Raw genomic sequence first — 288,358 nt, forward strand, 5'->3', positions numbered from 1 at the left:
AACGTTATATTTGATTCGCGGAAAAAATATCAAAGATCTTATCCATTCTTTTTGGCAATTAATCGGCTAAAAGTTCGGCTTTGGCCTTATTAGAAACTTCTTCTTCTCGGGAAATGCAGTTGAAAGCGTAGAGCGGAGGTGAATGGGCTGATAAATTGGAAGAGAAGTTCCGAGGATATTGTGCGCTTTTTTTAAAATATCGCGTGTTATATATATATATACGTGCTTGGTGGTGCCACAGACCACTCCTCGACCTTTGAACCTTTCCTTACCGAACGAACGAACGGGGGTTGAAAATGTCACGGGTGCACACCGCTTTGCAAGTACGTACGTTTACGACTGACCCTGGCTGATCGGACTATACACGCGATGACATAACGCCACGGTTGATTTACTCAGCAAATTCGATTTGTTGCCGACGACGGACTTTCTTTTACGCGACGTCGCGTCGTGACGTTTTCCTAATTGCCGGTTGCGTAATTTAACGCGAAATATCGCGGGAAAATATCTCGCACGGACGATCACGAAGTCGCCTGGCTGCAAAATAACGAGAAATTTATGGAAAGTTTATACGGGTTACAATCGCGTTATCTCGTTGCCAATCAAAGTAGCCTTAATTTAAATTTGACTAACTTGTAATCGCAACAATGTAATGCAAATTGCATGTAAAAGTTATTTATTCCGGGAATTCTATAGCTGCATAAAATGTGCGTGTGTATATCGAGAAATGTTTCAATCGCTTTATTAATGTAAAAGAGAAACACATGTTTATTTAATGTTCCTTTTTTTCTTTTTCCTCGGTAATTTTATGTTTGTTCCCATTTTCACGGGATACTTTTAACAGTATGATAAAAATGCTAAAGCACGTTCAATCATTTAATTAAGGCGTGAATACACACATAAGAAAAGCCCATTATTATCCACTTCGGATGGAGCGAGTCCCACAGACACGCGGAATCATCGTTCTATCATGCCTCATTGTCTCCGGGTCTGGAATGTTTCGCTGTCGTTGGTAGGTCGATCAACATGTGCCTCGTCACGAGTAATATGTTAAGCCTATGGGTCGACGTTCGCAGATGGAAGAAAGTGTTCGACAGAAATGGCTGGAAGTCGCAGCGTGTTTCTCAAGGCTCGTTGAAGTGAGTTCAGGGAACTGACTTACAAGGGAACGCACAACCAAGTGTCCCCCTCCGATTTTAGTAAACTTTGTATATGTTAAAATATATCCAAATCGTAACAATTTGAGTTTATTATGTGCTGATCATTCCGAGGATATTAAGCTTTGTATGCTGAAGATGAAACCGAAACGTCCATGCTCGTGAGAATGCAATACATTTTTGAATTGAACTGAAGGAGAATAATTTTTGCGCACCGATGACCGCGCGTAAACTCTCATTCCCGTTCCATCGAGCTTTTTACAATTTTTTACAATTTCGAGAGTTTGGAAGATTGCACATTAAAATATAGACGCAAATAAGAGACACGTATTTTTTTATAAGTGCCGAGTCACATGTCAAAGGGATGAAACACCGTTTTGAAGAAAAAATCCCTATACTATATGAAACTATAAAAGGTAGAAAAAAATATTGTGAATGAAAGTTGAATGGTTTCAATAGTACTTTATAATAATTTTTAACAATAAAAATGTGAAAATTCTTTTGTCATTATTATGTAGTGCTCTTGAAACCATTCAGCTTTTATTTAAAAATTTTTTCCATCTCTTATATAATAGTTTCAGCGATATTCGCTTCGAAAGAAAATCGATAGTTTCTATAGGAGTGTTTCATTCCCTTGGCGTGAGACTCGGCACTTATAAAAATATACGGAATCCCTTATTTTGTCTATATTAACATATCTAAAGTTTATTAAAATCAGAAAAGGACACTTGGCTGTGCTCAAACACTTGTTAGCTATTTAGAATTCACGTGAATCGTTCTGGTCGAAACCTATTGCGAAGTGCACTACATTTTTATCAAACCGTGTTATCGTTTTTGCGACCTCCAGATACTTTGAGTACGTTCTTCCTGTTGCAACGTGTCCTTGAGTCGCCTAGAAGGCGAAATATTGCTCCCTTGTGATATCATACGTATCGCAAAGTTGCTTCGTGACGTCTCTGGGGTAATCGGGTGATCGCTTGGTATCAACATCAACGCTTCCTCAAGCTAAGAAAAATAGTCATTAAAATAAAACCATTTTGCGAAAAATGATTTTCTATCTCGACATTTTACCGCAACGGCCATTCGATGATCTGGAAGAAATTACTTAAATTTTTTTTTTACTTTTGAACATTGTATCATTGAGTACACCAAAATTTTGTCTATTCTTTTGGAAAAGGCGCCTTTTATTCGGGTCCAGTTTGACACTGGTAGACACGTCATGCAATCAAATATGATTCGGCTGAAAGGCACGTGTGGTAAATAGCTCGACTAGTCTGGTAGATTTTTTTTTTCATACACATCTAGCCCAGATTTCGTCCCGAATGGGACAGAACAGGAATCATAGCCGATGACTCGACCGAACAGGTTTTCACGACCAACGGCTTTCGAATTTTCTCTTGGCAGTGGTCGCCGGTGCTTTATCGTCGTCACTGGCAGGAAGCTTTCACGTTTTCACGCTCGTGAGAGCGTCGATGAGTTATCGAACGAATTAATCCCCCGCCTGTAATTAACGGCGCAATTATGACTTTCGATTGTGCCAGTTTAACCGCCGCAAACGTTAATGAACAGCCTGAATTATCTACAATGTATTGAATGCAATAGGACAGATGTAATCTCTTTTAAATAAAATGTAAAGTAGATTTAATCTCTTAAATCAATATTAAGCAAAATTATCTTTTAACGTGACAGGTCTATAATTACGATCGGTTTATAGAAACTATATTATGATGCGACATGTTACAGATTCTGTTTCTCTCTTAATCTTATTAATTTTATTAAAAACTACAAGTTTTGATTTTTATCTCCACGACAGACGTTTTTTAATTATCTTTTATTAACTAGGTTTTAAAACCAGTGTTTGCCGTTATTTAGATAATATCATCTAGATAATCATCTAGATGAAGATAAATTTTATTTTATCTTTATCTAGATTATTATAATGTATATTATCTTCATGTGTATCTTAGATAAAAAGAAATGTTATCTTTTTTAAATGATCTAAGATAATGTGAACAGTAACAAGAATATGAGAAATATTGTCCTTAATCTTAACTTCCAAGTTATCAAATGAAATTTGGCTCAATCAATGTAATCACGATGTTATAAGAGACAGGTCAAAAATATGCAATATAATGATGTAAATTATCATAATTAGTCACTTAGAATTAACGTAATACTATAAGATTAACATGAGCTCAAAATGTCTATCTTATGTTAATCTTATAGTATTAAATGTTAATTCTGATTTATTAATTATAATAATTTATATTATTGCTCTTTTTTTTTTAATTACCATTTATCATAACAGAAAAATTTTTCAAAATGGTAACAACAGGTGTGCGTTTCGAAATATATTGCCAATACTGAAAATCTATAGTGTACGTAACATGAAATATAGATTTTAAGTTGTGGAAATATATAGCGAAACGTAGCCAAGATTACTCACAATCAGACCAGTAGTTAGTGTAGTGTAATTTAAAAATTATTCCAAAATTATAAATTCGAAAACTTTTACAAGGAATTCTTTTAATTATTGTATAATGTTGTATATCCCTTCTATTTTTTAACTTTGATTTTCATTTGCGTATTGATTCAAATCCAAAGTGGAATATTTTTTAAGGTCAGATTAAATTATTTGTGAACGATTTTTGTTTTTAAGATAAAAATTTTGAAATTAAAATATGAACATATATTATGTTGTTTTCATATTCTAATTGTTCAATAGCGATGTTATCTAAAAATTATTTAGATAAAACCGTATATAATTTTATCTTTTATCTAGATAAATTGAAATTAAATTGTCTTTATCTTATCTAAGATTTTTTTGAAAATCTCATCTTTAAGCGTAACACTGGTTAAAACATTTTTGCTTCCATAAGATTACCTCCACCGGCTGAATACGATCGAATTCGTCTTACGGTATATTAAATGCTGATTTATACTGTTAGTTAACTGACGATAACTGACTCACGGTGCCCCGAGATGTCGTATCGCAACATATCTACTCGACCATTGCAGCTACGCCGCTCACTCGACGACAATCGTACGGTATATTGGCGATGATTTAAGGTCATCGAATCGTTGGACCTTGAATAGGGCTCGGTCGCTATTGCTCGATTTCGGCGGTCGATGACATTGTGTCTGTTTTCAATGGCGTTGATAATCGTGATGGTGCTCGTCATATTGAAAGGCGCCACGTCCGTCACGGATTCGTCACAAAAATCGATCGGACTTACGTCACGGAAATTTAGCTGCATATCGCGCGTCATGTAGATGATAGAACCCGCCATATTCACAGTCAAATAGCAGACGTACACGTTCATGTATAAACTTGCATAATGCGTGCAGATTCTCATAGCCATATATATATAAATAGATCATTTATGAATACATTGGTTTATTGATTAATGCGTAAACTGAGGGGGAAAGGGGTCTCGGAACATCCTCGACCGTAATTTTATTATAATAATAGACTTGTTACCTCAATAACATATTTTTTTATCTTTGATAACGAATTATTTAGCTCGATTTTAAGTTTATTTGCCTTACCTTATCTCATCTCATTTTAAGATATTTTTGCTGAAAGCAGAAATTGACGAGGTGGAATTTATTGGGTTGGACCCACTTGAAAAATCCACCTGCAAAACTCATTAAAGAATTGTTTAATTTAATTTATTTTTTACTTTTATATAAACGTATGTACATTTATTATATTAATTAATAAATTAAATAAATTAAATTGAAATTAATTCATAATAGAATTATCAATGAAACAAATTTTATTAATTATTAGTGCACTATAAAAAATGAAAATGCTAAAATCCCAATAAAGATCCATTAAGTTGATTAAAAATAAAAAATCCGGACTTTTAAAGCCCTGATTTAAAAAAATTTAGTTTTAACACCAAACATTATTATAACTATATCGTGATTGAAATCTATTTAAAAATTTAATTTTAAAGTATTTGCGAAAAAAAATAGGATAACGAAAACTAATGTGAACTTTACGATGCAACCTACATTACGCCCTACATATTTCCGTTGAAGAACTGATTATGACAGCCAGACTCTCACTTGAGTGCTTCCAGATCGCTGCATGACATATTCTCCGATCGAATATAAAATTTCGGTTATTTATAGACTCATATACATGTATTAGTTTTTTACATAACTCTAAAAATGTGGTCAACGTATTTAATATAAAAATAAAAAAAAACGGATGTAAATTATTATGTGCAGAAATACAAGAGATAATTATTCGTGTACAGTTTTCCTTGCATTACGGTTTTTTTTTTTAAGTTTTTACTCTGTAATTAATTAAAAATCTATCATAGATTTATCTAAAAGTAATCACTAGATGCGTTGTTCAGTCATATAATTAAATGTGATTAGTTATTTACTTTTACTTAAATATGATTAGTTCTAGAAAAATCTTTTTTGTCATAATAAATTACAAGAAAAAACAAAATATAATTACGATGTGTTAATATAATAATTTGGGAAGAGCACATCGTAAAAAGTTTAACATTTTACATTTGTGGTTCAGTTCGATTTAGTGGCAAAACTTTACGGACTAAGCCTTATTAATAATATAAATCGCAAAGTCGACGTCTCGCAGAGCTACATGGATATCCGGATTATGAAACGTTAAAATTTCCTCTCTGACCCCGCGCGACGTAACGGTACCAAAGTCGTGCAGAACGACGTCGATAAGCTTAATTAACCCGGTTAACACTCGTGCGGAAGATGCAAGAACAGCGGCGAAGCAAGGCCGTCTTTTTATTTCGTGCCAGTTCTCTTTCACTGGATACGTTGCCAAATCACAATTGCTGTTTGATCAGATTAGCATGGATTCGGACGTAACAACCGTTAATAAGATTGTAAAATCGTGTTGACTTCCATAATTGACACAATTTTTAAATTTAATTTACTTGTTTGCCAGATAAAATTTGGATAAATCAAAATTTCAGGAAGAAACGTACTACAAATTATAATCTCTCTCGTCGACAATTTTTTTTAGAAATATTTGAGTCTCACGCAATTTAGAGAAAAGATAATAAAAGATACACACATTCATAGACATTTCTTATATTATTAAATTGAAAAGGACATCGTGAAAATGAATGTCATTAAATCGGCATCATTGAAGTGCAAATGCTGCTTGTGAAATCAACGAAAATTACTTTCTTCAGACGCATCCTTTCGGTAAACTCAATGACGACAATTTATATCGCCGGATAATTCTATGCTCGTGTCTTGTTTATAAATGCGATTCACGCTGACTAATAAACTAGGACTACTCCGCTTTTTACGGATACGCTTTCTCTGCACATTTGTCCAGCAAACGCTGATGATGATGATTGTAAATCACGGAGATGCGTCCGTAATATTTATTCAATGCAATTTCGCGATTGCGCTTTGCCGCTAATGACGTTCTCGCCGGAAAGTCAAGAGAACACGTACGCTGCATTTTTTTGTGCAATGAGAGAAACTTTTAATAGTAAAAGTAATTTTAATAATAAACATTTAATAATAATAGTAAAATAACGAATTTTTTATATTTATATTATTTTTTGAGAAAGTAATTTACATTTACAAGTAATCTACATTTTTTTAATATCTGAGAAAAGAGGCTGTTGCATGCAAAAAGCATAACAGTTGAAAATTTATGCGGTAAATTTTCAGCGAGAACTTTTACGAGACGAATACAATCTTATATCTTTCCGAAATCTCTCGCCAACTTTCTTTCTACTAGGATTATGTTTTAAAATGTGCAAATATGTACAGAATTATGATAACAGATTTTATAGCGTTTGTACTCGATGCAAATTCTCGTAGGATTAAAACTTTATCACATTATTTTTAGCTATCGTGTTATAGATTTTCCATCCCTTATGTTATATATACGAACTTTGAAATTATCGAACACAGTTTGATGCCTCGATAGTCAGTGAAGATTAATTTCGATTTGTGTATTCTGCTGTAAAAAAATTCCGATATAAAAAATCAAGATGAAATTGATGCAGATACGTGCTAAAGATATTACGAAATTAATCCACCGCACACTACCCCGTTTTTCACTGTTTAATCAGACTATCAGGTTATTGGTAAACAGTTGTATTTTTTAATGGTTTTTTCGTTTCTGAAAAATCTGAAAAAATCTAGAAGGTTCTTTTAACATTTAGAAATACAATTATACAAAATTTATATGATCTGAAACGTTTTTTTTTTTTTTTTACATGTCCGAATTTGAGGTAGAATCGGCAAAATGGGAAAAATCGTCTGGGTCAATACTGACCTAGGCTGATCTGTGTAATATAAAAATATAAAAAAAGAGAGAAATAAGAAAAAAAGTAATACACAGAGTTACTACAAAAAAAGCATAAAAAATAAAGGCTTATACAAAAAAAAATCAATAACGTTGTTTTTCACCGAGAAATTAATACGTCTTTCTGAGGCATTTTTTCTCGTCACTAATAATTGTCGATTGTTAATGACTATATCGTTTGTGCATCATGCAAACTCGAATGCGACCGAACTGTTATTTTGTTTGAAAAGCGCGAGGGCGTCTGCTTTCTTGCCATCTTGGATGCCACATTACCGGTCTCGTCACGGGACGCGCGTTCAATCGCGATCAATTAGACGCCGAGCGGAATAGCATGGGCGCTGAGTCGTTCGCAAACTTGTCGTGTGTGTGTGCACACTCGAGTTTAACCCGTTGCTGTGTTTCTCTCTCTTTCTTTTCTCGCAAGCCACATGGCACGAATATGGACATCGTGTCTAAATGCTCTCTTTCTCTGTCTCTCTTACACACACACTTCGCAATTGTTCATTGAGCCTAATTCCAATCCAAGATATCGCAGCTTAGATAACGCTTCAGAAGCAGTGCCATTTGGCGATCTATAATATTCAAGAGATTGTGACTTGTCTAAAATATGCCACAATATCAAACAAAAATGACAATGTTTTCAAAATCAAGAATATAGAGAAGTCTATACTATTATATAATACCAATACTACCATTTTGTTTTTGAATAATATTTCTTAGACAGAAGCTAAAAATAAAATTTTAAAAACATAAATACAAACGAGAAAGTCTCTTCCATCAAATGGTATAGCAATTTTTATAATACTATTTCGTATTTTATAATAATTAATGTTTTTGCAACCATAATTCAAAAGGAGGTCTGAGAAATCTGTTCCAAAGCTGTCAAAGAGGGCAGTAATGACAGCCTTTAGCCACGGCTCCGTAGAAAATGGGTTAATTAAGTAATAAAATATATTTTATATATATTAAACAACAAAGCTTATAAAATTAAAAGTTTAGAATTGAACTCTTCTATCCTATGTTTTTTTTACATTTTATCAATGTGAATCTACGCGTCCAACGCTATTTTTTTACTTTTAGCTATTAAACGAAGTGTGAACAAATTTATGTATCAACATTGAATATTTCGTAGTTATTGTTTATTCTCATAAAAACATGTATCGGTTTACGTTTCACTGCGATTTTGATTCAAAACATACTAAAAGGAAAATACGAAAGAGAAAATATAAATAAAACAGTTTTAGGAAGCTATAAGCGTATAAAATAATTTAATATTATCAACAATATACTTATTGTTTAAATTGTAAGAAAACGGTGTAAATTTTATTTTCGCTTTTCAAAAAAAATTTCTTTTTAAAAAGTTTTATGTGGAAAAAGGCCATAAATGTATGAACTTTAATTATCAATTAATTATTATTTCTTTGATTATCTCAGCAGATCATTTTGAATACAGTGCAATGTTTAGTTTCCGAGAAATGAGGGGATGCCGTTTTTAGGAGCCTATGCTAGTATAATATTGGCGACTTTTCTCTATCAAAGGTTTAATTTTCTCAATTAGTTTGCTTTTGCATAAGTGTGTTTATTTACATTTTTTTTTTTTTTAGAAAGTAATAGAGATTGATTAATAATAACAAAAACGCTAAAATTGATTATTAAAATATTTATTTAATTTTTTCTCTTTTTTTCATCTTCTCTTTGTCTTTTTTCGTTTTAAATTTCAAAAGTTAACAACTGGAAGTCGATTGTTAATAATTCAGGCGTTACATTGTACATATTTTTTGTCAGTTTTCCATTTGGTAAAAACGGATAGGCAAGTTGGAAAGAGATTCCTTCAATGTCTTCATTTGGACTTAATTCAGCAATGAATCAAAGAACGGGCCCGTTTTCTTCGCCCGTTCACCTTGCCCTGTTCGCCTTCTCGGACGCTCTCGAAGCGGACATAATGATAATGCAGTCGTTCGAGAGTGGTATCCAGTTTTCGCGTCTGGTACTTGGATTATGATTGACCCAAATGTAGCTACGACCTTGCGAACCACATACCCGCCAAGAGAAATGCGGATAAATATAAGCTCGAGCGCAACTCATACATATATACATGTACGCTTAAGTGTTCAAAATTGCTACCGGTGATAAAACTGCTCTAACTTGATCTCAACGCTTGTTTTCGTAATTTGACATAAATAAAAGCGAGAATTGCTTTTTAGAAAATGCAACGAAAATTAATGTGTAACGTTTGAAATATTTATACGCATTTCTTTACTGAAATATTTGTCAGTAAAATCATTTAACAAAGATTTCATTTATTCTATGGAAAATATTGCATAGGTTGTTTTGATACGACAATAATAGAGCGATATTTCTCACAAAGCTGTGTTTAAATATGAAATACGGTATAATACACATGACTCGTGGCTCATAATTTGTCGAAAAACGTTTACGGCATCTTTTTGGATAATACAAAAAGTTACTTGAAAAGTTCAATTCGATAGCAGAACAAATACGACCGTAGAAATTGGATTCTCCTTAAAGTTCCATCCGACACAACAATAAATTTCGAGTTCCCCGCGGACAACAAATAAGCTGTTGCTATTTCTCGCCCGCTGTCTTCGTCTCACCGAACTTTTCGATAGAAACTTTGTTGCTAGATCTACGCGAACCGTAAATGTAGCTCTTCGTCGAACCATACGATCCCAACTTTCAAGTCCCTTTTAAGTCACGCAGTTTCTCTTCCTGCTGGACGCTAAGTGTCTTTATCTTAATTCCGAAAGTCAATATAAAAATCAATTGCAACATCTTTTCACGCTGCTTCATATTTACACAGCTCGTCGGTGCAAAAGAAAATCATCGTTTGTCGTCTATTCTAAAATCGGCTTTCGTCGTGCGCATCGAGCGCATCGGAATTCGAGTGTTATGCATGGACGCGGTAGAGATGCAGGCGCGATCGTCCTCTCCGAATGTCGGCTTATGATCGTTCGGATTTAGTTTACACGGCATTTCGCCAATGCAGCTAATCGTCACTAGCTGGCACATTTAACAACACGTTCGCTTCGTCGTCGAACTGTCACGTCGGCAGCAACAGTGGCGGCGGCAGCGACGGTGGCGGCAGCACGCTCTTTCGAGCGTGAGGCAGTAATAATCGGATCGATACTCCGGCTTATTCGGACGGTAACGCGAAATCGCTTCCACGATGCGACATCGGCGGTGTCTCTGTGGCGAGATGAGCAATCCGGTCACGTAGTCGCACGGATGATGCCCTTCTGTTCCACCGTTCGAAGATGTTTGGCTGTGCTATATGGCCAGCTAAAAGCTATCGACATTTGAATCTGTAGATTTTTTTCTTTTTCTTTTCTATCAACGACAGAAAACTTTGGCCGTGCGTATCCAAATTTTGGCCCTGAAACCAGATACAAAGAATAGAACAATAAAAAGTTTGGCTTACGATGGATGCTGCGAAAATGACCATCTTTTACTGCTGTTTTTGATAAATGATTGTTAAACAATACTGAAAGAATGATTTTATCGAAAATACAGATATGAAGATAATTGTGTTGCAACATTAAAATAATTACCTTTGGTAAAGTTAACAAATCCTTTTTTCAGTGCAACGTAATTATTTTTATATCTGTATTTTCAACCAAATCATTCTTTCCATTTCTTTCAATGAAGTAAGCGGTTACAAAGGAACGAATATTTATTAGTTTTATTAATAGAGGAGGTGAGATATCACGAACACCCATTTACATTTTATTCAATGACTTTGTCAATAATCAATATTTTATATTGAAATTTTACGATTATATTCATTAAAATGCTTAATAGATTCTAAACTCGATGTTATGAAATATTTATTACTAAGGACATGATTTATAAAAATATACATGTGGCAACATTGCCATAATGGGTCGAAGATGAATAGGGGTGATAATATTATTAAAAGAAATAATACACACACACACACACACACACACACACACACACACACACATACACACACATACACAGTATTTTGTTACAAAATTATATATTTTTAATTGTCCATGGTTTGGAATTTTCCTGCGTTTAGAAACATTAAAGATATTATTTTACTCTTGTTTAACATTAAACAAGGATAAAATGAAATCTCTAATATTTCTAAATCCTGTAGAGTGACAATTGATTTATTAAAGCACTATTTCAATATGAAAATCTTCAATAGTGCCCGTATTAGCACGCTTCTGTGTCCACATTAACAAAATGCTATGCTATTGAATAACTTTACATAACTCGAAATGTGTACAGCCGAATAAAAAATGAAATAACAAAAAAACACTGAAATGTACACACACTTTTGTGATAATGCGCTCAAGTATAAAAACAATGACAAAGTATGTGCAAATAAATATTAAAATGTACTTGAAAAAAGTTTATAAATGCTCAAAATTAAACATGCTTTACAATAATTGTTAGCTATTGTGTATTGTCTTATTAGCGTCAATAACGGATACTAAATGATTCCATAAGTAATTAGTAGCTATTCGTCATCTAATAATGGAAATAATACGAATGCTATAGTATTTATACGGTTCATAATACGGGCCATCTTTTCTTCTATATGTAAAAAATTTGACTCGTAATGCTACTTTCTTATCAAACTTACAAATAAGTATTACAAAAGACGATTTTACGTAAGACTCAAGAGTAAACAAAAAATAACGAATAACTTTTAAACCAATAAGAGAATGCTATTCAAATTTTATAAAAATATTCAAACGTAACAATAGAACAATCTATGAAAATTTCATATTTTTGACAATGCTTTGAATGTGACATATACATCCTTGAAGAAAACGACGCTTAAGAGGCCGACGCACTCTTCTTTTCAACGTAGAAAATACACCAACGGCTGTTCCACTTGCATGTCATTGATTTTCAATCGACGAAAGCACCGTCCGATAGGTCGTTCGTAAACTTGCGTTTCTAGTATACACGAGCCGGCCAAACGGGCTGAAAAATATGCAACGTGTAAGATTGGTTTACCTCAAATTCTCGTTCATAATTTGCATATTTCTTTTTAGCTCTAGAAACATTTGCACGTCGTGCTCTCAGCTCACGATAAAGTGAGAAATGGGAAGGGAGAAAGAAATCAAGCCTATACGTAATATTTGTTAAAATATTAGCGGTAAATATAACATATAACATGTACAAGTCGAGTGCCCACTTAGTGGCGAATCACGACGGTACAGTATACCGTCGAAAATCGTATAGCGTACACTGGCCTTTAAAGTGCAACGACGCGACGTCAACGCACGACGTGCAGTTAATTGCGATACTGTGGAAGATTTTTTTTTTTTCAAGATCGTATCACGTTGCGGCGCAGGAAATTTCTCTGTCACGACAGTGCGAGACGCGTGCTGAGCACGCTAACGCACGCTATTTTAATTAATAACCGAGTTAGTGATAAAGTAATAACCCACTCGAGAAGCGCGCCGCGAGGAATGTTGCAGTCGCATCTTGCGATATGTTATTTTTAAATTAAAATGTTGAAAGAACAACTACACATATACGATTAAAAAGCTCCGCCTTTATAAATTGTATTATTATATTCCGAGATAACGATTCTCATAATTTTTAAATCGAAAACGTGTCTCATTCATTAATGTGTAATTTATTTTAAGTAACGAGTTCTGTACCATTTGCAGTATTTTTACTCGGTTCAGACATGCCCTCTTTTCGATATTAGAAATAAAAGGTATATTCTCTCTCTCCGGAGATCTTGAAAGATTCAGAATAGCGGTCCATTAAAATTGCGATAGGTACTAATTATTTTAATTTGCGGTGTAATGTATTTCATAGTTATAATTCTACCCGGTATGTCACTCTCGCTACCGATAGAGTTTCGCGACGGCTGCAAACGTTGCGGAAAGGCACGCCAGATGGCGATCGCTGCCTTTCCGTTCGACTTGGCGTAATACGAGAAGGAAGACAAAGCCGCTCTCGACATTATTTTATCAGTCGCATGACACGTCAGAAAACCGATACGTTCGTCAGCCGAAGCCTATCCTACGTATCATCGCGGCAACTGGTCGATCTCTATACAGTATCTGAAATGTTTATGAACAAAAAAGCAAATTTATATTTATTTTCTTTTATTTCTTTTTATGTAATCCTTTTTTATCCAGATATTTTTTTATATATTTGTGTCAATATTATTAAAAAAAAAAAAAACAAATTATTCCAAATTAATAAATCGATTAAAGATAATAGATGTAAAAAGGCTTTCTTGTATCAAAGCTTAAAAACTGCCGCATAAAAGATTTATATTTTCAATCGACACGTTATATTATACTTGTTAACGAATATATTTTAATATTTATATCGAATGACGGGAACATTATTGCGCATGCAAATTCTTTGGCAAAATCATTAATCGATACGAACTTTTATACGGGGATCGTTATCGGCATGGAGTTCTCTCAATTGACACGCGGAAAGGATTCGTCATTATGGAGAGAACCGTTCTACCGACGCAAGTATCGAACTGCCAATACTTAAGAGGATGCTAAAGTAACAGAAGAACTTCCTCGACGTCGGTCCTACAGATCACTGCAGATTATTTTTCGAGCAAGACCAGGCTATTGCTCTTTGTCCATTGCGTACATCTGTCTTTGTTTTTTGATTATTTCGCCATCTGCGAAAAGTCCTATCAACTACTGTTGACTACCATATTGCTCTGCTTATGACAGTTTAGCTTCGCTGAACGAAATACGCATGTGATAAAAGCACATTAAGATATCTTTTTTGTTAGGTGTTTAATCGTAATTTCACGCAGTCAGTGTTATTCGTGCATGTTTTCTGAAGTGCGCTCTACTATCATTTTGTACGTACGAGCTACACAACTTCTCTGTTAAAGTAAAGTTAACCTCAGGCGATGGCTATACGAGTGAATTTTTAACGATTTATAAACTTTCGTTCGATTTTCTTGTAAAATTGATTTCAGCGCACTTTCTTTTTATGCGTATTTTAATTCTAAAAAAAATTTTTGTGATTCTGTAACGCCAATTTGAAGATATTTAGTGCACTGTAAATGTCGATAATTCATGATACTTTAGCATCCTCTTAACGTGCTGCGCTTATTCGCATTCGCGAAACGGTGCGGGACGGTCAGTCGAGGACGGAGACGACTGCCTGCCTGCCTCGTGGCGGCGACGACGCCATAAATGGCATCCTCGATCGAACCCGAGGATCTATTGTCCTCCACGGGCAATGTCGTTCCGGTCGCAGTCGAGGTGCGTTAGGAGTCGATTGTTTTCAAAGCGACCCGCATCGTTTCCACCTACGAGACGTGCTACGGTCGATCTTAAGCCTCGTTCAAACGGAACGGTACTTTATATGGCGATTTCCCAGAAATCGAAATCTCGGTAATCTAGTCAAAAGTCCTGGGTCCTTTGTTTGAAATCGGGTACTATGGCAGTAGACATTTTTTTTTCTCGGGATTGGGCGTTTACATATAAAATACTCTCTTCGCTGCGTATTCAGTTGGCGCGAGACGCGACCTCTCCAGATAAATAATCGAGATTACGTATGTACAATGTACACTGTGTAAGCTGTGTATTTCACATGTAATCTATGTAAACAATGATCAGTGGATCGTACAAGATTCAAATAATTAATATTAAAGTAAAAATAGAGAAAAGTCACTGACATACCACGTTGTTTTTGGGTAATATTTCTTAAGCAGAAGCTAAAAATAAAACTTTATAAACATGAGCACAAACTGGAAGGTGTCTTCTATTAGATGATATTGCAGTTTTTATAATACTGTTCAGTATTTTGCAGTGACTAATATTTCGCAACGTAACACAAAAAGAGCGTCTGGGAAATTGGGTCTCAAAACTGGCACAGTAGATAGTAATGGCAGAATTCAAACGTGATCCCGAAGGCGTTAACTATAAATTGATAAATTAAGTAAAAAAATATGTATTATACAACAAAGTTTATAAAATTAAAAGGTTAAGAATTAAACTCTCCTACTTTGTACGGTTTTTTTGCATCTTATTAGTGTATACGTAGATTTGTCACGTCTGACACTATTTTTTCTATTTTGAGGTATTAAAAAAAATGTAAAAAAATCACGAAACATTTGTTAATAATGTTATTGAAGATTTCGTAATTGTTGTCTTCTCACGGAGAAGTATACTGGCTTACGCTGCACCGCAATTTTATTTCAAAGTAAAATTGTTGTCCAACACAATATTCGCCATATTTATCTTTTATTTTTGTTTCAAACCACTACGAGGAAAATATGAAAAAGAAAAATATAAACAAAACAGTTTCACACAGTTACTACTAAAATAATTGAATAATTAAAGAGATTTCATTGAGATATCTTTTGTATGATAACATTACTAATTATTAAAATACACTTATTTATAATAATATTTTAAGAGATCTGCGTCCCAGAACAATCTAACTAAATGTTCTATTAGATTACGCATTAATAGAAATTGTTCATTTGCATGTTAGAGATAGCGTTCTGTCTGTGAACTGAGCTTTATAGTTCAATCGCGAAAGCATATCGTCATATATGTCACGTTATCGATAGCTATTCGTACTTCATTGCAGCACATTGTTGAGGAAAACTCGATTCCTATCCAATACGGAGCATCACAAAAATGTCTTCCTTGTGATCACGAATACTAAAGTTCAAGCTAAGACGACTGTCTACTAGATATTTTATATTTGCTGAATTATGTAACTGTGACGTATTAAGCAGTTTAGAGAAATTAAACTTACAAGTGTAAATACGAGAAATCGATTTTTAATTTCAAATTAGAGAATTAATTCTTAATCTTGTATTTATTTGTTCCAATCAATTTTTGAGAGATATATTTCACTCTTAATGTATTTACATCGCCCTGACGGTGATCCGTGATTGAAAATATTACATTTTTGCTGGGATTTTCCTTGTACGTGATTACAGTTCGGTTATTTACGATCTTCGTGAGAATTGGACAGTCGTAAAATTTCATTCTGTTCAGTTTCAAAAGTGCTAATCGCGGGGCACGATAGCATTTAAACGGATTACCTGAGATTTTGCAACAATAAGTCTGACTGTTAAAATGATTATGAGCGGCCAGTTGCACGTGAAACACAAAACCCGAAAAATAACGGGAAATGCGAGATTAATTTAATATGATAAATTATTTAGTATAATAAATTGTTTATTGATATTAATATTAAATTTATTCATTATTTAAAATATTTAGAAGTTCATATATTGAGTGTTCCATTTTAATGAAAACCATAAAATATCTGAAAAATATGGAAGATACGGAAAAATGTTAGTTAAAAGTTATATAATTTAAAGAGGAATAAACAGTGATAAAGTTAATTTTCAAAAAATATCAATTTTTAAGGTTATACGAAGGTTGCCAATTTTTAAATAAAATTATATGATTTTTTTTATATAACACAATTTCTCTATTGTGCATATAAAAGTATTAAGGTAGAATTGTAAAAAAATCAAGTTTACGAGATATTTTATATTTTATTCTGGTGTATTTTAACATATAAAATATAAAATCATAAACTATTCTTCAATTTTTGGCAGCTGTACTTTAATGTACGGAATAATGAAAATGAAACAGTTTGTACAGAGAACACATTGTTGCTTTTCAAAAGCTGTTTCACTGTTTCCATTAAAATAAAACACTCAATATAAGCATAACATTTTATAAATCAATGTCAGCAGAATTATGGAGAAAAATCTGTCTTTAACATATTCATTGAATAAATAATATTGAATTATTAAAAATTGTTAAAAGATTAGTAAAAAAGCATCGCGATGTTATATTACTATACACGTAATTTTTCTTTCTTTTTAAGAAAACAAAAGAACTAACAGCTTTTAGTAATTTTAACAAAGAAGAAAAAAAGAACATCTCGCCGTTTGCTGCTTTTTTTCGTTTCTGGTTCGTTAAAAGGAACGTAACTTTAGAAAAACGTATTTTTACAGCTGCGCTTTTTCCGAGACGTAGTTATGCAATCACGAGCATATCTATCGTTCTCCTTTATTCTCTCAAGTTTACTGTCATCACGGTGAGCTCACGTTAAAAATGATGTCATATAGGCAAGTGGAAGATACCGACTCGACTAAGGATCAGTGATTGCGTAAGGAACGATTATACTTGATATTAAGATTGTAGAAAAAACGAATTTGCAGTTTGCAATTCACGTGTGAAGATTAAATAGTCTGTTCCTTATGATTATAGCGAACGACATGGTTATCACGGATTATGACAGCACGAGGCTCTATTTGCGTCCATTGTTATTGCCATAAATCTCTTTTGGGCCAATTCTGGCGTTAATACAATGCCAAGGACATTTTCGGTTAATTTACAATTGTACAAGTTAGGTGGATCGATAATTCGATGGCCAGCAATGGAACACGTGCGTAAACATAATTTCGTCGGCGTCAATAATGTCACTGTAATCATACAGAAATTTCAGTTTATGAGAAGCAATAAAAAAAGGACTAGATTAGCTTAAGTGACACGATATTTGTCGGAAAGATAAAATGCGCATACAATCCAATAATATACTTACATGATTTTGCATTATTTTATTTGAACTCTCATTGTTTATGTATTGTAAAATAATATATCATCTACTTGTAGTTATTTGAAGTACATAACTTTCGGAAATATTTCGCTTAGGAAATTTTTCAGCGAAAACACATCATTTTGATGTTTTATAATCGAATTTGTTGCAATGAAATTCCTTGGATCGATACATTCAATTAAATTTATAGGAAGATTTAAATACTTAAAAAGAAATATATATCGTTTTTTTTTTTAATTTTTAAGTCATTTTAAAACCTGATGCATGATTGGAAAACTGAAAAGCCACATATGGCATGTCGAATGCAACACACATTACAAGGATTAGATGCTCAAGGGTTAAAAGGGAGCATTGGTACAGAATTAATTAACCGATACACCTCCAGAGCCGGGGTGGTGGTGCTAATCATAGCCTGTCCAGTCCGCGCGTACTTATTCGAACGGTAGTGCTGGCAACGATAATGCCAACGATATTCTGGCTCGTGAATCATTACTCGCTCAGCCAGCTCACTAGCTTCGAAAGTTTCACAGGAAAAAAAAGCCGAGTTAGCCGACGGCGCGTCTAGACTATTGCATCGCAACATGTGACTCACAATCGAGTTGGAAGAATCAGCCTGTCCGTACATTCATTAAACAACAAGTTTAGACATCGTAAGACTATCAGTATAATGGAATCCCACGCATATGCGTCTTTCCGCATATCAAGTTAGCATCAAAACTCCATTTTATTCTCGAAATTCTATTAAGATAAGTCATCAATTTGCATAGATTACGATGTATTCTGATTAATACTAAAGAAATTCTGAATTGTGTATAAATGGGAAAACGTATATCGGGGAACATTATAAGGCAAGAAATTAAAAAAAGACCAAACAAACAGAAAAATGTGTTTGTATTTAATTAAATATAATTATCTTATCCCATAAGGCGTTATCTCATAAGAGCAAACGAAAAAGATAACAATCAAAAAAGAATTCTTTGTGGTGTACCTAATTCTGAATTTTTTGTACACAGTCGTAAAATATAAATATATTTTTAAATAGCTATCATTTGATTGAGATCGATAAAAATCTGTGCGAAAAGTTAATCCTTTATATTTCGTTTCATTATTAAGTTTCCGATGATATATTTCTTTCACGTCGTTGGTTCTAAAAACCAATTTATTTAATTCTCTTGAAGCTATGTTTTTTTTTTTTTTTTTTTTTTCATAAATTACTTCATCGGATTATTTTATATCTAGGTATAATAAAGGCATGACTAAAAGTTCCTGAAATCGTTTAATTTGCATCATTGACCTAGAATCACGGTTAAAAGAGAATATTCTAGCGTAAAATTTTCTACCGTAAATGAATGCGCTTTTATTATAAACAAATGATATTTTTAAAATTTTTTTGTAAGCGATTTTAATAACGATTGGAGAGATATTTATAACAGACCTTGCGATTTGTCGGCAATTAACAAAAAAAAGTATTTTATATCACCGGATAGTAATAAAAACTTCTATGATATGCAGATTTTTAAATAAGTCTATTACGCGAACAATGAATGCATGCTCAACCAATTGCCTTTTTACTCACTTTTTTATATTTTACTTCATACATAAAATCTCTATTTACAATTAGCTAGCATTTTTTTTATATACGTAACTTCCGGACGCGAGACTAATTACAACGTAAAGTGATGCTGACGTCATATGACAAAAATATCTTTTTGTTAAACAAGTTATATTTTATATTTTATAGAATTATGATTTCTTCTACGCAATGCTAATGTGTATAGCTCTATTTTTGTTGCCAAAAACCAGGAAAAAATGGAAAAAATTATAGATTTTTATCCGAATATAATAACTAAAGCTGTTAATTCACCGAAACGTTTACTTCGTGGAAAATTACGTGCACGAAATTAAAAATAGCTAGTATAAGACAAATAATGTTGAATAGAATTAAATTTAGAAACATAATTTAAGAGAATATAATATTTGACAAATTCTATATATGTGTATGTGAGATCTCGCTAATGTAGTATAATATGCCAGTTGATGTTTTATAAATCGTATGTATGTATTGCAAATGATATGTATAGAAGTCGCGATTCCTATACAATATGCGTAAAACATACGACGCCAGCGAAAGTCAAAAGTCATCCTATTTTACCGATTAAACGCAGTAATTTTGTGGAAACTTTTTGTATATTATTTTTACAAATTTAGAAATTTTTTTCCAGAATTGAAGTATACGTTAATACATGTCTACAATTCTTGAAAAGGATTTTGTAAATCTTGAAAAATGATACGTAAAAAAAATCATAACAAAATTATTGCGTTTAATCGATAAAACAGGACGACTTAGGATTTCCTTGGGATTTCGGTCTTATTTTCAATAACGTCACCTTTCATCTTTGACGCAAAAGTCCTTGTGTTACGCGAAGGCATTTCGCGTTATATTCATATCAAAGCACTTTAGTGTCGCACTTTAAACATAACGGTTATGCAATCGGCGACCGGGTTAATTAGGTTAATCTTTATGCGCTCAAAGAGCAAAATCCAGAACTTCTTGCACATGTCGCTATTTTCCTCTTCTCTCCCCTCCCCCATCCAACGTTCTACTGTTGTACTTGTTGCACGATCGGCGAGTAAAACTGGTTGAGGTTGAACATAGTTTTAATTACTGGTCTCGTAACTATCAAGCATTAACTAGGTTGATTTTCCTCGTGGATATAAAGGGATGATGTCAAGGATTGACGCTTGCGCGAGAAATTTAATCGTAATCGATCGATCTGCCTTTTCACTCCAGATCCGATCTGACACCGATAAATTAGTACGAATAATAAAGCTTATAATAAATCTAATGAATATTTAACCCTTTAAAATCTTGAGTCATTTAGGAAATCGTTAACAGACGATTTCCTAAATGACTCAAGATATTAATCAAATATTAATCAAATAACGAGAATATAAATGAAAAATGACGAAATAGTGAAACTCGATGACATGGTTTACTTGATAATTGATAGCTAGCGTGACAGATTGTTGATGATGCAAATGAATCAGAAATCAGTAACATGAATCTTCACGCATGTGTTCAGAGTTTCTTTTTAGGTCTTTATTAGCGATTGGCGTTCAATGTCGTGTCATTGCGCCCGAATGTATATATTTTCTCCTCAAGTAATATCACTTTCTATCCGTGAAAAGATTTAACTCCGTTCATACTCCGAGAAAGTTCCCGCGACTACCGAAGGTTACGACCCGAACTTTCCACTTTAAACCCTCTTCGAAGGTTGCCGCGCGATAATCCATCGATCATCGATGTTTGCGAACGATCATTGATCACTGTTAATTCAAGTTTGGAATAAACTTTAAATCTTGATAAATTAATTCAACGATACAAAATGCCTAATTATACGGCTAGCAACTGCACGTAGAAACCACAACATTTTGATTGATCATGCAGATTTATCAAGTGTAGAGATTAGATGAGAAGGTAGTATTATAGGCCGTATAAGTATTACGAACACCCGTATTATCTCCGTTATTAGGCGACGAATTGCTAGTAATTATTTATGGGATTATCTGCTTAGTAACCTGCCATTGGCGCTAATGTGTCAATACACAATAGCTGACAGTTATTGTATGGCATTTTTACTTTTCAACATTTGGAAATTTTTTCAAGATACATTTTAACATTTAATTACATATACTTTCTTATTGTTTTTAAAATGTTATCACACGAATATATGTACACTCCAGTGTTTTTTTTTTGTTATTCAACTTTTTATTCGAACATACACATTTCGAATTATGCAAAGTTATTCAATAGCATAGTGTTTTGTTAATGTAGACATAGAAGGCAGCTGGTAATATGGACATTATCGAGATTTTCATATTGAAATAATTCTTTGATAAATTGATTGTCACTCTACAGGAGTTGCATTCAGAAACATTAGGGATATCATGTTATCCTTGTTTAATGTTAAACAAGACTAAAATGATATCTTTAATGTTTCTAAATGCAGGAAAATTCTAAACTTTGAAAAATTAAAAAATAAATATATATATATATATATTTGTAACAAATGCTGTGTTTTTTAAACAGAACCAATTTTTAAAGTTATTTTTGTGGTTGCTATGTTACCATCTCTGTTCTTTCTTCAAAACATAGTCGCCACATTTTTATAAATTACGTCTTGAGTAATAAATATTTCAAAACTTTGAATCTAAAATTTATAATGTTAAACAACATTTTGGTGAATACAATTGTTAAATTTCAATATAAAATATTACTTATTAACAAAGTGTTTTATCGAATACAGTGTAAATGGGCGTTCATAATACAACCTTTTCTATTTTTCACTCATTTAATTGCACGAGAAAATCGCACGTTTATGTGTCAATAGAGTTTTAACCAAACGAAAGTGCTCCGGCTTTCTGATACATTTCTATAGAAATTCCATCATGTTAATGTTACCGCTGGCTCGATATTTTAACCACCATAAAATAGGAGTAAAGGATACTGGCTGCGGCGAGGTCCCAAGTGACTCAGAATGAAATGCTTGTGAAATAAAACGCGTCCATTCGAGGGTTAAAAATCCACGAGAGATCCCGTGCACAGCTCGTGTAAAAGCTCGCCTCGCGCTAGGTTACATGCATCAATTCCCAAAGTCAATTAATCTAATGGATCCGTCCGCTCGTTTCTCTGATCCGCCTCCTACCACCGGGTCCTTTCTGCCTACCCCGTTATGCGAAGTTCTCCCGCGCCTTCTCTCTCTCTCTCTCTCTTGCTTTGAAACTGATGTGTTCGTTGTGCAACGAATGCATTTAGGAGTGGTTGTGCGGTGCGTTTAATTTCTATTCCTTCGACTTGACTCCGGCGCTCAGAGTGCAAACGCACGTGGAATTCGCGCATAAATATGCGAAAGCACCTACACAAAAAGTCTTGCCCTCGATTATATAAATAGGACAGTGGTTGCCATCGCGTAATGATCGTTCACAGAAGAACACAGTGTTAAACACGAGTATCAAATTAAATAATAATATAACAATTATTGTTTCATATGTAAGCAAGAAATTATGTTACTACTTATATATGAAATATTGACACTTTGGCTCAGTATAATTGAATCTTCTTTAAAAGATTTGATAATCTTAAATTTCAACAAAATGTATATTCTATAATACATTTATTTTAATACAAATTTAAAAAGCACAATGATTGTTCTAATAATGATCATACTAAACAATTTGAATTCTTCGTTTGAAGATATTATTATTTTGTATTTGATATTTTTCCTCAACTCGCGACAATTATTATTGAATAATGAGAATATATTTTTCTTAGTGAAACTGTACACATTTTTTTTTTAAGTAAACGAATTATGTCTATTTAACGTTACATGATTTCATAAACACGACGGTAGCTGCCATCGCATACATTGAAAAAGAAGTTTGTTGCATCATTTAGAAATCTGGTAGATTCAACTGTATAATACGTCTGTAACAGACGAATCAGAAATATTATAGGAATTACCAGATTATAGTAAAATCTATCAAACGTTCTGATTATAATAACCAAAGTCTTGTTATAATAATCAGAAGTTTTGTTTGGTTTTACCAGAAACGCTCAATCATACAAGTTTTAGTAATATAATTAGATTATTTTTCTCAGTGTAGCGATCATTCACAGAAAAACACTGTCAAACATAAATATCAAATTGAAACTGGATAATATATTCTATTTAATAATTGTTTCAAATATAAGTAAATAATCAATTCTTGTTTATGTATAAAACAATGATACTTTGGCCTATATATAATTTAATCTTCTTTAAAGAATTCGATAACTTTAAATTTCAGCAAAATATTTATTTTTATTTTAATATTATTTAATAGCAGTCGAATTAAATAATTTAAATTTTTAATTTGAAGATAACGTTATTTTCTATCCGATATTTTTCTTCTCAATTTACGACAATTATTGAATAACGAAAACATATTCTCTAGTTATATAACATTTCTTTATATAAACAAATTATGTCTGTTTAACGTAATGTAATTTCAATATTTAATATTTCGAAGATAAGAACGTTGTTAAAATAAAAATGTCTTTTCTTTCTGTCTTGTGAAATTTTACGAAAGGAGACTGATAATGAAAAGAATTGACTTTATTGAATTTTGAATCATCATTCCGTATTATAATAATTCACGTGTTTGCACGCACACAGTCGCGCATAATGTTTAATAATTATAATTGATACGCAATTCCATAGATAGTTTCAGCTCTATCCACTTGTGAGTTTCGCAAATGTCACAGATTATATTGGTACTTTATTGCCGTCATTATGGTATATTGCGCGTCTCTGTAGATAATGCATTTAATTTGTGAACAAACACACGTCATCGATTTCAGAAACTACGGTTTAAAGTCTTCAAAAATTGGGGTTATCTGGGACGTCACGTGGTGTGATGGATCGCCGCTTTAATTAAGTACGGAACGCAGGAGCGAGAAAACATGCTAAATTCGCGGAGATTTCTGCGCGTTCCCCGTTACTCTCTGACACGACTTCATCAGATACAACACTTGCGAAGCGTTGCATAGAAGCGTACGCCTGCGACCACGACGGCCGTTATATTGTAAACGCCGCTTGTAAAAGTACTTGCGGTCGTATTCTCAGAGATTTCTCGTACATTTTCCGACTGGCAGACTTTGTAGGCAAAACAACTGTAATCGGTTAGCGTTTGATCTACGAGAAATGGCGAGTTAGTTCCGAGTTTTCACCGAGTATAGTGCAGTATGAGATTTTGCCTGACCCACTTAATTGTACCAAACTGTACTAAATTTTACCAAATTTAATCTCAGTTAACGTCGCGAAAGATAATTTGATATGCAAGCCACGTGCTGCCACGATATAAATCACAAACGACATTGAATGATGAAGAATCGGTTAGTTTTGAAAAAAGAATTCCTCGAAATGTGATTTAAATTAAAAACGCACAGCCTGTTTCGTGCGTGCTATTTTTGTCGTGCGTATGATTACCATTGCGTTCCACAAATGACCGACGGCAAATTGATGGGTTATCGCCACGCGTAAACGTATCACAGTCCCTTCATCCTCAATACATGCGACAATTATGACGACAGACCGATAAAAAAAACGCACGCACGAAAGAGAGTCAAGCGAGAGACGGACACGCACACATGTATTCGCGCTTCCCGTCCTCTATACACGTGATTGAGACTTGAAAGCGATATAATGTCGACGAGCTCTATTTTTGATTCTGAGAATGAGAAAAAAAAAGTCTTGCGGTAATTGGAAAGCAAAAGACTCGTGAGTGACAAAAAGTTCATTCGTCGATGATAAGGGCTAAACGTTCGATATGATTATTGACATGTGTACCTGAAATCTTTTTTGATACTACTTTGATTTTATTTTTGGCTCTGTTGCGCTTCGCAGCGCCATTCTCGAGAACGAACGCAGCCTTTATTTTCACGCATCAACATTTGGCTGAGAAAACTTGTCCACCTTTCATCTTTCCATATCCATCTCGCGTGGCTCTCGTCCAATAAAAATTCATCGTTTTACATCAAAAATAAGTGATGGGGATTACAGCACGCGTTTGCACAAATGTTTGCCGTTCTTTTCGTTTTTTTATCAAAATAAAGGTTTGGTAATAGCCACAAAATGTTAAGTGAAATAACAACTTAATATTGTATTTAGTACAAACAAAAATAATTCTATTTTTTTTTTAATTTTTAGTAAGTGTAACCAAATTTGATAGTACTTAGTAAAAATTTAGAAAAGCTCTAAATTTAATTGGTATTATTTCATTCAACATTTTGTAGTCATCGTCAAACTTTTTTTCAATGTAGGAAAAAATTACGCGACAGAGTTCTTTCCTTAGCGCGATTATATTCATTGAAATTTTATTAATTTCTACCAATAGAGGAAAGTCACTGGCATACCAATTTGTTTGCGAGTAATATTTCTTAAACAGGAGCTAAAAATAAAACTAAAACATGCAGTTTTTTTTTAAATGTAAATGAAAGTTTTTACTTGTATGAAAAAATGACTTTCACTTACGTAGAGGAAGAATGACATAACGTTTTTATCAACTGTCTTCTATCAGATAACACAGTAATTTTTATAATTGTTTCGTATTTTGTAATAATAATGTCGCGACATAATTAAAAAAGAAGGCGTGAGAAATTGAGCTAAAACTGGTAAATAAGCAGAAATGACAGGATTCAGATATGACTTTGTAAAGAAAGAGTTAATTATAAAATAAATTGATAAGCTAATATCTTTGTGTATTAAACAACAAAGTTTATAAAATTGAAAGGAGGATTGAATCTTTCATTTTATACGTTTTTTTTTTGGTACCTTATTTAATATATGCGTGGATCTGTCGCGTCTGACGTTTTTCTTATCTCAAAGTATTATTAAGAAACTGAAAAAGTTCATGAAATATCTGTCAACGTTGAGATTTCGTAATTATTATCTATTCTTATGAAGAAATGTATCGATTTACGTTGCACATCAATTTTATATTTCAAACACTACGAGGAAAATATGAAGGAGAAAAATATAAACAAAACAACTTTAAGAAGCTACAAACATGTAAAGTGATCTAATATTGTATTATTAATAATATACTCATTATTGTTTAAATTATGTAATTTCCAACAGAAAATTGTGCCCGTTTAAAAAAAAATTACTTTTGACAGATTTTATAGAAAAGAGCCATAAATGTATGAACTTTGGATATTTATTTTTTTAATAATATAAGCAGATTTTTATCAGTGCAGGAAAATCAGAGATACTAGCGTACTACTTGGTTTTTCAATAATATTTCTTAAGCTAAAAGCTAAAAATAAAACGTCGAAAATATAAATACAAGCTAGAGAGTATGTTGCATCAGATGGTTTTTATCACACTGTTTCGTATTTTGTAATAATTAATGTTTTCGCAACATAACCCAAAAAAATGTGAGAAATGGGACTCCAAATCTGACATGTTATGCAATAATGGCAGAATTCAGATACATTTCTGTAGGGAAGGAGTTAATTAAATATAAACAAAATAGCTTTAGAAAGCTACAAACAAAAGATTAATATTATGAATAATATACTTACTATTGCTTAAATTAGGCAATTTGTAAAAACAGAATTATTTAAATTTATTCTTGCTTTTCAGAAATTTGTTTTCAGTAATTTTTTTTTTTTTTTTTTATAGAAAAATAAACCCTAAATGTATGAACTATTTTCTACTTCTTTAATTATTTATCTACGCAGATCACGTTTTTATCAACATTAATCCAGTGCAATGTTTAGTATTCGAGAAAGGGAGGGGTTGAGAAGTTTTGTATCGGCAATTACCCTCTGTCAATTTCATACGTAAACGATTCGCGATCTCATTGAAGCCCGATCGAGGAGGCTGCCGATCGCGCGCGCGCGTGCGTGCGTATGTGTGTGTGTGTGTGCACGTACACCTGCACGCGTGCACTCACGCAGGCACGCATGCATGTGGCGCAACGCACGAGGCGGGCGGGCGGACGGGCGGGCGAGAGCAGCGCGTATCACGCTCACTGGCAAGATCCAGCGACGAAGAGAGCTCGCGTATCCCCGCTCGACGCTCCACGCGCTCAGTTAGCACGAGACTCGCGATCGAGTAGCACGTTGGACGCGCGATTGCCGGTGTGTGTTGGTGCTTTGCACGGACGATCGTCGTCGGGCTTTTTCTTCTCTCGCGCTTCGATCGAAAGACACGGTAAACGTCTCGCGACGAGAGACATCGGCGTGGATGGAAAATCGGGGAAAGCTCTCTTCCTCCTCCTCCTCTTCTTCTTCTTCTTCTTCTTCGCGGTGGGTTTGCGTCGCGTGTATACCTATAACCGATACATCACTGTCGAACTAGCGAAACCGAAAACGCGTGCGATAATTACGGTATATCGACGACGCGCACGTGTGTCGGTCGAGCGAAATGTCAAGGATACGACTCGTCCGTATTCTCTAATAACGATTCATCGCCGCGTATAGTACTTCGTTCCCGACTGCGTGGCGGCACCGCGGGGATGTGTGACGCGAGCGGAAGCATCCGCCGATGCATCTGTTCCGCGTGCGGAAAGTGAAAGGACGATTCCGCAATCGCGCGACGCGCACGGGATCGGTGGAATTTGTTGGTCCGCTGATGGTGCACCGTGAGACGTTTCATCTGCTCATCCTCTGCGCGTCCGACCGACGACGCCTCTCGCGCGCTCCGATAATACGGCTGTTTGTTGCTCGTACGGGTTTAGTATGCCGTAATCCACGGTGTATCTCGCTTTCGATAGCCAACGCGCGGCGAAACGATGTTGATCTCTCTCTCGCCCTGGAAATTTACGCGCGTGACGCGCGTATCCCGGGGTGACGTCGTCGGTCGTCGAGGGATAACACACGCCGGCGTATTATTCCGTTGATATTAATACCAGCGATGTAAACATTGGCCCGACAATTGGCAAGCTCCGGTCTTAGACAGGCCCGAGCAGCTTGTCATGGCGCACGGGAATCGTCGCGCCGCTGGTTCGACGAAAGAGATTCGACGATACTCCGGGCTCACCGACGACGAATAACGTCTTCTTCGTCGAGGAGCGCGACTTCATTGAATAATCATTTACTTCCTTCTTCAGCTGGGAAAAGAAAAAGAAAAAAAAAAGAAGGAATAGGAATTTTATCCTCCAGCAAATTATCTGTCATAGGTGAAACCGGATTTGAGACGTTCGTACGATGAATGTGTTATATAAATATGAATATTAATGACTCGCTCGTATGCTTATCAAATGTAGAAACGTATAAGATACATAAAACTCGTGTAAAATAAATTTTGATAACGTCGAAGGCGCTGCAAGTAACCGGATCCGAATTAAAAAAAAAAATTTAATTTAAATGAGTTGTCTGAAAAAATAAGTCGTAGATAAACGTGTTATGCACAGCAGGAAATGCAATGTAGGGAACGGTAAGACCAGCAACAAATTAATATGATATATTTAAGAAGTCATTCATTAATCGACGTGGCATAGTCATGATAATAAAACATGTCAAATAATAATGTCTATGGTAACGATCAAATAATGAGCATTCGATATAAAATAGATGGAAAATTTATTTTACTTAATAAGTCGAAGGTTGACAAATTATTTATTCAAGTAATAAACGTTTCGGAGCCTAACTGGTCTCTCCTTCACTAACAAATCACTATATCCTAAAGCAAAAGAACAACTTACGCAAAATCTATAATCGAAACTAAACAAAATTAGTTAAAAAGTTAACGTTGATAAATAGTAAGTTAACATCAGCAAATAGTCTTGAGAACCAAAGTCCAATTGACATTAAACAAAAAACAATAAATGACAAACAAATTAACTGCCATAACGTCACTATTTATTGACTTTAATTTTACAACTTGTTTTTTATTTATTTTGACTATAAATTTTATTTAAGTTATTTTTGCTTCAAAATATGTAATTCGATACCGAAGAAGGATCGGCGAGAGGCTCCGAAAAGATTATTTATTACCTGAATAAATAGTTTGTCAACCTTTGATAGATTTATATGTGAAATAAATTGTCTACCCACCTTACTGAATGTTTATTATTGGATCATTGTCATGAAACCGTTATAATAAAAATGTATACTCATTTATCACTGCTGATGAAGACTTGGTGGTAATTTAACGTACAATTCTTTATTTTATATATATTTTTGATATATTGTTTTTCTGACAGTTTTATATTACCGTGAATATCGAAATAGCACAGCGATTAATAAATGACATGAAAATAAATGACGTTACATTAATCTGAGAAAATTTTAATAAAATCTCTGAAATAAATTAAATATATACCTACAACAAATGAAGCGTGGAAAAGATACAAGAATTGTGCGCAAGTGTAACATAATATAGAGGTTTCCGCATTTTCTGCGGGAAGAGATAACTTCTCGTTTCTTGTATTTCTAGAGCGTGCAACCGCTCACTTGGAAGTACTTCTGTAAATCGGTCCATCGGATTTCTCGCGCACGTCTACCGAAGACAATCGACTAGCCTCCTGCGATAGTATCCTAACCATTCACGCGTTCGATGCGGGTGTGCGGTTGCAAAAAAACCGAATTCCTTTCTTCTACCGCGACCGGTTTGTTGCCGATTCACACGTCTAGCTGGCCTTCTGACTCGCAGTTTTATCTATTTGCAGCAGAATGTGGTAAGAGCGCGGCAGCGCCCGACTCCCCCGAGACGCGTGGCACGCACTGCTTTTATTAATTTGCGCCTCCGAGGGGGTGCAACAGGTCCATTCGGGTAACGAGTGCGCGGAACGTTATCGCGATGTTGCTGGGTGGGTGACTAAAGAAATCTATCGATCGATCTATCTCCGACGATTGGGACGCTTCTATGCGGCCCAAGCTTCATTAACTCGCTCAATCGCCTATCAGTACAGCCTATTTCTTTGCAAGCCGCCCATATCTTATTATAGTCGATGTACGCGATAATTATGCTATAAAAATATATTGTTATTCTGCACATTTTTCACTCGTAACTGCGATTTACTACTTATATCTCAAGATTGAAACTTGCTTTCCAAACTTATCGGTTATTACTTGAAAGTTGGAAAACACTATTTTCGCGCGACGCTGTTTATGATGTATACGCATTATCGTGACGTATCTCATACATAATCATCGGTTATCATCGGTTCCCCGACGTTCTACAGTATGTGTCAAACAATGCGACTCTCTTCTGACCACTGTTGTGTTTGCTACACTCGGAGAGCAAAATTCTGTCAGCAACTATAAATTTGCCAACAAATAGCATTGCAAGTGTTTATTGCGAAGTTATAATAAAAACAGTTATAAACTATTTGAATTATGTAAATATATTAACTATTTAATAAAATTGTTGAATAATATGCAAATGTAGAAAATGATAGAAAAGTTGAACCAATTGAGATTCGAAGTCGAGATTCCTCGTTCTCGTTCATAGGGCCCTGCAGCATTGCTCCGTTGTTATCATGCTTATTCCGGTTGTATATTTAATTGGTTGAGCGTAAACTGGAAATATGTAATTATCATAACTTATTTGCAGTAGAGTCTATTATATTATTATAAATTAATAGTTGCACAAATATTGTTGCCGTGGTGATACAAACTATGTTAAAGTTACTGCACGCAGAAGAAAACAGTATCGAATTAAAACTTTTAATATATTCTCTCCAATCATTGTTTCATATAAGCAAGAAATTATACTCTTGCTTATATATAAAATAATGATAATTTTGCACGTATACAAAGAAAAAAAATTAATTTACTGTTTCACATATGAGCAAAAATATCAAATCTTGAAAAAATTTATAATCTTAAACAGACATAATTTGTGCTAACATGAAGAAATTTTGTTTCACCGTGTAAGCAAATTATATCTGTTTAAGATATTAAATTTTTTTAAGGAGAGATTATTTATTTTTGCTTACACATGAAACAATAAATTGTTGATATGATACAAATTTTTTCTGTGTATAATTTAATTCTCTTGAAAAAATTTAATTACCTAAAATATTATATTTTGTTTTAATATTATAAAATAATAGTCCTCTAAACAACACAATATGACTAATTTATTAATAATAATACGTAAAAACCTCATTTTTGGTTCGAAGGTATTTTCTAATTGAAATTGCAGTTGTGAGAGTCGCATTATTTTTTTGCGCGTACTGTAAACGTTCACGCGATGTACATCACTGTACTTTTCCGGTTTCCTCGCGTGTCCATTCGAGAATAGTATTAACTCGTTTATGTTAACAATATTAGGAAGTCGTGGCACTGTGATTCTCCGATGTTCGCACAAAACGCTCCTTGTGATCACTCCCGTCTCGAAGGTCTTTGCGAGCGCATTTTTCCGGTGAAAAATGTGCGTTACAAGTACCGTTTATCGTTCGAGATCTCTTATCTTAAAATAATATTATTAAAACATACTACGCGAAGAAAGTTTGGCGCCAGTGTTTAATGTGCTGCTAAAAAAGAGGAGTATTGAATAAAAAGATATTAGACGCGAAGAAATAGTAATTGCAGTATAATTATATAATTGTGATAAATGAATTGTTTTTGTTTTTTTGTAAAACTTCATTTACTTGAATTGTATCAGTCATTGTCATAATTTGTTTAAAAATATACACAAGATTATTTAAGCAGGAAAAATGAATAAAAACACATAAATAAATGACAATGTCTTCAAGAACACATCAATTACAAATTAAGCTTGTGCCACGAATTTTTCGTAGCAAAGGTGGACGTGTGACACACACGGAGACTTTTGACCAACTTATCAAATTATGATACGCCCTAAAACTTTATCACTTTTATTTATTTACTTTTTTTCCATTTGTATACACGTGGTGATCCAATCTGTAGATATCGACTCTACGATCTCAATGCAACTTGTGTTTCGTATCGATGTTCGAAGCAATCTACACGAGTACACAAGACTCTGTTGTACGGTGGGTGGTGACGATGTGATGTTTCGCGGTCGACTCAACACGCCCATTGCGTCAGCATGCAATTCTATCAGCTGCTAGTGACGGTGAACGCGATCCATTGCAACTTTTGAAAGAATGATAAATAACAGTCAGCTTCTAATAACAGTAATAGCGAGTCTAAGCTCTGTTTCTTTGTTACTTGTACTTTCCTGATTTTTCTTTACGTTTTACATACCTCGCCAGGAATATTTTCCTTACGTTTACTTTGTTATAAGAAAGTTGAAAATCACAGAGTTTATAAATTATAATTAGCGGTTTCGAGAGGTTCGCAAAAACGTGCGTCGCAAGAAATCACGGCCTGAATCGTTATTTTCTCAACCATTTCTTCTCATCATTATCTGCATTCGGTCCACCCATCATCGAGGCTCATCCGCCGGCTCGATGGCTCGCAAATGCGAATTCTTCCGCCCTTCGTGCGAAAAAGGGGAAAAAAAAAAACAATATCGTGGAATTTGCCTTCGCCTCGCCCTGCCAGGCCGTGCTCGGCGTAGGCAGCGAAAGAGAGTGCATCGTACAACGGAGATATGCACTACCGAGCTCAAGGAGACCCGCTCACACGCATGCGCAATACGCACACACGCGTCGACGCCGGCCGTCCTTTGCGACGTCGTCGTCGCCTGGACGCATCCACGAGGACGCGTTGTAATTTCTTCTCACTGGCGAGAAATCGCCTTCCTTCCCCTTGAGCGTCGTCGCGTCAGGCACATATAAGCAAGTGGAATTTTCGATTCGCTGTACGTCGCTCGTTGCAACTTTCTCATTGAATCTGCATACTATTTCATTAATCCGCGATCCCGAGGCTCAAGGTGATATGAAATTTTTAAATAAACTTAAAACGACGTCGATAAACTATCAGTCCCGTTTTGTTTTTAATCCGTTTGTTTTTAAACATTCATATCACGTAGAGGAGAGTTTATCAATATTTTACTTGGCAGTTTACTTGGCATATTGAAGTGACAAATGTATGAAATAAATGAGAAATAAGTAATATGGGCAAAAGTTTAATGGGATCTTGTTTTGTGCGTGCTAGCAACGCTTTAAAAAGTCAGACACACCTAATGTTAATTTTTGATTAATTTGTGTAACTGCTAATAATGTAATCATACAGTTTTATATTTAATTTTTATACTTTCCTAAAAGGTTTGTTGTAGAATATTTTATATTAATTGCATTATTATAAAGATTACATTAATTTTTTTTTAATCTATCACGTTTCCTAAATCATACTGCCTCAAATTTTATCACAATAAATAATGTTAATATAAGACTGATAAATGATATCTAATAGTAAAACTAATTATTGATATGAATAAAAATGTGATAATAAAAAATTGAAAATAAAGCCAGCGCGGGTGTAGATGCGTAATCACAATTATTAATATTATTATAAATATTTATTTATTTTAAATGACAAAAGCGAACGTTTTGACTCACTTTGGAGTCATCTTCACAATCAGCGTATTGATAATGGAATCTTGAAAAATGTCTAGCCGTCATCAGTCTACAAAGTAAGAAACGATTGAGTCATACATATTTATAATAATATTCATAATTGTGATTGCCCATCTATACCCGCGCCAACTCTCAGTAGCCTTATTTTCAATTTTTTATTGTTTAAATTTTGAGAGTCCTGATTTAATTACATGTTGTTTGTTTAAAAATGTAACAATTCCAAAAAAATATATATATTTAAGCCAGTTTTATTTCGACGTCTTTATCTTTTCATTATTATCGTTTATTAAATATTTGATCTATTTAATAAATTATTAATAAAATAAATAGTAGTTCATGATTCCTTATATTTTTAATTATTTTATTAAATAATTAAAGATAAATTTGATCCTTTCAAAGGCGATACGATTTAGATGACTAGTTAGTTGACAAGTATTTTCTTGCAGTATTCTGCAAAAAGGCTTGTAATAATTTTGTTATTGGTGAGATTTAAACGTTGTAGTAATAGGTACCTGAAACATTAAGCTACACTCTCTAATATTTATTACGTAAAAATCAATGCCGAATGAGAGATATAATAAAAAATAATTATGAAATCGTATTTTGGTCTGTTGGTAGAATAAAATTTTTTCAGATTTTTTAGAATTCGCGCAAAAAACCTTTCAAAAACGGTATCCGTGACCTGGCACCAGTGACTGGTTGAGCAAGAAAAGCAGCGAAAAAAAAATATTAAACCACGGAGAGTGAATTTATTGATTAACAGCGTAACAAATCGCGATTACGAAACTATAAATCGCGTGTTGCACTTGCCATTTCCGAATCGAATGTCTCCCAGAGAGAAGCCGGTCCCTCGTCCGTGTTTACATGGAAATTATTGGTTTTGTCATGTCTTTCCATCATGATGGGTGATTCATGCTGCGCGCTTAGGAATGTCGACCTCTTACGACTGCGCCCGAAAGAGAAGCCCGCCGTTCGTTATTCATGACACGGCCGGATATCCGTTGTAATTCTATCCTATCTCCGCTATCGATGGATAGGGTGTCCTGTTATTTTAAACGCGCCAATATTAAATTTCGTATGCATGTAACATTTTACATATACGTAACGTATGTGTATAAGTTTTGTCTGAATTTAAGCATTTCAACAATTTGTCGCAACCGTTTTTTTCCGAGCGCAGGTCGAAGCGATGTAGCTTTATAGCAAAGCTTTAGGAAAGTTTTCGATGTATATATTGCACCTTGACCTTGCAAGCTTTCGCATTAAGAATATCGTTTCGCGCTCGATCGCGATTGATCGCAGGTGATTAGTTTAATTGAATTGTATTTTAAGAGATGCGGGCGCCTCTTCTCTTTTATTTTTTCTTTGATGTAATGGCCATTGAATGGCCCCGAGTGAACCGACGTTATTGAAGAGCAATTTTCTTTCTCTCTTTCTCTTTCGCGGAACAGCTATCCGCAGATCACGCGAGGTTACATAATATTCGATTAGATGCTCTAATGTCTGATAGAAGAACCACCGCGGCGAACTGGATCGATGATTGCCCGAACGTTTTAATGATATTGCGAACAGAGCGAATCCATGAATATTAGTCCCGCGCGATATTCTCTCGCAATTTCTCGGGTGAGCGTCCGCCAGAAAATTCAGTTCGCTTCGGCACGAGTTAGCGTAACAGCGATATTACCACGATAGACCGTTAAATCACTTCGATGACCGTAATATCTACGTTGTACAGCACCGTACGTAGTTCATTCTGCATCTAGCCGGTATTACGAACAGATAGCGCGAGTGCGTAACCTTCGAACATTCACGGGCGTGCCGGAAATAATAATGAGATCACGTCGTGTCTACTGCATTACTTGCGTTTTACGCGTCTGATTAAAATCATTTACAATGCTTTACTTAACATTCCGCGGAAATGTCCCATCGTCAATATATACGCCGCGGAATATGTATTGAGAGGAGTTAAATAAATTTTTATGAGTGACATTAATTCCGGCAAATTTAAAGAGCGTAATTTTCTCGATAATTTTATGCGGAATATGCATTTCCGTCGGCATTCTCTTTTACGATAATCATCTTGACGACTTTAATTTAACGCGCATTTTTCACGCGATTACTTGTAACGACGTGCGATTAAATTTAACGATCAAAATTATGTGACTTGCACTAATTCTATAACGCTTTCCACGTTCGTAAGTAAAATGGTTTTCACCAAATAACCGTTTTGAAATTTTAATTAGGGCGTGTGTTGAAAGTAGGTTTTGGATTCGGTCCGTGTGTTTGAAGAATTTCCCTTCGCATGTTTCACAAGTATAACACGCGTTATCGCGCCCACGGACGGAGTAAAGTGCATAAAGTGTTAATTATTCCGATTGTAGAAGTAGCGCTCGCTCCGACTTTAACGGATCCTCTCACCGCGTTTGTTGCATTACGTCGATCCCGCGGCAACGTAACGTCATCGATTTTTATCTCGTCAAATGACATCATTTCGCATTTCCAATCATCTTTCTTTTGTCAGAGTGTCTGGTGAATGGATTTAATATAGCGTTTCGTAGCGTCTGACGTTTTGACTTAAACTCCGAGAAACTTGTGCGAAAATACATTTACGTGGCACAGTGTTTGTTGTTATTTAAATGAAATTATCTAGGTAATTTTGTAAATAAATAGCTTTATTTTTATCTACATTATTACAAGGTACGTTCTTCATTTTTATTTTAGATTGAAGAATTGTGTTCTCTTTTTCAAATTATCTACGATAATTTAAACAAAAGCGAGAATGAAGTATATTAAATTGTCTTTAGCCACAACCTCCAAATTATTTATTCCAATAGGAGAATTTTTCAAAGTGAGTTGCGTTCCGAAATTCACTGCCGATACTGACAATCTGTAGTAACTTGAAATATAGATTTTTAGTACTAGTAGTACATATCGCAACGCAGATCAGATCGCAAAGATCAATAGTAGTAGTATATAAATATAAAAATCGCGCAAAAAATTTAAATTTGAAAACTTACAAGCAATTATGTCAGTCATTATATATTCTTTCTATTTTAACTTTGACTTTTATTTGCGTATTAATTCAAATCCAAAGGGAAATATTTTTGTCAGATTAAATTATTTGAAGAACTTTTATTTTTAGGAAATAAAAATTTAGAGATAAAAATATAAACATATTGTCTTCATAGCGTAAATTATAATGATTTTACTCAATAACGATATTATTTACAAATTATCTAGATAAACTATATGTAATTTTATCTTTCATCCAGATAAATTAAAATTAAATCGTCTTTGTCTTAATATATTTACATGTGATTTGTCTTATTTTTGTCTACATAATTTTGAGTTATCAAAGCGCAACACTAACGGAAAGCCATAGAAACATTATATTATATTACGCCAATAAAAATATGATTTAACGACGCGTGCGTCATTCGCGACTGGATTTCAGTTTGAGACGAATTAAGAGTTCACGGCTTGAAAAGATGACTGCTTTGTTTGAATTGATTTGGAAATGCAGACAATTTCGATAATGGACTCTCTCGTCGTAACTTTCCGGAAAGGTTCGTCGAGTGCAATGACCCCTGACTAATTTATTTGTACCGTGATGTATCTCATCCATTCTCTACGCGGGAAATTTTAAGGTCTCAGCATTAAGGAACGGGATCGATAAACGAGCCGTATCCAGGTGCCTTTGCACTTAGGTTCCCTACAATGCAAAATACTGTGCAGATCAGAATATCTTTCAATTTCCTTTGACAACGAGATGCTTTTGAATAGCAATTTGCAAACACACAGCTGTTGGAATGCTCATATCTTTTTAATTCAGTATATCAACAAATTTATTTTTTAAATATCTAAAGTAAGAAATATTATTTTTAGATAACCAGTGAGTAGCCTCGGAAGAAGAAATAAACTTTTTCTATCTTAAATTATTTTATAATAATGCAAAATATATACAGAGGGAAAATAAATATCTAAAAAAAATTAACACCAATAAATAAGTATAAATAGACAAACACTGCGTTTCGTTCATATAATTTTTTCGTCAGCGCGATCATCGCGAGAGATCTACTTCCATCAGCATGTAATTTCTAACAATCTGCTCCCCTAAGATGAATGAAATTTTGATTTTGCTTTCAGAAACTTCCTAATTGCCTCTAATTTAAATTGCATGTGACGTTCGCGATAAGCTGTTTAAATATTTGCGGATCACGATAAAAGATTCGCGTTTTCCACCTGCCGGGGACGTCAACCTCGGCAGCAGCACCTGCGAGCAACACAACGCTCATGTAGAATCCGTCGTCGGGTCCGAATTCGTGCAAACGAGCGGCGCGCGTGACGTTTGTTGATGAAGCCAACGCCAATGGAAAAGCGCCGCGCGCAAACCTAATTAATCACCGTCTCGTCCCGCGTCGCGATTGAAGCCGCGTAACGTCTCGTCGTCGTGCCGCCATCGTCGTGCCATTGTAACCGCGTTATCATCAATCGAGATAGCTCTCCCGTCCCTCCCTCCCGTTTGCGTTACGACGTTTTCGAGACGAAGGTCGATTTGCCCAAGGTGTCGCGAATGTCGAATCGCAATCGCCCGAGTGGCATGGGAGCTCGGAAATTTGTCAAATTCCTCATGGACTCATTTCCGCAGATAGCGAAGGTGCGAAGGTCGAGAGAGGCCGTTTCATTGTAATTCGACGAAAGGCCCGGCACGCGAGGGAAATAGTTGGGGGCGATCGCAGCTGTGAATTGTAAACTGATTCTCCGAAAGTGTCGATGTAACCGCGCGCAACCGCTACAGTCCGCAAGGTCGCAATTTGCCAAGCGGCAACTTTGTTCCGCCATACCACGGCTAAATTGCTCGAAAGTTTGGCCTAACGTTTGGGGAAACTCCGGACCGCCGAGCGGCGAACGAGTTGAACGACCGGTTCACGGGAAATTTAAAAGGACGCATTCTCGACGAGGAAGAGTGACGCTGAGAATCTTCTTTCCAAGCCGGGAAGAGGAGATCGAACGTACCTGAATTAATTTCAATTGATAATTGCTCGGTAAACGTGACATGTTAGAAACGAACTGCACCGCTTTCTCCTTTCGAACGCGCGGATTTTGCGCGCTTCGCAGAAGCGGCTCGAGCGCGTGGAGCTCGTAAAATTGCCGGACGGTCCGCAGCTGCGCTCGGACGGCCGCGTCCCCGTCCGTTGGGAAACGAGAGGCTATCGAGATCTCGTAGTAAGTGTTACGTAGTAAGGGGGAGAAGCAGAAAACCGCGAGGAGTATCGTGAAAGGAACGAAAAGATCGAACCGACTTTCTCTCACTGCGGGTAACAAAGATACCTAAAACTTTTGCGATCGGAACGCGCGCACCGTGATTCACGGTACGATCTTGGCTTTCCGCGAAGGCGTTCCGAAATCGCGTTACGCGTAGCGGTAGCCGAAGAACAACAGAACGGTTACCGCGAGAGCAAAACGGAGCCGTCGTCAAAGGGTATATTACGCGGCAAGTGTTGCAGCATTAGGCTCGAGATTGCGAGGAAGAGAGAGAGAGAGAGAGAGAGAGAGAGAGAGAAGAGGGGGAAGAAATATTCCTTTCAAGAGCGAAAAACAAAGAATACAAATATTTCCAGAGCGAACGTTCTCCGATATTGAAATCGCGAAGAAGTGAACGAAGGTCTAGCAGAACTGTCTATAAGTGCGCAATTTCTTTAATAATCGCCAAGTAGTATCCGTTCCTCGGGATATCGTTTTACATATATAGAAAAGAGAAATTTCTTCCCGCGGAAGGAAGGTCGCGTGTTCTTTATCATCGAATCGCATCTGGGAATCGGCATTCTAGTGCACAGTATCGAACGGTGAAGCCCGCTCGCGGCGGAGCATTCCATTTCGCGACAGAAGGCAACGCTCTCCCCCGGTCTTCGTCACCATCGTCCATTCGGCGGCCGCACGGCAAGAAATCCGGCAGGATTGCTCCGCACGTGGATACGATGTACGTGATGGAAACGGGTGGCCACAAGGTGGCACCCGTGCCCGCGTCGACGCGAGTCAGGAAGGTGGTGGACTACAACAAGACGATGAGTCAGCATCATCACCATCGTCACCACGAGGGTGATCGCGGTGGTGGCGATCGCGGCGGCGGTGGCGGTGGGACGCACATCGCCGCGACGGTGAAGAACACGGTGCGTCGACTGTTGCGACGTACCAAGAGCCACCGAGACGCGCCCTCGACGAACGTCTCGACAATGACCTCCGCCGTCGCGAACGGCCATCCCATCGTTCCGCCGTCTACGCGCGTAGCCAGGAACGAGTACGACGTACCTCCTCCGTCGTCGAACGCCAACGTTAAACGCTCGGAACGCTACGCCAGGGCGCGCGTAAGACTCCAGGTAAGAAAACAAGAGATCACTATTGCGAACGACCGAGCCTTTCTATGCCGCGAGCGTTTTTCCCCGGAGTGGCCGTAATCGTCGTAATTGACTGCGTCGGGTTGTAGCAACGTGGGGACGCAGCTATAGCTGCTGAACAATAATAATGATTTATTAAAAAATTTATTTAGGACACTTCAATCGTAACAGTTAGCGTACTGGCGAATATATAGGTATACTTTTTGTCGTAATTTTTTGCGAAGATTGAAATGCGTACGATCCGCTGAAACTACTGGAACCAGTTTGTCATCTGTGGATAATGACGAACAAAAAAAAAAAATCAGTCCTCGCACGAGTGAAGAAGCTGGATAAAAGTGGCGATGATATCGGTCGTTTATTTGCGACAGGTGCGCGGAGAATTGAAATGCACAGGGTTGGTGTCAAGTTTGATTGAGCATTGAGATTGATAATTAAAAAAGAAGAATGATTGATAATGCTTCAGAAAGTGAAGCTTTTTGTTTTTTTTTTTTTGCGAGAGCCGAGGGGGAATTCACAACCCAAAATTTTGTACACCAATGCCGATTTTTGGCATTGCTGTAAAACACTGCCGACATTTTTGTACACTGCCGACAATGCTTATTGTTAGTCAATGCCTACAATGCCGTCAATCCTATATTAAAATTAAGGCAATGCCATGCAATTATGAACACTACCGCGTGCCCATTATCATACGCCAATGCCTGCACAAGAATTCTAAAGCTTTCCCGAAGTATTCAAAAATTTTTGTGCTCAACCCCATGATCGACTCTGAAGTGAGCTCACCACTCCCCAACCACTGACGACAATGCCGTCAATATTATAGGTCACTGCTTACTTTTTTCGGCAGTCCACTGCCGAAATTTTGTACACCAATGCCGGCTAGTGAAGCTTTTTGTTTTTTTTTTTTTTGCGAGAGCATATAGATTTGTACTTAATTATTACAAACAAATTTACGAAATGATATCAATTTTGTCTCATTAATCACTTGATGGTCGTACTTTATAAACTTTTGTAGCTCAACAAATTTTCGTTGATTACTTTTATTTTTTCTTTATTTACATTGCAATAAATTTTACAATTAAGCGAAGAAGAGTGCCATTTTTCGGCCGAGACGGGTCTTGGTGCCTAATATTGTAATATTTATGTGAATTTTTACAATTTCCAATTTGTGCCAAACCGATTAAATACGTAATATCACGAATTACATCAACAAGCAATTTAATAATAGTTTGATGCTAACAAAACACTGTAAAGAATTTATTACGAAAATCATCTCAGCTGGATTTCGAATCTGGATTTTCCTACGTTTCGTGCGGGCATCTTACCAATCCGATTACCGAAGAATGCTATGATATTTATCGCAATAACCAGTATATGTAGGAAAAATGTTTCTCTTTAAGCGACGTATTATAAACAATAATAAGTGAATAATAATTAGGATTAAAAATATGAATGACACAATTAAGCGAGGAAGGACACCATTTTTCTTTCGGATTTTGATGCCTAGCAACATTCGAAATTTCAGCTAATTTTAATATCGTGTATAAACGAGGAAACGTGATGAAAAATCTGAATCCATTTCGTAGAAACGTATTAAACGTATGATATATGATCACACATCAATCTTGAGAGTGAAATCATCAAAGCTCTCTCGGAAACTTGGGGTTCGAAGAATAATAATTTCGTAGGTTTATAATCGTTAACTTGCGGATTTATTTCTTAAAAACTGCCACATAATTTTATCCAACATTTTAAATTCGAGAGTTGAGTGGTGTTACTAATTAATTAATTGCATTAATCTGCGAAAGTGTGAAAAACAATTACGTAACGTAAATATTTTATTTTGTAAAATAATAATGAATTTGAAGCCATGAAATTGTGAATTTATGAATTTATGAAATATTTTTTAAAAAGTTGATTACGTTAAAGCATTATTTAATATAATGAAAAAATAAATTTATTATTAGGTTGGCAAAACAAATCATGTACGTCATTCTTCCTACAGTCTTAACCAAAATTATAAGACACTTAATATTTTTTATATACTTTTAATTGGAAAGATTTAAACAGAAATTGAAATACGAATTATCTTTTATTTTAAGAACCCTTTGAATTTATGTATGATATACGCCAGTAATCAATTTGAAATAATACAGATAAAAAATTTTCAGCTAAATGAAGACAGTGTACGTGCTTATAAATTTTGGCCAAGGCTATATGTAAATGAAAGGCATATAAATTTTTCATATAAAGCAAAAACTTTCATTTACATAATAAAAGTCAAAACGACCGTGACTTTTTTGTCAAGCTGATGTTTTTCTCATGTTTTTTTAATGTGTGATTATTTTATTATCTAGTTTTTTATTTTTCGTTGTTTATCATTTTCTAGCGCTTTTTTCCGGCAATCAATCGATGTTTATTTAAGTCTTAATCAATTTATCTTGTATAATTTATCACATCTTTTTCTCGAATACGTATGCGTTAAGAGGTAATGGTCAGAATTTCTTCGAAGTTGTTCGTTTTGTATAGCATTTCTAGCGAGAGAAGAGTACAGCTGTCTAGCTGTTCATTGTACAGTTTGTTTTATAAAAACATTTACGAAACGGGCTTACTTGATCGCCGAATATTTAATTCGTAATAATATCCTATATACAATGATATTGAGTAAATCGATAACAATTAAAGCTTGAGAATAATTCGGGCAATAATGACAATTAAGAAAGGTTTAATTTTAATTTAAGAAATTTACACGTGAAGATTTACTAAGCAAATCGCACATAACAAGAAAAATAATTTCTTCTATAATCTGCATTGAAATAGTTTATTAAATACGTCGCATTTTTATATTACAACATAAATTTTAATATTCGAAGTAATATCATTCTTGAACACAAAATGTTCTTCCTTTCGCCTGGAGAGCTGCATTCTCTCCGTGGATCGTTGCAGGGCATTGAAGCTGTGGCGAGTACACCGGAAACCTCGCGTTATTATTATCGTATCTCAGTCTCAAGGGACAATGTGCCGAGTACTTTCCAATATTACGAAAGCTGCAAGTCTCTCCGCCTTCGCGACGGACGAACGGAGGAAAACCTGCGAGAAGTAATCGAACCGAGCCGCGCGCCTGTCAACCGCGTAACGGCGCGTTTTCGCTGCTGGTTTCCTTTCACTGTTGCTGCTTGTATATGTAACCAGTATACCAATATCACGCACGCAAGCTGCAACGCACCTTCGCAGCCTGCACAGGTGCACGAGCCCACATTGGCGTGGTTGCGAAGGCGAGGGGACTGCAGTTTGCACCTGACTAGCTTTGTCGAGACAAGCGTCAGTCAAGGTTCGAATTTTCTTAATGCGGTCCATAGTGGTTACTAGGAAATTCGCAGACCTCCATTTTTTATTCTTTCAGTGTGTGTGTTTCACTAGAAATTTTTTCTTCAGCATGCCAAACTTAAATGAATTATCTGTATCTTTTAAAACGAGAATTTCAATCGCTCAACGAAGTTTTTAAACCTTGTCATTTAGGCACATTAGGATAAAGTGTCTTAGTAATAACTTTAATAATTTTATTAATTTTGCTGCGTACAAGAGAAAAAGGGCTTATAGTGATCATTTTCTTTCTTGAAACATTGGACGTACAGAATAACGATACAGGTAGAGATAATTAAAATAATAGTTTGAGAGTTATTCAGTAACTTACCAAGTAATTATTATGCAAAGCAAAAAATAACTGAAGAGCTAACAATGTTTGATTATCTGCCTTAGAAATTCTTATCTCGTTACGGCGATTATACCTACAGTACTACAATTTCTTACTTCCACAATTTCTGGCTGCTATAATTTTATTCTTGCTTTCTCCGTGAACCTTCGAGTACCCCCCTATGTGTCATTCGGAAAGATCAGGTTGAAATTTACATATATTTTGTAAGTGTATCGAGGATTTTGAGATTCTATTACGTGCAATTTCTCATTATCCGCACATGAAAGCGTTGGACATTCTTTATAAATTTGTAAAATATTTTTTATGACATCCATTTACATTTGTTACCGTTTACTAATCAAATACTGCTGTTTACCCATTTGCAATTATAAACACTAGTGGATATGTTATTGATAATATTACATTATTTTAAATTAAATATTTTAAGATTGGATCACGCTTGTAGCTTCCTAAAACTTCTGTTTATATTTTTCTCTTTTATTTTTAGTGCGGTTTGAAACATAAAATCGCTGTGCAGCGTAAAACCGGTACACCTCTCCGTGAGAATAGACAAGGATTACGAAATATTCAACTACAATGCTAACAGATGTTTAATAAATTTTTTCACATTGTCTTTATAATACTTTGAGATAAGAAAAATAATGTCAGAAGCGACAGATCTATGTGCACTAACAAGGTGCTAGATTCAATTCTTTTATACATTTTGTTGTTTAATACGTAAAAATATACTTTATTATTAATATATTAATTTATTTTATTAGTTGACTCCTTTTCTACGGGAAGGAGTGTCTGAATTCTGCCATTACTGCCTACTGTGCCAGTTTTGACCCAATTTCTCAAACTATTTTTGGATTATGTTACGAAAACTATTATTACAAAATACTAAACGTTGTTACAAAAACTGCTGTGTTATCTGATAGAAGATATGTGTTCATGTTTTTGAAGTTTTATTTAGCTTTTGTTTAAGAAATATGTAAAAACAAAAATGCCTGTAGTATTGGTGATTATTCTTTATCATTTATTATAATTCTGACAGTTGCATGCACGGACATTAATGTTATGGGATACCTACTCAGAAATCAAATTTCTCTATATTACATTAGAAAAATATTTTTTTATAATTATTAATATCGCTCAAGTATTCTGTTTTAGTAAGGTAAATTGTTTTTTTTAAGGTCTCCTTGTTAATACGAACACACCTGACGGTATTAATGCTCCCGATTGTACGTGCTGCAATCTGGTGGAAACGAAAGAAACTTGATACACTTTATTTAATGATTTATGAAATACCTATAACGATATTACTGTTTTGGAGTAAAGAATTGATAAAATTTTTGTCAAAATTACGATGACAGAAAGTGTTACAACGAAATTCCTTAATCATCATGTTTAAGTAATCGATATAATTGGCGTTGCATTGCAACTTGTATATTTAAAAAAAATTTAGTGTCTTACAACTAGTAAAAGATGAAATGTAATACGTTCTTATGATACAAAAAATTATTAAATTTTCGCTAGCCAGTGCCGTTTCCTCTTACGACGCATTCTTAGCTTTTGAAATTTAATCGATTCTATTATCAGTTTCTTGTTTCTGCAAGAAAAGGACTGGCCCATCATTTTTTGGCATTTACATTCGGAGTATTTTGTTCTCCGATTTCGCTTCAGAAACGACTTTTTCCCCCCTATCTCTGTCGCGTTGTTTAGACACCCCATACTTATCCATTGTAATCCCGCGCGAGTTAAACCGGTGCGAGTTAACGCGGCGCCGAGACCCTGTGCTCGACTTCCTGTACGTGACGCGTCGAAACCCCGCTATTTTCAGAATGCAGAAAATACGAAGTGCTCGCTATCAGGCAGCCAACTCGTGTTTTCCTTTCATTTCGAGCAGTATCGAGGGAGACGTGACTCGCATGTTGCACATTCAACGCGCCGCTCCCGCGTCCGTTTCTGAAAAGATGGAAATAAAGTTTCATCGCGGCGACGAAACGGGTCGTCCTGTTGTTTTCCGTTAGATCGTGAACGTACGGTAGCATTGCGATGCCGCCTTTATTAGAATCGTCCGCGAAATATTTTTACGCTGACAGGTGAAAGAATCAATATTATCCTAATTGTATCCGAGTTCATACGTACGAGATATCTCTGCTGTATGCGTAAAGGAGCTCGGCGTATTTGCAAACAAGCGCGCTTCGGGCACTTTTGATATTTTTAACTACTCGTTATTTTTGCCTTCGCACGTTACCCGCGATAATTTATCGACGTTCGAGTGTGAAAACAAGCTCCGCCGAAATCGATTGGCTCTCGCCGAGAATTTGTTACGCAGGCATTTGAAGACCTATGAATAAGAAAACGGCTTTTGCAACAAGTTTGAAAGATTCTGGCGAAGCTGCAAGTCATCTCTTTATTATGGGAATCAGGGATACGCTTCTCGGCTTCGGCCATTAAATTTGCATGGCGATTTATTCATAAAGCGATAACAAAGGATGACTGTAGCTTGTACCATACAGTATATTCACTTTTTTAAAGTATAATGCAAAAACATTACACAAATGTGTAAAATGTTAAAAACATGAGTTAAAAACGTGGTTACTAGGATATTTCTTGACATGTATACCGTCATAACGAATTATATACATATATGCACATATATACAAGCGTTTTTTTTTTTTAATTGAATTTAAAAGAAAAAATCAGCCTAGTGGGTCTTATTGAGTTTCTTCGGATTTTATGCATTTTTATTTTTGATAATCCACTAATGTTTAACAAAATTCGCTATTTAATTGATAATTCATTATGATTTTAATTTGATTTAATTTCACGATTTACATTAATTTATTAATTAGTATAATTGACGTACATATTTAAGGGACATTCCATGCCAAATCGATCAATTTTATTTTTCGAGAAAAAATGATTTATGTATTGAGTATTATATATTAAAAGTATTTGTTACATGTAGTAGATTAATTAAATTTACTAAAAAAAAGTACTTTTTTTTTTACTAAAATTGATATTCAAAAAGAGATAAAAATTAAGTAAAATTCGAGGGGGAATTCACAACCCAAAATTTTGTACACCAATGCCGATTTTTGGCATTGCTGTAAAACACTGCCGACATTTTTGTACACTGCCGACAATGCTTATTGTTAGTCAATGCCTACAATGCCGTCAATCCTATATTAAAATTAAGGCAATGCCATGCAATTATGAACACTACCGCGTGCCCATTATCATACGCCAATGCCTGCACAAGAATTCTAAAGCTTTCCCGAAGTATTCAAAAATTTTTGTGCTCAACCCCATGATCGAAAAACCGACTCTGAAGTGAGCTCACCACTCCCCAACCACTGACGACAATGCCGTCAATATTATAGGTCACTGCTTACTTTTTTCGGCAGTCCACTGCCGAAATTTTGTACACCAATGCCGGCTGTGAATTTCCCCTCGGTAAAATTAAATCATATTGAACAATTTTTCAAATTCTCTAAAAAATAAAAAGTATGATTTTATTGGGTGGGTTTTTGCAGAATCTTTTAATTGGGTTTTTTAAGGTGTTGAATACATCACTGATGTCGTTTGATGACAAACTTGCTTACCACCTTTGCAAGCGGCAATGGCTAACGCAAGACCAAGATAAGCTGATCGGATAATAATAGATTACGAAACAATCAATTCGCAATTGTTTTCACATGTTAGGAAAGAGAAAAACGTGCACTTTGTTGTGCCAAAATTCTCGCGCGAACGCGAATACTCGCACGTTGCATCGTGCAAAATCAACGGTTGCCGACAACGAGTCAGAGAGTATACTTCAAACGATTCACTTCCGTGATAGTTGAGACATCGTACGTCAGTACGCCTGGGTCGGATTCGTATGAGCATTGGGAGTTTTATCAAGGCCGCCCATCAAACAATTCAAGCTCCCCCAGCGCATACCGCGCGTGCAAATACGTTGCGAATTATTTAAAATATTCAGTTGTTAAATAAAAATGTAACAATGATCTCGCGGCAATGAAGGTAATTGTTTCAAATTGGTAATATCTAGTGGGAGAACGTTCGTATCTAGCCAGCAATGGCAAAAGATGAAATGTTTCCTCCATATTTGTAGTATCGTTATCTATTGTTTGATTTTAAGTTCGCGCTGAAATTTAATTTCAGGCGAACGGCTCGCTGCTTCCGTTCTACAAAAATGCGGAGTACAAATTTGAACGTCGCGAACTATATTTAGATCGTATTCCCTAAGACCTCTAATAATAATGTCAGTCATCGAAGATGCGGTATGTGTCTGTATGCGTCTGTGTGTATGCATTATCGATCCAATAAATGAAGCAGTCATCGTAAAAATAACCTGCGTGTATCGATCGTGGGTGTATGTATTGACTTTATACATCATGTGACAAACTTTTACACTCTTTCGTCAAGTTAGTCGGCATCCGTGTCAGTCACAAAGCTGGAAAAAGCCCAAAATTCTTTTTTACGGATAACGCAGTGTAATTTAGATATGACATTCATACTTGAAATCTTTATTTGCTCGAGAGATTAGACTTTAGTGAGCACGCGACAATACGAAAATACGCTATGAATATTAATTTCTACTGAATCGTCATTCACCGCCAGTCTTTCACGTGTTCTTAACGAAAAGTTTTGGTGGAAAAACTTTTCAATATTGCAAATAATATTTGTAATATTGTTAATAATTGTAATTCTTTGGTTACAAAAACTACGAAGCGCGAATTTGTGTAATCGCAGATATTTGATGCTAAAGTTCGCTGAAACAGACTTTTGACGACTTTTCATTTTCCAGTGCGATCTCTCTGCGTTTGCATTATTTCATGTCGATCAAAATTATTTTTGCGAAGTTATAAAAATTAATTGACAATAAAGATAAGAAAACGTAATTGTAGGATTAGGTATATAAACAGGTTTATGTCATAAATCCTGGAATTGCGAATATTCAGATTACAGGCCTGTGAAATTGAGAATGTTAAAGTTTGTTAAAAAATTATAAGTAATTTTCATCGTAATTTTGTACGCTGAAGATAAATCTGACCGCAGAAATTATCTATCACCTCAAATTAAAAAAAAAATATTGAAAGCAAATTATTTCCAATATTTCAACCGATGGCCTCATATAGTACTATCCTTTTTCTTTAAAATTAATTTTTGTTTGTTAACGTGCGATTTTTTTTCGCCAAAATATACCGCTTAGAACTTATAAATTTTTGAAAGCATAGCAAAATAACCTTTTAACAGAACAAAAAACTTGAACTCTAGCACAGACAAACTGAATATATGAGTTGAAAGGCTTTTAATAGACTTTAATTTTAAGCTTACAACAAGATACACGTTTATATATATATATATTCTTGCAGTATTATTTTTATCTTAAAATATTAAAGAAAATGTGAAAAAAGTTCGTGAAATATCTGTCAACATTGTAATTGATTTCGTAGTTATCTCTTTCACGGAGAAGTGTGTTAGTTTACGGCAGATCCACGTATAAGATACGTCAAAAAGCGTATAAAGTAGGAGGGTCCAATTTTAGCATTTTAATTTTATAAACTTCATTGTTTAATAGATAAAAATATATTTTATTACTTGGTTTGTCAATTCATTTTAATTAACTACTCGCTCTCTCTCTGTGGTACTGTGTCTGTGAATTCTGTCTATTGTTCCAGTTTTGGAATCCTGTATCTCAAAGATGTTCTTTTTGCATTATGTTACGAAAGCGTTACTAAAAATACGAAACGGTATTACAACACCATACCTACCATGCGATCTAAAAGAAGACGCTTTCTGGTTTATATTCGTGTTTATAAAGTTTTATTTTTAGCTTTTGTTTGAAAATTATTATTCGAAAACAAAGTGGCATGTCAGTATTGATGACTTTCCTCTACATTATCCGCCATGTAGTGGAAAATACCACGCCCGTTAATGTTTACGCACTTGTGCGCGTGATATGCAAGTAAATGATTAATCGATCGAAATTTTATATCATAACATACATTTCTTATTGCATCAGAACGGATTCCAAGTTTCGAGAAATGTGTTGACCGCGTCTGGTTGTACGACAATGATGACTTTGCTAAGATAAGATACACATTACGTAATATGAATTCATCCGCATTTGTGATGATAAACAAAATACTTAATTTGTTAGTTTATGAAATAATAAATCTTGTAAACGAATTCACATGAAGCTTTCCTCTTCATTGTACAAAACTAAGTTTTAATCTCTTTATTTGCGATTATGTGTGTCTACAACATTGATTGTACTAATGCAAATTTTACTGTGCTTAATTTAAAGATTGCCCAATCAACTCCACAGGTGACACGATGAAAATAATAAAAAATTAACGTAATTAAAAGTTATTTTCAAATTATAGTAAATGTCGATAACGATTTCTAAATATTTCACGTGTATATTGGTAATGCGCAAACACATTTACCGTATCAAATGCATAATGAAAGATAAGATTTTTGCTGTAAACTATTTCGTAAACTCGGCGATAAAGTTAATCGTCCATGCGTAAGTATGAATTTGCTGCTTGTTTAACAGAAATTTAATTAGCGTGATTTTGTAATTTTAATACAATGTGCGTACTTACTCTCACGTTTTCATAATCAACTTATTGCTCAAGCACCTATCTGATCAATTTATTTATTTTATCTTAGCGTCACGAAAAATATCCGCAAAAAATAACTCGCGAACGCCAAGAATAGCTTTGTCTCACGAACGACATCAATAATACCACAGAGTAAAAAAAAATATAGCGAGTATATACATATACAAAGATAAAAGAAGCCGAATTATGAAGTTTTTACAAAATTAAGTGGCATTTGATTCAGCCGACTTTTCTGAAGATGGAATGATGATGAATGGATACGCCGCGATGTCAGCGATTCAAAAAAAAAAATTTCCTGTAGCCGTAACGATTTGATGGCAATATTATCTTGGTTGTTATAGGCGTCACGTGGAAAATGCTCCATAAATATCACGAGTGCAAATACCAGAGTTTTTAACTGAAAGGCATCGTTATATGACAGATAGCAGAAGAGTTCGATTGTTCTGCGCAGGAAGATTATTTTAAAAGACTAATTCACATATCAAAGCAATGATAAATATGGAATATATTGGGTTCTTATTAATGGAATATTTACGTCATGTATTTAACGATATGTTGTAATATCTCTTACAACAACATCGGATTGACACCAACTAACAGTCTTTCCAATATAATTTGCTTTTTTAATATTTTGAATATTTCAAGGTAATAACTCTATTTTAATTTTCAAAAATATTAATTAAAGAGAGAAATTAATTACAAAATCAAGACAGTTACCTCGAAATTTTGTAGAATAATAAATGCTGCACAAGAAAACAAAGTTACAGTTGATACTAAAAAATTTAGGTTTTTGTACTTCCTTGAAATTTATTGCTGAATGATTATCGTTTTATTGTCTCGAAACACGTGAGACGAGAGAAATGCATTCTATTTATCGTACATACTCGTATACGTGTGCTAACCGATAACGAGACGCTTGTTTAAAGGAAGCTTTGCAACATTTTAATTTAACACATGATTTATAGCGCACTTATATATCAGTTATGACAACACGTTTTTTCTTATTAAATCCTTTGTAACCTCGTCTCATGCGAAAGATTAGCACTTTCACTGTTAAAGTTAAACGAATACATTACGATGAGATTTATAGTTCTCTTAGATACAGTTTTGCTTATATATAATAAGAATGCTTTTCGTTATTCATGTATTTCTATAGAGATAAAAATTGAATTTTGAAAAAAATTCTCATCTCATGGATCACAGTTCTAAATGAGTTTTTTTTTATCACATTTTCGTATGTTAAGATGAACCGATTCTTATTCGACGAAATGTCCATAATTTTTGCATTACGACTGTGCTATTACAGCGGAACACGTCTAATTGTGTTCTCCGATTTTACATGAAACATAGAGAAAAAAGCAATAGTTGAAACGTGGAATTCTCATTGAGCTACACGGTACATGAGAGCCGGAAAATGCTGAAATTGTTGCAAAAAAAATGAGGAAATCGCGATAAACCGAATAGCTTGAATGAAAGCGCTAGAACGGTACGAAAACGAGTTGGAACGTAGAGAAATTTTCATTTGTTCCCGTGCGAGCGAGGAGTGCTCGGTGAAAAATCATTGGCCAGCCACGACGTGCCGAGGCGAGAGATAATTTGCAGCACGTGCAGCGATCTACGTATGTGCGTTCGGCGTAGCGAACTCTCGTATCGTCGAAAATAGGTTGAAATCGGTGCACGCGTGACCTTCTCGACGTAACGTACGAAACGGTTGAGTTGTATTTACAATCGATAAATCCGTCATTGCATCACATGCGCTAACGCGCGCGCACGGGTCTCTCCCGAAATCTAACCCGAATGGATTTCACACGGGTTTTCGATGCGGGCCGGCTCGCGCGATGGACGAATGAATGGCGAGATTTATCGCGCTGACCCGAGCGAACACATGGGTATCGGTGCGAAATAGATTTTTGTGGAATACCTCAACGATCGTTTGATTACGGTAATCGTGACACTGCCGAGTCCAAGAAATTTCTCGCGTAAAATATTTCCTCTCGTTATTCAAGAATATTAGCTCAATAAAATTTGATATTGATGATAGTATAAATTGTCGAGTTTAATTTCCTCATATTTTTCATAATTTCCTAATATTTTGTAAACTATTAAAAGGATTTTCTTTTGTATGTGTTATCATTTTTATATTGTATGAATACGTCGTGGTCATTGTGTTATGTCTTACGATCAGAGGGTTGGGTAAAAAAATATATTCTAACGAAATTAAATTAAATTAAAGTTAATGACTTATAAAGTTAATTAAGTTACATTAAAAATTACATGAATAAAAAAACAGACTCAGTTAAAAGTTACGTTAAAATTAAATTAAGTTAAATTAAAAGTTAATTTTAAGAAGCGTTATTTATATTAAATTAGAAATTTGTATTTTTTTTTTTTTTTAAGTTAGATTACTCAAAATAATTATAATATGGATTATCAAACAAGTTTAATATTTTATTTATAGATTAAATTTATGCGAAATGACAAAGAAGTATTGTTTTTTGTGTAGAAATGTATTTTTTTCTATATTTTTGCATTTTTAATTTAAGAAAAAAGTTGATAAAGTTTATGTGTTTCAAAAGTTAAAGTTAAAAACTAAATTATTTAGAATTAACTGAATTAAGTTAAAAGTTATTAACTTTTTAACTTTATTATTTAACTTTTTTCAACTAGTTATACCCAACCCCGGTTACGATTGAATTTGCTCATAATTCATTGCCCAACAGAAAAAAAATGCTTGGCGTGAAATCGTTGATATTTTTCGACTAACGAACGCGAGATCAGGCTTCTCGATATCGAGAGCGTTCAATTTCGTAAAGCTGTAAACTATTCTTGGTTCACCGCAACGTTCGCCACGTGTCGTCACGCGGGTTTGTAAAGCCATAAATGCAGATAAAGGCATTTCGATGTTTGCGTAGCAAACGCATTGCGCGATGCATCGTTAAGCAGCTGTTGAAGCGACGTCTGAATGGAAATTTTTTTGTTCGCCGACGCCGATTGTGCGTTGCAGTATGTTTGAATAATTAATCCTGGCATGCGAAAAAAAAAATACATGAATGCACACGAGTGTTTAGCAAGGTATTTACTTTTTACGTTTCCTTAAGCTGCCCTCACAAACGAATGTGGCCGATGAGCATGTTATCGAATAAGTAACTTTCGTCTCGGTATGATGCGCAGTGGTTGTAACATTCAATTAAAATTATCAACGCTTTAGTTAAGCGACCCAGTGGAAATGCTATTTCGTTAATGTTACAAGCTCGTGGAGAAAGTACAATTTAACTTTTAAAACGCAACACCGTATTATTCAATGTTACAGAGAACCTTTTCGGATCTAAATCTTTTTTTTTTTTTTAACAGAATATATATTGTCTACTTATTTTTAAAGATTTGAAGGATCGCTAATTACAAAAATAAAGTCGAAACAAAGGCCCAGACATAATGAACGAAATAGAGATCAGGAAATGAGGAACAAATATGTTTCATGTTTTTTTTTTCCCAATAATATGTTAAATGAGGAAAATATATAAAATATTTTTTATTTAACTGAAACTGTTCTTTATTCCGTTTATGGTATTTAAGCCCTAAAACAGGTTCAAACTGGCGGATCTAAGACGTAAAATGTTTAATAACTATATCAAGGAGCTAAGAGAGCCAAAACCTAAATCTTCATGTGAATTAGCACTAATGTACATATTTCTATAAAGTTTAACAAACGTTTTAATACAATATTCACATCAGATTATTGGTATCACATTATTAATGACATACAAAGGTAGATTTGAAACAACATGTACGTACAGTTCAATCGTCGTTGCTGAATGACGTTTGCATATTTGCATACAGTGCATTAAAGGTATTCAACAGTATCAGGGTGTAATTAAAGTAAAACAAAAAATTTGTTGCGTTAGTACTCTCAAACTAAATGTGTGGTGATAGAAATAAATGCATCGTTCAGATTTAACAATTATAATTAATTGATTAAGTTCTGAAAGATTGACGATAACAGTTAAATGGAACAGTATGATAAAAAAAGGGGATCAGTCCAAATAAAAAAGAAGTATAACAGTCCGACTCCTACGTGGTATTAAAATGGAAACAAAAGAAAGCGTAAATGTGTTGATCAGTGGAATAGAACAGTTCGAGTGACGAAACTTAATATTTGGCAACATGATACTACGAAAAATCTAGAAGGAGGTAGGAGAAGATTAAGCAAGAGAGGGAAAAGAAAAACAACGATTAAGTGGAAAATAATAGGTCGAGGATGAGGAGATATGTTTTCGACAACAATTTGGCGTCACTCTGTTTATTAAGATTATGTCTTTGCTTTCTTATGTGGATCATCTCCAGAATTAATGTTTTGTTATAGCTAGATTTGTTATCTTAAGAAAATATTACTAAATTGTAATAAAATTGTTTATTATGATCGTTTTTCTCTAAGTATGAATCAACATTTCTCTATCAATAGATATTTTTCCAAACATTACGAAAAGCTTAAAAATTACATGCGTTTATAAATTATGTATAATACAAGTATTATTAGCAATTTATCGTGTCAGTTACATTTGAGAAATCGCCGTGCAAAAATAATACTGTGCATCATGTAGAAACTTTTCACGCTTAGTCGGAAAACTTTTCGATTTTACTACGTAAATATTTTTGTTATATTTTACGATTATGTTTATATCACAGTATTTCGCAGTTGAAGTTTGAACCATTTCTTTTAAAGCGAACCTAGTTAAAATAAATATTTATCAAACATGTTTTTTTAAAGACACTGATACATACGTGCGTACCACTAGACCTGAAGGACTTAAAGCAGAGGCAATGAGAAAGCTTGGGAGATTTTGAAACCGGGGCATTCTTTACGCGTCTTTAAAAAAGACTACGCGCAAAATAAGAGCATCGTACTTCTTTTCAATATCACGTGCACATATATATTTTCAGTATCTTCGCCGCAGTATTATATATCATTGCAAACCTCATTTTTCTCTTTACGCGTGTAATTTATGATTAAATGATTGTTTAGAAGCACAACAACGTTCATTCTCGATTTGGCTGATAACCCGGAAACAATTTACATCGCGTTTAATAGCTAAATGTTCGAACCCAACATTAATTACGCCATTTACGTTGCAGCTGTTTGCATCGATGGATATAATTGTTTTGTTGGTGATGCGGTGACAATTAGCATGCCGAACAGTCTTTGAGCCTAAGGCCGCGGCTGCAACGCAATATTCGTATATTTTTTTAAGGAAGAATTTTCATCTTTGTCTCTTTATTTGCCGTTTCGCTATAAGCGAGCAATTATTTTGAGATTAGTAATTATGACATGCCATAGCATTTTAAGTTTATATAAACCTAATCTCCTTGACAGAGATATGTGGAAAAATAAAAAATAATGAGGCTTTAATGTCAAAGAATAACTAATAACAAGGTAAAAAAATTGCAAGTCAGTAGTTGCATAAATTGCTTACATTTGAATTTTTTTAAAATGAGTCACCACCGAAGAGAGATCCACTTATAAGAAAAAATTGATTCCTCAACCTAATAATATTGTTAAATCCGCCATTGTGTAAAAAGGAGAGATTACGGAGATGAAGAAATTCGTTTTCCAATTTCACACAATATTACGCGGAACATGAATATAACGTAACAATCTCCGTAATTCGTGCAATTTTACTTATGCCTTACGGAATATTCTACTTGCATGCACGAACAGTTTTTGAAATGTCAATAAATATATACATACTGCGCAAATGCAAATGCATTCGTTCTGAGAGTAAATGGAAATGTGTTTGTATGTGTGTGTCTGTAGACAAAGATTGTTTACGTTATTTGCATACTGTAATGCTAAATAGCAAAGAACTAAAACAAAAATTAACATATTAATGTAAAAGTGTTTACAATCGGGAACTCTAGAAAACCTGAAATTTTCTAGGAATTTTCTTTCTACTTTGATAATGATGGATTTTCATGGAATTATACTGAGAGAAGTTTATGGAATTTTATGTTTAAATTTGAATTTTATGTCTCTCTCTCTCTCTCTCTCTCTCTCTCTCTCTCTCTGTCTTGACAAAATTATTTCTTTGATCATTGTTTTTTTTTTCTTTTTTGATACAAGGTATTGATAGTCAGTAATAAATATGACATACGCATTTGTATACATTCTCTGATTCTTACAAATCTTTTAAAAAGATCCGTGACAATAGAATACATAAGAATACATCAGTTTAAAATTTTTAAATTTAATCAACTTTCGAAATCTATACTTCCGGTAAGCTACAATGTATTTGTGTATTACAATACTCAGATCATTGTAAGCCGTTTAGTTTCTACTTTTTTTTATTTTTAGTTCTCTCATTTAAATTAATTTTATTATACCTTTCAATATTCATTATTCGTGTAATCGTGAAAAAAGCTTAAATTTTGAATATTAAATTCATATTAATATTCAACATTCAATATGCAATTAAAATTTAATATTCAAAATTTAAGTAGCCTTTCTTTATAATTAAATAAATAAAAAGTAGTAAAAGTTGTAATAAATTGGTTTCAAACCTGCGTTAGAGGATTCTCTAACCTTACTTGGAATTTTAAAATTCCTGGAAAACTCAGGAAACTCTCGGGAAATTGCTTTGCAAAATTTGAATAAGCACTCAATGTATGTGTATCATTGTCACAAGACACATTTTTCATTCTAAATTTCTGTCGTCGTCGTTCCATTTCATTTGTACGTTATTTGAGAAGTTCATAATAATATGGAACAAAAGAAATATATAATTACGAAATAATATTAAAAAAGCACTCACACATAATCGCACTTTTTAACTTTATTATTCTAAAAGTGTTTAGTTCGCGGAAGCGCCTCGATTGAGGTAATAAATACAGATTAGATTGGATGCAATAACAACAAATAAATTACTGAATCGCATTTCGGGAAAACGAGTTTGAAACTTTGAAAGTAAATAGATTTGATAGGAATATAGGTCAGCATTTATGTTTAGCGGTAAAGGGATTAATCGAATGCAATATTTATGAGTTTTAGCGATTATACGTCTTCTCGAACGATGAAAGTTTTGAGTTTCACGCTCTTGTTGCGTGAACCTAGCTCTTCAATTAATCTAGCGCGATTCCAATTCGTGTAATCTACACGTATGCAAGTCGGAGCACATACTGCACAACGCAACCGCCGCCACGTGCATGCAAATGCGTCGTGCGTGACTCCTCTTTCGACTCATTCGAAAGAATGGGTTCGCTCTATGTAGTACGCAACGCGCTCCTTTTAGCGCTCCCGGGGTTTCTCTACCGCCCGTTATTAACAATGCCAACGCTAATCGTGTCTAACGTGTGGGAAAGCTGCATCCTCTGCGCGTGGGTCGCGAAACCGCGCCTTCGCGTGAAATTTTCTCGCTTCAAGAAGTCGGTCTTTAACAAGCGTGGCTATAAGAGTCGACAGATAATCCAAAGAGTCTTTGGGAGACGACTTCTCTCAACGTCGCAAAGACGTTCTCATCTTCGATCGATATCTATGAGCTATTTTTGCTCTTTGCAACAAAGTGACTGATAATAGCGCGCGATAATAGGATACATCTTCATTATATAAATTTATTAAACTTTAGAATTGACAGAAATCAAAACATTTCAATATTTGCCTCGTAATACTTCAGATTCCAATTTCTAAATTGGCTTTACAATAAACTGCTAATTAACACAATACGAACATTTCCGAATTTTATTTATCTTTGTTATTTCTACCTTCGTTTGTCATGTGGAGATAATTTCGTAGATAACATTTGTAAATGTTATCTACGTGGAAAATCACGTGCGTAACGCGAAATAAATGGGTGCCGAATAGTTCATCGCACGCTCATCAATCTTTCGATTCCATATGCTCGTACGTCCACGGGGTCAGTTGTGCTTGATCACGTGACAAAAGAGGTCACGACGTAACGCGGTCGTTGTAACGTTTCGTCTTGGCATATGTAATATTCATAAGTTCCGTAAGCCCCTCCTCAGCCTTCTCGCGTTTCTAAGGGTCTCGCAGATCTAATCACGTCCGTACAGCCGATACAACTTTCTCCATTGTCTCATGACTACGTATCTCAACGAAAAGTCCGTAAGAGCATAATATGCTCTTTCTGCGGAAATACTCGTATTAATCTATGAAATACCTTCATGTTTAGTATGATTCATTGAACTGATATCGACAACTCTTCGTTATATAATCGAAATAATTCAAGTAATGCATTTAGATATATTTCACTTTATTCACAACTCTGACATCTAATATTAATATTAATAATTGTAAACCGACCATTTGGCTCTGTATTAATTACGTGAAGATTATTGTTTTTATTTATTATTGAATATTAAATAACTAGCGTAAAATAACGGCAATTTGATTAATATTTTAATTTATTCTTGAAGCTTTAAGCATTAATTATTAATTAATTTGGCATTTTACTTTGTTCTATTGATGTACCGGGTGAGTCAATAACAATTCTCACCTCAAGCTTGTTATTTTATTTTATCAAGAAATGTTTCATACGATTGCATTTGATGTAATTCATTCAATAAATGTATTTTGATTTGTTGTATCTTAAATTTTTCTTGAGATATCAAGGTGATTTTTGTTTTTTAAAATACAAGTACATGACTCTTACATAATAACTTTGCACAGATTTTCTGCATATAAAAGTATCTATTAAAATAAAGTTATCGAAAAATCATTAATTTACGAGATATTTTATACTTTAATTTGATTTATGTATTTTGATACAAAATATAGAATATTAAGTAAAAGACTCATTTTTTTGCAACTAAATACTTTTATGCAGAATAATGAATTAGTATCAAGAATTTAGTCATCTTAAAAAAAATTACATATTTCATTACTCTCTGCATAAAAGTATTATCAAGAAATTTATAATTTACTAAATATTTTATATTCATGTCAAAATGTGTCAGAATAAAGTATAAAGTATCTCGTAAATTATTGATTTTTTATAATTACTTTTACACAGCATAACTAGAAGTATCATATTGTGTAAAAAGAATCATATATATTTTTTATTTAAAAAATATCGCAATTAAAAGAGATCACTTTAATATCACATTTATCAAACAATTTTAGATATAAAATGTATCTATTCGAGGAGCCCCAATTCGAATGCAATCTGTTTTACATGAAACATTTTAAAAATCAATAAATAACGAGATTTTTTTTAGATGGTAGTTTTTATTGACTTACCCTGTATAATTCTATTTCTAAATTGTATATATAGGATGTTTTACGTCAACTGGATCACTGTATGCCCAAAAATCAACGCAACGAAAATAAATGCTCAAGGTTTTAAATTATTCAAATACCTGTACTTTCAAAGGAAACATAGCCTTTTGAAAAATCCAATGGCAAATCTAATATAGCGCCGAGAAGCGAACATGCGAGTTAAATACTTTCTTGCTTAAATTACTGTATTGATTCTGATTAGCTCGAAAATGATTACTTCTAAATTTTCGAAATCATCGATTTCTGCTGTGAGAAATTTGAAATTCAAAATAGCAGATGCGACTTATTGTGGCCAACGTTCTTAAAAGGATTTAAGTTCTTGGAATTTAAGAGCTTGAAGGCGAAGAGTATGGGCCTATGTAAGAGAAAATCGGACAGTATTTAGTGCATAGGCCCTATCGGATTAAAGGGCTTAGAATTTAAACCATAGTCTATTATTCTCCTCACATTCGACTGTGATTGGTCAATTTCTTATGGCTTAAGGATTACTACATTACCTATTGTAGACCGCCGAGACTAAAGAGTACAGGTTTTAAAGACTTGGTTGGATGTTAAGGGCCCAAAGTTTCGCACAGATTTTTGTACTGGATTTTTCAAAAGGCCACAATTCTTTCGAAAGTGCATTTATATGAGAATAATTTGAGACCTTGAATGTTTATTTTTTTTGCGCTAATTTTTGGGACACACAGGTGATTCAGTTGACGTAAAACGTTCTATAGTTGTGAGAATGAGAGGCAAATTTTTTTATATACATGATTTTTAAATTGCAGTATTATATATTAATGCTTTTTTTCTATTGAAAATTATATGGCGCTTTTATTCCGTTTTTCTTTCTGGAAAAGTCGGTTTTGTTAAAGTGAAAGTTGATACGAGAGCCTCGAAGTTGTTAATGCGCTTTCAAAGCTTCGACGTGACGCTTACTAACGAAATACAATAACGATGATATAAATTTAATTACATCCCTTTTGCGCTTTCTATTTCGCGCTTGGTTCTAGAGAAAAAGTAGATGCATCTACAGTCACTTATGTAATTCAGTTAAACTTAAGTGATATACAGGTAACTTTCGCGAGGAATTCATAAGTTGCTTATCGAGAACATCTGCACGAATACGATTTTTATTGCGTGAAATAAAGAAAGTAATAACAGGAAAGTGTCTTGCTGGAAACTTTTAGTTTATTCCATGCCGTTCTTCGTGTTTCTCTCATCGTTTAGTATTCCCGAAAAAACAAAAGTCTATTGTTTACAAATGAGGTATTACGCTGGAAAGTTTATTGCTGTATCGTGAATATTTCCATCTTCAATACTATAAAATGTGCCATTTTACACTTGAATGTATCAGAATGTATCCTACGAATTAAAATTAAATTTTTAATTGCTAATGTTGTTGGTCATTTAGGCCTTGCAAGTAAAATATATAATGATTAATTGATATAAAATTATAGTGCGAGACTTACGCGGTAATAATTATTTATGTGCACTTTTAATTCATTGTGTCTTTCTGATAGCATATGACACTCATTATTTAAGGCAGTGCTGCCATCTATCGACGGATGATGTTGCTGTAAGCGGCGAGAATTATCAGCATTATGTTTGCATTTTAAAACAGCACAAGTGTCGGCGGAATTTTTTGAAAAAATTTGTCAAGACGTGTGAATAAAATTTTTTCTCAGCGATCGGACTCCGCGTTTGCCGAAATTAAAATTTTTTAATCATTAACATTAAAAGAATATGCTATAACAACTCTTATTACAAGAAAAATATTTTTATTTATATAATAAATTGCTTGGACAATTTTAGACCTGCACAAATAGAATTTTTATGTTCTTATTTAGTTTCCAATTTGTTTTCTATTTTTTATATTATATGCATATTTTTACACAGCTTTTTTTATTGCTATACTCCTTAGAAGCCTTCGGAATCGATATATCGTTAATAGCCTTATTCAATCCCCCTTCTCTTCCTACCTCTCCCCCTTCCGTGATTCACTCAGCGATGCAGAATCGAGAAACCCGGCCTCAGATGGAGATAATCGCGCCGCGTGAAACCCTTTGGACGCACCGGGACGTAAAACTCGTTTGCCGTATGCTGAGCGTGAACGGAAGTCAGAAAGGAGGCAGCACCGGCCGAAGGATCTCACGCGATCCTTTGTATCGCGAACCGTATCGTGCAATAATTGTTCCCACGATTCGAGAACCGGCTGATTCTGAACAATATCATTGTATAACTCCGCAAGTTACTGACAAAAAAAAGAATGTATTTACCGAAAGTTCAATTATTAACAGTTTTCAGCCGCGTAACACGACCTAATGAAACCACAGAAATTTTTATCTCGATTCGATAATTTACGAATTCTTTTACCTCGCTGCCATGTAGATTTTTCCATGATATCTAGTAGAATAATAAATATGATAAAAATGTGAAAACATATCGAATGGAAAATATTAACATTGCCGAAACGCGCTATAAATTCGGTAACCTGTTAAGTTAATAGATCAATTTTAATTTAATTAATTTCACAAAGTTACTCTTAAAGTGAACGACTTGTGTAAATCTAGAATCAAGTTTACGTCTGTACCTGCTCGACGCGGTTGCTTGACTACTTGTGGTATATAGTCGCTGGATCGCCCCTTCTGTAGACTGATCTCGGAGATCGCAGAAATGAGAGAGGTCCGTCGATGTTAACGCTTCATCTGCAATTCACTGAGCGAATCATTATTGAAGGAATCGAGTTTAACTCGAGTAGCGAAAATAAATTTGCGTGCGAGGAACATGCTCGGTGTGTCCGAGGGTAGACCTGTATCTAAACTTCCGTTTGTATCTTATCTCTTTCTTATCTTATTTACATTTTTATCCGTTAATTTTTTTATCTTAGTCACACTCGTATACGTTTTGCTCATAGACGTAACATGACCGTGTCTCTAAAACACTTCCCTGAAGGATACAATTATTCGAGAGGAAATATGCTGGTTTTTCTGTCGCGCTTTTAACCGATGTTGAAAAAATACGGGTTTCGTGCTCCAATTATTCCGACTTTAGTCACGGTGACCCCGATAGAAACAATTGTAGAAGTAAAGTATCCGCGGCTTAAAATTTCCTATTTGCCAACGATGAGTCGTGCGATTAATTCTCTCAGGTGAACGCAGTATCCGAAATAAATCGAAAATTTCGAATCGTAAAATGGATGTAAAACAAATTATAGACTCGTTCAATTTTAAATTGTCTAAACGCATCTCATATTCATTTATCTATCGTTTTTAAATAAACGCGTCCATGTATAGAGACAGTAATGAGAAATGAAACGCGATAAGTAACAAACTGTAGATCAAGCGCGCGCGATTGATCGCATTGTAGAAAATTACCTTCTGATCGAAAATGTTCTCTACGTTTTAAGTCTTCCTTAAGGGACGAAAGGAATGCGCCATGGGAGCTAATCAGCCTGCATACCACGGGTGGTCCATTATGGCAGAAAGGGCAATAAAAAGCGGGGCTAACCGATAATCCTTATAACCGTACGCTTCCGCCGCTCTCTATCTTTTCAACAGTTGAGCGAATCAAGTTTCCAGACTGTCGGCAATCTTATCGTATATTTATCCGCGAAACTGCTCCCCTGAAGAAAAATATGCGCGAGGCTAATCCACCTGGTCGAAATTTAGCTTCCTGACTGATCCTTGAGGAACGCGCGACAAACGTAATAGTGTCTTTCAACGAAAATTGGGCTAATGAATGTTAGATAACTCTCGTGGGTAATTAAATTTTTGTTTGCTACGTTTTTTTAAGCAGATGTTCGACATATTGAATAAATTTATGTTTAAATTTTATAGCGTAAAATGTTTTTTATTTTTTCAATCAAGTTTCATATAAATGATGATTATAAAATACATTTGCGATTGGACATTTATATATAATATGCTTCCTGAAAATACTTTGATTTTTGTTCGCTTTATCGAAATATACGATGTACTCAGTGCGTTTTTTCATTGTTGTAACTTTTTTATAATTTAAAGACTTGAATTGAGATTCGAAAGAAGTCTTAACTATTCATAGATACAATTATGCAGGAGCATTTTATTCTCAACGTGAAAGTACACGAAAGTTCGAAATAGTTATCTGGTGTCTTCGTGTGGCTAACTCGCAAGTTTTTGGCATTCTGGATCTGGATACCCCTTTATTTTTTTATTAAATATACATTTCAGATAGTATAAAAATAAGTGCATAAAGTTGTGGGATTAAAGAAACTTATTTTAGTGTAATGTATACGCATTATTATGTACATATTGTAATATTATTCCGTCTTTTGCATATTAACGCATGTAAACACTGAAATTTCTATGACTCTCTTCGAACTCTTTAATTATATATACAGTAATAATATTTATTCATATTTATTCACACAATCTTTTATTCATCATTTTATATTGTTCAAATAATAAAATTTTGCTCATTAAATGTAAAATTATGATTTGTTGACTTTTCAAAAATTTTCGATACTTTAAATAATTGAACTTTTTGGAAAGGTTTATATCGTATTACTTTTTTTCGTTAGTCCAAAGGTCAATTAAACAGTCTCATCGTTTTTTTAGCGTGACATTTAAATTTGAATAATTGAGATTTTTTTTATTTATAATAGTCAATTTTATACCTTTTTGCAATACCATTTCTTTAAACAATTGTAATTATTCGAAAATAAATTTTGATTCGATTCTCGTTTATCTGTTTTTGTCCTACTCTGAAGTATTGATTTCACATATTTTGAACTAAAAAGTGCTTTCAGTGCAAAAATATACTGTAACAAAGGGTCTCATAGATCCTGGTGTACCGGAAAGAGTAACCAAAAATAGCAATGGTAACCTAAGGTTAAATTTGGTTTAATCATATTATTTCTTCGATGAAAAAAAATTCAAATATGAGGGAAGTAGAAGAGATGAATAACTTACCTTTTCATGAGATTTTATACTTCTATATTTTATTAGTCAATTTAAATAATTATTCTCAAAATATTATCTAATCTTCACATTTTGAGAAGTCAAATCGTTAATTACAGAATCCAAAAACCGAAGAGATAAAAGATACTTCTTCTTTTGTATTTTTCTGAGTGTAACAGCATAGCTGAAAGAGATCCACCGATGCCAATGATTGGTCACATTTCCACGCATTTTAACGGTTTTCTGAAAAACTAATTCTCGCGTTTAATCATTTCATATCTGGAAACTACACATTGGGAATATTGAAATAAAATAACTTATCAAGTTCCATTCCATTTTAATACATTCTTTTATTAATTCAAGGCAATGCTGTCATTTTATGACCCGTTATTTGCATTCTCAATCTAAATTACGAGTTAAAAAAACTCGCGCGTGCGTGTGAATCATTTCAAAAGTTATCAGTTAATTTTTTTTATAAATTACGTTTTGTGCAGATATTTGAACATGATCGCTTGGAATCGAAGGACTATTAAGATTGACTGATAATGCAGCGTAGCGTGATGATAAAGCCCGCGCAAAGTAACGTGAAACGGGCATCGTATCGCAATTATCTTTTTACCTTGTTCTTATTCGTGATGATCGATAAACCGTTCCGTGATCGGCTTCCGTTCCGATCGATTGATTCCGGCAGAGAGCACGAAGGACGCAATCACGTGCGCGGCGCAACTCTCCGCGAATAACGTGAGCGAGACTCGGAAAGTTTCCAACTCTTGGCCAGTCTTTCGCCAGACACCGCACCCGAGGTCGGCGAATGAGCGTTTGTTAATTGTGAATCGGATGGGGACTCTCGCTCGTGGTGAGCGATTTCGATCGCGAAAGCGTGAGCGCGCTCCTCTTTATCTCACTGGTTATGAAATCTTCCGCGAAATGATAAAATTTATCCCGGACAATTTTTTTGCAACGTGTGTTGCGCGGATGTAATGTGAACTGTATGATTGGGAAAATCTGATTCGAGTAAGGTGATCAATCTTTTGAATTGAAAAAAATTATAAATGATAGAAAGAGCTTGAAAGCAAAATAGTGATTTTTGGTTGAATGTAATTCAACATCTTTTTAATTTTCTTTAATTTTTTTTACACGTGTGGATTTACAAATAATGCTTTAAAATTGATACATGATTCTATCGATAAATTTCAAATCATTTTCACATATTTATATTTCATCCTGAATCTCCTAAAAATATAATCTCTTGGCACAGAATAATATTTTGTCTTTGTAATTGGAAAATATAGACATATCATTTTGATTTATTACATGACTGTTATAATTTTTTATATTAGAATACTTGAGAACATATATTAATATAATACTGCCTCGTTGAATTCCTTGTTGAAGCATGAAAAGATACATGATTATCAAAAAAATACTCATGTTATTCTTAATATAATTTCCTAGTTTCTCTCCGATATCATTATTGTGTAATTTAAAATCTTGCGGTTAAATTTACGGTTACGTAGCCTGACAAATCGTCGGGCGTCGTCGATGGAGCGAACGGCACTGTTATCGGCACTTGCACCTCGAGTTCGTCCTACGATAGTAGACGCTCCAAACGGCCGTAACGCGCGCCGGCTGGCTAGGTTGGTTGGCTCATGAGTCACGATCGCCGGTTGCGATTCGCTTTCGCCGGTCGCTGCGTCACCAAGCGTAACAGTCTCGTTGCCGTCGTCGCGCGCGCTGCGTGCGCTCCTCGTGCGAGCTGCTTTTCGTGCCGCGTCTCACCAACCGAACGGGGCGGCGCTCGTGCGCGACGAGACAGTCGTGCCGTGTCGCGCAAAGTCGAGTCGAGTCGAGTCGAGTCGAGCTGAGCCGAGTCGAACCGAGCCGAACCGAGTCGAGCCGAACTGAACCGAACAGAGTCGAGTCGAGCCGAACCGAGTCAAGTTGAGTCGAGTCGAATCGAGTCGAGTCGAACGAGCTGAAACCGAATGAGAGGAGCGCGCGCACCGCATCTCAGTGACGCCTTGCGTGTGCGTCACCGCGTGTCACGAGTGCGTGTATCGTGCCACACCACACCACATCGCCAAGCAGGTCTTTCCTTTTTTTTATTTCGATTTTCGACACTCCGTGCTCCGTGCCGGACCTTAGACTCTCGCGAAGATTGACGATCACGCCCGAACTCTTTATCAGCGAGAGACGATAATGTGATCCGCTGCATCGTGGCGTTCGAAAGCTTAACGGAGGAATATCGGAAAAGTGTGGTCGACAAAGTGTGCTCTGTAAAAATAACGTGCCGTTACGCGCAACGATACACGGTTCTTTACGGAAATCTGGAGTTATTTCTCCACAGTGATGATTACGATAAGCTGTGATAATAGTGATAACGCTTGAGTGATTTCGTTAATTAAGTGATCTCATCCGATCGAGCAAGGTGAATTATCTGTACATGACGAGAGGCCTGGGAAATTTGCAATATGCTAACTACTATTCTCTCATACTAACTGCATATAAAAGCACTAGAGAATCCTATTATAAATTATTAATAATCGTTAATTTTTTTTATTCAGCTGAATCTTTTAATATATTATCGAATTTCATAATATAATATCTATGTAATGAACCAGTGAGAACATCTCAACTGCGAAAAATTGAATTAACGAGCAAGTCCCGCTAATGCACAAAACAAATGTGTGTCCTTAACAAGGTTAGGTTGCGCAGTAAAATTACTTCTCGCGTGTCGACCTCGCAACGCGATGTCGCTACGTCTTCTCTCTCTCTCTCTCTCTCTCTCTCTCTCTCTCTCTCTCTCTTTCATAAGCTAACAAGAAGAATAAACAAATTCCGATATCAGTACATACAATTTTGCGACATTACGTCACGCTACTGTACGCAAATATTCGTGTGATTTAGATATTTGTGTAAATTCTGATCGTGTCCGCGACTTATGAGGCAAAACAGCTGCTATTCATTGCGAATAATCTGAATGATAATTATATATTGTTCGCGAAGAGACTCACAGTTGCATGAAGACTTTATGAAACATTTAATTTCATGATGCGTGATTAATACTACGTATTAATACTACGTACCAAATTTACGTTGTGATTTTTCACAGATTTGTTTATAAAAACAATTTTAATATATTTAATCCAATATTAATATTAAATTATTATTAAACAATATTGAAATTTAGTCGATAAACTGGCAAACTTTGTTTAATAATTAACTTTATTTACTTCACTTTATTCATTCATTTATTTATGTAAATAAAGTTAATTATTAAATTTTATTAAATTATTAAAGTTAATTATTAACACAATTTGCCAGTTTGTTGACTAAATTATAATAATTCATTTTTTTATTACTGGCGATTATAAGTAAGACTACGTTGCTTGAATATTAAATTAAATTTTTATTAGTATATTAATTTAATGTTAGTAAGTTTTTACAGTTTTTTAGGATAAGAGGGGATCGTGGAGATGCAAGCATAAAAAATAATTAAATTAATTAGCAATTTAATTTTGTGATATTACATTCGAGGTTCTTAAAACTGTTTTAAATCTGGCAAATATACGGCGCGCAGTTAAGAGAATCTTGTAAATGTTTATAAATTTATCAGTGAGATAATTGAGCACTAAAAACTGCTTTCGACCAATATCGCTATTTTCGTTATTTAAATGTGTTGATAGACTTCCCGGTCTTATTAGGATTTATTTCCATTTTGATATTAATATATTTTATTTCATATTTATATCATTTAGGCAGATTGAATTATTTCTTATCATTTATTTAATTATTTAGATTCATTTATATTCTTTTTCTTTACCCGGGATAATGAAAATGCGAAAGCGCGTCTTAATTTACACCTACCTTGCACGTTAAGATAGAAAACCGGATTCTCGAACGTGGCCGAAAACGTTCCACGTTATTAGTTACCGTAACGACTTTAAGCCGGCTGGGATAATTTTTTCTCTCTCCCACCTTTTCTCCTGCCAGGTTTCATAGTGCGGCGAATAGCGCACGTATTAAAAGCAAACGAAAGAATAGATAGACGGAAGTAGACGCGCGCGCGGATAAGAATTAACGGTTTATATAACCACCCGTATATAATTCTACGGTTGCGCCTCGCGAGCATAATTAATACGAGACTGTGTTCATTACCCTTTGCGATATTACGCGTGTTTCGGGTCACTTGGGGATAGCTTTTCCTTCGCCTCACCGTGACTCGGCTCTTTGTTCATCTTAACAATTTGCCTTGCACAAAGGATAACGTCTAATCGAGATTAATAGCTTCTTGGAAAATAATGCGAACTTATCGCGCAGAAAGAATACATCAAAATGAATTGGGTAATCTTGAGTAAGACTGAATCATTTGAAAAATTCATAAACGTGACGTTACTGTGAATCTAATAGCGTGACGCATTTGATTCTAATCTGATGATTTTATTAAATGTTTTTAATTGGTATAATTTTTTTTATAATATCTGAAAGAGAAAGTTTAGTAAGGTTATTTATAAATACAATGTATCATGTTTATTTTTTAATTTATTTTTATTATGTTTATTATATGGTACAGTGTGATATTTAAACAAAAATGTTAAAAATTAAAGATTTTTTCAAAAATCACACTAAAAATTCTTTTAAGGAGAAAACATTGCACGAAAAATGTGTCATTACTTTTTTCTGCCGTATGTACTATTATACTGAATATTATCGAGCGCAATGAACGTACCAAAGTATAAATTAGCCTATTGCATTCAAACGGTCGTACGCCGGTCACTTATTAAAAATTCTCATCTAAAAGCCAAGAATCTGTTGTTCCCGTATTAATTAAAAAGTTGTACGCTCTAAGCGACTCAATATTTATACGCATAATTTGCAGCGATCGATTACTCGAGCCAGCGACGACCGCACTCTCGCATGGGAAACATATAAAAACGCCTTTTTGTCATTTATGCTTGATGAAGGGTTACTATCGCTCGTTAATTCAACAATGTACGCGTAATCATAATGCGATTTTGTTTCATCGCGAGAAGTGCGACTAGTTGCGGCTATCCTCTGGCAACTAACATCGCTCAGCTGTTAATTATAATGATCCGTAAACCAACAGTATACTATGATACTATAGATCTTTTCGATACAAAGTCCAGTTTGTTTAATTATTGTTATAAACTTTCTTGAAGAATTCCGTACATTCATATTTCAGATCTCAATCGTGTATAGCACAGTTTCCCAACCTTTTCTGGCTCACCGCCTTCTCTTCAGAGTTTTTTTTTTTTTTTTTAGTGCCCTCTTCTCAGATAAACACACGAAGGATTGATTGACATGATTTGGTATGATTCTTGTGAAAATGTGCAACTGTAATATTTGTACAATCAAATGAATGTTCAGGTGTTTGTTTATAACATGTGTAGGCGATTTTTTTCTAGCACATTCTTATTGTCTTGTTCCTCATCATCACTTATTCTTAAACGCTCCTCTACTGTGCCTCTAGAACAAACAATATCTCCTTCCTAGATCTCAGCGCCCACTAGTGGGCGATGACGCCTGCGTTGGAAAACGATGGTGTATAGTGATCAGATTTTTGTTCTACATTTTTCGATAAAAGTTATACTACTGCGAGCACTTTATCCGAAAAGTTTGAAAAGTCTTGCTGCAAAAAGTAAATTTTCTTGTTTTTTACCTTCATTTCTTGATATGAGACAGGAGAGACAGGATTTTTGACGTTACGTATATCTGTAAGGTGTGCGTGTTGAGAAACTAGCTGAGCAGCCTCAATCAAGAGGCGTTGCTGCAATCGAGCTTGAGAGATTCAATCGCAACGATGAGTTACTCGAACGAAAGAGGGCGAGCGTGGCAAGCGCCACGAGGGTCTTGGAGTTTATCGCGCTCGTGGACGACCCCGACATGTATCAATAGCAGGTTTAATTGCAGGTTTGACGGAGAAAGTTTGATTAAACGGTTATTATTCCGCCTAGATAACGAACAATTTGCGATTCAAATGCTCGTCGTTCCTCCGTTTTCTGTTACGCCCGCGTGCGTGCGCAGCGCGGGGGAGGGAACAAAGGGTAGTCCATTTCTCGGTCGCGAGACTGTTTTTCGAGCGATGATGCACGCGCGTTGATCAAAATAAAGTGAAACTCCGTTTGCCCGAACTCCATTTACACTCCATTTGTACGAACAAATTTGTACTCGCTTTCAAATACACGAACTCATAGCTGAGCTCTTATTATCCAAACTATTCGGGTAGTTCGGATAATAAGAGCTTATCATGCTTGACTTCAGTTTCCGAATATCAATTCCTATTATCAATACTAATAAGTGCTGGTGGTAGGGAGAGCTAGTGAACCTATTGGGTATTATCTCAACTTCGGTTATCGGAACTGTGTCTCATCCCCCGGCATGTTCGGGTAAACTTAGTTTCTACTGTATAAAGTGAACAGGACGAAAGGAACAAAGAGATACGTGCAGCAATGAATGTAATGTGTCAAAAATTATAGAAAATGATTAAAAGTATAAAAGTTTCGGAGCAAAGGTTTTTTTATACAGGACGTGTTCCAAAATTCGCTATTTAAAATCTATAGCACGAAAAATTAAATAAAATAATTATTGTAGATTTTTATTTCAAACAGTAATTTTGAGATGTTTATAGTTTAAAACTGACCAATTATGTTTAGCTATAGTCTCATGTTCGTGAGCCGTGACCATCTAAACCTCTTTGATTGATCAGCTTTAAACCATTATATCTCAACAATTCCTTTTTGGTTTGAAATAATCTATGTAATTTTATTTTGCTTAATTTTTTTTAATTTAATTTAATTTTAATTTGCTATAGTTTTTGAGTTGCGAATTTGGGATACTTTATATATTTATCACAGAACACACAAAGCATTATAGGTAAATATCATGACAATTACTACAAGCAGATGCCATTGTAATATCACAATATTTTTATTAGTATTTTAACACACACGTTATTCTTAAAAAATTTTACAGACATCATGAAAACTGTAAATTTATTTTTTAATCTTACATTTGAAAGTACTTTCCGCCTCACGTTGTATGTGTGTGCTTAATTATTTCGTTTTCTTTTTTTTTTCGTTCAGCGAAGTAAGACGATTTCTTCTCGTGAGAATGCGATCGCATCGTAATTACTCGCTCGTTTACTTGATTCATTCTAGCTTCTTTCTCAGCCGACAAAACCGACGAACTACTCGAGATACCATTTTGTATTCGTTACGCTCGACAATAGGATTCTCATGACGACCGTCATGCACTAAAAAAAACAATAAACAACCTGTGCGTTTTTTCTGTTTATCATTAGCTGTCGTTGCTATAACACTGACTACTCAAAAAGGCATGAAGCAACTGTTGACTGTAATACTTAACGATTGCAACGATCTATGGATTGAAGGACTTGAGTACAATTATTCAATATGGTTTATACAATTCCTGTGGAAGTGAGAAGTCCGCCGCAATAAAAATGTTGAAAGCTTTGTGTTATGACCACATACCACAGTCTTTCCTGGTTCACGCAAGTGACATTTTATCTTTTGGAATGCAGCAAAGTAGAATTTCTTATTAACACGGATAAATATTCTCAGTGCAACTATTACGAGGACTTTGCTTACGTGTTCGGTGCTTACTTATATCATTTTTCCACAATTTACACAAAAATTTGGCGAAATTTGTTACTAAAAATAAAAATCACGCATCTAAATATCGGAAACTAATTCTCACGTTTGTTTTATGCCTCGTAAATGTTCTCACAGATAGCATCTAAACATTTGGCAATACGGTATTACGTTGGCACAAACGTAGTCGTAAAAAATAATTTTCTGAAAATACGCGATTTAAAATCTTTTACGTCTCTAAACGATGCAATCGAATTTTTTCGAGTGAATCATCTCGTGTCAGTGTTTGTATGATACCGTGCCTGCTCCTCGATAATACTTCCCCGTGATTGCAGGTATTTGTTACGTCGAACAAAAGACCTCGCGCCGGCTATCGCGCTAATCGCGAGTCGCGCATCACGGCGCGCACAGCTTAACTGCATTTTTACTTTTATTTCGAATGAATGCGAATTTATTTGTCGATATATTATCTCGCTCGTGCTTAAAATGAATGGTAAACAAACGTATTTTAAATTAAGAAGATTTGACATTGAAAACCGTAAATAAACGTGTAATGTTGTGATTAAAAAGACAAATATTTTCATATAACGTGATAACAATACAAGTTTTGTATGTAGAATTAATACATATACTTTAATAAGCTGTAACTAAAATTTAGTTGCAGCTATACAATAACTATAAAACAGTTTGAATCACCATGACAACAATATTTGTATAATTATTAATTAATTAGTGAAATAGCACCTCAATTATAATTACACAGTTATGTAGACTTCACTGCAAGCAATTACTTCCAGTTTACGTACGAATAATAATTTTTCCGTCACTTAAATCTGCGTTACTATTTCGTTACATCTTTTTACTACAAATGATTAATAATACTAGTATTTTTTTAGTATTCTATATAACTTGTTATTGTTTTCATTACAACTTTGTAATACATAGGTGCTATTTGATGCAAATTTATAGTTGCTGATACGGTTTTTTTCTTCCGAGTATAGATTAGAATATCCCCTTATATAAAATATCCATTTTACACCATCATGGAAGTATGACGCAAATAGAGAGAAGCAGCTGGTTTATCTCGAAATAAAACGTTTATTAAATGTGAGTGCGTTACGTAATCTATTACAATTAAAAGGTTCTTCTCTTGACTCGATGTTCCTAGTTAACAAGATTGTAGCGCTCGCTCGGAAATTGGTGGCGGACCGCTCTTTTATAGCTTTCGTCGACGCTTTTAGAGCTTGTTCCTTCGCCCTGGTAACGGCACTGCCGGAAATAAAGACGTTCCATCCGGCTTTTCTAACACAACCGAGTACAACATGCCACGCGACGATGGATGCGCCTTGTCGAGCGCGACGTCTCGCTCCATAAAGGACATTGTCAAGAGACGATGGCGACGGTTGTCGCGAGCGAACCTGGGTGTTCTGAGAAAGTGCTTACTTCGCGTGTTCAGACGGACAACACAATTTTCTCTCCTTACTTTCAGCGCACAATTTTTTTTAATCCGTGGTAAAATGTTGATTGCCCGGATATCCGTCTTTTTTAACTTGTCTCAAATTTTTAAAAATAATCTTGGTTTTTTTATCATTTCTCCTTTTCTTTTAGATGTATTTTATCTCGTTGATATTTAGGCCCGGTTGTTCCATCTTTTGATAAGTATCGAGTAAATTTAACTGTTAGGCAAATCTTTGCGGATCGCAAGGGTTTACCTAACAGTTAAATTTACTTGATAATTACCAAAAGGTGGAACAACCGGGCTTTAGCAAAGCAAAGTCACGTCGTACAGACAAATTTAATGGGGTTGATCATTTCTGTGAAACGTCGGAAAATTAGCATAGAAAAATCTTTTTTGTTATTTAATATTGACACAAAATTCTTCGTAAGATGTTTGCCAAGTTAAAGTAAATCTTACCACCAGATAATTCTTTAATTATAAACGACATTAACATTTTTATTGTGGCGTTTTTCTTATTCACGCAGGTTATTAGAACGCATTACTAGGTACATTTGCACAGGTGCACAGTTCATCATCGGAGTACCTCCCGACCATTCTTAACTCGCGCTCGGCCACGTCATACTCCTGCTTTCTCGACCGCAAATCCTCATTTGCTGACGAGGCCGGTCATTTCGTTGGTTTTTCTGCAGCCCTCTAACGAAGACCTTCGCCGGTATGCTATGGTGCGACGGCGTGTCGATGCATTGCGTGTCGCACGCGAAAACTTCCAACAATGCAGCATCACGCCGACACGCCAGTCTACGTACCTGCGTACAGCCTATGCGCCCGTAAATTTTTCTTACATCGTAAATCACGATATCGAGCAAATTTATTAATTAACGCGGCAACGAAAAAGAAAACTGATGTACCGAACAAAAAAGAAAATTAAAAAAATGATTTAAATTATAATTCTTCCGCTGTAGGTAACTCCGGTATACATGCCGCACCTAACTAACTTCAATTTATCAAGTATTATTTGCCGCGTTTAACAAATGTGATTACATTAATAAAAACTTCATACTGCCTACAATTAAAGAAAAAAAATTAGAAATACGAAATATTTATTTTTTTACACTTAAAAAAAATTTTTTTTTAAATTTTGCATTTTTGACATATATCCCATAAAGTGAAATATATCTTACATATGTTGGATATGCGACGCGTAGATAATTTACAAATCATATTTATAAATAAGATGTAAAATGACAATAACTTATAAACGTGTTTACGAAGTTTATTAGGAAGTAAGAACGATAAATATATACGTAATGATAATAATGCAATATTAAAGAAATTAATAGGTGCAGACAGCATTAGAAAGCAGATACGTGCACTTGGTTTGCTCTGTGCAGACGCAAGTGCTGCGTCTCAGTCACAGATCGTCTGTACTACAGTACTAATCCCATGCGCTGAAAGTACCGTATATCCCAAACTGATGTAGTAGAACTGATGTAATAGAAGTGCTTGTATTCTTTGTACAAGACATCAAACTGAACAAAGAATACAAGCACTTCTATTTTCCAGTGCACTCCTTTATTTGTACTAATCCTTTGCCATCCTTCTATACTTATGTACAAAATAACCGTTAAGTCTTTTACGCTTCCAACAATAACCATTTTGCGTTGACTACAATACATGATTGCGTTATTTATTACCCTGACAAGTCGATTCAACTCACTAATACCATTATCACTAGTATCAAGGTTTCATTAATACCAACAGTAAAAAAGTGAAATCAGAATATAATACTAATATGATAATATAAAAGCACATAACAGAACGATTGCGTGTAAATTGTCCTAATTCTTTTTTTTCTGACTTCTGTGGCGTAAATTCTTACGCGGCATAAATACCGAAAATATATTATTGAATTCATTGGTTGATGAGCCTTAAACTGATCTTCGTAGAGCACAGTACAATTCTGTTTCTCATGTTGATTTGAATTAAAATCATGTTATTCCGTATTAATTGTGATTCCATCGTGCACTAAGCTCGCGATATACTTGTCACTCTTTCATTTGCATAACAAATTAGTATTAAAATAAACTGTTTCTTATTTGTCATCTCGCTGGCACGCAGCGCACCCACAAAAACAGGCTTTTTCAAGTGTTTAAGAGGGCACTAAGAAAGAACAGTGCAGTTTCTATCTATCGTGGATCAGTGTGTTAGACGCTGTCACCTAATGATTAATGACTCCCGCTTGCTTATAATGCGCTGACATTGACATGTGTTGACGAAAATTGAGCAAACGTCCAAAATACTTCTGTGTTTTATGACACGATTGGACTGAGCTACTTTTGTTTGTTCGTATGCGAGATGGACAGATCGAGTTGTATCTTTGATTATCCGTTTTGATCGAAATAAATTATTCAAATGATTGGACACGTGAGAACTTGATAATAAATTTTACAAACTGTTATTTATAAATGCCATTTAATTTTTCTATGCCATAAAAAACAACGTATAATTTTGTTTTTGTTTTTTTTTGCAAATTAATCTAACATCCATTAAATTGTCTTTTTAGGTTTATTCTAATTGATTCCCGTTTAATCAATAGCAGAATTAGTTTTATACCAATAAAGATTTAGACATCAATAGATTTTGCTGTGTGAATAGCAACAATTTCTTATCTATAAGAATTTTATAAGTTAATATAAAAATTTTAAAGAAATTAAATATGATATATTTATAATTTGAGAGATTGGAATTAATTGACTAACAATAAGTTGACTAAATGAATCTTGAATTCAAATAAAATAAATCACTAGAGATAACTAATAATCATGTTTGTACACGGGCAAGAAATGCTGTTTTGTTATCCGAAATATGTTGTAATTAAAAATTAGTTAATTATAAATGAGTTTTATTTAAAAAAATATCGTTAATATATATTGACATTAAAATATTTTAATTACAATAAAAAATTTTATTTTTTAGTAAATTATATTAAAATAAATAAAAACATATTTAAATATATTATTGAGAAATCTTAATGTATATTATTTCTTAACTCAACACACACAATGCTACAATAATGCCGTAATGAACTTAATCTGACACTTGATACACAAGGCACGTGTTCAAAAAACATTTCTTATATCAGAGTTATTAGTATTTTTATATATTATTAAAATGTTATTACATAATCTACTGTATCTAGCAACTGACAGGATTTGCTTATTTGATAAATCTCTTGGTTTTGTCTGCAAAAATTCAAAACTAAAAGTTGGTCAACTAGCTCCAATCTCTCCTATATCTAGTAGGTAAATACACAAAGCGTGAAGTAGGTACTTCTATATATTCTAAGATTTGCAGAGCTTATCTCAAAGATTCTTTTTAGCATGTTTGTGCTCGAGGCGTGGCAATAGTTACGAATCTATGAACGGATAAAAGGCAGGAAAGAGCACGAAGCGCATACTTGAGCTTATTAAATAAACAAGGAACATACGCGATTTAAGTGACTCGATTAATCCGCATATTCCGCATGCATCTATGCCTCTTACGACATTTACAACGTATACATATATGCAAATTTCGCATTTCTACCCCCCACTTGTTTTAATTTCATTTATAGAGTTACGTAATTAATATTATCGCGGCTATATCAGTAATCATTTCGAATAAGCAAATCGTGAAAAACATTGATTTATAAATAATACAAAATTATTTATAAAGTACTTCCTATGATTTTAATTTACAATTAAATTGATGCATATTGTTTACACATTCAATTAATCTTTATCGTTCTATTGTTTTGTTTCAAATTTTTTTGAAAGGAGGATAAAAATAATTCTTTATTCAGTTAATTTAAATGACTCGTTTCACTACGGTCGATTAAATCGGATTTTTATTTTTATAATGTAGAACTGCGATACACGAAAAAAAACGCAATATCATTTTATGTTATACCTTTCACAGTTTTATCACTCACTATTATCGTATCACATATTTGTAGCCTTGATAACTCGCGACACCAACCGGAAAATAATAATTTGCTCCGCTTTTACGGTTTAGTACAACACGCATTTCTCGATATATTTTATCGTTTCGCAGCTCCGTACGTACAATATATATAAGATTCTCGACGGCAACGATCAGTGCCGGATATTAGGCGGACACGCTATCGCTTATCAGCATCTACCGCTGATAAACGGCGTAACGAAGTCGAGTTGGCCGATTCCGAGCGCTTATCGCTACCTTTCGAGAAATGGACCCAGTTCGTCATAACCGGCCGTTGTCCGCACAACATTTTGGTATCGCCTCTTCTTCATCCTTTCGCCCGTCTGCATTGAAAAAGAAAAGCTATTAGCTTGGCTAAATTTCTAAACTCGATTAAATTTCATCGGTCTAAGTATTTATGTATTTAATTTAAATACATAGAATACTTGAACTTTAATTTAAGTCTTTATGTACAATATTTAATTTAAATACATAAATATTTGAACTCAAAAATTTAATCGCATTGCAAAATTTAGTCAAGTTAACATTTTTTTAAGGGTGTTTTTTCTTTTTTTTTTTGAGATCTGGAAAAAAGAGAAAAATCGACCGTAGAGTTAGTTTTGTGTGTAGTATTTAAACAAAGATCTCTCGCGTGAGTGTATATGTGACGTGTGCGAGCGGCACGCATTGCGCGTGTGACATGCAACTGATAGCGCGTTCAGTCGACGGAAATTCGTATTCTCCGGTTCTTCTAATCATAATTGTTAATGGAAACAGTTTATATGTTTATTATCTATGCCTTCAAAGCATGTATATTATCGTTAACATTAGTTGCGCCTCTCTGCTTGGTGTCATTGACTTGGAAAACGTTAAATGGAAAAGATCTTTGTTCGCATTGTTTCGATTATCATTTTTATCACATCTTCAATTATATGTAAGTCATCTTGTTTTAATTCCACTTAAAGGAAAGAGTAACTTGACAAATATGCTTTTACGTAGGATTTAAATATGCGTACACTAAAAAACAATCACCTTCTAACTTAATTTATGTTCAAAATGGAAACAAGAAGTTATGGACTTTGACATATGTGTTTATTGCGACTGAAGAGAACATTGTAAAGTCGAAACGTTTCGCGTTTTAATTAACACAAATATATATAAATTATGAATTTTAACATCCTTTCGCTCGTTTAACTCGGCCTTGTTAGTATTGTAACTCATACGGTTTGTTCTCTAAATGCAAGCTAAATTATATATTTTATATAATTGTTAACTTTACGAAAGATACACGTGTCTCGTATCGCTGCTTATCAAATAGAACTCGTGGCGATCAAGTGTCGGCAGTACATCTGATAAAACTGTGATAAAAGGAAATTTCTCGATATAGTTGCTCTCTTTCTCTCTTAACCATAGAAAAATACTGAGGTAATGTGGTCTCGTTAACTTAATCCTTGACATATCAAGCATATCATATTTAACATACTTTCTAGATCCTAAATAGATTTTGCAATTTTCTTGAAACATTTTTGCGTAACCATTTTCTCGAATTGTCAATTGAAATAATAGTATCAAACATTTATTTCTTTTTTTGTGATCCCTGCACCTCTTTCTATCATTTCTTAGTTCTTGTTTATCAATAGGACAACACTTATTAAATTATTATTATGACAAAATCTTATATAAAAATTATAATTAGCAATTATGTAAACGTTTACAAAAATAGATGTAGCAATATTGACGTATAAAAGACCTTTTCTATATTGATATATTAGTAATACAAAATCACTGTTTTTCACAAGTGATTTTGAAATAGTATTGGAAATAATATTTTGAAATAGTATTTCCACAAAATTATAATGATGTGCTGAATTATTTTAATGGTATATTTGCAAAATTAAAGTTAGAAATTATTTATTAATTGAAAAAGATTTTAGCTGTATTATTTATAAAACATTTAAAAATATAATTAATTTCTATATACATGTTTACAAAAAAATGCACAATTATTACTTTACTTACACAATTATAAGATAGAAATATTGCAATATGAAATATTATACCTTCAATATGGGAACATTTTAAATAAAGAATTAAACGGTTTTTGAAATAATTGTAAAATATTTATGCTTTAAACTTAGATTTGTCTAATTTTTAACAAATATTATTTAGAAACTTTACTTCGACAAAACTGTTAAGTTCATTCCCTTGGGACATATCATCTTATTGTTAGTGCAATTATTGCAAAATTTTCGTCAATTTATGATGCCATCATTATGCAATATTTGCACAATGTGGCTATCGAAGTTGCTATATTTGTATGTAGACTAAATAACACAGAATCTCGCTTGTCTAATGATTAGTCAAAAATCCAGAAAATTCTTATGATTGTCTTTTAATTACGGGAAGAGAAACTGTCATTATGAAGTTGCTTCTACGAAATGATGGGAATCCAGCATTGTTATTGGACCTTTTCTACAGCAATTAATAAATAAAAAGACAGATTGCATCGGGCTTCTCTATTAAGGTTAAAGTCTTGGGTCATGATGATTGCATTATACTTCGAACAATTATGTTTCACCAGAACTTTCCTAGCTTTCGTGATGAAGACTTCCTTGAAACACCTTGCAATACAACTTTGCGTTTAAAAATATGCAAAGTATACATAATCCCTCTGCATCTTCTGTCAATCTACAGATTTTTTAACTACTTAATATACAGCAATATATACGTTTTGAAATTGCTTAAATTCATTATAGAAAATAGTAGACCTGCTAATATTTGTTGAATAGAAAAATAAAAGGTTGTGAATAATTTTCTGAAAGAAAGATTTTTATTAATGAAGCTTTGAAGAATAACAAACCTGTATTCTTTTAATTTTATTTAAATATAATTTTAATATAATTTTAAGAGGCCTGCTCGCAAACAAATTTAATGTCATTCGTCAAAGAGTTGTGAAGATAAATGAACTCAAATTGCTTAATCGTCTGTAAAACTTCTCGTAGTTCAAGGAAAGGTTTGTGAATGATCTAGGACACCCCGCCGTATAATATCTTTGATCTATAAATCTCCCTAATCTCCGCACTCTATCCTATTCGCTCACGATTTATGACTCTATTGCCTCGGTGAAAAACAGCGCCGGTTGTTCGACAAGTTCTCTTCGACATTTTTCGACGAATTGGTCATACATACCGCCTTGAGCAATCGAAAATTTCAATTTGCTTGCTAATTGATTAATCAGTATTTTATAAAATGGAGCATTAAAGAGATCCATCAGTTTTTTTATTATTAGTTTTTTTTTCAGTAAAATCTATCTTGTTTTTTTTTTAATTTTTTTTTAAACAATCAAAAATATTGTTACCTCGTTTTTTTTAATATTTTAATTTACTACGCGATGCGACATTTGAAAGTGTATTATAAGTTGATAAATATGAAAATAAGTCTTCTTGTAAAATCTTTCAGAATATAAAAAAATTTAAAATAATTATAATTGTATTTATGATCTATAATCACATATACAAAAAAGTAGGATACTTGAAATTTTTAAAACTTTGAAAATTTTTAAATTTTGAGAACTCTACTAAACTTTGCGCTATTTTTGTAATTAGAAACTCTTGAAATTTGAAATAGTGATGCTAATTTTAAAAATTTTACGTGTCATTGCAACAACATGTAAATATACAATAGAAATAATGCACACACACAAGTTTTAAGACTTCACCAAGTTTTGAATTCGAATTTCGAGTACCTTAAAATTAAGTTTTGATCCATCTCTAAAAATATATTATATATTTGCAATCAAAAAATTATAATCATTTTATAATCAATTACATTCCATTTTTTGCAGTATTTAAGAGAACTGCATATCTAAAATCGAAAGAAAACTCATGTCTACTTAACTATACGCTTTATAACATTAAATCATTAAAGCTATATAAGGGTCGAAGAACTATTACACACTTTATAATTTGCAACGTGTTAAATGAATTAAAAATTAGGCAATTAAAATTCTTATTAGAACATCAGATCTACACTGGAAAAAATACGGTAATATGAATTGAAGCGTAGTTTGATTTAATTAAACATCGAATCACAAGTCTAATACATGTAGTCAATTCAACTGAATTTTATCCATTCAACCATATTTGTTATTGTCTTTACTTTTACTCTTTTTATTTCATTAATACTGTTATTGAATTAACAAGGTATTTTCAATTAAACTGATGCTGTTGATTCAGCAGCATTTTTTTCTCTGTATAATATTTAACGATCGTATCTTTGATACAAATATTATTTGAGAGAGAAAGAAAGAGAGAGAGAGAGAGAGATTTTTGAAAATTACATATTATACAATAATAAAGTTACTTAGATAGCTAATGAGAAACCGATGTTGAGCCTTTTTTTAAACGTGACCTTCCTCTTTGATTTCTTTTTTTCTCCTTTAGAATTTATTTTATTGAGAGTAGAAGCCCGATATACCCAACGCCCGATATGTCATGGCAGCCTTCAATCTTCAATATGTTTTTAGGTGCTCCAATGAGTACTCTTTCGCTTCACACTATATTGAGAATTTGCTGGCGGATTCGCTCTATTTAGGTTACAGGAAGAAAGAAGCCCCGGCCTGACTAAATTTCTTTGCCAAATTTGACGGTCTTTTCCCTCTCACACTTTCGTACTACCCCTCTTTTGTTCTCATTCTATTTCTCTCTATTCTCTTTATTGTTAGGTGAATGTTCTTTATTGTTCTTTCAAATGTTTATATGATTAGATGCAATCCTATAACTTGACAATACAGTCGTATTTGTGACATCGATTGATTATCCGAAATATCAATTAATTTTGAAAAATAATTTTATTAGCGTAACTATTTATCGGCCGTTTTATCATTGAATTTTTCAAATTGACGTGAGTTTTTGATCGCACGTTCGAAATAGCATGTTCAATTTCCCACTGGCAAAACAGTTTCCCTACCCTTCCATCTATCGAGTCAGTTTACCCCTTTCTAGACTCTCGTTTCAATTTTGGAGCAAATTTCCGCCTGGATGCTTCACCTAAGAGAAGAGACGCCGCTTGTAGAGTACAAAAGGTGGTTCGTTTATATTCGTCTATTTTGTTAATCGATTTATTGGAGGAAAATTGCTGTAAAAAATGAAATTGACATTTAAATGGTTGCCTAAATATTTTTATCCGTATACAGTGCATTTCTAAAATTTTAATAATAATTTTGTTCACGTGGCATAACAACTAAATAAGATTCCGAAAGCCAGATTGAAACGGAACTGGAAAGTCATAAGTACACAAATCCTTATCATCACCTTAAAACCACGTGATATATTACATGAGTTCTTTATTTGATGTCGCAGCGTATTCTCGATCATTTCGTTTGTTGTGATAAAAATAATATTTATGACATCCATGAGGTAAAAGTCATTTTTTTATTAGTTTGGGAAATTTTATTAATAAATTATTATCGAATTTATTTGTTTTGTTGTTTGACTTAAAAAAAAAGATACAAAATATATTTTCTTAGTACATAATGCGTATATAACAAAATTTGTATATTATTTTTATGTAAATTCACCGAGTATCGTATGTTTCAATATTCGAAGTTCTTTTTGTAACAAATAATTAGATAATTTAATATCTATATATTTTCATCTAAAATGTACGAAAATTTTCCAATGTGTTAACGTATTCGATAAGACAGTTTTGTTCTGTTAAAGTGCTATTATGTAATAGATATCTGAGTCACACGCAGATATAGGCGTACGCATGTTTACTATTCTCTGAGCTTTATTCAGCCATCGTCTACTCTCATTAAACTGCGGTAATCCACCAGATTACAAGCTCCTCCCTGCATATCTATCTGCTTTATTGTCTACAACGTTACGATTGCAAAAAGAGCCAACACAGTACCGCCATTCAATAAAGCTTTATTCCTCTATCTACAAAAAAGCCTATACCTTTTTTGCCGCTTGTTTGCTTATTGGTATATGTGATTGTGAATCGAATGAAGATGTAGAGGAGGAAAGAAAGAATCGATCAGCTGGATGGTGATTCGTTCTCAGGTTCTGGGTTTTATGTGATGTGTTTAACGATGATCGTCGCAGTGCTTGACGTCTTTCTTAAAAAAAAAAAACACGAGTCTTCTTCTTGACAGAAACTATATCTGCCGTGCAACGTCATCGATCGGTTTAGCCGTTGAATCGATGTTGAAGGTTTATCAGCGACCGATTCATTGTCTACGAAGGATCGTGTTACGAAGACAAGGAAGAGAGTCTGAGAAACAGCAACGGCGACCAATTTCTGTCTTCGTGCCTACGTGAAATCTCTCAATGATGGATCGAGAAAGTCCGTTCGTGCGAACACAGGCTAGCAGAAGCCTGATTCGGCCACATGCAGGTGCACGGAAATTTCTGATATCGCCCACGGAAAGGACAGTGCGCCAGTTGGTAAATCGACAAACTGCTGATGAAGCGGAAACGACGAGTCCGATGGGCATGTCGAAACGATTACCAATGCCACACACGCCCGTGGAGGGCGCTTTAAAACAATGGGAACTGGTGGAGGATGATAAGGGTTTACAAGTAGTTGAGAAACGGGCTGGCGCTTTAAATCCGATTAGACCCAAAGAGATAGTTCCTGCGAGTCCGCTTTACAGTCGTACTCCCGTTTCCGTAAAAAGACTCCTCAGCGACACGAACGTGGACGCAAACCTGGACGAGAAGTTGAGAGTCTTCAATGAGTCGAAGATTGTCCAACCGATCGGACTTCCATTTGTCCAACACAGGACGGAATTGACACCATCCGCTCTTCCGTCGGTAGAGCCTAAGGCGCCGCTCAGTCTCGATTTGATTCTGAAGCAGCAACGAACAACATCGCCGGGCACGACGACGATCGAGAGCACTGACATGTTGCAACGATTGGAGCAGCAAGTTAAGGCCATCGAGATGGGCACAATTGCTGCAAGAACGCGTCAGCTGGAGAACAGTTCGGATTTCGCAGCGGAAGTCCAGCTCAGATACCGAGAACACGAGGACTTGCTGCAAAACGTGATCGACGATTTCGTCGAAGGGTAAAATACATACTCTGTGTTTACGTCATACATAAATCATTCACATGATCATTGACACCATCGCCGATACCTCTTTCGAATCAGACGCATTTGGATATCTTGCATTTTCTTTTTTTAGTCTTCTTAATTTAAAAACAATCTCGATGATACTTTGAGATAGATTCCTTATGGGATGCTGGTGTGACGGAATGAGAGAACCTTATAGAAAGAGAGTAGCAAACTGGTCACGTTATTGATCTTCTTTGATTAGTCCCAGGGATCGAAATTTCATAGAGCGACTTTTCTAATCTTTTCTCTAATCTATTCCTGTATCCGTATCTGACTGTATCCTCTATGAAGCTTTGGTCTTTGGGACTAATTAGAGAACTGGTCACGTGACCAGTTTGCCATTATCTTCTTATAAGGCTCTCTGGATGGAATTACCAATATTACAGATACGAATATTCTTTGAATTGATAATATGCGTAAGAATAAATATCGGGAAATTTAACTTAAGTTCAAGAAAAAAAAATTTATAAATCATATGTCGTAATTAAACAATTTGTTTTCATTATTAAGGCTCAGTCTCCCAGTATTGAATCTTGTGTTTACTTTAAACGTGTAAAAGGGTTTTCAACTTTGTAAAATCAATTCGAAGAAAATTTGAATGTGTAATATCTGTAATTCCGCCATGTCAACAGTACCTTTATTTATACAATCGATTTAGGGTAATCGTTTTCATTGCGGTGAAGTAATAGGAATATTAATTTTCTGAAAATAAATCTCAAGAATAACTTTATCTCCATAAAAGGATTCAAAAGATTACTCGTATTACGAAATTTAATATCATCCCCCTACATGATCAATCTTTACGCATCAATCTTCGCGAGTCAATCGCCATCAAAAAAATTCGAACTACGGCATTTTAATCGATCAATATTTAAGAACGCATACACACACACATATTTCGGACGCACGCATACGATCCGTTAGCATATTTACAGATAGACGATAGCCTTAGTGATAATTGAGGAAATCGTCGTCCAACCTCCGCCTGATCCTCGCCATACCGATTACCTACACGCCTGATCCACACAATTGACTGTCCGTTTACACCCACGCGTGTCCCTTTCCTCGATACAATTGGTATTTAGTTTACGCAATGTTGCAACCGTGCAACGATTCATTCCGTGATTTCCCGTCGGTCGGTTCATCGCCATTACGTACCACCATTACACTTCGGTCATTACACGCCCAACCGGGAGAGATTAGGGGAGTCGCAACGACAGATGTTTCAATGAATAGATGTACCGGGTGGCACCGAACAGCTTGCAAATATCACGCACAAATCGATAATTGATATTCGATCACGTTTTGATAAAAATATCAAGATAATATTTTCTGAATTACGAACGATTGAAAATAAACTTGGCTTCATGCGAATTCTCTGTCTCTTTCCCGAAGTATAAACAGATAACAGCATATTCTTCAGTTTATTTCGAGTGGACTTTATCATAACATATATTTTAAATATTTTAATTAAAGTTTTTGATTTAAGAGGTTTAATATTGAAAACAAGAAAGGTGTTTAATCTTATTTTTCTTGATCATTTTTTTATCCTGATAATTTACATTTCTAAATACAGCGTTCTCGTTGCCACATGCTTGAAATAATCTCTTCATACTCAAGAAGAACAGAAAAGTCAAAATGTGTTGATTTAAACATCATATTGATCAAAAAATGATGTAAATTTGATCAATGTGACAACAAAATGATATTTTGACTTTTCTGTTTTCCTTGGATATCATCCAAATTACGCACACAATAAACGCACATTAAACCACATAACATTCTCATACTATAACGAACATCCGTACACGTGTCTGTTAACGATTATCATGTTCGTGATACGCGATATCATAAAACATTGAATGGAAGAATTAGTATGACAAACGAATCGTAATGATACGTCGACGAAAAAAGGACCTCGCTGTTGCACCGTGGGGACGCAACGCGGAATTCCACCGGAAACGCCGGCATCGCGCCGAAGAAGCCCACCGTTAAGTTGTCCAGGACCGCTTCGGATACGCGGCGCGGACAAGACGCGGAGATAAGAGCGCAATCCAGAATGCCGCAAACTCGCGCGATCGTCCGGCCGATAGTTACCAAGAAGGATCATCAGCGTCATCAGCAACCGCAACAGCAGAACCACGCCGTCCCGCTCAGACCACTGCCAGACATGCAGAAGGGTATTCAGAGCGAGAAGGAGGTAGATATATAACATGTATATATATACGTAGGCATCGATTGCAGCGTTATCATTCACGTCAAAAACATTATCGGAAAACGTTATCGAGTGTCTTATCGATAAGCAATTTCTATCTGATCTAAGGAGGGGAGGGGGGAATCAATTTTTGATGTCTATCGTAGAATAGTTAGACCATATGGGTATTACGCAGTTGTAACTTTGTATCGAGGAGTTATCTAAAGATAACTGACGATATCATTACGAATTGAGTGAAATATTTAAATGTTAAGAAAGTTAAATAATATTGTAAACGCAAATTTAAAGAAGAAACGCTAAAAGCGACGCGGACTTTACGATCGCCCGTATATCGACGATGTGACACCCTCGCTAACGAACCGAGTGCAAACGAGCGGCAACGCAAATGCACTTCCATACTTACGTCACACGTATGACTCGTTTACGGCTCATCCGTTCGACCTGAAATAATCCAGATGATTTCTTCGCTTCGTCGAAGCGCCATTTGAACATTATGACGTGCAACCTGTCGAAACTAATTAATCGCGCATACCGAACGCATTTAAAATGTGTCGGAAATTTCAACAAGAGATTTTTCCGTTTCTATTTTTTTTTTTTTTTTTTTAATCACCAAAAACTACCAACGGACAAAAATATATGTAGCCTTTAAATAGAACGGATATATTTTTGTCCGTGAAACGTCACTTTAAAAAAATGAGCTCGTGCAATTTTCGAATGATTTTTCACTCTACGAGATTTAAAAGATAAATATTGAGATGTAAATTATAAAAACTTTCTTATATTCGTATTCTAAAATGTTAAAAGCATATACCAGATTTTTAGAACCTTAAGAATTCCATTCATTATCAGGCACCAATAATTCACTAGACTAGAAAAGTAACGAAAAAAACATTAAACCACGGGAGGGTTAATTTAGATAAATTCAGATGCATTGAATTATTTGAATTGCTTTAGAGTGGAGAGAACGCGGCTCGATCAGCTGGAGGAGGCCCTTTGCTGGGCTCTTTTAACATAACACTTAAATGAAGCTTCACAATTTATCTGCTAGTTCACGTGTACGCGGTTCTATTTTCCGGTGGAGATTTCGCGTCAACTTGGATCTATTCTTATCTCTACCTTTTGCGTGGAGTGGATGCCCGCTACTCTTCTCTCATCGTTACTTTCTCGGTCGATTGATCAGCTGATGGAACGCACTTTCTTGCTTGTTGCCTCTTTCAGAAACTTTGACTTTATCCACTTCATACTGACTCTCGAACATCCTCTCCTGAGTAACTGGCGAGAAAAGAAATCAATGCTCTTACAAGCACGAAAATAAAATAAGTTTGTGGTTAGAACGATTTGTCCTTTTATAATAGCGAATAATATTAAGGCTGATACTGTCCTAACTTGATTTATTTTTATCATATGTGCAGTATCATGCTTAAGTAAATATATAGTGTCGTTACGACTTAAAATGACGCAAATAACATTTTATGAGTTTTTTTTGTTTTTCAATCTTTTTTTTTTTATTTTATATAAATATGTAACATTAAGCAAATTTAGAAATACTTTTTAATTTATTTTCCATATTAAAATTGAGTAAGTCAATCATGCAGGCTATCGTTTAATGACATTCAATAGACTTATCAGTCTCTTACATGGCGGTGGACATGGCTATGTTCCGATAATCTTGTCGATGTTCATAGTATAGTAACTGATTCGAGCAGCTGACGAGGCGAAAACTCGTTGCTAGGTAGGAGGACGATAAAGGTGAAGATGTGGCATCCCACTCTGTACATCCCACAGATGCGTGCGTCATCATCAGGATGTACATATCGATATCTTGGAATTAGAGCAATCGATTTCTTTTCGTAGATAGAAAGCTGAATCTTTTCTGCTTTCTATATCTTTTCTTACTAAGGTTAGATTCCAAAACATCCTTTCCGAGGAAAACTTTACTCGAAATATATAGTACACGTAACGTATACTGTATTATATCGAGTAAAGTTTTTCTCGGAGAGGATGTTTTGGAATGTAGCTTAAAACGATATTATGCTAATTTTATCTTCTTTTATTCCGAAGTATCAGTAACACAAATAAAAAATGAATAAATCTTTTACGCATTTTCGATAATCGTAGCCAGAAAAGCCGTTCTTTCTACAGTGCGCTTGAAAATTTTTGAGCTCTTTGCTTTAGGACGCGTTAACGCTTGCGCTTCGTGACATTCAGTCCGATCAGCTGACTAGTCTGAAACTCTCTCGGCTGCGAGCAGTACCCTCTGCTAAAAGGATAGAACACGGAACAAACGTGTATCGGTGGTTCCCCACTTTCTGCGACGCATGCGTGCTTTCGTCAAGAAGGGAGGTGACAGAGAGTGTGGGCGAACGACGTCGAGGCCAGACATTCAAGGGTGGTTCACTCGCACGTTTCTATCGGGGGGTGGCGGCGCTGTGTATTGATTCTGCTTTCGCATCCCTCGGTTGTGTGGTCTCTTCTCCGAGGGTGGCTCGTTTCGAGGGTGGAAAAGGGAGAAGGCAGTCGCGTACGGTCATCTTCGAAGGCGACAACGATCTCGGAGCAACCGCCTCGCGTTTCTTGATCGTCGCTTTTTTTACTCTCATTCTCTTTCTCTCTCTTTTTGTGGAACATAATGAAACAGTGTTCAACAATTAAGACAGACAAACAAAGATTTACTAACAGTGACATTGCTTTTGTTCTTGACACAAGTCTGAAGACCCTCGGAAATGGATATCGTGGAGGATTCATGAGACACCTAGTGTGATATTGAAGCTCCTGTCGGATCTGACAGTTTCGATAAGGTCTCCCAGGAAAGCCTTTTGATAACGTACATTACTAATTTGTGTTTTGATTAATTGCCAACGAACCATCGTCGATGATGGATCGGTGTTAGATGTGCACTGTGGTGGCGAGAGATGGTGTCGCTGACGTTCTACCTCGTAATTCGAAGGTTGACAAGATAGCGATTAGTGTAGTCAGTGACGTCTGAAAGAATAACGTATATGTGACGCGCCTTCGCTGAAACATCCTTGAATTCGATTGCAGCTAGATTTGAAATTGATTGATAAATATCAGAAGCGATGTACATATAACGTGTACACGCCTACATTCAAGTTATATTGAAACAAAGTTTCTCAAAAACTAACGCTCCACTTCTTTACGGAATTACATACTTTGCAGGGAGAGTGAAGTTCCTAAAAAACAATAAATCTAAGAGATGCAAGCAATTCCAGATAAGAACAAATGATTTGCAATTTCAATCATCAATACCATTGCAAACAGTGCCTAATGAAATATATCGGACAGTGATGTTCGTAGTTATCTCTAGTTGCTTTTTCATAACTGAAGATCGCGGTCTTCACTTGATGTGACAAACCTGGGGTGAACAAATTGTCTCCAACGATTTCTATCGACAGCTATCTTTCCCGTGGTATAGAACTTAGACGTTCTATTTTCTACTACTTGATGTGTCCGTCTGCTTGGGCTCCGGCCTCGTGCCCTTCTACCTTCGACATTGCCGATGACAACCAGTTTTTTGAGACTATCATCTCCACGCCTGGTTACGTGGCCGAAATAAGACAATATTTGTAGTCATGTATCTTAAATGATTCGCGCCGTAAAACGAAGAAGGATTTATCAATCAAGAAATGTAATTCAAACGACATCGGAACTCAAAGTGCCTCTTTAAAAATCGCGATACCGAAGCTAGTGGATTACACTCATTTGTTTCTCCAGTCGGAGATTGAAGTGTGATAAATAGCTGCAATATAACAATCGGTTTATCATTGAAATACAATAGTAGCTTTTATTTGACACCGTGTATATCCCGATAAAATGAGCCAGCGTGGCGATACGCTTCGCGAATTGACTCATCGCTCGACCTTCCAAAACGATCGACCACGAGAACTGCGACTCTCGATCGTGGAAAATCACGGTCGATCATCACTGTCGGGAAGGAATCAAGAGTTGCATTAATCCAGTCACTGATAAAATAAAGGCTCGTGAAAAAGAGTTGCACAACACTCGTAAACCGTGTCGACACATGAAACGAAGCGATAGTGAAGAGAAGATCAAAGAATCATAAAATGGCAGAGATTGCGTATTAAGATGTATACCCTGCCGTATTGAACTTTTTCTCGGCGTGTTCTCGCGATATCGACATAAAGATTCACCAATCTGCTGACCGTTTAAATCGCGCGCATGCGAGCACGAGGAAGCGGTCTACCGTCGGATCCGTTGTCGATCCGTTCCCTATCGTACGTAACGCTACTGAGACTCGCGAGAAGTCAAACTGGCGGCCTCTAAGGTTGCGGTCACCACCAACTCGCGTAAGATGGTTACGCGCAGCCTCCTACGGGTAATACCGAAATTCTACGAAATTAATTCGCCAATTTCTGCATCGATAGAACGGTTTTACTGAATCGATACTGAAGTATCTGAAAATTTAACTGCATAAATTCGAAAGTAATTGTCTTGAACTATCAAAGTAATTATGTGGGACTTCTTGAACATTGTGTTCATTACGTAAATATTATTTTGATCCACAACACAATTGTTTTCAAATCTATATACAGTTAAATTTTTAAATACTGTAGCGAAAGCATTCTTTTCGGGTAGTTATTTTAAGCAGAAAAAAAAACGTTTCTGTTTTGAGAACTTTTCTTTTTGAAATATTAAATTAAAATTATATATAGCATAAACAAATATAATTTGCCTACTGAAGAAATTTTTTCGTTTTATCGAGAAAGATATATTTTTATTATTAAAGTCGAGAAGTGACCAATAACAGTCATAGTGGATTTTAGTACTAAAATAATTATTTTTTGTTAAAGTATTTAATATTGTGTTTTATAATCATTATTGTAATACTCTTACAATTCAAATAATGATATTATTTGAGCACTAAGATCTAATCATAATTTTGATCTTTTTCTTCGATTTTTAATTGTATTCGTACTTCACGCGCGGTCTTATATGTATATCGAATGTCTATAAAGTCTATTTCCTATTTTATATTTTGGTAACAGTTCAAAATTATTAAGAAAAACCACATATTCAATCATTTCGAAGAGCTATATTAATTCTTCTTAAAAGAAGAGAGGATCTCTTTTTTCGTAATTTTGAACCGTTTCCGAAATTTTCATTTAATTTCAATTCAAATATTCAACAATAATCTTCATGTTGAGAGAAAGAAATATTAGAAGGAAATAGCAATATCTTCAAATCAAAAATTATAATTATTAAAATAATGTACTTTTTAAATGACCATTGTAATATTAAAATAAAATGATAATATATCAATTCAAGATTATTAAATACTTGAAAGACGATTAAATTATATGTAAGCAGTATTATTGTTTTATATATATATAAAAGCAAAAATATAGTTTCTTGCTTATGTGTGAAAGAATGATTGTTAAGTAGGATATTAGTTTTAATGTGATACTAAACACTAATGTTTGATGCTATTTATTTCTGAGCATTTTATTATTTTATTTGCTTTTTATTACATGCGCGTTAATATATTTTTATCGTGATTATGTAGTACACTCAAAAGAAAAGAAGCGATTTTGCTGAATTATTTAAAAATTCGATTAGATATAGATCTGAAAATAATTTTGTTTTACCGAATCATCAAAATAATTATGTAGCACGCTCGAGCATGATGGACAAATCTTTTGACATTCTAACGATTAGTTTGAGCTTCAAAAATAAAATTATTTTTAGAGCTACTGTATATTTAAATTTTTAGATACTTTAGTAAAATCGTTCTTTCGCGCGGTTTTTATTTCATATCTTCAATGCCTCTTATAATTCAAAGGCGCAGTATCTGACTGGACACGAGCATAGCGCATTTAAATACTCTGACTTCTTCATAAATACGCTTGTCACGTTGATTCTTCCGTTTTTTTTCCTTCTCTCTTTTATTAAAGATACGGAGAAGAAGAAGAAAAAAAAAATCGCACGCACAACGTCGACGTGACGCAGCGGTTGTCCTCGCGATTAATGCGAGAGAGTCCAGCGTGTTCCATTCCTGCACCAGGAACAATCTGTATCTGGTGCACTTTAACGAGCTTTAATTAATTCCATTGACAATGGCCGCTGCCGCCGCCGTGCCTGGAAGTGTCAAGTGCGGCCGCACGGGCGTGTGCGTATGTGTAAATAAATGCAACATTGCGCGAGGAAGGAGAGATCTGCGATTCTTTGCGATGTGGCATTCCCGAGGAATGCGCGCCGAGCGCTCTTAACGAGCGTTTGCCCCGTATTTCTCGTGCCCCATTCCGTGACTTGAAACGCCGCGCTCAGAGATGCGACCTAAGTTTCTGAAATAGTTGGCTATTTACGACGCAACTTTGCGCGGCGTTCTCCCATTTCTCGAAATAAATTAGCACGCACGGTACATGTAGCGTTCGAAATAATTTCCAAGTTATTGAATTTATATTACGGATTATATTACGTAAGCTGCGCCAAACTTTTAATTTAATTAAATGTTTCTTGCTCGCCTATCTCGAAAGCATGCAGTTATATTTTTAGTTTTATGTCTATTGTATGTACTTATATATGTCTATTTATTAGCTTCTTTTTATTAAATATTAATCTTTTGTGTGTTAACGAGACGCTTAGCGTCTTACCTTTTTCCGTTCAGTTTTTAATTATTTTGATGAATTTTATGACGTGAAATACCTTTTTTTTTCGTAGAATTCCTAGAACTGAATAAGTGTTAAAAAAAAAGTATAAATTTTTATTTGCGTAATTACTAAAACTAAACACATAATAAATTTCATGTTTTTTTTTAAATCCATTTTCTACTAAACTAATTAATTATTGATATTAAAATGACAATTTAGGCATTCATTGAGGATATTTTAAAATATTTTTCAAAATTTTGTCAAATTGTTTCGTTACATTTTTTTTATTAGTATTATTCTTATAAACTGATAATATTTGAAAAATTGATATTTTAATCCAAAATAGTTACAAAAGACTAACATTTATTGCATGTATTCTTATAACTATCAGTCATAATCTGATTATATTTTTTATTATAAAAATTAAAGAAATTTTTTAATTATTGGATCGGCTATTTTAAATTTTTTAATTGTGACTGATTCGTAATTGGCATCCGAAAAATCTCCGGATAAAGTTTCAAAAAAATCTGTCTGATACATAAATTTGTGATATAAAGAGTTAAATAATATAATTTTATATATACATATTTTTTTCCTTTAATAATTTTAATATTTAAAATATTGCTTATAATATATCTCTGGTATTTTAATTTCTAATCATATAATTGGTAATTATACAGAGATATAAAGTTAATGAAAAATAAATTTTTTTATCTATAATTATTCTTACAAATAAAAATATTTGCATTTAACCAGAAAGAACTCGATGCATCTTACGATTTTTATTCAGAAACGAAAGTATTTTGCATATAGCGATTTGATAATCACATTATCTATAATTCATTTGATCCTTGTTTGCTTATCGGTCGTGACTTTTGTATGTTACAGACGGGGGATGGCGTAGGTGTGTCGAGTAGCGGAGGTCGGCTCTCCTCGAGGAGTCGAACCTCTGAAGAACCTCATATCGGCAAGTACAAATTACTAAAGACCATTGGCAAAGGTAACTTTGCCAAGGTAAAGCTTGCAAAGCATGTGCCCACGGGGAAGGAAGTAGCCATCAAGATTATCGATAAGACTCAATTGAATCCCGGTAGTCTTCAGAAGGTAATGTTATGTTATTACATTTTCTTATACTTTTTTTACAAAAGCTCAAAAAGTAAAATTATAAATGTAAAAGTGAAAACTGTTAGAATTAGAATTTGTTGTATAAATTGCATCATTCTAATGAGATATTCTTGATTTCAGTATCATTTTCGTATCTTTTTTAAAAAAATTTATTTTTGAAGAAGTTAAAATAAAACCTATAAATTTGAAACCTAATACATTTTTTATAATTTTTTATTCTTAGAAAAGATATTTTTTATAATTATTTGAAAATATATATTTGAAAATTTGTATGGACGTATGTTAAAAAAATACCAGCCTATTATTGCTATGATTCAAGATGCATAAATTATGTGAAATAAAAAATTAAAATTTCAATTTTGAGTCAGTTGGATTGACACTAGTTATCATGGTAACGTTTATAACAATGTTGAAAAATATTACTTTGAAAAAAAACGAACAAACGGTTAAAATTTTGTAAATATTTTATGTCAATAAAAACTTTTGCAAGTTTCTTTCAATCTGCTATCCTCCTCCTCTCCCCCCTCCTTCTCAAGATTTAATTTATTAAAAATGGTAAAGAAATAATGGATTTTTTGAAACCCAAGAGCGAGAATATTCTTTTAGTATAACATATATATTTGCATACAATTTTTATTTTAAAATTTTTTAAAATTAATTTTATTTGAAATTGATCGAACATACAAATTACTATTTTAATTATATTGACTCATTTTGCGTACTAATATTTTCAGAAGAAGAAACTCATTGTTTGAGTCATGTCGCATTATCATAATTTAATGAAAAATAAACTTAAAATTATGCATCTCGTAAATATAAGTATGTGACTCATACTGATGTGTCTGGTCAATTACAGTTGTTCCGAGAAGTCAGGATAATGAAGATGCTTGACCATCCAAATATAGTGAAATTGTTTCAAGTGATCGAGACTGAAAAGACACTGTACCTGGTAATGGAGTATGCCAGTGGCGGCGAGGTCTTTGACTACCTGGTCCTTCACGGGCGGATGAAGGAGAAGGAAGCGAGGGCGAAGTTTAGGCAGATCGTTTCTGCTGTGCAATACTGCCATCAAAAGAAGATTATTCACAGAGACTTGAAAGCCGAAAATCTGTTGCTCGATAGTGAAATGAATATCAAGATCGCCGATTTCGGATTTAGCAATGAATTCACACCCGGTAACAAGTTAGACACATTTTGTGGTTCACCGCCGTATGCCGCGCCGGAACTTTTTCAAGGTATTCCCTCGATATGATTCATACGAGTATGCGTATGAACTTTGAAATTTATTGATGTAATTTTCCACTTACAGGAAAAAAATATGATGGTCCGGAAGTGGACGTATGGTCGTTAGGTGTAATCCTGTACACATTGGTATCTGGCTCACTGCCTTTTGATGGTTCGACATTGAGAGAATTAAGGGAGAGGGTATTAAGGGGGAAATATAGAATTCCGTTTTATATGTCCACCGACTGTGAAAATCTTCTTAAGAAATTTTTGGTGCTCAATCCAACGAAGAGAGCCTCGCTAGAGGTACGTATCAGATTCGAATTACTTTACAGGATTAGGTAATAACTAGTTAAAAAGTTAAGTTAAATACAGTTAAAAAGTTAATAATTTTTAACTTAACTTATTGTTGGTTAATTTCAAATGAGTTAATTTTTATTTTCAGGTAGTTATTTTTAAAAAAAACGTAAATTAATTTTGAAAGAAAACGTAAAAAAACTTTTTTACTAACAATAAGTTAAAAATTTACTTATATAAAAGAAAAAAAAATATATTGCCAATTAAAAAACACTATTTCTTTGTTATTTTATATAAACTTAATTTATAAAGAAAATAATTTTGTGATTTGTATTGTAAATGTTGTATTATTTAGGATAGGATAACTTAATTTTTAAGAATTATGTTCAAATTTAATGTATAATGTTTTTCAAAATTAACTTTTAATTTAATCTTAACGCAAGTTTTATTTAAGTTAGTTTTATTCATATAACTTTCAACGTTATTAAGTTAATTTTATAAGCCATTACCTTTGATTTAATTTAATTGAAAAAAATATTAATTAATAATGCCCTGATATTTTATTCTCGAATTTCTTTTATCATCTTACTAATTAAGGTATATTAATCCTCTTATGCATTTACGAGCGGTATTTTTTAATTGTACCTAAGTTATATTCAAAAGATATAATTTAAGAATTTTTACTTTAGAATATAATGAAGGATAAATGGATGAATTTGGGATATGAAGATGACGAATTAAAGCCGTACTTAGAACCTGAACCTGATTATAGAGATCACAAGAGGATAGGTGAGTCTGCCAGTATGTACATAACACTTACTACTTACCGTTTTTATGTTTAATGTCACACCTGTTGTGAACATTCTACATTATGTGAGATCACTGACAAAGAGCTTTTTTTTTCTTCAACGCATGTATGTATATACATACATCCTCAAATTGTCTATTTATGGTTATATATAATTTTTTTAATATGCTGATTTTTTTATACAGTTTCTCTCAAGAGAATGTTCACATGGTGTTTCTTGTAGTTGAAAAATTGTGCAATATAATCACTATTAATATATTATCAAAATATATCAGACAGACTTACTCAATATTATTCAGTAATACGTACTAGATTATATTTTTTATTAAAAAAGTGAATACTAATATTCTTAAGACACATGATTTCAGATAATGTTTTACTAAGATATATCAAATAGAAAATGTGTACTTAAATGCACATTTTCTATATATTTCTATTGTTTTTCAAATCCTTATTTAGTCTGATATATTTATATCTATGTATATGTGTTTGTGATTTGCTTTTTGTAAAACGATTTATTGCATGGGAGTATATTTTTATTAAAAAATAAAACTTTAACCAATTCTAATATTAAAATCAAACTAAAACTACTTCTTTTTTTAACGAGTGTTAAAACATGGATGTACATCATAAAGACGATAAGTTCAATCTTTAAGAATTTAATGTATTTCTAAATGTTGAATACTATTTATAGTAGTATATAACAAAAGCTTTTTGTTTTAATTTTTTTGCGTCTTGTTAATTGATTATGAATGTTGTCGGAAAATTGTTCCAACTCTAATGGATGTGACTATGCCGCCACGCTTTTCCATTTCAGAGGCCTTAGCCAGTATGGGATACACTCGAAGCGAAATAGAGGATTCTTTAGGACAAGCGAAATATGACGATGTATTTGCCACTTACTTGCTCTTAGGAAGAAAAACGACAGATGTAAGTATACACAATATCTCAAGATTAATATACAGTATATGGTATTATTAAAATTACTTTTTTTTACATTTTTCCCGAATTTGTATAGCCTGAAAGTGATGGGTCACGGTCAGGTAGCTCATTATCGCTGCGTAACATTCCACCTCAAGTCAGTTCAGGAGGTGGAGGAGGAAACAGTGCAGGAACAGGTGGCGCAGTACAGAGTCCATCTCACAGAGGTGTTCACAGAAGTATTTCTGCTAGCAATCCAAAACCCAGTAGACGGGCCTCGTCTGGTGGTGAAACTCTTCGTAAGTATTACATCGTTTGTTTTAATCGTTACTTTTAATGCAGTACAGCAGTTTAAATCTAGGCTATCAAATAACAAGCATGGATAAGGATATACTTATCAAACTTGGGTAAGACGTCTGTATTTCTTGTGATCAAAAATTGTGAATTTTATGCAATAAACATTTTGCATCATTTATCTTAGTAGAACATAATAGCAGTTAGTTAATAAGTTGTTTTATCGTTAAACTAAATAATAAATACTGTTAAACTAATAATAAGACTAAATTATACTAAAAATTATATACTAAATGTTTAAATATAGTAACAAAAATAAATAGAATTGTTTGTTAGTACATCTATTAGTACAAATATTGTTTTTAAATTGGAGAATTTTACTACATAATTTTTTTTCTTATTAGGAGGCGCACCTAGTCCAGGTAACGCAACGAATCACAATCACGCGACTGCAGTAACAGGCACAACTGTGACTGGAAGTGGAGGTAGTAATTTTAAACGACAAAATACCGTGGACGCAGCCACGATCAAGGAAAATAGTGCTCGTGTTTCTGCAAGCCGACCCTCTGCTAAAAATAGTCAATCGCCCGGACAATTAGATACTAGTGAGTTGTTGCACTTTATTTTTGAACAATACTTTATGATAAAAGTCTTTTAGGAATAAAATATTCAATTATTTTATTGTGCTAAATTTCCTTCGTGATGCTTGACCAAAGTTTTTAAATGAGGTTGCTTTGGAAAAGGTTGCAATGGTTTAATAGCTAATTATCGAATTTATAATTGATTTGTTATTTATCTGTTATTTATCTGTTATTTGTGTTATTTGTATTAATTCATATTATAATCATACATAAATCATAAATTTTATCATATCTATTGATACAATCACATATCATTATCGATGATTCTTTCACATGCCTTTTAAGGAGGTATGATCAAAAAGTCAAAATGCTTTAAAAATTGTATAGAATATTATTTAAAGTGAAACTAATATTATATTAAAATTTTTAACTTATTGACTGTATAGTTTCTAAGAAAATAAAAGTTAGAATTTTATATATGACAGATGCATCGAACAACTGATATATTATGTTACTTTTGAAAGTACTTTAAGATACATAAAAATTATATGAATAGATAGAACAAATCTTTTTGTATGTTTTTGCAAAAATTTAATTCCAATTATCATGTAATTTTATCGTACACAAGCAAAATTGATGAAAATATGCTTATGCACTGAATAAAGATAACTTTTAAATTAAAATTATATAACGACAAATTTGACAACGCTATTGAAGAAATGATTTTTAAAAAATGTTGCAAAGATATTAACTAAAAACTAAGTTACAAAATTCCAGGTATAGATAAGCATTAAAATATGCAGTAATATGCAAACATTGAAACGTCACGGGTTAACTGTAATTATACAATGCTATAATTATCACACTAAACATTTTTGAAGTTAAGAATATTTATAAACAGTATGTAAAATCTTATTAATGATTGTCAAAAAACATTTTATTAATGTAATTTTACTCAATTAAAAATTTCAATAATTGTTATGTTCTCAATAATAGAAGTCACTTTTTGCTTTCTGTATCGATCATACCTCTTTAATATCAAATTGTTATGTTTGTTTCTTATATGTTTGTAAAATTGAGCGCACAATTATATTGTCATAATTTTAACGTAAATATCATGCACATATTCCTAAAATTTGAACCTTTCACAGTCTGTAAAAAACATATTGACTTGTACAAGAAGGAAACATTTGTATTATTTTATGTTTGTTTCTTAATATGGAGCAGGTTATATATTTTATGTAGCAGTTCATAATCTTTAATATGTTTCTGTTTGTTATAATTTAAAGTATGTTGCTTTTTGTTTTGTGTTGAACCATATCTAATGAGGCTTGCAGTGACAATGTTCATTCTAGGCGTGGGTACAAGTCCCGGTGGTAAAGCAAGAGTAGGCAAGAGTAACACAATGAACGCAGGAGTAGGTGGTGGTCGGCCTCTTACCTCACCTGCTCCTGGTTCTGTTGGTCGACGTAGCACCATCTCCTATGATCAAGCGAAAACATCATCATCATCTACTGAAAGAACCAACGAAGTACCCAGGTATAGTGATATCCAATTATTTTTACCTGCGATCTGTTTACACGAAAACAAAATACAAATATTCTTCATTTAAAAATAAACTAATGCTACGAGATTTTTATTAAATTTTTCTGATATTTTATATATATATATATATATATATATATATATATACACCAAAAAAATGAAGATGTATTGTGTACACACACAACACACGCGCGCGCACACACACGCACGCACACACACACACACACGCACACATACACACACACACACTATATATATATATATATATATATATATATATATATCTTCATTTTTTAGTATATATTTAATTTACATGGGATATTGGAATGTATTCAATTTTCGTTTTTTACATTACATTACAGAACTTGCTATTAATTAGCAGTTTGAATTGCCAAACTAAATTATGGTCCAGTATCTCATTAGTTATATAAAAATACATATAAAATAAGAATATTAGTGCATCTCGTGTGACGTTTTTTATTGACTTAACACTTTTACTAATTGTAGACGACTGATTATTTATGTGTGTAAAAAATACACTAAACACGTTATTCAAGAAATGATTTGATAATCGAGTGAATAATAACAAAGTCTGTCATTAAAAGCCGCAGGAAGTTCATTTGTTTGTTGCATTGCTCTAGCATGTTGGCTGCTGCCTGCCAATCGTTCATTGCGATATCACTTTCTTTATGGCTTGACAGATATATCGAACGAATAGTCCGATGTAACGTTTATACATGTACAGACGCTTGCTGAAATGATATCAGATTACAGTTTGCATCCACGTGTATAAGGATGCAGACCTAATAGAAGGAATAAAAAATAGGGAATAAGGAACTGTTCAATATGTTGAATAAAGAACATTTCATATGTTTTTTTTTATTTAACATATTAAACTGTTTCTTATTTTCTGTTCCCTGTTCCTTATTTATTCTATTGTCTGTATTCTAACTCTTATCTCAAATATATCTAATCGAAAAGGTGTTTAGACACACATTAACATCATCCATATGTTTTTCATTCTTACGTTGTAGCATCATATTCTGTTCTTTTATCGTACGACCATTTCATGAGGTTACATTAGCTGCAGCAATTAGTATTTTCATTCTCCTTTTTCCATCCTTTATGTGATTCCCTTTTTATTCCTTATCAGTGAATTTTTGTTCAAAAAATGCATTTCTGTAAAGATACATATGATTTATGTACATGTATGTATATACATGTACCTATGTGCACAGATTTTTTTAGAATATTTTATGAATAAATAACATACTTGGATATATATGAAAATTTGTTAAATATGCTTGTTTTTTCTTTTTTTATATAATATAAAAATAAAACAATATTACATGTAAGAATTAAGTCGTTGTTGGAAAAAAGTAAACAAATTTTAATATAAGAATTAAATTCTGTTATATTATGCATAAATATGTAATGAAGTATTCCAATATCTAAAATTTCACAAATTTTGAATCTCGCTCCGTTTTACTTCTGTACAGCCTCAAAAAATTTTTTGCTCCTATATTATATTAAAAGAAATAGGATTATATCGTGGAACATAAGGCTCGGCAATTTGCTGATTAGTTTTGTGCACAGCCTGGGCGAAGGCACTAGACCAACGCGGGGTCACACCAAGTCTGCGAGCATCAGCGCAAGTCACCGTTCCTCAAGTGGTGTACCCCCCAGCGACCATTCACTACTGGACCCTCAACCACGCAACGCCCACAACTCCTTACTCGCCACTGCTGACCCCCTTAGGCAGAGGTACAGGCCCCCGATGCCTAATACAAAAACCGAAAGACCTGCATATATTCCTGCATACATATATATATATATATTTCAAATACATTCGTTCTTTTATTTGGTTACTTCTTTCTTGGGCCACTAACTCTCTTAGGTATCTTGTCACTATAATCTTTCACAAATTCTGCCGGAGCGTTTGATGGGAAAACTCATTTCTCAAAAGCTCAAAAACAACAGTGCCAATCTCATTAAGTGCTCCATTTAAAAAAATTATCGATATAGAATTTTCTAGGATAGTTTCTGGTCATTCTTTCGTGGTTTCTAATCTTTCTCTCTCTCTCATCTTTTTTATGCTTTTTTCTCTTTTTACTCTTTTTTTCATTTGCATGAATAAACTTTGCTAGATTTCTACATCAGCTTCATTGCTTCTTTCTTCATTTGTATAAATTCATTTAGGTTTGATCATGGTAAAATCATCTCATTACGATTCATGATATACAATTTCGACATGCTTACATTTCGCTTATTTAGAATTTTTTGTATTTTATGATTGACCACCAAGCTTAATATATAAGACAGTTATGATAATATATTACAGTGGGTATGTGTGCGTAGTGTGTGTGCGCGCGCGCGCGCGTGTATACAGAGTGTCTGATAATTATTGATTCAACGCTGGTGGGTAGATTAAGCGGATTAAAATAAATAGAAAAGTTTTTTTTAATACATTTGCGATTTTCGTAATAATTAAAGAGAAATTAATTTATGAAAATCTTTAAAACAGTGCTGCGTGATTTGACGACAAAAGACCGTCTAGGCTGCGTTCAGAAATATTATTTAGCTATACATCCAGATATCCTTTTATCCTTGTTTAACATTCAAATATAAAATTATATTGTTAATCTAATTTCTGAACGCAATCTTAGTGTTTAAGTGAGCGGCGAGTCAACCGAAAGAGTGCTTTGTAACAGCAATATGCCGTTTGAGCATAATTATTGTTAGAATGCACCTCTTATTATCTCACCCACGGCATAGAACCATAAATTCTAGACGATTTTTTGTCGCCAAATCACGCGGTCTCACATAGAATTTTATAAATTAATTTCTTATTAATTATTGCAAAAAAATTACAAAATGGTATACAGGACTTTTCTATTCTATTTAATCCGCTCTATCTAACGTTGTATCAATAATTATTAGACACCTTGTAGAATAGAACAGAATAGAATTTGTTTTCTTCAACATATTAGACATTTTGTATATATTTCAGTATTTTTCTTCTCAACTTTGAAAGAACTTACTGTATCATATATAAAATGTAATTGATTTAATATTATTTATTCCATAAATTATTTATATAATTTGATATCTAAGTTAATAATATCAGTTTACAATTATAAAATTCTTTCTAGTGTTATTATTATGAAAGTTTAACAAGATCTTGTGTCGCGCGCTAAATCGTTATGTGTAAGTTGTGTGTGTGCGGAATCTTGCATAAACTTACAGAAGTCTTAGTTATTAGTTTATTTAAAATATATATCTCGCAAAGAACATACTTATATTTTTTAAATAATTTTTTTCCGTTGCATGCGCAGTTACAATAGACTGCGGCTATTTGAACAGTAATATACATATTTTTTTTACTAATATTTGGATAGTACGCAATAAGTTAAATATTTATAAAATATTCAAATAATTACAAAATATTTGTAATTATTTGAATATTTTATAAATATTTAACAAAATATTTTCTAAATATTTTTGTATTCTTAGATGGAACAAATCATAAAGATTTATAATAAATATTATATAGTATTTATAAAACATAAAATATTTATATATTTAAAATAATAAATAAATATTTATGAATATATATCATAAATATCGTGTGCTGCCTGAGTGAATTAATTTTTCTCATAAGTATTACTTTATTAACTCTAATCAGTAAACCTATTTTGTAAGATACTGCTTGTGCGTTAAAAACTTTTACAACTTTTTCAAAAATATACATAGCAATTAAACAACTAATTTTATCTATCATACATCTTCTTTGCATCTTGATACAAGCTTTATTTGAATCGAATGAGTAACAATGTCGTAGTGTACTAACCCGAGCATATATTTTTCACGATAGTAGTGGGCATATAAATAAAAATGTTGATAAATGAACATATTGTATTTGTTACGTAATTGCAATTTATATTAAAATAAAAATTATTATTTGTTATTAGTTTGGGTGTATGCAACAGACAGACAACCACTACTCCAGCATTTCCACGGAATGTTCCGAGTCGTAGTACGTTCCATTCTGGCCAAAATAGAGCACAGCGAAATCACACTCAGGTGAGCACTTAAGGTGACATAATTGTAAGGCAATAATCGAATAAGAAAAGAATTTAACTGTATAAGTTTATCTTTTTTATTAGCAATTATTATTTATTTATTTTATTAATAATTAAATGTACTTTCAGGGTCACACACAAACACAGGACACAAATGCAATTAGCCCTCTAGCAAGGCCGTCCTTCTTCTCGAAATTATCCTCAAAATTCTCCAAACGGTAAGTTCTATGATTGATAATCTACATTTAATATTCTCAGTATTTGACAGCATGCTCATAATTTGTATGATTGTAATATTATCTCTATATATTTACAAATATTTTTTACTATTAGTTTATGTATTTTGTAATCTAGACGATTATGTCATAAAAAACAATAGGATCATATGAAATAAATTATTTCCTAATTGACACTAACGTATAAAATTTTTTTGAAAATTTATTAATAATTAATTTCTACAGAGATAATGAAAATACAATATTAATTTAAAGGAGAAATGTGTATTAAAGTACGAAAATCTTTAACAGTTACTCAAAATCGATATTTTTAATACATAATTATTGCATGTATTGGGTGAGTGTAAAAGTTCGTGCCTGATTTATTATTAAAATTCAAACAGCAATTTGGCATGTAAAATTTTTTATTAATTAATTTAATCACTGTCGTTTTCTACAATCTTTTCCCAACATTCTGATAACATAGGAATATTTCAATCATAAAACGATCTTAATTTTGCGTTGAAGAAGAAAATATAGTTTTTGAATAGCTTCTAAAGATGCGAATTTTTTCCTATTTAAATCATTTTACAATGATCGAAATAAATAATGATCCCGTGGTGCGATATGAGGAAAATACGGTATGTGTATCCCATTTCAGTTTTTTTAGTTTGCGCAAGATCTATGGTTTCGCTTTGTCGTGGTGAAAACCGCCTCCTTTACGATTGGCCAGAATTGAACAATTTTTCTGCATTGCTATCTTTAAATTGTTGACAGTATTTGTCAGAATCGATTAATCAACAAGGAGCAACTCAAAATAAATTATTTTTTTGCAATCCTATCAAACAGAAAGCATCACCTTGTCAGGATGCGAATTGGTTTTTCTGCCTGCTCATCTGTTAGTTTTTAAATGCGTTTGCATGGAACATTATTGTACAGGATCTATTTTTTTATTACTAGTTACATATTGATCAAAAATCTCTTTATTTCATCGATCAAGCAAAGAAACAGCTACAACTCGATTCAATTTGTTCGCTTCAGTAAATGCGCATTAGTAAATTTGCATTAGTAAACGCGACATCTATGTGTCGATTATATCAAGCTTTAAAGTGTATCTAATTTTTTTTTAAATACCGAAATACATTCGATATATCAATGTTAAGTCTAAGTTCTTAGCAATCTCTTCTGTTAAAATTTGTAAATTATTTTTCACTAAATTGCGCACAATGTCATCATCTATGCCAGAAGGTCAGTCAGAACGTGGCTGATCATCAAGGTCAAAATCATCATGTTTAAATTTTGCAAAACATTTTTTAACAGTTTGAATTGCACGATCCTGATAAATATCTTGAATATTTTTTACGGCAGTTTCAACTGTTATTGTCCACCCTCCAAAATTCATAAAGTATAACATACCGCATTTTATATGCCGCCCAGCAAACACCAAGTTACATATAATACAAATGTAATTCGATATGAAAGTAACACGTTAAAACTGTTTGTTGACAAGAAATAAACATTTGCGCACTTATATCCGCGCTGACTCTTACTGGTCTTTTTGGCGAGATTTAATTATTTGAAATTTCGAGAGTCCTTCATCAACTCCAATATAATACAAATGTTAGTTGTAATTTCCTAGTCAAAAATGTAACTATTATATAATTTTTGTATTACATGTAACTTAGTGTTTGCTGGGTGTAAATGCAACTTTTGCTCATTTGCAAAATTTGTTTTATAATATAAATATAATTCAATACAAAAATCTTATGCTCAAATGACCATCGAATATGTCACTTTTCCATAGATGTGCAATATGTACACATAAATCAATGGCGCTATTATACAACTGTCTTAATGAAATTTATTAAAACCAGGCACGGACTTTTGCACTTACCTAATATTCTTTTAAATCCTCTCTACAACCGCGTGTAAAGAAAGTCCATAAAAATCAAATATTTTTAAAAAGCATAAAATATTGTTATATATTTATTTATATATTTCTTCCATTTTCCCTATTTTACTTTATTATATACATTTACATTTGTTAATTTATTTTATACATATGCCAAGTAGCAAATATATATTTAATAATTTTATGTCGCGTTATTCAATTATCCCGATTACAAGTACAGACTGAGAACGCTAGCATAAACATCACAGCTTTGCAGTGGATCCTCAGTGCATGCTTAGCATTTTAAACATTTAAGTGTTGATATTTTAATATACTCGAATATATTTCATATTGTGACATAGTTTGATAAATTGTACTTATTGTTTGCATGCAAATGATTCTTGTTTTTTTTTTTAAGGATGCACAATGACTATGTAATTCTGGAAATTCTATACCTCAATATATTTACATGTTATAAGGACATATGATATTAATCATTACAAACCCGATGAGCCAGCAGCGACCATTATCAGTGAAAGCCGCAGAATATATAGCTTATGCATTTTGTTTCGTAGCTTTATTTATACTTACTTATATACTATTTTCATCCTCAAGCGTAATCGCGTACTTCTCACCTCTATCTGTATTGTTTGTCTGTCCCATAAATATTTTGCTTGACGGATTGTACCCTTTAGTTGAATTCTAAGTAGAAATTTTTTTTTTTATTTTCGTTTTATATGCATAACAAAAAGTACACAATGTCTTCTTATATAGAAATTTTTCATTCATATATTATATTATACATAGATTAAATCATATTAATATATTGTCATAAGATTCGCGCTTAAAACAAATTGATGGAAATAATACACACTGCTCGGCTGAATTCAGGCCACCTCGCATACTCATTGTGCATCCCCTTTTCTCACTCAATTGTAGCGAGGCATATTTTTGATTTAGGTTGTGTGTGTGTATGTATATACACACACATACACACACGCGCGCGCGCGCGTGTGTGTATGTGTGTATGTATATATATGTATATGTATATATATATATATATATATATATATATATATATATATATCCATTCTATACATATATGGGACCTAATTATCATATATCGCACATTCAAATGCAAAATGACAGTGCGTACTACACACGACATAAATACTTGGAACTGAGGATGGAAGACTGCAGAATAACGAGAGTATATAATTCGTAGTAAACAATTGTTATGATATTCTTTTACTTTCATGATATGGTCACTGTACTCATCATAGTACTTTCAATATAGTACAGAATAATTGTATAGAAATGTACAAATTGACGACATCCATAGCCATTGGTGCATCAGAATGAATATCTGACGTTTTTAATATCAATTCTCACCGGTATATATACGTATATATATTATATGCTGCAGGCCATGAACCGTAAGCTTCGCTTCATCTCTCGAGTTCCGACAAGCGAAAGGCCATACAGACACGGGTTTTAACACACCTGATGTGCCGACGGTGTCATGACATGGAATGCCCGAAGCATACTCTAATTAAATCGAGCTGGGCAAAGAGGCAAAAGTTTATTTATTATTAATCAACCGCTCAATGGACACCGTGTAATATATACAATCTTAAAAAAAGAAAGAAAAAGAAAAATTCTTGACTCCGTTATTCTGTGGTTCTCAAGATCGAGTATAAATTACTTTTTTAAGAACTTTTACATGTCGAATGCTGCGAATCTTTGAACACATATGATATTTATATGTGTATATAATGTATATTATTGCATCCAAATTTATATACATATATATGTATATATGTGTGCGTGCGTGCGTGCGTGCGTGCGTGCGTGCGTGCGTGTGTGTGTGTGTGTACGTACGATTATATAATTATATTTTAAAGAAAAAAATGTCTTCCTGAAATCACAAACCAGGAAATCGCCTTACGCACTTAGGTATAGCCCTATCTGTGCCTTTCCTAATTCAGCCTGCTTGTAACTGTACTCATACTTTACGTCTAAGGAAAAACCCCGATATCTTTATATTTTTGTACCATTTTTCACACTGTAAAAGCTGTTTCAATTTACTTGTTTTGCTTTCATTATAAAATAATTGCATAAAAAATATATAAAATCTATTTTGTAAAGAACGATGATGCTTAATAGATGCCTTCCGACGTAAAGTATCTAACCGTTAAGATGATAGGTGCGAATTTAATAAGTATGTTCAAAACACTTATATTCAAATACCAAAAGCATATTTTTATGTAATGGCGGATGTGTGACAGGCATAGATTACTCTCTTTGATTAAATTAAGCAACTAATAATCTTGCAGATGTGATGAAATGAATTTTATTTACAAATCTATGATGCATACAAATAGCACAGAAGTTTTTTACAATTCTTTAATATTCTGTTTAAAAAAAAATTTTCAACATCTTATTTATATTTTATCGATCGAAAAAACACGTTTACTCATGTTTTTTGTTTTTATATTATTACCCTTGTTATTGTCATTATTATTATCCTTTTTTTCTCTCCATACTGCCTTTGGCAAATAAAAGCGATAGATGCTTGCTAATGTGAAAGCAGGGATAGGGAGTAACTCGTTACTTGTAACGAAGTTACAGTTAGAATTACTTTTTTTGGTAACTGTAACTTAACTTCGTTACTTTTTTCCATCTGTAACTATAACTTTACTTAGTTACATTATTTGTGTAACTAGTAATTAAATTTATAGTTACTTTTATAGTTACTTTACATATTTCAAACTCATTTGTCAATTTATATTGCATTTGCAAACATCACTCGAGTGGCGTCATGTATCATTTTATTTTTATTTAACAATCGGTAAACAACAAAGATAAAAATTTATTTTTTCCTATTTTGGAAATAAAATTGTATAATATGTAAACATAAACTAATTTTTTTTCTTCTTTAATAATTTTTTTGATATTGATGTTACTTAGAATGCCTTTGGATCAAAGTTCTATACTTATTGTTAGTCTAATCCTTGAAAAATTTTGAATTTTGAACACAGTTCATATATCTTTTATGTGTACTTAAATAATTAATATAGATATGTCACATGCATCTCACACGATTGAAGATACTTTACGTGGGTGCTTTTTAGTAAATGATACAAATAAACACACGAGTAATTTTATCTTTGTTCCTCACTGAATTTCAAGCAATAGCGTCTCTAAATTTGACATGTTCCAATATAAATAAAATAATTGAGTAATATTAGAAATGTAAAAGTTTAGTATTTAAATTATAAAAGCTTTAAAATATTACAAGAAGATACAAAAAAGTAACTGAAAAGTAACTTTTTCTTACTTTTTGAATAATTGTAGCTATAACGAGTTATTTTTTAAAGTCAGTAACTTGTAATGGTAACTAGTTATTTTTTTGAAAGAAAAAAACTGTAACTGTGTTACTAGTTATTTTTACGAAGTAACTTTCCCAACCCTGTGTGAAAGTATATATATATTCGATTGTAATGATCGAGTGGTAGAAAATTTCGAGTGTGAAGAAAATGTTATAGTTATACTAACACTAACGAACGAACAGACAAGATTTAACAGATAAAAGAGTACATATGATTGTTCGTACTTTGACAGATTTTTTTAAGTGAAGGAGGAGGTCTCGCCTTGTTTCCCCCGAGCTGAAATGAGAGCGAGCCGCATGCAGATATATCGCGCCATGGCAATCGCATCTTCCACGAATGTATTATTTTATTTCGTTTTGATTTTCTCTTCTTTTTCGTAAATTACAACGAGGACTAGAATAATGTTGTAAATTTTGTAACGTTATAGATAATTTTTTCTTTTTTTTTTTCTTAGGAAAATATGTTGGATAGCAATATTTGATATTATAACGTGGAATCTATCATATGATATCTATTGTTTGATAAACATTTTTGTTATTGTAAAAATGATTAAAATATATCTTCTACATTGCGTATTTTCATATTTCATATAATATAATATTGTGCCGCTTGTTGAAGTCGATACCATATGATTGGCTGATGTGTAATATATATGTCACAATAAAAGCGTAAAATTCAGTAATTGTATATATTTACTAGTAAATGTATATAATTACTTAAGATTATAGAAAGTCAAGAATAAAAATAAATAAATTTGTTATTACTAGTGAACATATACACTTATTAATAAACATATATTCTCATTTAATTTTTAATAAAACATACTAATTGATATAAATTCTTTGGAACATATATCCTGATTAACAGACGATTATAAATTGAACTGCATGTGCAATTTGATATTTTTAATTGAAATAATCACAGAGTATTTTGTTATAATACTTTTAACAAAAATATTACAATTGTTAGTTATGCGACGTCCAAAATAAATATTTATTAAATCTAAACAAAGAATTGTTCAAAAATTGGGAATAAATAAATATGTTATTTAATAAAAAACTTTCTATTTATTATAATATAGAAAACGATAGAATAATATTTTTAATTGCATATTCTTGGTATGTATATACATATATACTTTTGCTAAATTAAAGTACAATAGTAAGTGCATATATTTACTAGCAAAAGTAACAATTATCTTCTGTCTTCATAATGTTAATAATAAAGTTAATATATGTTTATACTTGTTAGTAAGTATGTACAATTGTTGATTCCATGCTTTTATTGTATAACATATATAATATTTTTTTTTTATTTTTTTTCCTTTTTATCCAGCATAGATTTCCTTTTTCGAAGATAGCGTGGAATACATGTCTGGTTTTCTCGCAACATTATTAAGATGACTATACATTGGCTTCTTGTACTGATTCTTTCACTAAAACAAAAAAAAATTCAAGGAAATATGTCCTTTAAAATGAATAAATACATATGTATTGTCTGTGCGTGCGCGCGCGCGTATGTGAAAGAGAGAAACGTGTGTATGTTGGTGTGCGTGTGCATGCGTGCGTAAGTGCGCGCGCGCGTTTACACGTTTTTAACATAACTACAACATTTTCTTCTATAAATATTTTGTGTGCAACATAAATATCTTTTGTTATTTGTAGAAAATTTTGAAATTTAAATAACGTATTTCTTTGCAAGAATGAAAGAATCTATATAAACAAAGGAGCTAATTAACTCGTTCTTTGGAATATTAAGAAAAAAAAATGAGTTTTACGTTTTAATGTACCATACTTTTACATTATTTTCTGAATTGATTCCTATATTTGTATTTTTAATCCAATATCAGTATGATAGTTGCATTTAAATATTTAAATATTATTTAACTGATTTAATTTACTAAATAATAAATACGTTTTGATTGAACCGCAAATATAGAGATATGTAAAAAAAATATATCAGGCATTCCACTTTATCTTTTTTCTTTGATCAAAGTACGTGTCTTTTTAATGCGATTAATTAAAGTATAACTTATTTTTATCAGAAATTTCCTATTGTCGAGAATCTGTAAACAAATAGCAACAGATTTCACAGAAATATTCATATGTTTAATACTAGACAATTTTTTATTTCTGCAAACTGATAATTATAAACATTATTCCGACGTTGATCTCAAAACTGACTATATTATGATTAGAGTGCTATTTGATTGCAATGAATGGCAATTTGATTTTACCCACCTTGTTTTAATTTATTCTATTAATGAATATTTATTTGTATTGTATAAATTATTGAGAATGCGATATATAATTGAACATTATTTGAACAAGGCAAATTAATTGGTAATTCATTTATTTGTATTGATTAATGTATCCTAATCTATACACTGTATCATTATTTAATTATTAGAAATATACAATATTTAAGCACGTATATCTTTGATAATCACTGTATAATAAATAAAGATAAATGTTAATGTTAATTCTTTTTAAAGAAATTAATGCAGTGCTGTGCTTAGTACAATTAAATATAATATTAAAAATTTAATTAAATCAACTGTCCTTTATAATAGCTTATACCCAAGACTACATTTTTACAACTCTCATATTTATAATGGAAATATATATGTATATTTTTTAATGTAAGAAATCATAATTATCGATCACACATATCTTTTAAATAAAAAATATAGAAAAATATTAATAATCTGCAATCTGATTTTATTTTAATACTAAGTACAGATGTTGGCTTTGCATGTATTATATAATTGAGAATTATGAACATATGTTACAATGTCGAAGATACGTGCTTACTCCTATATAATATTGTGTATTTCGAATATATTATTACGCGATAGATGCACTAATCTCTTCCACAGTCATTGCCAATAGCATTTATTAATAATATCTGGTCAACACAAAATAGTATCTACATTTATAACGAAAAAATAATTATTGTTATATGTTTATTAACGAATCATGGCGTATCCCTTGGAATAGCCTCAAGCTTAAAAATATGTTATTTGTAGCAATTCAGAGAAATTTTATTGTCTCTGATTTTTTAAGACATTGATGATTTTTTTTATATTCTTTTGTATAAAGGATATTTTAAAAATCGTATATTTACTTCTATTGTATAATATAAAATATTTTCAATTAACTTTTTATTTACATCTTGTGAGATTGCACAATTAATGTATCCCAATATATTTAGTATTTTGATATAATATATTTCCAACGAATGTTTAAACTCATCATTACTAGGATTTGTTTTTGTATTTGTCACATATTTATCGATATTTGGATGCATAAGTGATATTAGAAAGTTATCAAAGTCATAAAATGTAATATATCTAAGGTCACCCAATAATGCAATGTATATGAAAATGAGAAAAGTGAAAAAAGAGAAAAAGAAAATATTGAACAATAAAAAAAGTGAGTGAGAGAAGGAGAGAAAGAGAAAGATCATGTCATGTTAAATATATCGAAACATGAGATAAAAAATTTGTTTGCAAATTGTATAAATATAACGTGTCTTTAAATGATTATGCTCTTTGCTGCACTCCAACTACGTGCCCGTCCAAGCATCCAGAGAGGATTCTTAGGATATTCAATTAATTTTAGTCAATCCATTATTTAAAGAGCATAATTTAGAAATTCTAATTTAGATTTAACGTTATGGAGGGCAGTAAATAGCTTATAATATATAAACAACATAGAAATATTATTTAATAATTTTAAGAAGCAATAATAGTAATAATTTCGCATTAATAAATATGTCAAAAATTTCTTGTATATGTTGTATTAATTTATTTCTAAATCCTTGTATACTTAAAAGAAACATTTCTGCCTGTACGGAAATATATGTTTTATGCGTTCACAATGCATGTAATTCGGTAGGAATGTGTTACATTATATGTGAGTTGGGCTCTTTTTGTGTATTTATGCAACACAGTCATAATTTATTTCTTGAATCATGGAATTAGGAATTAGAAATTATTTTTAAAAAAATCACAATTGCAATTTGCATAACGTAGTAATTTCAGCGAGAAGTAATATTTATTTTCCTTTAAATAATAAATGCTTACATCCACGATGAAATTTCACGTCAACGTTACATATATTATATATTTTGATTTTTTATGTAAAAATTTATGTGTAATTCATGAAAATATCAATATGCCACACCTATCAGAAATTTTTCTAAGCTCATCACATCGTAATTGTTTGTGTCGTAATCAGTGTGCATTGGTGACAGGATGGTGATGGTTGTTATACATATTGACAATTTGATTAATTTATCATGTTTAGTGTTTGTTAGCAACTGCCTTTGTTTTGTTATTTCAGCCCCATGGACCCATCCGTACCCCCCAAGCACCCAGTAGTGAGGTACGTTGCTACATGCCATAATACCACTATCCGTATTCTAATTTCACTCATTTTATTCCTTAATTTTTCGTACATCCAACTTTCTATTTGTTGATTATTAACGATACGTGTGGCGCGTACTTAACATTCGTTTACATAGAATGCAATATTTGGTGCACGTCTGTTCGTGTCTACGATCTTTGTGTGACGTAACATGCATATTCTATGAAGTGGCTTGATATTATCCATCAAAAATATTTGATATTTTAGATACACAGAAGAAAAGGACATTCTTGTTTTGAAAATATCTTTATTTTCAAAATGTTAAATATTAAAATGAGATTATGAAGCGTTAAGCAGATATAATTTGCGTACATTAAGAAATTTTATATAATTTTGTGAAAAAAATATATTTTTATTATTTAATAATTTTTATTAATTGAGAGAAAAAAAATATTAAATAGAAAATAATAATAGGCTAATTTACAAAATTCGTTTGTGTTACCTGACCCATGCCCTGACTTAAAGTAGGCCTTCAATGATTGATATTCATAATCGAATCGTATTTTAAGACCGTTTTGAGTAATGTCTTAAGATGCTAATACAACTCGGTTGATGACAGTATTAGAGACGATCTTAAATATAAAAACCAATTATGAATATCAACCAATGAAACATTTACATGTAAAGTCTGTATTGTAAATCCATACTTTTGGGTGAATGTAAATCGCATTGTTTGTTTTCTATAATTTTCTTTTTTTTCACTAGGAGTGATTTTTAGATTACTTGTGCTTACTTATATTTATATGCGTTACATCATAATATCTTAAGTCAGATCACGCGAAAAAGACACCTGTCTCAACTCAGGTCGTTTAACAACTGTTTATACAATCTAATCTTTGTTTATGGGTAATATAGCGTTTAGGTCGCAACTTACACGCATATAAATTAGCCTAGTAGCTACGTTTACACTTTACATTTACGCTGCAATCTGTATCTCAAATTTGATCTAAAATTGTCTAAATCTCTTGTTGTAAACACTTCGTAGACGACCTGACATGACTTTAAGTTAGATTTGGCTTTTTAGGAATCTGATTTAAAATAGATTGTCTGGAATTTCGGTTTAAACTCTCGTTATCTCGCCTTTAATAGTCAAATTGTTAACACAATTTCAGATTCACAATAAAATAAACAGCTAGAATCCGGAAGATGGCTCTGAGACCTCGAAAATACTTTAAGTTAATTACAATGAAACTAATTGGTGATCACAAATCTTGAGTCACGGTATAGGTCAGGCTATTATAAGTCTTCGGATGTAAATGTAGCCAATATCTTTAAATAAAAAACTACAATTTTTTAATACTATTATTATTAAAACAATTGTATTATATGTACACTTTATTATGATTATTATAATATTAAAATAAAAATATAATATTTTGTTGTACTTAAAATTACTAATTCTTTAAAGAGAATTGTACAAGCAAGAAATTATATTTTATTGTAAAAAATATAACTCTTGCTTTTATATGAAACAACGATAATCTTGCTCATATATAATTTAATCGTCTTTAAAGAATTTGATAATTTTAAATTTTAATAAAATATTATAGTTTTTAGTTTCAATATTATAATATATTAGTTTAAACTCTGACTGCATACGTTTTTGCCTTTCTAATGTATAAATGGATCTGTCTCACGCCCGGTACTTTTTTTCTATTCTTAAGTATCCAAAAATCTGAAAAATGAAACAATGTCAACATTGTAGTTAAAAATTTCAGTAATTATTTTCATAAATATTATCTATTAAATACTTTATTTTTAATAAATTTTGTAACAAATGATTTTGTCCATCAACCGGTACTTCATTATTAATAATAATTAAATAGGAAAGCGACAATTTGTTAAAATCTTTTAAGAAGACGTTCTCTTTACCTAAAACATTTTCATAAACATAAATAGTTAGCAAAATCGTTATTTAATGAAAAAAAGTTGCATGTGATCTGACATGACCATGACTAGATTGCCGACATGCCCGGTATTCAACGCTAGATTGGTTTTTCGTAATAACTCTGAGATCTCAAATCCTTTCTATTCCTATTTATTTATTTATTTAAGTGAGGGTAACTTAACAGACAGGTTTGTCCATTTTATAATTACGAGCAATTAATACTTTATATTGAATACCCTAGATTTATGTACACAGTCGGAGAATTAATTTGGTACTATTTTTTCTATATAATTATGTAAAAATAAGAATTATATTCTATTTACACGATTATTACGATTTATTTTAACAGTCAACTAAAAATTCAGATTTGTAGAATTCTAATTATTCATAATTACTAATGATATTATTCATCTGATATACACATGTGAAACAGGTGAAATTGATTCTTATCATTTTTGTTTTAAACTTTAAATTATGTTATTATTTACATGCTTTATCAATCGCATATAAATTACAAGATTTTTTATTATCATTTTGTTGTAATAATATCCTAAGATTTGATATTGTCACAATAGTAACCTAATATATATTCAGGGTTATAATAATTCACTTATAACTTTTTTTTATGTAACTCAGTTTTAAGTGTTCTTTTCTATATAAATGTAAATATAATGTTGTTTTAACGAGTTGTGATTTAATTTGACGTAAATGATTTGCATGTCACGCATGTATGTTATAATTCTTCATAGAATTTGATTCTGGATGAATTTCCATTTTACATTATCTTTTATGTCATTTATCATCGATAGCTTGTAAGAATTTTAACACAACATTATCATATCCTTTTTAAGCGGGTTAAGAAAATTTACTTTTATGCTACAATTGCAAGCTTAAAGCTTTACATACATCACGTCACATTCTGCACAAGATCTACATTTTACATAACTCGATACATTTTATAATTTTTAATTTAATTCTTAATATGTACATGTTTCTAATAATAAAATATATGAAAAGAGTGCTGATAAGAAATATATACAAATGTAGACAAATACGTAAATTATCGCTCAGAATGTAATTTTCAATTAAAAAATAATGATAGAGGAGAAGAGGGTATTATGGCTGCTGTCGACAATATGGTTACCCCTATTATCTCCGTTATTAGATGACGTATTCTAACAATTGCTTATGGAGTTATTCATTTAGTAGCCCGCCGTTTTTTAGTGATATTAATATGACAATACATAATAAGTGACAATTGTTATAAGGCATTTTTACTTTTGAGCACTTCTAAACTTTTTCAAGGTTTACCTTTAACCTTTAATTACTCATACTTTCTCATTATTTTTAAACTTGAGTGTATTATCACACAAATGTACATACACTTGAGTGTTTTTTTTATTATTTACCTTTTTATTCAGCTATACACATTTTTAGTTATACAAAGTTAAAACAATAACATGGAATTTTATTAATATGGTCTTTTAAGCAAAATTTTTATATTGAAATATTTCTTCAATAAATCGATCGTCATTCTAGAGAGCGGTGTTTAGAAACATTAAAAACATTATTTTATGCTTGTTGTTTAATGTTAAACAGGAATAAAATGACATTTCTAACTAAATTCTTAATGGTATTTTTAAAATTACTGAACGCAAGAAAATTCTATATCAGAAAAATTCTAAACAATGGAAAATTAAATATATATAATTTTGTAACAAGATACTGTGTTTCTCCTAAACTAAACTAACTTTTTTAAATTATTCTTATAGATAGCCATATTACAACCACTTTTTTTCTGCCACCGATTATGCAGAGCATTAGATTTTTATAAATCACATCCTAAATAATAAATATCTCATTATTTTGAGCCTAGAATCTGTCAAACAACATTTTGACGAATGTAATCGTTCAAGTTTCAATAGAAAATATTAATTATTAACAAAATGATTCAATAAAATGAAAATGGGTGCCATATTACCCTCTTCTCCTCTAATATTTGGAATTTTGCATAATTCAGCAAGAATTATTTTCACCGCAGTTGGATTTACCGCCGTATTAAATCCATTTATAATTGTAAAACCTGTACCTGGAATCGCTTTAGATAATTGAACGGGTTTAAGATATATTTTTGTTACAGCGGAGCTACCACTAACGATGAACAAGTCAAGCCGCGCAGTCTACGCTTTACGTGGAGTATGAAAACTACCAGTAGTCGAGATCCTAATGAAATAATGTCCGAGATTCGAAAGGTATTATAAGAGAAAAGCACGTTTATGTTAACTAATATTGCACAATCGAATGTGATACTTGGGACAAGTTTGTTCAATAAGGAAACTAAAATGTCAGATCATTCAAAAATTGTACTTGTTTGACTTTTTTGTGATGAACTGAACAAATATGAAAATAAATTTTTAAGAGATACAATATAAAAAAGTAAAAAATATATCTATAAAATATTAACTGATATTTATATAAAGGGAAAAAAGGAAATCATACCATGAAAATTGATATTTAGAAAAATTATAAACATAAATAATAAGTTAAATTTGGACTAACGAAAATGTCATACATAAAGATAAAAAAAATCTATGCCGAATCTTAATGCTACATAATAATTTTTACAATTTCTAGTTTATGAGAACTGCGCGCCGTATATTTTTTTGGAACACTTATTGCATAAAGCCAGAATACGTAATTGGCATATTGTACACATCTATGTAAATGAAGTATACATCATGTTTTTCATTTTGCAACATCTGTTCTCGGTAATCCGATCATCACGATTTTTAGCCAGAAATCCGTTAGCCAGAAGGCTTATCATCATCAGATGAACCTTTATAAAATAAATTGACAAAAATTAATCAAATAGTTGTGCACTTGATATTTTTAATTGAAAAAATTTTTATTTTTATTACTAATAGTTACAGTTTTGTTAATTTTTATTCCATCCATTTTACAGAAATTTACCTAATAGCGGCAAACTTCTTGAATATTTCTAACTGAAATTTATTATGAGAGCCAAGATACCATTTCAAAGCGATGACTTCAAAAAAGAAATGGAAAATACTTCAATTATGTATTCATGTATTTGTTAAGAAAAAAATTATATTTTTCTACTTTTTATATGTTGTGTAATTATCTCTCAAAACTTCACTTTCGAACATTTATTTAATTCGTCACAACAAAATTGTCATAGATTTTTGAGCATTCCTATCCTTTATATAATTCCTTTATAGTCCGAAAGCTAGCTAGAAATTTTCATTTTATCAAATTTATTTAAAAAATTTTATCATTATCTTGAAGTAGAAAGTAAACGTTAAAATGACAGTCGAGCAAGGACGAGGATAATACTATATAAGGATAAAAACTATTTTTTACTTATTATTAACGTCATTAAGAATGATATAATCACAGTTTAAGTCAGAGAGACCCTATATGAAATTTTGAACACTTGCAGTGTGAAGACAGAATGAGATATGAAGTTCGAACCAGGGGGTAAAAAAAAAGTTTGAAATTTCCTCTTTCGAATGATATGTTTGATCAACTTTATTGGTTGACTAGAATTCGAACGGCACGGCAGCAAAGTTTTGTTGGGGTCTGTGGGACTACTATTGTGTGTGAGTGAAATTTTTTGTGAGTAATGTTATATCAAAATGAGTAATATCAAAAAAATCGGACAAAATACGTTCGAACAGGTCCGTAAGCATATATTACTCGCATATACTCTGTCTAAAGTTACAATAGAATATTATGTAGTGCTGTGGAAAAGAGGGCTTCTGCACAGATCATGAAACACATCATTTTTCAATTTTAGACCTTAAGTTAATCAAAAATATCTCATATTTGCCTTCTTATATATTATAATTTATACTTTTTAATATGAATGACAATCGCTCCTCCCCCCCTTTTTTTATGACTCTGCAGCTTTAAAACGCTGTACTTTAAAGTTCTTAAAAGTTTTTTGTTGCAAAGATATGATTTTTTTTTAAGTGAATTTTTAGACACCTAAAAATACTTGCTTTGATACATAATTATACTTTTTAATAGGAATAACATGCCATAATTTTTTTTTTAGTAACTCTTTAGCTTTAAAATACCGTATTTTAAAATTCTTAAAAGTTTTTTTGTTGCAAAGATATGATTTTTTAAAGAAAAAATAAATTTTTAAACAATTTTTTATTTCTGCTTAATGGTTTTTTCTTTATAATTTTACAATAAATCATTTTTCAGGAATGCCGATTATACAGTCATATTTCTGAGATTCTGAACTTATATTTATACAAAAAGATTGATGAAAAATATTGATTGGAACCAAAGTTATAGCTTCTCAAAGTTGAAAAAGTCTCCCAGACTAGGAAAATGTATTTATGTACTCATATTTTACAGTTTAAGGATTAAAAAAATCAATTTTTATTCTATTTCTACTTGACAAGATATAATGAATATCTCATTTTAAAAGCTTTAGAAAATAAATAATTATACATACATACATACATATATATATATATATATATATATATATATATATATATATATACATGAATGTGTAAAATTTTGCATATTTTCTGAATGGTATGTGATTATATGCAATAGTATAAAATTTATTTTCATCCAGGACTATTATTTAAATTTCAGTTTTTAAATACTGTTTAATCTACTTCATAATAGTATTTCAATTAATATATAGGTGATGATGGAAGTTCTTGATAAAAAAAGGGGGAGTTAGATAATAAGTCTGATGACAATCAAAATGATTATGATGAGAAAAATAACGAGAGTGTAGTAACTATTTATACGAAAATTTAATTAATAGTTATCGCATTGTTTTTTATTAATTTAATTAATAAATATTTTAATAGAAATGTTAACGCCTTATTTTGTTATTGAAGGAGTGCCATCACATCGCGTCCCGACGGACTGCTGCCAAACTATGATTATATCATTTTTAATGAAATTAAAATAATAAGTAAAAAGAAATTTTAACCTTTGTACTACAACGTGAGTTCATTGCTTTTTATATATATATATATATATATATATATTTGAGCGCTATTGTCTTTCCCTATCTCGCTGCCAGATCATCATTTTATCAATTGTATATTCTACTTCAATAACGATGCAATTCATAAAGTAAGTTTGAAATGGTTGAAAATCAGCAACTTCCCAGATTATTAAGCCGTTTGGAAAGGCAAATAATGTAACGTTTTTTATATGAGAGACAAAACGTTTATCAAATTGTTTTTCCAGGTGTTGGACGCTAATAAATGCCAGTACGAGCAACGCGAACGGTTTTTGTTGCTCTGCGCGCACGGCGAGGCGGCGACGGACAGCCAAGTGCAGTGGGAGATCGAGGTCTGCAAGCTGCCACGACTTTCCTTGAATGGAGTGCGGTTCAAGCGTATCTCCGGCACGTCGATTGGTTTTAAAAATATCGCCAGCAAAATCGCGAACGAGCTCAAGCTGTGACTGTCGGCCACGGGCGCCCTAGCCGCCAATCGCGCCAACCCATAACGACCTCGTGAGCGTAGCCACCAAGTGGCGGTGGTCACCGAGGAGTTTTACTCTTGTTTCTTCTTCTGGGACTCCGACTCCGAATCCGATACCCAAGAAATATTCGTTTAAACGCGATTCCTCCGTCCCAGTCGACGAACGTCATCGTAAGATGAGAAGGAAGAGAGGGAAGGAGGAGAGAGAAAGAAAGAGAGAATAGGACAGTCTTCTCATGTCTTCTCATCGTCTCCTCTGCGTTGGAGGACCGCTATTAACGATTCGTCGAAAAAAAGTCCGAAACTGTGATCCGTGACGGCTAATACGTATTCAAATACTCCCGAGTGCCAAAATGAAGAACTAGATCGGGTCCTCATAGCGCTTCGCGAGCGAGAAAAAAACGAAAAGTAACAGAGGCGGACCAGCTGACCTGATCAATCGTACAAAGAAGCTGGTATTAGACACAATAATCTACGTTTATTAGTTTTGAATTTTCGTTATCAATAACAGGGAAATGTGCATCCAAGCGAAAATCATCAGTCGTGTTTGAAGGTCGATCTGCCTTCTCAATTTTCGAACAATCTATTACATCTGTCCATGAAATAGCGCTTTATTTTTAAACAGTATTACATTTTGTGTTATTCATGACGTTGGAGATATGTGTATTAAAATTTATGTCATATATTGAAAATCTATTGCATATTATCGTAAAATATGCTGAAGGATCAAAATAGAAACGGTTCAATCAGATCATTAAATGTGCCTACATTTCTTACGTTGATTTTTTGACGGCAGCGCGTTTCTTGTACAATAAAATAACGCAAATATACAGGAAATAAAAAAATGGGGCAATGCATCTTCAACGTCAAAAGATTTCTCTGTAACTTCCTGTTTTTCTCTTGTATGTAAAATTTTAGAAGCAAAGGTTTTGCCTGTAAATTATTTGACAAATTTACAGAACCGAGGCATATGTGTTGTGTTTTGTATCGATGAAAAACTATCATCATTTATAATACATTAGCACCATAAACGAATAATGAGTTAAATTATTTTAACGTTGCACAATATGCAACTGTTTATTTTTTTTCGAACATTTTTATGATACTTTACCTTTTTTATCTGTAGAATAAGTTTAAAAATGCGCAGTACTATAGATATTAGTCAATTATGATTAAAACATGTAATAATTATTTTTATTTTTATCATAGAGAGACGACAAGGGTTTACACAACCACGTGCACACGCACACACGCGCGCGCGCATACATATACACATACTACATACACATTCACATAATATTATAAAGGTAGAAGCAGAGGATTCTTAACATAATTTAGAAATACTATCGAGTTATGACTAGTGTTTCATGTGAATAATACATATACTTCATCATTCTTCATCAAAATTGCAATTATAAATATAAACTACATCAGTAATAACAAGATCTGTTATTTCTACGAAAAATATAATATTAAATTTAAGTATTATAATTGGCTATATTGTACTATTTAATCCTTTCATTCAGAAGTATTTGCAGTTGAATGAAATAAAATTAGGAATTACCATAAACAACACATCATAGAAATGAATTAGAGACTTGATGTATATAGTATATATTACGAAGGTACTAAAAATTAACGAGAAAAAGAGAATGAGAGTGAGAATGAAAGAGAGAATGAGAGAATCACACACACCGAAATCACAAAAAACACTTCGGAACTCGAGTATCGCAAACTTTTTATATTTGCCTAAGATTAATGAAGTATATTATTAAAATAGGCAATGACTAATTTATTTACATACTATAAACTCAATGATTTTCCACATTTCTAACACTTGCTACACTGAGAAATACAGAGTATTCAGTGCGCTATCACGACGTGCAATCGCGATACGTCGTGTTGCGAAATCATGAAACGACTGATAGCAACTAAGTATCGGCCAATTGTCCGTTACCGAACATCTTGAAAAAAATTCTAAGTAAATGATTAACGCAGCACCGGCATCGGGACTTATCTTCTTTGTGCATAACCATACCAATTTCGTGTCATCGGATTACTTCATGAACCAATAAGCGAGATAATGTAATATAACGATATAATAATAATGTTATCGATTTACAAGAAGCAACTTAGATGCAAACATTCATACATCCCGCTAAGTGAGAGAGAGAGAGAGAGAGAGAGAGAGAGAGAGAGAGAGAGAGAAGGAGAAAGATCCAATCACTTTCAGGGAATTAAACTGGAGACTAATGATCGTTTTCTTTTTCCCATTTGTTCCTCGTTAATCAGAATTTAATATCCCGATTACAATGTTGAATATCATTATTATCACTGTATAAAATAAAAAGAAAAGGATTGTAATCCAGAGTGGCCGTTGTAAATGACTCTATAGACACACACAAATAGGGATATTATTATCATTATTGTTATTATTATTATTATTATTATTATTATTATTATTAATGTTAACATAAGATCCTTCAGATAGCATTAATAATACACATGCCCAACATATAGACGAATTAATTATCTATCGTAGTCTATACATAAAATCATCCTTCGCCCGCTTGCTTTACGAAATAAATGTATAAATTAATGATCAATGCTTAAGGGAGAAAATATAAATCTAAAGATATTGATAATTTTAACGCGTGAGAGGATTTATCGAGAAACAATTAGAATTCGCGGAGCTACACGGGCGATACTTAGAATCCAATTTGGCATAATACCGGGGGAGCTTGTGATTTTTTTTTTTGTATGTAAGTGCCGCGAAAGAATATATCACTCCCGCGGTAATCGCCCGCGTGGCTGCGCGTAACGACTACGCGCACATAACACATACTTGAAATACATACACACGTCGGTCTCTGTAGATAGGTACATACGTATACAGCTTTGCTAAGTGTTTTCTGGTGATCGGTATCTAGCCAAAATGTAGTAAAACGTTTATAATAAAATGGTAACATGCATTGTTTCCCAATTCAGATTCCTGTCAAATACGCGAACTCGCTACGAATGACACGTCAATATTTTCTTCTTTTTCTTTCTCATCAGCAATTCATATACAGCATAGAAGCTTATATGAGTAGCAACATTGCATATTGTAGTGCAATGTTGCAGAGATTGCAAATATTTTTCTTTTAAATGATACTACAACAATATTGCAGCAGTGTTTAAAAAAAGTTGTAAAAAAATAATGTCCTATACTTTATCTAAGAGCAGTACGCACTATCATTAACAGATAAACAGAAGTTTCTACTTTTCGTAATTAACTACACAAAATAGAATAAAAAAACGCAACGTTATGATATTTTTTATCCATATTCTAATCTAATGAAATTATTCCTTCAAAGAACGAGTTTTCAAAATTAATTTCAAAATTAAACTATTTTGAAAATAAAATTTAGTTCTCTTGTATAAAAGCTGATTTAGAGACATATGATATTCCCAGAAGTTATACATTCCTAAATATATGTTAATACAATGGCATCTGAAATATTATCAGAAACACTAAAACATATTAAATTGCTAAAATAATTCATTGTAATATTTATAAAGGTGATAGGGTTGAATAAATTAACATATTTTGTTAATTAAATTAAGTTAAAATTAGTGGCTTATAAAATAAATTTAGTTATATTAAAAGTTACATAAATAAAGAAACTAAATCAATTAAGTTACGTTAATATTAAATAAAATGAAAAGTTAATTTTGGAAAGCGTTATTCATATTAAATTAAAAAGTCGTAATTATTTAAGTTAGATTACTCAATTATAATATGGATCATCAAACAAAATTTCAATATTTTATTTTTAAATTAAATTTAAATAAAATAAAATATTCTTTTATGTAGGAATGTATTTTTTCTTTGAGATAATTTCATACAGAGATAATTTCATACAGAGATAAAAGTTTTAACTTACGAAAAAAGTTAATAAAAATTGTGTTTCAGAAATATCTAATTAAATTTAAAAATTAAATTAAAAATTAACTGTTTAACTATAGTTACTATCCAATTCTGAAAGGCAAACATTCTTGCATTACTGCAATGTTGTAACATTTTGTTTTTGCAGTGTTGCAAACTGGCGATGAAAGATTCCTATAATGTTGCAAATTTTCTATGCTGTATATACAGAAATTTGCCCAAAAGCTGTGCCGATATGTTTGTGAGATATCGCACAAGATTTATACAATCGCAATGAGAAAGAGGTTAGACGCATATTCCTTTCTAACGGTGTCAATTATGTGTATATGTACATATAATTACGATGTATAAACATGAAAGTAATTTTACTCGAGAATCAAACCTGCTGATTGTCACGTTTGATTATATGCTTCTTATAGTTAAATGAATTTATTACGATACGGATGTTTGGTTGTGAAGGTTTTAATTTTGTAAGTTTTACTTCCACATTTGAGTTATATATTTGCAAAAATATGAAAGACTAGATAACAATTCAAGAAAAGAAGTAAATATTGTATTAGATTCTGTAAATATCGCTGATATAATGTCAATGTTATAATATAAAATTACATTCCTTTGAACTTGAAGACTTGCCTGCAAGTGTTAAAAAAACTGAAAGATATTTTAAGAAACATTTATTCAGGACATTCACGCATAAATGGACGAATATATGTTTTTTAAATTCATTTTTCTTTATATATGATACGTCTTATTAAAAGTTTAGTCAAGTAAACTTTCACCACTTGTGCTTCGATAAAATAAATAGTTCTTTTTTTAATCGGGGTATCGTTATACTGTTAATTGTTGCGTTCTCAGCAAACAAAAATGAATTAAAATGACAAAAATGAATTTATTTCGATATTTTCGAATTTGCTTCAGATTTTTCGAATTTATTTGAATCCAAAAATAATATAATATATCCAAATTTAATATGATCAATATATAACTATTTCGTATTTCATTTGAATCCAAAAGTAATATAATAGAGACGAGAATGCATTCGAATTCAAAATAATGAATAGTGTATTTCATATTTCAATCCATTTAAGTCTATTTGAATCCAAAAATACTCCGAGACTCTAAAGCGCAAACTCGAATAAATTAAAATAAATTGCAATTTATAATTCATTCTACAGTAAAAATTTTTGTTAATTTTTGTACAAATTGGAACATTTTTCAGAAATTGATATTCAAAAAGTCTATTTTTTTCAGAATTTTTTATACATATAGATTTTAAAATATTTTGAGATTTCTCATCCCATAATTTCTAAAACTTAACTTTTAGATTTTATAATATTTTATCAATGTTATAAAACAAAAAATATTATTCTGAATTTTTCCGGAAAATGTTCCCCAATTCATATAGAAAATCTGAGAAAAATTTTCTTTTATAGGGTTTTAATTTATTTTCGTTTACTGGGTAGATTATATATATAAAAAAAGCTATGCAATGTAATATTGTAACGAGATACCTATATTATCATTAACTAAAAAATTCCATATTCAAGTTTAAGGCTAAGAGCACAGAAAAATTTAAACAGTAAGACAGAGCATTTAAAAAAATCAACATGTTTTGCTACTACTTATATATCACTGTTTAAATTTTTGACTGTAATTGGCTGATACATTAACTGTTTATGTTTTTTTATGTGCTTTTAGCATAATAGTGACATTACATGATGGAATCATTCCATTATTAGAACTTAAAAGGGTACTCAGGTACTGTCCTATAACAAATGGAACTTTAAAAAGCGAAATCTTGGAAAAGAAATAGAGTGGAACCCAACCAATCAGAATAATGTAAGTTTAATGCATTTTAATCTTTCGATGGCTGGGTTCCCCATAAAGTAACTTATAGCGTTTTTCACTAGGAAAACTAGTGCGCACTGAGTGTGCACTCGCTGCAGGTAATTGGGCGTTTCCGTTGACACCATCATCGCGCGAACAGAAACGTCCAGTTGCCAGCGGCGAGTGCACATTCAGTGCGCACTAGTTTTCCCAGTGAAAAACGTTATTACAGAAAATGAAATGATATTAAGTTTGTTCGCGTTGCTTGAAATCCCCAAGAATTTTTGCACTTAAATATGAGATAAAAATACATTTGAGCATAGAAGAAAAACAATGAAAATACTGGGTGCAAAATCTAAGCAACGTGAACAGACTTATTCTAATAGTCTTTTAATTTCGAAAATTTCTTCATTAAAATTTCGTCTTTCATAATGCAAAAAAACATCTAAATTTTATTTTATATGGATTCTTCTACAATAGTAGTTATTTATAACAGAAAATAATAGAAAATGTTTTTAATCATTCCTTGAGCAACAATCATCAGAAAATCGAAACATGCTTAGCTTACATGAATCTGATTGGTTGATTTCTACTCCACTTAACCCTTTTGTCCCAAACGGTACACATATGTATGTACCAGCATCAATATTTATATTCCGAGACGAAAGGATTAAGCGACGTCTACAATGGGGTCGTAGAGTCGCAGGAGCAGTTGTAAATTTCTGTATTTTCGGTCGTAATCGTAGGTTGTTTTCCTTTTAAAAGACAAATCGACACAAGTTAATACACTCGAATACAGTCTGACACTCCTTTTGAATAGAGTCAAAAAGTGTCGATTGAGTTTGTAAATGGAAAGCGAAGTGTGTCGCTTTGTATTAAAAGTGTCGACTGTGTTATCTAAAAAAACAGCCATAGTCGCTCGGAGTTCTTCTTAGGCAATATTGGCACCCGCTTCTGAATCTTGCACCAGAAGCGTTACGGCCATCCCCCAAGTAAAAATATTAAAAGCAAAGTCAAGAACTTTCGAGTTGTGTTTAAATATAAATCGGTATTAGAAAATAAAGTCAGTATCAGAGAATCAGTTAGAAGATCAAAGCACGAAGGATAACAACAGCTGTTCGGGCTGGCCGATTGTGATGCAATCGACGGTTAAAAGAATATTTCGGTAACGGACAAACACGTTCGAACACGCTAGACTCGCAATGACGACTGTTACTCGGAGTTGATTCAATTCCAATTCCAGAGACTATCGTCACTGCGACTGACCAATCACAAGAGAGCATGATATATTGCGTATTAACAGAAACTTCATGGTGGATTTACGACCGCTCCTGCGACTCTACGACCCCACTGTAGACGCCGCTGTACTTTTCAGACTCTGCTTTCTGGAGTTCGAAGTTTTGACTGTTATGAGATAGTAGTCTGATTTTCCAATTATTGGCCGTCATGTCATTGCAGCAACGTGCTTGTGGTCTTGTAATTTTTCGTCGATTTCGAGGTACTATTCAGTACCTGCTAATGCAGACATCATACGGAGAACATCACTGGACTCCGCCTAAAGGTTAGTATGTGTCTACATCGATAACTAAACTAAATGACTTGACAACAGTGGGTGTATTCCATGATGGAAGGATAACATGGTGTGTGCAGTTCGCGCGTGTCTCTCTCTAAAAATTAGCCCTCTTCGTCTATCGGTGGGCTATAGTTAATAAGACAGGCAACTGTGAAAAACAAAATTATTTAGCGTCAGCCTGTTGGTATGCTGAGTCATCTATCCTTGTTTCATGCACTTATTCAAGTATCTGCTTCTCTTTCTATCGGGAACAGTTATGCACGTGAAGTGTTACACTAATTTTTGACCGAAGATTCGGTTCATTCGGTTAGTTTCCTCCATTTCCTTTTCATCGTAAGAACACGTGTGAAAGAAATAGGAAACAGCGTAAGAGTGTGCAAGAAATTGACAAGCTTTTAATATGTTGTAATACAGATAAAAATGTGGGACACGTATTTTTATATGTATAACAACGGGCCCATATAATTGTCAAGAGGATAAAACACACTCTTGAAATAAATTGATTTTTTAATTTCTGAATTAAAAAATCTTAATATTTAAGTAATATCATCGAAATGGTAAAAAATATAAAAAAAAGTTTTAAATAAAAGTTTTATATATTTCTATGTATTTTATAACACTTTGTTTAGATTTTTTTTAATGTTATTTTTCTCGAAATTTTCCTTCTCTTCTAAATTTCTGAAAAATTTAAAATTTACTTTATATCAAAACTTATAGCATATTTAACAACAAATTCAAACATGTATGGTGAAGTTATAGTTCGAAGACACATTTTTCAGAAATAAACTAAAAATATCTATATTGCTATACACGCGCCCCATCCATATCTGCTTTATGGCGTCTATTGTTAATAAATATTTATTTTTTTAATAACTACAAAATTTTTCGTATTATTATATTTTTATATGTTTTTTAGGTTTAATTTTATTGTTTTTTATTTTTTATTTATTTATTTATTTACTTATTTAATTTTTACCTATTTACTTTTTATTGCTAAAAATCTATACAATAATGAGGACGCTCAGAATTTAACTGAACAAAAATAACTGTATTTGCTTGTCTTATTATTAAGTTTTTCCAATTTAATATTTAATTTTGATATAACAACAAACTTGTTCAATTGTAAAATATTAAAAAATATCACTTACATGCAAATCACACCTTCCTTCTGACGTATGTAAATCGAGCCATGAAAATATACATACAAGGATAGAAAGAGAAACTAACATGTGTGAAACAAAGAAGGTAGATCCAGCATACCAACAGGTTGACACTAAATAATTTTACTTTTCACAGTTGCCTGTCTTATTAACTATAGCCCTTGCAGAGCAAAAGTGGGCGTGGTTTAGCCGAACTGCACACACCATGCTATCCCTTCCACCATGGTGTATTCTGAAAGTTCTATTGAAAATAGTCTTTTTAATCATAAAGTTGGTAGCACTGTAATTAACTACGCTGTGTTCCGTAATGTAAGTTGAATTTGAAATTATCGTTGACTTGCAAAGATTAACAGAGAGGTTAGTTTAATTTCTTGTATTTTAATTATTTATAAAAAAATTGTAATCATGTATTATTAATTAAAATATTATTTATTGATAATAATTTTGATTTTAAAATAGGAACTGAAGAGCACAAGAATTTTCAAAGACTGAAAATTAATTGCAAAGTTTGTTTGTAGGATAAATTTTTTGATATTGCCAATATTGATATTATTTTGTTATAATTTTATATTTATTTGATTTTGTATGAAATAAGTATTATAATAAGTATAAAATTATATTATAATAATATTTAATAAAAGTCTGGCATTTATAAGCATGCCAGCTAAGCCACTGTAGCCTTTCCAACTAATTTAAACAGAATAAATTTTATCATGCACTATTAGTGCACACAAACGGATATAATCTAATTTACTTATAATTAATAATTTAAAATTAATCAGAACTTGCGATTTTTAGCTTCACGAAATTTTTGGAAACCCAATTTTTGCTTAATTCTTATTTTAAAATAAAAATTATTGTTAGTAAATATTACGTCCAGGGTTGAGGAAGGATAGGTAAGATGTGGGGAGAGAAGGGAGGGACGTAACAACTTGAGAACGTGCACACGAGGCACAAACAGACCGCGTCGACAACCCGGGATATATGGGTCAGTGGGGCCATAGCGGGGGCCCAACGATAAATATCCGGGCGTTCCGCGTCCCTTGGTCCTGTTTTGAGGCAGCAAATTTAATTGCTTTTCCTCGGGATCGGACCTAGCGCTTGGCTTATTAGAGCGAGGGATAGTGAATTAAGTTGAGAAATCAATCAAGTTTCCTTATAGTCAAATCATCGGTTTATTAAAAGGAAATCATGAAAAATAAAAATAAAAAGAAATAATTCTGTATGAAAGTAATTCGTTACAAGTTTAGAGTTGTCAGGAAACACAAAATTAGTAATTAATTAGTAAAAACGAAAAATTCGCAAAACTCGTGATACAACGTTGAAGATTAACAATTACGGTTATATATTTATACATACATACATACATACATATATATATATATATATATATATATATATATATATATATATATATATATACAGGGTGTTTGTTAATGGTTGTCCAGCCTTTTACCGTACGTAGATACCGTACCGACTGAGCTTGCTAATTTGCTAAACGTTTCCTAGATGACAGCTGCTTTGGTTGAGCGCGCGAACGCGATCTCGCAGGACCGAGTGACACGTACAGGCCCCTGGTGAAAATTTTTCTCATATTTTTTTCGTATAATTTTTCCGAACATCTGTATAATTTTTTATGAAACGTTATAAAATGTAAAAAAGTTAAAAGTATTTTTTTAAAACTGTGAGATGAGAAATCTCAGAATACTTCAGAATGTACGTGTATGAAAAGTTCTAACAATAAGAGATGTAGACTTTCTAAGTATTATTTCTACGTATTTCTGAAAAATGTTCCTATTCGTATAAAAATTATGAGAAAAACTGTAACCAGGAATGTTAAATTCTATAAACGAGAAATTTTATAAAAAATTATTAGAATAGTTTTTACCAGGGAAAGCTGTGCATACTTTGTTATATTACATTTGTTACTAAGATTACTATTTCTATTTATTAATCAAATTAATAAATAAAGTAATAAATAGAAACGTAGAATACTGAATACATTTAATAATATATCCACACAATTTTTATCACAAATTTTTAATACTTGTAATCTTTTGAATTTAAATATTATCTTTGAAGTACTTTTAATTTAAAGAACTTCAGAAATAATATTGTAATGTGATATCAAGTAATGAAAGCTAAATGGTAACGTGGACTTCCACACCACCTTTGAGGTTCCACGATTGGCGCGTTAGGTTTTTTGAAGTGGACCTTCGCCTAGAGCCATATTATACCACATTAAAGACCTATTTTTTTGGTACATAAAGCTTAAATAGATATTTTGAAGTCATATTGCGTAAGAACACACGTAGATGAAAAGTTACATCTACGTATGATCGTGCGTAATATGACAACAAATTATCATATTTTTAGAGCAAGTGCTCGAAGTGTCTCCCTTCCTCCTGCTCACAACGTAAAGCCCGACTCAAGGCGAGCCGATTTCAAAGCTTTATGTACCGTACTCAAACGAACTCCTAGATTCCGCGCTATGGTTCGTATACTGATGGTTGGATCATCAGTAACCATTTGTCGTATTTGCGCGGTATGTATGCGCTGTGGTCGCCCTGTACGGAGTATAAAAATAATGATAAAACAATAGAATATTTAAAATTGTATTATCAAAAAATTTTATAAATATGTACCTGCAGGCTTAATAGGTTTAAATTGACCGTATGTTCGCTGCCTCGACTCCAGCCTTGCAAACATATTTTGATATGGCTGTCGTCGCTACGGATATCTGCGTATAGAGCAACGTAGCTTCTCACGAATCTCTGTCGCACACTGCATAAATCATGATCATGTCACACATTTCATCAAACGTAAAATTGTGAGCTATATTGCATGCACGTTCTCTCACATTTTTAATAATTTTTTTCAATTTATACCATTTTTATGTGTGGTATACAGAAAAAGTAATACAAGTAATGATAAAAAGCACAATAATGAATACTTTATCATACAATTTTATAAATAAATATGTATTGGAACATAATTTTAAAGAAATTGATCGTTTTTTCGCAACTACAACTGTAGCCTTGTAAAGAAAGATATGGCTTGCTTGCTTCTATTCTGAGAATTTTAGAGTAAACTTTCAAAGTCTCCCGCGGAAAAGAAATATCTGTCGATTTTCAATTGTTGCTGTTTCTTCGTTGTTTCTTGCAACTGTTTTTGTCGTCTCGTCTCGATCCCGTGTGAGAGAACGTGCGTGCAACCATGGCTCACAATTTCACGTATGACGAAATGTGTGATATGATAATGGTATATGCAGTGTGCAACAGGGATGCGCGAGAAGCTGCGTTGCTCTACATGCGTAGATATCCGGAGCGGCGATAGCCTTATCGAAGAATGTTTGCGAGGCTGGAGTCGAGGCTGCGAAGATATGGTCAATTTAGACCTATTAAGCCTGCAGGTACATATTAATAAAATTTTTTAATAATGCAATTTTAAATATTCTATTCTTTTATCGTTATTTTTATACTCCGTACAGGGCGACCGCAGCGCATAGATACCGCGCAAATACGACAAATGGTTACGGATGAGCCAACCATCAGTATACGAACCATAGCGCGGAATCTAGGAGTTCGTTTGAGTACGGTACATAAAGCTTTGAAATCGGCTCGCTTCCATCTTGAGCAAGCAATCTTGAGTCGGGCTTTACGTTGTGAGCAGGAGGAAGGGAGACACTTCGAGCACTTGCTCTAAAAATATGATAATTTGTTGTCATATTACGCACGATCATACGTAGATGTAACTTTTCATCTACGTGTGTTCTTACGCAATATGACTTCAAAATATCTATTTAAGCTTTATGTACCAAAAAAATAGGTCTTTAATGTGGTATAATATGGCTCTAGGCGAAGGTCCACTTCAAAAAACCTAATGCGCCAATCGTGGAACCTCAAATGTGGTGTGGAAGTCCACGTTACCATTTAGCTTTCATTACTTGATATCACATTACAATATTATTTCTGAAGTTCTTTAAATTAAAAGTACTTCAAAGATAATATTTAAATTCAAAAGATTACAAGTATTAAAAATTTGTGATAAAAATTGTGTGGATATATTATTAAATGTATTCAGTATTCTACGTTTCTATTTACTACTTTATTTATTAATTTGATTAATAAATAGAAATAGTAATCTTAGTAACAAATGTAATATAACAAAGTATGCACAGCTTTCCCCGGTAAAAACTATTCTAATAATTTTTTATAAAATTTCTCGTTTATAGAATTTAACATTCCTGGTTACAGTTTTTCTCATAATTTTTATACGAATAGGAACATTTTTCAGAAATACGTAGAAATAATACTTAGAAAGTCTACATCTCTTATTGTTAGAACTATTCATACACGTACATTCTGAAGTATTCTGAGATTTCTCATCTCACAATTTAAAAAAAATACTTTTAACTTTTTTACATTTTATAACGTTTCATAAAAAATTATACAGATGTTCGGAAAAATTATACGAAAAAAATATGAGAAAAATTTTCACCAGGGGCCTGTACGTGTCACTCGGTCCTGCGAGATCGCGTTCGCGCGCTCAACCGAAGCAGCTGTCATCTAGGAAACGTTTAGCAAATTAGCAAGCTCAGTCGGTACGGCATCTACGTACGGTAAAAGGCTGGACAACCATTAACGAACATCCTGTATATATAGGGGAAAGTAGGTAAATTGCACGCACCTAAGGGAAATTTATCGCAGTGAAGTGATTTTTAAAGTTGAAATCGATACGAGTACAGAAATAGAAACTTTAAACATTTTTTTATCATTATGTATTGTCATATTGAACAATTTTTTATTTGGTAATGCTATATTCAGCAAAAAGAAGCAAGTGGTTAAACGAAAAAATTTCTCGGGCCTTGGGTAATTGTACGTGCGGTTGGATAAATGGACGCGGAGGAAAAATGAGGTTATAGCCCATTCTTTTAACTACACTACACTGCACTACACTGTACTAGTGGCACTATAGTTGATCACACGTGGTCTCACGCCTTTCAAGATGGATGCGTAAAATTGTCGACGGCGGACTTGATTTGATAAAAAAACAATTACTGGATGACTATTTAATTAAATTTAATAAACAATAGCTCAAAGAACGCAGGAAAAAACGTACTTTTGTTAGGTATAACAAAATTAAACGAATAAAGTAAAAATACAGACTTATTGCCTTATTTTCTGAACGCCAAAATCGCAAGAAAAATCATGATTTTACTTTTTCTTATTTTTTAAATTAACTACGTTTTTAAATGATATAACGTATGGTTATATATTTAAAAAATGCCTTCAGCCTACAAATATCGTCGTGATATAAGTTTTATTCATCGGGAAGGTGCCAAACCACGAAGCGTACAATTACCCAGTGCGTACAATAACCCTACTTTCCCCTATACACACACAGTCAAAAACGGATAGAATGTACCATTGGAATCATTTAATTTTCAATATTTTACTATGCGTTTCTTTTTCTGCTATTACGAATCTATCCAGTTCTAATGGAATTTTAATTAGGGATGGCTTACGGAAAATTCAAAAATAGTAACATTAATAATCATATAAGATTGAATATAGTCATATATGATTATATATAAAATCAGATATGATTGACCTAACCTAACTATGAACTCATATATGATTATACATATAGTTATACATTAGATCATATATAATATTACTGACTATAAATAATTGAATTTGAAATCACATATATTTATATATAAAATCATATATGATTATGTATGGCTTCATATTTAAGAGCTACTATTATATGATCATATAAGATTGAATATGGAGTCATATATTTACATATATAGACAAATATTACTTCATATCAGATTATGCTTCACAATATATATACATGATAAGATATAATCATATATAAATTATATATAATAATATATATTATATATATTTATATATAACTATACATAAAAAATTTTTACTCGGAGATATATTACATTCTAATATTTCTGCAATATCACTGCAATATTGTAATATGATATATTATATTGCAATATTGTTGCAATGTCATATCAATATTATAATGTGATACATTGCATTCTAATATTTCTACATTATTACTGCAATATTGCAATGTGAAATATCATATTGCAATATTGCTGCAATGTCATAGTAATATTATAATGTGATACATTGCATTGTAATATTTCTGCAATATTACTGCAATATTGCAATGTGAAATATCATGTTACAATATTGTTGCAATGTCATAACAATATTACAGTGTAGTATATCGTGTTTTAATATTTTTGCAATATTACTGCAATATTACAATATCGCTGTAATATTACTGCAATCTCTTAATATTATTGAAATATTGTTGCAATATTATTGCAATATTATCTGCTGTGCGGGTATATAATATACAGGCTTGGGTAGTAACTAATTAAAAAGTTAAAAGTTAAGCAAAAAGTTAAAAAATTAATAACTTTTAATTTAATTTAATTAATATTAAATGTATTAATTTTTAACTTTAATTACATATTTTTAAACATTAACTTATTAATCTTTTTCTACGTTAATTTTTTTATCTGTCTTATATATGACAGTATAATACATCAGTACCATCCTCAACACTTGTAAAATAAATATTTTTAGTGCAGGTAGTTTGCTATTTGATGACTTACTACGAAAGTGAACCGATCGTTATTTTTAAATAACGCTCTTATTTAAATTCAATAGTCACTTTAGTAATGATAAATTTTAATAGGATTATATTTTATTAATATATTATATGTAAGGTTATATTTTACATTATATATGAAATTGTATTTTTAATAATTTAATTACAAAATGTAAAACTTGTAAAAGAATATATATTTATATATAAAAAACAATATTTCTTTTTTACTTCATATAAACTTAAATTATGAATAAAAGAAAAAATTTATTTAATAATTTATACTATAACTGTTTGTTATTTAGAATAATGCAATTAAAAAAATTACATAATTCTAATTTTATGTAAATAATGATTTTGAAAATTAACTTTTATTTTAACTTACGTTAAATTAATCTTAATGTAACTTTAACTAAGTTAATTTTTTATTTGTATAACTTTTAACGTAACTAAATTAATTTTATGTGCCATCAACTTTAATTTAATTTAGTTAAAAAAATTTATTAATTTACCCAATCCTGATAATATATAACGCGAAGGTCGTGTTTTTCGTATAAAATTAGTTTAAAAACATGTGTCAACAACTTTCAAAAAATTCATACAAAACACGGCCAAACGCGTTAGCTGCATTAGCATGCAACAAACTATTATTACAAAATAAGCAACAGAGCTTTGAATGCATTTGGATTCCATGGTCGAATGCTTTTCAGCCATCGTTATGATTATTATTTATGCTGTAACTGATGTATAATACATGTACTATCGGTTTCTATGAACTTAGAAATATATGTTAGTATGTTGTGAAATTAATTCACTCTCTTGTAACGTAACAGATTTCAATGTGTTTTTACAATAAAATAATACGTTCTGTGCAAGAACACATAAATTGCAAGATGTTTATAAAACCAAATACTTGTAAATAAATTTGTTTTTATCTTCCTGCTTTTCTTAAGTTTAAAATATCACTTTTTAGGTAAGAGCAAATTTTGCTTTAGCAAATGTAAGTCCTTACCACTTTTGTCGTGGCTATAACTAGTTTTCTGATTGTCTGTGTAAGATTTTATAGATAACCAAGTTTATAATTATAAGACAATGAGTCGAGTACCTTTCTTTTGTTGAATATGCTTTTTATTAAGCTTTTGACTCACATAGGCTAAAGCGTAAAGCGTTACAAAAATAGGAAGTTTAAATAAAGCTGTTATTGCCATAATTAAGAAAGCTAAACAAATTCAGGAATTTTTAATGTGCATAAAGGTTTGTTTAATATTAGAATTACTAAAAGAACTTATTTATATTTTGTATATAGTGTTTGAAATATATACTTATGAAAATATATAACTATAATCTTTACGGCTTGATCTCCTCATTAGAGATTCTTAATGAAAACCATCATAAAACTAGTCTCTCTATCTAGAAACAACTTACAAGAAACAACAACTTTTGCAGTTATATTTATTATTATGTGCTTCTATGGAGAATTAATGAAGCAATAAATTATAAAAGATTTATAATTTTTCTTTCTTTCCTTGTTAAAACATAATTTCCTAGAAATAGGGGAGACCGAGGCAAATCGTTAGACGGGGTAATTCAATAATTAGAAATATCTTTTTATGCCCTAGTAGCAATTTTCTGCAAGACTGCTGTAAAAATCTTACAGTAGATTCTTGAAAGATTCTGTCAACAAGACGTTATGATCTGCTTCCTCATTCTGTTCAATTCTCCTGAAAGATTCTGCAGTCAAATTCTTGCAAGAAATTTGTATATATATCTGCTGCAAGATTTGTAAAATTCTTTCACCAGAATATTTTAGTACAGCCTTGAAATGGATTAAAAAAAGATAAAATTTGAATTAAACATTTCATTTATGTACAAGATTAAATAACAATACAAATTGTTATTTACATGTAAAAATATAAAATTTTATATGGAACAGCGTTCCACACAAACATCATATTTAAAAAGAATGAGTGCGAGTTTTTGTTTCAAGCAGCTCATATATACAGGGTGTTCCAGACCGTACTATGAAACTCGTTACATGAGGTAGAAGAAATCGAGACAAACCAAAAAGTCTAATACCATTTTGCGATACTTGCAATAATTTTCGAGTAATAAAATATTATAGTCAGCCAAATAAGAGCGCGCGCAGAGACAAGCGGTCGCTCGCCTGAGCCGTAGGACCGCCCACTGCGGCTCAACAGTAGGCTAGACGGAAGAGCGCGCGGCGAGGGGAAGGATAGCTTCGCACCGCCGCCGCGCCGCGGCGCCGTTTCCTCATGTCCCCTAGAGTTGGTATAAAGAGAGTTGCGACAATGGCTGCGTTCCGAAATTCACTGCCAGTACTGAAAATCTATAGTATACGTAACATGAACTATAGATTTTCAGTACTTGCAGTGTATATCGGAACGCAGCCAATGTATGTGCCTAATGCTGATTGGCTCTGCCATTAAGGGGGAAATTTCCGGTTAGCTATCAGTTAGGTTAGGTAGATTAAATAGAGCTGTACACACCATGGTGGAAGTAGACATGGTGTGCGCGAAACTCGCAAACCACGCCCCTTTTTCGCATCGAGAGACTGTAAGTCCCCAAGTCTGCCAACTACGAAAAACTAAATGTTTGATGATATCAGGTTACTACAACTGTTTTGATTGCATCTTTGTCACACTCTGCTATATGTTCGTTGTGTCCTTTTCTCTCATACCTGATACATATCATTATGTCTCTGAAGGGTACCAAATAATGTATCTCTCTGATGAATTAATTCATATTAGTAAAATTGTTGAAAAATGCTTTATAAATTTTCATGGTGACTACTTTTCCCAAGAAAATTATGTAATACACAAAATAATTACACTTGTTAAAGAAAATATCGAATACTATCAATGCATTCTCGATGAAATATTATAATTAATGTTTGGTACGAACTCGTACTTATATACGAGTAGAAAAATAAATAAAAAATATGTTCAAAAAGATAGTAGATTAATGTTAACGTTACGGCTGAAGAAGGTCAAGTAAGACCGAAACGTTTCGTAATCACAATCTTTTTAGATTTTAATAAATTTATTAAATTAATAATCGTCTTGCTTGTTTACGGCCTATAATTAATCTGTGATTTATAACACGAGCGCGAAACCATTGGTTTAAATATATCAGAGTTTTTTTTATATAAATAAAAGTCGTTTATTATTATCCTTTATTATATTAGTTTTTTTCCTTTAATATTATCTTACATTTATATACTTTATTATTATCTTACATATCGTAGTTGTCGTTAAATAAAATTGACCAGAAATAATCAATTACAATTGGTACTGAACTGGTCACAAACAGGAGATTTTAAAACCAGCTCTTAGAAATTGTAATAATATTACGATATTCTTTGATTACTATGGAAAAGTTTATTTATAAAAGCCCGCGATGCTAGAAATGGCTAGAAATCGGTCCGAGTTCTCAGATCGAAAAGTTTGTAATCAATCAATGTTTAGCTTTTATGGAAAAGTGACAAGCTAATTGATCACACAGTTCTCAGCTCGAAAAGTTGCACCGAGTTTTAGCATTGTGGAGATGAATCTTAAGATTTTCTTTTCAAAATTATCGACATCTTCCATACGTTTTTTATATCGAATTTAATGTACATTTTATTATAATTATACGATAAGTGCAATCATACGACATTCACGCACGTATATGATAAAAAGAGATCGAAAGAATACTAAATGACGTGCGTGCAACGAAAACAAACACATTCAGTTGTAACAACTTTACGGAGTTAAACAAGGTTGGTACACATGGGGACTTACGGTCAAAAAATAAGTGAGAGGGCAAAGAATTAGAGAGAGACACTTGCAAACTGCGCACACATGTCTACTTCCACCATGGTACACACCGAGTGCCTTGGACTGTCGTTTTATCTTTGTTGTTCACTGAATGTTAAACAAGGATAAAATGATACTCGGAAGAACTTGGTGTGTATTCCCGAACGCAGCCTAATCATCTTTGGTTGAAGAGTGTGTTTACGTGTGTCAGTTGATACAAACTCTTTTGCAACCTTTTTGCAAACTCTAGAAAGAATATTAATTCTGAAAAGAATATTAATTACACAAGTGTAATTTTTGTCAATATTTTTTTAAAGCCAAAAAGTTAACTTTTTCTTAATAAATAATAAAAATAATGATATACAAATATAATCTCAAATTGTTTTAAAAATTTATCTATTTTTTTATTTCTTATTGTTAACATTTTATTTATTATTCCAATATTATTGTCATGTTATATGTAGACTAATGAATAATATTAAAGAAAATATGTTAAATAGTCTTTCTGTACACATTGTTTAGCGAGATGGTACATTGTGCAGAAGGATGTCAAAACACTTTAATGTAATAATTATTTTTTTATTAACATATAATTTTTCTTTTAAACATTTTTTTTATATAACAATTTACGAGAAATTTAAGATGATTGAGTTAAGTATTTGATCCTGGTATATTTATAAAACTAACTTTTTCTTAGCATAATCTTTCTGCTACATAAAATAAAAATCTCCTTAAAATAAAATTTAAATTATATAATTCTAATTGTAAGTCGTAGAACTCAAAATGTAAAAAACTTATATATATTTAAAAAAAGTAATGATTATTTAAAGTTAAAATTTTGTTTCATTGTTATTGAGAGCTTTCCAGCAACAAAACATAGTCATACACTGTGTGACACAGTATTACACAATATCAACTCGTAAAACACTGCTTCTATCAAAGCTAGATGTATTCGACCTCTCATGAATAAATAATATCGATCATTTGACATGGTTTTCAAAATTGTGCAGAAATTAAGGTTAAGAATGTTCGCTGTATACGAAAAAACGGCTCTGTATGATTGTATCAAAATTAGAAAGCATTGAATTGTATATACAATGTGTTACACAGTATTGCTTGCTCATATTTTGAAATTGGCGCAATGTAGCTATATATTTTCCCCCTTAATGGCGATTTCTGGGTAATTGTCGCAACTCTCTTTATACCAACTCTAATGTCCCCGAACCGCGCCAAGACACGCGTAAAAGTAAAATAATAAACGATAAAAAAAAAGTCTAATAATGTTACTTCGCAAATGTAGCATCACACCTCTCCCTCTAAAGTACAAGAGCACAGTAAATATTATCCCTTTCAACAACAGTTCTAATTAATACTATTCGAATCTCACCATTATGTGTAATTTAAAAAATAAATATAAACTGTTACTTTTTTTATACTTTTAAACACGGCACGATATTCGGAGAAAGATTGGTGCTGATTATTTATTGCAGTTTTAATAGAATATTTCGCTCTACAATTATTAATTTAAGCACAATTACAGCAGCAACATATTTTTTAATGTTAGACTTCATATTTTTTTTATAATGTATTAAATTACATTTAATGACAATATTTACATTTACAGTAACAATGTTCTATATTATTACGTAAATATTTTTAATGAAAACTGTCGTTAAAACTGTGATAAATTATAATTAGCATAATGCTATTTATCCGAGTATCTTACAGTGTTTAATATAAAAAGTGTAAAAAAATGGAAATAGTTAAAATTTTGTTTTTGAAATTACACATAATGGTGAGATTCGAATAGTATCAATTAGAACTGTTGTTGAAAGGGATAATATCGAGGATAATATTTACTGTGCTCTTGTACTTTAGAGGAAGAGGAGTGATGCTACATTCGCGAAGTAACATTATTTAACTTTTCTTTTATTATTTTACTTTTACGCGTGTCTCGGCGCGGTGTGGGGACATGAGGGAACGGCGCCGCGGCTGTGCAAAACTGTCCTTTCTATCGCCGCGCGCTCTCACTGTCTAGCCTACTGTTGGGCCGCGGTGGGCGGTCCTCGGCTCAGGCGAGCGACCGCTTGTCTCTGCGCGCGCTCTTATTCGGCTGATTATAATATTTTATTACTCGAAAATTATTGCAAGTATCGCGAAATGATATTAGACTTTTTGGTTTGTTTCGATTTCTTCTACCTTATGTCACGAGTTTCATAGTACGGTCTGGGCCACCTTGTATACAGGGTGTCAAGTAACTACCGCCCGTGGTTTCGTGGATTGATAGATCAAGTAAAACTGAGCAAAAAAGTCCTGTACCATTTTTTAATATTTGCCATAGTTAACGAGAAAAAATTAATAAAGTCTGCGAATAAGCGCGTATCATCGCGCGTAAGGACCGCCGCCGGTCGCCGAGACGTAGGCAGCCGCGGCTAGGCGCGGCGCTGTGCGGTGAGGAGGGAAAAGCAGTAGCTGTTTCTTCCTCCTCACCGCACAGCGCCGCGCGTACAGCCGCAGCTGCCTACGTCTCGGCGACCGGCGGGCGGTCCTTGCGCGCGATGATACGCGCTTATTCGCAGACTTTATTAATTTTTTTTTTGTTTACTATGGCAAATATTAAAAAATGGTAAAGGAGGACTTTTCTGCTCAGTTTTACTTGATCTATCAATCCACGAAACCACGGGCGGTAGTTACCTGACACCCTGTATAAGAGCTCACTGAAGTATGAACTAGACAGTCGCCCGCGGCGGCGCCTAGATATAACGCCTGTGGCCGCACTCGACTCACGAGAAGATCTTCCGCGGCGTTGCCACTTAGCGGTTGCACTAGCACTCACTTGTTAAATCCATTTTATTCCGGAATTGTTATAAACCTTGCAGCAGATCTTTCTGCCGTTGATTAAGCAGAATCTGTACAATATCTGCACAAAATTTGTGCATCATTTCCATTGTAAGAAACTTGCAGAAATCTGCAGATCATAATTGTGCAATATCTGCACAAGATCTGCACGCCATTTCTGTTGTAAGAAATTACAGAAATCTGCTAATCATATTTGTGCAATATTTGCACAAGATCTGCACACTACTTCTATTAAAAGAATCTTATGTCATTCTGCTGAAGAACTTTGCTAGACTGTTTACAGACTGCAGTTGCGGGAAGAATCTGCTTCAAGATAGCTCAATATTTGTATCAAGTTTCTGCAAACAGTTCATATACAAGTACAGTGCACGAATATTGAAGCAGTCTGCTAGCAATTTGCCAGCATGGCTCTTTTGGAAATAATCTTCTGCACATCTGACTCAATTATTCTGCAATTAACTGCACGCAGATTCTGTCCTGCAGAAAATTGCAGAAAATGCTACTAGGATACGAAAGTAAACCGACCGTTATTTTTAAATAACGCTCTTATTTCAATTTAATAATCACTTTAATAATGATAAATTTTAATAGGATTATATTTTATCGATATATCGTATGTAAGGTTATATTTTACATTATACATAAAATCGTATTTTTAATAATTTAATTACAAAATCTAAAAAAATTGTAAAAGAATATATATCTATATATAAAAAACAATATTTCTTCTTTACTTCATATAAACTTAAGAGGATGCTAAAGTACCATGAATTATCGACATTTACAGTGCACTAAATATCTTCAAATTGGCGTTACAGAATCACAAAAATTTTTTTTAGAATTAAAATACGCGTAAAAAGAAAGTGCGCTGAAGTTAATTTTACAAGAAAATCGAACAAAAGTTTATAAATCATTAAAAATTCACTCGTATAGCCATCGCCTCAAGTTAACTTTACTTTAACAGAGAAGTTGTGTAGCTCGTACGTACAAAATAATAGTAGAGCGCACTTCAGAAAATATGCACGAATAACACTGACCGCGTGAAATTACGATTAAACACCTAACAAAAAAGATATCTTAATGTGCTTTTACCACATGTGTATTTTGTTCAGCGAAGCTAAACTGTCATAAACAAAGCAATATGGTAGTCAACAGTAGTTGATAGGACTTTTCGCAGATGGCGAAATAATCAAAAAACAAAGACAGATCTATGCAATGGACAAAGAGCAATAGCCTGGTCTTGCTCGAAAAATAATCTGCAGTGATCTGTAGGACCGACGTCGAGGAAGTTCTTCTGTTACTTTAGCATCCTCTTAAATTATAAATAAAAGAAAAAATTTATTTTATAATTTATACCATAATTGTTTGTTATTTAGAATAATGTAATTTTGAAAATTACAATATTCTAATTTTATGTAAATAATGACTTTGAAAATTAACTTTTATTTTAACTTACGTTAATTTAATCTTAATGTAACTTTAACTGAGTTAATTTTTTCATATAACTTTTAACGTAACTAAATTATTCATACAACTTTTTACGTAACTAAATTAATTTTATATGCCGTCAACTTTAACTTAATTTAGTTGAGGTCACGTGAAGAACACCTTCAATTTTTTGAATGGGACTGCCTACTTTTTATTGCATATTATTGTAGCTTATTTTGTGACCTTTTCAAAACACTACAAGAAAGTTTATTTTTGTTAAGTACTTTCCGAGTTGTGAGGCTTGAAAGTTACGGTGTACTGTGTAACTAATTTCAAGCGTCATAACTCGGAAAGTCCTTAACAAAAACAAACTTATTTTTAGTGGTTTGGAAAACTTTCGACTACAAGAAAATGCAATAAAAAATATAGAATGTTAGAGAAGTACCGATACCCTTTAATTAGGGAACTACCGATTTACTCTAATATTGTATCTTTTATTGCATATTCTTGTAGCTTATTTCGAGACTTTTTCAAAACACTACAAGTTTATTTTTGTTAAGTACTTTCCGAGTTGTGACCCTTGAAAGTTACAGTACACCGTAGCTTTCAAACCTCACAACTCAGAAAGTACTCAACAAAAATGAACTTTCTTGTAGTGTTTTGGAAAGGTCTCAAGATAAGCTACAAGAATATGTGATAAAAAGTTGGCAGTCCCATTAAAAAAACTGAAGGTGTTCTTTACGTGACCTTAAAGTAATTATTCAAGGTCAAATTAATGATACCATCTTATGACCCCTTTAAAGCCATGCAACTTTTGTCTGAAACATTTTTACTGAAAATGTTTCATTAAAGAATTATTAAGATGCGTTTTTTTAAATGGGACACCCTGTATATGGTTAAATATATTTTTTTGTGTTAAATATTTTTTAACACAAAAAATTATCTTTATAATTTTATAATTTATAAAATTCTTGTGTTATATATGTATAATAATGATAATGATGATAATAATAAAAATACTTAACTTTGTTGACATATATGTATACAGCGGACCTTTTCGGAATGTACAGTGAGGTGCAACGATTCGCAGGGTCATGTAGGTAGCTTGAGTTACCGACGCTGAGTCGGTAACGATAACGCACGCGCGCGCTCGGAACATGAATAATTTTATAGATCAAATGTTTTTATTATTTATGTTTATTACTTTATTAGTCTACATATTTGTGTATGTTAGAATTAATAATTTAATCTAGTAAGTATAAAAGAGTGTTGGTTCTATATGAAATAAGCTAACGATACATGTTCAATATGATTTCTATATCGTTGCTACGTATTACATATGTGTCACTTGTCTTATGTCTGTTATCAAGATCGTGCGTGTTCTGTATACGTTCTTTTATATTCTCTATAGTGTAATTCGTTAATTAAATAAATCAAGAATTACAACAGGTTATGGGCCCAGAAGCTCCCATATAGATTAATTGAGAGACAAATATAAGAAACGGATAAAAAACCAGACACAAAAACGGATAGACAGAAGTTCAAGCAGGATCTAAGTTTCTATCAGGTTTAATTTTGCCGTATTTAATCAGTTAAATAGTTTCACGTCTGCCGAGCATTAAAATGAGTGAATCGGCAATTCATCTTGCTTTTGAAAAGCTAGAAGGACGCGAAAGTTACAATAACTGGAAATTCGGCATGAAGATGGCCCTGATTCATGAAAATTTGTGGGCTGCGATAGAGGGTTATCCTGAAGAAGACACAACTTCAGAAGTCGAGAAGAAACGAAGAGATCAGAAAGCTTTAGCGAAAATATGCTTAATGATAAAATCTTCTGCGTATGCGTATGTGAGATCTGCTGAAAATGCAAAAGAAGCTTGGTCAAATTTACAAAAAGCATATGAAGACAAAGGACTGTCAAGAAGATTGACGTTGCTACGCACATTGTCAGGAATGAAGTTGCAGAATTTCAAAAATATGGAACTTTATGTAAGTGAGATAATGTCTATTTCACAGAAGTTAGCTGATATGGATGCTGCGTTAGACGACGAATTTGTTGCTGTCATTATGTTAAGTGGACTTACAGAAGATTATAATCCTATGGTAATGGCCTTAGAAAGTGCTAACATCAGATTAACCAGTGATTTTGTTAAAGCTAAGCTATTGCAGGATATTAAATATTCTAATAGCTCAAGCGAAAAGGCGCTTTATTCAAAAAATAATAAAGTGTACAACAAAAGAAAGGTGGTTTGTTATAAATGTTTAAAAGAAGGTCATTTAAAATATAATTCCTAATAAAAGGGTCCTAATAAAAGGGAAAATAAAGATAATGTGAAGGATAAGCAAGAAAAAACGACAAGCAAGAAGGATAAAGCTGATAAAGCTTTACTTGTGTCAATGAAGAATTCAGATTCGGAAGATTGGTACATCGATTCAGGAGCGACCACACATCTTTCAAACAAGAAGGACTGGTTTGAAAATTTTAATTCAAATACTTCTCATAATATTGTTGTTGCTAGTGGACATAAGTTAAAGGCTTATGGTACAGGAGATGTACTGGTTTCTACAAGAAATGGTCCGAAGAGAATTTCTGAAGTAGTCTATGTACCAGATTTAAAAACCAATCTGCTTTCTGTAAGTAAAATGATTAAAAATAATTACATTGTTATTTTTAATTCCGAAGGTTGTCAAGTTTATGATACTGAAGACTGTTCAATCGAAGGTGAAGTAGTTGTAACAGCTTCAATTCATAATGGTTTATATAAATTGGATACAGAAGAATTGGATACAGAAGTCGGAAATCTGGCGAAGCATCTGGATGGTGAAGATATCTGGCATAGAAGACTTGGACATCTCAATCGTATAAGTATGAATTTATTGAAACAAGGTTTGGCAACAGGAGTTAGTTTCGCTGATGAAAAAGGTGAGCAATGTATTGCATGCTTACAAGGTAAACAAACAAGGAAGCCATTCAAAAGAATTCAATCAAGTAGAGCTAGAAATTTACTTGAGATTATTCATTCTGATTTGTGTGGCCCTATGCCTGATTATTCTTGGAGTGGAAAAAGGTACATTCTTACTTTCATAGATGATTTCTCAAGAAAAGTTCATGCTTATTTTCTTGCTTCGAAAAATGAAGTATATTCAATATTCAAGGAATATCAAGTCATGGTGGAGAATGAAACAGGTCATACAATAAAGGTTCTTCGCACTGATAATGGACGAGAATATCTTAGTCAGGAATTTAAGGCTTATCTGAAATCAAAGGGCATCAGACATCAATTTACAATTCCTTATACTCCGGAACAGAATGGAGTGGCGGAAAGATTTAATAGGACAATCGTAGAAAAAGCACGTTGTATGATGCATGTTGCTAATTGTGATCACAAGATGTGGGCAGAAGCAGTTAATACTGCTGTCTATTTAAAAAATCGTTCTCCACATAAAATAATTAAAGGAGCAACTCCTCAAGAGATATGGACAGGTAAAAAAATAGATCTCAGTCATTTAAAAGTCTTTGGTTGTCTAGCATATGTACATGTTCCAAAGAATCTAAGAAATAAATGGGATGCAAAAGGAAAGCCCTATATATTTGTTGGCTATTGTGAAGATTCCAAAGGCTACCGATTATTTGATATAGAAGATAAAGGAAAGATTATCAGAGCAAGAGATGTTGTTTTCTTGGAAAATAAATTTTCAATAGAAGAAAGAAGTGAAGCAGATAATAATTTAAATTCTTATATTTATTTGAGTAATGAAGATAAAGAAGTTTTTTCTTCTGAAGAAGACATATAACAAAATGATATTAGATCAGAAAGAAGATCTGAAGAAGATGAAGAAGAATTTCAAAGTTTAACAGATCAAGAACAACAAGATGCTGAAGAAGACAATAGAGAAACAGAGAATAGACATCAAGATCATAAAGATCAAGATCAAGAGGATCAAGATAATGATAAAAATCAAGATCAAGAGGATCAAGATAATGTAGGAGAAGACATTAGAGAAACAGAGAGAAGATATCCTAAAAGAAATAGAAGTAGCAAGAAGTTTTCCGATTATTTCCTATTTCAAGCAACCTGTGAGCCAAGTGATCCTAAGAATCTTACTGAAGTTTTGAAGCGAGATGACCATGATAAATGGAAAGAAGCAATGAGAGCAGAACTTCATTCAATGGCGAAAAATAAGGTTTGGACTTTGGTAGATCCTCCAGAGAATCAAAAAATAGTTAAAAATAAGTGGGTATTTCGTACTAAAAGAAATACAATGGGTGAAATAGTCAAATATAAAGCTCGTTTAGTAGCTAAAGGTTTTACCCAAGAATACGGTGTAGATTACTATGAAACTTTCTCGCCAGTAGTAAGACATTCAAGTATAAGATTATTAATTGCACTTTCAGCTGAATTAAATTTAAATATAGATCATTTGGATGTCGATACTGCCTTTCTAAATGGTGAATTATCAGAAAAAATCTATATGTATCAGCCAGAAGGTTTCATAGATTCAAATAATAAAGAAAAAGTATGTTTATTGAAAAGAGCGATCTATGGTCTCAAACAATCTTCCAAAGTTTGGAACAAAAAGGTTGAAAATGTTTTGGAAAAATTAGGTTTCAAAAAATCAAATTATGAAGCCTGTATATACTTTAAAGTTTTAGACAAATCTATTATAATTATTGCATTATATGTGGATGATTTTTTGATTTTCTCTAATGATGAGAAAGATTGTTTAAAACTTAAAGATCAATTAATGAAGTGTTTTAAAATTAAAGATTTAGGAAAAGCTAAACGATGTTTAGGTTTAAATATACATAAAGATAATTTCATGAATACAATTAGTATCAATCAAAAAGATTTTATTCAGGAATTACTTGTTAGATTTAATTTAACTGAAGCGAAAGATGTTGTTACTCCTATGGAAGTTGGTTCTAAGTTAAATTATAACGAAAAAGAAAATATTGATGTACCCTACCAACAATTAATTGGAGCTTTAATGTTTTTAGCAGTTAATACTAGACCTGATATTGCTTTTGTAACTAGCTATTTAAGTCAAGTCAATTTAAATCATGATGCCCAGCATTGGAAAGCTGCAAAAAGAATTCTAAGATATTTAAAAGGGACAATCGATTATTCTTTAACTTATCAAAAAACTAATTCTTTGAATGTGGTTGGTTTCTGTGATGCAGACTGGGCAAATGATTTAAATGATCGAAAGTCTTATACTGGTTTTGTATTTATTCTAGGAAATGGTGCAATATCTTGGGAGGCTCGAAAACAGCGTTTAGTGGCATTATCGAGTACAGAAGCAGAATATATTGCTCTTTCCGAGTCTGCCAAGGAAGCTATACATTTAAAAGGCTTGTTAAATGAATTAATTAGTTATGATGAGAAAATTATCTTATGTAATGATAATCAGAGTGCACAAAAGTTGTAATCCTGTGTTTCATAACAAGACAAAACACATTGAAATCAGATATCATTTTGTCAGACAAACTGTTGACAGAAATTTAATTACACTTAAATATGTCTCAACTGACAAGATGATAGCTGATATATTTACTAAGTCTTTAAATGGTCCAAAGCATAAATTTTGTACAAAAGGACTAGGTTTAAAAAGGATTTAAACTTTAATAACTGAAATTGTTTATACTCTCTAGATTAAGAGGGGGTGTTAGAATTAATAATTTAATCTAGTAAGTATAAAAGAGTGTTGGTTCTGTATGAAATAAGCTAACAATACATGTTCAATATGATTTCTATAGTATATCGTTGCTATGTATTACATATGTGTCACTTGTCTTATGTTTGTCATCAAGATCGTGCGTGTTCTGTATACGTTCTTTTATATTCTCTATAGTGTAATTCGTTAATTAAATAAATCAAGAATTACAACAGTGTATAACTATATATAATTATGTATGAAATATTTTTACTGGAAGTGAGAAAGATAAAGAAATAAATTAATATGTCTCAGATACTTTGTTTTCAATTTTAAATATAAATTTATTTAGTTTAATGTAATTATGTTTTTGTTTCTATTGCGTATAAACAAAAACATAATTACATTAAACTAAATAAATTTATATTTAAAATTGAAAACAAAGTATCTGAGACATATTAATTTATTTCTTTATCTTTCTCACTTCCAGTAAAAATATTTCATACATAATTATATATAGTTATACACAAATATGTAGACTAATAAAGTAATAAACATAAATAATAAAAACATTTGATCTATAAAATTATGTTCCGAGCGCGCGCGTGCGTTATCGTTACCGACTCAGCGTCGGTAACTCAAGCTACCTACATGACCCTGCGAATCGTTGCACCTCACTGTACAACCGATGTCCTCTGGACATTTAGTAGACGTCTTTAGAACATCTTTGAAATGTCTTATTTAATATAAAGAACAACGCTCGCGATTTTCGAATATTTATTATGTATGTCGGGAACATGTTTGATATACATAATATGTTACATATTATGAATCATCCCAAATATGTCCTGCGGACATCCTACAGACGTACGACATGCTGGGACATTACAAGGACTTTTGTGGACATGTATCGGACGTCCAGGGACGTTCATATGTTGTGTGGGGGGGGGGGCAACGATACCGAATTGTCGCTAAAGAATTACAGAATAGGTTTACAGGTTGAAATCTTTTGCAGCTAGCGTGCAGCTAGTAGAGGGGATGGCTGACAACATTTACTCCATTCTGATTAGAGCATTAAAGATACAGATATTCCTATGGTCCACTATTTTTAGACTTTCCTCTCTCCCGCCTTTTCACTCCCTGCTCGCTGCCTTGTGACGATGGCAAAGAGTGAGGAAGGGGGGAGGAGAAGGATTAAAAATAGCGGACCATAGGAATTCTCATATTTTTAGTGCCTTATTCGGATTAGAGCAACCAGCCATACCCTTCATTGATTGCACACTGACTGCAAAATATTTCAACGTAGAATCTCTGGCACAAAAGCGGTGTAATGCAGTCGTTACGATCCATCTGTTTTTTTGTTCCTGAACTCCCTAAATTAGTGTAAAATAAAAAGGGCAATTAAAATAAAATAGGTATATGTTTGAAAGTTAGCGAAAGCAGAAAGGAACATTCCAATGCAGTCTAGTGCAGAAATAAAAAACAAGCCTGATGTTACAATGCTGCGACGGACCAATCAAAGAAGAAAGTATATAATATTTTCTTCTCTGGGTATCGATCATGTAATTTTTTTGTAGGGCAGAAAGATGAAAAGTGAAATCTTTTGCCATTAAAGTTAATGGCGAAATTTTTCATTTTTTACTTTTCCGCCCTAGGGAAAAAAGGCTGTATGATCGATTGGTCCATCGTAGCATCATAACGACTGCATTGGGTACGGTCAAGATGATACAAATGCTTTAAAGTATTTTTTGATTGGTTAATTTAATATTTTTTATTCTGATTGGTTAATCAAACGCTTCAAATCATTTGTAGCAAAATTTTGACCGTACCTATTGTAAACCCCGCAAAACCAAGGTTCAGAAACTTCATAGACTTTATAAATATGAAGTAGTAATTACTTTAGTTTCTGCAATGAAACTAATGTCCGGAGGAAGTGTCCCAGTTGCGCACAGACTCGATTGGACACAACCAATCATAGCAACCGATGCCTAGAATATTTCCGTTGGTTGGGTTAGATTAGATTACGTGATTGGTATTGTCCGATCTGATCTGTGTGCAACTGGGACTCATCCAAAAACAAGCCTCAGAATGAGAATGATAAAGTAGAGTAAGAAGGAACGAAAGTATTGAGTGTACAACTTAGTTTGATCCGTTTTCAAAAGATGGCTCTAGGTGCTACAAATAGTTGACGGCGACAGCTGAATTTACTATAATGAAGTGTCAACATCTGTTAACCAAATATTGTTTACAAGCCTTTGAATTTTGCACAAGTTTAATTATTACTGCGTTGAAAATGTCGAGTTTCGTTCCAAATAAGCACCATTTGCAGGAAGTTTTGATTTTCTGTTTTAATTGGAAGAAAAGTGCAGCTGAAGACCTCTAATAAGTTGGCAGGATCAAATTAGCACAATCGAATGCGACTTATCAGAAAATTTAGTACTCATTTTGTACTATTTTGTACAAAAAAAAAAAATTTTGTACCCCGTGCCATTTACGAAAAAATCGTGGCGCTGCCAACTTCATATTCAGCTAGCAGGACCAAAAAAAAAAAAAAAATTAATATAAATAAAAAATACAACGTATACAGTTAGTACGGAATTTGTACTAATTTGTACCACTCAAAAAACTTGAAAATATTTTCATTAACCCTTTAAAACAACTCCTATTTCGTAATAAGGCATTTCTCTTTCAATTTTTTCAGAATTTAATTAATTAAATTGAACCAAATTTACTTTTTTATTTACTACCGATTATGTACTATTTTGTACCACCAAAGAAAATTTTGTACCCCGTGTTATTAAAAAAAAATCGTGGTCCTGCCAACATGAAATAAACATAACTCAATCAAAATTTTTTGGTGGTACAAATTAGTACAAATTTTGTACTAATAGAATCTCAATCAAAATTATTAAAAAATAATAAATAATGCCAATTTTTATTAGTACTGAATTTATAGTAATTTTGTTGAAAATTATTCGTTTTTATACGATATTTAATAATTGATATTGTTTTAGAATTTAATTTAATAATAAATATGATAAATAATTTATAGATAAAATAAATATGTATTTGCATAATTAATATAAATTACTTAAATTAATATGTATTATAATGTATTATATTGATTATATTAATTACATTGATATAAATAATTTTTATACATACATTATAATTCAAATATTACATCATTAAAATTATGAACTTATCTGTAATATTTTATATTAGACTGTATTAGACTATACTATACTATACAAAATCTTGCTGGATTAAATCGAATTTTATTTTATAATATCGCGCCGCTTTGCTGTTTTCAACACACTTTTTTAGTTTGGCGCCAAGGTGCGACCGCGCCTCCTGACAGTTGAAGCGCGTTCGCGTTGTACGTTTGCGTTGCAGGATTGAGAATAAACAAATGAAGCGCGATCCTGCTGTTTGGCATTTGTCTGAAGTGTGTTTCTGGTAGTAGTCAAACGACTAAGGACAGTAGGATCAGTGCAGCTTGTATAGCACCAACGCGACAATTGTCCTTTAGAGTGTCTAACAACTCGTGAGCAATAATTTTTATCATGCCTCCTGTACGTGGTAGACCGGGAAAAGTAGATCCCGAAAAAATGAAATCAGCTATCTTAAAATATAAAGATATAGTAAAAAACAATAGTAATATCGTTTCAAAAACACATGATGTGTGGAATGTTATAGCTAAAGACTTAGAGAATAAAGTGACAACGAATAATTTATATGTTTTACGATGTGCAATCGCTACAATATAAAAGATATTATTTTTGATAAATTGTGCAATAATAAAGACGCAAATGAAAGTGCATTAAGTGGTTTCAACTGTACTGAAAGTTCTGTAAATATTTCGTCAGATGATAGCAACATGAAGCAACACTTTTATGTCATTTCTTTATTAAGAACAGAATTTACAAATCTTCTGACGGAAAAAGTATATAAACGTAACGTTATTAATGCAGGAAAAACATATTATCGTTTGCGAACAGTTTTACAACCTGGCAAGTGGCAAGAAATGATAACTGATAAATTTTGGGAAGCCACGCATATGAAATGTGGTTTTCAATTCAAAAATCATTATATTTCTGGCGATGCTAAATCTGGCGTTATTAATGGTAAGTTGAGTGTTACTAGAATTTATGTTTTCATTAAATTTATTCTATTAAATTTATAGATTCTGGTAATTTTTTACTTTTATTTATATTTGTTCTAGATTGTAATTTTAACGATATAAATAACAATATAAATGTATAAATATAAATACAAATAAATGTAAAGATATAAAGATATAAAAGTAAAAACATAAATGTATAAATAAAATAAATATAACAATATAATAATAAATATAATAAGTTTTTTTATTTAAAAATATTTTTTTAGGTTATTGTAAATGCGGCAGTACATTAAAATGTATCATAGAGGATACTGATCCATCTGATGATTGTGTGAAGTTAAACTGCACATATATACAAGGAAGAGGAAATTGTAAGAAACGATATTTAAGAAATCCGACAAGAAGAATTATTGGCAAGGAATTACAAAGTAAATCAGTCCATGTGTATCGTGCAGAAAAAGCAAAAGTGTTAATGGCTGAGGGAGATGCAGAACCTCCTCACTTATATAGCTCTCCTGTTTTACATAAAGCGAAATCAGAAGCAGCAATGGCAGATTATGTAGATCCAGATGCTCTTAAAGCACTCATTATTTTAAAATCAACATCATTGAGGAATATAATCCATAACATTGGATTAGATCCTGTTTTTGTGCATTATTGGAGCAATCACCAATTAAATGTATACAAAAAATATGCCATTGAAAATAATGCATGTATATCGATAGATGCAACCGGTAGTATTATTAAACACTTATATAAAGCGGATGGATCAGTATCGAGACATATTTTTCTATATCATTGTGTCATTAATTGCAAAAGTGGACAATTTTCTATTTGTCAAATGGTAAGTGAAAGTCACAATGCAAACTCCATTCATTTTTGGTTGGCAGAGTGGATACGATCTGGTGCACCTGTGCCTAAAGAAGTGGTATGCGATTCATCAAGAGCACTATTAATTGCAATTATTCGCGCGTTTACAGGCTACCTTAATATAGAAGATTACGCAGATGCATGTAAAAATTCTAACCTTCCTAAATGTTATGTTAGAATAGATGTGGCACATTTTGTAAAAAAATACTCAAATTTTTTGAAAACTTTAAATAAACTTTAAATAAAAGAGTGAAAATATTTTATCTGGGTGCAATAGGTCAACTGATATTAAGCAGAAATGTTCTAAGTGCAAAAGAAGTAATACAATCTATCTTTATAATAGCACTATCAAAAACTGATGGTAAAATACTGGTTAAATACTGGTGATCTTACTCAATGTGACAAAGCACGTATTAGGTAAATTAACAACTTTAATGACTAATATTAATGAATTAGAAGTAGACAATTTTGAGACAAATAATAATAGTGCTATATTCGAAATGGAAGGTGCCACTGAAACAGATAGCTTTAATCCTTTCGAAAATTCATGGACCATATGGGGCAAACAAATTTTAAACGATGTTAAATCATTAATTACTAAGGATGAAGGTAATAGAATAAATCCACTTTATTTTCCACAATTAGTGGATCGTCTTCTAGTTGATATAAAATTATTACCACTTTGGACAAATATTAATACTGATAAATTCGGTTATGGTCGCATACCTGCTTCTAGTGCACTGGTCGAAAGTGAATTTAACAAATTAAAATCCTTAGTATTAAAAAATTGTCCACTATTGCGCATTGATTCATTCATTCAAAAGCACGTTAATTATTTACATGGTATCATGAAGATTGTTAATGTACCTGATCAAAATTCATCTGTTAACGCGAAAAATGTATCATTAACTCATACGTCTTTAACAGAGCCTACAACTACTAATTTATTAAATAATTCATGTCCTGCATGTAAGAATAACGATGAACCAACAAATGCACATATTTGTTATTTATGCGAAAAATCTGTTCATGCATTGCCTCAATGTTCTTCAGTATTTAATGATTCTGAAGAAGGTTATGGCCAACGTCGTATATGCATGACATGTAAAAATGTTGGAAATATAAAAAACATCCTGGAAAGTCGAGAAACAGAAAATTGGTGTGGTCTAGAAACAACAAAGTTAAATAAAAATAAATCTTTATATCTCGGAAAATATCAACACAAATTAAGAGATTCTTTAATATGTAAAAAATCTGTAAGAATACCTATTTTAAAAAATGGAAATAGTCTTGATTTAAAATCTTTACATATAAATGATGGCAATTACACTATAACTAATACTTGTGCTTTCGACAGCATATTCCAAATATTACTTGCTGCAGGACATGATTTAAATAATTTACAAATACATATGAAGAAAATAGAAGACACAAATTTGTTTTTTAAATAAATTATAAACTGTATAAATAATGTTATTAGTCTTTTTTTTTGTACAAATTACGCGCGGAAATACTGTTAAAAATATTTCCTATTTCTAATGTTGGCGATTGTAATTACGTGAATTGCGAAACAAATGTTGGTTACCTAGCAAGTATTCTCTTCAAAGATATTCCAAGTTTTGAAGAAATATCTTGTTGCAATTCCGGTTGTCCACCACGACACAAGAAATTGACTGTAATACAAATAGATAGATTGAAAATCGCAGAAGCAGCAATTTCTAATAATTTTAATGAGATAATAAGGCAGAGTGTTTACCTGGAAGAACATCCTTGTTGTTCAAAAAATTGTCTTGGAGTTGAAACAACAACACTATCTAAAACAGGCAAGTAATTTTAATTATTAATGAACATAAAGTAATTAGTTATGAAAGTATAATAAAATAATGTATTGTTTTGAAACAACAAAAAATATTAATTTTAATCATCATTAAAATTATTAAAAGAAAGACTATAAGAATCAAAGCACGGATGTTAAGATATATCACTAGTAATATCGCTAAATTAAGGATTCTAAATTGCTCCAAAAATGTTATTTTTAACTTTGTTCTTTTCTTTTATAATAAAAAAGTTTTTATATTTTAATACTTATGTTTTAATAGAAATGTACTATACTTACTTTCTTTTGAATTAACAATTATTTATTTTCCAGGAGATATTGTTGTTTTTGAAATCTTCTCCACCACAGAAAATGATTCAGAAATTAAATCGAACAACATCAATAAATCATTCAAAAATCCATTGAATGAAGTAATATATAAGTTACTCGGAATTGTAACTTATAAAAGACCCGTTTCAACAAGAGGCATACAAACAATCGGACATTATACAGCTATATGCTTAAGAGTTGGACAAACATGGGTCGAATATAATGACCTAGAAAAAAAAGAAAGGATTATTAAAGATAAATCTTTAATAACACCTGCCTTATTAATTTATAATTCTTATAATTCTTAAAATTAAGATTTATATTATTTATAATAGTTTAGTATTTAGTATTAGAATAGTTTAAAATATAAAATTTGTTTAGTTTAATTTCTACAATAAAATATAATACATATAATTATTTGAATCTATATTTAATTATCCAAAATACATGCTGACATCCGCCCAAACGGTGATCAAGAAGACACTATCGTTTCAAAGACTAAACAGGAAGAATATCTTCATAAATGTTTTGTAGTACAGAAACAGTAGTAAATAAAAAGATAAGATATTTCATGTTGGCAGGACCACGATTTTTTTTTAATAACACAAAAAAAATTTTCTTTGGTGGTACAAAATAGTACATAATCGGTAGTAAATAAAAAAGTAAATTTGGTTCAATTTAATTAATTAAATTCTGAAAAAATTGAAAGAGAAATGCCTTATTACGAAATAGGGGTTGTTTTAAAGGGTTAATGAAAATATTTTCAAGTTTTTTGAGTGGTACAAATTAGTACAAATTTTGTACTAATGGAATCTATCGATATTTATCATTTTTTAATCATTTTTATTGAGTTATGTTTATTTCATGTTGGCAGGACCACGATTTTTTTTTAATAACACGGGGTACAAAATTTTCTTTGGTGGTACAAAATAGTACATAATCAGTAGTAAATAAAAAAGTAAATTTGGTTCAATTTAATTAATTAAATTCTGAAAAAATTGAAAGAGAAATGCCTTATTACGAAATAGAGGTTGTTTTAAAGGGTTAATGAAAATATTTTCAAGTTTTTTGAGTGGTACAAATTAGTACAAATTTTGTACTAATGGAATCTATCGATATTTATCATTTTTTAATCATTTTTATTGAGTTATGTTTATTTCATGTTGGCAGGACCACGATTTTTTTTTAATAACACGGGGTACAAAATTTTCTTTGGTGGTACAAAATAGTACATAATCGGTAGTAAATAAAAAAGTAAATTTGGTTCAATTTAATTAATTAAATTTTGAAAAAATTGAAAGAGAAATGCCTTATTACGAAATAGGGGTTGTTTTAAAGGGTTAATGAAAATATTTTCAAGTTTTTTGAGTGGTACAAATTAGTACAAATTTTGTACTAATGGAATCTATCGATATTTATCATTTTTTAATCATTTTTATTGAGTTATGTTTATTTCATGTTGGCAGGACCACGATTTTTTTTTAATAACACGGGGTACAAAATTTTCTTTGGTGGTACAAAATAGTACATAATCAGTAGTAAATAAAAAAGTAAATTTGGTTCAATTTAATTAATTAAATTCTGAAAAAATTGAAAGAGAAATGCCTTATTACGAAATAGAGGTTGTTTTAAAGGGTTAATGAAAATATTTTCAAGTTTTTTGAGTGGTACAAATTAGTACAAATTTTGTACTAATGGAATCTATCGATATTTATCATTTTTTAATCATTTTTATTGAGTTATGTTTATTTCATGTTGGCAGGACCACGATTTTTTTTTAATAACACGGGGTACAAAATTTTCTTTGGTGGTACAAAATAGTACATAATCGGTAGTAAATAAAAAAGTAAATTTGGTTCAATTTAATTAATTAAATTTTGAAAAAATTGAAAGAGAAATGCCTTATTACGAAATAGGGGTTGTTTTAAAGGGTTAATGAAAATATTTTCAAGTTTTTTGAGTGGTACAAATTAGTACAAATTTTGTACTAATGGAATCTATCGATATTTATCATTTTTTAATCATTTTTATTGAGTTATGTTTATTTCATGTTGGCAGGACCACGATTTTTTTTTAATAACACGGGGTACAAAATTTTCTTTGGTGGTACAAAATAGTACATAATCGGTAGTAAATAAAAAAGTAAATTTGGTTCAATTTAATTAATTAAATTCTGAAAAAATTGAAAGAGAAATGCCTTATTACGAAATAGGGGTTGTTTTAAAGGATTAATGAAAATATTTTCAAGTTTTTTGAGTGGTACAAATTAGTACAAATTCCGTACTAACTGTATACGCTGTATTTTTTATTTATATTAATTTTTTTTTTTTTGGTCCTGCTAGCTGAATATGAAGTTGGCAGCGCCACGATTTTTTCGTAAATGGCACGGGGTACAAAATTTTTTTTTTTGGTACAAAATAGTACAAAATGAGTACTAAATTTTCTGATAAGTCGCATTCGATTCTGCTAATTTGGTCCTGCCAACTTATTAGAGGTCAGCTGAAGCGCATCGAATGCTTGTAGAAGTGTATGGTGAATCTGCACCATCGGATAAATCTTGCAGAGAATGATTTTGACGATTTAAAAGTTGTGATTTTATTGTTGAAGACAAAGTGCATTTGGGTCAACCGAAAAAGTTCGAAGATAAAAAATTAGAAACATTACTCGATCAAGATTCGTGTCAAACGCAAGAAGAGCTCGCAAAAACATTGGAAGTTACTCGGCAAACTATTTCGAAACGACTCAAATTGCTGCGAGATACATCCAAAAGCAAGTAAATTGAGTCCCATACAAATTGTAACCGAGAGATATCGGACGACGATTTTGCATGTCCAAAATGTTGCTCAAACAGTACAAAAAGAAGGAGGTGCGCACGATTGGATACCACCACAGCGGCCAATGCCTAGAGTTTTTTTGTTGGTTTGGATAAGTCAAGATGATTGGTTGGTGTCCAATCGTGCTGTGTCCAAACCGGTGTCACCCAGAAAGAAGTCTTTTCTGCATTGAATCATTACCGGGGACGAAAAATGGATTTACTATGACAACCCGAAACGCAAAAAATCGTATATAAAACCCGACCAACCGGGAACATCAACGCCAAAGCCGAATATCCATAGGTAATGCTCTGTATTTGGTGGGATCAAAAAGGTGTGATCCATTATGAACTGTTAAAACCTAGTGAAACCATCACGGGAGACTTCTATAGGCAACAATTGATTCATTTAAAGCGAGCTATAACCGAAAAACATCCAGAATATGCGATCAGACACGAGTCCATAATCTTTTATTATGACAACGCTCGGCCTTATGTTGCTGTTCCGGTTAAAAACTATTTGAAATATAGCGGATGGGAAGTTCTGGCTCACCCGCTTTATAGCCGAGACCTTGCTCCTTCCGACTATCTGTTTCGATCGATGCAGAACGCTTTGACTGGAATACGCTTCACTTCAGAACAGAGTATCAAAAATTAACTCGATTCATTCTTGGCTTCAAAAGATGAACGCTTCTTCCACGACGGAATCCATAAATTTCCAGAAAGATGGGAAAAAGTAGTGGCTAGCGATGGACAATACTTTGAATAAGATATTAATTTATTTTATTGTTCAAATAAATGCGTTTTTTAAACAAAAAAACGGACCGAATTAAGTTGTACACCCAATATTAAACCTAAAATTTTTTTTTCACTGTTAGAGGACGGTTTAAACGGTTGAATATGAATTTTATATTTTGCGCATACTTCGCAAATTATTTTGTTCGCTCTTGACAAGAAATTAATACCTTTGACCATGTCCTTATTTTGCATTGCTTTCAAATCAGTAACGTTAAGATGCCCGTACCTTTGGTGTCATTTTCGCAAATAAATTTGATCTTTTTTGCCTATAAACGCTGTATATTCTTTTTTTTTCATTGACTACATATAACTGATCGCATTTAGTTGCAAGTATTATTGAAACATCCTTTCGATTGATAGTTGCTCTATTCTTTTTAAACGTAACTATATAACCGTTATTCGTAACGCTTGATACTGATAAAAGATTGTTATGCAATTGTGGGACATACAACGCGTTTTTCAATTTTACAGAATTTGTCACATTTTAATTTAATTTTATGTTTAAATTTATATCACCAACGCCGTTTGATTTTACGAAATGTTCCGCGGCAGTGTATATTTTTAATTTATTGTCGTCTTTTATTGTTTTAAAATTTGTCGTTGCACATGTGTTTTGTCGCGCCGCTATCAAGATACTAAGTTTTTGATTTATCAATTATTTCCGCATTACATGCAATCGTAGTCATTGCGTCGCTATCACTTGTTTCGCTATTCCTTGGTTTCGCTTCACAATTTCATGTGCCCGATTTTACCACAATTAAAACATTTTCCAACAAATTTACTCGCGTTTACTTCAGTAAAATTATCTGTCGATTTTGCGTGTGCATATTTTGAACGCCCTTTTGCTAATAACGCGTTGTTATTATCTTTGTTTGTTTTTGATATGCGATCGTTCTGTCTTGCTTCCTCCTCAATAAGCTTTACTTTTAATTTTCTAGCGTCGGTATTGTATCGCGCCACTCGATAGCTGTACTAAAGTTTTTAAATTCGGACGGTAATGAACCTAACAACATTATCGACAACAACTCATGGTATCTCGATGCCCGCTTTTTCAAGTTGCTCTGCTTTGCGTGTGTAGCATGGTAGAAGTATTATATGGTGTGTGCAAAACTGGGAAACTACGCCCCTTTTTCGCATCGAAAGACCGTAAGTCCCCAGGTCTGCCAACTACGAAAAATTAAATGTTTGATGATATCAGGTTACTACAACTGTTTTGATTGCATCTTTGTCACTCCCTAAGATTTGCGCTGTGTCCTTTTCTCTGGAAAAACTGGAATACGCGATTTCGAGAGGAGCGCATGATTCGAGATCTTTTATATGAAATTTAGTGAAGATAGTGCGTAATAATATAATTAATAATATAATAATATAATTTTAACAAATAAGTTATAGTTACACATAAAATTCTAATTATACATATACAATCAATATGATCAAGACTCTCGAAACAAAAATATAATGTATAGGGCTAATGCAGCGCGGTTGATTTTACGCGGAAATAAATAGTCATTTATCGACTGAGAATCATTTAATCAATCGACATTAATCTTTGAACGTTTCAACTTTCTTTGGAGTCATCATCAGCAAAAAATTTTAAGTACGAGGTGTGTTAAAAAAATACCGGAAATTTTCGTTTTTTGAAAAAAATATTTATTTATTCGTCTACATTAATGTTGTCGCCTTCAAAATAGTCACCATTAGATATTATGCACTTATGCCAGCGCTTCTTCCAATCCCCGAAACACTTCTCAAACTCGATCTTTGGGATAGCCTTTAGCTCTTTCAGCGATGCGCTTTTAATGTCATCTATGCTTGTAAAACGATGGCCCTTTAAGGTTCTCTTTATTTTTGGAAATAGGAAAAAGCCACACGGAGCCATATCTGGCGAATATGGAGGCTGGGGCATCATTACAGTATTGTTTTTGGCCAAAAATTCACGAACAAGCAATGAAGTGTGAGCAGGTGCATTATCGTGGTGCAAAAGCCATGAATTGTTTTTCCATTGATATGCCAATTGATATGCCAACATCATCAGCGACTTCTCTGATTGTGATTCGGCGATTGTTCATAACCATTTCTTTCACTTTTTCGACGTTTTCATCGGTTCTTGATGTGCTGGGGCGTCCTTGGCGTTCGTCATCTTCAACGTCTTCACGGCCATCTTGGAAACGATTATATCACTTGTAAACTCTTATTTTACTCATAGCAGACTCACCATAGGCCTTTGTTAACATTTCACACACTTTGTTACACTTTATGTTATTTTTTACGCAAAATTTGATATAAATTCTTTGATCCATCTTTTTTCAGAAACGAAAATCGCCGAGCTCATAAAAACACGTGTAACCTTAACGGCTGCCACAGACAAAGTAAACAATGAATACAGCTCAACATTTCAGCATACTTCAGGGGCATGTATACCAACATAAACAAAAAAAAAATTTGACTGTCGGACTCTCCAAACCCGCGAAATTTAAAAATTCCCGTTACTTTTTGAACACACCTCGTACATAAATCAGAAATTCGTAAACATTTCTATTCTCTTAACGAATCAATGCACCAGCCATCGCCGATTCCATGTGGTTGTCAATCCCGGATTGCCGATTCCGAAGTGAAAATTATTTAAACGTAATATGGGGGAAGTTTTGATCACCCTATAATTGATGTTATGTAATAGTAACTTTAAAGAGTTGTAGATTTGAGTGACTTACCATTAAAAATTGACAATGACTCGCGAAACCATGGATAAGGCATTTGACAGTAATTATCGCACGGAATTAGGGAAGGCCGCAGTCAGTACAAGATGTTTTTAATCGAGCGGTTCCCAATCGACTGGTCGTTAAGCGTACATAAAGCAGGTCGGAGATACATTTATTCAATAAGATATAGACAAGCAACTCAAAACAATAAGTATAAGTCGTGGAGAATATAAACATAAGTACGTGATTTTGCAGTGAAGAAATGTGTCCGTTGATAAAATTGGTCAAAAAGGATTGAGTAGATAAATTAATACATAGGGTAAAGTCGGTATTTAAGCCGCGGGGGGATGTACGCCGCAGCAGTCAGAAAAAATAGAAAAAATAAAGATAGTTTGCTCAGAACTATTTTGTTATGTGCCTTTATGTTATATTAGTATTGTATTGTAATTACAGTTCTTTATTGTTAATATTAACAAAAATATCGTAAATTGAATTAATTTTTTTACGTAGAAGTAGCGCAATCGTGTATTACCATCTACGTAAAATAATTACTGTAGAAAATATAAAAGGCATAATGAATATTTCATGATATGTAAATGTAGAGCAATAGTAAAGGATGAAATACAAGCAAGATTCAAGTGCATAACTCTTGTATTCTTTATTTAGTTTGATATCTTGTATATTCCACTTGTTTAGGATATACGGCCTAAACAAGTCTAAATCAGCGAACGGGATTTATGCCGTAATACAGACACTGCGTAATTGGAAAGTAGCACTTACCCTATGTTGAGCACTATGTTGAGAACACAATGCGTACTCTGTTGAAGTCTGTGCATATTAATTTCTTTAATATTGCATTATTATTACTTTGTATACATATTTATTGTTCTTATTCCCTAATAAACTTTGTAAACACATTTTGTAAGTCATTATGTTATTTTATATCATATCTGAAAATATTATTTGTAAATTTCCATGCGCCGTGTATCTTACACATGAGTAGTCATAAATTCCGCCACTTTTTTTTGTATGACAAAAATGCAAGGGTTTTTTTAAGTTTCTTTTTCAAGTATAAGAAAATAAATATTTCATATTTAAAATTTTTTTTATAATAGTAAACAGTATGAAGTTTTTATTGGCCTAATTTATTTTCCTTAAACATAGTAAATAATACTTGATAAATTAAATTTTTGATAACTGCGGCGTATATACCGACTTTACCCTAATTATTTAAAAAATACAAAGGAGTTGGATTATAAAAATACATAGATAAATTAAATACATAAATAGTTGAGTGTAAACGGATACGTAAAAGGTTCTTACTCTAAGATCGCAATCTCTTTAACAGAGAAAAATACGCATGATGTAAATATTCGATATCCGATTGTGAGTTCAAGCCATTTTTTTGCATCTGAATGTGTAACATTTTGGACACTAGTCGCTTTCCAAGGAAACGTTCAGAATCAAGGATTTTGGTGTTCTCCCATTCGAACTCATGATTAAACTCTATACGGTGTTCAGTAATTACGGAGGGATTCCTATTGTTCCAATTAATGTTGTTGCAATGTTCTGTTATTCTTGTTTTCAGTTTCCTGTTTGTCTGGCCAACGTATGAAGCATCGCATTCTTTACAAGCAATTTTGTTTACAAACAAAACATTTTTCATAGAACTCATTGGGAGAGTATCCTTCTGTCCTTTAATAAACCTGTTTAATTTGTTGAGGGCTAAAAAAGGCGGGTTTTACATTTAAATTCTTCGTGATAGATAGAAATTTATCAGAAATATTGGGAATGTATGGTAATAGGAACGAGGGTTTTTTCTCTTACAGTGGAATCATTCATGCTCTCTGGTTTTTTGTGTGTGTGTTTATAAATCAGTGATTTCAACCGGCTATTAATAGTCTCAAAGATAAACTTTACAGGGTAGTCATTATGTAACAGTATATTAATGATAAGCTCAATGTTCTTTTTATGGAATTCAATAATAAGAATGCTCTGTTAACCATTCCTATAATTGTCTCTCTTTTTTGTGACAGTGGGTGTGCTAAGAGAAAATTAAGGTATCTACCTGAAAAAGTAGGTTTGTGATACCAGTCAAATTCTAAACATGTGTTCGCCTTGTTAATAGTAACATCTAAGAAGTTGATAGTCTCTCCCCTTATTTCCATTGTAAATTGAAAACGGGAGTGAAATGAGTTGAAGGTCGATAAGATAAAATCAATTAAATTCTTCGGGACAGCTGTCACAACATATCTGAAGTAAAACGGTAAACGTATTCCGATTTTCTTCAAGGCCTTGGTTTTTAGATCTTGCATCACTAAATCGGCTATTATAGAGGAGAGAGGGGATCTCATTGGTGTGCCGAATTTTTGTTTATAAAAGTTATTGTCAAAGGTAAAAAATATTGAGTTGAGCACCAGTTCTACTGCTTGTAAGAATTTGTGTTTAGAAATATTATATTTATTTTCAAGATGTTGCCATCTATTTGAGAGACTGTTTAGTGCCAACTCAACAGGGATGTTCGTGAATAGTGATACAACGTCTAGAGAAATTAAAACGTGATCAGCATCCAATTTTTCACTCTTTAGCTTTTCGATTAGCTAGAAACTGTTCTCAACCTTGCCGAAGGCATCTGGAGTATTGTCGGATATAATTTTGTGTAAATATGTTGCTAGAGCACACATAGGACTGTCAATTGAAGAGATTATTAATCTCAAGGGACATCCCGGTTTGTTAATTTTGGGAAGGCCGTATGCTCTCGGGAGGTTGCCGTCACTGCAAAAAATTTTTTTATATGTTGACGGCGTGATAATAAAGCTTCGATCTTTCCATCCCGTTAGCAATCCGCGAACATTCTTAGTCATAGTATTAGTTGGATCCTTTTTAACAATTTCGTAGGTGTTTTAGTCTCCAGCATTTTTTCTTTATATGCCTGGTTGTCCAAGGCGACAGTGATGTTACCCTTGTCAGCTCTCGTGAACACAATCTGGGGATTCTTCCGGATGAAATTAACTGTAGATTTTATTAAAAAGTTTAATCTATTATTGATGTCATTCTTTTTTTGTGAAAAGGACAAGAGATTGTTAAAAATTGGTATCGCAGAATTTCTCGTGTCTAAATGTAATGCCGGGTTAATTTTTTCTAGATTGCTTTCAAAATTCTTGTATTAATTCTCAAAACTCTGATGTATTAATTTGTTTTTGTCTGTTTGAGGTAACGAAAAGTTTCCCCCGAGTTGCAATAATATTTTTACTTCCTTTGGAATGTGAATCGACGATAAATTTATAAACCATTTATCTCGAGATTCATGTAAAGATGATTTGATTGGTTCGTTGGTAAACTCCTTAGGATTAACTTTGATTTCAAATTTGTGCTCACGAGAGATGCCACTGTTTGAAAATGCTGGTTTGTTGTTGTTATTCGAATAGTAATAATGTATCGGTTTAACGTTTTCAACTAATCGTTTTTTGTTTTTTAAAAAAAGCCAATACAATTTCTTATCCATTTTGTTATTTTCGTGTTCTAAATGTTGTTGGAACGTGTTATCCTGTTTGTTAAAAAATGCCTGACAAATGTAACCAGGTATATGACGCGAAATCTGTCTTCGAAGACGGTATCATTAACATACTGTTACATAATGACTACCCTGTAAAGTTTATCTTTAAGACTATTAATAGCCGGTTGAAATCACTGATTTATTAAACACACACACACAAAACCAGAGAGCATGAATGATTCCACTGTAAGAAAAAAAACCTCGTGGTTCCTATTGCCATACATTTCCAACATTTTTGTTAAATTTCTATCCATCATGAAGAATCTAAATCTAAATGTAAAACCGGCCTTTTTTAGTCTCAACAAATTAAACAGGTTTATTAAAGGACAAAAGTATATTCTCCCAATGAGTTCTATGAAAAATGTTGTATACAAAATTGCTTGTAAAGAATGCAATGCTTCATACGTTGGTTAGACAAACAGGAAGCTGAAAACAAGAATAACGGAACATCGCAACAACATTAATTGGAACAATAGGAACTCTTCCGTAATTACTGAACACCGTATAGAGTTTAATCATAAGTTCGAATGGGAGAACACCAAAATTCTTGGTTCTGAACGTTTGCTTGGAAAGCGACTAGTGTCCGAAATGTTACACATTCAGATACAAAAGAATGGCTTGAACTGACAATCGGATACCGAATATTTACATCATGCGTATCTTTCTCTGTTAAAAAGATTGCTATCTTAGAGTAAGAACATTTTACGTGTCCGTTTACACTCAACTATTTATGTATTTAATTTATCTATGTATTTTTATAATCCAACTCCTTTGTATTTTTTAAATAATTATGTATTAATTTATCTACTCAATCCTTTTTGACCAACTCTATCAACGGACACATTTCTTCACGGCGGAATCACGTACTTATGTTTATATTCTCCACGACTTATACTTATTGTTTTGAGTTGCTCGTCTATATCTTATTGAATAAATGTATCTCCGACCTGTTTTATGTACGCTTAACGACTAGTCGATTGGGAATCGCTCGATTGAAAACATCTTGTACTGACTGCGGCCTTTCCTAATTCGTGCAATAATTACTATTGTCAAATGCCTTATCCATGGCTTCGCAAATCGTCGTCGATTTTTAATGGTAAGTCACTCAAATCTACAACTCTTTAAAGTTACTATTACATAACATCAATTATAGGGTGATCAAAACTTCCCCCATATCACGTTTAAATAATTTTCACTTCGTAATCGGCAATCCGGGATTGACAACCACATGGAATCGGCGATGGCTGGTGCATTAATTCTTTAAGAGAATAGATATGTTTTCGAATTTCTGATTTATGTACTTAAAATTTTTTGCTAATGATGACTCCGAAGAGAGTTAAAACGTTCAAAGATTAATGTCAATTAATTAACTGATTCTCAATCTATAAATGACTATTTATTTCTGCGCAAAATCAACCGCGCTACACTCTCATTAGCCCTATACATTATATTTTTATACATGTACATATGTAATATTACTTACCATAATTTTTATAATTTACAATAATGATTTACGTTAACATTTAGTTGACATAATACAAAATTGTAATAAATATATAAAATTAAATATATAATAATTATACATACCTTTTGATGATTTTGAACCCATATTTACTGCACTTGTTGTTGCACTGCTTTTATATTTTTGAGGTTACGAACCGTACGAACATTCACGTATACGATAAAGAGAGACCGATGATGTGCGTGCAACGAAGACAAACACATTCAGTTGTAACAACCCACATAGCACGTAATATTTCTGTGATATCACAGAATCATTGCAATATCACAGAAATATTACATATTACTGTGAAATATCACAGAAATATTACTGTGATATTACACAGTGATAATGACATTGAAATATTCTACTGATATCACAGAAATATCACAGAAATATTATTGTGATATTACACAGTGATAATAACATTAAAATATTCCAATGATATCATTGCAATATATTGTTGCAATATTTAATTTCAAAGAACAAGGTAATGTCAAACCACGTTTTTATTATGTCTTATTAATGCAACGTCACTATCTCTTTGATTAATTTCGATATTTTTAGTATCCTTAATATTCTTGGTAATTTCGGTATCCTATAGAAGAAATCAACTTACAAATAAAATAATTATGTCTTTGCCCTTTCGTGGAATAAAAGTAAATGTTAAGAAAAAAAATTAATTAACTTTATTATTAGTTTAGATATTTACTTAGTTCATTCCTTAAACTGTATATATGTATAAACTATAATGTACGCTCTTCTATGTAATCTATCAATTTAATTGTTGCTTTACAACTCGATCAATAATGATTTTATTTAAAAATTACAGAAAAACCTTTGTATTTATCTTATTGTCATTTATAATTTTTACAGGAGCACAAAATTGATTTTAATTTTTAAAAATTTTTATCATGAGGAATTTAAAAAAAAATGTTTACAAAAAGTTTTGTTAATACACATTTATTATTCACTTGGCAATAAATATTTCAAAGTATATTAAGAAGTTTTTAAAAAAATATACATTTTTACGTCATTTAATATTTACTGCTCGGTACATTATTTTGTGAAATAGTTTATTCATTAATATTGATTAGACTATTATATACCACAGTAAAAGGTTTTTCAAGTTAATTAAAATATTAAATTTCCAACAAATTTTTCTTTAGATTTCACTTTTTTTTCAACTCTATTAAAAAATATGATTATATATATTCTATCATTAATTAGGTATTTTAAAATGTTAATTAATTATATGTATGTATATAATGTTGCGGCTCGGTCACCGACCGTCACAACATACGACGAAACAAGCGAGCGCGTACACAGCCGCTATGCGGTCCCGCCGTGTGTATAAGACTCCACGAAAACAAGTGAGTGCTGGCACCACCGCTAGGTGGCCGCGCCGCTGGAGACCTTCTCGTGAGTCAAGTGCAGCCTCAGGTGTTATATCTAGACGCCACTGCGGCCGACCGGGCCGACTCACCACGACTCACTAGCTCACACTTCAGTGAGATTTTAAAGAAAATTGTTGCTTGTTGTAATTTGGAAACGAATACTTGTTCTAATTTTTTTCCAATGTAACGTCCCTTGAAAAAAAAGTTGATAAACTTGTTTCATTAAACTGATTACTGATCAGTAACTGATTATATTTTGTCAGTTACTGATCAGTAATCAGTTTATTGAAACAAGTTTATCAATTTCTTTTTAAGGGGTACGTGTGGAACGCTGTTCCATATAAAATTTTATATTTTTACATGTAAATAATATTTTGTATTGTTATTTAATCTTGAACATAAATTAAAATTATAATTCAAATTGAATCTTTTTTAACAAAAATGAAAAAGGATACAAGAGATTTTTTTGGTAAATTAAACATTTATTACGTTTACATTATTGTATTCTGTTTTAATAAATATAATTATTTTTTTTATGTTTAATATATATTACATGTAACGATATGAAAATAATATTAAGAATAACAGTAAAAATAAAATAAATTGAAATAATTTATTTATTTAATTTTTTGCAATATTATTTAAATATCACATAAACATCACAGAAATATTGTGAAATATCATAGTAATATTACTATGAAATATCACAGTAATATTACTGTGATGCGTTTTCGCGGACATTTTGATATTACTGTGATATCATAGTAATATTTCGTGATATTTCTGCAATATTTCATTTGTAATATTGCAATGTAAAAGTGATATTGCTATGATATCATTGCAATATTACGTGCTATGTGGGAACTTTACGGAGTTAAACAAGGTTGGTACACGTGAGGACTTACGGTCAAAAAATAAATGAGAGAACAAAGAATTAGAGAGAGACGCTTGCAAACTACACACACCATGTACTACTCCCACCACGGTGTGTAGTCGGCGATGTATTGTGTCATAGTGACGCCCGTTTTCTTCTCCATCCTCAGCAACTGCTTGTATAAGGCCGCTTTCCTCACCGGTCCTCGAGATTGAAATATCGCCTTGAGTCCATCCCATGCTTCTTTTAACGATACAGCTTTCTTAACCCTTAAACACACCGATCCTGTAAAATACGGAAATACATTTTTGGATCTGGGAGACTTTTTCAACTTTGAGAAGCTATAATTTTAATTACAATCAATATTTTTCTACGATTTTTTTTTTAAAACAAAAGTTCAAAATCTCAGGAGTATGATTGCATAATCGGCATTGCCAACAAATAATTTATTGTGAAGTTATAAAAGCAAAACCATTAAGCAAAAATGAGAAATTGGTCAAAAATCCACTTTTCCTTCAAAAAATCATATCTTCGCAACAACAAATGTTTAAGGACTTTCAAATACGGCGTTTTAAAGCTAAAGAGTCACACTTTCAAAATAAAATTTGGCAAAATCATTTCTTTTAAAAAGTATAATTATGTAACATGGAGAATATGAGGTATTTTTGGGCATCTAAAAATCCACTTTTTTAAAAAAAATCATATCTTTGCAACAAAAAACTTTAAAGAACTTTACAATACGGCGTTTTAAAGCTAAAAATTCATACTTTCAAAAAAAATTATATTATTGTCATTTCTATTAAAAAATGTACTTATGTAACAAGGCGAATATGAGAAATTTTTGATTAAATTGTCTAAAATTGAAAATTGATGTGTTTCATGATATATTTCAGAAAAACTCTTTTTTCTACAATGTTTTATAGTATTCCAACTTTAGACAGAGTATATGCGAGTGACATCTGCAAATCGAGCTGTTCGAACGTATTTTGTCCAGTTTTTTTTTGTAAAATACTCACAAAAAAAGTTTCACTTACACACTATGGATCGCATTGACCCTAACAAAACTTTGCTGCTGTGCCGTTCGAATTCTAATTGACCACAAAAGTTGATCAACTATATTAATTGAAAGACGAAATTTCAAACTTTTTTTACGTCTTGGTCCGAACCTCCTATCTCATTCCATCTTCACATAGCAAGCGTTCAAAACTTCATATGGGGTCTCTCAGATCCACTTACGTGTTTAAGGGTTAACATGGTTGAGCTGACCATGTATGATGCTCAGATTTATTAGCGCCAATGTCTTAGCCTCTTTCTTTAACCATTCTTGTGCGTTTTCTGCAGGCTTCACTTCTGTGCCATCAACATATTGCCATAAGTCATTGAACACCAGTATGCTCTTCATTGGAACCTTCTACAGTTCGTAATTAACTTCAGTTAATTTTTCTATATTTGCAAGACTGGTTGCGGTAGCCATTTTTAATGGTGTTCTTTCCTTGTGCACTGAATTTATTTAACACGCGCAATGTATTACGAGCGCTGGGTCCACAACTTATCAGGAATTCGTAATAAAGTAAGCACTTTAGCTAGATTAAACGTATATTTGAAATAATAATTAGGCGTATACAAGAATGATGGCTTAAATAAGAACAAAAAGAATAGACGCCGGCGCTATGCGTGTTACTAGTGAAGAAAAACATGGAATACAAAAATCATAGTGACGACCATCAGCGCACTCTCAAGTCACTCAGTAGCGCTCGTGACATTGACTAAGTTTATTGATTTTATAGAGCATCTTTTCGATCAAACTCACTTTCTTACAATATTAACCATTAAATTTTTAATTATTAATGTATTATATGTGTTCCTTATAATAGTATAATTGTGATAATAAATATTTAATAATTTATAATAAAAATATTTTTTCTTTTTAACTACTATGTAACTATAATAAATCGACTAAAATATAAAAGAAGTATCCCAGTTACGCACAGACCCAATTAGACGCCATCAATCATAGTGACCGATGCCTAGAGTATTTCCGTTGGTTGGGTTAGATTAGATGACGTGATTGGTGGTGTCCAATTGGGTCTGTGCGCAATTGGGACCCAATATAAATAAACCAAAAATAATTTTTTTTAAATACAAAGTCTGTCCTTAAAGAGAAATAAAGCTCGACGGTTGGTGTCTTAGGTCACGTCGACCCAAACGAATCTGACATGGAGACAGCTTTGCGCGAGACTTGGGAAGAGGCCGGCTTCTTGCCAAACGATCTCAAAATCTTCGAGGATGCGAGGCACGAAATGACATATGAAGTGAATGGGAAACCCAAGATTGTCATCTATTGGTTGGCGCAGCTGCTCAATCCAGACAAGCCCGTGAGAATGTCGAACGAGCATCAAGCGTTCGACTGGTTGCCGTTACATGATGCATGCGATCGCGCAAAATACGATGAGATGCGAAAAGCGCTCAACGAATTTAATAAATATGTATCGCAAAATCTTGCATAGCTTTTGTTTCAAAGTATATTATTTTGTTTAATTAGTTTCAATAATGTAAATTCGTAAATACATTCAATGACAAAAATAAATGTTTTTATTTAAAATTAATTTAAAAAGTGGTGTCGCTACATTTTAGAGTTCTAAACATAAAGTAACAGGAAAAAAGACTCACCTTGATAGCGCGCGAGCAGAAAAAGTTGTCTCAATTTGTGATTTCAAATTGAAGCAACTGGAACGATTCTATTCGTTAAAGTGTTGTTTAACAGATTCTAAACTTAAAGTAATGAAACATTTATTACTTCCCTGAGCACAGGAACATCCACGGGAGGAGGACATCCTGTTACGTTGAGCAGGATACCGTAAAAAACTGTTATAGTCCTCAGAGCGTTCTATGAACTATTAAAGGAGTGCCTCATTCTATCCTGTACATCTACAGGACGTTCTAATTCTACGAATTTCTTCAAAATATTTGCATAAATATTATTGCATTACAAAATTTTAATGAGCAAAATAATATTTTTGAAATACTTTAAAAAGCATTTTTCGCAAAAAAATCTCGGGAATTTTCTCTCGAAAATTTCCAAGTGGCTACCCATCCAAGTCGTGACCGTGGTAGTCGATGCTTAACTTCTGCAACTGCTGCGAACTGGATCTCTCGTGATGATCTATGAACACTTTATGCTAATACGTGTACACTTCATACGTGTACACTCACACACTCTTGCCTACGTATTAGTGTGTTTAGAAATACTGACTACACTAGCTGCCACCAAAATACAATGGAGGCAATAGAGATTAAATTTTCAAAATTTTACCAACACAGTCACACATATAATAAATTCTACAATAAACGCTTTACAGAAAAAGGGAGATGGCAAGCGTTCCGTAACACGGGCAATAAAATATATTTTAGTATATCATTCCACTTTTAAATCTTTTCACCAAAGGCATTGATTGTGGACAATCTTCCAATTGTATAAACTATGTATGCACTCAAGAACTTTCTCAAATTAACCATTTCTTCTAGAATTTTAAAGGCATATGTTCTGCGTGTCAGTAAAAACGTTTTATCCCAATCTTTCTAGACATACTTTATACAGTTGAAATTTTTTAACTGTGGGTTCGTGTACAAAAAAAAATTAATTTTTATGATAATAACTTAAATCAGTGACAAAGATTTAGATCTATCCGGCATATGCATTAAAATCATTTTGATCATTATGCAGATTGCTCGTTTACTTTGGAGAGAAAAAGGTCTCAATGCAAGCGATTAATCACAAATTTTTTTAAGACAAGTTCTCAAAGCATCGAAATGTTCCCGAAGTAGGCGTTGATCCAAGCAAATGTCTACATTAAATGCTCTGGTCATATATAATCAGTTCTAGGTAGTTTACCGGTAAAAGGTTAACACGCAATGAAATACGCTTACCCTCTCCTACTTCTAGAGATTATCTTTGCATGGCGAGTGTTCTTCGAACTGCCGACACCACTCAAATATTTATTGTTGCTTATAATAAACAATTCTCCCTGAGCCGCAAGTATCGAGCAATCATCTCTAACAGCACGTTTACAATTGGCAGAAAACCGGGTTAAATCGATGATTTCAATTACAAACGTTGCTAAATTTTGCGAACATCGTAAAATGGTAAAGGACATTTTTGCTTATTTTTTACGTCATCTCCTCCGAGAGAGGTGGAACTCTCTTTACCGAACACTCTGGATGTAACAAGCGACGACCGCGTGGCAAACGCAACTTGTAAACATTAACATTCCCGCGTTTAACAAGGACGGTGCTTAAGGTTGGCTACCCAATCTCTCCGCGAATGTCCGTTTGGTCATTGACTTACCAGATACTGGCTGACGTGGAACTATTTTATTGTTAATTATTTGTTTACTGTTATATAGGTATTACAATGTATTCATTCTATTTGCTTATTTGATTAATGTACTAAATCCGTCCTTGATTTTTATGTCAAAAATTATTGGAAATCGTACGAATTTGTCTTCTCAGGCAATAAAATATATTTACTATATCATGCGCTTTAAATCTTTTCATCAAAGGAATTGATTGAGTACTATTTTCAAATTATACAATTTGTTGTTCTCACAAACGTTCTCAAATTATTATAAACATTTTTTCTAGAATTTTAGGGACATAAGGTACTTGAGCCCGAATAAAGCCCAGTACTAAATAAGGCCCACTTTTAAATTTATTATTTAAAAATGTGTTTTATGTTTAAAATATATGTTTAAAAGATATGTCATAGGAAGTAGATAAAAAGAAACTAAAGAATTAATACCAGTAGCAACACATTTATTCAGTGCAACAAAAGCAGTAACAAAGTGGGGAAATTAGCCGTTTTTATAAAAATTGGTTGTAAACTTAATAAGAATACATTATTTTATGATTTGTTACAAAATATTATAAAATTATTTAACTTTATAACTGTAGAAAAAAACATATATATATATATATATATATATATCGATTTTTTGGAATAAGTATACTTTTTTATAAATAATGCATTATTAAATAAGGCCCACTTATACATTTATTGTTATAGCCATTGCCATTTGTTTATTATGTGGCTTGCAACAGAGAATAATGATTTTTAATGACGCTAATTTTTCATAAGCTAAAATTGCACTAAAATAGTCAGAATTTCCTAAAATTAAAATATTAATTAAACAAAATTAAAAATAATTGTGATGTTTTACAGTAAAATAGATCTTAAAGGATTTCGTAATTGTGATTAATAATCATTTTAACAGTGAGTTAGAAAATATGTTTAATCCTTTGTTATTTTTAATTTATTTTTAATTGGGGCCTTATTAAAACACAAGAATTTAATAAGGCCCAATATTAGAGTTTAAAAAATTTCTTTTTTGTTTATTTAAAAATGTTTTATATAGATGATAATTTTATTTTGGCAAGTGGTTAAAATAAACATTTTATTCTTATTTAGTTTATTTTAATATTTTTGTAAATAAAATTTATAAAAAATAAAATAAGTTAGGTGGGCCTTATTTGGCTAGAGTACCTTTCATTCTATGTGTCAATAAATAGGCTTCATGTTGTACGATATTTTATCTAAAGAAAGTACGTTTTTCCCGGCATTCCAGGTAAAAAGAAAGCGCGTGGCGTTTTCCTGTCACTGCCTGTATCGGTTATAGGTTATGAAAGATCAGTGTACTATCTTTGCTCATGCATTTTGACCCTACGCTCAGCGCATGCGCCATGAAACGTTCACAGTTATGTCTTGACAGAAATGCGCATGCGCACTTTACGGAAATGTCGATTTTGCCTGCCACGGACGGCAATATCCCCCACCCTAAAAATTGTCCATTTACGGTCAAGTTACCAACTGTCCCGGAATGTCGCGAAAAACGAGCTTTTTTTGCATAAAATTATTTAACCTTATTCTTCTTACAAAAAAAGGTTTCAAGGTGTCCCCTTCCAATTTTGACGAGCCTTTAATATGTTGTTGTACAGATAAAAATAAGAGATACGTATTTATTTATACGTGCTTGTTTTTACTTTTGGAAGTGAAAACTCTTTTGAAGAAAATCGAGTTTTTTCTTTTGAAGCGTATATCGTCAAAATTATAAGAGATAGAGAAAAATGTTTTAAATAAAAGTTGAATGGCTTGAAGAGTACTTTATAACAGCGAAAAAATTTTTTTTTAATTATTTTTTATACTTTCACTCATCACTTACCAATTATTTCAAAATTTTTATTTTTTAATAAGCAAAATAAAACTTATTACAAATTCAATGGTATATGATGAAGTTACGATGCGACATTCCCATTTTCCAAAAATAAATAAAAACCTCTCTATACGCATGGTACGCGCACTTGTCCGCGCGTTCGTGAGTTACGGAAGTGACTCCCTCCGAGTTCGACGTGCTTTTAATAGACGGGATGCGATAGCGCACGATGCGATAGCCCACCAACCAATCATCTTGACTTATCTAACCCAACCAACGGAAAAACTCTAGGCATCGACCGCTGTGAGTGGTGGTGTGCTATCGGTCCCGTGCGCTATCCGGATCCGTCCGCCTTTAATATGTTGTACAGATAAAAATAAGGGACACGTATTTTTCTTATACGTGCCTTAATACACTTTTAAGAGTAAAACATCTTTTGAAAAAAATCGGTTCTTTTCTTTCAAAGCGTGTATCGTCGAAACTATAAGAGATAGAGAAAAATGTTCTCAATGAAAGTTAAATGGCTACAATAGTATTTTAACTAACGACTAGAGCTTATTGGTCGTTACGTTGATCATAACTGTAAGTATGTAGAAAAATAGCAACTTCTTAGTTTGGAAAATTTCCCCATGGACAGAATCAAATTCCATGGGTGTACATTGTATATTTTCTTCTGTGTTAAATAAACTGAGTTACGTTGTCAACCTTCGAAATCAGCCTAGTTTTCTCGGCGACCTACCCGCGTCCTCGTTCACCAAAATAACACCGCCCGTGCGCAAAGTTAGGTCGTTACATATTTAACATATATTAATTACATATTATTTTTTACACAAAAAATTAATGACATACAACACCATAATTGTTGTTATTCTTTAATATGGTGTTATTTTGTTTTGAAGTAACCAAGAGAAATATTTGCAATTAAAAACAAGTTATGAATAAATAATAATTTTTTTATTTATAATTCGTTTTCCGTACATACTGTGACATATTATCAAAAAAATTTAACTAATTTTAGCGGTTTAAAAAAAGTCATTATTATTTTATTATTATTATTATTATTATTATTATAAAACTCTTATTTCAACATTTATTGTATTGTATTGATTTGTCTTTAATGCTCTTTCGCGTAGTCAACGCTATATAAGACAAATCCGTTTTATTGTGAAGTAATATTGAACGCATGGATAGGCGTATCATGCGTTATAGAGTGGTTTCTAATTATTTTTGGAAAATGGAAAAGTCGCATTATAACTTTGTCATATACCATTGAATTCATAATAAAGTAAACTTTATTTTGCTTATAAAAATAAATAAAAATTTTGAAAAAAAATTGGTAGGTAGTAGGGAAAAGTATTAAAAAAAATTAAAAAAAAATTTTTTATCACTATTAAAAGTAAGCGGATTCCGATAGCACACGAGACCAATAGCACACGGGACCGATAGCGCACCACCATTCACAGCGGCCGATACTTAGAGTTTTTCCGTTGGTTGGGTTAGATAAGTCAAGATGATTGGTTGATGAGCTATCGCACCGTGCGCTATCGGATCCCGTTCATTCAAAGTACTCTTGCAACTATTTAACTTTTATTCTGAACATTTTTCTTTATGTCTTATAATTTTGATGATATTTGGTTCGAAAGAAAAAAAACCGATTTTCTTCAAAGGAGTGTTTTACCCCTTAAAAGTGCGATTGAGCACGTATAAAAAAATACTCGTTTTTTATTTTTATCTGTACAACAACATATTAAAGGCTTGTTAAAATCGGAGGGGGACACCTCGAAACCTTTCCTTGTTAGTCATACTTTATATGGTTAGAATTTTAATACTGACAATGAGTGTTTGTATGTAAAAAAATTACTTTTTACAATGATAATTTAACCCTTAAACATCCTGTAAAATACGGAAACACATTTTTGGGTCTGAGAGACTTTTCCAACCTCGAGAAGCTATAACTTTGATTACAATCAATATTTTTCAACAATATTTTTTTTTAATGAAAGTTTAGAATTTCAGGAGTGTGACTGCACAATCGGCATTGCCGAAAAATAATTTATTGTAAAGTTATAAAGGAAAAACCATTAAGCAAAAATGAGAAATTGGTCAAAAATTTAGGCTTCTTTTAAAAAAATTATATCTTTGCAACAAAAAACTTTTAAAAACTTTCAAATACGACGTTTTAAAGCTAAAGAGTCACATTTTCAAAATAAAATTTGACAAAGTCATTCCTTTTCAAAAGTATAATTATGTAACATGGAGAATATGAGGTATTTATGGGCATCTAAAAATCCACTTAAAAAAAAAAATTATATCTGTGCAACAAAAAACTTTTAAGGACTTTACAATACGGCGTTTTAAAGCTAAAAATTCACACTTTCAAAAAAAAAATTATATTGTTGTTATTTCTATTAAAAAATGTACTTATGTAACAAGGCGAATATGAGGTATTTTTGATTAAATCCTGTCTAAAATTGAAAATTGATGTGTTTCATGATATACTCGTATTTCGGAAAAACTCCTTTTTCTAAAGCATTTTAGAGTATTCTAACTTTAGACAGAATATATGTGAATAACATCCGCAAACCGACCTGTTTGAACGTATTTTGTCCAGCTTTGTTATGTAAAATACAAAAAAAGTTTCACTTACACACAATATGGGTTGCATTGACCCTAACAAAACTTTGTTGCCGTGCCGTTCGAATTCTAGTTAACCAAAAAAGTTGATCAAGCATATCAATCGAAAGAGGAGATTTTAAACTTTTTTTACGTTTTGGTCCGAACCTCTTATCTCAATCCGTCTTTACACAGCAAGCTTTCGAAACTTTATATGGGGTCTGTCAGACCCATTTACGTGTTTAACCCTTAAACACACTAATCCCGTAAAGTACGTAAACACATATTCGGGTCTGGGAGACTTTTTCAACTTTAAGAAGTTACAACTTTGATTTTAATCATCATTTTTCAACAATTTTTTTTTTTATATGAAAGTTTAAAATCTCAGAAATTTAACTGCATAATCAATATTGTCGAAAAATGACTTATTGTTTAGTTATAAAAGAAAAACCATTAAGCAAAAATTAAAAATTGTTCAAAAAGCCACTTTTCCTTTAAAAAATCATATCTCCGCAATAAAAAACTTTTAAGGAATTTCAAATACGGCATTTTAAAGCTAAAAAGTTTTACTTAAAAAAAAAAAATTATGGTATTGTCATTTCTTTTAAAAAGTAAAATTATATAACAAGGAGAATATGAGATATTTTTGTGTCTAAAAATCTATTTTTTTTTAAATTATATGTTTGCAACAAAAAACTTTTAAAAACTTTACAATACGTCGTTTTAAAGCTAAAGAGTCATACTTTCAAAAAAAATTATGTCACTGCCATTTCTATTAAAAAATATACGTAACAGGGCAAATCTGAGGTATTTTTCATAAACTCAAGGTGTCTAAAATTGAAAATTGACGTGTTTCATAATATATTTCGGACGCAAAAATCCTCTCTTTCACGGCACTATAGTTATTTAACTATAGACAGAGTAACATACGCAAACGGACCTGTTTGAACATGTTTTGTCCAACATTTTTAACATAAGATTACTCACAAAAAAGTTTTATTTACATACTATATGGGTCGCATTGACCCTAACAAAACTTTGCTGCCGTGCCGTTTGAATTCTAATTGACCAAAAAAGTTGATCAATCATATCATTTGAAAGAGGAGATTTCAAATTCTTTTTACGTCCTGGTCCGAACCTCTTATCTCATTTCGTCTTCATACAGCAAGCGTTCAAAACTTTATATGGAGTCTCTCAGATCCACTTATGTGTTTAAGGGTTAAGGGTTAACTTTAAGATTTAGTGAAGTGATATGTCAAACATTATTAAAAAATAACAAAAATAAAAATGCGTTTTTTGCATTTTGAAAAATTATGGCCACTTTACTCTATCATGTCTCAAAATACTACTATTTTTGACGACTGTAATTTGATCAATGTGAAACTTTATCTCAACTCTGAATTTTATCTGTACGATGACTTGAATCTATATTGTCGTAAATCTAAATACACCATTGTTTGACATATACCAACGTTTTCGTATATCTTATTATGGACGTGATTGTTACGATACGCTGCTTAACAAGGTCACATTCTTGCAAAGAGGACTTTTTACAGTCATTGACTGCTCGCGACAAAACGAGTCCATCAAAAGTGCTACTGTGGACGTGCGCATTGAATTTGATTGAAAAGAAAATGTGCCAGCGAACATGCCTATTGCCTCATCTTACACGATCGTATAATTGTATACTGTCTATTGTCTAACGTTGTGCGCAAAATCATGTAAAATGCAACGTTAGCAAATATCTTCAATAAAATACCGAGATATTTTGTGATATGGTACAGTTTCAAAAATTTACTTGTCATGGTTGTGCCAACATTTGTGGATCTGTAAGGATTCATCGTTGGAAAAAAATTTATTGTAAAGAAAGTAGCGGTATTGAAACAAGGAAACGTTTTCACGCATTACATTTTTACAAATTCTGTGCCATGGAGTGCATTGACAAAATGCGAAAGATCTTGTGTTTCCTTGTTGGTTGCTTATCACCATGGATTACGATGGGAAGATGGAATAGTTCAGTATCCGAAGGCAAAGCACCTGATTTCAATAGCTGTGCATGATGAAAACGATGATGAGGCTATCGTATACGTTAAGGGGTAAAAAACAAAAATGGCTGAAGAATATATTTGATGTCAATGTGAGAAATAATGTTATCATCGAGACCGTAGATGCTGATTACGAAGACATTGAATCTTTAAATAATTTGAATATTGCAAACACTATACGATGTGCAAAACATGTTAAGAATTGCGCTATGCAGAATGTATTTAAATTATACAATTATTGGTTACAATGTCAAAAAGATACTTTAATATAAAAAATATAATAAACGTATTTATAGTTTATTTTTATCTTTTTCTGTAATACATAAGTAATTTGTAGACGTTAGACGTTTGATAATAGTATTGTTGACGTCGTGTCAACCATACTATTATGAAACGTCTAACGTACTACACTCGAACGTCTGTAGTAGAATGTAGTAGTATGATAGCTGTACGATGTACGATAGATGTATGGTAGACGTACGACAGACGTATGGTAGACGTACGATAGACGTAGATGTATAATAGATGTTTGATATCAGTTCAATAGACGCATGATGCACGTTCAATAGTGCGATCATATAAAAAGTGTTTATCATATAAAAAGTGTTTAATATGCAACGGTCACTTGGTGTGAGACACTGCCATATCTCTTGATAAAACGTATCTCTTGTGTTATCGAAAATTTAAGCTGTATGGTAAGATAAAAAATTGCTTAAAGAAGTTCTCATTTTACTATGAGAATAATGAGGTATCAACGTCTCAAAGACAAATCATGTACATTTTGATTGTAAAAATAAATAGGCTCTGATCACTGGCGTCAATTAGTCAGTCAGTCAGTCAACCATGCAGTGTAACGAATGTCACGAGTACTTCACTCCCTCGCGGTGTAACGCATGTATGCGTTCTGATTGAGCAAGGGAGCGCTACCGTTTGAGGAGAAATGTACAAATAGTACGACTTTTTATCAGAGAGCTTCCGCGAGTGGTTTTAATGACCAAAGCCTAATTTACGAAGAGAGTCGCTATTATGATGGCAACCGGCTGACTCGGAGGTAGAGGATTATAATAGAACCCGATTCACTCCCGATTCTCTCCGGATCGTTTTTAATTCAACCAATGGTCATCGGGTGGTACAGATTGTACCACTCCCCTCTTGAGGTAAATTTCTTTCTCTTTTTCATAATTTCTTTTTCCATAACTTCTTTTTTCATAATTTCTGTATTGTCTTAACTTTTTTTTTTTTTTTTTTTTTTTTTGGTACGATGAGGGAAATGCTCATGGCACGACAGGCTGGCTAGACCTGACAGTGTTGGACTCGAGTCAGGACGGTGCTAACTCGGCCACGTAATTTCAGCGGCCGGGCTCGCCCTGACCCGCCTACCAACTAAAAACCTCACCGAGCCACCTCGCCCCAGATCGAAGGAAGGCCCTGGCCAGCAATACGCTATTTCATCAGTAGCCTTCCCCCGGGGGTCGGAGCGTGAGCCCCCCGACGCGCCAGTTCGTCAGGTTGGGAGAGGACGTGCCAGGGCTGCGGCCGAGATACGTCAGCCGCCGCCTTGTCCACCCCGGGGTGGCGCCGTGAAAAACACCGCACGCCCCCCAGCGCTCCTTTAGGGCAGGAGGCGAGCGCCGAACTTACCCGTTCCGCGCCAACCCCCTACCCAAGGTCCAGTGGCCCCGAGGGGACCGACCGGGCCTACCTCCTATCCTCGCGCGGCCGGCACGCCGGACGAGCGGAGACCCCTACTCGTCGGGCGGCCCAACAGCCAGGGTCCTCGCCTCCTGAGCATCCCCGAGCGCAGGGGCAGCCGGAAACGAGGCCCAGGATCGCGTGATGACCCCCCCCCTGGGGAGTCACCTCGCGGCCCTATCTCCGAGGATAGGCGACCCCGGGGGAGAGGGCGTCAACGACCTCTCCTCCCGGGGTCTCAACACCTTTCTGAGAGGCGTGCTCGATTCTCGTCCCACTCGCTTCTCCCGCTGCGGGAGAGGGAGGGGCTCGAGCACCACCTTCGCCTGGGGGAGGTGCGCGGCGCTCGGACTGTCGAGCGCATCGCACCTCTTTTTGGTCGGCGGACTCGTCCGGAGCCCCGATGCTCCGGACGACTCCGACGAAATCTCTATTACCCCCGTGATGAAGACCTCACCGACAGAGGCCTCCGCCACGGGAGGGGTCTCCTCCATTTCGACGTCGGCCACCGGCCCCTCCGCCACGCCACCATCCACGGCCTGAGCGCCGGGCGGGGTGGGAGGCAGTAGAGGGGTCAGCCGCCGATCTTCTTCGGAGTCTCCGCCCTCCTCCCGCTGCGGAGGAGGGGGAGCCCTCTTCCCCGGTCGTGGAGCCGGGGGAACCCTGGCGCATTTTTCACCGCCCGGGCGGTGATTCGGCGCTTTACCTTTGGAGGCACACTCCGGGCAGAACGGCCTACTCGCGCATTCTGCCTGGGTGTGCCCCTCCCCCCCACAATTGAAGCAGCACCGGGCCCTGTCTACACCGCCAGGACACCGGTGCTGCGTGTGCCCCTGGGCTAGGCAGCGGAAGCATCGCTGTGGCGGCGCCTTTAGCACCTCCACGCGAGCCGCTACCCAGCCCAGGGTCACACTCCCCGCTCGAGCAAGCCTCGCAGCGGCGGCGACCGGGCACTGCACTATGACAGAGCCCAGCCCCCGCCGACTGCGCACCACTCGACCCACCTTAAGGTCCGCCACGAAGCATTCCCCGGAGTCCGCGACCGCTGTGGCCACCTCCTCCGGGGTCACCGAGTCGTCGAACCCGGAAATGCGGATCCCCACTCTCCGTAGAGGGCACGAAATCCGCACGTCCGGGCCCCCCGCGACGCGCCTCATCTCTGAGGCCAGCCTTTCCGCGGCTGGCCTGCTGTCTTCGCCGGGGATCTCCAGGAGGAGACCCCCGGTCTGGGCTCGACGGACCCGTAGCCCTTTCCCTCCTTGCGGCAGCACGTCCCCGAGGACAATCGCCTCGCGGGCCCGCCGCATCACTCCGGCGTAGGAGGCGTCGTCCCCCGTCACCGTCACCAGAATCGCCGTCGACTTGGGGACGCGCCTCCCGATCTTCCTCGCCGCGAGCGTTTGGCTTCGCGGCGGACCTCCTCCCTGTTTTCCTCCCTCCTTTTTCTTCTTGCTCGGCCCGGTCGCCGGGGGGCGGCAGATGCCACTACCCTCGACGGCCGGCCCGAGGCCGTGCCGAATCCCGGGGGGAACACCCCCCAGCCACTCTCCACAGGCCGAGTGGGGGGGGCTTTACGGCCCCCTTTGTCCACCCTCCTCCTCTTCCGGGTGCCGACGACCTCGACCCAGCTCCGATCGCTCGCAGGCGTATCGGGGCCGGGCGCTGCCGCCGGCACTGTGGGGGCGCGGGAGGCTCCTCCGGCGGAGCTCCCGTACTCCCCTTTCCCCCCTTCCCCTTCTTCTTCTTCTTGCCGCTCCTGGCGTCGGTGGGGACGCGGCCGGAGCAGCCCCCGTCTCCACCCGCGCCAGGCGCCTCTCCAGGCCCTCCACCGTCGCCGTCAGCCGCTCCAACGTCCCCAGCACTCGCTCCTCGAAAGGAGAAGAGCCGGGGGCAGAAGCGACCGCCGGAGGCGGCGGAGGGGAAGGAGACCTTCTCCTCGACGTCTGCGGGGCGGCCGCAGACGAGGAGGGGCCACTCTGGAGCATGAGGGCCCTCTTAGCGACCCCCAGCTGGCCCCTCAGCTCGGCGACCTCGGCCCGGAGGGAGCGAACCTCCTCCTCCCGGGCCGCGGTCGTCGCTTCCTCCTGCCCATCCTCTCGCCCGAGACGGCCCATGGCGCGGTACGCCAGCGTCATGAGCGCCTCCCGGGCGAGATGGGTGTTTAGTTTTATACGCCCCGACAGGTTGCCCGACAGTGGGCAGCCCGTCGAGGCCTTGTTGCGCGCCCCCTCGACTTCGCGGAGCCAACCATCGGCCAGACCGGCCAGGTCCGTGGTTGTGCTCCGCGAGATCACCCCCAGTTGCCGGTCGACGTACCGGCGCTGATCCGGCGTGAACAGGGTCGGGGGGATCCTGATGCGCTGCCGAGGCCGCGCATCGTTCTCCCCCGTTCCCTCTCCCTCCGACTCAGAGCTCCGGATGACGTTAGCTCTGAGTCGGCGGGCCCTAAATCGCTCCAAGGGAACCCCATGGAGCCGGTCCTCTGCGTCCGCCCCGTCGGACAATGGGGAGGGGGACCTGAAGGGTCCACTCCCGTCCAAACGGGGTCGGCCGCGGGCGCGCCTACTTCTAACGTGAGTCGGAAGGTCGGTCCCGTCTCCCGGGACATCCGGAACACGGACACGGCCCTCCGACTCCTCCAAATCGATGACCGGCTCCAGAGGGTTCCCGGCCATCGGCTCCTCATCCTCCTCTCGCCGATCCACGTCCATGGGCTCTGCATCGAGCCGAGAAAGCCCCTGCCGCCTCCTTCGAGGCGGGTCAGCGAGGTCTTCCTCGTCCGAAGCCCCCCCACGGACGCGGATCGGCGTTCTACCTACACCCTGTGGTGGCACAGGACGCGCCACCATGTCAAAAAATCGGGTTGCTGATAACCCGGTCGCGCTATCATCCTGCCGGTCGGAGCCTACCTTGCAGCAGTCACCGGCCAGCAGGATCGTGTCCCCCTCGACGGCAAGGGCGGAGGCCTCGTCCACCGGGGACGGCTCGACTCCATCCCTCACATCAAGGGAGGCACATCCCCCGTCGCTCGAGGAGGAGGAAGCCTCATCCACGGACTCCACACCGACGAGGCTCCACGAGGATAAGCTCGTGAAGCTGCAATAGGGCGTCAAAGCCCTACCGAGGCGTCGGTACCACAAGAAGCGCTGACAGGCTTCAGACCTCGAGTCCCTCCAGTGAACTGGACAAGACCTTTGGCCTATCCGCCTAGCGCGGGGACGAACACGCACATTGACTACCACACTAGCCCGATAGCCGGCGGAGCGTGTGGTCACTCCGCGCGGCCGCCCGTTGTGAGATAACGACAAGGGGGCACCCGGGACACTAGTCCCCCCTTGCCGGCCCTGGGGTATCAGACCCCCCCTGCGCGGTAACATATCCCTGTCGTTAGCCGTAATTTTTTCCATGATGGGGTATTGTTTTACGAGGGGAACCCCACCCTCGCCCCGAGGGATACTACAGGCCGGTGTCCGGGGACCACCGGCCCAAGGCGACTCTGTTGGACGGCACACACATCACACGCGCCGACCAGGGAAGAACAGAAAAACAAAACCCGAGTGCACGCGGTTAAGCGCATACCCGGGATGACCCACGATCGACGCGTATCAGACAATGGACTGCGGCGGGCAGACGGGACCCCCGATCCCGGCAGGCATCCACAGCGATCCCCCGACCAGAGGCCTCGGCGAGAGCTAACACCCCCCACGGCGATGCCCCCGCGCTAACGAGGTACATCCCCGAGAGGAAGCGCCAGTCTCACCGGTGTACGGGCTGATCCTAGGCCCGAGGGCCCGGTGCCGATGCGCCCGGGCTAGCCGGAGACATCGACAACCAGCGGGTCAACACGCGGGATTTAACCGTCGACCGGAAGATCGCTCCAGGATTCCGCAAGGAGAAGGCGACCCGACCCCCCGCCGCGACGAACACCGTACATTAAACACAGAACACACCACCATGGCGTCTGAGGCGCGAAGACACGACACTCAGACGCCGCCTCCTTGATTTTTTATAGAGGTTGACTCCTCGCGACCCGGGCGGTGAAGCCAAGGTCCCCGGTCCATCCCGCACGTAATTTCAGCGCGTGATGGATTACGGTGTGTCAGCTCGGGCGCCAGGGTGGCTGAAGTCCCTGAATCTACGGTCTATGCAAGACCGCAGACCCCTAGCGAGCTCGGGAAACCGCAGGAACGCCAATTCCTGTATCTAGAGTCGTCGCACGGCCTCGGGAGGCCCCGAAACGACTCCAGACCCCTACGGGGTATTGTCTTAACTTATTCTTAATATTTTTTTATTCCGTTATTTATAGGGAGGAGGAGGATGAATATAGGGACGAATATGTGCTACCACCACCACCATTATGCCATGCCACGCCATAAATTTTTTTATTATTTTATAAATTTTTCCATTTTTTAATAAATTTTTTTCAATTTTTTATTTTAATTTTTTTAATATTTTTATAACATTTTTAAAAATAAATATATAAAATATTAATAGAAAAAATTACTAAAATATTATTATTATTATTTCCCTGTCTTTGTCACACCATTTCTTATCCTTTAGATTATTAAGAAACGCGTGCGATTGAGAGCGTAAGGAATAAGATAAGCCACGTATGGGAAAGCACAAGCGAGGATATACTGCGCGTATGGGGGAAGAAGAATGGTGCATCGCCATGCCACATCGCAGCGTCCACTGTATCAAAGATATAAAATAAATGAACAATTAAAATTAAAATTAAAATTAAAATTATATCTTAAATATTATTATTTTTTTATATCCCTTATCATTATTAACCGTTCCTCTTTAATAATAAGAAAGTGTATGAGTGAGTTGTGGGAGGGAGAGCGCACGAATGAGCAAGGATAGATCGTAAAAACGCGTGCGATTGAGAGCGTTGGCATATGAACAAAAGAGCAAACATATGGGGAGGGAATGAGAACGCAATATATGGGAGGGAGCAAGAGAGCAAACACGTGCGCTTCCTCAAATGTCACCTATGCCATGATTAGCGCCGCAAGGTGGCATCGTTCTCCTCCAAGACATGGTCAGCACGGCAAAAATACACGCCGTGAAATGTTCCTCCCACTCCTTGCGTGATATCATCTTGGTCAGTACGGCAAAGACGCGCGCCGTGAAATTTCCCCCTGCCCTGCACTCCTCTCAGATCCATGAGTTCAAATTCACCTTACTATCTTACTTACGTTCTAGAATTAATTCCTAATACTTTGAACTTTAATATAAATTACAATTTTTAAGAGATTTTAATTTTGAGTATGCGGCACAATAGTATTTTACATGTAGAATTGTTCGCGTATTGCCTCGGTCCGGAGGAACTTTCCAGACTTAAAACGCTTCAATGAAATTGTAGGAGGGTATCAATAAAAGACACGAACTGATGTTAAATGTTAATAACTTTTTATTCACTTCGGCACAGAACTCAGTGATTTCTGTGTCTACAGGGCAATACAGGGACGCTCAATACGATATAAAGTATTGTAGTTCTCGGAATGAAAGAAAATGGATTGCGGTCGCAAGTTGCGTTTGTTACTCACAAGGGGAGGACCAGGTGAGAGACCCTGGGATTTTTATCCCAATTTTTTTAGTTATTCTGGAAACGAAAAAAAAGTTTACGTCTCCCGGCGTTTCATCGAATAGGCCTTAGTTTTGAAATAATAAATTTGTGAAAATTGGCCATACCGCGGCGCGCCATATAAGCCTTCCCAGTAACTGTTCTCGCAACCAGTGCAGTCGGCTGCGTGCGTTAGGTGCTTGCTTCACAATCGTAAGATCCGGGTACGCTCGGATGTGTGCAATATTTTTTTTATTTTATTTAATAAATGTATTTATTTATCTTGATGATATTAATATACACTACTCAAAAGAAAATAGGGAACACTTTCCAGACACCAAAAATTAGGCTATTTTCAAATGACTGTAACTCGGTGAAAAATCGTCGTAGATAAAAAATAAAAAAAGCATTTTGAAGCTTGAAGATCCAACTTTAACGCTCTATCAGCAGATTTTCAAAATTCTTTTAACTTCCTTGTCTTATGCAGTAAAAAAGCACACCCTGTTTTGTTCCTTAAAATTTCGTATTTTTGACACTTTGCAGCTCGACCAACAAATTTTTTTCGAACAATTCAAGTAAAGCTTCATAAACTACAACATTTTGCCTACAAAATGCTTTTTTTAAAATTTCTCTACGATTTTTTTTGACCGAGTTACGCTACTTTGAAGCTAAACCTGCATTTTTTACAAATGATATCCGTACTCCGTGAAAAATCATCGTAGACAAAAAATCAAAAAACCATTTTAAAGCTCGAAGTTCCAGCTTTAACATGCTGTTAATGGTTTTCAAAAATTTTCTCAATTTCTTAGTACTATGCCCCAAAAAAGATACACTGTTTTTTCCTTAAAATAACGTATTTTTAACAGCCTGTAGCTCAATAAAAAAATTTTTCTCGACAAATCCAATGCAAGTGCCATAAAGTATGACATTTTCTCTACAAAATGCTTTTTTTAAAGTTTTCTCTACGATTTTTTTTGACCGAATTACAAGACTTTGAAGATATACATTTTTTACAGTACATTTTTCCGAAAAATGACGTCTACCGCCGACATTAGCATTACCCAATGTGCACCACGTGGAGGTTGTCGGTCGGATTTTTGCACATCGTGTGTGTGTGTGTGTGAGTGTGTGTGTGTGTGTGTGTGTGTGTGTGTGTGTGTGTGTGTGTGTGTGTATGTATGTATGTATCACAGCAGATATAAGGACCCCGCAGTTCGTCACTTCTGCAGTATTTAATGACTCCAAACCCTCTCTGCTGTGTGTGTATGCGCTCGCGCGCATGAGAGTTCAATAGTGTGTATTTCCTCCTCTCTGATCAATTACTGCTTGCAAGCGTTCTCGCATATTTATACATCTTGCAATACGATCTTGCGGAATGTTGTGCCAAATTTCCGTTAAAATTTCTCCCAATTCTTCTAAATTTCGCGGCTGTTCCTCGCGACGCCTTAATCGTCGTTCCATTTCATCCTAAATGTGCTCGATTGGATTTAAGTCCGGGCTATTGGCGGGATGATTTAACAGTCTAATTGCGTGTCGTTGAAAAAAACGTCGCGTTATATTCGCCGTATGAGGTCGAGCGTTGTCCTGCATAAAAATAAAGTTCCGACAGGTTCGATTTAATAGCAAAACGTGTGGTCGTAGAATATCGTTGATATAACGAACACCCGTCATTGCCGGAGGTGGCAGGATCACTAGATCACTTCGTCTTGTAAGTGATATACACCCCCACACCATCACGGAACCGCCGTTGTAGGATCGTATTGGCATAACGCAACGTCGATCATAGCGTTCATTTCGTCGACGCCAAGTACGTATACGAGCATCATTGCCATAAAGGCAAAAACGTGATTCGTCGGAGAAATATACATTTCTCCAATCCTGTGAACTGTAAACATATAGTCGTCTTAGTCTAAAAAAAATCTCTTTTTAGACAAAGATGACCATATGTAAACATTGCATGCTCAATACAATAAAATTTTGTTTAGTACGCCGGCGATTCTCGCAGTGTGATAAGCGACACGGAATTTTCAAAATGCCGCGTAGACATTTATCGGCCGTAGAAGTTGCTCGCATAATTGCGCTTTTGCAACAAGGTTTTAGTATGCGTTATGTGGCGCAAGATATTGGTGCATCTGTGTCCGTAGTGAGTAGAGCTTGGTTACGATATCAAGACACGGGAAATTACACGAGACGTGAAGGTAGTGGTCGTTCTCGATTAACGACAAATAGACAAGATCGAGCCATTGTTCGTTATGCATTAGAAAGACGAATAATTACCGCAAGAAACATTCGTAATGACATTCATTTGCGCCATGTGTGCGAACAAACAATTCGCAACCGTTTGAGAGAAGCCGGTCTTCGTTCTCGTGTTCGTGCACAAGTACCAAGACTCACACTCGTACATCACCAAGTACGTTATCAATTTGCGCGCGATCACATAAATTGGACCGCTAGGGATTGGAGAAATGTATATTTCTCCGACGAATCACGTTTTTGCCTTTATGGCAATGATGCTCGTATACGTACTTGGCGTCGACGAAATGAACGCTATGATCGACGTTGCGTTATGCTAATACGATCCTACAACGGCGGTTCCGTGATGGTGTGGGGGTGTATATCACTTACAAGACGAAGTGATCTAGTGATCCTGCCACCTCCGGCAATGACGGGTGTTCGTTATATCAACGATATTCTACGACCACACGTTTTGCTATTAAATCGAACCTGTCGGAACTTTATTTTTATGCAGGACAACGCTCGACCTCATACGGCGAATATAACGCGACGTTTTTTTCAACGACACGCAATTAGACTGTTAAATCATCCCGCCAATAGCCCGGACTTAAATCCAATCGAGCACATTTGGGATGAAATGGAACGACGATTAAGGCGTCGCGAGGAACAGCCGCGAAATTTAGAAGAATTGGGAGAAATTTTAACGGAAATTTGGCACAACATTCCGCAAGATCGTATTGCAAGATGTATAAATATGCGAGAACGCTTGCAAGCAGTAATTGATCAGAGAGGAGGAAATACACACTATTGAACTCTCATGCGCGCGAGCGCATACACACACAGCAGAGAGGGTTTGGAGTCATTAAATACTGCAGAAGTGACGAACTGCGGGGTCCTTATCTCTGCTGTGATACATACACACACACACACACACACACACACACACACACACACACACACACACAAACCCACACACACACACACACGCGATGTGCAAAAATCCGACCGACAACCTCCACGTGGTGCACATTGGGTAATGCTAATGTCGGCGGTAGACGTCATTTTTCGGAAAAATGTACTGTAAAAAATGTATATCTTCAAAGTCTTGTAACTCGGTCAAAAAAATCGTAGAGAAAACTTTAAAAAAAGCATTTTGTAGAGAAAATGTCATACTTTATGGCACTTGCATTGGATTTGTCGAGAAAAATTTTTTTATTGAGCTACAGGCTGTTAAAGATACGTTATTTTAAGGAAAAAACAGTGTATCTTTTTTGGGGCATAGTACTAAGAAATTGAGAAAATTTTTGAAAACCATTAACAGCATGTTAAAGCTGGAACTTCGAGCTTTAAAATGGTTTTTTGATTTTTTGTCTACGATGATTTTTCACGGAGTACGGATATCATTTGTAAAAAATGCAGGTTTAGCTTCAAAGTAGCGTAACTCGGTCAAAAAAAATCGTAGAGAAATTTTAAAAAAAGCATTTTGTAGGCAAAATGTTGTAGTTTATGAAGCTTTACTTGAATTGTTCGAAAAAAATTTGTTGGTCGAACTGCAAAGTGTCAAAAATACGAAATTTTAAGGAACAAAACAGGGTGTGCTTTTTTACTGCATAAGACAAGGAAGTTAAAAGAATTTTGAAAATCTGCTGATAGAGCGTTAAAGTTGGATCTTCAAGCTTCAAAATGCTTTTTTTATTTTTTATCTACGATGATTTTTCACCGAGTTACAGTCATTTGAAAATAGCCTAATTTTTGGTGTCTGGAAAGTGTTCCCTATTTTCTTTTGAGTAGTGTAGTATGCAAATTTCTAAAATAGAAAATTTAATTTAATATCATTTTCTAAACTTCAATTTAAATTTAATTTGAAGGGAATTTGAATTCAAGTAATATTTGAAATAATAAATAGGTAATAATAATAATAATATATAAGTTATTTGAAATGGATAACATATAAAGGCAACGTATCTAAATTTTCAAATTGTTTAAATTTAACACTGGTAAAAGAAGCTGATATAAAATGGTAAATAAACGAGAAGTTTTTAATCCCTTTGCAGGTATGTAGTCATTTACATTCACATTCACAATCAAATGTTTGTTTATTATTCTTCTTTTACGATTAATTATTTTAAAAACTAGAATTTTAAAATACTGTTAATATTATTTCCAATTAAATTTTAAATTAAACAATTTGAAAATTTAGATACGTTGCCTTTATATGTTATCCATTTCAAATAACTTATATATTCCGTCGTTCCCAGCTCCTCAATCCACAGAGCACGACAACGAGGCCGGAGAAGTAAACAGAGCCAAACGAATAAGGAGAAAATAGTGCGACACAATTCAAATTCGTTCAAATAATAAACATGCCGCCCGCCTCGTCCGGTTGACGAAATACGAGCTGGCTTAACTCAGATGAACAAGAATTGATTGTAGCACTTTAACGTAACGGTTAATAAAGATAAACTTAATACGCAAAACTGATTAAGCGCTAGTCTAATAAAAGGAAAGTTAAACAACAAAAACATAAAAATTAAAGAGAGCTGTTGAGACGTCCTTGCGAACAACGCGCGTCGGTAAGGGCAACGCCACATCAGGCGGCTTGTTTAAGTTTTCCAGAGGAACCAGGTCCGTGGTAATTGGAAGAAGGCAGATTTTAATGACGGCCGTTGCCGCCGTGCGGATCATCGCCACGTGCACGCATCCGTCCGCCCCCGAAAAGACTCGCGTAATCCGACCCAATGGCCACTTAGCAGGCGGCAGCAGCTCGTCTCTCACCAACATCATCATACCCGGCGTGAGACTGATCCACCCTCGGCTCTATTTTGAGCGCTGCTGCAATTGATGCAGGTATTCCTTGTGCCACCGCTTTCAAAACAAATCTTTGATCGCAAAGATTAATCGCCAGCGCGATGGAGATCGGACACTAGGACCTCCGGTATATTCCCGAGCGCCTTGTCCATCAGGAAGTGCTCAGGCGTTAGCGCCACCACATCCAACGCGTTTGTGCTCAACGAATTTAGCGGCCTTGAATTAAGACAGGCCTCAATCTGGCACAGCAGCGTCAACGGCTTTTCGTAGGTCAAGGCATGGTCATCGAGGATGGACGCGGCGCAAGTGATGCTTGACCGAACGGTCTCCCGCTTTCCGAAAGCCTCCAAGATGAGGAGCCTGTGATGGAATGAACTTCTATTTGGTCCTATCGTTGGCCAACACTTCGCCGGCCTCCCTGTAGAATTCAGAGGCGGCCCGAAATCTGGCCCTCAATTCAGCATCAGCTCCTCAAAAGTTAGTAGCATTGTTGATGAGCAGCAGGCGACAACGATCTTGGCGAGCAGTGAATCGGCGGAATGCCGCTATAAAAGCCGACGATAGGTTTGATACGACCTCCAGGTGAACCGGTCGGGTTGCTAAACAAATAAAGAGACAAATATAGCTGTGTCCTTGTCCTTTGTGAGCTCGAATACGCAGGGAATCGGCGTAGTCAACCCCCGCTGATGCAAAGGGTCTAGAGGGACGCACACTTTCGGGTGGCAGTTGATCTATTCTCTGTGACGCCGTTTCCGCGCGGGCACAGCGCACGCACTCTCGGGCAATTCTTCGTACTTGAGTAGCCATCCCTACGACCCAGAATTGGCGAAGAAGATAGCTCCGCATGAGTCGAGGGCCTCCATGCAAGGTAGCTGTATGCGCGTTGCGAAGGACCAGCTCGGTAAGAGGACCCTCCTTTGGGAGAATCAGAAGGTGTTTCTCTGGAAAGGGCAGCTAAGCTGACTGAAGCCTACTGCCCAGTCGCAAGGATCCATCCTTGTCCAGGAACGGACTCAATGCTTGCAGAGACGAGCCGCTCGGCAGCGGGCCGCCCGCTGTAAGCGCGTTCAGGTCCCCCGGAAACTCCCTTTGTTGCATCAGCTTTACCATCACAGACAGACCAGCCTCCAAATTAGCGCCCCTCAAGAACCCACCTTGTTCCTTTATACCTCGGGCGTTTCAATAAAACCTGGAACAATACGTCACTACGCGCACAAGCCACGTCAGTGTCGAGAATCTCTCCTCAAGGAGATCCTCCTTATTCTCTGGGGCGGCCAGAAGCACCGCCCTTCTCTCCTCTTCTTCGTGACGAGGAGAGATCAAGGTCACCCACTACAGGCCACGCGGGCGGTCCCCAAAACCACTCGGGACCTATCCACCACAGGTCCAGTCCAAGAAGCTCCGAGACCGGAATCCCCCTGATTGCCATGTCAGCTGGATTAGAAGCGTTGGGACATGTCTCCATTGTTCGCCCGGTATAAGACTCTGCATCTCCGCCATTCGATGCGCTACAAACGGTCGCCAGCGCGACGCATGAAAGCGCAGCCAGCACAGGACGACCCTGGCATCCGTCCAGGCCATAACCGGCGCGTCCTCTATATCCAGATTGCGCGCCACTCGGTGCAGCAACCAAGCCGCTAGAACGGCTCCGCATAGTTTCAAGCAAGGCACACTTTGCGTCTTGATGAGAGCCACCTTGGCTCTGGCCGTCAGCAATGTCACCTCTACCCGGCCGTCTTGCTTGATGATCCGGGTATAGACGGCCGCTGCGTAGGTTCTGTTTGATGCATCGGAGAAACCGTACAGCTCTACCTCGTCCTCCAAGTCACGTTACAGCCAACGCGGGATTCTCAGAGTCGACAATCTAAGCAGGGACGTAGTGAAGACGCTCCAAGCCTTAGCCAGCTCAGGGGGAAATGGATCATCCCTGGCAAGCCACAGATCTTGCATAATAATCCTGCCATATATCAGAACCGGCGCGACCCAACCTAGGTCAAACAACGAAGCCGCGTCGGACAGGACCGTCCGCTTCGTGGTTGTTTCGTGCTGTTGGAACACTGCCACTCTGACTGACAGCGCAGGGTGCCACACTATCCCGAGGGCGCTCATTGCATTAAAGACCGACAGCAACGCTTCCCCTGGTAACGCGCGCGGAAAAAGTTCCTACGCGTTCCAGGCCTATCTGTTGAGTGCAAAATCTCCAGCCTGCAGCAGTGCCACCAGCTGGTGCTGAACCTCCCGGGTCGCAGTCAGATCGCTTCCACCTGCCAAGATGTCGACATAAGAATGTTGTAACAGGGCCGCCGCTCCCAGCGGAAAGCGTACAACCTCGTTCCGGGTCAAATGCTGCAGCGTGCGTATGGCCAGGAAGAGTGCTGAGGTCGTGCCGTAAGTCACCGTCCTGAGCTGGAACTCTTAAACACTCTCCGTCGGGCTGGCACGTCAGAGGATTCTCTGCAAGTCCACGTCCGCCAGGTTTATTCGGATCTACCTGACCTGCTTGATGATGTTGGCCATGAATCCGATCTTGACCCTGTCCATCAAGTCAGGATGACCCATAAGTCGGTCTGTAACTAAGGACCTGGTAACAAACAGTCATTCAGCGAATAACCAGATGTCGTTTTAAAAGATGCGTTTTAACTTTTTAAAGCGTTTTTAAACCACACGTATCTTTCCTGGGGGATCTCCAACCTTGAAGACTGCGTAGTGAGGCAAATAGTAAGACAACGATGGGCCGGGAGTGCCAACCGGTACGGGATTCATGTAATCCAACGCAAGATATTTTACCATGAAGTCGGTAAACCGTTTCTGCAGCTCGGGCTTCCTCGCCAAACGCCATTCCAAGTCAAGCAACATGGACAGTGCGGCCGAGCGTGACTCAGCCAACCGACCAAATCGATCCGGACTACAGGGCAATCGCACGACGTATCGATCCGACGCATCCCAAAAGTGCGTCCGTCGGAAGTGCTCTTCCGCTTGGTCCTCGTCCGAAGTCGGAACGCGCTGAGCGTCAACCTTCTTGAGCTTCCACAAACGCTTAAAAGCCGCTGTGAGCTCATCAACGGGTTGTGCCAGTAGCACAGTTATTGTATGCGTGGTGACCGAAGCCCTCCCCTCCGAGTCAACCGCGCCCGTCAGGATCCAGCCAAAGGCGGAGAGATGTGTCGACAGAGATCCTGGTCCACCGTGACAAATGTCAGGTTGCATCATCCGTCTATAAATGTCGGCGCTGAGTACGACGTCTACCGCAGTCGGCGTCGCAAAGTCCGGATTGGCCAACGAAAGGTTCGTCAAGTGCGGTCATAAACGCGCAGTAACACGTTCAGCAGAAGTAGATCCGTCAATCGCCGGAGCACGAACGCTTCCGTCTCGAGATTGAACGTCCGTTCGGGACCTTATACTAAGATTCACAGCGGTAGCGGCTTCCCCTGTTCACGTACTCTGCAGACTAGACACCGCAACCCGGACACGGCAGCGTGGAGCGCGCAGCAGTTGGGCTGCGCTCTCTGTTATAAAGGAAGCCTCTGACCCAGTATCAAGCAGGACTCGCACCGTCAGCTGCCTGCGAACGGTACCTCAAGCAGAACCTGAGCCGTGGTCAGCAGGACGGTTCTTCCGCTAGTAGCGACGACCGAGCTCACCCTTGTACTCAAGAAATTAGAGTCCGTTCCTCTTGTCTGCTCCTTGGAGGCGCCTCCGGTTTGCCTAAAAATTAAGCCCGTGCAAAGTAGTGTGATGATTCGCGCCACATACCAAATAACGACCGCTGGCCGGACAAGAGTCCGCTTGATGTCTAGATTTAACGCAATTCAAATACACGCCAAATTTTTTCACTTGTTCTGCGCGTTGAGCAACTAGCAACGCCTTGTATTTTGGGCAGAATGTGCGGTTAATGCGTGCGTACCCTGGCAAAGAGTACACGTCTTCGCCTTTAATTTTGAAGTCACGGCTGTGTTGCATGTAACGCGCGTGGCCTTAGCTGAGGATCTTGCACTCACTCCTGGTCCTCCCCGCGGGAGGGGAGCGTCCACCATAGCAGCCTCCAAAGCGCGCACTTGGTTTTCCAGATAAACCTGTAAGTGCTGGAACGTCGGGGAATCATGCAAATCAAAGAGCGACGTCTCCCAGTGCATCCGCGTTGTGGCGTCCAATTTGCTAACGAGCAGGTGGACGAACCAGTCGTCCCATGCCTCTACTGGTCGCCCCAATAAGGCAAATGTTCGCCGGGCTTGGTTAAGCTCTTGGTTAACTCCTAACAGTCACTTAATCTTACCAACCGAAGATTTGACTGTGACTGGATAAGAGATCAAGTGGCGCATGTGAGCGCAGAGTAGAACGCGCATATTGTCATAGCGCATCACTAAATCGTGCCACGCCCCGTCATAGGCACCATTCGTCAAAGGAACGCCGGCAACGACTTCCGCTGCTTCACCGGTCAGGCACCCCATCAAATATTGAAGCTTCTACACCTTAGGAACCCCCGTAATGTCATGAACGAGCGAACAAAATAAGTGTCGAAATCCCTCCCACTTGAGTTGATCGCCGGAGAATTTCGGTAACTCCAGCTTCGAAAGCTGCATTTGTTTAAGCACCGACGGTCGTGGAGCTTGGCCCTGGGCGTTCCTCTACTTTTGCAGTTCCCGCTCTATTTAGATGAACGAATAGATCATTAAGTTTACTATGCATACCAAAATACGCCTCTTCTGTCGTGGTAAAGTGATCGTCCTTTATGTAGTCCGTTTTGTCAGCCTCGAAATCGGCCGCGATTTCGAAGTGCCGTCCTAATAGCGCTTCCAGTAGTCATCAAGACGCGCCAGCCGGCTCGAGATTAAGTATATCGTAATTTTGGCTTGCCCTAATTTTTGCATATAATTTTTGCACACCCACATGCAGGAGATGTATTTCGCTAGGACGCGTTATTGTAAAGGAAAATAACTTTGCGCCTGTTACTCGCTACTGCTGGTCTTTTTTGTAACAGCTCATCATTCAATTTATTCAATTGACGTTTATAGATATCGGCAGTAACAGTTTTGTTTGGTTTCAGCAGCTCGTAGTACAGCACTCCTTGCTGATTCCACCAAATGTAAAGTATTACTTTATGACCGTGGATGTTCCGTTTTGGCTGCGATGTTGATGATTGTCCTGGGTCTACCCATGATTTCTTGTGTTTAAGATTGTTATAGTAGATCCACTTTTCATTGCCAGTCACAATACGCCACAGAAAACTCTTCTTTTTTTGCTTGGCAAGCAAGAAAACCGTGATATTAAAACGATTGTGAATGGCACTTTCAGGTAATTCATGTGGACCCATCTTTCTTCTTTTTGGATTTTTCTCATGGCGTGTAAACGTTTGGAAACAGCTGTTTTAGTAACTCTTTGCTCATTTCCAGTTCTTGTAATGAATGAGCTAAGTTTTTATGCAATAATGCTAGCAATTCGTCTTCGAATTTTTTCGGCTGTCCTGAGCGTGGTTTGTCATTGACATCAAAATCATTACTTTTGAACCGTCTATACCACTCTTTACATGTTGTATGCGATAAAGCTTCATCACCATAACCTTCTTCAAATAATCAAACTTCTGCTACACATTTTTCAAATCAAAGTAGTGCAAAAGCACATGTCAAAAAAACATTCGCGTTCCATTTTTTACAAAGCAAAAAAAATTGTTTACGCAAATAATTGTGTATACTGACTGAATGTTATCAAAAAATGTCAAAACTAAAAAAAAAAAAATACCAGATGCGTTAGTAATTACTACTAAAACTTTTTATTTCGCCATCTAACATTTGCGGGCGGAAACTAAGTTAAGGTTTTAAACTCATTAGGCAACTTACTTTGGGTGTTTACGATAACCCAGGTTGAGTTGGGTGTTTACGATAACCCAGGTTTTTGGCTCCACTAGAGCCAAAAAAGGTTAGGCATAACTCTTTTTAGTACCTTTATGATTCATGATACAACTCAACGCTGTATCGTATTGTCTGAGTTAAGTTAGACCTCGTGCTCAGGCGATATACTGCATAAAAATTTCATAATAGCTATTTATATAAGTTTCTAATCACGTATAAATATTGCATCTTTTGAAGGAAATAATAAGCCTCCTTTATTTTTTATGGAAATCAAATCATGGTCCTAAGAATTTAGCTGAAGTTCTGTCAAAACGTCGACACATTGTTCACGATGTTTTTTGTTAAAAATGTACTGCAAAGCCTGATATGTATGATATAATACTACGAGAGCATCTTGTAATTAGCTGCAAGTCATTTTTATTACAATACAAAACAATATCATATATTTGTAAGTTTTTATTATTACAGTTTGATTCATGAGTTATTAATGTCTATTTTCTATTATTGGCGGTTTTATTTTATCATCGTAATTGAATTTAATGAAAAAATAGAATATAATATATTTACATTTGATAATGGAATACAGTTTCCAGATGAATCTTTTTTTAATTCCATATGAAGTAAAATTTTTCTTTTTGCACTTTAAAATTGCTTTGAACTAATAAGGTTATTATTGCATCTAAATTGATATCTTATAATACTAAACATAAGTTCTTATTGGAAAAGCCGACTTTGAACGAGCAATGCGCTCCCGCCTTTTAGAGATGGCAGCTGTGGTGGCGCGAGTGCCGAGCGCCTCTCGTGTGTGCGACCGACCGGCATTCGTTTGGAGAGACTCAAGCGGGTTATGTATAGAGCGTGTGATACTTAATAAAGAGTGATTTAAGTAAAGAAGCTGTGTCTCAGTGAATCGCATCCCGTCCCCAGCCACGCACTATTACAACAGGTTATCGGCCCAGTACACGTGCTCATTGCGCAAGGAGCGAGACACGTGGAAAGTGAACGGAAGGGTTCGCGAGACGCCGGTGAAGGGCATCGGAAAAGGAGATAAAAGTAATTAGAAGATTAGAGGGTAAGTAAACGACATCTCTCGATGCTGACGAGCGAAACGAGAGAAAACAGCTCATAAGAACGTTCAATATATATTGTTAGAAAAGGATAGAAGAAAGTTTTACTTTTGAGAGATAGAGATAGAGTACAATATAGAAGTAGAGATTCCCGGCTAATAAGAACGTTCGAGAAATGCTGTTAGAAGTTAGAAGGAGACAAATTCCTTTTGCTTTTTTTGATAGAAGTAGAGAAAGACGAAATTGAAAGAGATGTATATTAGAGAGAGAGAGATGTCGCTTGGGAACGAAGCGGCGACGTGCGCGTGCAAGTCCGAGCGTGTATGGCGAGAGCCTTTTGTTTTGGCGCGCGAATCTTGTTGCTGGGCGCGCACAACCATATAACCGATTTCGACTAATACAGCACCGGTGTTAGATGATTAGATAACGATATATGTGCAATCATGATATGCGTACGAATAAAAATCTGTAGGAGTCAATTTTTTTTAAAATCGGTGTGGATCGGGTCGGTGATCGAGCGAAACTTGCGGTGCGGTGTAGCTTGATTACTGTTCAGGGAGGCCGCGTAAATTTGTATGGGCCCCGTGCGCGTGCGTGATCAACCCGAGCTCCCATAGATCTTTTCAGCAGTGCTGGAGATCGCAACGGACAGCGGTGTGCGCGCGCGGATAGCCCTGCAGAGGCGCGTGGTTTTCTCGCTTTGAAGTTATTGTGAATTGCAGTGCGTTCTATATAATTTCACAAGCATACATATTTTTTTTAACTTAGAGATTTGATGATAATACCGTAAATTGATAAATGTAAACGCGAACGTTGATTAGTCGTACCGAAAGAAAAATACTAATGTTCAATTAACATTTGAATCCCGATTAGAGGGAGGAGGAAGATTAGAAGGAAGAGGAAAAGGAGAATTTCCTGTTAGAGGAAGAGAGTCAAGAGGATCAAAACATGTTGGTGGACTACGACAGCGATGCCAGCGATAGCAGCGTGGTCATCGTAATAGAGAAAGAGAGCGACAGCGTAGATGTGACGGAAAGAGATAGAGAGGAAAAAGAGACAAAGAAGGAGACGGGAAAAGGAGGAACGATCCCGAAAAGGAAACTGCCCAGAGTCGTCGAGAACATAGAAGTGACCAGAGAATGGGCGGAAAATCGTCCGATGCTGCCGATCGGAAGCAGGATTATATACGAGAAGCAGGAAAAACTGGTCACAAGGATGGAGAGGTCGACGCAAGTGCTCGACAAAGTGATGTCGAAGGCCAACGAAATGATGGACAAAATGGTGGAAGTCTCTAGATTAAATCTAGAGAAAGAAAAAGCCAGACTTAGATTTTTAGAGGTAAATAATAAAAATAAGCAAGATTCAGTTAAGAATGATATAACAACGGTTAAAGAATTAGAGATAGAATCTAAAAAGAGAAAATTAGATGAAATCAAAGTCTGTTCCGCCGGAAAAGATAGAAGTTTAGAGACAATTAAAAATGCAATAAAGTTAGAGTTAAATAATCAGAGGTTGCACATTAAAAGAGAATACAAGCTGACGCAAAAATACAACTTTGATCTTTGGATGGATTATTTAAAATCTGAGTTAACAAATAACGACTTATTAGATGTAATAGATTTGAGTATTAAAAGTCCTGAAAATCTTTCCGAGTTAGAAATTGTAAAAAGAAAAGGTTTAGTTAGAGATATCATAATTAATCATTTGGATGAAAGTTATCATAAGAGAATTCTACATGAAAAAGAGCCAATAGAGATTTTAAAGAAATTAAGAGGATATAAGAAAAGCAAAATAAATGTTACTCACACATCGGTAAGAGCTAAGCTTTACCAAATTAAAATGAGAAAAGATGAAAAAGTAAGTGATTTTTGCGAACGCTTCGATTCAATAATTAGAGAGTATGAATCGTGTGAGGATGCGGTGCTTCTCACAGAACAAGAAATTAGATCCGCATTTTATCAGGCCGTGTCGATTAATGTACCGGAACTGAGAAATGTAGATTTAATTAGAAGACAATCAAACCTGAAAGAAATGAACACGGATGAAATAAAATCTTTTATGATGCAGCTAGAGGCAGAGAAAAAGAGCGAAACTAGAGAGAAGTTAGAGAGAGTAGAGAAGCCCGAAACCAGAGTGCAGAGGGCTACCATAGAAGAAACCAAATGCTTTAGATGTAACCGGATGGGCCACATGGCAAAAGACTGTCCGTTGGCGGAACTAGGGGCCTGGTTCTGTTACTATTGCCAGGAGATACGAGGCCACAAAGGGGATAGCTGCCCCAATTCCGGAAAAGAGGCGAACAGATTTAGAGGAAAAAGGTACGCAAATAAAACCATTGATAAAAATATAAAGAAAAAGAGTAAATTTGAACATAGAGGCACTGAAAGAGTTAACGACAAAGGGAAAATAACTAAAATACAAAACGTCAAGAAAACTGCAACGAAGACAGCAAAAGAAGATAAATCAAAAGAAGGTAAAATATGTAAGGTTAAACTAATACAAGATAGAGATAGTACAAAAGAGTTAGTTAATTTTATTGCTGACTCGGGTGCAACAGATCATATTGTAAATAAGAGCATAATCTTGTCAAATTTTGAAAAATGTAAAGATAGAGTTATCAAATGCGCGAATAAAAATGAGCTTGCAGACATTTCGATAGATGGTAAAGGAGATCTTCTATTAATATCAAATGCCAAAGAAAATAGAGTCATTAAATTAACTAATGTAATGACAACGAAAGAAGTATCTGAAAAACTTATTGTCTTTAAGAAAATTGGCGGATGCAGGGTTCAGTATTTATTTAGACGATAAATTGCTTAGAGTTTACAATAAATTCACAAATAAAACAGTTTTTGAAGGAAAATATGAGAAGCCAAATTGGACTATGCAATTTGAAGTCAAAAACATAGAGAATGAAAATAATGTTGAGTGTGTTATATATAAATGTAGAGCAGAAATTGTTCCACATTGTGAGCTTCCTGAACAATCGCGAGCAAATATTCAGAATAATGAGTTATCAATTTCGGAGGGAGAATTAGATGAGAGAAATAATATTGACTCTGCGATTGGGAGGAAGAATGAAGGAGAGCTCACAAATGTGAACAACAGCAATACTGAATCTGAGCAAGCCATTAAGTTAGAGGACATACAAACAATAGAAAATATAGAAGAAATGTTTGAAAGCTCAGTAACCGAAGAAGTAAAGAAATTAGAGAAAATAAATGAGGCAATGTTATGGCATGTTAGACTAGGTCACGCATCGCTAAACTATTTAAAACAATTACAAAAGGTAGAAAAGAGATTAGAGAATGTTAAGTTTGATAATTCCATATTAGAGTGTGAAGTCTGTATAATGGCAAAGATGACAAAACTGCCGTATAAAGAGAATAGAAGTAGAGCTCAGAGACCATTACAGGTAATACATACGGACATCATGGGACCAATCAAACCTATATCCTATCCAGGACAAAAGAGATTCATAATAACGTTTATAGACGACTACTCTAGACTGGCGAAAGCCTACTCTTTGAAGACGAAAGATGAATCGGGAGAGGCTCTAGAGAAATATCTAATATCCGCCAGAAATCTACTAGGAAAAGAAGAAAAACTGTGTTACGTGAAGTCAGATCAAGGCAAGGAATTCACGGGAGGTACATTTAGAGAAGTGCTGAAAAGAGAAAAGACAGAAGCCATACTTGCACCACCGTACACTCCGGAACACAATGGAGTTGCAGAAAGATTCAATAGAACATTACAAGAGAAAGTGAGAACATATATGTTTGACTCGGGATTACCAAAGAGTATGTGGGAGTCGGCGGTTGACGCTGCGGTGCATGCGTACAACAGATCTCCACACAAAACCATAGAATATGAGATCCCGTTGAAGAAGTTTTCACCAGAAACGAGTTGTCATTTTGAGCAAATAAAAAGATTCGGATGTATTGGATATGCAAGGGTACCAAAGTCTTCGTCGAAGTTCGACAGGAGAGCTGTTAGAGGCGTGTTGGTGGGATACACCGACACTGGATATATACTCTGGCATCCAAGCACAAGAAAGTTCATAGAGTCCCGACACATTCGGTTTAATGAAAAGGCAACATATAGAAGTACATATAAAAACAGTCAAATAGAAAAAGAAAAAGACTCAGACTGGATGAAAGAATTTGTAGAAGATGAGGAAAAGGGAAAAGAAAACTTGGAGATTCCTGAGAAAAGAAAAAGAGGAAGACCAAGAAAACAAACAGCCCAGTTAGAAGAACAGAAACAGAAGGTCGAACAAAAGAAGAGCGAAGCTCCAATAACTAGAAGCAAAAGCAAGAGAAAATTAGAGGATGAGAGAGATACTAACGTGCGGAGACTAATAGAAGATACTAGTTTCACTAAGCATATTACTGTTAAAAATATTGGACAGAATATAGAAATTGAAGAACTGAGTCGATGTCTTCTGGCATCATTACATAGAGAACCCTCGACATATGAAGAGGCGATGACGAGCAGCGAAAGAGAAAATTGGAAAAATGCTGTAATAGAAGAACTTAAATCTATGCAGATCAATCAAGTATGGAGGCTTGTTGATAGACCAAAAGAGACGATGGACGGTAAACGAGCTAATATTATAGATTCAAGATGGGTATTTAAGAGAAAACTAGAAGCAGATGGATCAACCAGATATAAAGCGAGGCTGGTGATAAGAGGATGTAAAGACAAGAATGTGTATGACTTGAAAGAGACATATGCACCGGTTTCAAGATTGTCTTTAGTCAGATCCATATTAGCAATAATAAACAAGCATAATCTATATACCCGCCAACTAGATGTGAAAACTGCATTCCTGAATGGAACTATAGAAGAAGAAATATATATGGAAATTCCAGACGGATTAGAAGTGAATAAAAACACCGAGAAGACGAAGGTGTGTAAATTGAATAGAGCCTTGTACGGATTGAAGATAAGTCCGAAAAGATGGAATAAGAGGTTTTCAGAGGAAGCCAAGAAACTTGGATTAGAGAATGATCTACACGATCCATGCCTGTTCACATGGAGGAAAGAAGGCATAATGGTGATCATATTACTTTATGTAGATGACATGCTAGTTGCAAGCAACGACCAGAAGAAATTAGAGGAAATTACAGAAAAGTTGAGTGAAACCTTTGAGATGAAGAATCTTGGAGAACCCAAGACTTTTCTGGGAATAACAATAGAGCGAAACAAAGAAGAAAGATATATGAGCATTCATCAGACGCAATATACTGAGAGAGTACTTGAAAAGTTTCATATGAATGAATGCAAACCTCAGAGTACTCCTATGGTCACTAGAAGGCTGAGCAACAAAAAGAGTAAATTAGAAGAAAAGAATTCTAAAAAAGAAGTTACAAGAGTACCCTATAGAGAAGCGATAGGAAGTTTAATGTATCTGGCTAATGCTACACGACCTGACATAGCTTTTGCAGTAAATTATTTGGCGAGAAAACAGTTAGAGCCTACAGAAGAAGACTGGCAAGATGTGAAAAGAGTCTTCAGATATCTTAGAGGAACTGCAAATCGAGGGTTAACATTTAGAGGTAAAACAGACGAGTTAGAGTCATTAACAGACGCCAGTTTCAGAGATTGCGTTGACTCTACATCCACTGGAGGATATATAATCAGACTATATGGAGATGTAATAGCATGGAAAAGTTATAAACAGAATTATGTTACACTTTCTACTTGTCAAGCAGAATACCTAGCAATGAGTGAGGCCTGTCAAGAAGTAATTTCGTTAGACAAGTCACTCAGATATGTTGTTGGAAGAACATTCTTGCCTGCTACAATCTGGTGCGACAATAGAGCAGCAGGAAACTGCACTAAGAAGGATGGAAGTCATAAACTTAAAACGTTTGATGACAACTTAGAGGAAATAAAGAGAAATTTAATAGAGAGAGAAGAAACTGGAAACAGAAAACATATGGCTAACACTCATGGAGATTTTGTCAAACAGTGTGTAGATCAAGGAAAGGTGAAAGTCGAATGGGTCGAGACCAAAGAGAATTTGGCAGACATTATGACAAAACCTTTGCCCTTAGAAGCATTAGCGTATCTAAGAGATAAGATAATGAGTATAGAGTCTAAACAAAATTAGAGATTAATTTTTATTCAATAACTAATTTCTGTTATGTTTCAGATAAAGAGTAAATATAAAGAGATGCCACGGATCGCTCGTACAAAGGGAGGGAGTATTGGAAAAGCCGACTTTGAACGAGCAATGCGCTCCCGCCTTTTAGAGATGGCAGCTGTGGTGGCGCGAGTGCCGAGCGCTTCTCGTGTGTGCGACCGACCGGCATTCGTTTGGAGAGACTCAAGCGGGTTACGTATAGAGCGTGTGATACTTAATAAAGAGTGATTTAAGTAAAGAAGCTGTGTCTCAGTGAATCGCATCCCGTCCCCAGCCACGCACTATTACAACAGTTCTAAATGATCTTGACTTAATTTGTAAGTGCAAATATATTATAACAAAGAATTTGGTTTTTCACAAAGCATATATAATCCCATTAAACATTTAATTGAAATACAAGAACCTAAAAATCTAGCGTTTTTAGAATTAATGTGCATATTTCCATATAGACTTTCTTTTAAATTGGAAATATATTCAAAACATTTATTTAATGTTGCATACATGATGTTTCTATTCTTAAAATTAATTTGTTCCTTATAATCGTACTTCATATTTCGACTATTCTATGCAGTCCAACGGCTGAGCATGAGATCTAACATAACTCGAGCAATACGATACAGCGTTGAGTTGTCATGAATCATAAAGGTACTAAAGAGAGTTACGCCTAACACCTGATTAAAAAGACTGACAGAAAGTATCAGAAACTTGATTCAAAACAATAGAATTCTATCGTTTTAAATCAAGTTTCTGACACTTTCTATCGTTTTCTATCGGTTTTTTTTTATCAGGGACATTTTTCAGTCTTAGTGGAAACCAACTCAACTTGGGCTATCGTAAATACCCTTTGTTGAATATCCATATAGAGAATATTACTTGAAAGAAATTGTAACATATCATCACTCTTCTGAGATCAAAGTGCTTTCGATTTTTTATTAGTTTTGGTCCCAAAATCTTAGCGAAATAGGCGTAGAACAAGCATATCGCTAATGTAGGGAATGGGCCGCTCATCATCGGTCAATCATTGACTTTCGGATTGCTTTTATTGTCCATTAGGTCTCGATAACCATTGTAAACTATTTGTACTAATTGCGCCATCTAAAATCAAAGTACTTTGTCATTGTTTTGTTACTTCAATCTTGTTAATTATCCTTTTCCACTAATCAAGGATCAATTGGATATGTTAAAAGGTAAATGTTATTACAGTACGTTAAATTTAAAAGACGGGTTTAACCAAGTCGCCATCGCGCTTGATTCTACTAAATATACCTTATTTGTAACTCCTATGGGTCAATTCGAATACTTACGAATATCATTTGGCTTAAAAATTGGTCCGCAAAAATTCCAAAGATTTCTTAACGTATAACTTTAAATTTTTTATTCCAGGGAACAGTGTTTATAGGTACAGATTTTCTACACATACGCACACAAGTATATTGGAAACGTAAACGCTTGTCTATTTGATTTTAATTCGCTATTTTTGCAAGAATTTCTGATGAAAATATGAAGACTTCGGTAAATATTTCTGATCGATAAATTTCAGATTGAAATGGACATCTGTTATTTATATCTTATACTTTTCATCATAAATCAGGATTTTTAAAATATCAAAGCATAAGCGTTATGGAAAGTTCCTACATCTTTATTGAGCTGTTCTTAGAGCCTTTTTCGTATTTTTTGCAACTCAAACCGAATACGTTTAAAATGGTCATTACAGTATGTATCGTCCGAAGAATAATATTTTTAATGAAATAATGCGCATGCTACATATTCGATATTTTTAAAATGCTGATTTATGATGGAAGCTAAATAATTAGCGTGCTAAATAATTAGCAATATTAATAATACTTATTAGAAGTTTTTAAATCAGAGTTAGGTCATAAGTGTCCATTTCTATTCATACAGATTAACTTTGATCTTACAAGGAAACATGATCTTACAAGGAAACACAAGGAAGTGTCCGCCTAAGATTAAAACGAGCTTTTAATATGTTGTAGTACAGATAAAAATAAGAAACACGTATTTTTTTATACGTGCCCATACGCACTTTAAGGGGGTGAAATACCCCTTTGAAGAAAATTGTTTTTTTCCTTTCAAAGCTTATACCGTCGAAACTATAAGAGATAGAAAAAAATATTTTAAATGAAAGTTGAATGGCTCAAAGAGTAATTTATAACAGCAAGAAAAAAATTAAAAAAATTTTTTTTTAAATACTTTTCCCCACCACTTACTTATTTTTTTCAAAATTTTTATTTTTTTTATAAGCAAAATATAGCTTATTTTATTACAAATTCAACGGTATATAATAAAGTTACGATACAACGTTCCTATTTTCTAAAAATAATTAAAAACCTCTATACGCACGGTACGCGCACCCGTCCGCGCGTTTGTGCGCTACGAAAGTGACTCCCTCCGATTTCGACGTGCCTTTAACATGTTGTACAGATTAAAATAAGGAGCACGTATTTTTTTACACGTGCCCTAAAACACTTTTAGGGGTGAAACACCCCTTTGAAGAAAATCGGGTTTTTTTCTTTTGAAGCGTGTATCGTCGAAATTATAAGAGATAGAGAAAAATGTTCTCAATGAAAGTTGAATGCGTGTTTTTCTCGCATAAGATGACAAAAACATTTTGAGGACAGTCTGTATCTAACATGAAAACGCAGACATCAAGAAAAACATTTACTACAAAATAAAACGACACTACACTAAAGAATAACAACAATTACGATGTTGTAAGACATTAATTTTTTGTTTAGAAAATAATATGTAATTAATATAAGTTAAACATTTATTTACTGGTCAACATGATTCGATTAGAATATTTGTTCTCTTCAACATTTTACAGATAAGGAGACTTGGATTACAAAAAATTATTACTCACACATTCCATACCTTCACTATCTAACGCCAGCTCATCAACTAACAACAAGAAAACTAACATGAAACTAATTAAAAAATTAGTTAGATATTTCATCTTTTAAATTGCATTTAGACAATTCAATTAATGTGTTTATTAAATTCAATTAGTGTAGAAATATGCATAACCACGCTACTTGCGCGTGCTCATTTCCTTACATACGTAACTCTTGAATCTACACATGTCAATACTGCCGAGACGTAAACATTCTATTTCAAGATTGGAAATTATACTTTAGAGTTTAATCTTTCACGTATCGACACTATTGATCTGTCTCGGCATTATAGATTTTATTTATATACGTTAGTAGCAATTTTCTGCAAGACTGCTGTAAATCTTGCAGCAGATTCTTGAAAGATTCTGCCAACAGGACGTTATGATCTGCTTCCTCATTCTGTTCAATTCTTTTGAAATATTCTGCAGTCAGATTTTTGCAAGAAACTTGCAAGAAACTTGCACATATCTCTGTTGGCAGATTCTTGCAAGAAACTTGAATGTATCTGCTGTAAATCTAGCAACAGTTTTTCAAGATATTTGCTACATACCCTAGTAGCAATTTTCTGCAAGACTGCTGTAAATCTTGCAGTAAATTCTTAAAGATTCTGCCAGTTAAATTCTTGCAAGAAATTTGTATATATATTTGCTGCATGATTTGTAAAATTCTTTCATCAGAATATTTTAGTATAGTCTTAAAATGGATTAAAAACAAATTAAATTTGAATTAAACATCTCATTTATGTACAAGATTAGATAACAATACAAATTATTATTTACATGTAAAAATATAAAATTTTATGTGAAACAGCGTTCCACATACACGTCATGTTTAAAAAAAAATAAGAGCGAGTATTCGTCTCGAGATTACAACACAGAGCTCATAAAAATCTCATTGGAGTATGAGCTGAGAAGTCGGCCGCGGTGGCGCCTAGATATAACGCCTGTGGCCGCACTTGACTCACGAGAAGATCTTCCGCGGCGTGGCCACCTAGCGGTGGCAGCAGATCTTTCTGCTGCTGATTAAGCAGAATCTGTACAATACCTGCACAAGATCTGCGCGTCATTTCTGTTGTAAGAAACTTGCAGAAATCTGCAGATCATATTCGTGCAATATCTGTACAAGATCTGCGTGCTATTTCTGTTGTAAGAAACTTACAGAAATCTGCAGATCATATTTGTGCAATATTTGCACAAGATCTGCGCGCTACTTCTGTTAAAAGAATTTTATGTCATTCTGCTGAAGAACTTTGCTAGACTGCTTACAGACTGTAGTTGCGGGAAGAATCTGCTTCAAGATAGCTCAATATCTGTACCAAGTTTCTGCAAGCAGTTCATATACAAGTACAGTGCACGAATATTGAAGCAGTCTGCTAGCAATTTGCCAGCATGGCTCTTTTGGGAATAATCTTCTGCACATCTGACTCAATTCTACTGCAATTAAATGCACGCAGATTCTGTCCTGCAGAAAATGCCAGAAAATGCTATTAGGGTACTGAAATGTCTAGTCGTGAAAATATTTTCCTCGATAATGCAATTTTGAGGAAATTGCACATTTACATAACAATGTGTTCATTATATTCGAATTGCATTATTCATCTGAGCTTCGCCTTTGCAAGTCAGAACCTGAGAGTTGGAACTAATTATGATTAATGCGCGCGCGCGCGTGTGTGGTGTGTGTGTGTGTGTGTGTGTGTGTGTGTGTTAATTGCTATTACGTTGTCTTTTATTTAATGCGACAAAAATGTATTAGTCAATTCAGTATATATTGAATTTAATTTGTCAAGCAAATGTAGAAAAATTATTAAAGTCAATTTTCTTATCGCGTGCACTTTGGGTTATTTCTTATCTTGAAATAGAATGTTTACGTCTCGGCAGTATTGACATGTATAAATTCAAGAGTTACGTTAATGTTTTTCTTGATGTCTGCGTTTTTATGTTAGACACCTACAAGATCCGTTAGCGCATGTTGCAATAACCCACCAAACAATCATCTTGACTTATCTAACCCAACCAACGGAAGAACTCTAGTCATCGACCGCTGTAAGTGGTGGTGTGCTATCGGTCCCTTGTGCTATCGAAATCCGCCCGTTAGACACAGACTGTCCTCGAAATGTTTTTGTCATCTTATGCGAGAAAAACAAGCATTCAACTTTCATTGAGAACATTTTTTTCTATCTCTTATAATTTCGACGATACACGCTTCAAAAAAAAAAAAACCCGATTTTCTTCAAAGGGGTGTTTCACCCCTAAAAGTGTTTTAGGGCACGTGTAAAAAAATACGTGTCCCTTATTTTAATCTGTACAACATGTTAAAGGCACGTCGAAATCGGAGGGAGTCACTTCCATAGCGCACGAACACGTGGACGGGTGCGCGTACCGTGCGTATAGAGAGTTTTTTAATTATTTTTAGAAAATGGGAACGTTGTATTGTAACTTTATCATATACCGTTGAATTTGTAATAAAATAAGCTTTATTGTGCTTATAAAAAAAAATAAAAATTTTGAAAAAAATAAGTAAGTGGTGGGGGAAAGTAATAAAAAAAATAAAAAAAAAAATTTTTTTCCGCTATTATAAATTACTCTTCAAGCCCTTCAACTTTTATTTAAAACATTTTTTTCTATCTCTTATAATTTCGACGGTATACGCTTCGAAAGGAAAAAAAACAATTTTCTTCAAAGGGGTGTTTCACCCCCTTAAAGTGTGTATGGGCACGTATAAAAAAATACGTGTTTTTTATTTTTATCTGTACTACAACATATTAAAAGCTTGTTTTAATCTGAGGCGGACACTTCCCTGTGTATCCTTGTTAGTTTAATTTTCTCTCTCTTTTTCTAGTTCCAAGAATAATTCTAAAAATAGTTAGAAACAGATAAAAAATTTGTTAAACCAAAATTCAAAGTTAATCTATATTGATGGAAATGGACAAAAAGCGTGTATTTTTCGAAATTCTGTATGCGAGAGAAATAAAGTCTATCTTATTGTATATAAACAGTAACGATCGTAAAAAATCTCTTTTTAGGTTAGGTTAGGTTTTTTTAAAACTCGTCTATGCATACAATGTACTATTTTTTCTTTTTTGTATTTATTATACATATATATTATAGACTTTTCAGTCAGAAATTAAACATAAGAATATGCATTTTTGCCAAAGACCTGCAAATGAGTTGAATACATATCTTATTGTTCCATTCAGATATGTATTCAACTCATTTGCTGGGCTTTGACAAAAATGCATATTCTTATGGTTAATTTCTGACTGAAAAGTCTATAATATATATGTATAATAAATACAAAAAAGAAAAAACAGTACATTGTATGCATAAACGAGTTTTAAAAAGAGATTTTTTACGATCGTTACTGTTTGGAGTCGGTCATAGTTTTAAGAGTCTTTACTAAATTGCTCTCAGTTTATATTATCTTACAATTAACATTAGTTGTGTATGATAGTCGCGTGCTCAAATTGTGTTCGCGGCTACTTGACAGGTCGCTTTTGCCTGGTTACATCGTGATCGTTCCTTCCCGGCGTGTTCGCTCCGTTTTGACGAAAATTCTTGAGCGCGCGGGAATCGGGAAGAGCAGTCGCTCGAGGAATCCGATACGATTAACAGCGTATAACAAGTTATTAAATTGAGTGAAATTATAGTCAGCTTCCGTTCACTAAAATCCGTATATCTTTATTTCTCTTTTTGTAATTCAATTTTCTGTCATCTCATTTATTATATTTCAATTTTCTTTAATAAATTAAATTTCACTCAGCAAATTCTCAGTTTACTAAATTTATTCATTGACATTAAGAACTTTATTTCGTGGCCGCCCCGCGAACAGTTACCAAATAACTATAGGTAAAGCGTGGTGTCAGAGCATCAATTATTGCTTCTTTTAAGCATAAATTTATAACTTGTTTTGTATGAAAACCTTCAAGAAAACAACAAATATTAAACAAGCTTGCTATTGTAAAAATTTTAACAATTGTCACGCAAAAATGCAACATTATTCTTTTATCAAAATGCACGACAGATTTGAAGTTGATAACATTAATTATGTATGATTTTTATATATAATTATATAATATATAGTTATATACAAAAAACGCGTTCGTAGATAAGGCCGTGGAAGGGAAGCATTTATTGCTTTAAGTTTAATAACTTTTTAACAAATGATCGGAAATTAATTTTTCAAGAAACGATTTAAACTAGAAACATACAGCTATAAGTTTAAATAAATATTTTTTAAGATTTTTTTCTGTCGAATTACTTGGTTTTATATTTTAAAATTTATCATTTTTTAACCATTTTTCACGATTTTTTCAAAAGATTTTTCTTTATAGTTTGCATAAAACGTTTTTGTAAGTTGCGAAAAAATATTTTTAGTATTGTGAAAGTATTTCTGTGTAATATGCCGTAAAGCTGATTTCGCTATCATTTATTCTTTAGCTAGAAAAAATTCATAAAGAAATCAAATTTGAAAAAAAAAACTGTTTTTGCGATTATTTAAAAAATGAAAGGTGATGGAAGAAAACGGACAAGGTAGTCATTTTCAGCGCATCGAAATTCTATAAAAACATCTTTCAAATTACAAAGTACAAGACCTCCCTAAATTTTGTAGATCTGTGTAATTTATAATGAAAATATTTTTTTTTACTTTCCTCTTTAACTACTATGAAATTAAATCGACTAAAACATAAATGCATAAAAAAGATTTTTTTTTAACTAAAAAGTTAGTCTTTAAATAGAAATAAAGCTTGACGGTCGGTGTCTTAGGTCATGTCGCATTGACCCAACAAATTTGACATGGAGATGCCTTTGGGCGAGATTCGGGAAGAGGCCATTCATTGCCAAAGAATCTCAAAATCTTCAAGGATGCAAGGCACGAAATGACATACGACGTGAATGAGAAACCCAAGATTGTCATCTATTGGTTGGCGCAGGTGCTCAATCCAGACAAGCCCGTGAGAATCTCGAACGAGCATCAAGCATTTGACTGTTAATTGTGTGAGGCGTGCGATCGCGAAAAATATGATGAAATGCGAATAGCAATCAATTTGATAAATATGTATCGCAAAACTTTGCAAAGTTTTTGTTTCGAGAAAGGTATATTTTGTTTAATTAATTCCAATAATGTAAATTTCTAAAAACATTCAATAACAAAAACAAATGTTATTTTTATTTGGAATTAATTTGAAAAGTGGTGTTGCTACATTTGTTGCTACATTCTAAATGTTATGCCCCTTCTTTGGCTGAGCTTAAGAAGCTGGTCAAAGAAACATCGTTCGATTTGACAGAAGAAGCGTGGTCAGCTTTTGTTCTGTTTTGGGACGCGGAGCTGTCAAGAGATATTTGAATATTTCTGCTAACGATTTTCTTGTAAGCTATTAGATTAAAGTTAATGTTCTTTTTATAAAAGAATGTCTTTCCTTTTGTGTTGCAAAAACGAATGCCTGCGCGGGTGAACTGTGTGCTCGTGTCGTCAAATACAACAATATGTATCGCAAAACTTAGTAAAGTTTTTGTTTTGAGAGAGGTATATTTTGTTTAATTAATTCCAATAATGTAAATTCCTGAAAATATTCAATGACAAATGTTATTTTTATTTGGAATTAATTTGAAAAATGTTTGCTGCATTCCTGGAGTTCTAAACATAATATAACAGGAAAAGACTCACCTTGATAGCGCGCAAGCAGAAAAAGTTGCCTCGATTTTTGTGATTCGCAATGAAGAGGAGGTTCGCTGAATGAAGCTTCTTATCGATAGCTGCTATTTCTAAAGCAATGTCATAGTGATAGTTAAAAAAGGATGGAAGAGAAAAGAAGAAACAACATCATTTCTTTCAATTTGACAATTGCGAGTGACGCCCATCGTTAATTTAAGTCCTTAATGTTTCGAAAGTTCCACCAGCTGCCATCGGTAGTTTCTCTAGTATTCGATCTCTATAATTTGCAATCATATAACAATAGGCAAGTTTTTTTAATTGAATTTCGCTGGTTGCCCGCGTACCAGTGAAGAGTGATTATGTGTAGCGGGAAAAACGTGATTAGGATTGCTGACGCAATCCTCTAATTGAGTTACATCTCGAATTAGCTATCACATTAAAACTTTGATTATATCTCAAATTTTACCTTCACATTAAGACTTTGCTTGCATCTCGAATTTTACTTTCACATTTTATCGTTCATATACCCAGTATTCCGCTCCGTATCAACTGCATGTACTCCAAGAATTTATTACAAAATCCATTGGCATTCTGGTCGTTTAGTCCTCAAACACTCACAAAGGAGGCTAGTGTCACTAACAGAAGAAGAAGAAGAAGAAGTTTCTTAATTTATCGATAGATCAATCGCATTATGCGTAGATGCAACTTTGCTTTGTGAATTAAGCCGCATTTGCATATAATTTGATTGATAAGTCGATGAATTTAAAAACTCTTCTAACATAACAGATCTGTCACAGATCTTTCAATATTATGTTTCAATATTTTTTTACTCGACTTTGCAATGACTCAAGTTCGTGCTCTACTTCGATTTTCAAAAATCAGAAATCACTCGTTTTAAAACTGTATTACAAGAGAAGTTTAATATAATTTGATCAAATGTATATACGGGATATAAAATATTGATTATAAGCAAAATTATTCTAAAAATGAATATAAGTGTCATATTACCGTCTTCTCCTGTATTTATTTCATAAATTTATTATAGTAAAAATAATATTTATGTATATAAACTTATTATAATCGAATTAACTTTATTATTAATTTTATAAATTTATTTATTAATAAAAAGTAATATTTATATATGGAAATTATTGAATAAAATTAATTTTTGAATTTTTAATGTTTTTATATTATCAAAAAGTAAGTGTACAGAAATAATACTTTTATATTAAAAAAAAATATACAGAATGTTTAGTTTATATTATAAAATAAAAAAATAATTTAATAATTTTTTCTTTATGAAAAGTATAAAGCCCGAATTTTATTGTGATTTACAAATATATTAACAATATCATTTAAATCTAATTTTATCGTTTCTTTTATATAAACATGTAAAACATTTAAAGAATTTAAACAAAAATGCGTCATAGTACTTCGTAAATAAGTTAGAAATTTCCTTAAAGAAGAAAATTAACGTTTGGCTGAATACGTAATTATAGGAATTGTTATTTATTTTAATGTTCTGACTTTTTTTTTGTTTACTGAGGAAGAGGAAAATCTTCGCAAGCCCACATCTAGGACTGACGACGCAGCACGTCCAACAAGCGTTAACCGCTTTTGCTGGACCAGGTTTTTGCTGGACAATCCGAACTGCCTTTGTCTGACCAGGAGGGGAAGACGCCTTGGGGCTCGTACGCCAGGGTGTGAAGGATTCAATACGGATACATTGTCACGATTGTAACAGACATCGCCTACCTTCTCGCTATGCGTATAGTCACCGAATGATCGAATACCCCTGGACTAGGACTATCCATAGGCCATACCCAGGGAATAGAAAATTACTTTTTAAAAGTAACTCGTTACTCGTTACCGAATCAAAAAAGTAACTAATTACCGTTATTTACTTTCAAAGTAACTTGTTACCGTTACCGTTACATAGAAAATGACAATTCTTTTCCCTTACTTTCTTTAATTTTAAAATTAAATCAGATTATATATAAAAATTTTTATTCTAAACCTACACTTCTTAAAATAAATAAAACTACAAAAATTATATAGGATTTTCTGGATAAAATTTATATAAGGTACCCTAGCCGAATAAGGCCCACCTAACTTATTTTATTTTTTATAAATTTTATTTACAAAGATATTGAAATGAACTAAATGAGAATAAAATGTTTATTTCAACCACTTGCCAAAATAAAATTATCATTTATATAAAACATTTTTAAATTAACAAAAAAGAAATTTTTTTAAACTCTGACATTGGGCTTTATTAAATTCTTGTGCTTTTAATAAGGCCCGAATTAAAAATAAATTGAAAATAACAAAGAATTAAACGTATTTTCCAACTCATTATTAAAATGATTATTAATCACAATTACAAAATCCTTTAAGACCTATTTTACTGTAAAACATCACAATTATTTTTAATTTTGTCTATAATTAATATTTTAACTTTAAGAAATTCTGGCTATTTTAGTGCAGTTTTATCTTATGAAAAGTTAGCGTAATTGAAAACCATTATTCTTTGTCACATTGCAAGTCACATACATAATAAACAAATGGCAATAGCTATAACAATAAATGTATAAGTGGGCCTTATTTAATAATATATTATTTATAAAAAAGTATACTGAAAATTTATTAAACATAAACTCAATAAATTTTTTAACAATATTTTTAATAGGAAGTTAATTTTATAAAGATTAATTATGTCACAAAAGTTTGACTTCTGTCTAAAGGTTTTATTTTGTAATGTAATATAAAAGTAAAATCATTGAAGTTTTATTTTAGTATTACATTTTTATCGGTATTAATTTATTATCTATATTTAACAAAAGTTAGTACTCCATTATGTTATCTTGTAGATGATTTCTTGGAATGTGATAGTACAGAATTATCTATACTAAGTAATCTTTCAACTGATACACTGCTGGGTAACGCCGTATTCAATTTAATGAATACTTTCTTTAAATTGGGAAAATTCTTTAATAATTTGACGTCAAATCTTTTTGATTTTAAAAATCGTTGCAGTTCTTTTTATCTAGATTCAGAAGCTGATTTTGATCAATAAAAGTTAAAAAAAATCATTTTTAATCGTGTTAAATTAAAAAATAACGATAAAAATAACTGTTAAATTCATTACTAGAAAAATGTAACTAAATTACCGTAACAGTTACAAAAAATAAGTAACGCTGTTACCAGTTTTTTTACTAAAAAAAAGTAAATGTAACTGTAATGGCGTTACAAGTAACTTGTTACTTTTCATCTCTGGCCATACGTTCAGTAAGTACTGGCGTTCACGTTAATTAAAATTCAATGAAATAACACCTGAATTAGTTTTTGATATAAATCTAATAATGTTTCTAGTTATTTGAATATAGAATTATGTACAGTCGTGAGCTAAAAGGTTGCAACACATTTTCTTCGATGGTTAGATGGTTCGATGCTTAATTGGTTGACAGGTAAGAACCAATGATGTTCGCCGTTCGATGAGCAAGTCTACATTCCAAAAACAATCAAAGAAAATGTGTTGCAACCTTTTAGCTCACGACTATACATACAGAAGGGACTATGTACAAAATAAAATCAGTGAAATATTATAAGAAATGTGCGAAGGAATAGTGCATAGCTAAAATCGTCTTCTAATATGCGCAAATCAGCGCTTGTAAAATAATGAAAACGTGTTAGCCACATCATTAGCAACTCCTTGGTATTGATCTTGAGACTAAAATCATGACCAAACGTTATTAACACGTCGCGATGGGCCTGCCAAACTGCACAATGTAGAAAGATGTGCTCCGCCGTATCAATGTCCGTGCTGCAATGGGCGCAAATTGGTGATGCTGCTTTTGTGTTGTTAAAGAGAAAGGCGTTGAAGTATCCGTGCTCCGTAATAATCTAAGTTATCCTAAACGATAGCCCGAGATTGTTTCCACTATTCAACCAGTCTGATAGAACAGGTACCAGGCACTCTTTGACCCGACCGCCAGGATGAAGATTTGATTCTCATTTATCATGGGCTCTCGCTTTGAGTCAAAGGCCCCCATGTGCTCTAACCGTTACACGAAATTTAGGTATCATTTTCTCTTTGCCGAGGACCGGTTCTAATTGGCACTTCCGCAAAATAGCGCTGATAATTGACTTCATTTCGAACATAGCAAAGAGTACCGTCCTAAAAAAAAGATAAGAAAAAGAAACGATACATTTCTCATGTATCTTATGTATCTATTGTATATTTAATTGTTTTTCTCACCAATACAGTCGCGAGATCCAATGCTAAAAGGCATGTAGGCACATCGATGCCTTTTTTCAGAGTTTTCACGGCTAAAACGCTCTGGTTTAAATACATGAGGATCAGGAAAATGATGGGATAATCGGTGCGTACAATATGGCATTATAACTACATTGGAACCAGCTGGTATTATATGCTCTTCTGTATAACACAAAAATATTAAATAATTAAATGGTAACAGTTATGAAATTAAAAAAAAAACACAAATAAAATAAAATTATTAGAAATTTTTTTTCTTAAAATTTTACCTAATTTTACATCCATTCCGAGTGTCCTCGCAAACAATGGCACAGTAGGATATAATCTTAAAGACTCCTTGATGCACATTTCTAAATTTTCCATCTTGTCCAGATCTTCCTTAATTGGTGATCTTTTATCTGCACCAAAGATCTCGTTTAATTCCGAGGTACATGTTTTTTGCCATTTAGAATTATTTGCTAAATGGAAAAGAGTTATTGCGATGATAGTGGCGACTGATTCTTGGCCGGCCAGCATAAAGGTACAACATTGTTCAATAATATCGTGCGTATTAATTTCCGAATTTTCGTTATTAATTATGTACTTAATCATGTACTCAAGTAAAGACGTTTCTTCAGTCGTACTGTCGTGGTTAATGGAACCGTTATTTTGTAGAAATTCCCTCATTTTTCTATTGCAAAACTCAATTAGATATTTCTGATTACGTTCTTTCGATTTCCCAGCTGCTGTCAATCGATAAATGCAATCGATTAGTAACCACGGTTGCGTTAATCTATATGTCAGCATAACTTGGTTCCTGTTTCCAAAACAAATATTAGTAATTGTTTACTGTAACAAGTTTTCTAAGCAAAAAGCACATCATTTTTCGACAGAACACTTACTTTCTAAAGTTATCCTCACCGTCATGATATTGTTGGCTTGCCGGGATGCCCAAAATTGTCTCTGAAATAAGTATTATTATGTTACATGATTCTACGAACAAACACCACGGCGCGACATAGTATTAATATAGTACATTCCATACTTTCGTGATTCGCATCCGTTTTTATTATTGCCATGCATTCATCATTATACGTACCTCTCAATATATCGTAGACTGAATTATTAACAAACGTGGTGACGTTTATATCTTTCCCGTTCTTCTCAAGCAACTTGTTCACTAGACGATCGGCGTACTTGTTAAACGTTCCAATAAATTTTGCTGAATCATTAGGCTTAAAGACCGGTTGTAAGATTTTCCGATGTATGATCCATTTATCGACATCTTGCGTAATGAGACCTTTGCCCAGAAAATTTTCGAGCAGGTTGTAAAAATGACTTTTGTCTGTGTTTCGTATTTCCGAGTATCATTTTAATATCCTCCGGCTCGGTGAGCACAACGTATGGCACAAACGTTAGCCAAATGCGGAAAATGCGACCATAATTCTGCCCCGCGTTTATTATTGTTTGAAGAACTAAGAAATCAATTTCTTTTATGTATGTTACATTATGTTACAAACAATTCATCATTTTCAATAAGATAACTTGGAAATTATTTTATTTACAGACCAATATAATGCATATAGTCCCTTGCGAAAATAGTATGTTATATAAAATGTTTGCTTAAGCGTTGAGTAGATGTTTAAATGTAGTTTTGAAGTATTTATGAGGTGAAAATTTAAACGTAGAATTGTTTACAAAATTGTTACGTCCGGCGCAGGTAAAGTTGTTCTTTTTTCAACGAAATTCAACAGGAGGCTGAGCGGAAGTCTTACAGTTGAGTTCCCTGGCGCGAGAGTTTGATAGCGAAAGGGGAGAGCGAAATTACTGCAGCCCAATTCAAAGAAACTTCCCAATTGCTAATATCAAAGCGTCAACTAACGCGGCAGCTCGTAGACAAATATTGCTTTTTTTTCATACTTCTTTCTCTCTCTCTCTCTCTCTCTCTCATCCCTATTCCATCAATACGTTTATGAATAGAGAGAGAGACCGGGGTAAATTGTTAGACGGGTAATTCGATAATTGGAAATATCTTTTTATGGGTACACATTAAAAATTTACTTTAAACACTGTATACACGTCCTAAGGTAACAGTGTTGCTAACAAAGTTTTGTTGGTAACGGCGTCATATTGAAGTCGTAGTAGTGAAAAATGTGTTTTGCGACAGTCGAAGTAATTTCTGATAGTCAGCATTTTTTCGAAATTTAAATAAGATAATAAGGTTTTTTTGAAAACTTTGAATGTATCATGTCCAATTGAAACAAAATTGTTACGACTAGAAGAAGGATGTATGCCTGTGCTTTATAGATTATAGAAGGCTTTCGACAGAGTTCAACATCATAGACTTATGGAGGTTCTCAGAAAAACGGATATAGAGGACAATGTATTAAAAGTTTATATTGGAATCAAAAAGCATAAATCAGAATTAACGGAAAGGAAACCAACGCAATTGAAATCTGCAGAGGTATCTAACAGGGATGTGTTCTCTTACCCTTTCCGTTTAACCTGTACTTTGAGGTTATTTTTCAAGAGGTGCTTGAGGACATTGAGAAGGACATTAAAGTTAATGGAGAATGGATGAATAACATTTGATACGTAGACGACATAATGTTAGTTGCAGACAACATGGACGATCTGGAACAGCTTCTTAATACGGTAGGACAGCACAGTAAAGACATGGGATTCAACATCAACACCAAGAAAACAAAATTCATGGTTATTACCAGAGAACCGGATATGTTCAGAAAACGCTAGCCTAATACTAGAAGGCAGACCGATAGAGCGGGTGAACAGATTTAAGTACCTGGGAACATGGCTGTGCGAAAATTGGACGTCGGAGAGGGAAGAAAATGCCGAATAGAAACGGCTTACAAGATACTTATAAAATTTAATATAAAATTTAAAAAAGTCTTCACCAATACAGATTTTATTCAAAATCTAAGAATGAGATTCATTAGTTGCTACATATGATGCTTTTATACGGAATAGGAAGATGAATTTCCGAAATGAATAGACTGGAGGCCTTTGAAATGTGGATCTATCGCAGAGTTCTTAAGATACTGTGGACGGCAAAGATCACCAATGGAGATGTCTTAAGGCAAATGAGTAAGGACCGGGAAATACTGACTACAATAAAGAAGAGAAAAACGGCATACCTGGGACATATCATGCGTAATACAAAATATGTGTTGCTACAAAGAATTATACAGGGAAAGATCGAGGGGCAGAGAGGATTGGGACGTAAAAAACTGTCTTGTCTTCGTAATATCAGATAGCGGACAAGACTGCGCACGGTGAAGGAATTGATCCATGCTGCGAAGGACGGAGAGAGAATGCAAAGTGTGATCTCAAACATCTATTAGTGGATAAGTATACGAAGAAGACGCTGTGCATTTTTACTTAAACTAACATAATTTTCTTGAAATTTTTATTTCACATTAATTTTGTGACTTTGGCGTAGGCTGGCGCAAATTCAAGGAGCCAATTTCAAGCAGCTGCTGTGCCGCCATTTTAAAATTTTTTAACAACAAAAAATTATTTTAATTTGTTTAAATAGTGAATATTATTGTATACTTTGTCTACATTCAATAAATTTTGTCATTTTTCTTAATCGAGATAAACGACTGTTTACATGAGGTTCTCTTCTTAAACACAGGTCATGCTAGCTCCGCAGCATCAAAAGTTTCAATCTCCCTTGTCACGTCGATCAGTAAAGATCTACGTTTTTAAATTACAAGTTACCGTTGAATATGTTATACAACAATTCTAACGACGAATTGTAAGTCTAATTATTTGCACCATTTGACACGGTTTAAAAAAAAACACTTATAAATTTTTTTTTTTTTTTCTCTTTAAAGTCTTGATGGTCGAGACTCGAACAAATTGCATGAGTCGTATGACGAAAGGCGAGTGGTCGTTAATTTGGACACGATTTGTTTTGCATATGGGAAATGACGAAGCAATTAAAGAAATTGTGGACTATGGACTTTAACTGCTGGATTATTTATACTCGAACTTCATGATGTCTCGAAAGTTTTTTGCGTTTGAACACTTTGCGTCATTAATGTGTAAGAGTGTTATACACACATTGAAGAAGACTTCGTAGAGTCGAAACGTTTGTGGTAAATTTATTAATAAATTTATGTTTTATACTAACATCTAAAAAATTTTTTTGCTCGTCTCATTGGCCTTACTTATTAATTTGAAAGGAGAAATGTTGCATTTTATTATGACGTAAGAAAATTAAAAATATTCTTTATAACTTCTTAGTTATAAACCTTTATGTTAAAAATGATGGCAATTTTGGCAACCTTAGTCTATATTAGTATTGATTATTAAATAACGTAATTTTAAAATCTTACAACTTGATACTTTAGTATTACAAAAATTACAAATCGTCATTTTCTAAGTAATAGTAACGGTACCTTTTTCAAGGCAACGTTTCCAAAGTGTATACACACACACACACACGCACACGCACACGCACACGCACACGCACACGCACACGCACACGCACACGCACACGCACGCACGCGTGGTTGTTAAAATTACTGTATAAAAGTAATTCGTTACCATTATTGTTACTCCAAAATTGACAAATCGTTGCTATTTTCATTATTTTCTTATTTTTACATTAATAAAATTGTATATTACAGATATAATAAAACATTCCCCGAACATTTGTAACATTCCAAAAATTATTTTAGAATGTCTAGCAAACAGTCGTATACTATACATCTTATAAACAATTCCATGTTTAAATTTTCTGCTCATAAACACTTCAATAAATATTTAATAAACATATACTATTTTTGCCATGAGCATGATAATTAATTAACAATATATGCAATTCCAATTATTATATAACTTACAATTTCCTTCGAGAAACATGTTTGCATTGCCAAGAATGGGCACTGTCTTTGGTCCATTGAGAGTAAAAATAAACCTGATGATTCTGAAGTAATTCTTCTGATATAATACGCATATAACAACGAAGATGGCTAGGAAGACAAAATAGGCCCACATTTCTCCTGATGTGTGTGATGCGGTTCAACTAAATTAAAAATAAATAAGAAATATAATTTCTGTGTTAGTACCACATACATAGTAAATTATAGCGAAAAATTTCTGCCTAATAATAAATGTAATCAACTATTGCATTTATTTCTGCAATGTATTTGAAATGATATGGACATTGCAATAAAATTTCAAATTACAATAATATAACGAGGTAACGCTCTTAAGATTTCAAATCAAATTTACAATTACCAAGGACTGTAGGAACCAAACTGAGTAAATGTATTAATATAAATACTATTCACATGAAAATATTATACTTTAATATATTAAATATTTCGATCTCGAATTTGGTCATCCTCAATAAGCAAAATGTACAAAATTAATTAATAATATAGATATAAATCGATCACACGCTATTTATCACAGATTGTAGAGATGAAATGTTATATCTATTAACGTCATTATTTAAATAAGTTTATAATCATTGTACGCCGGTGTCGTTGTAATAAGAAATGGTTTGTGGCCAAAGTATCAGAGTCTCTATTAATCATTGGCGTATCTTATCCATATAGTTTCATTTGATAAAAACGAAAGTAGTCAACACTTTTTAAAAAGAGAAAAATTCAAAATTATTAATAAGTTAGGAGATCAAAATATGTAAAAGGGTAACTGGAAATCAAGTTACGGAGTGTCAATAAATACCGCGTAATAAAAATAAATCACAGAGTGAATTCTAATTTCAAGCCAACGATAAAACATATGACATTTTTACCACACTCAGTTTTACCAAAATTGACACAGTTTTACCAAACAAATTTTACTGAAACTATTATAATGTCGCTAAGAAATGATTATCCCAATAATTTTATTTTCAATACTATTGTCATGTCCTTCGGTCTTGTTTTTGCGTTTCGCTGGAGTCGATCGATATGAAGTGATTGATGGGAAAAGAAGATCGTCTCTAGGATGAAGATGTAAATATTGACATCTGAGTCCGATTCGGGCGCTTGAATGGTATTAACGTTTGTGCGAGCAATTCCGTTTCCTGTGCGAAATACCGTATACCATATTCTGTTTAACTGTGTTCTTAGTTTTGCATTAAAACTCTTTCTTAAAAATCCGTGTTATTATTACGCGAATGTCAAGTGAGACGGACATAACACTATTAATAAATAACACACTTCAGTATCCTTTTTACATGTCAAGAAATAATTCACTAAGAAAAACCACAATAATTTAAAAAATATGAAATTTTTACGATTCTTTATATTAATTTTGTCTCCGAATGTTTACATTTCTGGCTAGGGCCGGCGGAACAGATTTATTCCGGATGTTGAGTGTAGATGGGGGGGGGGGATAGGATGTGTGAAAGTAGTAAGAAAGTAAAAAGTTTCTTTTCTTTAAATTGTAGGATAAAGAGTTTATAGATAAGAGCAACTTTTAGATTCAATTGTAGATTTGATAACTTTTAGTTACAAGATAACTTCAATTTACGAACAATATATAAATAAACAATTGAATGCAATAAGAGCTAAAATTTATCTTTTAATAAAGCAAACACAGCAGTTTGCTTCGAATTTTTGGAAATAAAATCATCCATAAGTTTTTCGATATCAAGATTGTCGGCCGATTCGGAATAAATGTGCAAAGCTGTTTTTCAAGTTAACTTGGAGCATTCTCATCAAAATAATCAAATCAAATCGTTTGAAAATTTTGGTTGTTTGATTCATCACCCGGAAAAATTCCGGGTGGTGATTATTGTATACCTCCAATTCGCTGCAGTCTTACAGGTCAAACAACGTTCGGCGAGGTTACGACTTGAATGAGGGTGACCGCATGAAAATTCCAAAAAAATTCTTGAGAAAGATTCCCGAATTTGTTTTATTTTAAATAACTTCTATTTTATTTAACATTAAAAAAACTGTATTTGACAATTAATTAGAAATTCTAAAAAAGTAGAAATTTTTAAATTTTTTTATCCGTAAAAAACACATTTCTATAATGGTTTCTATAATGATTTCTTAAACGTTATTTTATCGGAAAAGAAACGTTTCAGTTAACGTTTTTCTGAGTAGACATTTTAACGCATGAGAAACGTTTCTAGAAATCGGTAATAAAACGTTTCGGAAAAACGTTTATAAAACGTTTTTGAAACGTATATGTGGTACTTGAAATTTATTTTAATATTGTAAAAAAACTGTTTTTTTAACATTAAATAAAATAAAAATGTTTTTAACGTAAAACAATTGAGAATCTTTCTCAAAAATTTTTTTCAGAAATTTTTAAGCGGTCACCTATTCAAGTCGTAATCGTAAAAAGATATAACTTTATACATGTTTATATTAATAATACGCTTTAATTATGTTTTATCTTTCCAATAACATATATTGCCTCGATTTGCACGTGTTAATACAAAGTGTTCACAAATCATCACCAGGCATCAGTTTGCAGCAGTTTTACAGATCAAACAACGTTGGGCGAGGTTACGACTTGGATGGGTGGCCGCTTGAAAATTAAAAAAAATTCTTGAGAAAGATTCCCGATTTTTTTTACTTTAAATAACATTTCTATTTTATTTAACATTGAGAAAACTGTTTTTAAAAATTAATTAGAAATTTTAAAAAAGTAGAAATTTTAAAATTTCTTTATCCGTAAAAAAAAACGTTTCTATAATGTATTCTTAAACGTTATTTTATCAGAAAAGAAACGTTGCAGTTACCGTTTAACTGAGTGGACATTTTCACACATGAGAAACGTTTTTAAAAATCAGTAATTATGCTCTGCTTCGTCCGAGTAGACAATGTAGTTATGTTCCATGCTACTCCCAGCTAACAAGCTTTTTTAAAGCACGCGCCAAAACTAAAAATCCCCACGTTGTAACAGCGCCTTCGCGGCGCCACGTCTCTGAGTGCGCGCGTTGCATCTTCATTGTGTTGCTTGTTCTCCCAGCGACAGCATCGTGTCCTCCAGATCTTTTCTTTCCGAATCATGGGTAAACATTCAAAACACTCGAAGTATCGAAAGCGTCCTCGGGGACATTCTCGGGAGTATTCTCGGGAGTATTCTTCCGACGACGATTATGATTCGGCTAAAGAAAATCAAGAACATAGATCTTCGAGGTTAAAACGCTCACGCGTGCGTTCACCAGAACGTCCCGATGCATATCTTCCGGGATCAGCGAACGAATATTCTCAATCATCAGACCACCGGACAACAACCCTGGAAGGGAAACTAGACAGATTATTAGATATTCTAACAGGTCGCATAGGACAACAAGAAGATCTGCAGGCCAACAGTCCCCTTCCGGTCACCATTACGCAGGAGGCACAGGATAGCAGGAATCTACTAGCGGAAACTAGCATCGGTATGGAAACTCTAGCGTATCGTATGTCAGGCCTTTTTATGGCGAGGCTGTCCGTAGAGGCACGCCCGTAACTATCGACATACTTGGCTCACGCGGACAAAGAACCACTATCTCGAGTTTGGTCATGTCCAACGATCGTTGAACGATCCAAAAGATCTCGGACCGCGAACCATAACCTTGAGTTTGGTCTTGTCCAACGACCTCGGTCGCAGATCTATTCACGAAAGTAAACGGCAAAAGCTTTATTGGGCTATGAACCATAACCGCAATCGAGTTTGGTCTTGTCCGCTGGAGCGTGCGTCAAAAAAAAAAGAAAAATCTTTATCTTGCATACGTTTGTTTTAGAAAAATCACAAAGTAATGAGCCTGAGTCAGCGCAGGATACTTCAGTGACTTTTACCGCAGAGCCTTTGGACGCAAAGTATAATATCGCCGAATTCAAAATGGACTTATTAAACGCCAACAATGAAGATGTAGTTTCAAGCCCACCGATTCATGATTTAATCGCAAAAACGTGGACTCCAGTATTCACTAATGGCCTATCAAAAGAAACGAGCCTTGCGTTGCGTAAAAAATATCCGGTACCAGAAAATTTATTTTTAGCTAAAGCTCCCATACTTAACGCAGAGGTACGTCAAACCATCCCTTCGACTTCGGTTAAAAGGGACGAATATCAATTAATAACACAAGGATTAATTGAAGCAGCAATATCTGCGCAAGCGTACCTCATAACCGAGCTTCTAAAACCCGAAGAGCAATGAGATGCCAAACATATCTTTGAAACGGCAAGTGATGCAGGTCATTTATTATCACATATTCAACAACATATATCTAAGGCTAGACGTGCTCTAATCACTCCAATGCTGAGTTCCTCAGCAAAAATCGCTTTGGATACCTCCCCGATTGACAGACATCTGTTTGGCGAACAATACATGAAAGAAGCGGCTGCTGCAGATAAATTACTAAAAAATTTAACAGTGCCAACTTCAAAGGCAATAAACACAACAAAGACACAATTCCGACCAAAGACTCCCTTTCAGGGAAACAGGAAAGCCTTCGCCTACAAATCAACGTCTCGTCCAGCGGCGAAGGCTGCACCCCGATCGACGAGACGCCGATAGAGATCTCGAACGAGGAGCTCCCGACCTCGTCGCCATTAGAGGTGAGCATAGCCGGCAAGCTTAAAAGATTCGCAGAGAATTGGTCTTGAATCACCAACGACGCTGTTATTCTAAATGCAATATCAGGATACGCAATTCCTTTTTCCCAAACTCCACCTGCTCGACCATTTCTACAAGAACCACAGCTGAGCAACATAGATCTTCTTTTCTGCAAAGCAGAGATAAATCGGCTGGTTTCAAAAGGCGCTATACATTGTGTTGAATTTAGACCGGATTAGTTTCTGTCTTCATATTTCTTAATAGACAAAAAATCCGGTGGTAAAAGATTTATATTAAAGTTAAAGCCTCTTAATAAATTTGTTAACACACCTCATTTTAAAATGGAGGATTTAACAACAGCAATGCGCCTAATATCTCCAAATTGCTTTATGGCTTCAATCGATTTAGAAGATTCATATTTATTAGTCCCAATTCATTTTGCCTATAGAAAATATTTACGTTTTTCCTTTCAGGGAAGAATTTTCGAGTTTTCAGCTCTGCCATTTGGTCTTTCATCGGCCCCGTACATTTTTACAAAAATACTAAGACCGGTAATCGCATCATTACGCCAAAAAGGTTTTTTTATCGGTAATGTACTTAGACGATTTTTTAATTTTTGGAAATACTTTTCAGGAATGCAACTTAAATGTTGAGGAGACACTTTTGTTACTCGACAGCTTAGGATTCGTTATCAATCAACAAAAAAGCGAACTCACTCCTAGTAAAAAAAGAGATTACTTAGGCTTTACCTTAAACTCTTCCAATATGGAGATATCTTTACCAGAAAAAGAAAGATTAGCGATAATCGACAAACTTAAGAAATATTTAAATAAGAGAGCCTGTAAGATTCGCGAATTTGCGAGCTTGATAAGAACTTTAAATTCTATATGCAAAACGGTGCCTTATGGCTCAATATATATCCGGGACTTTGAAAGACAAGTGTTTCTTGCTTGTTTAAAATTCGACGGAGATTATGATGCACGAATGGTACTTCCGTCATCATTACAAACAGATTTTAGATGGTGGTTAGACAAGTTACGTATACCACTGATCTCGAAATCCTTATCAAAACGAAAATTCTCCCAAGTAATTTTCACGGACGCTTCACCCACAGGTTGGGGAGCATCCATGGGTAAAAAACGAACACATGGTTGGTGGTCGGATCAATGTAAAGACGAACATAAAAATTTTTTAGAGTTAAAGGCTGTAGAGTACGCCCTCAAATCATTTGTGAATGAGTCATACTCACAGGATATACTCCTTCGTATAGACAATACAACCGCCATCGCATATATTAACAATCCTCACGTTTTCCAAAACTATCGGCTCTCGCAAAATCAATTTGGCAATGGTGTGAAGCTCGAGAGCTACATATTTTTGCTTCTTATATCCCCTCTGCCGAGAACGTGGTTGCAGACACTGAATCTCGGATAGTTTCAATGGAAACCGAGTGGGAAATTTCTACCAGACACTTCTCCAAGATTCGAAAGTGTTTTGGACCGTTCGATATAGACCTTTTTGCGTCACATATTAACGCAAAGTGCAGAATATTTGCTTCTTGGTTTCCCGACCCGTCCGCAATGGCAGTCGACGCGTTTACATTAGATTAGAACAAATTTTATTTTTACGCCTTCCCACCATTCGCATTAATTACTAGAGTTCTAAAAAAAATAATAGATAATAGAGCAGAAGGAGTTTTAGTAGTTCCTGATTGGCCAGCTTAGCCGTGGTTCCCACTCTTTCATAAACTACGTATCTCAGATTTGATCTCATTTAAGCCAGATCCTAATCTTTTATCCTCTCCCTTCAGGACTCAACACCCGATGTGGCACAGGATTTCCCTGGTTGCAGGGAAATTGTCAGCCAAGCGTTTCGTCGAAAAGGCTTTCCAGAAGATTCAATAGATATAGCCATAGCATCACTTTCTGATTCAACTCTGATTTAATATAGAAAACCTATCAAACTATGGTGGACCTTCTGCAAGGAACACAACATCGACTGGTTTCAGCCAAGTATATCGCTAGTTCTTAGTTTCCTGTCATCACAATTTCGTAAAATCGCCTCTTATAAAACTCTCAATTCTTATCGCTCAGCACTATCCTTAATAACAAACAACAATTGGTTCTGATGAGAAAATCAGACGGTTTTTCAAAGGGGTGTCAGTTTTAAAGCCTTCAAAACCAAAATACGCTTTGACGTGATCCGTCACCCGCCATTAGATATTTAGCTTCATTATAGCCTCATGAAAACTTAAGCTTAGAATTGCTCACTCGAAAATTAGCGACGTTGTTAATTTTAGCTTTGGTACAAAGAGTACAAACGTTAGCATTAATACGGCGACGTAATATTCATTTTTTAGAAAGTACTATTATTATTAAGATTCCAGATCGTATAAAAACTTCAGGGATAAATCGGAATCAACCTGTTATAATATTCCAGCATTTTGAAGACCAATCTGCCTTATCCATCGTTTCACTTCTACGTTTATATATAAACAAAACTGAGCGCTCGTTACCGGAGCCCCCAACAGCTTTGTTTCTCACGTTTAAAAAACCCATAAGAGAAGCTTCCACACAAACTTTAAGCCGGTGGATCAAAGCGACTCTCTTTGAAGGAGGGATAGACACATCAATTTTTTCTACACACACAACTCGCCATGCTGGAGCTTCAGCGGCGGCCCGTGGAGGGATTAGTATTGATAACATTCGAAAGACGGCAGGCTGGTCCGAGAAATCATCTACGTTCGCAAAATTTTATAATAGACCTGTGGTCCCGTCATCTGACGTTACACGAGCAATCATCCTTAACCGCTAAAAAAGAAAAAAAATTATTAGCACGATTTACATTTTAACGAGTTTCTTTTAATTTTCTATATATTGAAGCGTTATGGAAACATTATTTGAGTTATTCTTTGTTTGCGGACATAAAGTCACTTTTGTTCCTAGACGAAAGATTGTACATACAGCCTAAAAAAAAAAATAAAAATAAAATAAAATAAAAAACCACTCGGTCACAAATCGTCGACTTTAAACAGCTACATTGTCTACTCGGACGAAGCAGAGCATAATTAGATGATCAAACGAACTTACCAAGTGAAGTTCGATCATAATTATGCGAAGGCTTCGTCCGAGTAGACTTTCCCCCCTTACCCAAAGGATATTACATATTCCTTGCCCACTTTCGATTTGTGACACGCTTTAAAGTATGAAGATACAATGCGCGCACTCAGAGACGTGGCGCCGCGAAGGCGCTGCTACAACGTGGGGATTTTTAGTTTTGGCGCGTGCTTTAAAAAAGCTTGTTAGCTGGGAGTAGCATGGAACATGACTACATTGTCTACTCGGACGAAGCCTTCGCATAATTATGATCGAACTTCACTTGGTAAGTTCGTTTGATCATCTAATAAAATGTTTCGGAAAAACAATTATAAAACGTTTTTGAAACGTATATGTGCTACTTGGAGCAGTTATGTTGGCCAAACAAAAAGACGACTATAAACTAGAGTCCAGAAACGGCAATATGATATCAAAAAGAGTAGGGAATTTTCAATCACAAAATTGAAAAGAATCATAATTTTGATTGGGAATGCATAAAAATCTTGGACAGTGAATCGTCATATTACAAAAGATCTATATCAGAATTGATCCATATAAAGAAACAGAAAATGAGTCTTAAAACTGCGAATTCATGCAGCGATAAATCGCTGACGACTTGGAAGAAATGGGGGAAAAGTAACGCCAGCGTCAAGTATCTGTCGCTTTTCTCCCAATACATATTCATGTGGCGACAAATCGCTAGCGACTAAAAATACAATAAATATAAAAAAAAGTATTAAAAAAGTATAAAATAAAATAAGTATTATTTTTAATAGAAATTGAAGAGTGAAGAAAAATGAAAGTGACAATACGTTCAATAAGGTGTATTCTGCTGAATGCGCAAATATTTTGGGAACAGCAAGACCAATTAAAAAGCGACGAATAGTGATTACAACTGCTATAATGTTAGAATTGCAAAAAACACAAGAAAAACGGCATTACAAAAAGAAGCAGTATTGGGTAGCTCCATACTTAAAAGACCGTCAGGACCATAGTTTTTTTTAGGTATCCGTTTCTAAACTGGTATTTAAAGATTCCATACTGCTCACGATTGTGTCGACTTGTCGCTGAAGTTCAACCAAGTTGAACTTCTGACGATTTCTCGACGGATTCCAACGGATTCGGCACAAGTATGTGTAGAAGAGGAAGATCGAGGTAGAAGGGGAAAGTCGCCAGCGATTTATCGCTGCATGAATTCGCACCTTAATAAACAGTGACACAGAGCGACTTTCTGACAGTTACATTTTTACTCTCAACTTCTTATCTATCTCTTTACATTGTCTAGCATAACATATACGTTTTCCTTTCCCTCTCAATGATATATATTTCTTTCCCACCACTATATCCTTAGCTGCTTGTGTTGAAGCACACATTACTGATTTATCTTTCGAATAACGCACACGCTTTCTTTGTATCAATGTCTGTCAGTCAAAAATAAAAATTTTGCAACTTATACGTTTTGTATCTTTTTATTGCACGATTATTCGTCACTTTTTGTCATATCTTTTATCTTTGGCTTGAATTTGGAGTTCACTATGTGATTTATCTTTATTACACGGTGTTTGTTGACACTCCGTAACTTTCCAGTTACACTTTTACATGTTTTGACCTTCTGACTTATTAATAATTTTGAATTTAATTTCTCTTTTTGAAGAGTGTTGACTACTTTTGTTTTAATCAAATGAAACTATAGGGTAAGATGGCCATAGTTTTTCAAAATGCAAAAAACGCATTTTTATTATTTTTTAATAATGTTTGACATATCCCAGCAAAACACAGAAAATAATAGTTATATAACTTGTGTGTGTCACGTTACATAACGAATTTTTACATTCTAGCAATATTGTAGTTATGTAAAATTGAATTGTTGATATTACAACACAATAACTTATAACAGTCATATAACTGCCGTTTATCAGGTATATAACAAACATTTTATTTTAATAATATAACTGTTATAAAACTGAATTATTAATACGACTCCTCCCTGCCGAAAATGTGCGATTAAAACCGATTAAAACGGAATCCTTTTTAATTGATTTTAATCGATTCAATCCACGAGCGGATTAAAAAGTAATCGGTTTTAATTATATACGAATCGTAATTGATTTTAATATTGTTTTCGTGAATTATTTAAGTGTAATGCATAATATAAAAATTTTTTAAAATTTTAATTTATTTGCATTAAGACTCCTAAATACTCTCAGCGACCACGTTTCAAAATCCTAACATTAGTAGCGAGAAATGATATGCTGAAACGCTGAAAATTCTTGCGTGCTATTTTTTAAATAAAAAGTTATTTTGATAAAATAACATTGTACATCATTTTTACTAATTTGTAAAATTGTTCGGAAACTATTTTTTTCTTGACGGTTGTCAAGAATTATTAATTGCCAAAAAAAAAAACATAACTTTCGGACAATTTTACAAATTTTTTAACGTGATTTATAGTGTTGTCATCAAAATATCTATTTAAAAATGGTACATAAGAATTGTTAGCGTCTCAACGTGTTACATTGCATTAAAATTTGATTTAATTATTAGGAGTACAAATTGAAAACCGTTATCCAGTAGATGGCGCCAGCGGTAAATGCTGGCTCCAAACGTTAGATCAAAAATTTTAAATGTAAGGTTGAGCATCTGGCAACAATTCCTTATCATTGCAGTTGTGAATTTTTATCGGCGTTATATATTTTTTTGTGATCGAAAATGTCGAAATTTGTGCCCAATAAGCGTCATTTGCGGGAAGTTTTGCTTTTTGCCTTCAATTCGAAAAAATCTGCGGCTGAGGCGCGTCAAATGATTGTAAAAACTTATGGTGAGGCTTCCATTAGTGAAAGAACGTGTCGAGAATGGTTCCAACGCTTCAAAAGTGGTGATTTCGGCGTAGAAGACAAGGAGCGTCCCGGACAGGTGAAAAAGTTTGAAGACGCACAATTGGAAACATTACTGAATAAACATTCATCTCAAACGCAACAGGAGCTTGCAGATTCATTGGGCGTGACTCAACAAGCTATTTCACATCGTTTGAAAACCATGGGAATGATCCAAAAGCATGGACACTGGGTGCCATACGAATTAAAGCCGAGAGACGTCGAACGGCGTTTTTCCGCGTGCGAACAGCTGCTCCAACGGCAAAAACGGAAGGGTTTTCTGCATCGTATTGTAACCGGCGATGAAAAGTGGATCCATTATGATAATCCAAAGCGAAAAAAATCGTGGGGCTACCGCGGTCATGCATCAACATCGACGGCCAAGCCAAACATCCATGGCTCGAAGCTCATGCTGTGTATTTGGTGGGACCAGCTCGGCGTGATTTATTATGAGCTGTTGCAACCGGGTGAAATCATCACAGGAGCTCGCTACCGAACACAACTAATGCGTGTGAGCCGAGCATTGCAGGAAAAACGGCCACAATACGAGCAAAGACACGAAAAAGTGATGTTGCTGCACGACAACACTCGGCCACATGTTGCTCAGGTCGTTAAAACCTATCTGGAAACATTGAAATGGGACGTCTTACCTCATCCGCCGTATTCTCCTGACATCGCCCCTTCAGATTACCACTTGTTCCGATCAATGGCGCATGGCCTGGCTGAGCAGCACTTCCATTATTACGAAGAGGCCAAAAACTGGGTCGATTCGTGGATCGCCGCAAAAGACGAGCAGTTTTTTCGACGCGGGATTCGTATGCTGCCCGAAAGGTGGGAGAAAGTAGTGGCCAGCGATGGACAATACTTTCAAGAATAAGTATGTAACCATTTTTCAACAATCAATCCTCAAATTTTGACAAAAAACGGCGGTTTTCAATTTGTACTCCTAATATAATTTATGAAATTCTGTAATTTTGAATTAAAATGGATTTAACAAGTGAGTTCTGGCGCCACCACTAGGTGGTCACGCCGTGGGAGATTTTCTCGTGAGTCGAGTGCGGCCACATGCGTTATATCTAGGCGCCACGGCGGCCGACTCCCCAGCTCATACTTGAGTGAGACTTTTAGGAGTTGCTTATTGTAACCTCGAGACGAATACTCACTCTCACTTTTTTTAAACATGATGTGTGTGTGTGTGGAACGCTATTCCACATAAAACGTTATATTTTTATGAGTAAATAACAATTTGTATTGTTATTTAATTTTGTACATAAATGAAATATTTAATTCAAATTTAATCTTTTTTAATCCTTTTTAACAAAAGGTTACAAGAAATATTTTTTGTAAATTAAACATTTATCACATTTATATTAATGTATTTTGTTTTAATAAGTCTATCTGGGTTTCGATTGGGTTCTTATTTTTAATCGGTTTTAATACCATATTTTCGGTGCAGAAATCCCGATCAATTCGGATTATTTTTTTTTATCGGTTTTAATCGTACATTTTTGACAGGGCTGTATAACAAATATAATACAACTGTTACGTAACTGTTATTTTTCTTATGAGTGGGAAATTACAACTAACATGGACATTACATGTAACGCGCATGTTATATTGCGTGTTACTTTCGATTTTATTTTATTGACATTGCCGTTATGTAACTGTGTTTGCTGGGATCACTTCACTGAATTTTAAAGTTAATAATATTGAATTTAAAGAGAAAACACTTATGAGAAATCAAATATTAACAAAATATTATAACATATGCATTGGTCATCTTATCAAAATTTTAAGGAAAAGATGGTTACAGTATTATGGGACAGTTGGCTATACACGTTTTATGTTAAAAATGAATGTAACATTTTCTAAAGTGGTAAACAAAACTTATAATTTTATATATTTAGTATAAACACGCACGCACGCACGCACGCACGCACGCACGCACGCACGCACGCACGCGTGTGTTTATACTAAATGTTGGAATATGTGTGATCTATGTGTACTAGTGCACTAGATTCAGTTGTTAGGGATATTCCCTAGAGCGATAGTTTACAGAGTAGGTTTATCTTTCTATTATTATATACTCTACGTCCTTCTTCCGCTTCTTCCGGTTGCTATCGCGCACGCTGATGTATCTGTCTGTCTTTGCGAGCCTTGTTACGTCGGTTATTTTGTTAATTGCAAGTAGTGCCGTGTTTAATAAACATATTATTTCACATGAATATTAACCGAACTGAGGGATTTCGTTCCCGATCCTGACAATATCTAACACTAAATATATAAAATTATAAGTTTTATTTATCATTTTATAAAATATTACATTTATATATAATTATATATATATATATATATATGACTTACAAGGAAACACAGGGAAGTGTCCGCCTCAGATTAAAACGAGTTTTTAATATGTTGTACAGATAAAAATAAGGGACACGTATTTTTTTATACGTGCCCATACGCACTTTAAGGGGGTGAAACACCCTTTTGAAGAAAATCGGTTTTTTTCTTTTGAAGCGTATGCCGTCGAAACTATAAGAGATAGAAAAAAATGTTTTAAATGAAAGTTGAATGGCTCGAAGAGTAATTTATAACAGCGGAAAAAAAATTTTTTTTTAAATTCTTTTTAATACTTTCCCCCACCATTTACCTATTTTTTTTCAAAATTTTTATTTTTTTTATAAGCAAAATAAAGCTTATTTTATTACGAATTCAACGGTATATGATAAAGTTACGATACAACATTTCCATTTTCCAAAAATAATTAAAAACCTCTACCATATACGCACGGTACGCGCACCCGTCCGTGCGTTCGTGCGCTACGGAAGTGACTCCCTCCGATTTCGACGTGCCTTTAATATGTTGTACAGATTAAAATAAAGGACACGTATTTTTTACACGTGTCCTAATATACTTTTAAGGGTGAAACACCCCTTTGAAGAAAATCGGGTTTTTTCTTTCGAAGCGTGTATCGTTGAAACTATAAGAGATAAAGAAAAATGTTCTCAATGAAAGTTGAATGCATGTTTTTCTCGCATAAGATGAAAAAAACATTTCGAGGACAGTCTGTGTCTAACATGAAAACGCAGACATTGAGAAAAACATTTACTACAAAATAAAACGACACTACACTAAAGAATAACAACAATTACGGTGTTGTAAAACATTAATGTCTTGTTTAGAAAATAATATGTAATTAATATAAGTTAAACATTTATTTACTGGTCTACATGATTCGACTAGAATATTTGTTCTCTTCAACATTTTATAAATAAGGAGACTTGGATTACAAAAAATTATTATTTACACATTCCATACCTTCACCATCTAACGCCAGCTCATCAACTAACAACAAGAGAACTAACATAAAACTAATTAAAAAATTAGTTAGAAATTTCATCTTTTATACTGCATCTTTTATACAATTCAATTAATGTGTTTATTAAATTCGATTAGTGTAGAAATATGCATAACCACGCTACTGGTGCGTGCACTTAGGGTCATTTCCTATCTTGAAATAGAATGTTTACGTCTCGGCAGTATTGACATGTATAGATTCAAGAGTTACGTATGTAAGGAAAGCATATGTAAGTAGACATAAATAATGAGAGTTTCTTCTTCTACCGTCTTCGACGGTATTAACTTTTTTTTAATATCTCTAGAAGGTAATTAACCCTTAAACACATATTGAAAATTCTCCTAGATTTTTGATCGCCTACTGTGTGAAGACGGAATGAGAAAAAAGATTTGGGCTGGTGAAGAAAAAGTTTGAAGTCTCTTCTATCGACTGCTATGATTAACCAACTTCATTGCTTAACTAAAATAAAATAGCACGAAGGTAAAGTTTTTTCGGGAAGGTCTCCTAGACTTAAGTGTCTAGGGTTAATAAACATGCAGTATGTAAAAAATGTTACTTTTGTCCCCGACCTCCCCTATATTAAAGTACAATGTTTTTATGTGAATAGTATTGATATTAGCACATCTATCAGCTTGGTTTCTACGGCCCTTAGTATTTGTAAATTTAAATAAATATGAATAAAATTTCATCTTTTGCTATTTCTTTTGCTATTTTTATTAGACTTGTAACGATCTTGCTTTATCGTGCACGGACGTAGCTCACCAGATGCCAGGGCACGATTGGAATCCGAGAGAATTAGATACGTGATTTAAAAAATTATCAAAGTGTAAATTTATTGCAACGGATTATGATGCGCTATGCACTACAAAAATCATGTATACAGCTTACTCGGTGTATTTACATAGAACATTATGCAATATAGGTTTAAAAAAAACTGCTGTTTTCAAATCGCTGGAAAAAATCAGAAAAATTCCGGTTTTTTCTGAAAAATTATTTTATTACGTAAAATTGCTATTTTTGCTATTTAAATGACATGTTATCTAATTTTACATTGTAATAAGACATTAAAATAGGATTTGTATAAGGGAATTTATATTGAGCTAATTTTTATGTTTATATTTGGAATATTACATCACCTAAGGTTTAATAATTATTAATTATTAAACGAACTGTTGTAAGAACAAAATGTAACCCTAACAATTAGTTTAAAGACTAATTTAAGTTAATGTTTATCTTAATTATTATGTGAAGAATTTTGAATATTAGCAATTATCAAGAAACGTACGGTCTATTTTATTTAACAAATACATTTACTTTTTTATTTATTTTTGTGGTTTGTTTCCCTCATACTTATATTATCATAAATAAAAAAAAAACTTTAAGGACAGAAACTTGAAAACAGAAACATTAGTTTAATTTTATACGGACCATTTTTTAGTTATTTCTCATTAACACAGACTTTTAACTCTAGTTCATCATATCTTAATTTGTTGAACACCTGAAATGTAATCTCGTTCCATAGTTTACTTTTTCCTGTATATTTTCATAAATTTAATTATTTCAAATAATTCTCTTGACCTATTATTATCTTATGAATATAGTATTTATTTTATATATTTTTTTAATTTCTATATACACACAATACAATCTTTAAAATATTAATTAAAATAAAAGTGACAAGACGAAAAATCTCACGGAGCTGTCTCACGGATTAACCTAGCTATTATAGAATAAACAGTATGACGTTTTCATTGATAGAGAAGAAGAGGATAATATGGCACCTATTTTCCTTTTATTGAATAATTTCGTTTATCATTAATATTTTCTATTGAAATTTGAAAATTATATTCGTCAAAGTGTTCCCGCACAGCACGTAATATTGCAACAATATTGCGACAATATTACAATATCGCAGTAATATTACAGCAATATTGTTGTTATATTGCAATGTTACGTGCTGTATAGGTTGTTTGACAGAGTCTAGACTCAAAGTAATAAAATATTTATTATTTAGAACGTGATTTATGAAAATCTAATGCACTATATAATTGGTGTAAGAAAAAAAGTGGTTGTAACATAGCTATCTATAAAAATAATTTTACAAAAATTAGTTTAGTTTAAGAAACATAGTACCTTGTTACAAACCTATATATTTTTAATTTTCCATTGTTTAGAATTTTTCTACGTTCAAAAACTTTAGAAATATCATTAGAAATTTTATTAAAAATATTTTATCCCTGTTTAATATTAAACAACAAGTATAAAATGATATCTGTAATGTTTCTAAATACCGCCCTCTAGAACAACAATCAATTTATCGAAGATATATTTTGATATAAAAATTTCGCTTAAAAAACCATATCAATAAAGTTCCATGTTTAATATTTTAACTTTATGTAACTTGAATTGTGTATAGCCGAGTAAAAAGTTATAGAACAAAAAACATACGAACGTATGTACATAAGCGGTTGTTAATGCCTTTCCTAAGGAGATTAGGTGCGTTCCAGACATACGCATCGCATTTAGGTGTTCATCACACATGATTGTTAAGTCTGACTTTTAGATTGGTCAGATTTAACAATCATGCGTAATGAACACCTAGATGCATGCGATGCATGCGTCTGGAACGCGCCTAACCTCTTTAGAAAAAGCATTAAGGAGGGAAATACATTTAGAAGCTTCAAAGAAAATGTAAAATTTTTTATTTTATAAAATAAAAATACAACATCTCAAGAAAACGTATCCAAAATTCCAAGTATTTTCAAAGATGAACGTGACTCATCTTTGCTCGGTGCCGTAGCACGCCGCAACTTTTAACGTGTTTTTCTCGAGACGTTATTTTCAATATTGGCGTACAAGATTGTTCAAAAACTATTTAACCGATTCTCTTCAAATTTTACACACATCTTATCTCTACATTTACTTTCTATTTCATAAAAATTGTGTATGAAAATTATAAACAAAAAGTACTTTTTTTACTGCAAAATTCAATGAAAATTTTGTAAAAAATTCAAATTTTATTTTCAAACATACGCCATTTTTCAATTTTTTTCAATTTTTATTTTTTCTCTATTTCCCGCGATCAAATAGAGCGTATACATGTTATTAACTTAAAAAAATTTTTCTGTCCATTTGAGATCAATACAACAAGAGGTGTATGTCGATTGACAACTCACATAGCTACCTCTCTTTGCAGCGCTACAATTTTTATATTTTTTAACAAAAAATTACTTATGTACTAAAAAGTTAGAGTAACAAATATATCAAATTTTGAAATAATCGATTAAATAGTTTTAATTTAAAAAATTCTTAAAAATTGCCTCTTTTCTAGCCTTCTAAATATATTTTCCCTCTTAATGACCGCTTGTGTACATTCATGTTATGATACATTCAAGTTTAAGAATAATGAGGAAGTATGTGTAATTAAAGGTTAAAAGTGTACCTTAAAAAAAGTTTAGAAGTGCTCAAAAGTAAAAATGCTTTGTAACAATTGTCAGTTATTATGTATTGGCATATTAGCTAAAAAACGGCAAGCTATGAAACAAATAACTTTATAAGCAATTGTTAGAATATGTCATCTAATAACGGAGACAATAGGGATCGCCATCTTGTAGATAGCAGCCATAATATTCTCTTCTCCTGTATAATTTATTTTCCTTAAACATAGTCAATAATATTTAAATTAAGTTTTCAATAGCAGCAGCGTACATACCGACTTTATCCTAACTGCTGTAAGTAGTCTTAGATATATTGCTTCTTTTGGAACAGGTAACTTTTACTCGCAACCAATCCATCAACCAGAAAGGTATTGAATTTGTTATTTAACTTTCTAATACCAATAAAATCCAAACGCAAAGCGGCAAATACGAGTCAGGTGCGGATGACGGTGCGCAGTAAGTAAAATTAAGTTATAAATTCACATAAAACTTTATTGGATATTTCGGTTCATCTTTCAAGCCATCTTCAGCATAAATATAACAATGTCATACAAAAAAAAGCGGCTGATATATATATGTATATATATCCCAGTAAACATTGGATATTCTATGTATATACATGTAATGTTTGTAATGTGAAAAAAATATCCTGTATTTGTCATGTAAATACATAAAAGTAGTAAGTCTATGCCGGTTCTAATTCGGGAGCAATGAGGGGGGGTGAGGGGCGAGGGGGGAATGTAGGCGCGGGGGTACCTGCGGTACGTACCGCGGAGTGGGTGGTGACCCGCAGGGTCTGACGTGGGAGGTGGGGGTCAGCCCGCTGAACTGACCCGCGCGTGGGAGTCAGCCCGCGGTCCTACCCGGGAATGATACAGGGAGTGGGTGGTGACCCCCGAGACCAAACTTGGGAGGTGGGGGTCAGCCCGCTGAACTGACCCGCGCGTGGGAGTCAGCCCGCGGTCCGGGGAATGATACAGGGAGTGGGTGGTGATCCTCAAGATGCAGAGGGTGGTGTCACCCACTGATCTAGAGGTGGGATTGAAAGGTGGGGGTAAGTCGCGCGGCAGAGCGGTATGTACCGCCGAGGATGATGTTGGGGAGAGAGAGGAATCCCATGGCTTTGAACCGGCATGTATTTTTAAAATACCGCGGCGGTTTTCCGCGGCGTATTTTGCGGCGGTTCTCCGCGGCGGTTTTCCGCGGCGTATTTCGCGGCGATTTCGCGGCGCTCCTCCGCGGCGATTTCACGGCGGTTCTCCGCGGCGATTTCCGCGGGGCCCACCGCCGCCCGCGGGCAATTTCCGCGGGGCCCACCGCCGCCCGCGGGCAATTTTCGCGGGGCCCGCCGCCGCCGCCGCCGCCGCCGCCGCCCGCGCCCGCCGCCCGTCGCCCGCCGCCCGCCGCCCGCCGCCCGCCGCCCGCCGCCCGCGCCCGCTGCCGCTAGCGCGCGTAATCGGCGGTCAGGAAAATAAAAATTTCTTTAAAAAGGAACTTACCGCCGCCCGCGCCCGCCACCGCCGCCGCCACCGCCGCCGCCACACTGTTATTGTCTGTCCTCCTCATTTTCATCGTTTTCATAATAATAATAAACCATTTCATATAACAATGAATGCGGAGATGCAATCACCATAACGTTAATTGGGGGACTGAAAGGAATGATTGTCTCCTCCCCCTCCTCCTCCTCTTTCTCTCTCTCGTAGAGGATTGTTAATATAACCGTAATGATCTGTATCAAAGTACACGGTGCTTGGTAGATGAGGAAATTGTATAAGTTTTGAGCAGCAACGACGTCATACTCTTGCTCATCATCATCATCATCATCATCAATGTCTTCCTCGCCTTCATCAATGTGATTGTCCTCATCCTCGTCACTGTTAGGAGGAGGTAGTCCATATAGAGAAACTTGCGCGATCTGTATCACTATATATAATATATCAGAAGGTAAGAGAGAAAAGTATGTATATAGTTCCTCTTCAATCGTCGTCTCATCTCCAAAATTTGGCTCCATTATAACCGTTCAATTATTTTTTTCGCGACACGATCGTACGCTTTATAATTGCGCGACGGTATAATTTCGACTGACGAAGGGCTCGCTCAGCGACAGCATCCTCCGTCGCATCGCATATTTTGACGGCGGCTAATCACAAAGGTATACGATTACATCGAAGACAAACGATATATGATTACATTGTAGGTGAAGCAAACGCCGCTACTCTATGCTTGCAATTATATTATATTATATTATATTAATTGTTTTATTTTTCTACCTAATTTTCGTTATTCTTTCTGGATCCAATAGGAAGACAGTATTCCAATTCGTATAATTTTTCAAGTCTCGTAATTTTCTAGCCTACCGTTCGAGAGATACAGAATATTCTTTATGCAAGTTATATTTGCCGATGCAGCTCTCAGGCCTTGACAATGCTCGATTCTTCCCCTGTGGAATGTTATCGTTCGCGTGACGCAATCACTGTCAAGGCTATTCTATAAGAGACTAAACGCAACTTGTAAAACTAATATACGTTATAACATGGGAAAGGTTTATAACGAGATAAACTCTTTTTTATACATTTCACATTTTTTATTGAGTATGTAATACAATGTGTACAATCATTCTATTAAGTAGTTAATGCGTCGTATATAATAGTATCAATAGCGTAGGCTATTAATTCACACTCAATTTGCGAACTCTTATCGTAAGATTTGCGCAATAATTCTGTCGCGTCTGGTTTGTTCATGGCAAAGTTTTGACGCAAAAACGTTACAAAATATTTAAATTTCTCAGTCGCAGTTGCAATGCTCTGATGCAGCGTATAATATACATGCTCCACACAGTGCTCTAGTTCAAACATGAAGAGCATGGTTGTAGGCTTGAGGTAAATACATGCATCGAGTAAAGATAACTTAACAATACTTTCATCACGCAATTTCACGAGTTGTACGGTAAGGTCATGAATCGGTAACGATGGTGCTTCGGTTGACTGGACGAATCGCTCGAAATCCGCACGTTTATCTAACAGAGCTCTCCACGTTCTGTATGGTAGGACAATCCGGTTGCCGCGTGTATCGCCGAGCGATATCTCCACGGAGCAGGAAACAGATCCCACGTTGATCGCTACATCAATCCATTTGTAGGAAGTTGATGTTAGCGCAAACCTTCTGCCCAGTATACGTGGCGTATATCGTATATTCGAAGACGCTCTGAAAAAAGAAACGGATACGAGTGAAATAAATGAATAAAATGTAAAGTCTTTATATCGTATAACAAAAGAATACTTACTTTTCACGCGCCTCGGTTGGAACGTAATAGTTTGCCATTGTATGTATTTCAAGAGCGATGTCAAAAACTGTTCAAACGAGCGACTGATGCAATACTGATCGCCAAATAGTGATGTTTGCAGTTATTAATGTTGTATTGGAAACGTATAGATGGAGAGGGGATAACTTCCCCCACTCTCTTCAACAATTTCATCGGTAGCCTTGAACATGTCTCGACACGTTTATTCTTCAGCATTTTTGTATAGGAGAGGGGATAGTTTCCCCCACTCCAACAATTTCATCGGTAGCCTTGTACATGTCTCGACACGTTTATTCTTCTGCATTTTTGTATAGGAGAGGGGATAGTTTCCCCCACTCCAACAATTTCATCGGTAGCCTTGTACATGTCTCGACACGTTTATTCTTCTGAATCCTTTGTATAGGAGAGGGGATAGTTTCCCGCCACTCCAACAATTTCATCGGTAGCCTTGAACATGTCTCGACACGTTTATTCTTCTGAATCTTTTGTATAGGAGAGGGGATAGTTTCCCCACTCTTTCCAATAATTACATCATCATCGTCGGTATCACGTTTTCGCGACAACGTTGTACAAGAACAAAACGTTATACATAACGTGCATAGTGTACGTGAAACGCTAAATGAAACATGAAAAAACGTTGGAGAAACGTTGATGTAATAGAGAAAAACGTCGATGTAATGGAGGGGAAAGGAATAAAAAAAAAAAAAACGTATATTACATATGTTTATTCATGTAATTGTGTCCACCAATTGAAAAGTTTGAATACATTTTGTAAAGCACAATGTCTATTCGTACGGTGTTGTCCACATTGAAAAGTATTAGCATCATCTAGATTATTTAAATTATCCACGTCTTCGTAATCCACATCCAGGCTCTCGATGTATGCGTATTCTCGTCGACTGTCCAGAAGTAATTCTCCCAGCCATTCTCGTTTCTCGTGCCCTTTGACGTACACAATCTCCTTGTCGTCAGGATTTTCAGCACCCAGTACTGCAGTCGTAATCACTTGTCTCGCTTTCCGATACGGAACCACTCCGTCGGTGCCCCATCTTAGTCCATGATGACAGGCAGTGAGCCAGGAAGCACAGGATCTTTCGGATTTCATCAACCAATCCCATGGCTGGGGACTGTCAAAGATATAATGCGCGAGAACGTTTCCCCCTCTTAACGCCGCAAATTCTTTTACGATGAAACCTCTTAATCGTCCAAGGGGGAAACCTTGCAGATCCACGAACGTCGGCACGGACATGTCGCGGTCGAAACGAAGACTGTGGTTCATGTCGATGTATCGTATAATATATATATATATATGCGCAGAATTAGGTGATTTTGCGCACAATGTTTGTCAACGGGTTATATTGAATCACGCGATCGTGTATTATGAGTGCATACGCGCCGGTGTTCTCCGGCACGTTATCTTTAGTTTCGAATTCTATTCGCACGTCAACGGTTGCGCTCTTAATCGATTCAACTTGCCGACTGCAATCAATTATTACGAACGGACCTCTGTTTAGAAAGTTGGTGACGGTGAGATTCGGCTCGAGATACTCGTATCCGAGGTAGGTTTTGCAGAAACGCGCGTACATCTCGTATAGAATAGCCCATTTGTTTTTGGCAAAATCAAGATCCATTTCGATGTAGGGATAAGATTCAGAATTCAGATAAAGTTTCACGTTGGTCAAATTGCAATGGTCGAATCGGCTCGTGTCCTCAGACATGTTATTTTTTCGGCCGGTTTGCATAGCGAAAATGACGTATCGCGGCTTCTCGAGCTGAGTAGCGGTCTTGATTGCCCACGAATGCTTGGTAGTGCGTTGCAATAATGGATACTCGTAAAGATCCCACGAGCGAAAAGCCATGCTGAGATATCGTCCGCTCTCCAAAGTGCGCAGCATCGAAAGTTTATTTATATCACTCAAGAGCACATGCGGCATTCGCCACTGAATTTTAAACAACTCGAGAAAGGGCTCCAACGCCGAATTACCCTTCAGACAATTGTTATCGTTGCGCGCTCGTATCAAGATCAACTCGTGACGAGCATTGATCACTATGCGTTTATAATCTTCGCAGAATCCCAACAGCACGTAGAGCGGGACACAGAAATTGAAATACCCGTCAGCGGTTGTCATCTGCGTTTCCCAGCCGGCATTTCGCAGAATCACGCTTTTGTCGGATGACAGCGTTACATAGTTTTTCAGCGTGCTGGTTATGCCCACGTTTCTATTACGATCAATTTCGACGCCGTTCAACTCGTATCTTATCTCGTCGAACATAAAAGCCACGCAATTGTTTCCCAATACCACATCACCGCTGGCCCCTTCAGGTCTATTCTGTTTCGTAATTCTCCCCTCGACGTATAGGAAACTCTCGTACGGTAATGTATACAAATCTTGTTGTTGTATGGGTATTCTTATCTCATCGCTGTGCCCGTACGTTGTGTTTGCATACGGCGAATAAGCGTGGGTTTCAATCTTGACGATGCGATCGTCAAAGATCGGCTCGTCTCTGACGTTTAGAATATCAGTCATTTTAAGATTTTCGTACCGCGAATCCCAGTGATTGTAAAAATTTAACATTTGATGCGCTGAGCTTTTTCTTCTCAGCTAATCTATTATTGACCGATAAAGTCGATTGCCCGGTAAATGATGCTCTCTGCGCTCGCTCGGCTCCGTTTATTACCAACATCACACACGCCTTCGAACGTGCAGCCTAACTGTGATTTCCTCCCCGCGGAAGTCCAGTAATCGTCCGTTTTGATCGACAACGCGTACGGTGATGTCACTAACGCTCCGTATGAGCACTGGCAAGTAAATGACTTGAGAAGGTCTTTCACTGACTTTATATCCCGGCGCGACGCTCGGTGAAAATTCGTGGATCGTGTGCACTCGCGCATCATTGCTGTAAGCTCCCGCGGTCAAGTTGCATTCTATGCGTATAATGTTCACATTCATGATGTTTATCGACACGTCCGATTCGTGCCATCTTCGCGGTCGCAGTATACGCATCGATGAGAATCCCAGCAGCGATCCAATGTTATTTGGTTTGCTAAAGTTTATTCTGTAGGCACATTTAATCTCGCACCGCATCGTGTTATGGTTTGCGCGAATCACTATCGGGAACGCTGCTTCCTCGTCCACATCGTCGTTGTTGCCGCGGACAGTGGCATCGGCAATCGTGCCATCCGCATTGGGTGCATCGCGTCGTGGACGTCTCTGCGAAATTGCACGTTTCAAATATTCGTTTATGGCCGGTATTTCATACGATCCTTCGGGTATCGTTAGTTCCGTGTCGTCCTTGCCGAAATAGAACTTATTGTTGGAGGCGTTCACGTTGGGTATCGTGTGATAAGTCTCGAAGAGCGTCAGACCGAGCTCATAGTCTCCATCGGTCAAATCTATTGGCGGTGAATAATTTGCAGCGAGAACGCTGCTCGTTCCGCTGAGCGTTAGTGTCAACGACATGACGGAGAAAGCGCTCGACTTACACTGAGAGTCTGCGGCACCACGTTGATCTTTTTAAAATTTTACTCTTTGAAGAAAACGCAAGCACATTTGCCCACAGAAGTTCTGAGCGTATGTCTGATAGGGCGTTCGGTTGTACTCAATCGTAACATTGTTTACGAAATAACGCACGAGATCTCGAGGTGGTCGCAGATTGCCAAAACTATCGAAATATTTGACGCGGTTGCTCCTCTTTGCAAACGCTACCCAATGAGTACCAGGCCCCGTGGTATTGTCTAGATTAACGATGGCGCTCTCGTTTAAACGCACGCCATTCGACGGTAAAGCATCGAGCATGAAAACACCTCTAAAATACGGTATGCGCATACGTCTCGCCAATTGTTTCAACTGCACGTCAGTAGTCACGCCTGTGGGCATTCTTATCGTCTTTTCGGCGTTTTTTTTTTCTTCTTCGCTGATAAACCTCGTCCACCGTTATATGGGCCCAGGTACAATCCTCGTCCGTCTTTATATGGAGCTAAATGTAGACCGCGACCCTGTTCCATCGCGCGATTGTGGCGTTGCAGCTCCTCGAGCTGGCGTCGCACGGCTTTGTTGGCGTTTATCGCTTTCGCTACCCCGGCTGCTCCTCCGACTAATGATCCAATCGCGCCCAAGATTGGCAGGATCGGTAACATAACCACCTCGCTTCGCCGACGGAAGTATTCGTTTTTTCTTTGTCGTTGTTTTCCTCTTTTTCGCCTTCATACCCATGCCGATCTTGGTCTTGGCCTTCATCGCTGTCCAAACGGCTGCAGCGGCGGCTTTTTCGCCGATAGTCGAATCTCCTGCGATGACGCGTCCCAGCGCTTTATCGGCGAGCACCTTATCCGCCGCGTGTCTATCGACGAGTTCGTTGCTAAGAGAGTATGCAATATCGTGTTCACGGCACGCTGCGTCCAATGGATTTACGCCTCTGTCGCCTCTAGCTAATCGTTTCTTCAACCGAGTTCCCGGACCGCAAAACTGATAGCCGGGAATATGTAATTCGAAAGGAAGCGCGTTTATCGCTCGATTCAGCAGACCTCCGATGCAGCCTTTGCTCGACGCTGACATTCCTCGCAGTCCTTAATTCTCGGCGCGGGACCGTCAATGTGCGTCCGCTGCCACGGCTGATTGTGATGCTCGTTGCAGCGACGATACGTTCCAACCTCAGGATCCGTCTGTATAAGTTTCGGAAGTCTTGGCCAAAGATGATCGATGTAGTTGCCGCACACGCGTAAAAGTACAATCTTCGGTATATACTCCAACTGCTCAGTGCTTAGATCAAGAACATGGCAGGGAGATGACAACGCGAGAAACATTTTTTCGCTAATGAGCGCTTCAAGGTTTCGCGCGTCTATATATAGGTGCTCGAGGTATCACGCGAGTTTAGTTGTAAACATGAAATTCGTGCGGCAGTCGCGTACGATACGCGTCACAAACTGCGACGAGAAATTGCGAATAATGGGGGAGAGCGCGCAGTTGCGGAAACACGGCGAAATGCTGCCGAGTACCATCCGCGCCATAATTGCAGGCCCATCTTCGTGCGGCAAGACTAACGTTCTTATAAGTCTGCTCGAGAGTCCGCACGGTGTACGTTTCGAGAATGTTTACGTATATTCAAAGTCGCTACAGCAGCCAAAATATCGATATCTCGAAAATCTGTTGACATCGATCGACGAAATTGGATACTTTACGTTCTCAAATAATAGCGATGTCGTTCCGCCAATCGAGGCTCGTCCGAATTCGATCTTCGTCTTCGACGACGTTGCGTGCGATAAGCAAGATGCGATCAGAGAATACTTTTCAATGGGTCGCCACTCTTCAGTCGACTGCTTTTACCTTTGTCAAACGTACGCGAGGATACCGAAACATCTGATTCGCGATAATGCCAATCTCCTAATCCTGTTTAAACAGGATGGTACCAACTTGAGACACGTTTACAATGACCACGTGAACACCGACATGTCGTACGACGAATTTTGCTCATTGTGCCGTGATTGTTGGCAGCGCGAATACGGATTTCTAGTGATAGACAAGGATAGCTCGCTCACTAATGGACGATACAGAAGAGGATTTAACGAGTTTGCGGCACCGCGAAACGATTAGTTGTTCTCGATACCTTGAACAGAGACGTTCATCATGGCTAATATACGTAATCGCGAGAAACTCGCGAAAGAAATTGAAAAGACGAGCCAGGCTATCCGCAAGAAGCATCGCGCACTAAAAACCGGTAAAATCGAGGAGGATATCGCGATGGAGAGACGTTTCAAGCCTATCGTCGAACCTCTGAAACAGATTGTCGAGGAATCCCAGCCGATTAAGAGAGAGGTTAAGGATATCAAGGAGGAAAAGTCGAAACATACTAAGAAAAAACACAGGGATAGCGACGAAGACGACGACGATGATGGAGCATCTCACAAATATTCAAAATTACCATCGGGAGAAAGGAAACATTCTAACGTCGCGTTGGATTCACCTGTGCTTCATTCTACAATGATAGAATCGCCAGGACCGTCGACGAAAACACCTACGATTGGAGCGGCAAAATCAACGAATAAGGTTCTCGAGGACGTCTTCGAAACCACAGACGATTCATTCGGAACAACTATTCACCATCAAATGCAAACGTTGGAAGGTCAAAAAACGTTGTCGCAACATTTGGGTCCGCTTGGTCAAAAGTACATCGGCGAGTTCCTCAGCGGTGGTGGATCCGAGAAAAGTATAGACACCATATATGGCGTTCGTCTCGACAGGGACGAAATGATGCTTGGTAATAAAAAGTTTGACGTGGACATCAATGATAACATTATTATCGATGGCGTGCGATACTTTGGCACACCCGGTCTTTACGAGTTGATTTTTAAGAGATTGCCCGATGATGTTCTCTATAAGGAGGACGATTTGCAAAAGTACAAGAGCATATTGTTGGCTACAAACGTACATAGAAAAAATTTCACCGCGCAGAGTCGACTGCGGGGCAACAGAGGATACAAGTATAAATACGTGATTGCGCCATTGATGTCAATTGAATCTACACCAAAGAGAAAGAATAAATCTGGAAAGGGAATACCTCGCGCTATGATACTAAACGATAATAAGATCGATTACGTGCACTGGGACGATCCCAACGAGCTAGTGGATCGATTGCGATTACTCGAAGCTTCATATAGAGCGGGTAACGAAGCCCATGGCAACGAGATGCTGTCCATTATCGAGGAACTTCGTGAGACCGGCATTATTATAAATTAAATCGTGTACCCGCGAAAGGAGTCAGACGAGAGACTGAGTCTGTTTGAGAAGGACGTGTGAGCATTGTGGTAAAAAAAAAAATGAGTGGCAAGGAGGAACGTCGCAACGACGGATACGAACGTCTGACGAATGATTTCAAACGGTTCTTAAATAAAAATCGGACGGTTCAAGAACGATTGATGGATAAATATCACGCGGCTCAGGATCGTTATGAAAAGACCCAAGACCATGTAAAGGATGGATATCGAACAGTCGTAGATCGGGTGAAGAATGAGTATGAAAAATTATCTAATCGACAGAGACCGGAAGACAAGGAATGGTTACTGAAGGATGATAGAAAATAAACGAAGCTGATATACATTACATCGGGAGTTTACACACCGAAAAAACATGAGTTCATCGAAGAGAATTAGCTCCGAGAGACGACGCCTCGTCGAGGAATTACATGCATCTGCTCGAAGACATTTTCCACGAAGACGTGTTGTAATCAAAGGATTCGACGACTTGTGGCAAGCGGATATCGTCGAGATGCGTCCGTATTCGAATATTAACAGAGGTTATCATTATATACTTACCATGATCGATGCGCTGAGCAAATTCGCATGGGCAGTAGGGATGAAGAGTAAGAGCGGAAAAGAGACGGCTGACATCATCGCCGAGATAATTCGGAAGAGCGGAAGATGTCCACGCAACATGCAAACGGATATGGGCAAAGAGTTTTACAACGCCGATGTGCAGAAACTCTTGAGAAAACACCATATTAATCATTATTCCACGTACTCGGTGTTAAAAGCATCGATAGTCGAGCGCTTCAATAGAACTTTGAAGGAGAAGATGTGGAAGATGTTTACGTTGCAAGGATCTTACAAGTGGGTCGACGAGCTACCGCGTCTGGTTTCCGAATACAACGACACGCTGCATAGAACGATAGGCATGCGACCTGTGGATGTAACGCCGGCGTTGGCTAAAAAGCTGTTGGACACCGTGTATAGTCACGTTAAGATCGCTGCTCCTGCAAAATTCAAGGTCGGAGCTAAGGTACGCGTGAGCAAGCACAAGACAATTTTTGAAAAAAACTTTACACCAAATTGGACCACCGAGGTGTTTACGATCGTTAAAGTGCAAAGAACGAACCCCGTCACATACCTCCTCGAAGATTATCGTGGAAAAAGCATCGCAGGCGCTTTCTACGAATATGAGTTACATCAAGCGAAGTATCCGGACGTTTTCCTTGTCGAGAAAATTTTGAGAAAGAAAGGAGATAAAGTCTACGTGAAATGGCTGGGATTCGATGGATCGCATAATTCGTGGATAAACAAAAGAGACATTGTTTGATTTTATACACACATATATTTGTAAGAAAAAACATTGTAAAAAATATATTCAAAGCAACGTTAAATATACACAAACGTATACAAAAGAGCGGAAAGAATATACTCGTACTAAGTCACGCAAAATTAATTTACATTAAATGTTATTACAACAATAAGTCACGCAAAATTTTCGCCTTTCATTTTTTTTTTTACAATAATAAATCACACAAAAGTATCACCTTTTATTGTTACAATAATATTAAGTCATGAAATATTATCAACTTACATTGTTATATATATTGTTTAATGAGTCACGCAGAATCAACTTAAATTAGTAATAAGCATCGCATTAATTGTCTTATAGTAATACGCAATGTTATAAATAAAGTATTAAAAAAGTATAAAAAAATGTGTTACGATGTTATACGCCAATGTCCCCAAGGCAATGTTTCAGTAGAATCAGGCAAGATGTAACGCTTGTCATCGAACGGGCTGAGAGCAATCTTTTTCTCTTTGATTGTGTGTACATCGTGGAGCTTCGAACGTATACACGCTTGCTGACGAGTCATTTCTATCCCGTCATGCAAGCAACGCGTATAATCTTCAAACGTTATAGTTCGTTCTACAACGCTATTCTTTACACCTTTCGCCTTTTTTGTATCGTTTTTTCCTTCTACTTTCACCGCATACATTTTTGCTCTTAGCCCTACAAATTCGGTCATAATCTTGCCGCAATTCTCGTCTTTCATTAGCCCTGGAACCTTCTTATTCGCAAGAGGCATATTATATTCATTGTCGGCGGGATAATCGCTCGTGTCGTATCTCGCGATATCACGTTTCATATCCATGTACACATTGTCACACTCAATGACATAGATGAGGCTGTCTGTGTCTGTATAGAGTATCTTACATTTATCTTTATACAATGGCAGCATATAATCATAGTGAAATTCGTAAAGACAGATTTTCGAAATGTCGAGAATACACATACCGACATATATTGGTTTGTTAAATTTTACCGATAGTTTACGCATTTCTATGGCAACCAGATTTTCTGCGAAAACGCTGCGACTATGAAAATTCGGAGCAGCAATCATGGCCTCTGCCCCGTAACGGCCTTCCCATTGCGTTACTAATTTTATATTAACGTGATTACGTACATTTTCCATGGTTTTACCGAAAACTGCATTATTCATTAATTTGTATAAATTTTTCTCGAAATCATTTTTCGCGTTCGTTCGAAACTCTGTATTTAATTCTATATAATCGCGGAGCCAGGTGGATTGAGCGAATTGAAGTACGCGATGTATCTTTACGATTCGAAGCCCGTGACGCGTGCACTGTTGAAGATTGCGGTAGTGGATGATGTAACGCTTTTTATCATGCACTGTCGCTAGTAATTTCTTCTGCCTTGACCCTGGAGGCTTATCGCTCGAAGGACAAAACGGTAAGTCACTGTGTCGATCGTGCAGCTGATTCTCATATGCAAGGTCGACTTCCAGTATATATCCGGTGTCCGAGTCAAATGCGATCGCGTTTACATCGAAATTGTCAACGTTTTCGACCCATTTAAATTCACCGTATGGCAACGGTTGACACATTGCCCACCCATACAGATTATTCACATCATTGTACATCAAATAAGTCGACGGTTTTGACGGATCGTACGATTTCATGTACTTATTATTAGCCTTCGCATATCTGCCCGAACACTGGCTTAAACCGCCACGAATTCCACGTTCCACGTAAAGTAGCATTTCTATGTCCGTGAGCAACTCGAATCTTATACCCGTTTTCTTCAACATTGCATCCCACGTGTAGCCTGGCAATGTATAGTAATGCGCGGGATCCAAACCGTAACTCTGCATGCTTTTGTCGCGAAAGTTTTCGAAAATGTCGGCTAATAATAAGACATCTGTTTTCAAATATAAATCGCTGTATTCGCCCAGCGTTTCAATTGCGAACCGTTGCCATACGTTCTCGGCATGAGCGTAATCATGCTCTGATACCGTCTGTCCGCTCAGTGAACTGTAGAAAGATTCGCGCGGTGGTAAACGCGTTTCTAAAAGCTTTTCGGCATCATCAACGTACTCGTACGGAAAAACGCCTTTGCGCGTGAGGAGTTCGAAATCCTCGTTTGACAATGTGGAAAATTCGGAACGAGTAATGTTTAATTGTTCAATACCTAGAAACGATGCCAATTTTTCGAGACTCGCACTTAGGAATTTATATGAGTCGATGAATCGAAATCGTATACAATTTCGTACCTCGCCCGATTTTGTTCCTACACCGGTAGCTGCGACGTGTTTAGTGAACGAAATATATTTTTCTTTATTAATCGGTAGTAGGTCGATCTTGCCTTCGAACGCGGTAGAAATTTCTTTTATTATAAAATGCGCGTCGTAACCGCTCAAATTGTGAAAAACGACTGGAATAACATACGTATTCTTATAATTTAAATTACATTTATTATGGGCGGGACCGCGATACTTGCCCGTCAAATGACAGTGATCACGCACCCGCCGATTGTCAAGCCACTCGTTACGGGTAAGGCCCGTATCTGATATAAACGGTTTTTCACATATATGACACTTTGTCGCGTTTAAATATGCCTCTTTCTGCTGTACAGTTAATTGTTCCATTGGAACATTGGCGGATATTCGGGCTTTCATATCGTGTGCAAGATTTTCTAACTCTTTCGCGAACCACGCGACGCAGTCCTTATCGCGGCGAAAACGATACATCGATAACGCATCGTCGTACGAGCATTTGACGTAGTAAGCTATGCTGTATACCTCGTGGTGTTGATACGCGAAACTCGACGTGTTCTCTGTTTCGTTCTTCTCCATCTTCTTCAATACGCACTCCAAATCAGCGTAAATTACAAATGGGACGCGCTCCTTGTTGTTATATGAGTCGAATTCTAGCCATTTCTGGTCCTCTGTCGGTAGTATGATGGCGCAGTCATTTATTTTCTTGCACTCCATTTCGTGCAACTGCAACTTTTCCTCTGAGTGGAAGTAATGCAGGCATCTGTAATAAACAAATTATTTTTTTACTAAACAATAATTAAAAGTGTGAAAAATTTTTTTTTTTTATATTATTACACTTACCGATCGCAAATAAATTTCTTGTGTTCGTATTTGTTTAGCTGTGAGCTGACCAGTCGCGACAGGTTTTTAATCCACGCAAAGTGGCCGTGGGTGACGTCGTGTTCATCTTCCACATAGAAGAGATTGACATGTTTCCCCTTCTTATCTTCGGTCAGTCGTAACGGCACAACATATTCTATCTTTTCTTTTTTGTCCAATTCGGTTGTGTACACATTCACAGACACGTCGTTTAAACGTTCAAATTTTCCAATGTCTTTTACTTTTATTGGAAATTGAATGTCTTCAAACTTTAACACAGTCGAATAATGTGGGTACGACGACTCCCGGTGGGCATTTCTTTCAGCGGGGTACAGGGCAGCCACCACCGACCACGCGAAGCAAGCATTGTCTTGTGATTGCACATTAATTATTGCACGCTTGTTACTTGCTTCCTTCGACAATTTGAAGTAACATCCCGCGTGCATGGGATTAAGCTTGTTTATATTCACCATTAAATTTTGGATTCGGTGTAACGCCCAGCCGCTATCACGTTCTTGAAACTCGTCGAGCATCGCTAATATCACTTCGATTACACGCTGTTCGTACCATTCGCGCAAATTTGACGCTCTGTATAGTTCATAGTTCTTCGTCGCGAGACTTTTATTATCGCGGTCGTCACGAATGTTTACAAATTCACCGTTGAATACGGTATTCACCTTCACATTTCCATGTTTCGCGATAGCGTCTTGCACTTGCTCGATCACCAAATCACTAGCGTCTTCCAGGAAATGTCGCGGTTCAATATAATCGGCGTTTATGACAGCACCCGTAAGAATACGTGATTCAAACGCGGTCTCAATCTCGCGCCAGATGAGCGATCTTTTACCACTGGTGCTAGCGTGCGCACCACCTCCAACGTGCACGAAACGTCTTTCTAATTGCGCTTTTGCACCCGCGAGTCGCGCGATTCTCGCCACTATAGATTGTCTGGAGCCAACGGTGAGTCGAGGACGTTTGGCACTGCTACAACATTCTTCGAGATGTGCGAGGCACTTTTCGCATCGTTCCACCCATGCACGACACTCCTCCTGAGTAGCGATCTGCGAGCATTGCTCGAGCAGTTCGCGTTCAATGTTCTCCATTTTCAATTATTAGCACGTACTATACGATGTCTCGGAGCACTCGCAAATTTTTTATTTACACGAATTACAGTATGTGTAGAACGCGTACTTGATGTAAACTTCCAAAAAGCGCATTATTATTTCCGGCCACTGATCAACTGGATCCAGCGAAATTTCTTTGACCGCCGATGATAGATTCGATACGCTTCAAAGACATCTACTGATGTCCGAGCGCTAATTACATATCTATTATACGTTCTTTTGTCTGACGAAAAATTGCATCATCTAGCGGGGGCATGAAAGATGTATCCCCACCACTCGAAGATCCCATAGAATATTCTAGATCATTCGTATACATTTGCATCCGTGTGTGACACTCTACATTACAAATCTCGATCGAGCAGAGGGAGACTTGCGCGCATACTTGCAGCGGCGTGTGCGAACCTGTTCATACGTGTTCAAGGCTAATGATACATCGTACGATTCGTCTTCGATGTAATTTGATACGTTTGTGATGAGCCGCCGTCAAAACACACGACAAGGCCATGCCTGCATCGGCAAATATAACTTGCATAAAAAATATTCTGTATCTCTCGAACGGAAGGCTAGAAAATTACGAGACTTGAAAAAGTTATACGTAGTGGAATACTGTCTTCCAATTGGATCCAGAAAGAATAACGAAAATTAGGTAGAAAACATTTATAATATAATAATATAATAGTAAACACATGTGTATATTACAATAGAACAGCGAGCATTCAGTCAAGGCGTACGCTTCGTCTTCGATGTAATTCGATACTTTTGTGATGAGCCGCCGTCAAAATACACGGCAAGACCATGCTTGAGAGCTGCATCAGCAAATATAATTCTAATAAAGAATATTCTATATCTCTCGAACGTTTTTTTTTATTTTCTCTGTCCGCTGATTTCGCGCGCTAGCGGCGGGCGGCGGGCGCGGGCGGCGGCGGCGGCGGTGGCGGGCGCGCGGCGGCGGCGGCGGTGGCGGGCGCAGGCGGCGGTAAGTTCCTTTTTAAAGAAATTTTTATTTTCCTGACCGCCGATTACGCGCGCTAGCGGCAGCGGGCGCGGGCGGCGAGCGGCGGGCGGCGGGCGGCGGGCGCGGCGGCGGCGGAGGCGGTGGCGGGCGCGGGCGGCGGTAAGTTCCTTTTTAAAGAAATTTTTATTTTCCTGACCGCCGATTACGCGCGCTGGCGGCAGCGGGCGCGGGCGGCGGGCGGCGGGCGGCGGGCGGCGGGCGACGGGCGGCGGGCGCGGGCGGCGGCGGCGGCGGCGGCGACGGCGGCGGCGGCGGCGGCGACGGCGGCGGCGGCGGCGGCGGCGGGCCCCGCGAAAATTGCCCGCGGGCGGCGGTGGGCCCCGCGGAAATCGCCGCGGAGAACCGCCGTGAAATCGCCGCGGAGGAGCGCCGCGAAATCGCCGCGAAATACGCCGCGGAAAACCGCCGCGGAGAACCGCCGCAAAATACGCCGCGGAAAACCGCCGCGGTATTTTAAAAATACATGCCGGTTCAAAGCCATGGGATTCCTCTCTCTCCCCAACATCATCCTCGGCGGTACATACCGCTCTGCCGCGCGACTTACCCCCACCTTTCAATCCCACCTCTAGATCAGTGGGTGACACCACCCTCTGCATCTTGAGGATCACCACCCACTCCCTGTATCATTCCCCGGACCGCGGGCTGACTCCCACGCGCGGGTCAGTTCAGCGGGCTGACCCCCACCTCCCAAGTTTGGTCTCGGGGGTCACCACCCACTCCCTGTATCATTCCCGGGTAGGACCGCGGGCTGACTCCCACGCGCGGGTCAGTTCAGCGGGCTGACCCCCACCTCCCACGTCAGACCCTGCGGGTCACCACCCACTCCGCGGTACGTACCGCAGGTACCCCCCGCGCCTACATTCCCCCCTCGCCCCTCACCCCCCCTCATTGCTCCCGAATTAGAACCGGCATAGACTTACTACTCATAAAATATTCAGAAATGTATATACATGAATATTCATAGAATATTGTATGGATATACGTGGTATGCATATTCATTCAAGATGAAAGCTGGAATATACATAATATATACGTCATGTACATCGAATGCGCATACATGCGACATACATGGATGTATATACATTTATGAATATTCATAGAATATCGTAAGGGTGGCATACGTGATATGCAGTGTGATGTGACATCCTGTTCGGCTATCCGTCACAGGGATCGTAAGATCCGGCCGAGGAGCGCACGCTGTGGCTTTACGTCCTCTCAGCTCGGAGACGGACGTGTCGGCGCGTGCGCTAACGATTTCGCGTCTTTGTTTTGTGTGCGTGTATTTGTCTTTCAAATTTTAGCGACGTTTTGCGGATTGGCGGCTAACAAAAATCAATCTTGTATCAACAAGGTCTCACCTGGCAAGAAGACTACAAGAAGGAAGATGTACTGGCATTCCGCAACTAACGGATCGTGCGCAAAATCGCAGTAGCGCGCACGACAGGTAATCTCTATTCATTTAATTCATTTCCTACCGTCGCGCCTGTATGTAACAGTAAGGTCGTTGAATATTGCAGGACGCAAAGAGGGAGAGTCAGACAAAGAGGACGTCGACACTCCTCACAGACCATCGCGTGGGAGACCCCGAACGAGGTGCTGCGAGAAGATGTTCCTAATTTGGTCTCGAGCGCAGAGGCAGTGAACAACGAGGAGTCCGAAAGGATAGCCATCCGACGTCGGGAAAACCACGGGAAGTGTCGCAAACTGCCCGAAGACACCGACCTACCTCGAATTACACGCCGCAACGCAACAGCCTGATTAGGTTGATTTTACATGAAGCGCGGAAACGCGAAAACGCGGAAATAACTAAATTCCGCGTTTCTGCGTTCCGTCGTTTCTTTCTGCGTGTTTGAGCGGAAAAGCGGAATTCAACGGAATCACACTGGTGTGTGCCGATGTGCACGTGTAAAATAATTCGAGTTTGTAATGGACGGCCCTGTAAGTATAATTTAAATAATTATTAATACTCAATAAACATAATAGTACTATTATTTTGATAGAAAAATCTTTGTAATTTCTCACTTCTTTTGGCATAGATATAATTAACACGTAAAATCTAAACTAAAATCTTAGATTTTGTATACGGATTAAATACGTAAATTTTTGTAAAAAAAATTGTGCTGATATTAATTATACAAATACACGTCAATTTACATAAACAAAGTTTAATTATACATTTGATATACGTTTTTGACCTCCAAGTTGATCATCTTTAGTAAGCATAATAAATATTATAATAAAGTTGAACAGCACAAATGTTTAAAATTATATCCATTAACGATTGGTACTCAATATCTGAATTAATAAAATAATTGTACTTTTGTTCACAGGCAACGAAATGTGGCTACTGCGGTTTCAATCGCATTTCCACAAATTGTTGCTATTACCTTGCAGAAGTCTTCTTTTCTCAGTAAAAATAGGTCGTATCCATATACTACGGTCTTTTCTGGTTTTTTGTAATTTTTTGTAACGCAAGTACAAATAAAACATTGGAATAACTTTTTTCTTAATTATCTCTACATATCTTAATTATCGGTTCATTCCTTGTTTGCATGAGATAAAAACTTCATAATAATTATCAACATGATGTTTGGATCCATATTATCATCATCTAAGTCCTTTACATCTTGGCAGATGCGTGGTGACTGTGCTTGTGCTTCCATGGTTCTAATGACTCTCTTGATGGTGATGCGCCACCCGTCTCTACTAGTGGTGGCTCTCACCGCCTTTTCCATGGTGGTATCAAGCAGTTGCGTAACTGTATCAGTCCAGCGTGTTGGTGAGCGGCCCCTTCGCCTCTTTCCTTCTGGCTTTCCCTGAACTATCAGACGTTCGATGTTGTTACTGCGATTTACATGCCCAAAAAACTTGAGGATTCGGCTGTACACTACACTCGACAGTCTTTGTGGTGGATTTATCTCTGCCAAAATGGACGCATTTGTTTTTCTCGCTGTCCAAGGAATTCGCAGCATCCTTCGCCAGCACCACATCTCGAAGGCCTCCACGCGCCCTCTATCAGCCGCTCGTAGCGTCCATGTTTCGGAAGCATACAGAAATACCGAGAATACTAGGGTCTTGACTAGATTGACTTTGGTGTGTCTTGTGATGCTAGGATTTTTCCATACTTTAGTCAGTTGGGCCATTGCTGTTCTACCCATTTGGATGCGCCTACGGATCTCCGCTTCGCAGTCACCCTGATTGTTTATTAATGCTCCCAAATACACAAATTTATCGACCACCTCAAAATTGCCGATACGCACCGTTTCTGGAGAGTTGTTGTGTTCGCGGTCAATTATCATGATCTTTGTTTTCAAATTGTTAATGCGAAGCCCATATATCTGGCTGATGTTTTCCAGTTTTTTCATGAATGTTATCAGTTCTCCTTCGCTTTTGGCAATCAGCAGCGTATCATCTGCATATCTAAGGTTCGAAAACTTATCGCTGCCTATGGTCACACCGCCGTTCCAATCCTCCAGCACCTGCCTCATCACATGTTCGCTGTAGATATTGTACAGTAGTGGCGATAATATGCAGCCCTGTCTCACTCCCTTCCTAATTGCACTCTCTCCCGCGGTGGTGTTCTCAATTCTTACGACAGCTGTGCTGTCTTCGTATAGATTTTTAATTAAGTGTATGAGATGTGTCGGGACGCCCATTTCTTTGAGGATGGGCCACAGTAGACACCATCTGACATTATCAAAAGCCTTCTCGTAATCTACAAAACAGACAAGCATAGGGATATAGTACTCTCTTGCCTTTTCTATCAGCTGTCGTAGATTCAGTATCTGTTCTCGTGTACCTCGGCCACTGACAAAACCAGCTTGTTCCGGGGCTATCTGTCGGTTAGTGTATGGCTGTAATCGACTGTGTATGATCTGCAAAAGAATTTTGCTTGCATGTGATATCAGTGCTATTAATCGGTAATTCTCACATTTGTTGGCTGGACCCTTTTTGTGTATAGGGATCACTATAGAGGTGGTCCAGTCTTTGGGCCAGGTCGCGGTAGTCCATACTTTTTGAAGGATGCAGTGTATAGCTCTCGTTCCCACTGGTCCCATTGCTTTGAATATCTCCGCTGTTATCTGATCTACTCCGGTGGCCTTATTGTTAGCAAGCTTTCGTATAGCTCTTTCCGTCTCTTCCAGCAGAATATGTGGTTCCTGTTCATATTCCTCTAGGCGATCAGTCACTGCGTCCTCTTCCTCTCTATACAGCCTCTCACAGTACCTTCTCCATACCTCCATTATGTCTCCGATATCCGTGATTGATGTACCGTTTTCATCATAGATAGTCCACGGTTTGAATTTTCGTGTGATTAGTTTGATTTTGTGGAATACATCCCCAGGTTGAAGACGGTCTGCGTGGAGTTGGATGTCTGCGCAAATCCCATTCAATAGGTTGTTTTTGTCCTTCCTACAGTTTTTTTGAATGTCAGATGATATGTTTTTATATTTATCCACTGCTTCGGTGCTATTTAGGCCGGCGGCTAGCAATTTCCTTCTTTCTTCTATCAGCCTGTAGGTGCTGTCAGATATCCATTCGCGTTTCCTTGGGCTCTCTTTTGATTTTTGCGTGCCAGTTATTGTTGTTTTGATTGCTGTTTTGAGCCGTTCCCACAGGTCATCTGGGTTGTCCGACTCTTCTATGTCGTCTCGCTCTATTTCCTTTTTTAGCTCATTTTGGAAGGCTTATTTGTCGGCAATTGGTGTTAACTTGCTTTTGGTTGTTGTTTTTCTACAGCTCCTCATCCTTGTCCTAAACTTGAAAGTCAGCAGCCTATGATCCGTACCGCAGTCCGCTCCAGGTAGTGTCTTCGCTGAGAGAACGGCCGATTTCCAGCGATTTTTAATCAAAATGTAATCAATTTGGTTCTTGGTGCGATTATCCGGCGACGTCCACGTGTATTGTTTCCTTATGTGCTGTTTGAACATTGTATTTGCAATCGCGAGGTTGCTATCAATACAGAACTGGATGAGCCTGAAACCTCTGTCGTTCCGTGTTCCTATGCCGTATCTCCCCAGCACAACGCGGATGTGATTATCGCCGTCAGTGCGTCCCACCTTAGCGTTCCAGTCTCCCATGATTATGATGACTTCTCTATTGGGTATTTTCTCAATAATCCTCTGTAGAGAGCTGTAGAAGTTATCCATGTCTTCCTCATCTGCCTCAGGTGGCTGCATAGACTTGGATAATATTTAGTGTACACGGTTTCGCCTTGAGGCGTATTGATATTATACGGTCACTGACGGTTTCATAGCTGAGGACCGCCCCAGCCAGTGTGCCGTGCACCATAAAGGCCACCCCGTTACGACTTGCGTCATCGGGTCCAGAGAAGTATATTGCAAAGTTGTTGCTCTTAAAGTGACCTCTTCCGCGCCAATGTGTCTCAGAGATTCCTGCTATCTTCACCCTGTTTCAAGAAATGTTTGAAATTTTCAAGCAGTCACCTATCTAAGTAGCGACTCCGGTGAACGTTGCTTGACCTCCGTGATCGCTGCGAACTAATCCCTCATGATGACCTGTGAATACGAGTACTTTATACTGATATGTGTATATAATTGTTAGATCAGGTCAATATACGTTATCGAAAAAATGAAATATGTATAATTAAAGCATAGTATTTATATAAACAAATATAAAATTATAGTTTTTTTACTAATTTTGCAAATGTAAAATATCTGAAATAATTTTTCTGTTATTTGTTTAAATAAGAATGCAATTAGAAAATATATATCAATATAATACAATAATTAAATTAAATATAAAAAAATTTTTATTAAAAAACCAATTAAAAAATATTGTTTGCTCATTGGGATGTAGATCAAGGTTTCTTCATATATGGACTTATTTTGTCTATTGATATGAATATTTATGTTTCTCAACAATACATAATGCACACAGGACTACAGAACCGCAAGCCTTTTTCTAAACGTCGTAAAGTCAATATTTGAAGGATGTCTGCAGACGTTTATGCAAAGTCGACTTGCAGTCAACTCCAAAGGCCGGCTTAGAAAAGTCGAGTTACAGTTGACATATAGATGGTTGTGCTGGTAGGGTAGTTAAATATAATTTATTGCATTGGACATTGAATATGATACCAAAAGCAAATGGCTAATCCACAATTACAGATTCAAACGAATAGACTCACGTTCATTGCATTGAATATTGTATATGATATCAAAAACAAATAACCAATCCACAATTACGGATTCAAATAAATAGGTCGCACGTTTTACTTTTATGTATATTGAATAAGATACAGAAAGCAAATAGCCAATCGGTAATTATTAATTCAAATGGATTACGGATAGAAAACGAATTCAAAAAATCCAAAAATTGGATTTAATTTCGTTCCATTTAATAATCCTAAATATTTTTTAATTATTTCTCGTTTGCTGGGGTATTAATAAAATTGGTTCTTGCTTATACAGATCCTTGTTGAATCTAAACGTAGAAGCCAATCGTAATAATTAAGGAATCTACTCTTTTTTCACTGAACCATGATGATCGAAAAAAGAGCAGTGCAAGAAAACAAATTATATATACGCAAATTTTTAATAATAATTTAATTTAAGATTGGATTGCCATTTTTCTTATTTTAAATCACATTAAAGCCCATGACCAGATCAGCGAAAATAGCTAAAAAATAACAATTGGAAATAGGAACGTAAAAAACATTATTGACACAAAAAGCAAAAATTAATTTTGCAACTAATTTGTTTATAACAGCTATAACAATTAAGAAAGTGTCATATATGTTTCTTTAGTAATTTTTCCCGTAAAATGGATTGATGTAATCAGATTTCTTTTACAGTCCATTTTAATAATTTGTTTATAACAATTAGTTGCAAAATTAATTTTTGTAACATACTTTTTATATCAATAACGTCTTTTCATACTCCAGTACTATTTTCTATTCTTATTTTTTGATTATTTTTACTAGTCTAGCTATGGGCAAGAACATTTAATTATTTATATACTTTATTTTAAAAATATCTAGAGCTAAATAATCAAAGGGCTAATAAGAGTGTTTGCGCGGTACTCAACACATCAGTTTCTTCTTGTTCAAATCAGCTTTAGTTCATATATAATATAACTTTTTATTAACAATCTCACAAGTGTATGTTTAGCTCAGTGTTAGGGTACTAGGTTATCATTCCAAAGATCTTAGGTTCGAATCCCGCCGATGCGTTTCAAAAATTTATAAAATAATGCGTAATTATAATTAATAAAATAGAATCTTATATGCAAAACAGTGAATAAAGGTTAAGCTATAAGAATAATAAGATATGTAAAAAAAAACTTTTTTCAATATTTAATAATTGAATGTACATTAAATGTACACTGAATATATATATATATAGAATGCATACTGAATATATATAAAATGTATTTTTTGAATATACATAGAATGTATACAGGGTGTCCGTCCATAAATGTCCGAGCAAATATCTCGTAACTGGTTGAAGTTAGAAGAAAGTTTAATAAGGAAAATTTACATGGTTTTTAGTCGGCTACAAAATGCACGTAAAGAAATTTTTTTTACTCGTCACCTTTTTGAGTTATGAAGGTCAATGTAGGTTTTTTAAATGGGTACCTATAATTTTTTTTGCATATTTACATAGTAGAGGTAATTTTCAATCAAAATTATATTAGGAAAAAAATTGCTACGACCATCGTTTACGAGATAATCGGCATGCAAAGTATTAAAGTAATAATTTGGATCGAGTATTGTTGAACAAATTTGGAATATCAAATAGGTTGAGAAAGTAAACATTGTTTTTTCATGAAATATTTATTAACAAATTAATTAAGAAATGGTTCGAAATTGTTACCATCATGATCGATACAGCATTTAACGCGTTTTATAATGTTTCTTATTGTTAACTGCAGCATTTCTGTTGTAATACTTTCAACAGCTCTAGTGATTTTATGTCGTAAATCTTCTTCATTTTCAGGAATAGTTGCATAAACAATATTCTTAATATACCCCCAACTTCTCTTGTAATACCACATCTCGAGCATATCACACTTTTCCGTAATTGTAAACATTGTTCTCACGCGCTCGTATGAAGTCTGTTATATTGAACAGGATCGCTGACCTTCAACTTTTCAAAATACACGACTGTTTGATTTGTAAATAAAGTATTTGTATAGCACGTAATATGAATTACAGGGTAGTATGAGTCTGTTAGTCAATCGTCTACATACGAGCGCGTGAGAACAATGTTTACAATTACGGAAAAGTGTGATATGCTCGAGATCTGATATTTAAGTATGCGTAATGAAAATGAAGCACGATTATTTTATCAACAAAATTATCCAGAACGAAGAATATCAAATAATCGTACATTTCGACGAATTGAAGATCAATTGCGTCAAACAGGATCGCTAACAAGACAACGACGTACAATCAAAACAGATGAAGAAAAAGAGACAAGTGTGCTATTAAGTTTTATTGAAAACAGACGTACATCCATAAGAACAGTAGCACGTAATTTAGAATTATCGAAAAGTTACGTACACGCTGTACTAAAAAAATTCAAATTCAAACCGTTTCGTGATAATTTAGTACAAGCTTTACATGAAGGAGATGCAGATCGCCGATTAATGTTCTGCCACTGGCTTCGTGTTAATTATCGCACTGACTTTGGTTTTCTTAATAAAATATTATGGTCTGATGAATCTTGTTTTTCCAATTGTGGTATGGAAAATCGACATAACGTGCATACTTGGTCCGATGTGAATCCACATGCGAAAAGAGATAAAGGTTTCCAACGCAGATTTTCGGTGAACGTATGGTGCGGAATCATCGGAACAAAAACTTTCTTTTTCCATGGTCATCTTAATGGTGACAAATACTTGGAATTCTTGCAAACAACTTTCTCAGATTATTTACGCGATCTTCCATTATCAGTTTTTCGAAATATTATTTTTCAACAAGATGGTGCTCCAGCACACAATACACGTGCTGTAATTAACTTTTTAAATAATAGATTTCCTAATTGTTGGATGGGTACTAATGGTCCTGTACGATGGCCACCGAGATCTCCGGACTTGACACCTTGCGATTTTTTCCTTTGGGGGTACTCGTATATTAAGGATATTGTTTATGTAACTATTCCTGAAAATGAAAAAGATTTACGACATAAAATCACTAGAGCTGTTGAAAGTATTACAACAGAAATGCTGCAGTTAACAATAAGAAACATTATAAAACGCGTTGAATGCTGTATCGATCATGATGGTAACAATTTCGAACCATTTCTTAATTAATTTGTTAATAAATATTTCATGAAAAAACAATGTTTACTTTCTCAACCTATTTGATATTCCAAATTTGTTCAACAATACTCGATCCAAATTATTACTTTAATACTTTGCATGCCGATTATCTCGTAAACGATGCGTCGTAGCAATTTTTTTTCTAATATAATTTTGATTGAAAATTACCTCTACTATGTAAATACGCAAAAAAAATTATAGGTACCCATTTAAAAAACTTACATTGACCTTCATAACTCAAAAAGGTGACGAGTAAAAAAAATTTCTTTACGTGCATTTTGTAGCCGACTAAAAACCATGTAAATTTTCCTTATTAAACTTTCTTCTAACTTCAACCAGTTACGAGATATTTGCTCGGACATTTATGGACGGACATCCTGTATATATAATAAATAATATATGCTTATATTTTAAAAAACACGTGTCTTTCAATTATTTTGAATGTTAATAATAATATACAAGGGTAATAATAATAATAATAATAATAATATACGTGGGTAATAATAATATATTCAAGAATTAATTATTAATTTTCCAATTTATTAAATATTAAAATTAACCAAATGTTATTTGCCTCTAAAACGTTTTATGTTATGTATTTATTTATAATAAGAAATTTTAAAAATAATCTTTAAACAAAAAATATTTTAACTATTTGAAGATATAGAGTTATAATAACATGAGCACAAGAATCAATTACTATAATTAATAAGTTTTGTAAAAATTCACTTGCAATTATCAAAGATTATTAGCATAAAAACCTATAAAATTTATATTCAATTAAATTTTACTATTTTCGTATTTCCAGAATATTACAATGTCTCCAGAATATTGCTAGGTGCGGACATAAGACATTCTGCTAACATCGTCAGAAAATCTCTGACATAATCACCAAAATTTTTTTCAAATATAATGTTCTAGCGACATTTTGATGACAGTCTGTGCATATATTTCCAGAATATTTCAGAATGACTCCAGAATATTACCTAGTGCGTACATGAGACATTCTGCTAACGTCTAATGATTTTATTTTTAATGTTTCTCGTGTTACATAGTATATAAATTTGTTATAAATATTAAATACGTACAAATTGACAATTTATTTAAAAGTCAACTTTCAAGTAGTACTCGTTTAATTGTTCATGTATGCAGTATCATTTCCACTGTTTCTTACAATAAGTAATAATTGTTTGCCAAACACGATGTTAGATAAATTACATACGCGTTCTTTCGTTTATAAATTTGATTTAAAACACATTTTGCACACAATTATTTTATATGCTTCTTTAATATTTATTTTCATTAAATATTTATTTAATACGATCAAAAGCTTATTTAAAATATAATTTAATTATTGTATTTTATTGACTCTGTCTGATACTTTTCTTTTTGAAATGATATAAATAACAAAAATGTTATTTTAGATGTTACTCCACATTGAAAATCAATAAAAGTTTATATTTATATGTTATTAATACAATATATTTATGAATAAAATATATGAAAAATGTGTTTTATTTTGTTGATTATAATAAATGTTTTACAAACCTTTAAAAAATTTTTTCTAAATTATAAAATAAACAATACAAATAAATCTTAATATGACCCAAAAATGTCAACAAATTAAAATGACAAAAATGGCAATGATAAGAACTTACAGTTTTATTTGAACACTGATACTGCTAAGGATAGCAGCCCAACAAAATAACTTCTCTTTGCTTATTAACAATCGATGTCTTTATTTTTACGCGATACAGCTAGTGTTTCGTGTGTCTGCTAAACTACGACTAATTTTTCGGCATCAAACTTGATAAACCCGATGTGAGTCACATATACTTGTTTCAAAGATTAGTGTTGGAACCAATTGTCAATCAGAAGTCTATACATGACCACATATGAAGTAATGTAATCATACAAATAAAAGCTTATTTACGTAAGTACGTACGTAGAGATAATCGAAAAGATCATCAAAACGATTCGGTGCTCTCTATGTCTCGAAAATACTCAGCGAGATTAAAAAAATGAGTAAATACAGTAGAGCCTCCCACAGCCTAAGTTCCATTCTCCGAACACTTAATATCCGAATGTTTTACTATTAACTATTTGAATGTAATACCCTATTGTGAAATTAATTTTGATTTTTTTACATAAAGAATTCAAGTTTTTTTGAATATATAAAGTCCTTTTTGTTAAAAATTTAAGTTTCTGATTGAATAAATGAAATTTAATATAAAAATGTATTTATTCTATTATTTAAAAATTCCTTTATCCGAACAATTTTGTCTCCCTATTATTTCGGATATGAGAAGCTCCACTATATACATATAAGTGCCCTATTTTATAAAATTTTGGCAAACACAAATATCCACGAGGTGAGCTGACCGATATTACTGCACAAAAGGGACAATAGATATAAAAATCGTTGCTAAAAGACTTTTAAAAAATGAAACGCATTATCGATTAATTAGTTACGCGATCTATCGCAACTAAATCAGTTTTACCGACCAATAAAACAGACTGCAACAATGTTGATAATATACATATGTACTAACATCTTTATACGTAAGATTATACACTATTTTTAAAAAATTTGCGATTTTTGGAATTTTCCGTGAATCGTCTTTCAATAATAAATCATCTTCATCACTGCTGAATGATAAAGAATCGCACGCGGAATGGAATAGACAAGATCAAAGCAGCACTTCCGTAATAAATTAATTTTATTATATTTACACTGAAAATGATCCAAAATTGAGTATCGAAACGTCTGTACTAATAACTGCTTACAGCAATTTCGTTTAACATTATTATTATATTTTTATTAAAATGCTCATTTAAAATGTGTACAAACATGATTATTATGAAGTTGGATTAGATAAAGCATAAGGATGAATTAACGATAAAAGGAAAAAAGGAGTAAGAAAGAGTTTTGAATCAGTCATATCATTTGGTTGATAATATAGATATTTGATAGAATTTGAACTTTGTACTAAAACGAGACTCAAATATCGATTGTGAGATACGGAAGAAGTGCATATCAGCAGCGATTATAGATATAAGAAACTGCAAAGATTAAGGCCAATATTATTCATAGTGATTTTTATATTTATGTCCGTAAGTTCATATTAAGTAATACAAGAGATAAACACCTCCAAATCGTCTTTTAATAGAATTATATTTATTATCATTAAGAGAAGTGCATGTATTATACTACTATTATTAGATATTATTATAAGATATAAATAGAATTATCAGTTCCTGATATACTAAATACAAAGATCTCTTCCGTATAAATTTCACATGTTCAACCCGGATTAGTTCAAATAGCTAATCAGTAGTTTTTGATATGCCATTTGATTCCGATCTGTTGAAAAACTGTGATATTCTTCGGTCTTATGCAAACAAAAGCTGTAATCTTTGAACTTTGCATATTTAGGAAAACGAAAAAAAATAAAAGCATTATATTATGATTAATCAGAATTATTTATTTACGTGTTTCAAAATCTTGTCACGGTTTATTCCTGTGAAGAACATATTGTAAATTAAAGGAATAAAACTTAAATAATAATAGCATTGTAGTAATAATTGTAATGATTGCTGAACGAATGCGATAAAAGTTTGCCGTAATGTAGAATCTAATGTAACAATAAATGATTTAATAGAAAATATTACAGTGGAATAAAAGTTTTAAAACAGAGATTGTATTTTATTTTCTCAATTAATTCTAAGCAATAAATTCTTTAATAAATTAATTCTTAAAATTTTTTCGATATTGTATATTACATAAATGCAGATTATATATTTCGATAATAATCATAATGAAAACATTGATAACACTGACCAATTAAGATAACACCACTCTCAAAATTTCAAGGTTTCAATTGATAAGATTATATTCATTGCAAGATTAATTAAACTTGGCACCGTTATTTATATATAATTTCCATAAAAAGTTATTTGTCGTGGTAATAATTTTATTTTTGTAATCTTATTCATAAGAAGCTTGTTTCAAGACGTTACTCTTATCTCTAAAAATTTTTAATGGCGGAAATAATCTGCGTATTTGTTTTTTCAAAAGACCGCTCCCGATCGATAGATGTAAAATGCAATTACTATTGTCAATTGCCCACGAACTCTATTAAATTATCGAGGACAATTAATCAGTCTAAAGAAACTGTAGAATTGCAAGTACACAGCGAGCGTGAACCATTTCGGAACATATAATATTTATTTTTATTCAAACAACAAATTAAATTATAATTCTATTAATTAAATTGATAGTACCACAGAATTTAATATTATAATATTCAGCAATCTATATTCAGCAGTCAAATATATCGTGAAATATTCTTTGATTTTTTAAATTTCAGATGATGAATAATTTCATTCATAAACGATTAGCATGTGTAAAACATCAAATTATATTCAAATTATTTTTCCTTTTATTTTTTTTAATTAACGTATTTTTAGGAGATGAAAATAATGTATTAAACAAAGTGTTAATATTTAAAAATTTCAAGACCTAGACTTTGCATCGCGATATCTTCGCTTGTAGGGCACTAACAAAAGAAATAAAAACACTTTTATTATGTAATTTTCCTCAAGTTACCGTTTGAGACTAGTTAGAACGTGATCGGTTCAGCCGTCACTGAGATTTACTGATATCATCAGATCTCGTACATAAAAATTATCGATTCGCGTAAAGAGAGGTGGTTCGCTAACTTCGCTTGGACTTGGACCGCGCCTCTTGATAAGATGTTTTATAAAGATCTATAAGAACGTATCTCTGCATTTACTCTCTTGTAAAAAAAAACGTATGCTTCTGCTAATAAAATCTAAGTCAACATATCCTTTTAATATTTGTAGAAAGCTTGGCAATTCCTTTCAACAATCTATTAAATTATCATTACGTATTCAGAGGATCATAAGTTAGGACGAGGAGACGGAAAATGCGGTCGGAATTGCATGAGATGTGACTATAAGACGAGTAGGAACGAGGCCTAGAATACATCAAGGTAAGGTGTCTGATATGAGATCCTTGAAGAGAATATTAATTTTGATTATGTTCGCACCTTACGATCCTCAACACTTCAAGGTAATAAAAGATTAAAAAATTAATAGATTTGCATAAGTAGCAGAATGTGAATGACGAGCACGTAACACGAAATATATCGATGGAAAGATATTAAATTCAATTTTCAACATACAATTTCGCAATGCAAAATTATAATTGCGATGTTGATGTAATAATTCATGTTCTCATTGCAAAAAGATTGAGAAGAAATATAATTCATAATTTCTAGATGTCATGTAAAATGTAAATTTAATTACTTTTGTGTGTGTGTGTGTGTGTGTATGTATGTGTGTGTGTGTGTGTGTGTGTGTGTGTGTGTGTGTGTGTTATCATCTTTAAATATTAATTTAACTTAAATGCCATATGAAAATTCATGCTTATTGTAAATTTATGCTATACGCACACACCGGCAATTAAACATCCAATATACAATCAATACTTGCATAATAGAAATATAAAAATATAAATAAATATTATTATAGCAATAACATTTATTTCTACACATTTTTATATTTTTTGATACATTTATCCGATTTTTTATTATATTTATCAGTTCCATTAGTTCTTTCGAAATATATACTAATTTGACACGTTAATCATTAACTCAAACACTTATCTATGAAATGAGGATATATTATATTAATTAAATTTAAAAATTTAATTTGTTTTATTTTAAATTACTTTAATTTAATAATAATTTAAAGATTTTGCAGAAAATATTTGATAAAACAAACATATAAAATCATTAGATTATCAACAAGCAATGATCAACTCGCGATCTGCAATTCGATTTTGATATACATACTTTTAAAAAATGAGAATAAGAATCAAATCTCTCTAATGATATGTGGCTACTTATTAAGTCTATTAAGAAAAAGTGCACAAGTGCAAAAAAAAACAAAGACTTACTTTTAGATTAAAACACATGAAAAGTATTATGTATGTACAGATAAGTGTGTCAAAATAATAAAATATATATTTAAATACATAGATTACAATTATGTATTATTCGCTCGAAGAAATTGGATAAATTTGAGAATTAATATTAATACAATCATAGAATTATATAAGATGAGTCTCTCACATTATGCACTATTCAGTAAATTATCATAAAAAGCGCAAGAAGAAAACAGCATTAAGATGTAGTTCACGAGATTCTTATTACCTATGAATCGCACGTTGTTCGCATAATGCTTTTTGTCTATTGATATTATTTTTTTTCTGTGTGCGAAAATAGACGTTGGCCAACGATAACGACGACGACGATGTTATGTCACTAATCGTGGATACATTCACTGACGACGAAAGAAGTTGAGAACGGTATCACAACGTCTAGTACCGTATTAATCAGATAGATGCTTAATTAATTTCATTGCTGACATGATCAAAATAAAAGCAATTTAATAAATTAGCACGCCGCGTAGAAAGCACAATATATGTAAAAGAAACATGCCTTTTTCAAAAAGATCTTTGTTAATATTTATTCGAATAAATACACAGTGTTATCTAAAGAGGTTATAAACGAAGAAATATTGAAATTATTATTTGTCATGATCGGAAGGCAAGGATATTTTTTCAATAAAAATATTTCAAATAATATTTCTCTATTCTCTATATTTATAATACTAAGCATTTTAGCATTGTTTGGTACATAACCGACGTAATAACTTACGCTGAAAAGACAGGAAATCAATGCTGTAAAACTAACTCTTACGTGCCATTTCATCATTTTAAAGATAAAGTCTCTTCACAAAAAAATCAACACCCTTAAAAGTTTCCCCTCTTGATCTGCATACTTCGTCAAAAATGAAAAAAATGTAGGTAAAAGTGAAAATGGCATATATCTTCTTCAAAAAGTAAAATAACAAGCCTTTTCTGGACATATTTTGAAGGTCAATATAAAGGGCTATTTATAAAAAAAAATTGTTACTTAATTTTAAAATAGAAAATCCAATATTATAGACCAAAATATAAAATTTTCTTACATTTGAATAAATTTATACTCTAAGAGTTTTTGGGATTATCAATTGTGCATCTGTAATTAAACTTTCAAACTTCAATATGAAACATAAAAATATTAAATTTTGTTGAATTTGAGTAATATTTTGGACATCTATATTTGATTCGCCATTTTAAATATTAAAATTTTGATTATAGATTTATAATTACCCTAAAAACCTTTAATAAGTTAATCCAGTATATAAGGAAGAGTGAGGTAAGTCGAACCTATTTTCAGTTATTGCTTTCTATAGGGCGCAAATAAAGTTCGAGCGTAAAACTGAAGGTACCATTGGAAAGATAATTTAATTCTCTTTATTTTTGCTTCGGACCATTTTGATGTATCTCTCACTCGTATTGAACGGATATAATGGAAAATATAGAAACATCAAATATAGAAACATTGCGCTCAAAATGGAACCATTGCATTAGTTCAAAATCAGATCATCCCACGTTCCAAATTGGATACTCTATTTTTGTTGACTTTTAGATAGAATTTTAAAAGATTTTAATGTATTTTTTTGTATTGAGTAAAAATGAGCAATTTGACAGTCAAAAATAAAAATTTTATTAAAAATAATTATGTACAAAAAAAAATTGATAACAGTTTATACGAAAAGTCCTGACCATTTCCTTCTGATTGCTTCGCGCAATTGTTTCAAGGTCTCGCAGTAATGGTCAGCGGTCATCGTGTGCCGAACGCGCAAAGACAGAAATTTTACGAGAAGGGAATTTTCAACCTCATCTCACGAAGCAACAAGTGCCTAAACCGCCATGAAAACTGTATCGAAAAATAATCCTAGGGATGATACTTTAAAGTGGCTATTTGGTTTTTTTAAATAAAACGTTTCCTGTTCACTGCAGACTTTGTAACCTTACTTTTGGATCGCCCTTCGTATAATTAAAGTTGAAATCAATAAAATTTAATTATTTCGAAACTGCTGATTCATAATATTTTATTAATTTAACAATTCTAGGATTAACTCTCGTCGGCCGATTACCAATGCTACAATCAGATTATACTTCTGAATATGATGTAGAGGTCCGATTTGGACACGAGTCTTATCGAATTTTAGAATAAGTTTTACAATAAATCGCAAAAACGCAAATCACAAAACGCTTGATATTTTTGAATTCAACACTCCTTAAATATTTTAAATCAATTACCTTTCAAAATTTTTACACTTTTTAACAATGATTCACAAGAATTTTTTATTTTTATATTATGGCTGAAAATAAACGTCTATTCTATTGAATGTTCTATTTGGAACACAGTTCGATATACCCTGCTCTTTCCTACATATGTATATTATACATGAAGATTTTTAATGAAATTTTCTCTCTCACTTTTAATAATTATCTTTAACATTAAAAATTTTTAAATCGAGAACATGTTCGACCAATAATGTGCCAACACAATATAGATAAAGTGTCTTTTAATAATTATAGCTAGATCTTAGCGCTGATTTTATATATCTTCGTGTAATTTTATATACCTTTTCAAATTTACTAAACTGCGCGCCGAATAAATTTTTGGTCATAACACAACTCTAAGTTAATAAGAACTTGATTACAGCCGTTAGCTAATTGTAAGACACCCGTATTAGAGATCGGAAGGTCCCAGATTTGAACCCTAAGGTTGAGGTGCTATTTTTCTCAATAATGCTTTACAGTTTTTTTAGGGGGAAAAGTGTTCTCTCATTTGGATGCGAGTTATTAAATTAATTTTAAATTTAATAACGTGATATTATCAATTCTTATTCACCTTAGAGCAGTGTTATGACTGAAAATTTATTCGGCGCGCAGTTTAGTGAATTTAAAAAGATATATAAAATTACACGAATAAATATCTGCACTAAGATCTAGCTATGACCGTTAAAAGGTACTTCGTTTATGTTAGATTAAAAATTTCGTCTGCACATAACGTTCCTTTAAGACCATTATTATAATTATAAAAATAGATATATGTTATGTAAATAAATTATCATGGTAATTCAAAATTTGAACTTAACAAACAAAAGGTTTGGAATGCGTTTGGAATGCAATGGAATTTTATATGTATATCATTTAAGTTTTTATACGTCCTACCTGTTTCCTTCTACCACCACATGTCGATGAGTTTTATTACCCATACGGAAATGAACTATTGGAAAGCCAATAATCACTATTGGCTTACAATAGTGATTATTCATTCTCTAATAATGATTATATACCATCCAATAATTGGATTATTCACAGTAAGCATTCCCTAATAGTTTTTAAATGAGTGATTATTGATTACATATTGAGATTATTTGCAATAATCATTCCCCAATAGTTCTTTCATGGAATAATTATTGATTTCATAATCAGGTTATTTGAAATAATCATTGCTCAATAGTTTTTAACTGTAGTGATTATTAATTCCAAATCAGATTGTTTGCAATAATCATTCCCCAATAGTTCTCTTATAAAATGATTATTGATTCCATTAATCAAATTATTTTCAATAATCACTACAGCACACTACTTTTAATAGTTATATAAATGATTATTAGTCGACTATCCACAGTAAAGGATAGTACTGAATATTCCATATATCATTGCTGATTTTGGTATGACAAAGGAAATATATAGACAATATAAGTATAAATGTGATCAATAAAAATATGTGGTCATAAAAAAAAATTTATTAATAAATTATTAGGAACTTTTTAACATTGCAAAGTAATTAACACCAAATTACTAATTTCTTTTTATTTGAATCTCGTGTTAGCCAAGTGGGACGGACGCTGTGAGCGCATTAATTTTCACTATTTTGTCTACTTGTATTATCACTCTTCACAAAATTATATATTAATACAAAATACAATATTTTTTATCGTTATCATTCTTATAGATTAACAAATATTAAATCCGTAATTCTTTTGAACTCGCCAATAATCCCAAGAATTAATGAAATTAATTGGTGGATATGTGCTTAATTTTTAAAATATGCACAATATACAATTTCTTTGCAGTAAAAGCATATAATGACTATAATATAGTACTTGCTTCCTGACTAGCATGTGTTTAAGTGACTTTTTATTTTACATATTTGATACTTAAGACAAAATATTAATATTAATTATCAATTCAAAATATAAATTTAACATTATTTCTTGTATATGTATATTAATGACCCACAAATGCAATCGTGTACAAAATCTGTAAAAAAAGAAAGGAAAATAGAAACTCACTCACGCAACAGATAAATTTATATATGATAAAAATAAATATTTTAATCAGCCTCTATACAATTTACTAAAGGTATAATACATCTACGATCTCCGGCATAAGGTAAATTTACACATTTTTTAAGAATCATTTCAGGTAAACAAGAAATTATATCATTTGTAGGAATAACTATATAAAAATAATTAGAAGAAGAAAAGTTACCGACCTTGCACAATGTCTCATTAGTTTTGTCTAGACGAAGACCGAAAATGACGCATTTTTGTTCAGCCAATCTAACAGTTTTTACAATGGCAATACTTGTGATTAGTAATAAAGATCCATCGATCATCTGTATTGTACAGTTATTTCGTTTTACTAATCTCTTGTATGTTGAAATATGATATAAAACATTTTTAAAGATGAAACATTTATATGTGGTAACTGTAGGTACTACTTTTTCGTGTAAATTTTCTTCAACTAATACTTTTTCAGTTATTGTTAATGTCACAACTTCTGATGTACCAAAAAGTCTTAAAAACTCACTAGGTTCTACACATTTTTTAACATTACATTTATTAAAAAAACTTTGCATTATTCCTCGAATGCTACAATTCCGTTTTTTAAATACACTATTAGTTGAATTTTGGATAGATTTAAATTTTAAATAAGATTTACAAATTTGTTGTGGAACACTTTGTGAATTTTTAAACATGTTTCTTAGGATACCATTATAGTGTTCGTAAGGAAAGGCAGACCATGCCCATAAAGTTCCAAATTTCTTTACAAACTGTCGTACATGAAGAAATATATGAACATTATAAGTCATAAATTCTTGACCATATAAACTTTCGACATTGAGGACAAATTTTCGTAAGGCATGTTGTGTTGCGTTGAATTCCTGTTGACTTATTTTTTTTTTTAAGGAATTAAGGAATTTACATATGTGCTAAAAACTAATAGAAACCAATGTTTTACATAATTCTTCCTTAGAAAGCCGGTTATGCAGATCATTGAATAGTATAACAAAACATTTTTCCATTCGGATGCTTTCCAATGTTTTATATCATGAATGGATCGCGGAGTTCTAGAAATTTCTGTAGGAGGTTGAATGATATTAAGTGTTCGATCAATTTCAATACTGTGTCTACGTAGACACCACACTTTTGCATTGTATATTGGATTAAACTATGCACTAACAAACATTCGTGTAACGCCTAACATTATATTATGCATATACTCAGGTGGAAATGAAGACACAATACTGAAAACTGGTAGTACCATCAATATACTAGGACGTTTCACTCCTCGAACTGGTTTCATAACGTTTACTGCTTCTTCAGCATCCATTCTATGCTGTCTTTTACTTCTAGTTAGTCCTTGTTCCCCAGGGTAAATTCGCGCGTGTCCCCTTCCAACGGAAATACGTTTACCTTCATGCAGGCAATATGTACAGCCAAACTTTCCATTGAATTAAGTTAATTCCTGAAGAGCTGATCTAGCTGGTGCATCGACAGAAGCAAGAAGAGTATGAACTTTTATAGTTACACATTGTAGGTTTTCTATTGATCCTCTATAAAGTATTCCTTCTTCATGTAGATTTCGCAACTCGTCAACAAATGGTTTCAGGAACATGTTGGGTTTTTTTGTACCATACCACAAACCACATAATAGCATGTTCTCTTTTCTCAAACGATAAGGTAATTCATTGACACACGCTTGAATCGGCCACATAGAAATTTTCGACGACTTAAAAACTTGAACACCATCAGTATTCCATTGAATCGTGATGTCATTTTCATTGATAACTCCTTTTTGCCGTAATTTAGAATACACGTTTGAACTGACAACATCGCTTTCAGTATCGGTCGTTCTTCGTATTTGATGAAAATGTTTATTAATCACATCTATCAGTCGTTTTTTGATTGGAAAATGAAAAAAGAAGTTACCCTTTTGTTTCAATTCGGATTTTTCAAATAGAGTTTCACAATCATTACATTGTACTTCTAATTCATATTCATTATGTCGTAGAAGTTCATTACAATTTGGACAATAGTAAAAAATCGTGCCATTTCCAGTAGACACCGAGAGACGATTTAATATACGAAATTTCGATATTTGTACTGGACGTGGAAGGTGACAATCAATCACTTGAATTATATCTTCTAATGTGGCATCTGTGATGTGATGTCTTATAGACAATCCGAGAATCAATAGTTCACTCTCTTCTCTTGTTAAAGGACAATCTTCGTAAAGAGGATCCCTTACCTATATTTACAAAAAAAGTAATAATCAAAAATAGCTTTAACTTATAAGGAGAGACCGCACCTTTAACATCACAGATTTTGCTAAACTTGAAATATGTTATAGTATATCCCTCACACCATTACGCAATATAACTCTTCCTAATACGCAATAGTTTACAAGAAATTATTGTTTCAAGTGCCTATTATATAAATAGAGATCATTATCTCTTAATAGAAATGTGTTTTACATGTTTTATGTATTTTAGATGATTTACAATGAATGTCATCCAAAAATATATAAAAATGCAGAACTAATTACTTCCGAGTAATTTAATACTTTTTTGTTAATTTTGTATAATTTATTTTAGTATTTATTTTTATTTTCTTGTATTAAATATAAATATTTTATTAATGAATTTTATTATGTGTTTTATAAATAATTGTTTTATTTTTTACTTACATCTCCAGTAAAAATCTAAATGTTTTTAATACGTATTGGTTGAAAATAAAAAAATGTTATTTAAGAAATAATATTTTTTGTCGAATAATTTTTTTTATATTTTAAATAACGATTTATTTGATTTTATTGCATATTAAAAAAAATTGCGAAAAAATAGTTTATACACAAAATCTAAACTGGAAACTTCTAGTATCGTACGTAAAAAAAGTAAATTTCTTCTGATAATCGATTCTAGTATTGTACACCTTAGTCGCTCGGCTCTGAAATTTATTGCCAATACTAAAAATATATAGCATACGTAACGTAGATTATAGATTTTTAGTACTAACAGTGAATTTCGGAACGTATACTATGTTTAATGTACGATAATGACCTCCAACGGCCCGGTATAATACGAGGTGTGTTCAAAAAGTATCGCGAATTTTGTGTTTTTTCAAAAATTATTTATTTATTCATGAATATCTATTTTGTCCCCTTCAAAGTAATCCCCATGAGATATTATACACTTGTGCCAACGGTTTTTCCAATCTTCGAAGCACTTCAAAAAATCATTTTTTTTTATCTTGTTCAGCTCCTCCTTCGATGCCGTCTTTATCTCGTCAAGCGTAGCGTAACGTCGTCCTTTCATGGGCCTCTTCAGTTTAGGGAACAAGAAAAAGTCACAGGGGGTCAGATCTGGGGAATACGGTGGCTGCGGCATCATTAGTGTGTTGTTTTTGGCCAAAAAGTCGCGCACAAGCAACGATGTGTGAGCAGGGGCGTTATCGTGGTGCAAAAGCCAATTTTTGTTCTTCCACAAATCCGGGCGTTTCTGGCGGATTGCTTCGCGCAAATTGCGCATAACTTGCAGGTAATATTCCTTATTGACCGTTCTACCCTGTGGCAAGAACTCATGATGCACCACGCCCCTGCAATCGAAGAAAACTGTCAGCAAAACTTTCACATTCGACCGAACTTGGCGCGCTTTTTTCGGTCTTGGTTCGTGCGGCAGCTTCCATTGAGATGATTGAGCTTTGGTTTCCACGTCATAACCATAAACCCACGATTCGTCACCAGTTATGACCCTCTGGAGCAAATTTGGGTCGTCGCGGACAGAGTCCAACATCTCATTAGCAATGTTCATGCGATGCTGTTTTTGGTCGCAATTGAGCAATTTTGGTACGAATTTCGCGGCGACCCGTCTCATGCCCAAATCATTGATAAAAATCGAATGGCACGAGCCAATCGATATGTTTAGGTCCTCAGCAACTTCTCTAACGGTGATTCGACGATTGGCCAATACCATTTTCTCCACTTCATTAATTTTTTCGTCTGTTGTTGAAGTGCTCGGGCGTCCGGCACGCTCTTCGTCGTTCACATCTTCTCGGCCTTCTGAGAACATTTTGTACCACCGATAAACGTTGCTTCGGTCCAAGGTAGCTTCTCCGTATGCCACAGTCAACATTCGGAATGCATCCGCGCACTTAATTTCGTTTTTCACACAAAATTTGATACAGGTTCTTTGATCCATTTTTTTGAATAGGTAAAAATCGAAGACGATCCAAAACACGTGCAAGCAAAGCAGCTGTCAACAATTAAGTGAACATTCAAAATGGCCGAGCTTGTCGGCATAAGTGAGAGACATGAGTACCAACATAACGCCACAAAAAGATCGAAATTCGAATATACGTAACCCGCGAAAATTCAAAATTCGCGATACTTTTTGAACACACCTCGTAAGCACACGGTAAACTTTAAACGATAATTTCTTGTAAATTGTTGCGCATTGGCAATAGTTATTATAGTGTGTAACAGTGTGAGGGGTGTTTCTACAACATATTTGAAATTTGGCATAGTGTGTGATGTCAAAAGATCTCTCCCTAGGTTTATACTTTCTTTAACATATAATTGTATGAATTAACATTAAACTGTATTAAACAAACACATTTGCAATTAAAAAATCTATTTTTTTGTACTATCCTATCCTTAACTGTTCAGTACCTACAAAAAGTATAACTTTTGTATAATGTAATATTATTTTTAATTTATTTGTATGTTGATCATTTTCCATTGGTCTTAGAATTAATGTTTTCTTAGATATTATCAAAAGTCATACCTATCTCATAATTGATCTGTTATAATATCTATAGTGTATGTATAGATATATAAAGTATACAAATTTACCTCCATTTGTGGTTGCTGGATAATGTGTCTATTATCTAGATTTAATTCTAATGCTTCGTCGACTTCCATATTATTTTCATTATCGATATCTTCTAGCGATGAATTATTTTCGTTTTTATTGGATTCTGATGCATCACAGTTGTGTTCGACGTTTCCAGTGTTTTCTTGTACAGCATCGTAATCATCTGTGTTGTCTAATTCGGAGTTACTATACTGAGTATTTTGTTCAGCATCGTAATCATTTGTGTTGTCTAATTCGGAGTTACCATAATGGGTATTTTGTTCAGCATCGTAATCATTTGTGTTATCTAATTCGGAGTTACTATCATGAGTATTTTGTTCATCTTGATTTTCAACAGCATTTGCATCAATCTATAATATAAATTGTGTATTTAAAATAATATAAACAACATACACTAGCTTAACTGGTTTTGTATAACTGCAATTGATTTGTAACTCTAAAACCATTTCATGTTAACATTACCAATAATGTCACTTATAACGTTCTTTACGTAGTCATAATTTACAAGAAACTGTTAAATACGCACTAGATATATTGTATCTTTAATTGAGCAAACTATGTTTACTTGACATATGAAATCTTAGAACTAACCTCAATATGCTCTGGAGCAGCCGGATGATCAAATGCATTATCATTTTGAAATAACCGGGCAACACGACTTCTTTTCGTAGATTCGGGAACATTAATATCATGCTCTTCGAGCCACTTTTTATAATATCCTCTTCTCATACTTTACGCTGGAAACTTCCGTGTTTTTGAACGCGCTTTCTTTTTCTCTCTCTGTTCTTCTTCTTCGACCACTATTTGTTTTTTATCCAACGCTTGTTCTATGTAACGACGCGATACACTTTTCATGGTGCCCAAAAGAGACATCGCCGATGCTCTCACACGAGGTGATAAATCGCCCATAAGACTGCAAATTTGTGAAAAAGCACAGTCCACCATACGTACATCCTTTCCATCAGACCCGATAACAATGCTGTAATAAGTGTAATATATACAAAAAAAATTGCCGCCATGCGCGCGGCCAACCGGCAACCGGCAAATACCCTCTCTCTCTCTCTCTCTCTCTCTCTCTCTCTCTCTCTCTCTCTCTCTCTCTCTCTCTCTCTCTATCTATCTATCTCTCTCTCTCTCTCTACGGCTACGCAGCCGCTTTCTTCTATTTTACAGAAACACGCATGCGTAGTTTTCACGACAACATTAATGGCTAGCAAGATCACGAGAAACACGCGTGTAGGAAAGGAAAATAAACGCGCGTATTTCTAATAATGGAGTCTGCATCGCTAATAAATGATTCTCAGTGCATATTGGTCGAATTCGTAAACGAAAGCAATAAAATTGCTGTCGGATTTCGACCATGGTGCACCTATCACGAGTTTTTAAGCAACGATGAAGTCGTGAATCATGTTATTGAAAATCGCGAAAAAGTATCGGTAAAATGGCCAAACCGTGATGTTCAGCCCGCTGCTATAATGAGAAGAAAATTGAGCTCTTGCAGTTTCAAAACACATGTAATAAGAGTCTGTGTTCATGGCGGTAAGTATATATACATACATACATATTTATATATCTACAAATTTTGGCAATAACTTCTTGTGTAAAAAGTTATAATAAGCTAAAGAACAAATCTTCTTGACACGCACACACACATGCCAACACACACACACACACACACACACACACACACACACACACACACACACACACAAAATATCACTGCACATTACATCCCAGATAGCCAAACGATTGCAAATTGTCGCCAATTTGTCATAAATATAATAGCGGTATATAAGTTTCCAACAACATATTGGCAATTAATATACTCCTGCATGAGAATCGTTGCTCACATAAATTAATTGCTACCAGATTGCCATAAACATTGGTTGCAACAATTGGAACCATCGTTGCTTGATAACAGAACTTAGCATATTGATACTAAATTAATAAAAATATTTTTGTTGCGTTAAATTAAAAGCAATGTAACAGTAATTTACGAACAACTTAATTTCTGCAGTTATTTGGTCTAGATTGCGTTTTCACGTTTGACTATCTGGGATGTTACAATATATATATATATATATATATATATATATATATATATATATATATATATCATATACATATATGCGTACTAAATTTATTTTTGAAATCGTATGATAAATATAATTATAGAATGGACCAAAATGTGCGAGCTGCGGGCAAATTTGGAAAATTATGGAGTCTTACATCCTGAGAAAAATGAAAGAAAAATTCTAAAAAAGAAATGCCCTTCCAGTGATAGTGATACCAAAGATGAAGACAAGAGAAAGCAGAATACAACACGAACATTAAAAAAGGTAAATGAACAAATATTATTGAAAACTCTATAAGAAATAAAGTAAAATTTGATTTATATTTATTTTAATCATCTATCAAGTTATCGAAACTAATCTTTTTCATAATTTAAAAAATAAATAAATTTGTATTTTGTTAATTAACTCACTATTTATTCTCGTACAGCATGTAACATATTGCAATATTACTGCGATATTGTAATATTGGTGCAATATTGTTGCAATATTACATACTGTGTGGGTCATGTGTGTAAACAAGAACAATTCGCAAGAAATTAGCCTTATTCATAAATAAAATATAAAAAAATGTAAACGTTTGACTATTTTTTATTAGTCAATAGCCAAAATTTTCTACGATAAAGTTTTTATTAAAGAAATGTAAAATTTGAATTACGCGTGACTTAATAACTGCAAAATTTTGTGGGAACCTATTAGACTATAACGATAAATAAATAGTCAAATGTTAACATACCTTAACGTTCTACTTATGAAACAAGTCAATTCTCTGAATTACTTCTTTTACACATAATTATATGAGTTAATGTCATACAGTTTTTATTTTAATTTTTTCCTACTACTCTGCCTAATGTCATTAATTATTTAAAATGTTACTATTTTGTTATTGCTGTATGCGAAGGTGTGAAACTATAAATACACTGAAATTTCACACATCATTACAGAATGATAGTAAAGCTCAAATGAAACACGACGCAATGAGCAAGAAAATATTATCAGCTGTTAAAAAATCAAAAGATTATGAAGTAAATATTTAATTTCTCTTCTAAAATTCTTCCTGGGAAACATTTTTTATATACAACTATAGATAATTAAATCTCAAATATGTCCGTATACTGAAATATATCTGTATATTTTAAAGTTTTTGTAATTACACATATCTTATATATAATTATATATAAAAAATATTTTCCCAGGTTATGCAAAATGATAAATATAAATACATTAAATTTTCATAGATTGACAGTAGTGATTCGAGCTTAAATGATTGCTCTAAATCTAAGAGTGACTTACTTACAAAAATATCCATTTTAGAAATGGATGTGAAAAAGTTACGGCTAGACAATGCACGTTTGCGAGTATTGCGAAGCGTAAGCGAAGGTACTACAGTTATTCTTTTATTCTTTTATATTGCTATATGAAACAGTATTGTTATGTATTATATATTAAAATTATATTTTTTTCTAAATTTGTGGTACACTCAGCAAAATTAAAACATTACCTTTATTTTGTAGCCCAAAAATAGGTAAAGTTCAAGAAAGTGTAACTTCGCCAAGACTGATGGTGACAAAATTTTTTTAAAAACATCTTATGCGAGGTTTACAATGCAGTCGTTAAGATGTTATGACTCTGCGACGAACCAATCAAAGAAGAAAAAAATCATATATTCTCTTCTTTGATTGGTCCGTCGCAACGTCGTAACATTGTAACGACTCGTATTGTAGACGACGCTTTAAAAGACTTACTTTTTAGACCAATACTTTAGAAAATGGTTTATTGATTGTTACAAAGCTGTACTGATATAAATGAAGACGCCTCAATCTTAAAATTTTTTATCAAATTTGCAAAGTTCCATAGTGTGAGTTAGAAATCATACGCAAGTGTGCAGGTTTACAGATTTCGAAAGCGTGAATCTTGAAACAAAAAAGACCAATGTTTCAATGTTGAATAACGGTGAAAAAATATCAAAC

General features: G+C 34.5%; 5 protein-coding genes, 3 long non-coding RNA genes and 1 pseudogene across 28 annotated transcripts; 4 read left to right on the forward strand and 5 right to left on the reverse strand.

Moving 5' to 3' along the window:
• Nucleotides 1-27,652: 27,652 nt before the first annotated feature.
• Nucleotides 27,653-125,212, forward strand: LOC105199532 (serine/threonine-protein kinase MARK2). Of its 16 annotated transcripts, none has more exons than XM_026139065.2 (17): nucleotides 66,819-67,446; nucleotides 84,152-85,158; nucleotides 87,121-87,406; nucleotides 94,936-95,151; nucleotides 96,029-96,407; nucleotides 96,482-96,702; nucleotides 97,383-97,494; nucleotides 98,319-98,431; nucleotides 98,520-98,721; nucleotides 99,121-99,321; nucleotides 100,635-100,836; nucleotides 102,439-102,606; nucleotides 104,814-104,925; nucleotides 105,054-105,142; nucleotides 114,769-114,810; nucleotides 118,881-118,992; nucleotides 121,991-125,212. In XM_026139065.2, exons 2-17 carry the CDS (start codon nucleotides 84,419-84,421, stop codon nucleotides 122,207-122,209), a joined length of 3,414 nt encoding a protein of 1,137 aa, XP_025994850.1. In that variant the 5' UTR covers nucleotides 66,819-67,446; nucleotides 84,152-84,418; the 3' UTR covers nucleotides 122,210-125,212. The 16 variants fall into 16 exon arrangements, with proteins under 16 accessions (XP_039307712.1, XP_025994862.1, XP_039307714.1 ...); XM_026139069.2 differs by having other exon boundaries at nucleotides 100,653-100,836; XM_026139068.2 differs by having other exon boundaries at nucleotides 97,383-97,482.
• On the reverse strand, nucleotides 88,007-91,741 carry LOC113004772. Its single transcript, XR_003269213.2, has 2 exons — nucleotides 89,059-91,741; nucleotides 88,007-88,693 (listed from the first exon to the last, which is right to left on the reverse strand). It is a non-coding gene; the product is annotated as an uncharacterized LOC113004772 (long non-coding RNA).
• A 1,928-nt stretch (nucleotides 125,213-127,140) lies between the features above and the next one.
• LOC113004773 (bis(5'-nucleosyl)-tetraphosphatase [asymmetrical]) lies at nucleotides 127,141-176,429 on the forward strand. 5 transcript variants are annotated; one of them, XM_039451782.1, is made up of 4 exons: nucleotides 127,421-129,149; nucleotides 129,228-129,545; nucleotides 155,094-155,246; nucleotides 155,512-160,757. In XM_039451782.1, the coding sequence occupies exons 2-4, from the start codon at nucleotides 129,431-129,433 to the stop codon at nucleotides 156,354-156,356; spliced, it is 1,113 nt and encodes a 370-aa protein (XP_039307716.1). In that variant the 5' UTR covers nucleotides 127,421-129,149; nucleotides 129,228-129,430; the 3' UTR covers nucleotides 156,357-160,757. The 5 variants fall into 5 exon arrangements, with proteins under 5 accessions (XP_039307718.1, XP_039307716.1, XP_039307717.1 ...); XM_039451783.1 differs by having other exon boundaries at nucleotides 129,288-129,545; XM_039451784.1 differs by having other exon boundaries at nucleotides 127,141-129,545; nucleotides 155,345-160,757.
• Nucleotides 132,824-134,792, reverse strand: LOC120358236. Its single transcript, XR_005575206.1, has 2 exons — nucleotides 133,363-134,792; nucleotides 132,824-133,284 (listed from the first exon to the last, which is right to left on the reverse strand). It is a non-coding gene; the product is annotated as an uncharacterized LOC120358236 (long non-coding RNA).
• A 24,334-nt stretch (nucleotides 176,430-200,763) lies between the features above and the next one.
• LOC120358237 lies at nucleotides 200,764-210,127 on the forward strand. 2 transcript variants are annotated; one of them, XM_039451786.1, is made up of 2 exons: nucleotides 200,764-204,297; nucleotides 208,140-210,127. In XM_039451786.1, exons 1-2 carry the CDS (start codon nucleotides 202,928-202,930, stop codon nucleotides 208,141-208,143), a joined length of 1,374 nt encoding a protein of 457 aa, XP_039307720.1. In that variant the 5' UTR covers nucleotides 200,764-202,927; the 3' UTR covers nucleotides 208,144-210,127. The 2 variants fall into 2 exon arrangements, with proteins under 2 accessions (XP_039307720.1, XP_039307721.1); XM_039451787.1 differs by lacking the exon at nucleotides 208,140-210,127 and having other exon boundaries at nucleotides 200,764-203,317; nucleotides 204,047-204,824.
• A 10,110-nt stretch (nucleotides 210,128-220,237) lies between these two features.
• LOC105203167 lies at nucleotides 220,238-226,159 on the reverse strand (annotated as a pseudogene).
• A 19,668-nt stretch (nucleotides 226,160-245,827) lies between these two features.
• Nucleotides 245,828-246,836, reverse strand: LOC120358307. Its single transcript, XM_039452123.1, has 2 exons — nucleotides 246,542-246,836; nucleotides 245,828-246,462 (listed from the first exon to the last, which is right to left on the reverse strand). Exons 1-2 carry the CDS (start codon nucleotides 246,577-246,579, stop codon nucleotides 245,880-245,882), a joined length of 621 nt encoding a protein of 206 aa, XP_039308057.1. The 5' UTR covers nucleotides 246,580-246,836; the 3' UTR covers nucleotides 245,828-245,879.
• Nucleotides 246,837-273,709: 26,873 nt separating this feature from the next.
• On the forward strand, nucleotides 273,710-276,785 carry LOC120358331. Its single transcript, XR_005575291.1, has 2 exons — nucleotides 273,710-274,176; nucleotides 275,473-276,785. It is a non-coding gene; the product is annotated as an uncharacterized LOC120358331 (long non-coding RNA).
• A 4,113-nt stretch (nucleotides 276,786-280,898) lies between these two features.
• On the reverse strand, nucleotides 280,899-285,538 carry LOC105207301. Its single transcript, XM_039452017.1, has 3 exons — nucleotides 284,908-285,538; nucleotides 284,295-284,666; nucleotides 280,899-281,693 (listed from the first exon to the last, which is right to left on the reverse strand). Exons 1-3 carry the CDS (start codon nucleotides 285,043-285,045, stop codon nucleotides 280,899-280,901), a joined length of 1,305 nt encoding a protein of 434 aa, XP_039307951.1. The 5' UTR covers nucleotides 285,046-285,538.
• Nucleotides 285,539-288,358: the final 2,820 nt, after the last annotated feature.

The sequence above is a fragment of the Solenopsis invicta genome, chromosome 7 (genome assembly GCF_016802725.1).
Source record: "Solenopsis invicta isolate M01_SB chromosome 7, UNIL_Sinv_3.0, whole genome shotgun sequence".
Lineage (NCBI taxonomy): Eukaryota > Metazoa > Arthropoda > Insecta > Hymenoptera > Formicidae > Solenopsis > Solenopsis invicta.

What these genes read in the sequence shown, in the direction of transcription:
- LOC105199532 (XM_026139065.2), top strand. Translation starts at nt 84,419, where the DNA reads ATGATGGATCGAGAAAGTCCGTTCGTGCGAACACAGGCTAGCAGAAGC. An exon ending in ATCCCGGTAGTCTTCAGAAG is followed by an intron (nt 95,152 to 96,028) that starts GTAATGTTATGT and finishes GGTCAATTACAG; the next exon opens with TTGTTCCGAGAAGTCAGGAT. An exon ending in CGAAGAGAGCCTCGCTAGAG is followed by an intron (nt 96,703 to 97,382) that starts GTACGTATCAGA and finishes TTTTTACTTTAG; the next exon opens with AATATAATGAAGGATAAATG.
- LOC113004773 (XM_039451781.1), top strand. Translation starts at nt 129,431, where the DNA reads ATGTCATTGCAGCAACGTGCTTGTGGTCTTGTAATTTTTCGTCGATTT. An exon ending in TCACTGGACTCCGCCTAAAG is followed by an intron (nt 129,546 to 155,093) that starts GTTAGTATGTGT and finishes TTATTAATGCAG; the next exon opens with GAAAAACATATTATCGTTTG. An exon ending in TAAATCTGGCGTTATTAATG is followed by an intron (nt 155,247 to 155,511) that starts GTAAGTTGAGTG and finishes ATATTTTTTTAG; the next exon opens with GTTATTGTAAATGCGGCAGT.
- LOC120358237 (XM_039451786.1), top strand. Translation starts at nt 202,928, where the DNA reads ATGTTGGTGGACTACGACAGCGATGCCAGCGATAGCAGCGTGGTCATC.
- LOC120358307 (XM_039452123.1), bottom strand. Translation starts at nt 246,579, where the DNA reads ATGGCAAACTATTACGTTCCAACCGAGGCGCGTGAAAA. An exon ending in CCAACCGAGGCGCGTGAAAA is followed by an intron (nt 246,463 to 246,541) that starts GTAAGTATTCTT and finishes TTCTTTTTTCAG; the next exon opens with AGCGTCTTCGAATATACGAT.
- LOC105207301 (XM_039452017.1), bottom strand. Translation starts at nt 285,045, where the DNA reads ATGAGAAGAGGATATTATAAAAAGTGGCTCGAAGAGCATGATATTAAT. An exon ending in CTGCTCCAGAGCATATTGAG is followed by an intron (nt 284,667 to 284,907) that starts GTTAGTTCTAAG and finishes TTTATATTATAG; the next exon opens with ATTGATGCAAATGCTGTTGA. An exon ending in TCCAGCAACCACAAATGGAG is followed by an intron (nt 281,694 to 284,294) that starts GTAAATTTGTAT and finishes TTGTAAATATAG; the next exon opens with GTAAGGGATCCTCTTTACGA.